The sequence below is a fragment of the Phodopus roborovskii genome, unplaced genomic scaffold (genome assembly GCF_943737965.1).
Source record: "Phodopus roborovskii unplaced genomic scaffold, PHOROB, whole genome shotgun sequence".
Lineage (NCBI taxonomy): Eukaryota > Metazoa > Chordata > Mammalia > Rodentia > Cricetidae > Phodopus > Phodopus roborovskii.
This window is the reverse complement of record NW_026126603.1, coordinates 6,998,254-7,286,611: the sequence shown is the minus strand read 5'-3', so window position 1 is coordinate 7,286,611 and position 288,358 is coordinate 6,998,254. Positions and strand designations below refer to the sequence as shown.

General features: G+C 43.7%; 1 protein-coding gene across 8 annotated transcripts; it reads left to right on the top strand.

The window, feature by feature from the left end:
* The first annotated feature begins 108,392 nt into the window (after positions 1 to 108,392).
* Znf827 (zinc finger protein 827) lies at positions 108,393 to 274,503 on the top strand. Of its 8 annotated transcripts, none has more exons than XM_051205796.1 (15): positions 108,393 to 108,939; positions 141,221 to 142,258; positions 151,210 to 151,382; positions 157,248 to 157,728; positions 171,396 to 171,629; positions 197,792 to 198,031; positions 200,118 to 200,175; positions 218,518 to 218,621; positions 259,975 to 260,112; positions 262,784 to 262,973; positions 263,969 to 264,135; positions 269,419 to 269,610; positions 269,955 to 270,132; positions 271,965 to 271,992; positions 273,412 to 273,561. In XM_051205796.1, the coding sequence occupies exons 1-14, from the start codon at positions 108,897 to 108,899 to the stop codon at positions 271,990 to 271,992; spliced, it is 3,264 nt and encodes a 1,087-aa protein (XP_051061753.1). In that variant the 5' UTR covers positions 108,393 to 108,896; the 3' UTR covers positions 273,412 to 273,561. The 8 variants fall into 8 exon arrangements, with proteins under 8 accessions (XP_051061753.1, XP_051061754.1, XP_051061755.1 ...); XM_051205797.1 differs by having other exon boundaries at positions 271,960 to 271,992; positions 273,412 to 273,533; XM_051205798.1 differs by having other exon boundaries at positions 269,955 to 270,141; positions 271,960 to 271,992; positions 273,412 to 273,527.
* The last annotated feature ends 13,855 nt before the right edge of the window (positions 274,504 to 288,358 follow it).

Sequence of the window (288,358 nt, the reverse complement as noted above, 5' to 3'; positions counted from 1 at the left end):
ATTTAAAAAAAAGCTTTGACTCCAAAATTTAAGTTCAAGGACAAGTTACTGGGGAAAAGGATTTCTATTTTTGTTTCCACAGAAAATGAAAAGATGTGGATTCCTTCCAGACTAATGTGGTTTGATCACGCCAGACCGCCTGAAACAGAGTACAAGGTGATCCTACATTCAAAACAGCTGGACAAAGCAGCCTTACAGACTACAGCCAGGATTTCTGAATCTTCTTCGAATCCCCCATGACAGCGCCCCTTACCAGCAGGAAGTAGTTTGGAACGAACAACGCCCAAATTCCCAAATATTGTGTATAGTGTATAAATGTTTGTTTTCATTTAATTGGACTTTGTTATATAAAATAAAATAAAATAAATTAATAATAAAAAAAGAAAGTCTGTGTCAAAAGACATTTCGACTTTGAATCTGTAGTGTGAACTTGCTTTCAATCTGTTGTTGCTAACTTCAAATGAAAGGGTCCAAAATAGACCTTGACCATATTTAGGTCAAGAACTTCATCTGCAAATGACTTTTTAAAAGACAACTGTCCATCAGCTTGCTTACATCAAAGTTACTCTACTCAGACCCAAAGCAATGCATTTGGAACAGAATGGTGTCTTCCCATAGCTATAGGGCATCACTCACACATACAGTGAGTGATAAAGGAAAGCTTCCATTCATGGAAAGGCATGCTTTCTTCCTGTCCCTGTCCTTGCATATCACCCGTCATTGTATATCAAAGACTTTTAGAGCTAAAACCAATCCATTTATTTCCTTTAAGTTCATGTAGAGGGGAGGATCTTTAGGGGTTAGCCTACTTTGACTGACAACCAGAGCCTAGATCCTGGACCTCAATACGTTCTTCATTGCTTCCTCCTCCTTCCTCTTCCTCCTCCTTCTCTTCCTATGTCTCCTCTTCTTTTCCTACTTCCTTCTCCTCTTTCCTCTTCCTCCTCATCTTCTTCCTCTTCTGCTTCCTCCTTCACCTCCTCCTTCTCTTCTACTTCTCCTCCTCTTCTTTTCCCACTTCCTCTTCTTCCTCGTCTTCTTCCTTCCTCCTTCTCTTCTCTGTACACTCACTGCTCTCCCTCTAAGCTGCAAAGCCACAGGAACTGTGCTCCTTTGTATGTCTACTAATGAAAAATGGGTTGTTACAATGCATGTGTTTCCATCCTGATACTGAGGAGCATCGCCTTCCTTCCCCTTTGAAAGGAAAACCCAGCAGATAGACTCATCTACTTTTACATTAGACATGACTGCTAATTACATGTATTTGCTTCTGAGAATCAATATTTTGGGTAATTTCTGCAGACCAGTAACCTTATTCATTATGTGCTGGGGTTGTTTTGTTTTTGTTTTGCAGTGCTAGGCTACAGACCTGGGCTTTCACACATGTCAGGCCGTTGTTCTGCCCCTGAGCCACGCCGGCAGCTTTGTATGATGGTTCTTATTAGTTTCATTCTCTCTATTGGCATACTTTCAGGAGGTGTTCCACTGAATCTTACTCTACATTGTCTAGTCTATACACTAATTCTCTGAACTGTCACTTGTTTGTAACGCAGAGTAAGAATGAGTTCCACCCAGAGTAGGATTAATGGGAGTTTTAGAGACTCCGGATATTCTGAGCTACGGAGAGAGAGACTTTTGGGTTCCTTACTTCAGAGCTTTCTCCAGGGTGACTTCATGTATTCAAAGTTCTCCGTATGAATGTACTTCTCGGAACATATGCAATTGTCCTGGTTAGTTTTTATTGTCAACTTGACACAACCTAGAGCCTCCAGGGAAGTGAGCACCTCAACTGAAGGGTTGCCTTTATCCAATTAGCTTGCGTTCATGCCTGAGGAATCGTCTTTAACTGAAGATTGAGGTGGGAGGGCCCAGACCACTGTGAGTAGTGCCACCTCTCAGGCAAAAAGATAGAGAGCAAGCCAGTAAGCAGCATTCCTTCAGGGCTTTCAGTTCCTGTTCGCAGGTTCCTGCCTTGAGTTCCTGCCCTGGCTTCCCTCAGTGATGGATTGTCACCTGGAAGTGGGAGTGAGACACACCCTGTCCTCCCGTGGGTTGTTTTCTGTCACCATGGGTTTGTTTGTATTTGTTTTTCAAGGCATGGTTTCCCTGTGTAGCCCTGGCTGTCCTAGAACTCACTCTATAAACCAGGCTGGCCTCAGACTTAGAGAGATCCTCCTGTCTCTGCCTCCCAAGTGCTGGGATTAAAGGTGTGCACCACCATTGTCTAGCCTGGTCAGAGTGTTTTATCACAGCAATAGAAAAGCACTAGACACACAGCAGTCCTCTTTGCTGCCTGTCTCTCCATAGATACTTCCTGCCTAGTCTCTCCATAGGTACTTCCTGTCCAGTCTCTCCATGGCTACTTCCTGCCTAGTCTCTCCATAGGTACTTCCTGCCTAGTCTGTCTCCCTATGGCTACTTCCTCCACCTCCATGTTCAGTTTCAACTTAAGCTATCAGTCTAGAGCAACTGTTCTCAACCTGTGGGTCATGAACCCGCAGGGGGTTGCATACCAGATATTTACATTGCAGTTCATAACAGTAGCAAAATTACAGTTATGAAGCAGCAATGCAATAATGGCTGGGGTCACCACTGTACATATGCTAATAATAATGCTATAGGGTTTCAGTATTAGGACAGTTGAGGCCCGACCACTGATTTAAAGACATTCAGCACAGAAGCAAAGGGAATCATTTGGGGCAGCCCCATTTTCAAGTAGGCACTTTGCAGAACTCCTAAAGTAGCAAAAAACTTAGTATTTTTACTTTATTGATACTGGTACTTTAACATTTACATTTTCCCCTTTTTTTCCTCAGAATTTCATCACATTTTATTATACACCAATTACTTTACAGTTTAGTATTTTGCTAAGAAAGTCATAATCACATTATGTAATCTTAAAATCATATTCTAGATTTCTTGACATACAAGATGGAATGATTCAGAAGTTAAGTCCACTGTCACAGACCTTACTTCAGTTTGGTGATAGGGCAGAGCCTGAAAAATTAGTCACCACGCACTAAGACTCAAATACAGTAAAAATGCATTCATACAATAAAGGTAATTGACCGTGACAAATAAGGAATGTAATTTTTCTTGGCCATGTTTCAGAAATTCAAGGTCAATGGCCTTTGTCAAGGCACAGAGCAGGAAGAGGTATGCACAGCTGCATCTGGGAGCAGCAGGGTAGGTATGTGTGCTCACTCAGTGATGGGGATGCTGCATGCCAAGTGCTTACAACTGTATTCTCTTTTTAAAAAGCCAGCTGCCCCTGCAATGTAGCTTGGGTCAAGTTCACATCGTACTTTATCATTCAGAAAGCAGAGTTGGCATGGGTCTCCAAAGCATACCTCTTTGTATAAATGAGACAAAACACTACACCCGTCTTGACTTCAGGTTGTGTGTTCTACACTGGAGTGTGTGTCTCACAGAGTGATGCTTGTGTTTATCTGTAATAAATGTTATAAAATGGAGAAAAAGGTGGAAACTCAGATCTGCTTCCTTTCTTCTAGCTCAGTGGCAACAGGGAAACAGAGACTACCAATTCAGAAGAAGTTTCTGGATATTTGGGCATGTTCTGATAGAGTGATAACTTAAAGTTGGCCACACAGAACTGTGTCCTCATTATACTGACAGAAAAGCCTACATGAGAGTGAATGTACACACTTTGAGAATTCACTCAGAAGCTCTTCTCAACTCTACCTGGTTTCCATTTTGGTTACAATTTAATCCATTTGAGCTTTTGAGGCAGGGGAGCTTTGTGTTGGCAGGAAATGAAACCTACGGTCTTCCTGCCCTTCCAGCACTTGTGAATTATTGCCTATGTTCATGCATGCATGCACACATGTAAACATTGGAGATAAGGGAAGGGCTAAAAGACAGGACAGAAAGCAAGAGCGGAGCAGGCACCTCATTGCAGGCAACCAGAGCCATTTTCTTTTCTTCTTTCATATAATTTTTTGTTTGTTTATTTTATTTTTTAATTTTTATTTATTCTTTGCTTATACAATGCATTCCGACCATGGTCTCTCACCTTGATAAAGTGGGAAGTCTCACACGAGGCCATCATGAACTGAGGGAGTCTATATTTCCAATGACCATGGACCCATTTCCCACCCAGTAGATGTTTGTTTTTCCATATTTATTTCAGAAACTCTGTGCCTCAAAGTAAAAAGCAAGAGACAAGATGTGTGACCCTACTTACTGCCAGCGTTCAGTTTCTCCATAGGTTCTGGCTAGCCTGAGATGACACGTCCACACTGCTGCACTGCACACGTATTCTTCTCACACATGTCCTCTTCCTACACTGACGGCATCATGATGTATAGGTACTTTTTGTAGCTTGAATTTTATATCCAAAATTTAAGGCTCATTTCTATGGATTGAGCCCAAACATCCAAATTTTGACTCTTCCGCCTCTGTGTTATGGTGGAGGTTCCACCTAAGCCCTGGCATCCATATATACCCAAAGAGTCTGGGAAATTATGGAAAAAGCTATTCCCCAGCCACTGGCATCCATATACCCAAAGAGTCTGGGATTTTACCGTGGAAATTCCACCCAAGCCCCCTCCCCCATCTCCTCCCAAACCCTGCTGCATCTCAGAAAGCCACCAAATGATGACTCTCCCCCAGAGATGCTCAAGACTACTCCCGCGGGGTATTTAAACTGCCCTCCCCCCACAGAAACCAGACTCATGGTTTTTCTGGTCTCTCCTTCCTGTCTGTCTCCTCTCTGGGGGGGGCCTGGAAGGCCATCCAGGAGCACTGTATCCATTAAACATGGTTTTTTTCTAATTCGGTTTGATTTGGTCTGATTTGGATGCTGCATCGGCGGAGAGGCTTATCAGCGTGTAGAAAGTCTTCACTCTGCCCTTCTCCTCCCCCCAATCCTCTGTTTTCTTCTGGTGTGTACTCAAAGAAGCTGGAAGAAGTAACTGGGTATCTTATTCTACCAGTGTCCATCTTATTCCTTGATTACAGGGTCTCTCATAGAACTTAGAGCCAGGCTGGTGGCCAGCAAGTCCCAGAGAGCCTCTTGTTTCCATCCACTACCAAACTCAGGTTACAGGCTTACTAGTGGTACAACCAGATCAATCTGTCTGTCTGTCTGTCTACCCATCCATCCATCCATCCATCTTCCTTCATTCCTTCCTTTTCTTTCCCCCACCTTTGCTTTTGTTTTGAGACAGGGTCCCACTATGTAGCTCTGCCTGGCCTGGTACTTTCTGTATAGACCAAGCTGGCCTTGAACTCACAGAGATTTGCCTGACTCTGCCTCCTGAGTTCTGGAATTAAAGGCATGCACCACCATATTCAGCCCCATACCCAGCTTTTTATGGGGTCCTTATGCTTCTGCACCAAGCCCCCTTATCCAGAGCGGTCTCCAGCTCTTGTCTGGTCTTTATAATTATCATTTTACTGTTTGAATATTCACAACTTCTTTCTGTTTAGAATTTTTAAACATTGATATTATAATGTAACAAAGTGTGTTTTTCTATGCATCCCTTTGTGAATGTGTCCCAGTATTTCTCTAGGAAATGACTGGATCATAGAAATGCAATTTCATAGTTCTTCGGTGTCTGCATTGCCGTGGGTTGAATTGTGTCTCCTCAAAATTCCTCTGTTGAGCCCTGAGTCCTAACAAGCTGGATTTTGAGACAGGACTTGTAAGGAGGTGATTAAGAGTAGATGGAGTTATAAGGGTGTGGTTATGATCCGATAGACTTAGCGACCTTTTGAGAGTGCGAACGATCAGATCCCTGCAGCTGCCAGGGCAAGAGGCATAGCAGGTCATACACCTACAAGCCTAGACAAGAGCCCTGATTGGAAGCCAAGCTTTGCTGGCCCTTTGATCTTAAACCCTGGCCCCCAGGACTCTGATGAAAACAAATACCTATGTTCTACTGTACCCAGCTCTACTCTGCATCCTGAGCAGACTACTTTTGCAGCTTTTGGCTGTTTCCCACCGCCAAGTTGTTTCCCAAAATGTATCCACCCCACCTCATCAGCAAGGAAGTTCTCTGTGCAAGCCTCACCAGAGCACCCACCCCATCCCAGATCTGCAGGAGGCCAAAGGTTCTTAGTCCTTGAATTACAGACCCAGTCAAGATATGCAGGAATTTGCTGCACAATGAAGGGTAATTTTAGCTAAACTACATGTGAGGTATTTTGGGGAGGCTGTGTTCCAGTCTCTTACTTACCAAGAGGCAATTCTTCACGGTTTACCTGTTTTGAAATACAATTGAGAGGTTGCTTTGGTGTATTGTGTTAATCTCTTCCAATTTCTTTTCTTTTTCTTTATTTTGTTTCACGTTGAATCAAGAATTGCTGTGTATCCTAAGCTGGCTTCAAACTTGCAATCCCCTGCCTCAACCTTTTAAGTACTCATCAGAATTAAACATTTATTTATTTATGTATTTATTATTTTTACATGCAAGCATGTATGTGGACCAGTGTGCACCATAGAGTGCCTGTGGAGGTCAGAAGACGACTTCTGGGAGTCATTTCTTTCCTTCTGTTGTGCAGGTCTCACCGATAGAACTCAGGTCATCAGGTTGGGCAGCAAGGGCCTTTATTGGCCAAGCCCATCTCACTGACCCTCACACATTTTTCACTTGGGGTGTTTTAAACTGGTTAGTTGAATGCAGTTAATAAATGTTGGGGGCAGAACTGGAAAGGTGGCTCAGCAGTTAAGAGCACTGACTGCTCTCCCAGAGGACCCAGTTTTGATTTTCCTGCACCTGGTGTCAAAACTCACAGCCATCTGCAACTCCAGTTTCAGGGGACCCAACTCCCTCTGCTGGCCTCTGTTGGAACTGCACACGTGTGGTGCATAAATGTAAGCAAAACATCCAAGCACATAGAAGAAAAAAATAAATAAATAATTAAAATAAGAAGTTGAAGTGGGTTTTTACCTTTGCTTTGCTTTTGTGTTTTTTTTTTTATCTTAATCAGATGGAGTCCACAAAAGTAACTTTCACATACTTTATTCTTGATTCTTATTTGTTATACCTAATATTTTACATGCTAACATGGACTTAGATGTTAATAAAAATATTCCATGTGGTCAGGGAAAAAGTTTTCTGGACGAGAGCAGACCTGTCACCAGCTTGCTGCTCTAATATCTTACTGCGGGAAAGAGACCTCTCACTGGTGGCCTCAACACTTCGGTCAGCCCAACACGATACAGCAGGCCGGTCCACTGGGCCCTTTCTGTGGTGTCATTTCAAGCCAGCTCATGTAGAATTGTCATCTCTACCTCTACAATTGCCCCTTAGTTCATTGCACATGAAAAGCCTTTAATCAAGGTGCCCGAACCCACGAGGGCTAGATTTCAGCTGCAGCTTCTCTGATTGGCCCTCTGCAATCTCTGCCATCTAAACCAGCACAGCCACAGATCACTGCAGGAACGCAAGTCAATTAACCTCCCACCCTAGCCTCCTACATGAGTCCGTGTAGAGATGCTTTTCTGTACCATGGACCACAGCCTGAGAGTTCATTACACACTGTTCACAGTGTCCATGTCATGGAGCCAGCCTAGGTGTCCAATGACAGTGGAGAGGAAAGGAGATGCGATGTAAATGCACAATGGAATTTTTCTTGGTCATAGAGCAGAATGAGACAATGGTATTAGAGAATTACACCAGTCCCTGAAAGACAAACACCATGTTTTCCTCCATTTGTGATTCCTGGATTTTATATGATCCCATAAAATCACATCTGTCTATAAACAGAATGTGTATAAAATGAAGTAGAAGAGAAATTGTATAGGGGAATGAAGGACTGTGAGAATAGGAAGGGTAAGAAGTGCAGATATGTTCAACACACAACATACACTTAGATGATTTTTTTAAACTTAAAATGTAAAAGAAATGGCAAAATAACCAGGGTGGACATAGCATTTCGTATTTAGATATTTCAACTTGTTAAGTCCTAGGAAAAGATCTTCAGGCAGATTAGTCTATAACCCACTTCTACAATGCTAAATGCACACAAAGTCCGTCTTTCCTGTGGCTTAGGCACTCGGTGACCACGTGTACCTCACGGGCTCCTGGACGTCTTAAAGACATTTTGGCATCTTACCAAGTCAAGGGCACTTTGTAATAATTCTCCACTGCTGTTCTCCTTCTCCACCATCACAGTCTGCATACTGACTGCAAAGGCAGTGACAGGCAAGACTGCCTGTGCCACAGGATCATGAAGGCACCAGCAAGCTGCACTTGTCAATGTCCTTCTTTTTCATGGCCACACAGTTGGAGATGGACATGTCAGTTCCACTAAAGTATTCCTTGATGAAGTAGCAGAAATGAATAGTTTTATTAAGTCTAGGCACTTGAACACAGATGGTTTAAAGTTCATAGATGAAGAGATAGGAATCATACATAAAACACATTGCTGTACCCTGAGTCCCACAGCTGACTCAGGACCTGCACTTGAGCCATTGCTGAAATAGCAGGTGTTTTCATATTATGTTATCTGTACTTGAAAAGGCATGCAAACTACTTTCCTCATCCCTCCCTCCCTCCTTTCCTCTCTTCCCTCCCTTTCTCCTTCTTTCCCTTTCTCCTCCTCTCCCTTCTTTCTTCCTCCCTCCTTCCTTTCTTCCCTGAATCCTCCCTCCCTCTGCCCCTCCTTCCTTCCTTGTTCTGTGAGGTTTTCTGAGACAGATCCTTGCTATGTAACCCTGGCTAGTGTGATACTCACTACATTGCTCTGAGTTAGCCTCAAAATTGTAGGACTCCTGTTGCCTTGGCGTCCCTGGTGTTGGAATTACAGATGTGTCAGCACACTCAGTGACCTATACTTTTTCTCATCATACTTGGCAGATGCATTATGGTTTTCTTTGGTTGTTTAATGAATGAGTTGATCTCATCACTAACTTTACAGTGTAAAGAAACACCCAGAGTTTATGCTGCCAAGTATAAAATAAAAGAATTCCCATGAAACCTGGACTTTTCAAACCTGTCCTTGTGCCTATTGGACTGATAAATTCCCAATATTTGAAGAGTTTTAAAATGAGTTTGGTGATGCCACTAATGAATGTTGTCTTATCAACATTAGGAATTTCTGCTTAGTCAGTAAACCAGTATTTTCAAAATGACCAACGTTTGGCACAAAATCATTTAAAAATAGACTTGAATGCAACAAAATATGAATTGTTTACTGTCTTGGTTTCAGATTCCACACTGTAGCTGAACTTTAGGAACACACCAAGTTGCACTGTGGTATCAGGGAATGTTCACAAGTATGATAAGGCATTAAAATGTTCCTTTCTTTGCCACATGTCTGGGAGAAGCTTTAGTTTAAAAAAGTATATAGCATCATACAGATGAGTTCAGAAGAGTATCTGAGAATGCTATTGTCTTCTATTAAGCCAGAGTTGGTTTTTTTTTTGTTTGTTTGTTTGTTTGGGAAACAAAGCAGAGCATGCTAGCACTTGCTAGAATGTTGGCACCCAGGTGGCTGAAGGTGGAGAATATTGAATTTTAGTTCAGCCTGGATAACATAGTATGACCCTGTCAAAGAAAGAAGGGAAGAAAGGGGAAGAAAGAGAGTGAGGAGGAAGGAAAGTAAAGAATAGCAAAATGATGTCTTTCCCAGTAACAGTTTTGTTTTAGAAAATAAAGCAATTTAAGCCTAGTTAGTTTTTAACAGTATCGGAAATTCTTACCCACAGCTAAGTGTAGCTCTCACATCTTATCAATGAAGTGTGTTTTCAGCAGAGAATAGTACAGAGATTCACAACTGATGCCATGAGGTTCTTGGCCCCAACTGGTCCATCTACAACACAACCCTTACATCAAATGTTTGGGAACATTGCTAACGAGGGAATGGGAAGATTGTAAGAGCCAGGGGACTATGACACGGTGTCTTCTATATACAGCAGGGAAGCTGTACCCACAAAATCTCAGTAATATAGTTGCTATACAAATTTTGTTTAACAACAATACCAACTGACATGCCCAAATGGGTGGGGGAAATTCACAAAAATGCCACCCTGGATGAAACACTACAATTAGTGGCTGAAAGAGGGAGATTCAGTCTTCTCCAGAAAGACCCAGATACATTATCCAGTCCCAAAGGCTTAGCTCTAAACATATAGACATGTAAAGAGACTGATAAATGGACCAGTAGGTCTTATATGTGTGTGTGTATATAAACTATCTATTTATATATGCATACATATAATGTATATACAATAGTGGAAGGGCAGGTCATAAGCTTGAGAGGGAGTAGGAGTGGAGACATGGAAGGAGATAGAGGAAGAGATGAAAGGGTAGAAATAATATAAATACAGCACTCATGTATGAAATTTTCAAGAAATAGAAACTTTATATAAAAAGAATAAAACAATTCTTTTCATTAAGTCTTATATGTAGCAAAGAATGAGATCTATAATTTTATTTAAATGAATTAGTAGATAATCTAAGTTTTCTATTTTTATTTCCAGTTGGGTGATTTAACACAAAGAACTAAAACTCTTCAGACTCTCAGTGAGTCTTGGAAGCTATGAAGGGATCCAGAGGCCAAGACCTTGAGGCTTCTGTGTTAAGCCAGGAGAGATCCCTGGAAACAACAGAGACCATCTCATCTTCCATGGGCAGAATTCACGCTGTCAGAGGGGTTTTGGTGGCAAGCGACAGACAGCGATTGCTGTTGCTTCACAAAGAACTGGAGGACGCTTGCTCACTCTTATGATCAGCGAGCAGGAGCCAGAGGTGCAAGGCCCCACCAAAATCTAGTGTCTGCCTCAGGAACAGCCTCTGTGTGGTGGTGTGTTGCAGGAACAGCCTCTGGTGATGTGCATGCACTGCAGTGTCCACTGTGATGGTGGACACCACATGGCCTTTGACTGCATTGAAGACATCTGCAGCAGTTCCCAGCCTGCTCTCCCCAGCAGTCACAGTTCACACCACCATCAGCATTGAAAGGGGATAAAGTGTCCTCACACTGATACCAGGGGCCTGGCTGACCAACTATCTTTTCCTCTCAGGTTCCAAAGGGAAAGAGGAGTGCCTACTTTCTACTTTCTTCTGGGGTGCCTCCCAACAGGCAGACGGTTTACATTATACTCAAATACGATGAAGGACAGAGGATGCGCTGATGTAATGGAAATGTGGGCTTTCCATATTTGCTATGTGACCTTTCCTGTGGAGATGGGAGGAAGGGCACTGTGATGCTATTCTCAGTGTCAACTTGACTACATCTGGAATGAACTAAAACCCAAACAGCTGTGTGCACTTGTGAGAAATTTTAACTTAATTAAATCATTTGAAATGGAAGACTCACCCTAAATCTGAATCTTCTGTGGTAGAAAGATCCACCTTAAATGTGGCCACACCTTCTGCTGGCAGCCTGTGTGAGGACATGGAAGAAGGAAGTTTTATTCTTTCCCTGTAGGTCTCGCTCTCCCTGGCAAGGCCACTCATTTAATAGCAGGACAGCCTACTTCTTTGGGATTCCAGAAGACCAGTTGAGACATCCAGCCTCATAGACTGAACAACTATTGGATTCTTGGATTTTCCTTTGGTAGACACCATTGTTGGACTAGTTAGACCACAGCCCATAAGCCACTCTAATAAATTCCATGAATATGGGATTCACTCTATTGGTTCCCATAGCAAAACTGTCTGCCCTGTTGATTTGTTTAATTTGTAAGCTGTCTTTCTTGAAACTGAATTATTTGTTGTAAGAACCTTGATGTTTCAAATGAAGACTATCTAGGGAATGATAAGGAACCTCAGTGGGAAAAAAGTAAAAGAAAAGAAAGAAAAACCTGCTTTCTTCTTGTCAGGTAGTTTCAGCTAGGGCAAAGCTCAGAAAGCTGTTGGCTTCTTGAGTTAGTAGTGTTTCCTAAGGCATGTGGGTCACTGCTTCAAATATTTACCTTAGTCTTGGTTGGTCTGATGGTTAATTCTATGGATCAGCTGTGAACTATTCCCAGCTGTATGAACAAAGAGCTCATACCAGTGTTCTTCTGAAGATGGTTTTGGGGTCTGAGTACCGTGAAACTGGGAGAGTAAAGACACACTCTTCACGTAGGGTGGGCCCCAGGCGCTAGGCTGAAGGCTGTGAGAGAAGAAGGACTCAGATCCCTCGAGGAAGAGACATTCTCCCCTCAGCTTACCTTCCAGATCACCTACACCATCAGCTCTGCCTGGGTCTCCAGCCTGTGGGCCTGTCCTACAGATTTCTCCATAGCTAGTTTCCACAATGCTGTGCTAACTCCTTCTGCCAAATCTCTCTAGATCTCTCTAGATCTGTCTGGACATATTCACTCTTGTACTGTATTCCTGGAGCATGCTAATTATACCATTGGAAATTCCTAGTTGGTAGGATTTCTCTAATATGGCAAGCTCACTGCTACTGTTTACAAGGATTATCTAAAGACACTGATGGTGACCCAGAGAGCTGTCCAACACATTCTCCCAGTCACCCCTAGCCACATGGAGATGCTGAGAACTTAAAATGCAGCTATACCACATGTTGGAATGATAATAATGTTAACATGTCAGATTAAGTAAGTTATTAATATTAATTTCAAATGCCTCCAATTTATTTGTGTTGTGTTTACCAGCTGATTTAAAATTCCTTATTCAGTAACCATTATATTTAGGCAGGACAGACCTAGTCTAGCATTTCTCCAAAACCTCTTAAATTCAGTGTCCCTAGAAGTCTTTGTTTCTACCCCCATAACTGGCTGTCACTTAATCAGTGTGAGTGCAGCCTTCAGCCTCTGATGCCTCTGAGATGGGATTGGTCTAAGAACAAGGGTGGGAACTTGGGAGCCTGGTATAGAAAACATGGGCAGTAGTGACTGTCCTGACAGTCTTGACCGTGTACAGCAGAAGGCCCAGTGAGCAGGGCAGCCTTGGCTATGCTGCTCGCTGCAGTGTCCTCAACATCGTGTGAACGTGTGCTCTCCCTGTCTTAGAGTGGATCTGGACTGCTTTTCTGGGCCTTACAACTTGTGACTCTATTGAAACAGAGTATGAATGAAGCTGTTTGGAGTTGTGAAGAGACAATACCAGTGAACAGTTGGAGAGCTTCTGACATCAGTTTCTTTGTGTGGTTACTTCAGCTGTGTTCCCATGTGATCAGTTTTGTATAGAATTAGGAGCAAGGGCCAGTTGGCGAACTAACAGGGAGGTCCGTTGTCTTCTTATTTGGGCAGTGGCAAAGTGGACAAGATGGCCTTTTGCTGTTGTTCTTCTGTGAGACAAAAATCTCACTCTGTAGTCCAAGATGACCTAGAACTTGCTCTATAGCTCAAGCTGACCTAGAACCTACTATGTGGCCCAGGCTGATCTAGACTTTACTATGTAACACAGGCTGGATGCAAGCTCTCAGTGATAATACTGATACAGCCCCCAAGTGCTGGTATTACAGGTGTGAAACCCTGAGTGCTGGTATTACAGGTGTGAACCACCACACCCAAGTAACCACATGTTCTTTCCTAGTTTAAAATGCCATGCATCAATAAAGATTCCAGAAGTTTCTAAATTTCTAAGTGTACTGTTATTGTCCTTAGAATGTTGGCATATTGTCATTGACTCAGTTTTTACCTTCCTGAGCCTTGGATACACGCTCACTGTAATATCAGACAGAGCAGTAGAGGAAGGGGACTAGACAAGGAATGAATACATAGCTCGCAGTCTGAGCTCCAGGAAGGTGACTTGGCTGTTCCATGTCTATATTGATTCTGCTGTTAAGCAGAAGGTTCAGCCTCACGGTTCTTCAGGACTCTCCCTCCTTCCTCTGACACATACTGAGATTGGAAATGACTCGGAAGCCCACCAGAGTCTTTGGACTTTGACAGTCTTGGCAGTAATTGAAAACCTTAAACAAATTGACTTTGAGGTCCCTTTTAGTTCAATAATAATTGAGGCCTTTTGTATTAGAAAATTACAGAACCCTCAGCAAATGCCCTTTTTTTTATAATGGCAGGGATGAAAGATATGTCTCATAGCTTAACATTAGGAGTAGTACCACATGGCTCAGGTGTACACAATTTGTTCATTTGAAATGGCCACACTCTTTGTTTCAGGCCATGAGACGGTGGTTGCATGCCCATGTTACCATCTAGGTTTTCTAGATGATCCCAAGATCAAGAGGAAGCAGGATCTGGGTTCTTCTGAGACAGTATGGCTTAGGGGCTGGGCTGGGCCCATATCAGCGGTTGGCAAGGCCAGTTTCCAGGAGATTCTAAATGTTAGATTTTAAGTTTCTGTGAAGCAAATGTTTCACTGGGCAAGTCCTCTTGCCAGTTAGGAATCAAATATTCCAGCACAATTAACAATATCACCATGAAAGGTACCCAACATAGAGACAGCATTTCTTTTATAAAGAGAGAAAGTTAAAATAACAATGAACCATGCTTAAGACTAAGGCCTGTGCAACCTTCAAATGGCCTTACTCAATCTCAGATGTGTTCTAGTTCTCAGAAATGAAAACCAACCATTAATTACAGTAAAAGACACCTTAACCTCCTGCAACATTTGGGACCTAAGGTTTACTTCATACAGAGCAGTCACTTAGGTTTCTCAACAACCCTTTGCAATGTAGTTTCGGGAGTCACTCAAACACTGTCTATTGCTCCCCGTAAAGACCTTTTGCTTTGACTCTCTGGAAAAGCCCGTATTCTTTCCCTCAGATGCGCCTCAAATCTCTCCCTAGGCTTCTTTCTCTTAATCCCATTCTCAAACCTGTTTTCAAAATGGCTTGTAATATGCTCCAACTCCTCGTCATTTAATTAACTTATTAATATGAAAACTGGGCAAGTGACAAAGACTAGACTTGTGGCCCAACAAAAGCCCAGGTAGAGGTCTGGGTTGATGGCTTTGTCAGTCAAATACTTGCCACACAAGCAAGAGGACCCCATAACCCACATAAAAGAGCTAAGAGAAACCGTGCAAGCCTGTAACACCAGCACAGGAGAGACAGAGCCAGGAGGATCCCTGGGGCCTGCTGGCCAGTCATGATAAATCAGCAAGCTGTAGCGTCATTGAGAGACACAGTTTCAAAAAAACAAGATGGAGGGCCATCAGGGCAGCTCATCCAGTAAAGATGTTTGTTGTACAAGTCAAAAAGCCTGTGTTCAATTCCTGGAACACATGTAAAAATGGAAGGAGAGAACTGATTTCCTGATTTCTTGAGCATGTCTTGACACACATACGCCTCCCTTCCTCCCTTCCTCCTCCCTCCCTCTCTCTCTTTCTCTTTTACACACACACACACACACACACACACACACACACACACACACACCAGTTCAGAGTTAAGTGCTGGGCTTGTGAGGAATGGAGTGGAGCAGGAGATGCCAGGATGACATGGGAGGCTGGAACACATATAAACCCTTTGTCCTTCTTCTGGAAACAGAGAGGAGCCTTGCTAACCATTGTTTCTTAAGTGTTCTGAAGTTTAATGGATTCAGAAGCTGCTGAAATTTGTGACTGGAAGCTGTGAGCGAGTGCAGAGAGTCACCCTTGGGTTTATCATCTTTATGTAGATATACTATTTTGACTGAAATTACCAGAAAGCTCAGGGATCTCTATATCTTAATCCACTAATTTATCTTAACCCACTTCTTTTATGTACAGTAGCTGTCTGTGATGAGCAGCTCATTGGGGACACTTAAAAATCCTGTATCGACCAGGACTTAGACTTGAGAGAATGAATCTAGGATGTGTGTCAGCCTTACCTATAAATGTCCAGGATTTGCAGAGCCCTGTCAGAGGCTTTATATTATTTTAACATTGCCTTGAATTTTGTTTTTTTTTTTTTTTTACCTTAACCAATGGGAATGAAGAAAATTTGAGGATTTATCTGTCTGGTGGACAGAGATGCTCAGGAGGCAGAGAAGTTCAGTGTGAGCATTTGTGGTGCAAGTTCATGTGGGAAGAAAGCACTTTCCTGTGTATGACACTCAGAGGACAACTGTAGTCAAGTGAAGCATGCAAGTACCAAAGAGCAAAAGAGGCAAGGGAACTGGGGAGGGGGAGCTGGGGAGGGGGGAACTGGAGAGGGGGAGCTGGGGGGGAAGCCTGGGGGGAACCTGGGGAGGGGAGCTGGGGGGGGAAGCTGGGGAGGGGGAGGGGAGTATAGAGTGGGGGAGGGGTGGCTCACTGGTTCACAGAGCTTGCTACTCCTTCACAGGAGCCAAGTTCAATTCCCAGCACTCACAACCAACTCACAACTTCTTGTAACTCCTGCTCCATGGAGGAAATACCCTGTTCTTGTTTCTGCGGACACTGCACTCATGTGTGCACACCCCACACAGACATGCACATGCACACGTAATTTAAAAAAAATTTTTTAAACAAAATCTTAACAATAAAAATCTTAAAAATGTAAAATTGATCAAAAGTTAAACCAAAAAGTTAAGACCAAGCAAGATTTTTCTTTCTCAATAAGGAGCTGCTTTATAATATTTTTAAGTAGCATCATTAGCATCTCATTATAATAATAGCTAGCCGCTCAGAAGATAGGCAGGGACCATATTAATAAAGTGTGGGGCTGGTGTGGCACGAGAGGGGTCACAAGTGCAGGAGGAATTAAGTTTAAGTACATAAAACCTGAACAAACTGGAGCAGAGGATAAGTGTGGTGAAACGATTTAACATTGATAAACAGAGAACAGCTTTCAGAAGACAGAGATGACTCAATGTGCGAATTAAACAAAGAGGCTTGGGGAGTGATACAACAAAAGAAAACATGGTCTTATGAGCGTGGTTATTTTTAAAGACTGTCAAAATGTGCTGGGCACTGAGGGCCCATAGTAACTCTTCATGTGCTTGAGGCCCATGAGTTACATGTACTCCCCCCCCCCCGCCCCGCCCAGGTTCACATTCCTCGGGGTAAGGTGGAGTGGGTGGAGATGGAGTGTGGTCACTCTTCCACACCAGACAGGGTGTGCTCCCCGTCTGAAATGGGGATTTTCAGACGGGGAGCACACCTGAGCAGTGGTAGCATCAGAGCATATGGTCTCACAAGCCACCACTTCTGTGCTTATAAAAGGTGACACAATGGCTTTCCACAGTCCTTCAGTCTGTGTTCTACTTCCATGACAGAACACCTGTGGATTATCACTTTTCTAATTGTTGTAACAAAACAAATACTGGACAAAAAGCAGCTGAAGGGAGAAAGGGGTCATTCTGGGTTATGGCTTAAGAGAATGACTTATAGTGTCTGGGAAAGCATGGTAGCTGGGTCACAAAGTGGACGGTCTTGTTTAGTCAGGAGCATAAGGAAGTGGCCACACTGCATCCAGCAGGAGCATGAGATGGCTGGCCACACTGTATCCACCGCTAGGAAGTAGAGATGGCTGCTGGCACCCCCTTTCTGTTTACTAGCCCATGTGATGGTAGATCTTCCATCTTCAGAAATCCTCCCTGACTCTACCTCATTACACACCCAGAGGTGTGTCTCCTAGGTGATTCTAATTCCAGCTAGCTTGACAATGAGGATGATGCTCCACTCGGAGACTTATAAGGTGACTTATAAGGACTGATGTCTGTTTCTCACAGTTTTGGAGGTTGAGAAGCCCAAGATCAAGGGGCCCACGTTTACAGGAACTTCCATGTTGAATTAATTAGTCTGTAGCAGAAAGAAAAAGGGTGCGAAGACAAGAGTTCAAACTCATGTCTTCATAATTAGCATCCATCCACTCATGAATGTAAAGTCTTAACCTAAACCGTCCCATAAGCCCCCACACCCCAATGTTATCACTGCAGGGGTTGACATTTCCAACAGACTAGGAGACTTTGTTTTGTTTTGCTTTGGGGACAAGGTCTCACTAGGTAGCCCAGGCTGGCTTTGAAAGTGGGAACATCCTGCTTCTATCTAAGGTGCTAAGACTACAGGCCAGTGCCATCACACCTGGCTCCAACATGCAAGCTTGGGAGGACATAAACTATAATCCTGCAGCCTGCAAAGCACAGGTCATGTGCTGCTCAGTTACTTGGCATTTCCTGTGAGTGAGGCTGTTCAGTGCCTTGGCTTGAGGGATTTGTCCATTTGGAATCAATGGATGAGAGTCCTGGATGACTTTTTGCCCTCACACACAACCTGTGTGTTTTACTTAACAATTCCCAAACCTGCCTACACCTAACAAAGTTTTTCAAGCATACTGTATGTGAGATGTTTGAGGATTGGGCTTGCATTTTAAAAGATTTGTCAAGATGATTCCAATATGGACGGCCAAGTTTGGGGGCTGACTGAGCAGATACTCAACATTCATTCAGAGTTCTTAGAATTCTAGTTTGTGAGACTGCTAAATTACTGAATCGGATCTATATTTATCTTATAAAATATACTTAGTGGATTAAAACACTCCCTTTGGTAGGCCAGCAGTACTCCAGTGGATATCCCCCCCACATAAATTGTTAAATTTGTGGATTATTAAAAAATAAAGAAGACACAAAGTTTGGAGGGTGTGGAGATATAAGGGGTGGATCTGGAGGGGCTAGGGGGAGGAGTAGAATTGAATGTGGTCAAAAGACATTTTTTAAAACTCTCAAAGAATTAATGCAAGTGTTACATTTAAAATGCCCCTTTGCTCTGTGAGACTAGTTAAATAAGTTGTTTAAATGAATAGAAATATCAATATAGGCACTATCTATTAATTTGCTGGTTGATACGCATAAGCAATGGTGATAAACAGGAAAAGTGGGACTGGATTTATCACCTTCATCACCTCTAATGACTGCCGACTTCAATCACTTCACTCAGCATGAAATGGACCTCAGAATTTACAGCTCCCTTCTTGAGTGCTGAGATGCGGAGTGCTCAAGGGTCTTGGGAACTGTAATAAATATAAAGTATTTTTGCTAGGCTGATTTCTTGCAGCTAGTATCACTTAAAGGCTCTCAGGAAACTGCATCCAAATATTGGCTTTGAAGTGCCAAAAATGGATGGGGAAAGCCCCCTACAACATAAAAATAATGGCAAATCACTCTGGCTTCTGTGTAACTCTATTTCCCTTTCCACAAGGTAAGGGTAATAGCACCTGATAACTCTCCATGGTGTAAGGTGAATTAAAAGGCTAATGGTCGTATGCCTACCTGCTCTGTGTCTGGCCGAGAGTGCCAAGGAGCAGGATACCGGATCATGTGAGAAGTACATTTTAAGCAAGAAAGGAGCTGTCAAAACTCATAGCAATTAATACTGTGTGTACTGCTCTTTCCAAAGCATTGTCATACTATTTAATTCGCTAAACTACTGTGTTATATACAGAAGCCTGTATCTAGGCATTAGGCCTTGCTTTTGAAGTTAGAACCAAACTCTGCAGGGGAGGTAGCACTACGTCACATAAATGCCCCTAAGGAACTGTCTATAAATATAATGCTGGTTCGGCTGGACCCAGTGTAGGGCATGAGCTAAGCTTGCTGTCCTTGAGGATATAAAGAAATCTCAAGATTAAAAATCTCACAGTAATTTATTTCATTGAATGGGTTGCAGTCTCTTTCTAAAGAGAGAGACCAGGCTAGATCAAAAGAACTTATCAGTGTTGAGGACACTATTAAAAATAAAAACAGGATAAGGAACTTCTCTTGGCTTCCCTTGACCATGCCGGGTTTCAGTGAAGGATAAGGGACAGACGATTCACAAACACAATGCACATGCCAAGCATGTTAGGTGACCTGGACTTCAGACAGCTTCTAACGTTTTAGTCTAAGTATCTCCCGAATGCTTGTTGGTCACACAACTAACTTCCTGTTACAGATATTGTCAATTATTATTGTTGCTAATAATTAATATTTCATTATTCATTAAAGCAATTCACTAACTAGTGTTTTGTATTTGGCACACTTAATGGGAAGAAAGTGTCCATCATCTATCTGAAATTATAATTGCACCTTTACCCACCAATTCATCTCAACTACCCTTAAATAAAGAAATTTTTAACAGAGATAACAGAAACTATGATGCATGAGAAAACATTTTGTCTTGAAAATTAGCCTATGTATTTTTTCTACATATGAAACACAAGATTTGACAATACAATTTTAGAATTGAAATTTAACTTTAAAATGATAATAAGAGAAGGAATAATGACTAAGAGTGCTTTAATAACTATGTGTATGACTAATATAATAAAATTTGTAAAACCTGATTTAAATAGGCAGAGAGATGGGCTGTAATTGAAGAAAGAACAAATGCTGACTAATTGTGATAATGAATGTGTAACTATGCTGAGGTCCCCACTGGAACCAAGGTGCTCCTTTTTACTCCTTCAAGCTAATAAAATAGCATAGGCTCGGTAGCCTGTGGAATTATTCCTCCTAGTTCTGAAACTGAGACACGCAAGATCTAGACTCAGGTGATGTTCATTCCTTGGCTTAGAGATGGTGCCTTCCCGCTGGGCCCCATGTGCTGGATGGGTCAGACTCTAATAAAGGCGCACCCGACTTGGAGGGCTCTGCTGCACTAGCCACCTTGTAGGGTAGGAGTTCAGTGCACGGACTTTTCAGCAACATTGAGATAGAGGCCATAACAAGTCACTTTACTTGTTTTTTATATATACAATTTTTAAAATTTAAAATAGAAACAATTTTGTTTTACATGTCAACCCAGTTCCCTTTCCCTTCCATCCTCCCATGACCCCCACGGACTCCTCCATCCCATCCCCTTTCTGCTCCCCAGGGAGGGCGAGGCCTTCCATGGGGAGTCTTGAAAGTCTGTCATATCATTTGGAGCAGGGCCTAGGCTCTCCCCCATGTGTCTAGGCTGAGAGAGTATCCCTCTATGTGGAATGGGCTCCCAAAGTCCATTCGTATACAAAGGATGAATACTGATACACTACCAGAAGCCCCATAGACTGCCCAGTCCTCCCAACTAACACCACATTCAGGGGATCTGAGTCATTCCTATGCTGGTTTCCCAGCTGTCAGTCTGGGGTCCATGAGCTCCCACTTGTTCAGATCAGCAGTTTCTGTGGGTTTTGTCAGCTTGGTCTTGAACTCTTTGCTCATCACTCCTCCCTTTCTGCAACTGTATTCCAGGAGTTGAGCTCAGTGTTTAGCTGTAGGCGTCTGCTTCTGTTTCCATTAGCTACTAGATGAAGGCTCTAGGATGGCATATAAGGTAGTCATCAATCTCATTATCGGGGAAGGGCATTTAAAGTAGTCTCTCCACTATTGCTTAGATTATTAGTTGGGGTCATCCTTGTAGATCTCTGGACATGTCCCTAGTGCCAGATTTCTCTTCACACCTATAATGTATCTCTTTTCTTGCTCTCCTCTATTCCTCCCCCTGACTCAATCTTCCTGCTCCCTCATGTCCTCCTCTTCTCCCCTTCTCTTTCTCCTAACTCCCTCTCCCCTCCCTCCATGCTCCCAATTTTCTCAGGAAATCTTGGCCCTTTCCCCTTCTCTGAGGAACCATGTATGTCTCTGTTAGAGTCCTCCTTGTTTTCTAGCTTCTCTGTCGGTGTGGATTGTAGGCTGGTGATCCTTTGCTTTATGTCTAATATCCATATATGAGTGAGTACATACCATGTTACAGAGCTGCCATACACTACTTTAAAGTTCACATGAAAATATGAGCGAATGTCCAAGAAGAGGCAGGAAAATTGTGAAAACAAAGGGTGGAAATGGGGGAGACTCACTTATGGGTCTTCATCTGTAACATGGAATCACTGTCAGCAAAACTACATGAAATTAGTGTGGAATTGTATGAGAGGACCAACTGGCCCCAGGAAACACATGCATCCGGAAGAGTAAAATCTGGGAAATGTACTATTTCAGTGGATATGGGTGACTCATCTCTTCAGCACACTATAAAGTGAACATCGACCTAAAAGAAGGCTGAGTTAACCCCACTTCACACTAAGCAAAGAAATTAGTTTCTCATGACAGAAACTTAAGTGGAAGAAATAAAAAAAATATGAATATACAATGCACATGAGAGAGAGAACACGGTTTATAATATAAAACATATTCTCAATGGCATAAGAACTCAGGCATAGGGTGGCTAACTAGATTGCATTTCACCCATAGTTTAGAAGATGAGACTGCAGGAGGGGAACACAAGTTGCTTGAATGTATATTTTTTACTTTTGGCAGCAAAATGTGTCCACCTTTCTGTGTCCCTAAGAGCATAAGAAATGAGGCTCATCGAGCACATCAGTCTGTTCCTCTTGTGAGAGTGGAAGGGACCAAACGATATTGATGTTGTCTTGATGTGACTTGGAAATAGTCAACATTTTTCAAGTAACAAAACTGTTTTATAAAATTTTAAAATAATACTTTTAAACACCTAACCCAACTGGAAGTAGAAACCCAAAGGAGGTTGGTTTGGATTTAAGGTACCACAGTCATTACCCTATAGTGGTGAGAAAACAAATGGCTGGGTTATTTCCTGGGAACTGGTGTGTACACAGAATGATGAGAGCCTGGGATGGGGATGCATGGCGCGGGGCACACATTGCTCTGTTTGGCAAGCTCTGGTTATGGAAAATACAGCGCTGGAGATTATTTAAATATGGTGACTCAAGCCCCTTAAAGGCTGTCTGGCTGTTTTATACCTGTAGGTTTGTTTTGTCTCCAGTCAACAAAAATGTGAAATTTCCTTAGCAAGTTACAGAGTTTAAAGTGTAGCATGTCTGCTTTAGAAGGAGTTGTAGAAATTAACCAAACTTGATGAGACCCAAGGGAGTAGATTAAAACCTGTTTGTTTTTGGAGGTCTCTGGGAAATTTGTTAAGCAGTTAAGAGTCTAGCTGTGGGACTAAGCTTTGCTTAGAGATAAATGGTCTCATTTCTATAAATGGGCTCCCCCCAGTTTTAATAATGCAGGTGTTCTGTGAGAGAAAATGTGAAGACACAATCATTTTTGTTAATTTTAGTAGTGTAGACAGACTGAGGCTGGAAAAGAGTTCTGGATTTTTTGGAGTGGAAGACGTGCATGGAGGTGGGATCTATGACAGGATGGATGGAAGGCCAGCACTCCTTCTGGGGATCAGGTCTACAGATGCCAAGAGACAACTCAGTGTATAAGTCACTTGTACAATAAGCTTGAGGACCAGAGCTCAGATACTCAAAACCCATGTGAAAGCTTGCATCCAACACTCAGAAAGTGGAGATGGCATTCCTGGGGCAAGCTGGCTGGCTGGACTAGCCAATTAGGAAACAACTCACTATAGTAATTTAGTGTCAAGCTCTGGCCTACACGCTCACGCGCGCATGTGTGTGTGCGAGCACACACACACACACACACACACACACACACACACACACACACATTCCCATACCCCCCATCACCCACAGGGAGGGAAAAGAGATTCCAGGCATTACCTGGCCTCCACACATACTTCATCTACAGCCTTTTTGTAATCTTACTTAAGCTTGTCAATCAAAATTAGCCACTCTTCTAATCAAAATGGTGACTTCTCATTGGCTGGGATCTGGAGACAAACAGCCAGAGATACTATGGAAGCTGCCCTCACCCCCTGGCAAGAGTTCACTCCTTTTATACACCAAGAGCACTCACCCTGCACAATCTACAGCTGTGGGGCAGGCAGCTAAATGTCCCCTGTAAGTCACTGGGATGGAGAGACAGTGAGACATGCTGGTAGAAACGGCAGTACTCTTGCTTCCAAAATGTCTTCGTATTGGTGACACATCTCCCAGTTCCAAGAAGTACCTAATTTGATGCACCAATAAATCCTGGGGACACTGACCACACCTGCAGAACATAGCATCTGTGCAGGAAATGGCTCTTGTGCTTGTGAGTGAGGCCACCTCTGCAAGGTGTGGTTGATATGATTAGGGACACATTGAACCAGCCTCATGGTGTGAAGCTCCCTTTAGTAGATCTGCTTTTGCATGGGGGTTGTATATGAGTTCACACCAAGAGATCAGGAGTTTTATAAGCTTTCAAAGCTGATGCGGAATTGACCCGAGAGCTACATATACAGGAGCAGTTGTCCCTTTCAGGTGGAAGATACTCAATATAGCCACATGACACCAGTTGATGTCTGGAGATAGTGCCATATTGTAGTCCCATTAGCATCTATGCCTGGAAGGTCAGACATTCAGTCTTAGCAACACTCCATCACAGGGGGGATGTGTGGGTAGCCACCACCTCTCCTTTCTTGTCTATTCTATTCCTGTCATACCAGATCTAGGTAGCCTATGCCAAAAACAGACTACACCAGCTGAGCAGGTCATTTTCCAACTTGCTTATATTCACTGCTCCTCCATGGTCAATTTTTTGAAATGTTTGTAACTGTTTCCATATTTCTAGAAGCCACCCAGCCATAAATTTGCCTCATGGCCAAAAGGCCATAGCAGCATGTTAAATCTAGTATCTCAGAGAGAGAGTCAAGCTTATGTCCTCTTGTTTATCTAGGCATATACTCCAGCCTCTTTGATTAAACTCTCAACACCAACTCAATGCCCTGGCTCCTGCTATTTAATGTTGACTGTTTTTCCTTCTCCCCTTACCAGACCCAGCCTCTTCTCAGAGTATGCTGCAATTTAACCTGATTTACTCGTCCAATCCACAGCAGGAGAGTGCTGCATCCTAACTCAACTTGCGTTGAGAAAAGAGATGCTGTGTTGTTTTGCCTGAACGAAGTTCTTAACATAGAGACAGGGAGATTTTTCCAGTCCCTGGTGGTTCTAGAGTTCACACAATCAGTGTTCAGGGACACCCACCCAGATGTCCCCATTCCATGTTTCAGGGCCCATTTTTCTCAAGCAGAGCCTTCACTTTGGCCTAACAGACTCAACTTGCCTGGGCAGTCAATCTTTGCAATCTGTGACTCTATTCAGTGCCGACTGCATACCCCAGCTGTGCGCCACTCCCACCACTGAGCATGGAATGCCTTTCAAGACTGTTTGGGGTCTATTTTTATTTTATGTGTATGTCTAATTGCTCAAGTGTGGGCAACAAGTGCATGCTTGGTACCAGAGAACAGAACAGCACATTAGATCCCTGCAACTGGAGTTACAGACAATTGTGAGCTGCGGAGGGGGGGGGGGTGGTGCTGGAAACGAACCTGGGTCCTCTGCAAGAACAGTCAGTGCTCTTAACTGCTGAGTCATCTCTACAGGCATTGTTTGGGGTTTCTTGGGTTAAAAAAAAAAGTTTACCCACTGCATAATTTGGATGCACAGTTTTGTCACGTTTGACAAGTGTGTGCAACAAAGAGGAACAACCATGAAAATGAAGGTATGGAGTATCACAGTCACCCTGGAAAAGACTCCAAGGTGTCCCTATGCATTTAGCTTCTCCCTCCCTGGCCCAGCCCTGGAAAACATTGATCTACTTCTCTCTCATATTGATGACTTTTTAGAAAGTATCATGTAAGTGCAGTCACAAGTGAGCTCTTTTGCATCTGGCTGTTTCCACTTTAATGCATTTGAGAGCCATCCATGATGCTCATATCAATAGTTCATTCTTTTTTATTGCAATAGGTTCTGTTGTATGGCTGTGTCCAAATGTGTTTATCCATTTCCCATTAGGCATTTGATTTGTTCCAGTTATTATGTGATTATGAATCAAACAGCTATGAGATTTCCACATGTTTATGGGGTAGGGTGTTCTCATTTCTCCTAGGTAAATAGCTAGAGTGAAATTGCTAAGTTATATGATATTCTGTGTGCCTAAGTTTGGTTTTTATTAATTTTTACTTTAATGTATGTGTGTGATTGTTTTGCCTATGTGTCTGGGTGCCACATGCTGCCTAGTTCCCAAGAAGGCCAGAAGAGGGCGCTGGATCCCCAGAATTGGAGTTGTAGGTGGTGTGAACAGTCCTGTGAGCACTGGAAATGCAACCCAGGTTCTCTGCAAGAACAGCAATTTCTCCACCCACTGAGCCATCTTGCCATACTTAAATTTATTTGTTTTTAATTATCAAGCCACTGAGATGACTTAACACCTGCCACCAAGCCTGACAATGAAAGTTCAGTTCCTTATAATCCACATGGCAGAAAGAAAAAAGTCAGTTCTCATAGGTTGTCTTTCTAGCCTCCCCGTGCTTGCCATGGCATGTACATAACCTTCTATAAGTAAGTAAGTAAGTAAATAAATGAAATTTAAAAAGAGGGAGAGGCTGTCAACAGTGTAAAGGAGAAACCTGAAGAGCAAAGTGCAGTCCCCAGAGTTCATGTAAAGGTGAAAAGAGAGAGCCAATTTCACAAAGCTGTCCTTAGACTTTTACATGCATTTTGTGCCACGTACACACATCCACCAATATAATCTTTTCTATTTTAAAAATTGGCAGAGCCTGCTGGCTGCACTGCCAGCACTATGGGGGTTTCAGAGAGGATCACAAGCTTGAGCCAGTGGGCTGTATAGTGAGACACTGCCCATCAACCACAGAAAAGCAAACATCCTAACAAGGGAGCTTTTGTTTGCACCTCCCTGTGATCTGTGGGACTTACAATGCTTACAGGTCTTGGTCAGGACTTTGTGATGCTTCTGTCATTCATTTTAATGATCAAATTCAAGTTTCTATATGCTTTTGATGATTGGGGGTGGGGGTGTCTATTCAAGTCTCTTCCTTACTTTTAAAAGAGATTGGTGTGTGTGTGTGTGTGTGTGTGTGTGTGTTGTACTTAACAAGTATGTATGTAAACTGTCTTAGTGTTTCTGTTGTTGTGAAAATACACCATGACCATGGTAACTTTTACAAAGGAAAACATTTAATTGGAGTTGTCTTTAATTTTCAGAGCTTTAGTCTATTTTCATCATGGCAGGACATGGCAATATGTAGGCAGACATGATGCTGGAGAAGGAGCTGAGAGTTCTACATCTTGATCTGCAGGCAACAGGAGTCTGTCCTACTGGGTGTATGAGGCCTCAAAGCTCACCCTAACAGCACCACAGTTCCTCCAAGGACAAATCCACTCCTACAAGGCCACACCTCCTAACAGTGCCACTTCCTAAGGCCAAGCATTCAAACACAAGAGACTATGGGGGCCATTCTGATTCAGACCACTACATTCCACTCCCTGGCCCCCAAAGGCTTGTAGCCATAACATAGTGCAAAATATATTTAATCTAACTTCAAAAATTGTCAGACTTTATCACAATCTCAACAATGTTTAAAAGTTCAAAGTCGCTTCTGAGATTCTTGTGAGCTTCCCTACAAACTCAAAAAAAAAAAAAAAAAAAAAAAAAAAAAAAAAAAAACCAGGTTACACACTTCCAACATCTAATGGCACAGGATATAAATTACATTTCCAAAATGGAGGAAAGGGGACATAGTGAGGAAATATTACACCAAAGTAAGACCAAAATCCAGCTGGGCAAACTCCAAATTCTACATCTCCATGTCTGATGTCACAATTCTTTGCAGGTCTCCAATTCCTTTCAGTTTCACTGACTACAACACATTTCTTTCTCTTGGGCTGATTCCATTTCCTGATCGCAGATGTATTCAGCAGGTATCCCACAACTGTGACATCTCTTACATCTTGGAGTCTCCAAGGCAATCTAGGGTTTACTTTCAGAACTTCATACAATGGCCTCTTTAGGACTCCATTCATGGACACTCCACACTGGCTTCCCTTAGTTGTGAAGGAAGATTCCATTACCCCCTTTCTTTTATCCTTAATTCTAAAGCCAAAACCACATGGCCAAAGATGCCAAGTTCTGCTGTTTGCTGGGACAGGAACATGGTCCCCTTGGTCCATTGCATCTTTACCAGCTTTCTGTTTTTGTTACTTTCCTTTACTGCCTAAGCTTGGCTGCCAGAAACTGGATCTGCAGACCAGACTGGCCTCAAACTCAGAGATTTTCCTGCCTCTGCCTTTCCAGTGCTGGAATTAAAGGTGTGCACCACCACATCTGGCTCTATGCTTGTCTTTAATTTCTTTTCACAAGTTGGAAGCTTATCTGGGTGGGAGTCTTTGGGGTCACCACTCCCTTTATTCCATTTCTTAATCTGTTTATCTCCTGAGCACAGACAAGATTTAGTTCCATTCAGCTTCCTAGTGCTCCTTTTCTCCTCAAATTGTACATTTTGCACTTTTCCTTGTTCAGTTTGCTTCTTTTCATCATAAATCTTCATTAGAGTTACCACTAATAACCACACAATAGGGTCTATACTAGGCTATTTTGAGGTTTCCTCCAACAATGGAATTAATACAAATATCTTCACTTTATCCCCAGACAGACTCTTCAGACAAGGTCAAAAGAAGTCACATTGTTCTCCAAAATATCACAAGAACAAGTTCTAGGCAACATATTGAATTCTTCCCCTCCGAAACTTCTTAAGGCACTCACATTTCAAACCACCTGTAGCAACACTGTCTTCCATGCCCCTACTAGTATGGGCCATTAAGCAGTGCTTAAAGAATTCCACTGCTTTCCTAACCTAAACTCTGAAGTCTAAATTCCTCCAAACAGAAGTATGGTCATGCATATCACAGTGATAACCCAGTCCTTGGTACTGGAGTCTGTTCCGCTGCAATGGATTAAGCATATAATAGGAGACCTCAAAGCCCCCCTCCACAGTAACATAATTCACCCAACAAGGCCAAACACACTCCAATAAGGCCACTCTCTATGGCCAAGCATTCAAACATATGAGACTATAGGTGGCATACTTATTGCAACTATTACAGGTACTCATAAAAGCCAGAAGAGGTGATGCTGGGGTCACAGGTGTTTTTGAGCCATATATGTGTGCTGAGACCTGAACCTAGATCTTCTGTAAGAGCAGCCAGTGCTCTTAACTGCTGAACTGTCTCTCCAGCCCCTCTTCCCTACTTTTAAAACAGCATAACATGTAGCATGATGGTTCATCTCCACAGTCCATTTGATGATGTCTAGATTCACCTGGGAGACAGACCTCCAGAGGCAGCCACAGAGTTGATATTGATTGGGTTAACTGAGGTGGGAACATTTGCCCGGTGTGGGTGTCACCATCCCTTCCTCCCTCCTTCCCTCCCTCTTCCTCCCTTCCTCCCTCCCTCTCTCTCTCCCTCCTTCTCTCCCTCCCTTTCTCCTTCCTTCCCTCCCTTTTCTTCCCTCCCTCTCTCCCTCCTTCCCTTTCTCCCTTCCTCGTTCCCTCCCTCTTCCTGCCTCCCTTCCTCCTTCCCTCTCCCTCCCTCCCTCTCACCCTCCCTCTCTCCATCTTCCTCCCTTCCTCTGTGCTGCTTTTGTCAGGATTCTTTATCATAGCAACAGAACTAATTAAGACACATGGTATTAAGTGGTCCTTTCTCATAATCCCTCTGCACGTCAGAAAAATCCAAGATAGCTGTCTTCATGGTTGGCATTCCCCTCATTGGGCCTGATTTTCCACATCACCACTATTAGAGCTTTAGCAAATGGACCACCAGCTTCCACCCGTGCCCTACAGTCCGTTCCAGATAGGATCCTTCTCAATACTCAGTGAGTCATTCTGCAAACCTCACTTCCCACCTGCTTTTTTGGATAGATCCTGGTTCTAACTGTGACAGCTCAATCTTCCAAGAAGCACGTATCAGAGGAAACTAAAAGTCTAAAAACAATTATTGGACAGGAGACCTGGGGAAGACAAAGGAGGCAGCCCTCAGTTTACAATGGAGGGCTGACGTCTATGAAGGGAAATGTGCAGGGAATGTACTCAAATGGAAGTACAACTCAGAAATAAGCTTAGCTCTGAAGTGGAGCACTCGAGAGCTCCTACTGGCCCTTAGAAGATTTCAGTGACCAGCTCACTATACTGTACTGTTGCCTGGAAACAATCTCTGGAGGCCATGACCTTGTGGTGCACATCCTGGTGGATATCATGGGTAATGCACCAGGGCTTCTTTGAATGGAAATTAAATGGCTCAGCTCCACAGCCGCTACAGTTTTACTTGCAATTAAACAGACAAAGATGAAGGGAAACACGGCTGAGACAAAAGGAGACTTGGTGGATGCATAGCAAAAGAGGGGCTTTGGGGAAAGTGTGGAATTATTCAGAAAGAACTTGACTAGACTGTCTCCAGGCTTGTGCATGCTCTCTGGACCCTACTTGTGCTTCTAGTGTCTATAATTGCTCTCAGTCACCAGCAGTTAACTGAAGTGTGAAAATAAATCCAGAAATAAGCCATTCCTAGCTTTTAAATAATGTTTATCACAGCATTTGGTTGTAATCATTTTTTTTATTATTAATTGATGCTGGGAAACTCCTATTGCACCTAATTCATAAAACTAACTTTTGTTTTTGCGGGTATAGGAAGAAAAAGACACACACAGAGGGTGACATTGCCCACAGTTGAGTTGTCTACTGAAGGTCTTGGCTAATGGGGTTGATGTACAGTGGAAACGTTCCCTTCATCCCCTCTTTCATCACTTGTCAACTCAGCATTTCCAAGTCAGAAGGTCACAGAGATCATCCAGCTTCACAGGGGCCACCTTCCAGGCTGACATGAAACTAACTTTGACCCCATTTTACAGAAACACACACACACACACACACACACACACACACACACACACACACACACACAAAAGCACCAATCCTTTAAAATCATATCTTTAAATAAAACAGTATTCTAGTCTTTTCTATGACTCACTCATCCTTCACCCAGCTACCAAATATATCTTCCTGAAACATTTCTCTGCACACGTTTTCTCTTGAATGACCTGTTAACAGAACTCTGGGCCCCACCTCCTGCTCCAACCCCTTCTCTATTGTTCAATACAAAACCATCTGCTGCAAGTCTCTTTTTGGGGAGTATAAATACTTCTTTCATGTTCCATCTTCTGACATCCCCCACTATGGCTGTTATACAGTTTTGGATTAATCTACTCTCATGACTGTGAAAGTATTACCCACAGGAGACATGTAAGATATTATGATTGTATTTGTCATTTCTTGTCCAGGGTCTCTGTTTCCTACACAGAAAGCCATCCCTGGTTTTCTACAAGATGTTTGTGTATTATCCCCAGACTACAAAGCTGTATCTGTAGGTGTGTTAGGCACCTTCCATGCCATGGTTTTCCTCTACAGTGTCCTCTTCCTGGACTTACTGACACTACTCAGGACTTCCCAGCATGATCACCCTGGAAATTCCCACTGCCTCCCTTTGGTGTCCGATGCCCAGTTTCCTTTCTTGGGATATGGGGTCATGTCAGCAGAGTACACTGTCCACAGGCTTCCTGGAAGAGAAATTTGTTGAGACCTTGCACGTTTTCACCTGTCACTTCTACACACGAAGTTTACTAACCGTCTGTAAATCTGGAGAACTACAGCTTGAACATACTTTCTGGCAGTCTCTACAGACATTACTATTTTGTCTGTTAACATGATGTCTAAGAAAAGGACTCCAAAAATTAAGAGTATGTCACTGATAGAACTTTCTAGAACAGTGATTCTCAAACTGCAGGTCTCAACTCCTTTGGGGCTACATTATCAGATATCTTGCATATCAGATACTTACATTGTGATTCATAACTGTAGCAAACTCACAGTTATGAAGTGGCAACAAAAATACATTTATGGTTGGGGGTCACCATAGCATGAGGGTTGCAGCCTCAGAAAGGTTGAGGATAGCTGTTCTAGAGCATGGCCATTCGGTACAAAGAGCCTACAGGAGTAGGTTTAGCCTGATAGAATAACAAGCCCCAAGAAAGCTGTGGAGAACAGAGGGGAGTTAAAGCACAAGGTCAAGAGGCGATCAGTGACTATATCTTATTGACACATAGTGAGGGTCCTTACAGATCTGGCAATGAAGGTACACAGGCAGAAAAATGTCATTCCCCAGTGTATGGACACACATACTGTACTGGGAGAGACTGACTTTCGTAAAGACAGAGGTGGGAAGGCCAGGTGGTACGTGACTACTGTGAACCAGGCAAACCGTAGCACATTTGTTCCCAGATAGTGGGATTCCAGTTAGTGGGAAAGGGGTTGCAAAGTGTTCTGTTTCTGGTTGTGCTTTGAACTTGGAGCCAACAGGATATGCTGATGAATACAGGCATGAGATGATGACACAGGGCATGGGAAGAGGGCAGCCTAATATGACACAGTGCTTTTACTCTGAGTAAATGGAAAGGAGGGATGGTTTGAGATGGAGAATTCTGTAGGGAGCCTAGGGCCCTCATTCTTTGAGATGCCCTGTTAGAGATCTGCAGAGAGAGCTCAAGTCAGGAACTGGATATGGGAATTAAGAGGAGCAGTCTCTTCTAGGTAAATAGGCTTTGAACCATCATCACAAGTGATGCCAAATCAATGTGATGGAAGTGTCTGTGGATACAGAAAAAACAAGAGTCTGGGGACCGAGACATGTGCTACACTGATGCATTGTGGTCAGGGATTCCTGAAGACTACACAAGAGACTGAGAAGACTGGCTGCAGAGATGGACGTGAAGTTAGGAGACAGTTACATGAAGAAGGGTGTGGTTGGCTACTGACTGAGAAGTCAGACAGGGACTGAGCCTCTGGAGCACAGAGGTCCTAGGTGACTTGTTATGTGCACTTTTTCGCCAGCCTGATCTCATAGCCATGTCAGCCCCAAATAACACACAGAGACACTATATTAATTATGAAACTTATTGGCTATCTCTGTCTAAATTATTAGCCCATAATTACCAATATATGTATTTCTACATGGTCTTATCTTACAGAGAACACCAACTCATGCATCCTCTCTTCCCGAGATCACATTGCCATTCCATCCTATGTTTCCCAGAATCCTCCACCTCTCCTAGACCACCTATCTTGCTTTCCTATTGGCCAACAGTGCTTTATTCATTAACCAATAAGAGAAACATATTTACAGAATGACATCTCCCATCGGTGACTGAGCAGATCTGCTGCCACAGTGAACACATGACTGGAGTGGGTCCACAAAGTCAGGAGAGCACTAGACACAGGAAACATGAAAAACAGTTGACATTGTATCCTGGAGAAGAGTAGAGAGACACACACACAAAAGAAGTTTTTCATGTGTCTTTGGGCATTCATTGTGTGTGTGTGTGTGTGCGTACGTGCGTGTGCACGTGTGCGAGCGTGCATGTGTGTGTGCATGTTTGAGTGTGTGTGCATGTGTGTGCATGCATGCGTGTGTGTATGTGTGTGTCTGTGGGCATGCATTGTGTGTGTGTGCATGTGCGTGTGCGTGTGCGCGCGTGTGTGTGTGTGTGTGTGTGTGTGTGTGTGTGCGTGTAGGGGGGTGTAGAAAGAGGAGGACTTCAGTTGTCTTAATCTTTTACATTTTACCTTAGTCCTTTGAGGCAGGCTCTCTCACTGAACTCATGGCTAGGCTGGTAGGCAGAAAGCCCCAGCAATCCTGTCTCTGCTCCCACAGCTCTGGGGTCACAGGCATACACAGCCACACCTGGCTTTCCACACTGGTGCTGGGATTTGAACTTAGACCCTCTTGCTTACACACTTACTCACTGAGCCACCTCTCCAGCCTGCAGTTTTCATTGTTTTAAATGGAAAACATTATAGCACAGCTGCTCATCAATGGAAATGATGGGGACAGGAAGATGCTGCTGTAACTTTCAAGTAAAGAGATAGAATCCAGACAGGCAGAGGGATAGTCCCAGCTCTACCTTGGATGGTGTGTGTTCCCCAAATAACAGGGCATAGAGCAAAGCTGCATTTAGACTGCTTTCACTTTCCTGATGAGTTACAACATTAAGGACAGTAACTTCAAGGAGCGATAAGAGGAGTAGAGCAAGAGAAGACGCAAAGAGTGCTTTAGCAGGAGAAGGGAGACAATGAACAGGGGCTACCGGACAATGAGCAGACTATGAAAATGTAGTGGGACCCAACTGATACAAAAGGCTAACTGAATTCTTAATGGCCGTGAGGCAGAACTGTCCAGGATTTTCCTTTAGCTATATTCAACTGGATGCATGTGTAAACAGGATGGTGGATGGATCAAACCAAGAGTGGGTTCTTGATTATTTTTTTAAGTGTAAGAAAGGAGATCAAGAGAGCTGAAAATGTTTATAGCAAGCCATTGACTGTGAGCTGGATGAGGACACATGATAAGTGACAGTCAGGGAGAAGGTGGAGGGCTCAAATTAATTGATTCTCACTCCAGAGGAAAGGAAATAGTTTAAGAGTTGGGAGGCTCTGATGAATGAATGAAAGGCAAAACAACAAACAGTTGTCAGAATCACGGAAGCTTGAAATTAAGATCATTCAATCAATATCAGTTCAGTTATGGGTATCTTTTCTGTCTCCTCCACTTTCTTGACTTTTGAAAGAGAGCTTCACTGTGTATCCAAAGTATTACCTTGAACTTTCTATGTAGTCCAGAGAAGCCTTGAACTTCTGGCCCTCCTTCCTCCTCCCCAGTGCTGACACTACAGGTATATTCTACCACACCTGCTTTCATCTTCTATTTATGAGATCATCAATAATGCATTTTTAAAATGTTCTTTTCATTTTTCAGCCCACTTGCTTTTGTTTATTTATTGGTCTGTGGTTCATGTCAGACTTCCACCATGTGCCTGCTGATACTCGCTCATACTTTAGCAAGTACTATAAAAAACTGAGGTAAAGTGTAGTGTCATTATACTGTTTGTCACTTGTTAATAATACTTGCTGTACAGCAACCATTCAGGCACCTGCTAGTTACTGGGAGGCTTTTAAAGGTCATCATGTAAGAATTTTCTCCAGCCAGATGGTTTTGTCCAAGGAGAATCTCCTGATTCTCCACCAAACAAAGGGAAGGACAAGAGGGGTCTTATCAATCAGTAAGTGATATGTGCACATGACTCAGTCTTACCCCTATTCCCTGCTGAACTCCAATTCTATTTCCCCCAAATTAAGCTTTCTTCTGCCTGCTAGGTTGGCTGTTTCTCTGAGTTCATCTGTGGTCTCTGTTGATCTTGTGTTAGCTCTGCTGAAATGTAACATCAGCTTTTGATCTCATAACAAATCCCTTAGATGATCAGCATGTAACTGGAAGGGGGTATATTATAGTTCACAATTTCAGAGGTTCCAATCCATGATCAGTGGCTGTGGTGATGCTGCCTGTATGATGGGAGCTCATGAATCATTGGCCGAGAAAGAAGACATACCATAATGTTGTAAAACTCCCACCAGACTTCTCTTAAAGATTCCATCAATTTGGAACTAAGGATGTTATGCAGTTAGCCGTGCCTGTGGTGGCACATGCCCAGAATCCCAGAACTAGGAAAAGAGATACAGGGAAGAGGGTCAGAAGATCAAGGACATTCTTGGCTATGTAGGGGGTTTGAGGGCAGTATCCTTACTGTATGGACAATTTTAGACCTAAACTACAGGGAGAAGTAACAAATATTTGTGATTTTTAAGCCTGTCCAGGATTTTAAAGTAGAGATGGGTGCTCAGCACTTCTAATAGTTCCCATGGCAGAACAACTTTCTTGCTTCTCTGTTGACTTTGCTCCCGCTGGTCTGACTATGTCAATCAGTTTGCATTGCCACTGACTCCACTGAAATCAACTTGCTGGTAGGTCCTGTCCACGGTTGCCCCTGATTCTCCATATCTGCTCTCATTCCCTCCACATTTAAAAAATGGTTAATTCCTTTCCTGTCATTTAATTCTGTTCGCATGGAATATGGTGCACATGCATATTCTGCCCACAATGCTGAGGACAGTCTAAATTGCTGACTAATGGAAATGCTAGATACCCAGAGTGCCTTGTTCCACATCCTTCCAGCCCATTTCTGCTACTCTGCAGCTGCTGTGAGCCTTTCCCAAACACTCTAACATTTTCTCAGCCCACCAGCCAGCCTCAGTCTGCTTCTGTCTGTACATCTTCCCCAGTACTGCAAGTAAGTAATTGCTCAAATTCCTCAAGGCATAAGGAATGGGATTAATAGCCAACTTTATTTTTAAATTTTATTATTGTTGTTATATTATTTATTTGTTTATTTATTTATTTTGGTGCTTTTTTTGAGACAGGATTTCTCTGTGTAACAGCCCTAGCTGTCCTAGAACTTATTTTGTAGACTAGGCTGGCCTTGAACTCACAGAAACACAGAGACCGGCCTGCCTCTGCCTCCAAAGTGCTGGGATTAAAGGCATGTCCCACTGCTGACCAGCAATAGTCAATTTTTTTTATGCCTCAATGGGACTGTGGTAAGACACCTGTATGGTTGTTTAGAGGTCCCCAGTGGAATTCTGTCTAAGTTGCCCACAGTCATACCCATCCATGAACTGGATTTTCTCTCTTTTTTTTTTTTCTTCTCTCTCTCTCCTGTAAGAACTCTTTTTTTTTTCTGGGACTTCTCTTCAAAATAAACTGGTTATGCCCAAGGAAAATCAGACCTTTGTCTCCAGGTCTGATTTCAAAAGAACATAGCTGAAGATAGTTGGCACTAGGGAGTGAGTAAGCAAAAACATCCTTGAAGGTATGGAGAGAGCAAAATGCACATGTGCAGGAGTAGTTATTGCAGTGTGACCACCACTGACACTTTGAAGAATCATAGTTAGCAAATTTTCTGTCCATGGTGCACTTAAAGAGAAAGATGAAAGAAGTTTGGCAACACAGGAGTGCTAACGCTACCAAAGCTATGGAGCTGTGACTATGAGAAATAGTGCTCTGGTCTTTTTAACTACCTTAAAAGAGTTGGAGAAGGAGTAAGACATTTACACCATCCAACTAACAACTCAGGCCACCGTAACAAAGGCCAGCAGGCCCTCCTAAAAGCATCTAATTCATTTCATATTCTGCAACCAAAGGGAGAATGTTCTTTAAGATTGGAAGACACAGTCCAGGCCTTCTCTAAAGGAGTCAAAGTTCTGGGAAAGGAAATAGGCCCTGAGAAGCCGTGGGATGTGGGCATCAGCCAGTCTCTGAATCACCTAGCCTTGCAGAAGGAGCCTACACCCTGCACGCTGGGGGGAGGCACTATACACTGGCCTTGAGTCTTCTCAGAGGCAGACACCTTGTAGATAATGCTTCTCTCCCTCAAGGTCAGCCAATGCCTCTCTTCATTGTCTTCAGAAACTAGGGTCAGGTCTCAGGATAACCTGAGATGTGATAGTCTGTAATGATGGGTGTAATGATATCCCTTCATCCAATTACTCTTCCTAAGCAATTTGTCATTCTCCTCCTTAAGAATCAGTGAAACTAAATTCCCTTTCCTTTGATCTGAATGGGACTTTACTTGCATTGACCAACGAACTGCATACAACAGAAAAGTGTCTGTATGCTTTCAAAAGCAGAGCCTATAAGTTGAGAAAACCTCTGCTTTTCAGGAAGTCATCTGCCTTGTGTGTCTGGGATATAATGTCAGAGTATCACCTACCCCAAGGCAACCATGCTGTCAAGCGCATATCACACGAAGGGCATGGGGATCGTTTGCTGGTGGCCAATGTGAATTCCTATGTGTGAATTCCTAGTGAAGACAAGCTGCATTTTGTAAGAGCTTCATGGTTATTGCCTTGGGCTGTTGTGTGGAGGGAGCAATAGGGCACTCACTTCCTGGCCCCGGGTCATTCTTTCTGTTTCTGTGCTGTCTGAAGAGACACTGAACACCTTGACATTCCCCACACCGTCATTCTGGTCCATCTCATGAATGGCACTTGGACTTGACTTCTGGAAGATAAAATGTATGCTGGTTCCTTTAATAAAGCCACGTACACGAGGTGGTGAAAGATAAACCCTACACATTTTTTGAAGCCTGTGGAAATTGGGGATCCAACACTCAGGCAACCTGAAACCATTTATGACCAGGAGAAAACATCAGTGTTTGATGAGTTGTTTGGGACTTTCAAGAAACAAACAAACAAAAACCTGACAAATGTACAAACAGAAAAAGCTATCACTGGGGACTGGAGAGAAAGCTCAGGGGGTAAGAGCTCTTTCTACAGGGCCAGATCTTGTAACTCCAGGTTCAGAGAATCAAGAACCCTCTTTTGGTGTCCATGGAGACACACACACATGCACATATATGAAAACTGAGAACACTGCCTTTGTGTCCATTACAAGACTGACTAGAAGGGACCATTGGTTTTGATGGCCCTGAGAACAGAGCTCACTTAAGACTCAACAAAGGCAATAACCTTTGGGGTAATGGTATCATGTCTTGCGAGCTGTGGGTCTCAGACACATGTTGAACCAATGAAAATGTATATAGTTTTTGCTCTATGTCTATCTATAGCATAGGGATGATAGTGAAAGTATTAAATAAAGTCGACAAATCACAGTTCCTGTGGCCCATTGGTGGATATTGTGAGCTTTTTCGGTTTTGGTGTCATTGGTGGTGATTTTTCTTACTCTATAGCCTGGAATGGACTAGAACTTACGCGTAGTCCATTCTACTCTTACGCCTCAGCCTCCCAAATGCTGGGATTTCAGCTGTGAGCTGCATTGCTTTGCTATATAATGTGTTTTAATCCTCATTAATCCATTCTCTTTCTGATTAAAGATAACTGGTCTCAGTGTAGAGAAAGAGAACCTTTCCCACCAGGATGTGTCATGGTTTTCATTGCATCTGTACGATCTGGGGATTTTCATATGGAAAGATCAGCGGTAATGTTGGGAGTCAATAAACTGAAGATTCTTACGGTGACACGGGTATTTGATTATCTTGACAAGTTGGAGTTGTTGCTACACTATGGATACAAGTATCTAGAACTTTGGGATCCACAAAGTTATCCCTAGCTGCTTCTGTGTCTGAAGAATGCAGTAAAAGAGTGACTTAATAAAGCATGATTTGGTAAAGGCAAGGTTGGCAAGATTTAATCACCCAGGAACCACAATCTGCTCATACACTAAGCCAGCCACTTAAGACTAGTGGATGTGCTGGCTAAAACCTAGGACAGTTGATAGAAGAGAGATGGTGAGCAGAGATGGGAGGCTTGGGATCACAGTCCAGCTGCAGGTCAGAGCTGTGGTTTATGCCACACATTCCAATATTTTTGTCTTAATAGATTTGTTGTTGTTGTTTTGGTTTGGTTTGGTTTCAGCCAGACACCACCCTAAGATGTAAGCAGCCTAGTGGAATCAAGGTATGCCCAAGCAAGGGGTAAGTGTGATTGTTGCTCTTTATGCCCTTCTTAAGACTGTCTTTATATTCCCCTGCAGCTTTAGCAACATGCCTATAAGCCCAAGCCTCCTCTCTGGAGAGCTCTAACATTGTTTTTCTTCTAGAAACTGACTCAGCCCGCAATTAGTGCAGCTTGGAGGTGCTGGCTTTAATGCCTTCAAAGTCAACCTTAACTAATGAGATTCGAGCCTCAGAAGGTAACTTCTCTAGCTTCCCCAACCCTGGGTAGAATCCCTCTCACATGTGACCCTGGGTTTCTCAGAAGAGCCCTGGAATTGAGCTCTGGGTGCTCAGTGAAGCAGAGCTCCTGACTAAAACAGCTGTTGTTAAAAGAGAAATTATCCTTTTTTCTTTGTCTTATGAGATCCCAGCATCACCATGAAAACTTCACATCTACACTCAAATCCTTGTTGTGGCATGGAATTGTGGACCCAATGAAGATGGTAATTTGTCCTTATAGGTTCAACTACCTCATGTGTTAGCCACTTGCTACAAATATTGCTAGTAATTCTGACAAGAAAAATATCGCTTTATTAGTTGGTAGGCTTCAATTATACACATTTGTATTTCTAGAAAAAATTGGAGTGCAGCTTTTTTATCAGCTCGAAAAGGATGAAGAAATTGGACATTGAATAAAATGCAATAATGTACATTAATGCCATACAAAATGGATAGAAATAGTTGGCAAGACTGTCAGCTGTCCAGAGATTAGTTTGAAATCACTGTCATTGGCCAACTACAATCATTATTAATAAAATCAACATCTTCAAAATGCCCACAAAATATATGCAGTGAGTCAAATCTAATGGGTAAACTTGTTTCCATTTTAAATTACTGAGCTATCTAGGTTGCTTGCTTTCCTCCTCCCAATCTTTCATTTCATAAAAGATTTTTCACACACACACACATGCATGGATGCACGCACACTGTCATGTAAACACAAACTTATTTATTTTATTTTACTTTTTACTTTTTCAAAGTGTGGCTGTACGGATTCGTACATTTTCCCTTTGGCAATGCAGGCAGTATTGACTTTGGAATGCAGCTTACACAGAAAGCCACACTGAGGCAAGTCCACAGTAGCTCTTTATCTCCTGCACATATTAGGAACCCCTCCAGGAATGATGTTACTAAGGCAAATTTAGAAGGACCTCAGCATTCGCGGAGGAAAATGTCAGCAGTGGTCAAACATCGGGAACAAGCAAACAGAGCTCATTTGAAATTATACAAATATTTGTTGGCTAAATCCCATTTTGTTTGTTTTCATTTTGGCTGGGTGTCAGTTTCTGGACCCGGTGATGTCCACGCTCACTCTTCTTTTGGGCTTACGGAATACCTAGATGTTGTTTGGGGCACTGATACATAGCCCTCGTTGAGTGTTTTGTCTGTGTAATACAGTTGTCCTCATCTGACAAGGGTTCTTTCACTTGTTCTTTCTCCTCTTTATTTGATTGCATCCTAGTGCACTTATTCTAGTGCAAAGTTCTCCAGATTCACCATGATGTCTATCTCGGGGGCAGAGCTATAGATGACCGCATATATCATATACATGCCATGGCTATCCCTTCAACTGGCCAGGAGAGCTAGGCCAGTTAGAGGTCTTCTCTGGGATCTAGGTAGACAGATAGAGCTCTTCCATTTTTAGCGATGTGGCCTGAAATGGTTTGGTCACTCTGCCACACAGATCCATGATGCCAAGCGCCAATACATCAGTGAGGGTTCCTACAGCTCATCTCTGCCTCCGGTACAGTCTTCCAGGCTTGCCAGGCCCCATCTCTCTTTCTACAATTGCCTTTACTGTCTGTCCATTGTCCCTCTTCCCTGCTCAACAGGGGCAACCCTGAGTTTCTGGTTATAAAACCAACTGCTTATTTAAGCAAGTATTGTCTTTAAGGAATGGATGACCTTCCTAGGACTACTTTCCATTGGTGCTCCATCCTCCACAGCCCTGCCCAGCTCAGATGAAAACTAAACCATTGGTGCTGCCAGTCTGGGTTTGGAGCACAAGGACAAGCTTCACTAAGGTCCATGGCAATAATTATGATATCAGTCACTGCAGCTTCTGTCACCAAAGCTAAACACTTTCGATACGCTCAAGAGTCCCAAGCAATTCTTCCTCTATGGTTTATTCCCAAAGTGAACAGATGATCTTGGTACAGTTTCCACCCCTGTGATACTGAGGCTGCCGATTCCGGGATTATCTTTTATTCAGTTCTGGAGACTTCTTCCAGGTTGACCTCAGAACTCTGTTATATGCTTCTTTCATTACCCTCCCCTCACCCGGGTCTTAATGCTTTGGAGTTACCATGAAGCTATGAACATTAATCATCTCCAGTTTGTCAATATGTCCACAATTTAGATTTAAAAGGAGTATCTGGCTGTCATAGCTTGGGTCTCATGGCCTCTCTTCTCCAGGAGATGTCCAAAGCATCTATTTTAGCCTTTCAAAAAGCATCCTCTGAGAGATGATAATCTCCAAGGAAACTGGGATACTTTGAGTAAGGAGACTTCAGGCTAGAGAGCAAAACAACCACCAGTGTTCACCGCAGGGAGAGTCCAGCTAACAGTGTCCACCGCAGGGCGCATCTAGCTTCCAGAACTGAGTTGGTGAATGCAACTAGATTTAAACTGCTTCACAAAATGCCAGAGTCGCCTTCAATATGTAAATGGGTGAGGCCACTGATCTTGAACTCCGAATTGTCACTTTCCACCTCTCTTAGCCTTAGGCAGAATTCCTAGAATCTTTCTTCTCTCTTCTTTTTTCTCTAATCAATCATTTTCCATTTTAACAGCACAAAACCATATATCCTCAAATTCTCAAAATAAAAACCTCTTTCAAAACACTACGTCACTGGGTTTGCTTTTTCCAGTGTAGAAAAGTTGTGTGTCATCTGCCATTAAATTGAAAACAAGCAAACAGAGGAAGAGTGTGAAATCCTGTTTTGACAAGATATTTTACAAAAACAGATAAATATGTACCCCCAAATCTTCATGGCAACCCACCAAACTTGGAGCAGTGGTGTGGGAGGTAGAATAAAACATGTCCCCTTTCATTCTTTCGGAACCTGTGAATTGTGTTTCTGTCTATGGACACCAGACCTGTGTGAACATGAATAATCGGAGCATCCTGAGGAGGGAGGGTTACCAAGGGTTGTCTGGGAGGGGCTGATATCATTGCTGGGGTCGTTTTCAGTGAACAAGAGGGCAGAAGAGCTCATTTCAGAGAAACATAACATGAGAAAGACAGAGCTGCCATACTGGCTTTATGGATGGATGGGCACCTAGGCTGGGGAGCAGAGAAAGAGTCTTTGGAGCCAGGAGAGCAGGAAGCCTCTCTGTGTGCAGTCTCCAGGAGGATGCTGGTCTAGAAGCACTTTGGCTCTGATGTCTGACCTCTGGGGTGTAAGATAATGACTTTGGCATGCTTGTGTTGTACAAATCTTTAGTCTGTGGCAATTTGTTATAGCAACAACAGAAAAGTGGTGCAAGTGTTATTCTTGGGACATTGGCTTTTGGGTAAGAAAATCCAGAGAAGAGAGTGAGGGACATTAATTCTTCCAAACTGGGAATTTTCCAAAAACATACTTGTCATTGAATACCTTTCTCTGTCTTGTCTGGTCCCACTCATCGTTTCTCTCCCAAGTAGTTGGAGGTTTCTTGTCCTGTCTGCCAGTCCCCAAATAACCATTGTGAGGCTTAATAATATTTATAATTGTTTGGCTGATGGTTCAGGCATTATTACTGACTAGCTCTCACAATTAAATAAAGCCATTTTTATTGTTCTATTTTTAGCACAAAGTGAGTGGCTTGTTACCTCACATCTTGCTTCCCTGTGACTACATGGTGTCTTTCTTACTCTGCCTTCTTTCTCCATCTCCATCTTCATTTAGATTTCCCACCTAGCTATAGTCTGCCTGGCCATTGGCCAAAACAGACTTATTCATCCACCAATAAAGCAACACATACAGCATACAGAAGGACACTTCATATCACATACTACTTCTATATGAAATACATTCTTACTGCTGTCATACTAATGAGCTGTTTAAAAGCTCATTTTCAAAAGATACCACTGAATTTGATTAAATTATAGAATTCCTGAGGGAAGATTTTGTATTTAATGTTTATAGGTATTTTTAAAAAAATATGTGTCTCAGGAGGTTGATTTAGTTAATAAATCTATCAGCATGAATAGATAACACATATGTGCGTCGTCTATTTGTTTATTTACTTGACCTACATTGAGATTTCCTTACTGAAGACCAGTAAGTAGTCCAGAGATAGAGAATTCACAGCTATTTGGAACATCGGGGTGAGTACCTTCCCAAGCCCCTAGTCTCTCTGGCAGTCTGCACACATGGCTTCCATTTTCAAGTCTGCTTCACGGCTGCAGGATGACCACAGGTGCAACAGCCATGATATTTAAGTTCTGGATAAAAAGAAGAAAGAGTGGATACAAGGGTGTATGCTTTAGATGAATCAGCCCTGTTAAAAAGCATTTTAAATTTGCTTTGGCAAGAATCTAACCACATTGCCACCCCTGTCACAGGGAAGCCAGGAAATGTAAATTTTCAGTTGGGAACATTGCCACCCCCAACAAAATCAAGGTTCCTTAGTGACGAAAAAGGGAAGAAATTGGTCTGGGTTAAAAGCTAGCAGCCTGTGTACAAGCTTCAGTGACAACCAAATCATGAAGCAGGGTCTTTGTAACCCTGTCTCTAGTAATGAACTTCCCTACATAATGAACCATCCTTAGCTGTTCAAAGCTGTGTAAATACACAGCTCTAAGTATTTTGTGACTCTTCCAAGCTAATGTGTAAAAGGCAAGTGAAGCAGGGAGCAAAGGCAGTAATCTTAAAAACCTAAAAGCAATCAGTTCCGTTATGATTGGTTCCTAGGGTGTCTGCTCAGTAAATTCAGTACTGAGGGAAGCAGTCTCACTTAAGCTTCCCAAGGACTGGGGCTGCATGTAACGTATGTGTTAGAGCATTTTTACTCATTATAAGAAAAAAGGATCCTCACCGGAACTGGTGACTACAGAAGTTTGTTAACTACTGATTCAAGTGTCACTTCTGTTTGCAAGGTGACAGACAAGGAAAGTTACAGAACTCAGAGATGAACTGTGCTCAATCCAATTCAACCATGTGAACACTGCCCTGTAGGGTGGAGAATTTCGGGGTCCATCCAGGATTCAGAAACTGACCAAAGACATACATTTGATCACAAAAGGTAGCAGGTTCTGGCCTTGGGCCTGCCAAGAATTCTCTGCTCTAGCAAGACCCTACAGACCCTCTCAACTAGGGATTGGCCTAGGACCTGAAATCCTAGGAAGTACAGCATTTCATTTGGAGCCTGAGAAGTAAAAAAGAAAGCACAGGTTATCTGTCTGGACATAGAACCTACAAACAGCTCTTTGGGCTTAGAACATTTTTTATGGATCTCCCGATGCTGTTGAGAAACAGCTAGGAGCTGTGTGTAACATGCCACGCTGCTGACATGTGAGACTACTAAAGTCAGTCTCAGAAATCTACCAACAAAAGTCTACTTAGACACAGGTTTGAGTAGACCGAAAGAAGCTGGGGGGATAGGGCAGAAGAAATATGGTTGTTTTGTCAAAAAATCCCAAAAGGAAGAATAGAAGTGAGGATTTGCAACATAATGGTTGGGGTTTGCATGCAAGGGAAAACAGGCCATGTCTGGGTTCCATCGGGGTGTCTGGTTCTATTTCCTCTGCCTGTTCTTCTTGTAGAGAGAGGGCCTGCTGTCTAGTTTGAAGGACTCTAAAGTGGAGCATGTGTGTGCTTCTTGCTAGTTCTCCACATCATCACTGGGATATGAGAATAAATATTGGAATATTTTTAACTTATCTTAAACATAAGGAAACTATGTAACAGAAATGTTCATGCAATGGATTGACAGCCATGTCACCTCTCACTGCAGGAGACATTTCTCTGGTAGAGAGCAGAGCTCTTTGGCACAGAGGGGCTGACTATGGAATCCCTACTTCACAAGCTACTCTGGTGTGGATATTTATATGAGCTAGGCTTAGAGATGTGTAGATTGTGATGTCTAGTTTATGTGAATTGATCCTTATAGCATACATAATTGGCCTTAAAAGATTTCAGAAAATGAGCAATGAGAAAAAGCTTTGCTGATGACAAACTATGGGGCTAGAAAGTTGACTCAGGTGTTAAGAATTTTCACTGCTCTTGCAGGGGACCTGGGTTCCATCCCCAGCCCCATGGCCGCTCACAGCCATCTGTAACTCTAGCCTGATGCCCTTGTCCGGCCTCTGAGGACACTGGGTGCACAGGATGCACAATTAGATAAATAAATAAAAACCTTTTAGAAAATATTATTAAAGTAAACAACAACAACAACAAAAAAACCCACATGAGATAGGAGCATAGTGGACTTGTGTGCCTAGACCAGTTTGCTTCAGTGATGTCACAAAACAGTGGCTTCAGACCTAAGTAGGTCTAACAAGAGGTTGCTCACCCAAGCTGAAAGTATACTGATAACTTACAGAAATATGGAAGTGTATCTGCTATCATATAAATAAATCTCATTCAGTCGTATCTACAAGTTTCTATTGTGTCTGTGAAATGTATTTTTCAATCACGACAGCCACTAAACCAATGGCAAAACAAACTAAACAGAAACATAGACACAAAGCCATAATTTTCAAAAATAGCAATGGTCAATTCTATTACACTGGATATAGCAGCATTTTTAGGAAAAGATGAACATCGTGAATAAAAATTAATAGATTTTCATTAGTTTATTCTAATTTAGTTCATCTTTTCGACATCTATTTTGTGTTTGATATATAAAATACATTAATATAGCAATGTGTGTGTATAACAAAATGAAAATACATGTACTTGTAAATCGCTACTCAATGATTTATTTATGATTGCTTGTAAAGCAAACTGCATTTAGAAACCACTGCTAAGGATCATAGTAAGTATTAATGATTTATTCATTAAAAAAGTCTAATCTTTCTCAATTCCATGATCCTCCTGGGTAATTGGTTAATCAGTTTTTAGTTGCTGTGACAAAACACCTGAGGTGAGCAACTCAACAGATGGAAAGCTTCTTTTGGCACATGATTCTGAGATCTCACTCCACATCACTTTCCTCTGCCTGTGGTGAACTAACCAATGAGCTAACCTTCTGTTAGACCCCAACTCACAATGTTTCAGGTGTCCCTCAGCACCATCACCCATGGGCCAAGTCTTTGTCATATGAGCCGGTAGTGGACACACAAGCTCCACATGATAGCCATGACTTACTGCCTTAGCAGGGTGAAAGCAACCTGTTACTGCTGCTCATTACCTCCAACTCTTTCTGGCCTGCTGCTGATGTTGGTGGATGCCTGACCCCATGGCTGACTCTGAGAGCACAAGAAGGACAGCTGTCATTGTCTGATAGACGATTGCCTCTCATAGCTCTGAGCTTGCCCAACAGAAGCTCACTTAGAAGGTAAGAGGTCAGGAGTAGTCTCATGCACACTGAGGAGCATGCTATCGCATGCATTGTAGTGGTAAACTGTGTGTTGTAACGATTCTCCTCCCAGATCCACCAGGCCATTGCTTCTGCAGGAGGCTGATCACTCCTTCCATACTCTAAACAGTGAAACATCCATCATCCCAACTCATTCTTGCCTATGTCCCTGTTACATTATTCTCAGCTTCATCCAACATGCATAGTCATATCATACTTACATATACATACATACACAATAAACGGCTGGTTGTATTATGTATCATATAGATTATCTATTGATTTGTGAATTTTAATAAGCTGAAGTGACAACTTTGATATTAAAAATCATTTTAATGTGCTGGAGAGATGGCTCAGTGATTAAGAGCACACTGTCTTCTCTTCCAGAGGACCTAGGTTCCATGCACACATGATGGCTCACAAGCAAATGTAACTCCATTTCTAGGGAATCTAATGTCTTCTTCTGGTCTCTGTAGATGCCAGGCACACACATGCTGCACATAGATACCTGCAGGCAAAAACACCCACACAGAAAAAAACTAGATGAGTTAATAAAAATGTAAAATAGTGCTAAGTTAATTATTTATAAAGCATGCAATATATTGTTAAACTTTTTTATTCTTCTAATTTAAATTTTTGAAAATTTCGTATGTTAGTGCTGTATTCAGCATCAATCCCATTCCTCCTTCTTCCATTTACATCTAAGTTGGACTTGGTGGCACAGACCTGTAACTCAAGGTCAAGGCAGGAGGATTAGAATTCTAAGATCTTCCTGGGCTGCAAAGTGAGTTCAAATCCAGCTTGGAAAATTACAGAGACCATGTCTCAAAATTTAAAACAAACAACAACAAAATGGCAAAAAGAAGGGCAGGGTGATAGCTCAATGGTAGAGTATTCAGCATGAGTGGGGCCCTCTGTTCAACCTCCAGTATTGAAAAAAAATAGAAAAAAGTTTTAAAATTTAACAGGCTTTTAAAAAACTTAGTCAGATTCACGCTGTGTTAGATTTGATTGGTATAAAAACCTGTTTGTCAGCAAATTGCACTTTACACCCGCAGATAAGTACAGCAGTGTTCTGAGTTCTGATGGGCATATGGACCAGACGCTACCTTATGACTTAGGGGAGACACGTCATATAAACATGCAATTACCTAAATGTGTGCCTAAGTACAGTTCTGTGATTGCAGAGTGGGTGAGGGAGGAGGGAGACATTTGGTGCTGGTGATGGTTGCTTCTTCCCTCTATGCTAGCCTGGCATTTTCCTTTACACCTCGGGCTGGAATTATATAACACAAGGGCAGTTATTTAGCTTATACGTCACATGGCCATAAGTGAATGGTCATTAATATAAACAGTCTAAAAACAAGACTGAGACACCTCTTCTTGAAGGCTTGTTGGTCTGTGAATATATAGTGGAAACAGAAAACAATCCTGGATCATGTTCAGCTCACTCCAAGGAAACAGAAACAGCTCTCCTGGAGCTGTGGAGAGACTAGAGGAAGAAACACAGATGCGGCTGAATGACAGAGTAGATGTCATCTGTGCCCTCATTTCCTCTTTCTCCTGGTCATTCTCACCCACCTGCCACCCGCCTCCCCTGTACCCAGAAAACATTCTAAGCACTGTACTTTAGTTAATGCATTTGATCCTCATCATAATCTCTCTGGAAAATACTAGCAACTGGCTTGACAGATGTGGAAACTGAGGTTCCAAGGAATCGCACAGCTTTCCTTAGCAACTGGAATCCAGGCACATGCAGCCTGGCTTTGCAACCCTGGTTCCAGTCCATTCACACAGAATGGAGGAACAACTCCATGCATTGGAAATACCAAGGGGGCATGGGTGGAGTGCGCAGGGAAAGCAAAAGCTTTGAAAGCTATTCTGAGCTGGGGCTGAGAATTTGCAAAGAGAAAAGGAAGAGATGACCCCTGATAATTCTAGGAAAATTGTGAGGAACAATGAAAGAAGCAAAACAACAGGAAGTAGAAGAAAGAGACAAAAAAAAAAAAAAGCCATCTTTGCCCTGCTAAGCTCCTGCTAAGTGGTCCAGGACCTTAGCTCAGGGACCAAGTGTCTGCTTTTCTAGCTAACATCACTGGGTGCCCTGGGGTTCCTGCACTAGGGCCTCTCTGTACAGCCATTATGAGGGTAGTGTGGATCAGAGATGGGGGCTGTAACGACTTTGAGGTTTTTCTTGAATTCTGTAAATCTCGGACACCTACTGGGTCTCTTCACATAGAACTTCCAATACCATTCTTTCTCCATGGCTTTGAGTCTTAACTTAGATGATGTAACCTGGGGACAGCATGATATGACATGCCTTAGGTATACTGGGAAATGCCCTGCTAAAGAATTTGGTATCAAGAAGGAAAAAAGATTTCCCTCCAGGAGCTGAACAACACAATCAATACATATTGCTTAGAGCTAGGATGTGCCAACTCATCATGCTGAACATAGTAATCTGATTGAGGCTAATAACACAGCAAAAGGAATAATATTCCATTTAAGGTAATGCAGAGAAAAAGCTGAGGGGGAGAAAGCCAATTTTACATTCCATACCTATTTTGAGGGTTTGCTAAGCACTGCCCTAGGACATGAACAAATTCTGCCCCCGACTTCATGGGTTCCAGGGCATCTGGGTGAAGAGACCATCTAAAGACAACAGAGGGAAATAAGTCACCTTAGAGCATCCATAAGTCACCTTCCCTTCTCAAGCATGTAAGTGAGGCAACCTGCACCCACCCTACTTGCAAAGTATTCTAGAGACCACTTAGGAGCCACCTCATACTCATCTTACTCTTTTCTCTCCAAGGTAGGAGTAACAGCCCTCAAGACAACCGAGCAATGTTAGATTCCATAGACCAGAGGTTGTGTGAGAGAGTCCAATCTGTTTTTTGCTTTCTTCACATTGGGGCTCTTGGCCCTACAGTCCACATGAAGTTTTTTTTTGCCTTCTCTTCACACAAGCTGTACAAGGTGCACCTGGGTGGGCACACCATGTCATCTTCCCCGGCTCCATTTTTCACACAGAAAGCTAATTCTGATGGCAAGCTCACATGGAGTCCCAATCAATCAGCACTGAGGAACTGGAACTTGTTCCTGTACTTGATCTGTTCTCGCCGGGTTTACCTGGGCATGGAGTGAGAGCAGACAGCTTCTTCTCCAGTAGATGCCACAGGTCATTCTTACCAGATAACAATAAGCCTCCATAGCTACTCGCATGCTCTTTCTAATTCCTTCTCAACATGAAATCTCATTGTGTTTTAAGTTCTTGTGGCTGGTTGGACTGATTCCAGGGGTTTGAACTTTGCCACAGTCCTATGTTAAGTTAACTAGTAGACACACTAGCTGTCCAAATCTCCCCTGTGAGCTTGTGTGGCATGAACTACATGGGAAAGATCAACAATGACATTGTATATATGAGCCTCATGCGTGATAGCTGCATGTCTTTCTTCCAGTTTTCCCAAGTCACCAATGGCAATTGTTTTCCTCTTAAAACTTCCAAAGCAGCAATCTAGTAAGGCCTCTGAGGCAACCAAAGATACTGCAAAGCACCTAGAAGGTAGGTACCGCACCTGGTGGACGATAGCCTAGAATGATCAATGCTGATGTTACTTGTGTTTGAAGATATCTAAGCACACATGTGTGGAATCGCTCCTAAAGGAGTAACAATTAACTTCTCTACATAATAACTAGGAGAAATGGGTGGAAAAGATACTTTCTCTTGGTTCTAATGACTGTGCCCAGCCCAATTCCCTAGCTGACTGTTCATCTACCAAATTATACCTAGGTACCATCCTTTTTAAGGTGGTAATATCTAAGTCTAACCCTGGGAAGCATAGGCCGTGGGTTTCAACTCTGCCTGGGTGAAGGTTTAATGTCCCTGTACATACACAAGATCAGGAAAGATCTTGGTTATGTTATTACAAACACCTCTGAAGCATCCACTAATGCCAAAAGCAGCAGGATCTTCAGAAACTTAACTGCTACTCACAGAAAGCAGTACATACTCCATGATACACATGTGCACACTCACACACAGTGAGCACACACGTTTACACATACATGACCCACACAGAAGCCCATAAAACACTATGGCTCTGGTTTGTATGTGGCTTATCCTCTTCAGAATTTATGTTGAAATTTAGTCCTGACTGTCAGTTTATAAAAGTTGGAAATTTATCCCCAGCATGTCAGGGGTTGGGCCTTTGGGAGCAGATTAAATTCCCACCAGTTTATCAGGGTAGGGTTGCCATGACTAAGCACTGCCAACTTTATAAGAAGAATAGAAACCAGAACACGTGTGTTTCCTCTGTCTCTTATCCTTACCACACAGACTAGGCTCACGTTCTTGTCCACTGGGAAGCTAGGGCAGAGAGAAAGAAAGCAAAAGGCAGCTTCATGAGGACACCTGTATGTACACATATGTGAATGTGTATGCATTTTTGTAGGGTGCATGCATGTGCATGTGTGGAGATGCATGTATGTGTGGATGCATGTGGAGGCTGGAGGATAGCTTTGATGCCATCTTCAGGAATGGTGTCCATCTTCTTTGAGACAAAGTCCTTCCTTGACCTGGGTTCATTAATTAGGCTAGACTAGCTGTGCAATAAGCCCTGTATCCATGCCCCAACACTGGGATTGCAAATGTGGTCCACCATGTCCAGCATTCTTGTGGTGTCCTAGAGATTAAATCGAGGTCCCTGCACTTCTAAGAGAAGTGGTTTAAACACTGATCCATCCTCAGGCCCTTAATTTTTTTTTTAAATATTGACATCCTCTAAATTAGTGGTTTTTAAACCTATGTGTCACAACATTTTGGGGGGTTACATATCAGATGTCCTACATATCAGATATTTACATTACAAATATAATAGTAGTAAAATTACAGTTATGAAGTAGCAGCAAAATAATTTTATGATGGAGGCCACCTCAACATGAGGAAGTTTATTAAGGGGTCACAGCATTAGAAAGGTTGAAAACCACTGCTCTAAATCAATTTGAAACCCAAGAAGTACTGAAGCTGTCATAGTCTAATACATAGGGGTCCAGTGACATTGTACTGTGAACTCAACCCTGTTTGTTACTGTATTTTCCTCTTGTAAGTCCTGAGAGTGATTGACTGCTATTTTTGTTTCTATCTTTGATGTTTTAGATAACAGATTATGATGTAATATAGTCTAAATATTATTATACATGAAACATACAAAGGTTTAAAGGTTTAATTTGTATATATGCCTGTGTGCATGTGTGTGTGTGTGTGTGTGTGTGTGTGTGTGTGTGTGTGTGTGTGTGCAGTACCTTCAGAGACCAGAAGAGGGCACTGGGTCCTCTGGAACTTGAGTTACAGACTGTTGTGAGCCACTTGATGTGAGTGCTGGGAACACAGTCTTAACTACTGAATCATCTCTTCAAGCCCCAAAACAATATTTTTATTACTCAAAACAAAGATTTCTGAGAAACTGGTATGTTGAGTTTGTCCCCTTAGAGGGCAATAAGTTATGATGAAGATGATGATGATGAAGACAGCGACTGCACCTTTGCTCTATTAAAGGATCGATGTAAAAATACAAATACTGCCCTGAAACCTAGCACCAAGGTTTATCTCAATAAAGGAATGCTGACCCTCCTGCATTGTCATCCTGGACCCACAGACCCATTGTGTAGACCCATCATGACTAGAAGACTCAAGTCTCAGTACCACATCACCATTTTCCAGCAACGTATCCTTGAGCACATCATCTAGTCCTTTTAAACTTTCACCTTATCTATGCTGAGGGCATCATTCCAAATCATGGGTCCTATGAAAGGGTGATATGAGATCATATTATATGCACAGATTCATTGTGAAAACCACTTCCTTTATCTCTAAAATTCTTTCCCATGTTTTGAAGTTTGAAAATCTGAGCAGGATACTCAGTGGTGTCATGTCCTTTTATCCGTTTCACTCTTGGAAACATTGAATTTAATGGATTTGATTCAAAACACCCTCCCATCATTGGTCCATGGGTAACCTGCTTTTGCTCATTTGGATAATTAACCATTTGTAGTAATACCATAAGCATCTAGACAGTCAACCGTCTATCAAACTCTAGGATCTTGACAATAGGCATCTCAAAGTCGTCATCAGTTCCCATTTTCCTTTCCCTCCACTCAAACACCTTACCTCTTTGTCTCACTCCATCTAAAGTCACCCTTGTTTTCCCCCTTCATTGTTCAAAATCTGGAAAAGCTTCTGCATTGAATGAGTAGAGTTACAGTCCATGTGAGCTAAACTACAGCTACATCCCAGTTGAGTTCACCAACTATCAGCCTGGATCTTCCTTCCCTGGCAGACATATGGGGTGGAGGAGTCAGGGTGTTTTAGGGAATCAGGCTGTGCAATGTTTCACAGGTCAGCAGTGTGATCATCTGAAGTGGGTTGGGCATGTCCTAGAATCAGTGTGTTGGAAACCAAATCCCCTAAATCAGAGGACACTGAGATGAAATTGGGATTTGATATGGCCATAGAAGAGAGGTTTTCTAAGAGGAAGAGATTTGAGTTAGCAGCTTCCCTTCTGGCCATGTCATCTCTCTGTTACTTTATGATAGAACAAGAAGCCTTGCCAGATGCTGAACTGACATACCCACCATAAGCTTGGACTTTTCGACCTCCAGCACAATGAGTCAAATGATCCCCAGTTGTTTATAAATCACTGGAGTCAGGTATTGAAGCAATAGAAGACAACCAAGACAGTCTTCCTCTCCGTCTTGTTCTGGTTGTGTGTTCATTCTGTGCCATCGTCAGGAAAACAACATATGGGAGCTGGTGAGAGAAGGGATCCAGCACATGGTAACTTGTCTCTGTTTAGTTCTCAGAAACTTGGTGGAAGCTCTTCCAAGGAACACGGTCCTTGGATGAAGTATGCTCTATGTGTCTAGTTTGTACTAGCAGCTTCTAGATACAGAGTCTCAGCTGAGAGACCTGGGATAGTCACAAGCTGGTGTCGAAGGGCTATGTGATGTGATTCTCTTGCATCAAGGGGATAGAGATCCTTTTTCAGAAGTTTTGCACTATAATAAAATGGTTCACCTGTGCCTTCTGTTCCACATTCCTCCCTTTCCCTTCTCCATCAACCCACTCCTGTTTTTCCTGGGGTTGAAGAACACTTATGTAATCTCTCTTTGTGGACTGATAGCTTTTCATTATACACACTGTGGCTTTTTAAAGGTCTATATAAAGTTCTTCAGCCATCAGACACATTATCTAGCACCAACCCATCTTGGACCTCTCCAGTATATGAACAAAAAGCAAGCACATATAAACACATTAGAAATTAGCAAACACATGTGTGCAAATGTAAGCATTTTAAAGTTGTTCATGAATTTGGAATTATCAGAGTTACCCTTCTCATCTCTCAGGATACTTATAAAATTTTTATTTGCAAACTATGAAATTGTTCTTTGGCTTTCTCTTTTCTGAGATAAATCATCTCATTTTTCTCCATCTGTAACAAAACCACTTCACCCCCATCCCACCCCTGGTCCACACATTAGAGGGTGCAATAAACCCTGTTGAAGAACTTGATCCTGCAGAGGCACAAGAAAAATGAATCCTAAAACTCCTGCCGAGGGTGGTTGAGGATAGATGACAACACTCTCCTTAATGAAATAGCAGTGATGTTCAAAAGGAAGTTCTGGGCATGGCCCAGAAAGAGATTGGAAGTTAAACTGGATACCATGTTTTATGTGATAAGGAGGAGAAATACAAGTAGTGGGCTCTGTGATGGGGGAGAAGAGGGAGGGAGAATGAACACAGTAAGACTGCAAGCTAGGGCCTGGGTGATAGCTGGCAACATGTAATGTCCCGGAGCCCCCATCACTGAAGCTCTTCGCACTGTGATATCTATAGTTACACCTTATTTTAAGTTGGTCCCTGCTCCAAGTTGTGCCAAGATCTCCATCCTTTGTCCTCAATCTCTTATTCCATAAGTGCCTCCTTCTGACAGCCTATGGTAGTGGGTGTGGTGCTGGGGATGGCTGTTGGGCCTCGGTCTCTGTAATTTTAGGTGTTTCTGTGGAGACAGAGGTGATGTTGCATATGTCTTATTATGATGGGGGAACTTGGAGCATGGAAAGTGTGTGAAAACTACTAAAGCACAAAGGAAGGGCATTCAAGCTAATGACAGCCTCTGAAGCCAGGCAAGTTGGTACACACCCACGAACCCAGTAAGCACTCAGCGAGCTGAGGCAGCAGGAGCATGAGTTTGTGAATGTCATATAGTGAATGTCAAAAGGCTGGAGGTGAAGCGAGGAGTGGGAGAAGCAGCGGATAAAGTGAGGGGCCAAGCACAGGTATCTTCCAGTTTGCCAATGGGTTTGAGCTCTGTGCTCTTTCAAATACCTAACACCTAACAGCCTTGAAAACAGTCAGATAACCAACAAGCTATAATGATTGTCTCAACAATCTTAACAGGAAACAGAACTCTATGGCTGAGAAAACCCCAACTAATTCAATAGTGAAGTTCGAGTCCTGTTTCTTGTAGATGCCAAATGCTGTTGCCTTGGAATCAATTTCGTTTCTATGATTCACCTCCAAATTGCCCCAAGAACCAAGGGAACTGGCTATAACACAGGATTACCAGGTCTTGAGCATCTCAGCCCCAATCTAGAAGAAGTCCAGGGCATACCTGATTGCTGCCTTTGGCATCCTTAAGATTTCAGTTCACCTTGGAGGAGAGGCACTGCTCCAGGTGCCATATTGCTGTCAAGCCCAGAGTGAGCTGAAGTGCCTGGAAATCCCCTGATGACACTTTTACCAATGACTGATGTATGTAGAGTGACATCCACCTGTCCTGCTATTGTCAGGGAAGCTCTGAGGTGTCACCTAACTTGCACCTATGTAGGTACACACACACACACACACACACACACACACACACACACACACAACCACACACACACACACGCAAACATACATGTGTACTTAAATAATAATAAATAATAAGGTAAATCATTTCAAAAATGTTCTAAAGTGTATTGTTCTTTTATGCATGATTGTATCTTTCTTTAATATTTCTTTGGGTACAGTAGTTAAGACAGAAATGGAATTTTTAACATGGGCCAACTGCCTAGATCTGTTTTTAATACAATTATTTTTAATATGTATGTGTATAAATCGAGGCTAGAAAGAAAGATTGCAAAGATTTAATCCTAGCTTACTTTCTGATAGTATAGATTAGGAACAATCTAAATGCATGCCAACAGGCACAAAATGAAGGCAAAGCTCCTGCCTACAGGGGGTGCAGGTGGACTGAGACTGGCTATAGCTAGCCTAGATGGGGGAGCGTAAGCTTGGTTTGTCACACTATCATAAATCTTTGCTTTCTGTGTAATGTGCCTGTGTGCAGACAGCATCAGCACAAAGTAGAGGGCCTGTTAGAACAACAGGTTAAATAGAGACTCTTGGGAGTTTTCGGGTCTTCTGGGGCCTGATGCACCAGTTTGGAAACTGAAGCAGGCAGTTTTAAGGGACAGGGAAGCAGGAAGCCCAGCTGACACCTGTGCCAAGCATAGTCTGGTCAAGTTACCCCTGCCTGGGCTCTGGGATTCCCCCCAGTTTCTTTGTAGCACTCAGTTTCCAAAATCACATCTGAGGTCACCTAATTTTCTGAATATTTTCCAAGTCAATCTAAGTTCAAATAAAGATATAACAAGAAAACTGTAAAACAATATTTTCATAAGCCCAGATGCAAAAATTCCCAATAAAATATTAGCAAAAACAATCTGATATGTCTAAAAGGAATTATGTATTATAATCAAATGGGATTTACCCCAGATCTGAAAGGCTTGTTCACCATTTGAAAATCAATTACTGTAATCCATCCTCTCAACAGGCTAAAATGATACATTTGTTATAACTGATGAAACCATATTGACACATCCTTCACTTCTATAAAAATTACATTATCATATCAATGCATATAGAAAAAAAGCATCTGGGAAAATGAAACACTTAATCACATTTTTAAAACTGTTAGAATATTAGTAAATGCAGAATGTCCCTCTTCTTCATAAATAATATCTACAAAAACTCAACAAAATCTAACGTACTGCTTATTGGGAAGAAGCAAGATATTTCCCTGCTAAGATGGTTCCCCTCTCACCACGGTTCTCTAACATTGTCCTGGAAATCCTAGCCAAATGAGATAATGAAATAAAACATAGACAATTTGGTAAAGAAGAAAATCAAAGTGGACTTCTTTAAGATGGCATGATTATTTGCAACAGATGACCATGATTATTTGCATAGGAAATCCAAGTGAACTGGAGAAAAAAAATAAGCCTAGAACTAATATTATAGCAAATTGCACCCTTACAAGATGGAAGGTTTATATGTAGTGTTCATTGCTTTCTTATATATGAGAAATGGTCAAGTAAAATTTGAAGTTAAAACAATTTGCCTAAATGGAATCACTAAATAACAGAGGAGACAAAGCTCCAAACAGAGGATTGCCACCACCAAATGAAAACCTCTAGTTCCGGGAATTGGTTACATTTAATTAAGTTGTAATACTGAAAGGGCCCCATGAGAATCCCAAAGCTATTGCCAAGACTATTGGTTGCTCTCCACAAACTGATGGTAAAGACAACACTCTTCATTGAATATGGAGAAGTCAAGCTGGTGCCTACCTAGAGCCTTCATCCTTACTGACTAATGTTCATGGTACTAGAAGCAATTTTGTATACTTCTAGTGGATAAAGGTAAACACTCATTCAGCTACAAATCCTTTGATCTACAATAGTGACCTGACTGCAAGATATGCTGGCATGATAGTGTCATAGAGTTACAACCACAACCTGGTTGTGTTTAGGCCCATTCCATGAGATGGGACCAATGTCTGATACTGCTTGAATGGCCAAAGACTTGAGACTAGATAAGCCATGGTCCTAAGGGAAAACTACTATTATTATTTTGCTAAAGGAACATAGCAATAAAAGTAACTACTAATGATATTCTGGTATACTCACAGATCATAGTCTCGTCTCAGCCACTTGATCTCCCTCTTGTAGTAGATGGGAACAACTGGACAATGTGCAGAAAGTCAGATCTTGGAACACTCAGTCCTAAATGGGATGTCTCCAGAAAATCCTTCCCCTCAAGGTTCAAGGAACTCAGCAGAAGATGAAACAGAAAGATTGTCAAGAGCCAGTGGGGATAGAAGATACCAAAGAAACAAGATCTTCTAGATAGAAGAGGACAGATACATATATAAACACAGAGACGGTGACTGCATGTACAAGGTATGCACAGGTCTAAGTCAGATGAGATCCCAGTGCTAGAGAAGAAGTAGACACAAGCCCTTATTCCTGCACCAGAAGCCATCTGCAGTTGATAACCATTCACAAAGGAAAAGGGAGTCTTCTCCAATGGGGTCTACAAACTATACTTCAGGGCATGCCCTTTTGTGCCCAGCAGTGGATAGCCAACACCAAGCAAACTCAATAGCCATTTTGAAGGGTTTTTGTTGTTTTTGCTGTTGTCTTTGTTTAATTTATCTCATAATGCTTTGTCTTGGCATTATTTTGTTTTGTTTTTTAAACTTTACAGATCTTTGGCTTATACATTATGACTTCCAATCTTATGTTTTTATGGGATTTCTGTGTATGTGTAAAGTTGTGTGTCTCTGAATTTATCTGTGTTTCTTGTGCTTCTGCATTGGCTCTTTTTTTTTCTGTTTTGTTGTTTTTTTTCTCCTATTCTGATTGGTTTGCTTTTAAATCTGTATTATTTATTTATTTATCCCCATGCTTGTTTGTTTCCTTGTGAGGGAGAAAGAAAGGGTGTGAACTTGGAAAGGTCGGAGGTAAGGAGGTAAAGAGGGTATGGGAGGAGTTGGTGGCAGGGAAACTGTGATCAGAATTTTTTTTTTGAAAAAAAAATATATTCTCAATAAAACAAAACAAAACATTTGCCAGGTGGTAGTGATGCATGCCTTTAATTCCAGTACTGGGGAGGCAGAAGCAGGTGGATCTCTGAGTTTGAGGGCAGCCTGGTCTACAGAGTGAGTTCCAGGACAGCAGGGTTACACAGAGAGAAGTACAGACTTAAAAACAAACAAACAAAATGGCATTTATTCTAACAGGTTTAAAATAAATAAGCTTAACAAAATGCATATATTTTATGAGGAAAACTGGAAAATCAATGCAAGAAATCAGAAAAGAACTAGATGAAAGCTATCCCACATTCTCAGAAAAGACCAATGTTGTCAAAACAGCAGACTGGGTAAGTAGATTCATTGCAATCTGTCAAAATCACTGTAGTTTAGTGGATATCAGCAAACCAACCCCAAAGTTTACACAAAGAGGCCAAAGATGAAGTACTCTTCATGTTTGTTTCAGCAGAACATTGTCAACAAGGTCAACATTGAGAGATTGCACTACACTTTGAATTTAATATAAAGCTGTTATAATCAAGACAGGGAAAAGGAGGACAGGTTAATTGAACAAATAAGCTTGGAAATTTAGTCAACTGACTCATAAATATGTCTCCTACATAGCCTTGTACTGATTCCTTTCCAGTCACCTCCCAGGCCTCACCTTCTCTGGATTCCAACTCATCCTCTGTTCTGAGGAGAAATCTGCGGAGGCTTCCCAAACCTCACCCTCCGAATACCTCCATTCTGACTTGTTCTCTGCCATTCACCTGCAGCCATGCTCACCCACTCCCAATTTCACCTTATGATAGGTGGTTTGCAGTTTACAGAGAATGTGTTCCTGGTTAAAACCATCTTGTATAATTCAAAACTTGCATAATCCAAGCCTCCTTTCCTACCCCACCCCCTAGACTGAATATAAGGTGTGGTGGGGGCAGGAGAGGTACAAACCGAGAGCACATAGGTCTGCACATGAAACACACATTTGCTCTGAGACTGATTTTTATTTTCCCTGCATTTCTGCTAAAAGGGCAGACAGAGCATTGTGGAGGCTGTTTGGCCTGATTGCTAGAGATTTAGCATGCCTGAGTTGTGTTTCCAAGCCCCTGAATTTTTTTGAGTGTTTTACAGCTCTCCACTTGATGAACTCTTGGGTGACCTTGTTGCAGCATTATAGGTAGGATATAAAGAAGATTTTAAATTATCACAGCAGCAAATGTTAAAATAACAGCGGGAGGCCATCGGCTGTTCCCACGCACATCAACAGCTGTGAGTCATTGGACACTCACAAAAGATGATGACAGGTAAGGTGGCCCTGCCTTGTGAGCAGAGTCAGCAGTGCCAGCACGGTCCTCACCTAACCCAAGAGGACATGATTCCTGCTGAAGCTTATTGAGTTGGCAGAGAATCAAATTGTCCCAAATTTGAATATAAAGTGAGCCTATCAATACTTTAGATAACTATGATTTACCAGTTTCACATAGCACCAGTAAAATACACCATGTGGAAGAAAAATGTCCTACTCAGCTTGCAGTCAAGGCTCTTTTAGCTTCTCCTTGTATCCCCAGCTTGTTCTCTCCTTCCACTCCACTTCCTGCCCAACCACCTTAGTGCTTCCTCTCACTCTAGTGCATTAAATAAGCTTTAAATTGTTCAGTTTATAAAATGAAGTTACTACAAATAAGAAAACACCCAATTCATTGATACCTGCACCACACAAAAGCAATCATTGTTAACATCTGAACTTGCATCTTTGGGCTTTGTACATATACAAAGATCTTGGAGCATGCCCATGTGTTCACAGGCATGGTCTTTATATATTATGGTGTCATCAACTGTTTTCTGTGATCATTTTTAGAAATATACATAGGTGTCCACTATTTCTTGCATGATAGACTAAAATAATTTTGTAGTTTTGAATATTTAGATTATTGTAAAAACCCAGCTATTCTGAGTAATGGTAAAACAAATGTCCTAGCTGTTAAATCTCTGTGATTATTCTTAAATAAATTCCTGTAAGTAGACTTTCTGGGCAAAGGAAATTAGAACCATCAAGGCTTTCAACGGCATGTTGCCAAGTCATCCCAGGAAGCAGAGTCTCACAGGGCCCCAGTAACATTTGCCTGTTATTGCACACCCCTGTTGCTATGAGCATGCTAATTTGTCTCTTTTCCAGATCAGATCATGATGTAAGGAAAAGAACCCACATGACCCTGTTTCATGTTTTAATTGACTTCTCTATTGCTGTACAATGCTGGTAAGCCCTCAGCAGACTTTGCCCACTCATCACCCCTAGATTCTCAACTCAGGGAATGCACAAGAGAATATGTAGATGTCTCTCTTGGTGCAGAACCACAGGGAATCAGTTCTCAAATGTCAAGAGCATTTTATTAAGTTATCTGATAGGTGTGTTCTACTGGCGCCTCGATTTAAAACAGTTGTCTTTCTTTGGGTGGGTTTGTTCATAGTAAGGGATGGTGGGGCTGAGCTGCTTTCTCTCTCCGTCTGCTTTGATTGTTAATTTTTTCATTGATGGCTTTATCCTTCTTATCTTGGGATGTTATTTTATGAAACTGTTAAAATTAATGCATTAACCCATGGTACCTCAGTGACTAAATACAGTAATACCTTTGTTAGGGCTTCTGTTCTGGTAATACAAATATTAATCAGGACACTGAATTTTCCCTCTTAAGGTCCAATACTAAATGGCAAAGCTGTGGATAAACACACATGATCATCTGTGGGATAAGGCCTTCACCCTTAGCTCTGCTTCAGGGTCTGCTGAGTGAATCCCTTACCATTTTGCCATGAATTTCACCCAGAATCCATCCTCTTTTTTTGCATACAACTGATACATGTGCATCTTGCTTTGTAACACATTTCCAAAGAAAGTTCATCTGTGAGAGATGACAGTTTTCTCCGTCTCTCTCTAGAGATATCCAGCAATCTGTTAGATATTCAGACTGCTAAGAAATAGCTCCCCCCATCTATTGAAGTCATCCACTTAGAAAATGGCCTGTTAGTTAATGATCCAACCCAGAATATAGGTGAAAAATAAAAAATAAAAAGAAAACCCCAAAAACCATGTGGCAAATAGTCCCAACAATTACTGTGAAAAACCACATTTGTGAGTGTTATATTCCTCCTTTGAACACTCACAAATCCTTCCAAATCTTTGCCAGAATAAACATCATTCCATATTGCCACCCCCCCTTCACCTCCCACGGGATGCAACCTTTAGATGCTTCTCAAGGTGTAGGTTCCCAATAGGACGAGATTGATGCTTTTTCTGGGGAGGGAGGAACAGGGAAGGGAGGAAGATAAGGAGGAAGGGGAAGGGACAGCATAACTCCACCACTGTGAGAATGCTCTGAACCATCTACTAGAAATGAATGACCCTTTCTTGAAGGCTTGATCAAATGTAAGAGGCTGCTGCGTAGACAGTGCCCCCCCTCCCCCAACACACACCATGAGGAATGAAATTCTCTTTGTCAGTCACAGTTCTAGCCAACTTACCTGTAAGTTATTATCTTGTTCCTTTCCTTGGATATTTTTATAGGTCATACCTAGTTGCTGTGAGTGGAACAAGAAATCTGATTTTTACCTAGAAAGAGTTATATCCCAGCTGGGATTTTGCCAACACTAACTGTAACAGTCAACTTTTACTGTGACTTGACACAACCCATAATCACCTGAGGGTCTGGGTGAAGGTCTTTCTAGGTGACATTGACCTGTGGCATGTCTGTGAGGGATTTTCTTTCTTTTCTTTTTAAAGATTTATTTTTATTTCACTAATATGATTATTTTGTCTGCATGTATGTATGTGCACCCGGTACATGTTTGGTGGCTTTGGAAGGACAAAAAAAAAAAAAAAAAAAGGTGCTGGATCCTCTAAAACTAGTATTTTGAGTGTTAAAAACTGAGCTTGACTGATCCTACATTCAAAACAGCTGGACAAAACAGCCCTACAGACTATAGCCAGGATATCTGAATCTTCTTCGAATCCCCCAAGACAGCGCCCCTTACCAGCAAGAAGTAGTTTGGAAAGAACGACGCCCAAATTCCCAAATATTGTGTACAAATGTTTGTTTTCATTTAATTGGACTGTTATATAAAATTAAATAAAATTAAAAAAAGAATAAAATAAAAAAAAAAACTGAGCTTGAGTCCTTTGTAGGAATAGCAAGATATTTTAACCAATGAGCCATCTCTTGAGCCCTGGGTTTTCTTAATAATTATGTTGTTTTGGGAAGACTCACTCTAAATGTAGACAGCACCATTTCCTAGTCTTTGGTTCCTGCAGTGTGTAAGAGTGGAGGTGAGCTTATGTGACAGCCGATTCGAGTTCCTGCTGCCTTAACCTCTTGCAGATGATGGCTGGTAATGCCGAATTGCAAGCTAAAACAATTCCTTTCTCCCCTAAATTTCTTTTTTTTTTCATGGTACGTGATCACAACAACAGTAAAGAATCCATGATACCAATTGTGCCACCAGTCACAGCCCTATCTCATAGGAACAGTCAGTACACCCACAGGTATTCCCAAGGTCCTCCACTCCCTCAGCCTGGAAGTCCTATATCAACTATTGCCAGAGCAAAGGTGGGGATCGACAGCATCCAGCCTTTGTGAAAGCTAGCTAAGGAAGTACTGGAACTTTCTACCCTATTCTTCAGGAGCAGCAGAGCTGACAGACACCCTTGGGGAGAGGGGGGATTCACTGATTTTCTCCATGTATTTAGTTCCTTTTTCTGGCAGTATTGAGCCTCTTTAAATTGGTTCTATTTATGTATTGATCTCATGATTTGGAAAGCACCTGTCCTGGATTAGAAGATTCCACAGAGTGCTGAAGGAAACACAGTGCTCAGACATGGGGATCATCAGGAAACCAAACACAGCTGGGCCACAAGCCATCTGACCTGAGAGACTCAGGGCTGTCCTCCAAGATGAAACTACCTGACCATAAATAGTTTGTGGGCCTGAGACCACCCTCTCTCATGGAAGTCTTGCCTGCCACTGCTTTTCATAATTGAAACTCACCACATACAATGGCCCAATAGAAACAAGAGCACACATGGCAGCTGAAGTCACTTTGACCACTTCAGTCAATGCCAGGGCTGCAGCCTAGACTCCTCTGTCTCAGTAAACTTATTCTGCTACTGTACCTGCAATGCCCAAGATGGAGCCATCGCTCACAAAATTCATCACCCCTAGAATGCTTTGCTCTGATAATGTATGAGTCTAATATATCTGTTGCTTTAATGATATATTGGTGTAATACATTTCCAGGGCAAGGACAACTGGGGATATGTTATGGGAAGAATGTGCCATTCAGGAAATGAAGGATTTGAGACTCATTAGAATTACAGGATAATAGCCAACATATGCAAGTCTGAAAACTTGAATTTTGCTCTGTTTTCTGCAGTTAAATAAACAGCTCCCTGGCTCATCTCTCCAGCATGCCCATTCAGGGGATGCTGTCCCTAAAACATTGACTACTATGTATTTTATAACCTATTTATCGATACTAACGATGCCTCTGGTGAACCTTGGGTCACAGAAACATCATTGTATCCAGTTATATTGTTTTTACTAGAAAGTCCTCCTTATTTACCCCCAACCCTAGGAAGCCAAGGAACATTGACCTCTGGACAGTTGGAACACTATATCATCTCTCATTATAATAATGTGAACTCTAGTCGTTGCTCAACATTAATTATTGCCAAGGCGATAACATTTTCTTGCTACTTGACAGTTGATCTTCATCCTATCATTAACCTTAGGTCAATTTAATCCCAACCTCCATTTTCAGCACTATACAAACAATTTATTTTTGCATTTTTTTCAACCACACAAAGACAAACAATGTCAGGCCGCTGCACATTGTTTTATGTAATACAATGATTAAACCTTTTTAAAGACATCAAAGTTTAGAAAGCAGCAAACAATGGGAAGTCGGAAATAAGATGTCATCAGGGTTTATATTCCTGGAGGAGTATTATCTAAGGAAGGGCTCAGGATGTGTAAGTACAAAAATCGGAATATACTTCATGTTAGGAGTATTCTTTCCATCCAATAAGATTTATTGATGGTACCTACTATACAAATTCTCCACTAATGTACCATGTGTTCAATGTTCTATAAGCCATGAGAGCAAAATTTAAATAATCTTCTCCCCTCTGTAAGATTTTTGTTTCTCCATAGAAATCAAAAGTATGAACTTATAGGGGAAGGGAAGCTGGAATTCCTGCTGAGAAATTTATTTGGTGTTTTCTGTTCTTCTTGACCTCGGGCTTATATGAAATGCCAGAAATAACAGCTCGACACAGCAAGGCTGTTGAAACAATGGTGCTTAATGTGCTGAACCGAAGAGAAAGCCAGTCTTGTAAACATAATCACATTCAATTGCAAGTTCAAGAAGTGCTTCACAGAACTTTGTTGATCTCTTCTCTGCTAAATATAAAGCCCAAGGAAGTGGTCATTAAAATAATCTAGAAAATAAGAATTTTCATAAACAAAAAATCTGTTCTTACATTGATGTGTAAGATGTTAGACTGAACAATGATTAAATCAAAGGAGCAATAAATATAATAACGTAGATGGGAAAGCCCTATCTGTAGCTTTGTGCTCATAAACCTTTATTTGGATTTAATTATGGATGTGCATTACCAAGCAGTTAAGAGAAAATGTAATGTTGTCTTTTACAATCATATATTGTAACAAAGTCATGGCATCAAATAAAGACATTTAATTACTTTCCAGTCCCTTCCTGTACCCACCAGAAAGAAAAAAACTGAAATGCCCCACTCTTACAAGGAAAAATTACAATGTTTACCCTTTCCAAAACCAAGACTAGAAAGATAAGGCATATTGCTTTGGAGAAATTGATTATTATCTGTGTAATTTTCCATGTTGTCCAGCTGTCCCTAGCCCATGCTCCATGAAGAATGTGGGGTTGAGGGTACTTCGTATGCACACATGCATTGTAAGTGACTTCCGGAGTATTTCAGCCTTCCTCCATGCTTCAGAGCGGTTCCCAGGGAGAACAGCAGAGTCATCTCTGCCCTTTGGTTATCAGAAGACTCAAGGACACCGGGATCCTCTTGGTTTGAGTGTGTGTACTATTGCCAGCTGCTTTCTCACTTCCAGGAAAGAACAAGGTTCAGGGATGAGATGAAAGTACCCCTTTGTTACTGAACTTAGGGACTGACTGTGAAATCAGGTGGGCAGTAGGAAGTCTCCCTGCTACTCTGGCTGGCCAATATTCTGTGTCATGACCCTACATCCAAATCTGCCTTCTGTTCCGTGGGAACTAGAGATACAGAGACACAAGGCCAAACTCCTGGAAACCCCTCAACAGTCTGGAGCAGGCAGATAAGCCCGCAATTATGCCTGAGACTTAGGAAAGAAGAAGTTTACATATGCACACCTTGAACTGGCTTGGACTAGAGGAGTCACCTTGTCACTCTATCACCAATTCCTAGAAACTGCAAATTTAATAGGAAACCTTGAAAACTAAGTTTGGATTATAGTGTGAGAACTGTGTATAAATAGATAGGACTACACAAGCTTGTCTTGGTGCAGATTTTGGTCAGGGGCCAACTTTAAGACTTCACTCAGGCCTCCAACACAAAATCACTGTCTTCTACACGTTTTTCCTCCCCCTCAATCTTCCTCAGCAAACCCCTCCCAAAAGCCCAGCTCTAGCTTGCTTTTCTGTAGCACAAATAGACAATTCTGGACAAGCAGAGAAGACTCACATTTGAGACCTGAAGTGACCTTCAGTAGAGTTCTGCTTGAGTTTTTGTCAACTTGATACAAGCTAGGGGTCATCTGTGATCTGCTGGAGTGTTTGAAGGGACTGGTTCCACAGAACAGTAACTACAGGATCTCTATGACTCGGGGCAACAGCAGGATATCCAAGAGGAGTTTCAGTGAGGGTTCAGTGAGAGTCCAGTGAGGATTGTATGCCAGAGGACTTGAACCAGACTGGTGACTCACTGCAATGAACGTTTTTCAGGTGGGCCTGATTGGACAAAAGGATGCACTGTGCGACACACTGAAGCTCCTCATGCCACAAAGATGAGTGAAGAGATGTTGGAAAGACAGACAAGCAAGGTGGGTTTTGTTTTTTGGTTTCTTTTTTTTTTTTATTATTTTGGGGGTACATGCTGCAGGAGTGAGGGGCAGATATGGAGGGGTTGGGAGGTGAGCAGGATTGCTGTGCATGAGGTGAAATTCACAAAGAATAAATAAAGAATTACAGTTTTTTAAAGATAAAAAACAAAACCAAAGTGTATTGTACACCAATAGTCCAGCAAGTTCACTGAGACCAGTGATGGAACCTGCCCAAAGAAGACTAAACCACTTTTAAGATGAAGTTATAAATACACTCAAGTCCTTCAATCATTTTCTAGGTTGTTTCCTAAAAGGACTATGACAATTAAGCCTCTCAAAGCAGCAACAAAAGCTCTTTGCTTTGCTGCTTGTAGTCAATTCTGTGAAAACACATAGGTCACACAATCACATACTACATGCATCCCCTAAGAGATCATGGGTTTAAGTCTCTTCCGAACATGGGTGCTGGGATCATAGGTGTGCCTCACCACTCCTGTCGCTTCTCAGTGTTTTTAATACAGGTGCCATTTTTAGATTGGACTAATTTAAGGAGGACAAAACCCTTTCTACCCATATTTTAAGGAGCACTTTCTCCCCTGCTCTCCCCCTCTTCCTCTTCCCTCTCCTCTTCCTCTCCCTCCTCCTATTTCTCCTCCTCCCTACCTGTTTAGACTTCCCAACCAGTGTTTACTGTGTCATCATTATACATGTTAATTGTAATGGGATTTCTTCCTTCTTGAAAGACTATAGACTGATGGATGATCTTGTATATGATGGCTTCTTGGAACCAGAGACCATAGGACAAGGATGAGGAAGCCTAAAAAAGGCCAACTATGTGCTCTTCTATGCTCCCAGATTAAAGAAGCCCCAATATGTGATACCTAAGCAGAACTATTTAATTAACCTAATTAATGTATTTATTATAAAAGCATCTGTAGGTTACCCCCCTCACCCCAAGGCCCAGTTAAGAAATATCACCATTGTCCAGAATTATATGGTTTTTAAAAAATAATTTTTCAAGAATTTTTGAAACTGCACCAACTACATAATGAAATGAAAAAGTGAAGTTTACTAACTTTGATGGTCATGATTGCTTGATCTTGAAGTGTGCGGCTTCTTCATTTGAAGATAAGGGGCCTTGCCTTGGAATTTGGTACCTACTCATCCAGCGAGGCTGACTGACCAGTGTGCTCCGGGCCTTCATCTACTGCAACCCTCCACTGCAGCATCCCAGTTCCAGATGCATTTTGCTGCCCCTAGCTTTTTTCTTTTATTGAAGATAGATTTTTTTTTCCTTGACTAACATACCCTGATTCAGGTCCCTTGGCTCTGCACTTCCCCCTAGTCCCTCCCCACCTCTCCTCCCATCTGGACCCACTCCCTTTCTGTATCTTATTAGAAAACAGACTTCTAAGTGGCAATAATAAAATATAATGAAATAAAACAAAAACAAACACGCCGGAATGGTAGGAAACCAAAACAGAAGGAAGTGAGATCAAGAGGGACGCAAGCAGCAGAAGTTCCCCTCATTCACACACTCAGCAATCCCATTAAGGCACCAAGCCAGAAGCCAAAGGACCTGCAGGGTAAGTGGGGGTGGTTATAAATCAAATCAAATCAAATTAAAAACGAGGTCACTTCTTTAAGGAAAACCCCTGACAGGACATTGTGGGGCAGGGAGCCTCCAAAGATGCTGTTGAGTTTGTTTTCTGGCGGCAACCATTGCTGGGCATGGGACCACCCCAGTGAAACTTCCTTGGAGAAAACTAAATTATCATTTGCAAGTGGTTATCAACTGGAGATGGCTTCTGCGTTAGGGATGGGAGCATGTGTTCATGTCTGCCTTCAGCTCTAGGACCCCTCTGGCACAGACCCAGCAGGCCCGCACATGCTGCTCTAGTCTCTGAGTTCGTACATGCATTGACCGTGTTGATTTAGAACACCTTGTTTCCCTGGTGTCCTCCCTCCCCTCTGACTCTTACACACTTCCCCCCCTCTTCTGCAGGCTGGTGATCTGAACCGGTGCTCAGGCTTCTGTGGCAGCCACTTTATTGACCGAGCCATCTCCCAAGTGTACCCACCTCCTACTTTACCACCACACTGAAGATTCAAAGGTAAGCTTTGATCTGAGGGATTCAAGAATTAGACCCAGAAAAAGTGCTTTCCAAAGCATGGGAAATGGTCTCAAAGAGAGGAGTACGTGTCTGCATCTGTTTGCCACCCCTGAGGCCACAGGCTTTTAGAGTCTTAACTTCTGATGGGAGCAATCAGAACTATGAACACACCCAGGGGATCCACCCACTGAGGATCGAATTGCTCCCTCCTCACTGTTCATCTGTTTGTCATGTTTATTTATTTCTAAAACCCCCTGAAACATACAGTGGGGGGACATAATGACCCCCCTCCACCCTGAAACAACAGAAACTTCACCAAAATGAAAGTCCTCACAGCACTGGTAGAACATGACTGCATCCTTTTGCTCATTTCTGTTTGGGCTGAAGCCTGACACTTATTTATAGGACAAAAAGGCTTTTTAATTATTGTAATATAAACATGCCTGATGCCTTTCAAGACTGAGATAATCAGACATATATATACACATATACATACAAGTGCATGTACACACACACACACACACACACACACACATTTTATTTGCTTACTGTATGTCCAAAGGTCTATAGTCAGATATGAAGTCAGCCACATCAAAGTTAAGGACACTTACATTCCATTTACCTGTTTGCCAAAAAGTATAACACAACAAAGTATACATTTTGAGTGAATCATTTAGTATCCCTACCTTGCCCAAAGGGATTTACTAAAAATGGTTTTCTGAAAATTCCTCGTGCCCTTCTGAACTTTCCTCTAACATATGTGTAATTTGGGTTAATAGGCAAATGAGGGTTTCAGGTTTTACCTTTGGAGACTCCAAGCACTCCAAGTAAGCAACGAGTCCCACCCAGACTCCTGTCTTTCTGGATTTTTATTTCCCTCTGTAGAATTTGGGTAATGCCTGGTTCTTGTGAAGACTTACAGTGAGGAGCATAAATCTCAGTGTTGCAGCTGGCCATATTTTTGTTATGAATGGAGCTTTGCACAGAAAGACTTCAGGAAAACCTTCAGGAGTGTTGAAAATGCAAAGTACAACCATCTTGGAAATTGTGGGCTGCCTAGCATTTCCTGACAGTCTATCTTATTGCTCAACTTCCTCCTACTTAAAAGATGTGTATCTTTGATGATTTCAAAACCCTTGTATTGAACACAAGATTCAGCAGGTAGCTTTATCAGTTATTTTTCTGCTTCTTTGCTAAAAACAAAAATCCTGGCAGTGTGTGTGTGTGTGGGGGGGGCACATACCTTTACACTCGGGAGACAGAGGCAGGCAGATCTCTGAGTTCCAGGGCAGCCAGGACTACTCAGAGAAACCCTGTCTCAAAATCAAAAACAACAACAAAAAACCCTGACAAGGGCAACCTAATAAAGTGTTTCTTTTTCAGTTTTGAAGGGCGAGAAAGGCACGGCAACAGGGACAGGAAGCTGGCCGATCATTCTTCATAAGCACACAGGAAGCAGAGAGAGAAAGAAAACAGCGAGTGGGGCAGACTTATCACCCAAACCCAACCCAACCCCAGTGAGGTACTTCCTTCTCAGGGACGCACAGCCTAAAGGGCCACTGAAGGCAGGGGACAATGAGTTCACTAGACCCAAGAAAAATGATAAATGGGTTTATTGGGGAACAACTTACACAGTTAATAATAAGGCAGCCTTTCTCTGCCCTTCTGAGCCGATCTTCAACACGAGAGAGAGCAAGCAGCCTCATGCTTCCCTTTTTCCAGTTTGATCGCACCTGAAGCCACGCTGAAAGGGGTGTGGCCACTAACACAAATACACTAGCTAGGATAGATGCTGCTATAGTCCACAATCCCCCAGACTGCACCACCATCTGGGAACCTTAGGAGAACATTTCTCATTCAAACTGATATAAGGCCCTTTAATTCATATACTTAAAAAAAAATCTTTAACCTCTCCTGTGTCTAAATAAGTTTCTGGCCTTATACCCCATTATTCCTCAATTCTTCAAGATTTATTCCCTGCACTTGGTAATATTGACTCCTATAACCAAAAGAAAGCCACAAAATTGGGACAATGAGTATATACAAAACTATCAATCCCCGTGACTCAGCTACGTTTTGCCAAATGGCCCATCCATTCCACTTGGCTAACAGAAGAACCAGTTCTGAATTGTGGGCCATGATCCCTGTCAGGGCTCCTGAGTTCTCATCAGTCACAGCAGTTCTTCCCGTCTCTGACTTTCAAAAAAGGTACGGGGCAGTTATTTTGTCACCTGACCCTCAAATTGAATTTGCCTGATGTTTCCTCAGTATGGATACAGGTTACACATCTTGGTGAGGGAAATCAAAAAAGTCACCTCTCTCTTTTGCTGGCATCTTGGTGCCCTGTCAATCTCTGGTTACTAATGTCTTCTTTGATCGCTTGATTAAAGAGGTATCCAACGCTTGTCTTCGGTTGAAACTTATTCTTCCCCTTGTGTTATTTATTAATAAGCAAATCTGCCTTCAGCAAATCTTCCAGCTTATTCATTAGTTTATATCAGAATGGATGTTTAATTTCTGTACTCAGTTGGGTGTAATGCATTCCTAACAGTATTATTCCCAGATCTGGCCAGGAGAGCCTGTTTGGGCTGATTTTTTACTCCCTGTGAAACTTTTCTGTCATTCTTGAGCATTTCCTCAATTTGGGGCATTAGTGGGACACACCAGATAATTGTGTGCTTTTCCTACAGTTCTGAGATCAGCCATTCCCCCAAGCCAAGGTACACTGGTAGCTTTCAGTGGGGAATGTTTAGAAGCCACATTCTGAGACCTAAGTATGACCATGTGGCTGTGATGACACCTACCCACGCTCTCAGTGACCAGAGTGTGTGTGTGTGTGTGTGTGTGTGTGCACATGACTACACTCACAAGCAGGCGTTTGTTATGTATCTATGCCAGTATAGATGCACATGTGTGCAGTACATTCGCATTTTGGTGCAAGTTCTCTCATTGGCCTGGAACTCACCAAGAAAGCTAGAAAGTCTGGCCAGTGGGCCCCAAGGACCTATTTATCATTTTCTCCTGCCTCTCCTCTGCTGGAGTGTGAGTGTGTACCATCACACCTAGAATTTTAAACATGAGGTCTGAGAGGCACACAAGTCCACATGCATGTACAGCAGGCATTTTAAAAGCCAACCAACCCATCTCCCAGTCCACAACTACATACACATCTTTATTCTAAATGCATCTTAGTATCTTAAAGCCTGGGGGGGGGGTTGGGGAACAGGAGGGATCACATGGTGGTGGGAAATACTGGGAGAAAAAAAAGAAATTAGGGGGGCTAGGTGGAAACCTAGTGCAATGGAAACTATGGAATCTATGAGAGTAACCCTAGCATAGACTCCAAGTAAAGGGGGACACTGAACTGACCATCTTCTGTAGCCAGGCAAGGCCTCAAGTGGAGGGACTGGGACATCAACCCAGTCACAAAGCCTTTGACCTACAGTATGTCTTGCCTGCCGTGTTCTGGGAGCAGAGCCTAGCAGAATCATCAACAAAGAGACCAGAGAGACTTCCCACCACCACTGATCCCTCCTGTTTCCAATCCCATCCACCCCCACAAACTCTATTGTATTTCCTCTTTCCAGGTAGATCCTTGCATCCCCCCTTGAGTCCTCCTTGTTACTTAGCTTCCCAGAGTCTGTGGGTTGTAACATAATTATCCCTTATGTAACAGTTAATATCCAGTTATGAGTACATACCATGTTTGTTTATCTGTGTCTGAGTTCCCTCACTCAGGATGATTTTTTTTCTAGTTCCATCCATTTGCTATCATTGTTTTTAACAGCTAAGTAATGCTCCATTGTGTAAATGTACCACATTTTCTTAATCCATTCTTCTGTTGAGGGTCATCTTGGTTGTTTCAAGTTTCTGGCTGTTATGAATAAAGCTATGAGCATAGTTGAGCAAGTGTGCTTGTGTAGGATGGAGAATCCTTTGGATATATGCCCATGAGTGGCATGGCTGGGTCTTGAGGCAGATCAATTCCCAATTTTCTGAGAAACCACCATATTGATCTCCAGACACTTCGATGAAGGTGTTTATCAGCTATAGGAGTTCCCTGGTAGAATTTTTCTGGTCGCTTATGTATACTATATCATCTGCAAATAGCAATATTTTAACTTGTTCCTTTCCAATCTGTATCCCCTTGATCTCTTTAAGTTGTCTTATTGCTCTAAATAGAACTTCAAGTACTATGTTGAATGGATATGGAAAGAATGGACAGCCTTGTCCTGTTCCTGATTTTAGTGAAATTGCTTTGAGTTTCTCTCCACTTGATTTAATGTTGGCTATAGGCTTCCCATAAATTGCCTTTATTATGTTTAGGTATATCCCATGTATTCCCAATCTTTCTAAGACTTTAGTCATAAAGGGGTATTGGATTTTGTCAAGGATTTTTCAGAATCTAATGAGATGATCATTTGGTTTGTTTGTTTGTTTGCTTTCATTTTGCTTATATGGTGGATTATAGGGACAGATTTTCACAGGTTGAACCATCCTTGCATCTCTAGGTTGAAGCCTACTTGATCATGGTAGATAACCTTTTTGATGTGTTCTTGGATTCTGTTTGCAATTTTTTCATGAGTATTTTTGCATCAATGTTCATGAAGTAGATTGGTTTGTACATCTCTTGCTTTGCTGAATCATGACATGGTTTGGGTATCTGGATGTACAGTCTGTAACTTTGGGGTGTACTTTTCACTGTGTAGTTTATCTGAGATCCCTCCAGGTGGGGTATTTATCATTTCTTTACTCCTGTTATTCTCATGGTTCAGAATATAACTTACAATGTGGACAGACTGCTTATTTACCAGGAATGGATATCTATGCTGGTTCTAGTTTGTGTCTGAAACTGGCATTGCTATCAAAATTTACATACAGTTTTCATATAAGGGCCTGTTTTCCAGGAACTCATGCCCAGAAGTGCAACTATCAAGGTATGAGAGACTTAACTTCAGCGCATTTTCACCAGCATGAGCTTTTTCTTCTTTTCAGCAAATCCTACCGGCGTGTGCCACCACAACCAGCGCTCTTGCTACTTTTCAAAACATAAGCCATGTACTAATTTTGTAAGGTATTGAAAAGTAGTTAATATTTTCATTGCCCTAGTGGCCAGTGATATTTAACATCTTTCATGTACTGATATGTTGTCTGTGTATTAATCCGTCTCTTCATTTCTTTGGCCCACACTCATTCAACTAGATAGTGTCTTTCTTTTCTGTAAAGTTTTAAGAGTTCTTTACATGTGCTAGACATTAATCCTTTGCTGGGGGTGTGGTTTGCAGACGTTTTCTCTCAGTCTGTAGCTGGCCTTTTAATCTCTTTAACAGGGTTATTCAAAGGAAAAAGATCTTAAATTTTAATGACATCAATTCATCTTTTTTTTTTAAACTCTCACAGATTAAGCTATTGACTAAGTCAAATACTTTTTTCCCTGCTCCTAAATCATAAATATTTCTACCCTGTGTTCATTTATAAATCTTGAGAGTTTTGCATGTCACATTTAAACTGTGGCCCCAGTTTAGGTAATTTACATATAAGATGTGGGGGTCCAGTTAGAGTTGTGCTTTACACACCTAATTGTTCCAGTACCATCTGCTGACAAGGCATTCCCTTCCACACTGGATTGCTTTTGCATGCTACTCATCCACCATTTGAAGCTGTATTGGTAGACACCTGTCATTTAAACACTTGGGAGACTGAGGAGAGAGAATCAAGTGTTCAAAGCCAGCCTGAGGCACATGTTGAGGGCATGTTTTTAGAAAAACCATGGATCAGTTTGGTGCATTTTTGTGGATCTATTTCTGGGTATTCATTATATGCCATCTTTTGCACAGTGACCTCACACCACTGCTACAATCTTCTTCCTTGTAACTGTGTAGAGTTTTGAAATTGAGCAGACTGATTTCTTGCCATTTTCTTCTTCATCAAAATAGTTCTAGGTATCCCAGTTTCTTGCCTTTCCAGAAAAAAGCTTTTGATATAGTTGATAAGAAAGTCTCTCTATGTGTTTGATAAGGATTGAACTAAAGCTATGTGTCACTGAGTCTTCTAATTCATGACTACAGTAAGTTTCTCTACTCACTGAGGCTTTTTCAAAGCTTCATAGATGTCACCAATATCTTATTTGTGTTTGTTGGATCTATACTTGAGTGTCTATTTTTTTTGTTTTTAGAAATTATAAATGATATCACACCTTCAATTTCAGTGTCCGTGTGTCTATTGCCAATGGAAAATTACAGTTGGATTTTTTTGTATATTTATCTTATATCCTATAATCATTGTAAATTTGCCTATTACTTCTATGAGGGTTTTAAAATTATTCTTGAGAGTTTTGTATCTATGCAATCATGATTTCTGAAAATGAAGATGGTTTTATTTCTTCCTTTCTAAATTTATTTCCTTTCCTGGCCCTTTTGTCTATTTAAAATTCCAATATTGTGTTGATTGACTATGGAGAAAGTAAATGCTACTAATTTATTGTTTGGCTCAGGAGATGATCCAACTTTTCACCATCAGTGCTAGTTAAGGTTTGTTTGTTTTCATTCCCATCTTGTGAGTGTGTGTGTGTGTGTGTGTGTGTGTGTGTGTGTGTGTGTGTGTCACTTGGTGCCTTCAAAGAGGATATTGGATGCTTTAACACTAAAGTTACAGACAAGTTGTGAGCCACCAAACCTAGATGCTGGGAATCAAACTTAGATCTTTACAAATAGCAGCAAGTAATTTTAATTCCAAACCACCTCCCCAGCCTCTAAGGCTTTTCTTGTAAATGATTTTATTTTTATAAAGTTGAGAAAGTTCCATTCTATTCTAGGTTACTCTAGTCTATTCTATTCTTACTCAAGTCTAGTCTATTCTTCTGTTGGTTGAGAGCTGTTGAATTGTGTCAAATGCTTTCTTTTATATATAATTGATATGTTTATGTGAGTCTTCTCTTTAGGCTGTATGATGGATTGTTCTGAATGGTTTTTCAAATACTGAGCCAGTCTCAAATTTATGAAATAAATTATGCTTGGTTATGGCATGTAATTCTTATAAACTGCTGAATTCTATTTGCTATGATTTTGTTAAGGATTTTTTATCTATGTTGATGAAAAATATCTATCTATAATTTTCTTTCTTTTGTGTGTTTTCCTGTTTTGGAAAAAGAAAAAGTTTAGCTTCAGAAAATGGCTTGGTAGTAGCTCCTTTTTAAAATTCCATTTTCTGGAAAACATTTTGAGAGAAGAAGTTGACCCTTTCAACATTATACAACACTGCTTTCTGTTTGGGGTAATTTACTTTTGCTGAAGTTGACTGTAAATGATTTTAACATAACTTCTTTTTTATTATTTGCATGATATATATTTATATTGTTTTACTTTCTACCCTGTTTCATATCTGAAATACTTTTTTTTATCTTGGCTTTTCAACACAAGGTTTCTCTGTGTAGCCCTGGCTGTCCTGGAACTCTCTTTGTAGACCAGACTGGCCTTGAACAAACAGAAATCTACCTTCCTCTGCCTCCCGGGTGCTGGGATTAAAGGCATGCACTACCACCCTGGCTTTAAATACATTTCTTGTAGAACACACATGGTTGAGTCATATTTTTTTATTTCATCTTGCCGGCTTCCATCTTGCAATTGTTAAATTTAGACCATACACATATACTATATTATGTATTAAATTTTTCTTTCATTTTATTTTTTAGATTTATTTTCATTTTAATGATATGCATATGTCTGTATGTGAGTCTGTGCTTGCTGAGTACAGGTGCTCATGAGAGCCAGAAGAGGGTGTCAGATCCCCTGGAGCTTGTGTTATGGGAGGTGGTGAGCCACCTGACAGGTGAGGTGCTGGGAACTGAACTTGAGTCCTCTCTAAGAGCAGTATGTGCTCTTATCAGCTAAGCCATGTCTCTAGCCCCTAACTTTCTTTATTTTGTTTTGTTTTGTTGTTGTCGTTGTTTTCTGTTTGTTCTCTCTGTGTTAATTAGAGATTTTTAACTTTTTAGAAGTTGTAGAATTTGAGTCCTTATGCAGAGTTTTAGTGGTTCTTTTAGTTGCCATGTAATACTATTTTGGCTTTATCCAGGAAACATAATTTAGAAAACTCAAGGAGAAGAGTCTAATATGTATGTACGTATGTATGTATATTTACATATACATATATGCTGATGATGTTTGCTCTCACTTCTTATGGCCCAATCTTCTTTCTGCTATCATTGCATTTTTGTTAGTAGACATTCTGGTAAGGTTTGTTTCATAAGAGAAATTGGGAAAATATGTTCACTTCATGCTCATGAAGATGGAAGTTTTATGATACACATTTAAACTTCTCTTGAGTTGTTTTCAACTGTATAGGTCAGGCTGCAGTCACAACATAGATGTTTATGTCCCCACAGGTGCTCTTTTGATCATAGGGTTTTTTTATTTTTTGTGATTTGAAATGGGGTTTCACTATATCACTCCAACTATCCTGGAACTCACTATGTAGACCAGGTTAGCCTCCAACTCACAGAGATAGACCTGCCTGGGATTAAAGGTTTGTGCCACCATCCCCAGCTGATCATAATCTTTTACAATTGGTCATTTTGGGGAAGGACAGGATCTCATATGCCCAGGCTGGCCTCAAACTTGTTAGGTAATAGAGGATGGTCCTGACCCTCTTGCCTCCACATCCTGTGTACTAGGATTGCAGGTATATTCTGCCACACCCAGTTTAATTGATACTGGGGACTGAACAGGGCTTTGGGAGTGCTAGACAAGCATTCTACGAACCAAGCTACATCTCTGGCCTCTATAATTTGCCTGTGTGTGTGTGTGTGTGTGTGTGTGTGTGTGTGTGTGTGTGTATGTGTGTGTGTGTGTGATACATTGTATGATCAAAGGCTTATGTTTCAGAGACAAGAAATGGCAGACTCATGAGATTGTCTCGAAGAGACTTGAAGGAAGGAGGATTCCTCTTGGGTTCAAGGCGGGTGCTCGCAGAGCTCAGAGGCAGAAGTGAAAATGAGTAGATGTCATCTTATAGTCCTCTATGAACTCCAAACAAGTCACCCGTTGGATTCAGTTTTTATGTGTAAAGGTTCAGGAATAAATCAGTGCCCTGTTACTTAATTTTCTTCATTCTTTTTCCTAATAACATAGAACATGATGACTATGTATTATTTAAAGATTTATTTCATTTTTAATTCTATATGCACATGTATAGCCTATGTGAGTGAGTATGTGCACACGAATGCAGGTACCTGAAGAGGCCAAGAAAAGTAGTTCCTTGAGGCTGGAGTTCCAGGCAATTTCTCGCCACCAGACATGGATGGTGGGAATCAAAATTGGGTCCTCTGCAAGAGCAGTGCACATTCCCTAGCCATCTTCAGTGCCCAGTGACAATGCACTTAATGATACATTTTCAATTACTTTACTACTTTTTCTTTGCAATCGATATTCTTGTTATCTTTCCAATTTCTTTCCTATTAAATACATGTGTCGTAACACTTTCCCCCTTTAAAAGTATTTATTTTTATCTTATGTGTATGGGTGTTTTGCCTGCGTGTATATGCACATGTGCATGTGTGCTACACTGAGAGGTCAAAAGAGGGCACTGGATCCCTGGAACCGAGTACGGTTTGTCACGAGCTTCCATGAGGGTGCTGTGACTCAAACCCAGGTCCTCTGGAAGAGCAGACGGTGCTCTTAACTGATGAGCCACCTCTCCAGCCCCCAACATTTACCCTTTTAACACTTTTCAGTGGGCAGTCGGTAGGTAGCTTGAAGTATGCTTACAAATATTATCATTCCCCATCTCTAGGACTTTTCCATCTTCCCCCAGGAGAACTCTGTCCACTAAACAGTCAGTCCCTCATCTCTCTTCCTTGCAGTCTTTGGAACTGTCTTAGATACTTCATAAAGTGAATCATGTGATGTTTATTGTGTTGTAACTGACTTATTTCCCTTAGTATATCTTCAAGGTTCTCTTGTGTTGTAGCATGTGTCTTTTTCACAATCGAATAATATTCCATTATATGTGCAGAACACATAGCTACTGATAAACATTTGGCTGGTCTGCTTTCAGTTATTGTGCATTATGCTCCTGTGAACATGACCAAGGTTTCTGTCCTACCTGGTCCCACAGCCTTTTAACCCCCAAATAAACACACAGAGGCTTATATTAATTATAAACTGATTGGTTAATGGCTCAGCCTTCATATTGGCTAGCTCTCTCTTAATCATTAATCCATTACTATTAAACTGTATATTGCCACGAATCTGAGGCTTACCCATAATGCCCAGAAATGTTACTCCTTTGGCAGCTGGTGGCTCCTCATCTGGTAGCCCCGCCTACACTTTCTGTTTGGCTATGTCCTTCCTGTCTATTGGCTGAAACAGCTTTGTTCATCAACCAATAAGAGAAACATATGTTCACAACATACAGAACATCCCCCATCATGAACATGTGTATGCCATTACATATCTCAGTCCATACTTTGAGGCGGAATTGCTGGATCATATCAACTGAGATGGAGCAAAATCCAGTACTTAAAAATAACTTACCCCAGAGGGTTATAAATGAATTCATGTGCATGGCGCATTTAAACACTGAATGCCCCGTCAATACCTTTCCTGTAAATGTTGATTAATTTTATTATTATTTAATCAGACACATTTTTTGGGCTTGAGGAGGATTAAGAGACACAGAACACAAATTCGCGAGTGATTTGAATGCCTAAATAGCCACAGAAGCAAGGGGGAGAGATAAGACTCCTCCAGAGAAAGAGAATAAGAGCCAGTAGAGCAGGACACTGAGTCCAGGCAGAGAACAGTAGCACTTGGGAGGTGGTGTAGTCCAGATCATGGCAAAGTCCCAGAGAGTAGCCCTCTGGAGAGACAGAGACCAAGATTGGGGGCGTGTTAGAAATTAAGGAAGCATGAAGTAGGGTGTTTACTATGTTCTCACATGGAAATGCAGTCAGCCCAGCTGATGGCAGGAAGTGAGGAAGAGGGAGGTAATAGACAGGAAGTCTTCCAAAATCAGGAGGGTTACTTGGAGGTTGGAAGATTGTGTCAGGTAAAGATGGGAATATATAACACAAGGTCATCATCAACCAGTGTGTCTGCAGAATTTTGGAAGAAAGGCTTTGGATGTAGTCAATTAAACACATTGCAATGAGAAAACAGCCTTGCTCAGAGACCTTTATTCTGATAGTTTCCTGTTAATACTATCTTGATGGAGAACCATGGATTAAACTGAATAAATATTTTCACATATCTGGTTTGGAGAGCTCTAAAATACATATAATTAGTGTCCTGAATTATTTCCTGTATTAATGTGGAATTCAACAAACATTCCAGTAGCTCAACAGCCAAATTTGCCTAAATGGGAGAATTTATTTACATATTGAATGATAATCCCATATAGCGGTTTGACTTTGAGGCTGATATTTAAAATAACATGAAATAAAATAAAGGTAACTTTTGAAAGTCTAGGACCATTCTATACTTTTACAATATCCCCTAGGCTCTTTGCAAAACCAAACAATTCCTAGCCAGCAAAGACGTAATAAGTCAGTCAGACATGTCGTAAATTAACTCCAAACAGCAAAGCCAAATATTCAAACTCAACTTCAGAAATGATCTCTTGCCTCAGACATCAATAAACAGAGGAATGGCAGTGGGTTAATCCTTCACTTGTTGTAGGCCAAGGATAGAGATGTGGTCCTGATTATTCCTGGAAGCGTGCAAAAAAAAAAAAAATGCTTGAGTGGGGTATTCATAATAAATAAGTGGTGAGGGCATGATCATGAGAATGGGAACAAATTAAATTACAGCATGAGGACCAGAGCAATAATTTAAAGAAATCCATTATTGATGAGAATAATCACAACCACTCAAAGTGAACCAGGCACTGGAAGAGGAGGGAGAAGCCACTCTCAAGCCCAAACCCTCTCCCTGAGGCAGCAGTAGGAGAGGCAGGGGGCCTGAGACCCCTGGGGGTTCCAGCTGTTAGATGCCAATAGCATTGTGAGAAAGATGGTCAAAAGTGAGCTTTTGCCTCACTAAAAAGTGTCATGGGAAATAAGAATAGAATGTGACACTCAATGTAATAAATGACTATGGAAGGAGAGCCATTAAAGTCACATATTTTACACATTATAGGAGCAGTCTCAGAGCGGGGAGCATTTTTGCTCCTACCAGAGTCATGGAGGAGCCACTAAAAAATAATTATCGGCTGTGCGGAAATGAAAACACTTTTACTAAGAATTTCGTTTTTGAAAGATGAAAAAGGCAAAGGAGTCAACACCAGAGCTTTTAAAGCAATATTGAATCCAATAAATACAAGTAATAAGGATAATGTTTTAAACTGGCTGTATTATGGTCAGTTTGGGGAATGGAGATGGAGAAGGGCGATGGGAGAGGAAGGGGAGAAAATGGGTTTCTTGTCAGTGTGACTCTGTAAACCTGCTCAGACCCGCAGCCTGTCCCGGAACCACCTACAAACAACACTAACCATCAACAGCTACCACCGGCTCACTCAGCCTTGCCCAGACTGCTCAGGAGCCTCTGAGCCCTGGAACCACTGCCAGCACCAACTAGGGGTCCCATGTAGACCTCCTGCACTCAGTGTACTTCATCTCTTCCCCAACCTTCCTTCCCACTGCACTTTCAGGGATGATGGTACCCATCCATCCCTTCACTCAAACCTGGTTGCTCCACCGTCATCATGGGAAATTTCCTGGGGCTCTAACCAGGCTGTCAAACAGCTCTTCTCCTTCTAAACACTTTAGTCATGAAATAGAAGCAATATGTGGCCCAAACATTCATATTTTGAAACCTAAGAGCCAATATGATGGACAGTACTAAGAAATATGGCCTGGCCTTGTGGATGAGACTTGTACCTAATACAAGTGTAGAACTGGCTTGCTATCTCTCCTGAAAACACAGCAGAGAGGTACCCCTTGCCCACAGACAAGCCCTCAGTCTCACATCTGCCGCAACTTGGTGTAGGACTTTCCTGGTCCCAGAACTGTGAGCAATGAACTTTTGTTATAAATGCCCTACCCTAAGATATTTTTCTATGGCATTCTGAAGGGACTAAAATACAGCAAATAGAAAACCATTTACATTTTTAAAAATTTTAAATGTTCTTACATAATTTCCTTCAAACCCTCGTGATCCCTCTTTTGACTTCCAATGCTGAGGCGAGTCAACAATGCTTGCACAGTAGAGAACTCAATCTAACTCTCCAGTTTCAAGTCCTGCACAGCAGGGGCTGCCATCTCCTGCTAATCACTGTGCGAGCTTCCCACTGTCCTCCCAAGGTTGAGATGTTGGGCCATGTTCTGCCAGGGCTAACAGCATGCATGAACTTCCACAAGGGCAACAACTTGACTGAGGCTGAGCATTATAGGGTGTCCAGCTTGCTCAGCATTGTCCTGGCTTTTAGCATCCCCAGTCCTGAACAAAGAGCAATGGCCTGACACTTTAAGAAAGAACTGGCCCACAGCTCTGCCTGTGCCCCTGTGAGGATGCTGTCTACCCTGCCTTTCATAGCCATCTTACCAAGTCCCTCCACACATATTTGTCATTACTAAGGTCATTGGCCACATAGTAGGTGCTGTTATGCAATAATGAGTGGTAAATGTTAAATGGCTTATAGTCACATGGGGAGATCAGATACATTCAAACGAGCACAGTACAAAGTAAAAACTAAATTATCCTTTGACCTCCACACATACGCCATGTATGTAAACAATCACACATGCACACGTACACACACACACACACACACACACACACACTTTGTTTCAAATAGCAATTTTATATGTTTAAAATATTATTCTTGGGGGATGGTGTGGGGTGAAGTCAGGGCACTCCCCATATGGAAGTCAGTGGATGACATTTCACAGTCAGGTCTCTCTTTCCACCTTTACATGGGTTCCAGGGATTGAACTCAGGTTGTTGGGCTTGTGCCACAAGGGCCATTAACCATTGAGCCATCTAACTGGTCCCTTAAAATGATTCAGTTTGAACAAACACACACAACTCGAATCTTGTAAGGAAGGACTGGAGTCTCTGGAAGGAAAGGCAACTGCTGGAATCTAGTGTAAAGACAATGACCAGCATTAAAAGGAACCAAGTTACTGGTTTGGGGTCTAGATGCAACGAGACAGCCATGCAAGTAGGGCAGCAAGGGCCGAGAAGGAGTAGGCAGAGGATGTGTCAACCTTCTGTCAACCTTCCACTGGTAGTGCAGCCAAAGGACTGCGCTTCCCATCATGTACCAGCAACTGGTATCAGCTAGGACTGCAACAGTGGACCAAAAAAAGAAAGAAAGAAAGAAGAAAAAAGAGAAAAGAAAAGAAACAAGAGAAAAGAAAAAGAAACAGCATTACACATTGCACAAGTGACAACTGTTATAGCACCCCACCTGGTGGCATCTCTGGACCCTGGCTTTGCAAGATGGGCACAGCTCAGCACTCATCCTAACTGTGGAAATGAAGCTCACATCCGAGAATGCTGCTTTTCTGCAAAGCACAAATCACACTCGATATCATCAATTTGAATTTCGGTGGTTGTTATTAGCCACGTCCCTGGGCTCCCTCCCCAGAGGGAGGCCTTCATAAGACAGGACAGAAAGACTATCATCTTATTCCCTGCTGTAGCCCTAGAAGGTGTACGCTCTGTCTGTGTCATGCCCCGACTGACTGGGATGGAAAGTGAGTGGATGGTGAGGGAACGATGTGAGCCAGCGCAGACACCGCTCTCAGGACTTTTGGAGGTGAGTGGAATAAGAGGCCATTTGGAGCCAGAATGCAATCGTGGTTGAAGGAAATACAAACGTGTTTGAAGTATCCATGTTTCACAGGGACGGAGGATGGAGACTGTAACTTCCAAAGACCCCTCTCAAGGCTGGAGGTTGGAATGTCAGAGGTGACAAAAATGTAGGAGACCAGAGACATGTTCAAATGGTATGAAAAGAAAGCCCACACTTTCACATTTGTTTATCTGTGCCTAGCCCTTCACCTCACACTCAGGGGCGTCAGATGACTAAGATACAACACACTTTTCCTTTCATGCGTGCAGTTCTTCGGTTGAGGAGATGATTTCTTCGGTCTCACTGCTGAAGTCTCTGCTGGAAAGAGAAGTCTGGAGCCAAGCCTTTCCCTCTTTCCCTCTCCACAGGCCTCCCTGGTGACCAGTGTGGGCCCTCACAGTGGACTTCTCACACGGCCTCTGATCCCCCAGACAGGACCCAGGAGATACAGCCAGTCTCACTCCCAATGAAGGCCAGTCCAGATTCCTACAGAAATGCTTTGTTGTCTGCCTGCCTACCTGCTCCCTGCCTCTCTACGTGTATGGCGTCCATGTATGTGTGTGTAACTTTGAATATTTGTGGGCACTTATGTGCTCAGGTGACCAAAGTTGAACACTTGTGTGTTGAACATGTGCACATGCACATGCGAGTGGAAACATGAGACTGATGTCTGGAATCATCCTCAGTGACGCTTCCTTCTTTTTCATTGAGATAGTGGCTCTCATTCAAGCTAGTCTTGCTGGCTGGGGTATCCCCTCTCTCCATCTCCCAAAGCTGGTATTACAGACAAGCCATCATGCCTACCCAGTGTTTATGAAGGCTATGGAGATTTAAACTCCAGTCCTCACACTGGTGCCCGGACCACCCATCCGCCGCCTCCACCTCAGTCATTCTTCTTGTGTGTGGAAACATGGATGTACAGAAAGAATAAAGTTGATGGGAACAATTTTCAGATAATAAGTACAATGAAGACCATCCAAAATGACAGTAATAGCCAAGGTGATTATTGTCCCAAAGCCCAAGACACCAAGAAGCTCATAGACTATGGTATTGTTAACAGAACAAGAGATGGCGAAGCTGAAGTCAGTCACTGAGAGCTGGAAATGCTCTACAGAGTGAGATGTGGCAATGTGAGGGATTCAAAGGGGCTAACAAGGAAGGTGGTGGGCATCGGAGGAGAAGACAGCAGAGATATCTGGTACAGAGTGCAAGGAAGGGAACTCCTGCCTCAGAGCAGGCATCAGAGTGTGAGCTCTTGGAGAGGCTGGTGAGAGGATTGTGACAGGAGGAATCGGGCTTCCTTTAAATTGAGGAAATAGGCCAAAATTGCAAAGGAGAGTGGGGGATTCCTTGTAGACACAAGTGACAGAAAGGTACAATTGGGTGAAGGAAGCTCTGGGGTCCTGCTAACGGCTTTGGAATAGAGAATTGCTGGGAAGGTGTTGTGTTTGGGCAGTGTTAGAAAGAAATGAAGATGCAGAAAGTCAAGGGTTAACAATGGAGTGGATTCATTCATAAGGGAGAGGAGAGCAGGTTGAATTATCCAGGTCAGTGTTGGGATTTTGCATCCCAAGGTTTCTGAGTTTGGAGTCATTCCTTCATTTCCTTACTGTCTTTTAGGTTGGCAGTAAGAGCAGAAATACGGGGCAAGGTGAAGGGAGAACAGAGAGGTGAGAATGGGTAATCCTGGAGAAGATTCATGGAGCCTTGTAACGGCAACCTCATTATGGTGTCAGAGTAGAACTCTGAGTTTCAAATTTTAAATCCATTCCCCGCTCCGTGGTAAAGGAAATGGATATTGTATAAATCTGGTAGGCAAGATAAAGGTGAATGCCCTGCCTTTTCAGTGAAGGAGGAGAGATGGCTCAGCAGCTAAGAGCACGGGCTACTCTTATAAGGAATCTAGGTTCAGTTCCCAGCACCCACATGGTGCTTCATAACCATCTAGAGCTCCAGTTCCAGGTCTTGACACCCTTTTCTGGCTTCTGTGAGCACTGACACATGTATGATGCACATGCATACATGCACATGAGTAGACATACACACGAAGTGATATATATGCATATATATAAATAATTAAGTAATGTACTCTGTGACATTTACTTGTTTACTTGATCAAAGATAACAGACCCAATGTCACATCAAAGGAGTTGTGTGTTGTTGTTAAATCCCTTGAATTGTTTTTCCTCATTTATTCTGTTTTGCATTTTGCTTTTATTCCAAAAGAGACAAATACTCCAACAGAACCTGTTACTGATTGAGTAGAAACCATTATAGCATTGTAGGAAAGACCAGCAGGGTGTTGTGTCTTCTGATGTGAGCTGTGTTCTGTCTGAGCCCAGGCAGAGAGGTTAGCAGGATGTGTGGGTTTTAAAGGTTATCCTCTCCCTCTGCTTCCATCGTAGGCTGGAGCAAAGCAGTTTGAGTGCATCAAGTGAGTCGTAGCTATCAGCTGGGAAGCTGTGGCTGTTCTGTCTCTTCTCTATAGAGGCAGACAAGCTTGAGGACTTGACCTTGGATCTCTAGCACCCATGTAAAAGCCCAACACACTGACACATCTGTAATATCTGTTCTGAGGGAGCAGAGACACATGGATCCCCAAAATTTATGGGCCAGCTGGCTTAATTGAATCGGTGAGCTCCAGATTCAGTGAGAAACTTTGTATCAAATATAAGGTGAAGAACAACCAAGGAAGGTACCTGATGTCACCCTCTGGGCTCTGTGTGCACATGTACAAACATGTACACATGTACATGCCCATACAATCATAAAAAGCAAGAGAGAAGAAAAGGACCCCTGCCAAGCTCTTTTGCCAAATACTTGAGCCTGGACAGAAAGACATCTAGCTACTGTCCAGACTGTTTGCAGAAATGACTTGCTTAAGGTAACCCAGCAGAAACAGCTATGGGGAAAGCATCCACTCCTAACAATGGCTTCCTTCAAGAACCCACACCCTCCTTTCATGAATGAAAGGACACCCACACCCAGTGCTCAGGCTCAAGAATGGATCTTTTCAAGTTTTCCCTAGGGTGTCCAGTATTTATTACATTTCCCTGCAACCTCTTAGTTCAAGTCCAGGCCTTTAATACTGAACTAATCCATTACATTCTTTCTGGAGTCATTGTAGTGGACATTTGGTGTTTGGCCAGTCAGCATCCATATACCATACTTCCTGTAACTGCAGCTGGGGAGCTTGGTCAACTCATTCTTGGTGCTTACTTGACCCATGACAGTTGGTGCATTGCCACACTTTCTATGGCACTATGACTGGTCCAAGCTGAAGCACCTGGCTGACTCAGAGCTAAGACACCATAAGACCCAGCAGAAACTTCTAGAAACAAGCTTCTCTCTCTTCCCATGCCAAATCTCAGGGGACAATAAGCTAGGACTGTGTTGCAGTGGGTAGCCTGTGACAAAAGCTTTCTCAGGAGATGTAGTGCCTAAGAGAGAAATGAAGCAAACCAAGTTCCAAAGCCACTTCTAGAGCCCTGAATAAGGGAAAGAAGGTCTGGAGTATGCTAGGGCCTGGGCTTCCCAAAGAGCTGTTAAACTGTTTTCCTGGAAAGAGAACTTTGCAGTATGCTATAGTTTGAATCTGGAACATTCCCAATTGTTCATGCAAATGCTTTAGTCCGCAGGTGGACACTACTGTAAGGTGTGGGAGGAACCTATTGGGAGCTTAGGCCTCTTAGCCTCTGAAGGACACTGTGACCTTGCTTCTGTCCTCTCCCTTCTCTTTTCACCTCCCTACAGTGATGTGCACAGTATGGCTGCACCCTGCGCCCCCACCATGGTACATAGCACAGGCCCAGAATAAGGCCTAGCATGTTATTCATCCCAGTAACAGAAAGCCAGCTAACCTGCAACCAGAGAGTCTATGAACCGCCATCTCCATCCCAGAAACCCGTTTATAGGATGCATGCTACATGCAGAAGGTCTCTCCTTAATCTGGAAAAGTGATTTCCATCCTGTACTGTCAAACAAATGTTGCCTAGTAAGGACTTTCCATGTTCTTAAGAGCATCCCCATTAATCCCACGTGATCCTGGGTCCAAATAAAAGCCTTTCTCGTTTGTAAGAGAAGCGTCTCCATCTTCCACTTCATCATATCCACTAACAGGCCAGCAGTGGTTTCCCGAGTGCTCAGTCTGTGCCTTGAGAAGGCAAAAGGAATACAGAGTCTTTGCCTCCACCAAGATGGGTGATAGCAAGGAAAGGTTATGTGTCCCCAGAATAGGAGAATGTGAAGAGATCCCAAACAGAGTAGGGGCCTGATGGGAAGGACTGGGGACTGCCGGCTATATCAAACTTTTTGAAGAACTTCCATGCAGTCTGATGCTGGAAACAGGAAATATTGTCCTGCTTCCTTTCCTGTCACTTTCAATCTTGACTATACATTGCAGGATGAAGATTTTGAGATACAGGATAAGTATCGGGTCACCATCTACCGTGTACTTGGGGATTCTGGGAACAGAGTACTTAAGTGTCAGACTTTTATTCCAGTGGAGGGGTTGGTCAAAGTGAAATATACATAAATGTGCACTGTGTTATCAAATTGTTGTGTGTCAATTTCCTTTAAGCTGAATTGCCCTCCTTGGAGAAAGAAAGACAACACTCATACAATTTACCAGGCTCCGGCAGCTCAGAAACTGACATAAGTCACAAGCCCCAAAGCTACAAAAGGTAGTAAGCAATTGCCGGGCAGAGAAGACTTCTGGGCAACTGCCTGCAGCTTTGTGCAGGGAACTCCATGGATACAGCTTCTCCGAGTCATCACCATTCTGGGTAGTGATGTTCTACAAGAAAGCTGCCACTGAGACACTCATGGCCCTGTAAGCAACCTCAGTCAGGTCACTGGTTCAGTACCAAAGACATGGGTGGAACAATTTCTTTAGTCTGTTGTGGTGCCCCTTCTGTGGTGAATTGCTATTTGCTTACATTTTCCATCATGCAACATAGTGATTACAAAAAAGAAGGTCTGCTGTCAATGACCTGATAACAAAAAGACTTGTTATTTGCAGAAGCATGCCTTGAACCAAGCAGTGTCCCTCGCAACCATCTGGCATTAGGGTATCCCAAGCAGAGACAGTATTTGTGAGCTTCCAAGAGAACAAACATCTCAGTCAGGACTGAAAACACAGAACCTATTTCAGGGACTCACAAGATGTTCTCATTTCTTCTATGACCAGAAAAAGAAAGAAATTTTCAGACCAAAAAAAAAAAAATTTGAACATGTAATATTTATACCTTTACTTTATACTAATATAGTTATAAAATATAAATTTAAGTTGTGAATGAGACAGTGAGTCCACCAAAGTCAGAATTCAGGCCTGGGTGTTTGAAGCAGGAAAAGGCTGGCTGGTTGTTGGAAGAAAAGCAAAACTGAGCAGAGGGTCAGGCTAGAATAGACAGCACACAGCGAGGGCAAAGGTGTAGGCCAGGAAACCTTAGTGCTTAGAAAGTTCTTTGAGGTTAAGGAGTGGGAGCTACAAAGGATGCAACAGAGAGATCTGAGTGGCTCAGGCTCTCCGATGCTCCAGAGGTCCACAGTTGGACAGAACATTACTTCTGGTGCTGCTGAGGCCCATGGTTAGTTTGAACATCACTGGCCATCTCAGAAAAGAGCTTCCATTGACTTCTTAATTTCTCAGTAGTTAAAGTAATTGACTTCTTGTAGGCACCAGTTGTCCCTAAATCTCAGTATCAGCTTCTGCTTCATCTGAGCTTGATTGTTTCTGTCTGACCACCCACCCTTGCTGCCCCTTTCCACCATGGGAAAAAATAACTCAGAGTAAATATTGCACTTTGCAATATTCAGATACCATAAAACTACAGATTATTGTCATGATGGCTAATAAGAAGAAGAAATAACATATCTGCCTGGGAATGGACTTTGGCTTAGATGCAAATGACCTCTCTTACTGGCTTGCCTAGCCCGTGCCCATACGCAGCACAATCAGGAATCTCTCAGCCACAGCCAATATTTCAGGAAGGATTTGTTGCACTGATTGTGAACTCATAATGTTTATGAGAGTGTGCATGGCTGCTTTGTACTAGCATCCGTGATATTTAAAGCAGCTGATGGGGAGAGCCTGGCCACTTGCTGCACAGCTCCTTTGCTGTCCTACATCTTGGGGAGACAATTGAGGTCATCTATCATGCTCTATAGAGCACATTCCCATTTGATTTGACCTGGTAGAACTGGAGCCTGAGCTGCCAAGTGGGGGGAAAGCATTCTAAGACCTCAAAGTCCTTCCTAAAGCTAGCTATTTGAGCAAGGAAGCACCCTCTCTTCCAGGAGGAAATGCTAGGATGCCCTAAAGTCTGGGAGGTCAAAGAGCTCAAGGATTTTTCCAGAACTACTTTAGGAAGTTACTTTTTATTACATTCTCCAGTGTACACAAATACTAAATGAAAAATAATATAAAAGAGCCCATGTGTCCTAGGGTGGGGCAGGGGCTAGAGGGGGAAGAACTATTGGTTAGTAAGACAGGAGAGTCTTACAACACAGGACCCCAAATTTAGACTTGTAAGACAACACTGTGAGATGGCATTTACTTTTCAGAAATGCTACCCCTGAGAAGGTGTGGAAGTGAAATTTCCTGTTGTTTTAGCTAATTTTTTTTTTCAGTGTGTGTGTGTGGAGGGGGGAGGGGTGAACATCTAGACATGTCTGTTTGCATGTCTGCAGAGGCCAGAGCCCAGCATCAGACATAGTCTTCAATTGTTCTCTATCTTCTTAAGATAGGATATTCACTTTGGATAGCCTGGCTGGCCAATGAGCTCCATCAATCCACCTGTCTCTGACTCAGCCAGCCTCACTGTACTTGGGTTGTAGACATAGACCACTACATCTGGCTGTTACATGGGTGCTGTGGACTCAAACTCAATCCCCATGTTTATATGGCACGCATTTTACCTGAGTCATCTCCTGACCTGTTTTAGTATGTCTTTGTCAGGGCTTCTACTGCTTTGATAAAATATCATGACCAAAGGAGGAGGAATGGGTTTAATTGGTTTATACTTCCATATAATAGTTCATTATCAAAGGAAGTCAGGGCAGGAACTCAAGCATGACAGGAACCTGGAGGCAGGAGCTGATACAGAGGCATGGAGGGTGCTGTTTACCACCTTGCCTCCCATGGCTTGCTCAGCCTGCCTTGTTATAGAGCCCAGGACCACCAGCCGGGATGATCCCACCCACAATGAACTAATCCCCTTCCCCATCAATCACTAATTTAAAAAATGTTCTGCTGAGAAAGGGAACACTCCTCCATTGCTGGTGGGAGTGTAAACTTGTATAGCCACTGTGAAAATCAGTATAGCAATTTCTCAGAAAATTAGGGATCAACCTACCTCAAGACCCTGCAATACCATTGTTGGGCATATACCCAAAGGAGGCCCATTCACACCACAAGGAAATTTGCTCAACTATGTTCATAGCAACATTATTTGTAATAGCCAGGTCTTAGAAACAACCTAGAAGCCCCTCAACTGAAGAATGGATAAAGAAAATGTAGTATATTTACACAATGGAGAATTACCTAGAGGTAAGAAACAATGATATCCTAAAATTCTCAGGCAAATGGACAGAACTAGAAAAAACTACCATGAGTGAGGTAACCCAGACCCAGAAAGATAAATATAGTATGTATTCACTTATAAGTGAATACCAGACATAAAGCAAAAGATACCCAGGCTACAATCCACAATCCCCAAGAAGCTAGAACCTTCTTCCAGAAACAGATGGAAGCAGATGCAGAAATCCATAACTAACCATTGAGCCAAGATCCTGGAGTACAATCAAAGTGAGGGAGGAGAGATAATATGAACAAAGGAGTCAAGACCATGATGGGGAAATCCACAGAATCAACTGACCCAAGCTAATGAGAGATCACTGACTCAGGTCTGACAAATGGGGAACCTGCATAAGACTGAACTGGATTCTCTTAATATAAGTGACAGTGGTGTGACTGGGACAATATGTGAGGCCACTGGCAATGAGTCCAAGATCTAACACTAATGCACAAACTGACATAGTGGAGCCCATTCTATATGGAGAGATATCTTGCCCAGCCTAGACACAGGGGTGTGTGGAGTGGGGGGGGGGGAGGTGCCTTTGTCCTGCCTCTTGGGACAGACTTAGTAGACTTCCTAGGGGAGGCTTTACCCTCTCTGAGGAGCAGATGGAAGGAGGGAGGGGGAATTAGGATTGGAATGTAAAAAATAAAAAAAAAGAAAAGAAATGTTCTACAGGCTTGCCTACAGGCTGATCTCATGGAGACATTGTCTTAACTGAGGCTCCCTCCTCCCAGACGACTTTAGCTCATGTCAAGTTGATATAAAAGCGAGGCCTCTCTTGTAGCTCCAATTTTGAGTCTTACCTTATTTCTAGTGGACACAGCTTCCTGATAGAAAAGATCATTAGTGAATCAGAGAGCGATGTTGAGTTGTTTGTTTTTAAATTTGTAACTATAAACTATTTTCTATGGAATTCAAATCGAAACAGAAAGAAGTATTGCCAATAGATTCACATGGAAGACTAATCATGGAAGAGCAGTCTTGGGGATTGGCTTTTCTCTTGTTTCTTTCTTTAAAGTTCCCCATTGTTTCCAAGTTAGTATCACTGGGACCTGGATTGTCCCTCAAAGGCTCTGGTGTTAAAGCCTTCAACCCCAGTGTGCTGCTCTGGGGGCTCTGGTGCTGTGCACAGTAGGCCTGATGGGCAGAAGTTAGGCCATTAGGGGTGGGCTCTTGAGGCGCTGTGGGTCCATGGTCCCCTTCCTTTCTTTACTGTTGCATCCTGACTTCGAAGTCAATTGTTTTCCTCTACTGCATGCTTCTACCATGATGTTCTGTCTTGCCATAGACTCAGGGCAATAGGGGTGTAGCACCTCCAAAACCTGGAACACAAATAAACCTTGCCTCATTATGACATAATTATTTCATGTTCTTGTGATATGGCAAAAAGCTGAATGACAGTGAGGCAGATTGAAGAGTCTAGAACTACCTACAATCTGGGAAGCCCCCAAGGAAATGAGCACTCAAGCTGTGCAGTTGAAAGCAGCCTCCCAGAGCTCTGACACCTAGAGCAGATAGGTCTTAGAACTTCAGCTCTTCATCCTCCTCAGACCTGTTTCTCTATCCATTTTCTAGTTCTGCCAACTATCTTGACTACCCAAAGATTCTCACATAATTGGGATCAGACAGTATTTGCTTCTTGTATCCTTTATTTCATGTAGCACTGTGTCTTCAAGCTCTGTGTTGTAACACGTGATAGGATTTCCATCCTTCCTTTGTTTGTTTATTCATTTTTGTGGTGCTGATGATTGAACGTTGAGCTTCATACATATTACCCATGCACCCCATCACTAAGCTATTCCCACAGCCCTTTCTTTATCGTATTTGTCTGGCCCTTAGGTGGACATTTAATTAGTTACTGCCTTTTCTTAGAGAGAGTCTTACCTTGTAGCCCAAGCTGGCCTTGAACTTGAACAAATCCTGCTTCTGCCTCTTAGTGCTAGAATTAAAGGCATAGGTGATCCTGACCCTGAGCTCCAACATTTTTGCTTCTGTTGTTATTTGAAATTTCATGCAATGAATTTTGATCATATTCATTTTCCCTTCCCTAACTCTTTGAAGACCCAACCCTGCTTCTCTTCTCACTTTTTATCTTTCCCCCTATCAAGGCCAATTTGTGCTGCCCACATATTCTTGGTTGTGTGGTCTTCCCCTGGAGCCTTGCTAACTTAGCATGAACTATACTCTTAGAGGAAATTGAGGTCTTAGGCTAGGAGTAGAGCTCAATGCCTAACTCCCCTCTCCATGCTGGGATCTGGTCTGGGTTTGGCTTGCATAGATTTTGTCATACTGTCACATCTGATACTCATAAGTATTGGTAATTTTGTTTTAACATTATACTTACTTGTTGAGGAGGGGATGCAGATAGACAGAGACAGACAGACAAAGTACCACAGTGAATGTAAAAATCAGAGGCACCTTGTAAAGCTAGTTAGTACCCTCCTTCTACCATATGGGTTTTGGGTACCAAACTCAGATGGTTAGGCTTGGCAGAAAATGAACCATCGTGTTGACCCTGTTTCTACTTTTTGGTAACTGTGAATAGGACTGCTGTGGGTGTGGGTGTACAAATATCTGACTGTCTACTTTCAGTTCTTTTGGATCTATACTCAAAACTGGAATTCCTGAATCGCACGGTAACTTGACTTAATATAATGTTTTGAGGGTTCAAATCAGCAGTGCTATTTTACATCCACAGTAACCCTGTCATTCCCACACCCTCACCACACTCCTAAAACAGAATAACCAACCTAAGTAGGTGAAGGGAAATACTAGATTTGAAGGACCCTAAGACAACATGGTCTTACAGTAAGAACTCTTCAGTTCAGAGATGACAATGTTGAAATTACTCTAGATTGATGCTAATCACTTAAAAAAAAGAAGAGTCTGTGAATATACAGTACAACTTGTGAGGATCTTGCTTCCTGTTACTCTTATGTACCCCAGGCAAGAACAATGTATAAATGGTGATGGTCTGTGTGCACCTGTAGTGGAAATCATGAGCAAACAACCACAGGTCAACCTACAGGTGTGTTTTGTATGATATGTATGTCCCCAAACCTGACAACTTCTCAGTTAAATTCAGATTTCTTGTTTCTCTTGAAAGATGGGAAGGCATGGGAATGATGGGACCCTGCCTGCTATGTGACTTGTTCAACAGTGTGTGATCCCTGCCACCCCAGCCCAAGATGCCCGTTTAGACAAGTAGCCAAATTACAAACCAAGAGTGAAATCAAGTTATTTGCTTAGAAAAAACAAACACACAAACCTTTCAACAGGATGCAAGCTCTGACCAAAACATCCGAAAGAGGGAGATAACATTTTATTATCTGTTGTGTTCAGATGTTCAATTACCAAACTATTTTCTTGTTAATTATTAAATAAAAGTAACTATCAAAGTCTAAGGTATTTGCTGCCATGAGGTTTTTCCAAAAATGCCCAAGACTTGTCATTAGATACTTTTTCCATGAGAATAGGGGCCAAGATTCTTTGTTCACATCATATTCCCAGATATGTGTGGCAAATTCAGTGTAAGAACATGTAAGAACATGTTGTTACTATTGCTGCTGCTCCCGAGGATGCTTGGTGGTGAGTAAATACCGTCATCCAAAATAGCAAGTAACAGTCACACAGGTACTTAAAGCAGTGTGATTAAAGCCATTCATTCAAAGCAATGAAGACAACCAGATTTGTTACACAGCTTTAGTCTTCCCAAGTATAGGAACCCAACTCTAGCTTGGGTTAAATACTATTCAAGTTTGTTGATATGAATTTTGTTTGCACGTAAAAACATAACTTTCTGAATGTGGAGAGTCATAGTTTGTAAAATATGATTTGTTCTCCCCCCCCCCCCGCCCCTATCTGCACCTGTTGGAGGGAGAGCAACATCTCGGAAGAAGGGGCATTCCACATTCAGAATGATGCTTTTCCTTAAGAGTAAACAGACTCAGAAGTAATCCATTATGAGTTGTGATTTATGGCAGACAAGTGCCAAATAGTTCTAGGTCACTCATTTTATATTGGGCACAACAATAGGAGATGAGGAGGAAGAAATCATGAGAACCTCAACAAATGCTTCTAACTGAAGATCTTAGTAAAATAAATGTCATAATGCCTCAAATTCCTGCTGTAGATGTCAGTCATGGTCACAGCATGACAATCCAGAATACAGAGCCAGTGTATCCCAACCTCTCCTCAAGCATTGAAAGCAAATGAGAATCCATCTCCTGGGGGTTAGAGCTGGAAGCAGTTCCCAGGAAGAATGTCTTTGAACCTTGCCCTTTGACCCAAAGTTCACAGAGAACAGGGTTTCATGGTACATTCCAGCCACCAGGAGCAGGAGCAGCATTCTGGAAACTATGGCTAGGGATCCAGCTAAGCTACCTGTTGTCATTGAATCTCAGATGTTGCTCTTACAGGCTCATGGGTTTATGCCCCATGTTGCTGCTATTGGAAGTGAGATGTCGGTAGAACATTAGGGCATGACCCAAAAGGAGATTAAGACCATGGCTCTTTCTTCTTTCGTCTTTTCCCCCTTGGCTATTTTACAAAAAAAAAAAGGATTTTCTCAGCCACAGGGTTTACAGGCCCCAAGCAGCAGCTTACCAGAGAAATCTGGAAACTCCAAAAGTGTGATCAAACACAAACCTTCCTTCCTTCCTTATAAGATACCTCAGGTATTTTGTCACAGTGATGGGAAGCTGAACAATAAACCAGTCAACCGCACTAGATAAGCACAATTCTGCCATTATCCTTAACTTTGATGAGAAAAGCCAAGGGTGTGTGGTATATCCATATATTTCCTAATAAAAGTTGTTAATTATTTGAAAATTAAATTGCCCAACTTTTCCTCAACAAAAAAGATAATCATATTTGCCTTAGTCCTCTGGGTATTTCATACATATTCTTATTAGAACAATAAAAATCAGGTATCTGTACTACTGAAAACATTAGCATTGGTTAGTTAATTCACTTATTGCTGTCTTTTAACTACATTATAGAAATCACACAAGTTTCATTGTTTAAAACTTGAAAAATAAAAGAAAAAAAGGAGCACTTCTCATCTTGTTGACTATTATTTTAGGAGAATGAAGAACAAGGGGACTTTGAGAAATAGAAGGACACAAATATTGAATGAAATGCTATTATACAGCCCATCATCCATCATCAGAAAGGATGTTGGGAGGGATACCACAGTTTGTATTATGGGTGGTAAGAAGAACAGGACTGGGCTGGCAAGATGGCTTAGTAGATAACCGTGACCGTGGCCAAGCCTGACAGCCTGGATTTGATCCCAGAAACTGATATTGTGAAAGAGAAAACCAACTCCAACAGGTTGTCCTCTGACCCCCTCATGTGCACAATGGCACATGTACAAATGCACAGCGATACAAATAAAATGATGTCATAAAACTTTCAAAGGCCCAGGACTTCAGAGCCAAGAACAGAAATAGTACTGAATAAACTAAAGGGAGGAGTGAGGGGAGGGTCAAGGAAACATCGGAGCCAGGCATGGAGGTCAGTGCTACCCTCATGGCAGTTTGGATAATGTCACCTTGAATTTCTACAGAACCAAGATGGTCGTAGATCCTAGGACACCACAGCTTTCCTTTGAGCAACTGACTTACTGTCATCCCCCCCCCCTTTGGTCATCTACTAATGACATGCCTCCTTCTTATCCTCAGAGTCCCTGGTTCACCTGGAGAACTTCTGTATTTAAAGTGGTTTCCTTTCTTTCTTTTTTAATGTCACCTTGGTTTTAGGGGAAATAACAAAGAAAAGTTAACTCACCTAAAATGAGCCATGAAGTTTGTGAATGCTTCAGGGTCAGACACAATATTTCTCCTTGTTTCCAGTGCCTTGGGCAGTGTCAGACAAATAGAAGGCTTTCAGTGAGTATTTGGTGAATGAATGGAAAGTTCTGCCATCTATCTAGGGTCGGGTAGAGGGACAAATCCTTCAGATGAGATGTCCTTAATTTGTGTCTAGGGCAATGTGTGTCCAGCAATTGACACAAGTGTTTTCTTCTATTACTATTCAACTTGGGTTTTTGAGAAAGGGTCTTCCCTGAACCTGGAGTTCACAGATTTTTGCTAGACTGGCTGACCACAGAGCTCCAGGAATCTACCTGCCTATGTTCTAGCGCATTCAGGTTCTTACGTGAGCTTTAGGGATCCAAACTCAGATCCTCATGTTTACATGAGAACCATTTTACCCACTGAGCAGTCCCCTAACCCACACAGGGGAAATCTTTAATGAAAGAACAACATTCAAAGCAGGCAGTGGTGGACACCTGCAATCCCAGTCCTTGAGAGGTAGAGGCTGTGGGATTGGGAACAGGAATTCAGTCTCTGATGCTTGGTGTATTTCAGGCCATCCCTGACTGTGTGTAGGACAGGGAGAGTGACATTAAAGGAGCTAGGGAAGCATGCAGGCACTGGTGATGGTGGCAGGCCATGCCCACTGCAGTGCTGAAGGATCAGGGCAAAGCACCTTACCTGTAGTCTAAGGCCTGAAGCAGCTGATGAAATAGTAAGAGGCTGCATTTGCACAGGAACAAAACTGCAGCCCCAGGTACCAAAGGGGGCTGAGACAGGCTGAAATATCCCTGCCCTCTCCCTCCCACTCTCTTCCTCTCACTTGTGCCTGCTGCCTAGACCCAAATGTGCATCTAGGCACTGGGGAGTGTGGGTGGTACATGTATAAGAGGTCAGATTCTGGAGCTTACAAGGGGCAAAGGAGAGAAGGCAATTAGGGGACAAATGGGGAAAATTAATATGAGGCTGCCTCACACATGCACAGGGACTTCACTGTCCATTTTGGCATGTTTACATCCTGGTTACTCCTGGAGATGATCTACCTAGGAGCTCATACTTGCCATTTAGGAAACTGGGAGCAAGATTTCCTAGGGGAATGCACCCTAGGATCAGATGACTCCTCTCTAATGAGACAAAAGCTTTAGTGTCTTGACCTTTAAGGGCATAAGGCTGATCCATCTGTTCCTCAGGCTTCTGCCTGATTGATTTAGGAGAATGACTGGGACTGCAAGAGCATGTCAGTCATGTGATTTAAACATTCCATACCCTAAGTGACTTAATTGCCGGGACTTGACTAAGCCATGCCTCAGTTTCCTCAGCCATACAGTGAACAAAGAAATGGTTCGGGTGTTAGACATGAGGATGAATTTGTCTTTGCTTATCAAGTTTTCTTTTTTTGTTTGTTTGTTTGTGCAGGTAACTGTCGGGACTCTCAGACACAAACTTCCCTGAACTGAAGCACGGGTCCTACCTATCTCAATAGGCAGCCAACTCTCCAAGGAGTTGGAATAGGTTCGTCAGTCTTCCAAAAAAAAAAAAAAAATATGAAAGAGCAAAGTGAGCAAATGAATTTTCTCTAAGATTGCAAACAATGTGTCACAAGTGGATCTTGGATCTTCTGGGGTACAAACTTCTAGAAGCATGGCTTTTGGAAGCGAAGTTATTCCTGCTGTGCCCACTGTGTGCTTCTCAGGAAGTCTTTAATAAGATTTATATGGCCCACTGCTTGGCCAGAGGAGCCTTTTCACAAAAACAGGCCTGTCCTGTAGGCAGGCATACAGGGCTGCAGGTAGTCTCTGCACAGCGCAGCTGCTCAGGGGCTGTCTGCTTGCTGAAAGGACACTTGCTGAACCAGTTGTGCTTGGGACCCAAGACAAGGATGTGTATTGCAGTGTATCCATCCAGCTCCTTTCTGTTGCTTTAAGCTATTTACAGAGGTCTCTTATTGTGCTGCTCTGTTGAGAATTTCCACTTGTTCTGTTGGCCCTGAGCTAGGGACTCCAGAAAGCCACATGGAGGAGGCTGAAACTTCAAAGGTTGTCACTGCTAGAGCATCCATCCCTCCGAAGTGAAAATGGATGGAGGAACTGCTCTTAGAGGCTGGCAGAGTTGGGTAACTCATGGTTCCTGCTTTCAAGGTGAAGGAACCAGACCCCCCCACCCACCCAGCCATCTGCTTTAGCAGCATAACAGGCTGCAGAGAAGACCCAACAAGCTCTGACTCAGAAACACGTGCTGAGCTGGGCTTCCTGACCTAGTCACTAGGAAGACAGATGCCCTTCATGTCTCAAGAAACCAATCAGAAGTTAGCTGGTGGGCTCTGGGTGGGCTTTGGGTGTAACAGTGACACATAACATAGCAACCGCCCTGGGAGGGCTCATAGGCCATAGCAGCCAGTTGACCAATCAACTCAGGACAGGTTGTCCAAGCTCAGAAGTGCACCAATCCTGAGGCTGTTGCAGACTCCAGAGACTTCCCTCTCTAACCCAATACATTCCCTGTCCCTAGGTCCCTCCAGGTCCTTCTTGCTCCATCCCATGTGTCAGACAGTCGAGACCCAGAGTTGATACAGTTAACTCATTAAAATTAAAGGCTCGTTGCTTTTGCATCAAATAGTTCTCTTGGTGATTTAGGAGTTCAGAATTTGGGCACAACAAAGGTGATGGAGTGAGCCTGTGACCTGGCCTGAAAGACTTTCCAAGACTGATGCCCAAGAATAAGTGTACTGCTGGCTGATGTCGAATGTGAGCTTCTTTGTTGTTGGTTTTGCTTTTCACATTTTATTTGTGAGGTAGGTTCTCTCTACACAACCCTGGCTCTCCTAGGATTCGCCATGTAGACCAGGCTGGGCTGAACTCAGAGATTCCCCTGCTTCTGCCTCTGCCTCCTGATGAATATGGGCTTCTTAAACACTTTTCATGAAGGTTCAAACTTCTTTGTTGCTGTTTATTTTTTGGTTTTGTAGACAGGGTTTCTCCGTGTAGCCCTGGATTTATTGGAATTCAAGACCAGACTGGCCTTGAACTTAAGAGAAATCTGCCTCCCTCTGCCTCCCCAGTGCTGGGATTAAAGTTGTGCACCACCACCACCCAGCTCAAGGTATAAACCTTTTATTTTGAAAACTGCTCGGAGAATGCAGTGTTTTATCTTGCCCCCACATCATGCTTGTTGAAAATAATTCCTTAAGCTTGTATATTGCTGTATGAAGATGCACAGAAACACCTCCACATTATATTACTTCTGAATCCCCTTCCCCAGCAGACTGGAGCACTTGAACCCAGCCAGCAGCATCTTCCAGTGTTTTCATCTCTCAAGTTCTTCTTCTACAAACTACCAGCTCCAAACCAAGTGATCTGTAAGGTCCCTTTGGCCTACAAAACCCCACGATTCTAATTTGGGGCACCAATTTTCTCTCCTTAGTAAATATTAATGAATGAGACTAAATGGTGGCAGACATAACATCAGGCAAGACAGCATACAAGATATACCAGTTGTTTTATTTATTTATTTATTTTTTTATTTATTTTTATTTATTTTGGCAATGACACAAGCTGCGGTCACCTGGGAAAAGGGAGCCTCAGTTGAGAAAATGCCTCCATCAAATTGGCATGTACACCAGTTTATGGGGCCTTTTCTTGCCTGATGATTGATGAGGGAAGGCCTAGTCTACTGTGGGTGGTACCACTCCTGGGCAGGTAGCCTGCGTTGTATAAGAAAGCAGGCTGAGCAAGCCATGGGAAACAAGATAGCAAGCTGCATTCCTCTGTGGCCTTTGCTTCAGCTCTTGCTTCTAGTTGCCTTGTCCTGGTTTCCTTTCATGTTGAGCTGTGATTGAAACATGTGAGCCAAATAAACCCTTTTTCGCCAAGTTGTTTTTGGTTATGGTGTTTATCACAGAAATAAAGAGCAAACTAAGACATGGAGAAACCTACAAAAGGCATTTTGATTGGCTTTTATTTTTTCACTTGCTTATCACCAAAGTATGCAATAATTAATATTTAATATACAATTGCAAAACTTAAAATATCTTGTGGTGATTTGAATGAAAGTGGCCATATGCTTGAATACTTTGTCTTTAGTTGGTAGAACTGCTTGGGAAGGATTGGGAGGCATGGCCTTATTGTAGGAGGCATGTCACTTGGGGCAAGGTTGGGGATTTCAAAAAGACCCTGGCATTCCCAGTGTGTCTCACTTTCTTTGCCAATCAAAATGAAAGCTCTTGGCTGTTCTAGCTGCTGTGGTTTTGCTTTGCCGTCATGGACTCTAACCCTCAGAAACCATAAGGCCCAAATTAAACACTTTCTTTTATAAGTTGCCTTGGTCATGATATTTTATCACAATAGTAGAAAAAATAACTAAGACAATATGCAATAAATAGTTTTCTGATATGTGCTGTTTTCTACTGGTGGAGTTACTTGGTATATAGCAACCTTGTCAGGCTGTCCTGGGTGTCCATAGTGAGCAGAAAGGATGGGGAGCCAATCTGACAGAGAGAGACACTGGGGACCAGAGATGAGTGCTCCATGAGAAGCCATGATGCAAGAGGGGCTTGTAAGGAGGCAATGGTATGACTTGAGGCAGGGCAGAGAGTGACTAGGTCACTAGGCAAAGAAGTATATTAAAGAATTAGACCACCATGTATGGGGTCACATGCCTTTAATCTCAACTCCCAGGAGACAGACTGGCCTACATAATGAGTTCAAGGATGGCCAGAGCTACATAGTGAGACTCTGCACAAAACAACAGCAATGAATTAGACGAGACCTGGATATATCTCAGTGTCAGAGCTCTTGCCTAGCATCCTGAAGACTCTAGGCTCAATCCTCAGTAATAGGGGTATGGAGTGCTTTTGTGGGGAAACAGAAAAACCAGTTTAAAATGCCTGAAATGGGAAGCCACTGCCAGGGCAGATTTTCACCCATCCTGATCATAAAGGGTCCAAAGAAGCTAAATTGATGGAGATCCCGAGAACCTTTAAGGACTTAGATGGCCTGTTCAAATTGTCTTCAGATTAGGAAGAAACACAGAGAGGCCTGAGGGTTCAATATTCAGAGAGGGTAGGATGGACCTGGCGAGGAAAATGGAGCCCCAGAAATCTGACTCTGTCCTTTATATGTTCCCATAGGATGCTAAGGTGAAGGACCATTGGAAAGATGTTCAGACATAGGTTCCCCAGCCTGTGTCTTTAGATGGCAAACATTCAGATACCTGAAAATGTTTTCCTCTCTTTGAGCACAGCATTGTACAACCACATACTTATCATCATCATCATTATTGCACTAGAGATTGAATACAAGGCCTTGTACATACAAGGCAGGCTCTCTACCATTGAGATAGGCCCCTTGGCTCCTTCCATTACTTTTGAAAACACAGTTCCTCCAAATCCTAACAAAATTTGCTAGTTCCAGCCAGGCCCCACTTCCTAAACACAGATGAGAGCACAAAGCTCCCCCACTCTAAAGGGAGGCTGGTCACTGTCACCAGATACTGATTTACAACATGTGCGGTCTAGGCCAGGAGAGACGCCAAACTCTGAGCTCTGCTTTGGGAATGGTTCATTATTTAAAATGTCTGACTTGCTATACTTTTTGGGTAAAGAGTGCTCTCTTTCAACTCATACAGCAGATGGCTGAGGCCCTGGGAGAGTCAGAAGCTTCTACTAAAGGCACCTCTTGTAAAGCTCCAGCATCAGAAAAGGCTGGAGCCCTCTGCTTGGAGTAAGGGTCCCTCCACATGGCTGGAAAACCTATTTTCATGAGCTCTGTGGAACATTCTGGTCTGCTCTCTGCATCTCCTCAGGGAGACATCGGAGAAACCACTTGTAGGGTTCACAGCCCCACTCCAAGGGCAAACTAGGCCAGCATGTTTGTGCTGGGTTATATGACATCCAGCATAATCCTGTATAAGCATTTTTTTCCTTTAATTGCATCTTGATTTCCAGAATATGGGTTACTAAACTCTTTGGTATCAAGATGTCCTTATACCCCAGAAGTCTGAGTTTTTGTTTATAGGCATTGCATCTGTTGACATTGGCTGTCACTAAAACTGTACAGCATTTTTAAGCGTAGAAACTTTATCTCCTCTATTTTTATGAACTATGAGGAAATACAAATTTTACATTTGGTCAATAGTTTTTTGTTTTGTTTTGGATTTGCTCATTTTATTTCATAAATATTAGTTCACTGCCTGTATGTATAGGGCATCAGATCTCCTGCAACTATAACTATAACAGGTTGTGAACAACCCTGTGGGTCCTGGGATCTGAACCCCGTTCCTCTGCAAGAGGATCTGGTGCTCTTTACAACAGCTGCTCTGTCTGCAAATGATTGTTCAAACCACTGAACAGGAAAGTTTTGTTCAATGAGGGATCATGATGTGATTTGATTTTTTATTTATTCTGGAAAAGTAGAAATTTTTTTCAAATGACCGTTTATTGTTGAAGTGTCCTGAAATATCATGTAATTCTTACCTCTTGGAGTGAAATACATCAAAGTTGACTTGTTCTTTTTTTTCCTCTTCCTTTTAAAATTAGCATACAATGCAACAAGTGTGACGTTTATGTAAGTAGTTATGATTGTCTTCACTACCAGCCCCTTTCCCCCATTCTCCTTGCTTACCATGCCTGCTTGTACCCTTCCATCCATCCTGTATTCAGAAAAAAACATTTATTTATTCATTTATGATTAATAAAATCAGTACATTACACATCTTATGAAAAAACATGATTTTCAAAACATTTTGGGATAAGGGGGCATTAATCTACATTGATTTATGTAATTTATCTCAGTAAACCTCTGTAATGTCAGGCTCAATGCAACATAGCTTTCTTCATCTATATGCTTCTGCATTCTGTCTGTTATTATATGTTGTTTCAGTTAAAGACACTCATGGAACTGGGCTATGGTGGCACATGCCTTTAATTCTAGCACTCACAGGCAGAGGCAGGCAGATCTAAGTTAAGTTGGAGGCCAGATCAAGTTTCAGGACAGGCTATAAAGCTACACAGAGAACCCTGTCTCAGGGGAGAAAAATGACAATCACCAAAAGAGGCAGAGGGTGTGAATCATTGGTAGAGTATCCATATAATCTATGTGAGACTCTGCATGATCTCTTCCCCAGTTTGCTTTTTTTATTATTATTATTTGTATTTATATACTCTATTGAGGCAGAGTCTCACTGTGTGGCTCTGGCTGGCCTGCAACTCTTTATGTATACAGGCTGGCCTCAGCCTGACAGATACTGCCTTCTGAGTGCTGGGATTAATGGTGTGTACCGCCACATCCAGCTTCCAATTATTTCGTTATTGTATCTGTGATTAATAGAACTTGTCACTCTTGCTCAAGGATCCAAGTTTGGTTCCCAGTATCCATGCTGGGTGGCTCATAACCACCCATAACTCTGGCTCTAGAGGGTTCTAGAAGTCTTGTGGGACTTCTTAGGCACATGTCCATGCACAGCATGTGCACACACATAGTTTAAAGGAGGAGGAGAATTAGGTGAAGAAGATCCAGGAGTTAAGAGCTCAACTGCTCTAGCATTTGGTTCCCAGAACCAACGATAGGCTGCTTGCAACCATTTATAACTCTAGATCCAGGGAATATAGGGCCCTCTCCTGGTCTCAACAGGCATTATACTCACATGCACATACATCTGGAAGAGCATGCATAATTAAAACTAAAATACTTAAAAATAAATAAAAGTAGAACTAAATCTAAAGAAAAGAAAACAAAGATTTGCATGAAAACCTAGTCTCTCGCAGATATGTAGTTAAAAGAGGAAGGTTACATAATCTTGTCACATAATTGTATCTTTGATACTATAAAGTTCAATGAATAGGAGTTTCTTAAAAGTTATAAGCAGTGTGGAATCTGCAACCACATCAATGAATTTACCAAGTTTTTTTTTTTAAATCCATTGATCCTTTTTTTACTTTAAGCTAATCTTCTACAATGACCTGACTTAGTAACATTATGCATTGAATATTTGCAATATGTTGGTTAAATTGAGCTAGGCAGATCTTTCAAAAATGTTGACACTACTTTTAAAATGTCACATTTATTAATGTCACCATGGATCTCATAAAACAAAGGAAGTATTAGGAAGCTATTACTCTCACATTAACAAACACAAGACTTGTAAATTTTACTTGTAGTTACAAATCCTGTGATTTCTAGAAAACACTATGCCCTGCTTTGCAATTACAAGTTCACCTCGGTTTTTTTTTTTTTTTTTTTTTTTTTTTTTGAGAAGAACCAAAGTTTGTCTGCCATTCATTTTCAAGTAAAGATAATGTCCCACAGACTATTTCCAAATTTCCAACAATCTCAGGAGTGATTTTCCTATGGCCACTGATGGACTTAGTAGCAGCAGCGAGTGCTTTCTGTGCCCATTACTTCATCACGAGGAAAAGTCTTGTCTCATAAGGAAAATTCATAAATTTTACTTCTCTATCAAAGGCATCCTTTTTGTCTTCTCTGAATACCTGTGGTGAATAGTAAAATGACTAATCATAATTGTGGTGTCCCTGCCTTGATTTGTACTAAGGTACCAGCATTTTTCCCATCACTACCTTGGCCTCCTTACTACAAATGCCAACATGGAGAAAAGGGCAAATAACATCTTAATATTATTACAAAAGTTTTAAAAACATTTTTAACTAACTAATATTATTGAAGGCTGCTATACATACCATGACACATGTGTGCAGGTCAGAGAACAAGTTGGGTTCCCTCGTTCCACCAAGCAGGTGTCAGAGACAGGACGCAGGCCACCAGACTTGTCAGCAAGTACCACACCTCTGAGCGGCCCTTATCCTAAAATACCTGTGACCCTGTGGATGCTCTGCAGACCATGTACTGTTCTAAGAGCTACAATCCCACTCTCTACCCACTTTTAGCAATTCCTAGGCTTCAGCAGAATCACACCTGTGAACTAGCATTTATGAAATGTCATAGAATGCACAATTTACAAAAAGAATCCAAATAAATCTGATGATGGAGATGAGGTAGAGAGAGTACTAAGATTTTTAAGAAATATATGGTCTTAAAAGGACAGTGAAATAACACAATATTTGAGTCTAATGCTATGGTGAATAAGAATCCAAACTGATGATTCATGGGTATGTGCACACAAACATATTAAATTTGAATTTTGAATTTTGTTGTGGCAATCTCCAATATTTGTCTTCCTAACATTTTAGACTGGTACAACATTAAAATTTCTTGAATATATAGCAATTAAAGGTGGATACAAATGACCTCGAAGACTGTTGTCTATTATTCAGACACCAACCTGAGATTTAAACAGAACACCGCTTATTTCTATTTTTTATTGTTATGTATTACTTCAAATAATTTTTTGGAAAAGGTAGAGGTATGAATAAATTCCATTTAAATTGCTTTTGGCTGTTGGTGAAACACCTATATAATTAAAAGTCGAAAGCATTTGCCCAAATGCCTTTAAAAGGTGGCAAGAAGTGTACTGAGCTTGGGGAAGTGTGTTTTCAATTACACTGCAGTAAGTACCCTGAGGAGTCATTGCAGTTGCAGAAGAAGGTGGTGCCCCGTCCATTTGCAGTTGTGCTGCTAATATCCTAGGCAAATGTTCTGAGGGAGCTGTGGTTGGGTGTCACACCATTGTGTTTACCATTTGTTAGGTGTGAACAGCCCACTGCAGTCTGCACAGAATGGAGGAAGTTGAGTTTATCATTTCTATGTGAATTTCAAGACTGTAGTTGTATAGTCCAAGTCATGGCCAATTGGATTCGATCTGAGTTGAAAGATAGTCAATTTCAAAACATAAAACAGGGAAGTTTAGCTGCTTTTTAAAATTGGTTTGTTTTTCATGTTTTGAGAGTCTCACTGTGTAGCCCTGGCAGGCCTAGAGCTTGCCTAAATAGATCAAGCTGGCCTCAAACACACAGAGATCTGTCTGCCTCTGCCTCCCTAGTGCTGGGATCAAAGTCATTGGTCACCATGCCTGATTTTAACTATCATTTTTTAAAAATTTGTTTGAATTGGCTTAAGGTTGATGCTCCAGTGTAAACTTAATTGTTTTACATTGTATTTATTTTAACAAGCATTTAAACCTTGCTTTAGATAATATTACTTAACATTAGGGTGCTTGATAATGTTGGTAGACATCAACAATGAGGGGTTCATACTTAGAGTTCATTATTAATGAAAGCCATCTTTTGGGAGACACAGTTCCCTTTATGGTTTCCTAATGAAAACAATATAAAGATATTGCCACTTTTAAAGGGGTTGTACCTAAACTTAATCACCATGGCTTTCTTTAGTACCACTGGAGACTTCTAAGTCCCATTAGTTACCCTGTCAACTTGTAGCATGCCATTGTAATGTTGTCTCTTCACTGTGACCATGCTCTCTTTGATGAAAACATTCATTTAAAAATTTGTAGGAAAATATTTAACATAATAAGATGGTGAGTCAAGAGGTTTTTTAAGCTCAAAAGGGAAGATGTAGTTTAAATAATGCACCTTTTTATTTTTTAGCTCTGACTCATGACACATAATGTATTCCATCAAGTTCAAAGTTTCCCCTTACAAAGAGTTTTATGAAATAACTCTTCTTCAGACCAATTTTTTACTTCAATTGTAGTAGCAGATTTTTGAGTTTTAAATCATTAACAACCTCCCAGTGAACTTTTATCAGAGTGCTTACAGTCAGAGGAAGAACTGTTCTCACTGAGTCCCTTTTGTGTGGAGACCGTCCTTTTCTGTTTTTCCTCTTTATGTGTCTCTTTGAAGCAAGATGTGTGAATTGTAAAGTAATGAAAGTATATCGCTTAATGAAAACTGCTGAAGTGAGTTCAAACTGCATCCTGGGAATGGTTCAGGGTAAACTTCAGTTACCTGTGTTCTGGGGTGGGGATTAAATTTCAGAAATTAAGGTTGCTGTGAGCACTGTAGGAATACATGTAGCAGTTAAGTCAACCCTCAGGAGTGCCCTAATCTTATTTTCTCTCTTTCTTGACCAAGAGCCTGTAATTTTCGTTTAGGTTGAGTTTTCAAGTGTTAAACTCCACCGGACACTCCAAAATTGGGCGTTCATTCCACCCACCTACTTATGTTGCCATAAGCTCTTTTAATAAGATAAATAAGTAAATAAATAAATATTTATTTCCACTAGGCTGTTTTCAAAGAATGTGTGAGAGTCTGTAACCTCCAGACTCAAGGTGATGTGGTGAGAGGGCGAATCTTTAAGTGACAAAAGCCTGAAGAATTTTATACAGAGCTAAATACAGTTTAATACACAAAAGAAAGTGCAACCTATTTCCTTAAAAAAAAATCTGTAAAATAATGTTTCAAGTGCGGGGGGGGGGACTTTTCCACACACCCCCCATTGGGCGACTAGCGGGATAATTTGAAGAAGTCCATCCCACCCCCGCACCAGCGCCCCCCATTCTTTCCAGACAGAGCAGTTGTAAATGCGAGGCTGAGTCCGCCCTGAGAGCCTTAGGGCACCTTCCTCTTTGCTGTGTGTGTGTGTGTGTGTGTGTGTGTGTGTGTGTGTGTGTGTGTGTGTGTGTGTGTGTGTGTGCGCGCGCGAGCGTGTGTGTCTAGCTCTCTTTCCCTCAGTCTGTGCCTGTGTGTGTGTGTGTGTGTGTGTGTGTGTGTGTGTGACAGGGAGAGAGAGAGCGCGAGAGGAGAGCGAGAGAGCGAGCTGCGAGCTGTGCTGCCGCCGCCGCTGCCCTTTGATCCCGACATTAGTGTTAGGGGCTCGGAGACACAGCGCGCGGCCATAGACACCGCCGCACCGGCGCTCATTTATTTATACCTCCCATCACACGCGAGCACAGGACACACACACACTCACACCTATTAGATCCGTTTCCATTGAAGAATATTACGCTCGGGGACAAGCCAGGTGCACGACCAAAAAATTAAAAGAAAAAAAAAAAAGAAAGAAAGAAAGGAAAGAAAAGAAGAAAACCCCTCTTCTGGCTCCAGGAAACAAGCTTCAACCCATTGCACACACCGGAGAGAAGGGGTTTCCCCCTGCCCGCCCCCCAACTACCTCCCCGCTCCTGCCAGTGTCTGCCTGTCTGCCCCCACGGGGGTTTATTTGATCTCACATTAACCGAGGAGGAGAATGTGAGAAAAGGGGGAAAATGCCCAGGAGGAAGCAGGAGCAGCCCAAGCGCCTTCCCTCACGTAAGTCATCCCTTCTCCACCTCCTCTCGTGCCATTTTCTCGCCCTCCCTCTCCTCTTTCCCCTCCGCAGCCTCCGCCGTTGTTTTCTGCATTAGTTTAGGGTTACAGAGGTGAAACTGACAAAGACACAGCCCGGGTTACTCCTCGTTTAGGTCTATGCCGAGGCAGCCATGTTGGTGATGATCAGCCCCGTGCCCTTTCTATTCTCTCTCTCTTTTTCTTTCTTTCTCTGGCCCCCCTCTTTTTTTCCTTGAGATCGGGCTTCCCCCCTTTCCTTCCCCCTCCTCACTCCGGGTTGCGGGGGAGGGGGCGAGAGGAGGGAGGAGGGGAGTAGTGTGGATGCCGGGTTTTTGTCGCGGGTGGGGGGAGGTGGGAGAGGTTGCAATCTTGAAAAAAGAAATTCCGTGTGGATCCCGGCTCCCAGGGGTGCGGGGTCGGGGCGCGCGCCTGACCGGGGCCGTGACATGGCGATTGGGGGTGTCGGGGCGAGGGCGCGCGGCCGCCCGCGGGGCTGGGGACCGGAGAGGTCGGTCTCCGGCTAAAGGTTGCGCCGGGGTGGGTCGGCCGCGGAGCCGCGGGCGGCTGGAGCTGGAGGCGGAGGTGGAGGCGGCGGCGGAGGGGGAGCCAGGGGCGGCCGGGGAGGGTGTGGGGGCGCCGGGGGGCGCGGGCGGCCGATCGGGGGGCGAGGCCGGGCAGCCGAGCGGATGTGGGGTGCGGGAGCCGCGCCGAGGCTGAGGCGAGGCAGCCAGGGCGGCGCGCGGCGCGCGAGGTCCCTGCAGAGCCGAGGGGAGGGCGGAGCAGGGCTCCCGGCCGCAATAAAATGCGGGGTCAGGCAGAGCAGACGGAGCCGGGGCGACGCGGGCTCGCAGACCCCCCTCCCTGGCCAGCCCGAGCAGAGTCCGCGACCAAAGTGCATCCCAGCCCTCCCGGCCATGGACACACACGCCAACTGGAGATTCGCGCCGGGCTGCGTGGCCGGGTCCCCGTCCCCTCCTCCACCCGCGCCTCGGGTCCCTCTGGGCCGCCCTCCCGCTTTTCTTTGCGAGACTCTTAACTTTTCCCCCACTCCCTCTCGGGCTCCCCCCTCGTCCCCCCCAAGCTCTCCGCTCGGAGTGTTCCGAGATGCTGCTGAAGCTAAAAGTGAAGGAGAAAGAAGCAACTAAAAATATCCCCCCGGGGCCGCCCGGCTCCTTGAATGCAAGGGAGAGGGGGCAGGGGAGAAGGCGTGGGGCGGGGTGGCGGGAGGAGGGGACGCGGGAGGCGCCAGAGGGAGGGGTCGGGGGAGACAGAGGGTCAGTTTCTCCTCTCCCCCTCCCCCCTGCGCTGCTCCCCTCTCCTGGGCGGCTTGGCGCTGCTCTGAGCCCGATCCTGCATTGCCCGGGCTGGGGGCGGGAGAGGAGCTGGAGCGCCCGCCCTCGCGGGTGTCAGGCCGACGTGGTCGGTCACCTGAAGTTCACGGAGGGTGGGGGAAGGGTTAAGGTTATGGTGTCTCGGGTTGTGTGTGAGCGTGTGTGTGTTTCCGCTGCAGACGATCGGGCGAGCGCGATCGATCTCCCCCTCCCGAAATCTCCGCGGCGGCGCCCACGCGAGGGGTCCGCGGGGCTGCTGTGGCCCGGACGGGCGCGGAGGCACCCGAGCTGTGGCCGGAGTGGCGAGCAAGGGCACTCGCGGGCAGTCCGCTCCGCAAACATTCCTCTCTTCTTCCCCCTTCCCGGTACGCAAGGAGTCGACGCACTGGGCTCGGGTTGTGCTTTTTTTCCCCTTCCTTTAGGGGGAAAAAATGCCCCGGTGCAGTCCTTTCTTCGCCTGCCCGCTAGAGGTTCTGAGGATAATATCACATATGTAATATATATATGCACATAAAATCACTCGCAGGCGGCTGCGTGTGTAGGAAAATTTTTGAGCGAGGAGGAGAAGACGGCGCAGTCGGGGCGGGCGAGGCGGGAGGCTCCGCGCTGCGATTCACAGAAAACTCGCAGCAGTTGGTGGAAGTGTGCGTGCACATGGCCGGCCCAGGCGCCTGAATACTCGGACGCGCGTGGGCAGGGAGGGGAGTCCGGTGTCCCGGGCGGGCGCCACCGCGGGAGGCTTGCCCTGCTCGCACAAAATGGGCTTCAGTGTTCTCTGCGAACTTGCCCTTAGATGGCAACTTTGGGAGCTGATGAGCTTGTGTGCAAAAACCAGGGCGGTGAGGTTACTTGGTCATTTTCCTTTCTTCTCTTCTCCCCCTGCTTAAAAAAATGTTGGCGGGGTTAGAGGGAGGGTGGGAGAGGAGAAGGGATTTATCTGTTTCGGCTGAGGCTGCTGGAACGCTGCCCCTCCCGTGCTGTGCAGTGCAGTCGGGCAGCTGCAGCCTGCCCTGCCGGTGACCTTGACCCTGACCTCCTGCGACTACCCTCAGTCTGAGAGGAAATTCAGGCTCCATTTTAGCTCCGGTGTCTGGTGGGCCTCTCCTGTGGGTTGCTGCTGCCTGTTGATGAAGTTGTATTTTGAGAGTAGGCTCCCTCCTCGTTGTCTGATTGAATGCTGTTATCTACTCTCTTTAAAAAAAATAAATAAATAAAAATAAAAAAGGAAAAAAAAAGCCTCTCTTGCAGTCACATTGAGCCACTTTTACCTAAGTAATAAGCAATTTACTTTTGGAAGCAATGTAAACGTGCCTGCCCCTAACCCCTCCCCCCTTTTAAGGGTAGCTTTACTTCGTAAAGGGTTTCCACCTCTTATTGAATGTTTTTTTTTGTTTGATTGTATTTGCTGCGTTTCTGAGCGGGGTTTACACGTGTTTTGTAAGCAATTTACATTTCTGGGCAAATGGTGTATTTTGCAAGTCAGCCATAGTAACCCAGGGTTTACTAAGAGCCCAGTGAGGATCTCAGACATACCAACTTGGGTAAAAGTGAATGTCAATTTCTGTCTAGTACAGAATATAGTTGGATATGTACTTCCTAGTTTTCAACACTGAACTGTTATTTATGTATGAGAAAAGGCCTTCCCTTTTGTATCAAGGTTAAAATATAGTCGAGTCTGGGGATTCAAGGTACCTGGTAGAAGTCATTTTGGAGTTTTAAGAAGTTATAGAGACAGATCTAAAAGTTGCCCCCCACCCCCCAAAAAAGGTGATGTCTAGTAGCTGAAGCAAGGAGGTGATTAAATGAATGAACTGGGGAGGTTTAAATTGCCACTAAAGACCCTTTTAAGTAAAAGCAGAAGTTATTAAGGCCACCATTGTTATGTTGATTTAAAAATTGAAAGCACCTGTAAACATTTAAGAAATTCAGCCTGTGTGGGATACACACACAGCACACTCTCACACACTTGTGCTGTTAGATTTTGTAGAGCAGTTGAAAGGCTTCACACATTTGCCAGCACAGCACACTCTGCCTTGTATTGTAGCAATATGGCTGAAGAGTTTTAGGCACACACCATTGCCGTTGCCGCAAACAGATGTTTGTTGTGAATGGAGTCTCTCTTTCACATTAAACAATACTGTCCAGGAACAGTCTGGCCCTGCAAAGCCCACTGCCCTCCCTCTGGACAGGGCAGACACCAGGGAACCTGGACGTTCTACCCTAGAGTGGATTAGTCCTGGAAATCCAGGCAAGCACTTGGTATTATCTGATACCAAGTCTGGGGTGAGCCTCAGCTCCTGGCACGGAGTACTAGCAATTCCCCAGGCTGGGCTCTGGCCTGCTAAGGTTTCCTAGCTCCTTCTGTTCAGCTAGACACCCCTGGGACTGTTCAGAACTGAATTAGCTATGGAGATGGGTGAGCCTTTAACCTGACATTCCTAACCTTAGCCTTGGGTTTCTTATTTAAAATTCTATTGTCATTTCCTTCTGGGCCGAGAGAGAGGGAGAGAGAGAGAGAGAGAGAGAGAGAGAGAGAGAGAGAGAGAGAGAGAGACAGACAGACATGGGTCTCATACATACACAGAAAAAAAGTACTGTATGTCCTATGGAGGTGAAGTGACCCCACTGGCCTGCTGGCTATATGACACAAAGAAGTTCTGTAGTAACTTTTGGAGGTAGGACACCTTAAGTGTTAAGCCTTATATTTGAGGGATGGGTTTCAAGATGTTATTATTCAAAGTAAAGGCCTCTGTTTCTTGGCTCAATGCAGTACTTTTCATTTGGGGACTTAAAATGACTCAACAGCTGTGGATGGCTCTTTCACAAAAGTTCTTCCGTTAATAAAGTGCATGCCAGTTCAGAAGAATCACCAAGAGGTCCTTTGAGATGAACCAGGCTCTCACCTTCATCAGAATCCCAAACAGTGTCACTTAAGAAGCACCATCAGTCTAAGAAGGGATGGGAGGGAGCTGACTCTGGGACTGCGGGGCAGGCTGGGACCTGTCAAGCATTATTACATATGGGATTGTGACGCTAAGAGAGGTATCGGGACGGTCACTCTAATGCATTTATTCCATCTGTATGTCCCTTGTTGGTGGTAACCAGCACTTTCAAATTTCTGCATTAACTTCAATTCACCCATACACACATATGAGTTTAGAATCTATCACATTTATCATGGGGATTTGCCTGATACCTGCTCCCCAGGGTAGGGAAAGTTAATAAAACAATTGTTCTATTATCCCAGTGTTTTTACTGTGTACTCAGTTGTGGGTCAAGATCAGAACAGGTTACTGTGTTCTTCATTAACAAAACTTTAGCAAACTCTGCTCTCTAGTAAAACTGGGAAGCAAAATGACTGGAAAGCATCTGGACCCTTATTTTTATGCTTTTATGAGCCAGTCTCTCGTCTGTATCTCTGTCTTTCTGTCTCTGTCTTTTCTGTGTGTGTGTGTGTGTGTGTGTCTGTGTGCATGCGTGCGCGTGCATGTGTGTGCCTGTGCGGGTGTGCACACTTGTGTGTAGCCAAAGGCGAGGAACTTAACGCTGCTTCTATTTCTTACTAATTTTTGCAGTGACCAGGCACTGTGACCTGACTAACCCATGGGGAACTTTTTCAGTCTGAAGTAGCAGAGTATTTCACAGCTCTTGTCAGATAGGTCTAATGATTCTGGGGGTCCTCGCTATGTGTTCCTCAAGAGCATCCGTGCATCCCTCCCTAAGGCAGCAAGGAGGCCATCTCCAGGTTTCCTGTTAAAATACAGAAGGTGGCTCAAAAATCACATTCCCTCTAATGCTGCATAATAGTTTCTAATAAAAAAATTGATTTTTAATTTATCTGTGTTGCCATCTCGCTCTCAAGATGACACAGCCAGTGTGAGTTGACGAGTCTCTTACACAAAGAGTTAATACATCACGCTGGAGAAGTCTAAATTGGACAGCTCTCTGCCTGCCTGAGTGCCGCTGCACATCTTGTAGTTGACAATCTTTGAATGGTCTCTGTTAGGGGGTTCTCAGGGAGGTGAAGAAAACTTCTGCTTAGAGGGATGTGCAAAATGAGACAGACATGGTTGTGTGCTCAAAGGAGAGTGTGCTGGGATTCCCAGGCAGGTTTCTGGGGTGAAAAGTTGATTCAAAAGATAAGGAATCTCATTAATTGTGATCAACATGGATTTGTAGATAAAGTTAGGTTAGAAATATGTGGTACTGGACTGGGTTGACAAGCTGGTTTATTAATAACTCCAGTAGTTTGGATTCAGATTGTGTCTGGACACAAAGTTTTACAAAAGGGAAAAATTTCTGTCATCCCGTGCTACTAACTCTGGTCACTCACATGTAAATTGGGTGAGCTGTGTCCTCAGTCACTGGGATTGCTGTAACAAAATGCCTTTGGTCAGATACTCTATTAAACAATACAATTTGTTTTCATAGTTGTGGGGTTGAAAAAGTTCAAAATCAAGGTGACCACAGATTTAGTGTTATGTGGTAAAGACTCCCATCTCTCCTCCAACAGTGGTGCCACTCACTCATGTGGTAGAAAGGATGACTAAGTTGCCTGGGGCCTCTGTCTTCATGGCCCTGCCCTTATGACCCAGTCACCCTGCAAAGACCTTCCTCCTGAGACTATCAAACGGGGGATGAAGTTTCAATATAGGAATTGTTTGGAGAGAGGGATGCAAAGATTTAGCCTACATGTAGCCCAAGGTCTGAGGGAAAGGATGGAGGTGCCCACATTGCTGCACTCTGAGGCTTGCTTAGTGCCTGTGACTGGTCACCAGGGCCATCAGCAGGGGCTGAAGGGTGACATATTATTTTGATGAGGTTAAAAATCCTTTAGCCTTCATTTGAGGTAACCCTGTCTTCCATTCTTCATTATCAAATCTCTGGTGTAGTATTAGGCTCCAAGAGATGACCACAAGCAGAGTATGCTGCTGCTCGTCTTCCTATTCCAAGTAATGTATTAGGAATTGTCTATAACTTAATCACACTGGTGGCACACCAAGGTTACAAGAGTGTGATCTACAAGATAGGACTTTGGGTATGTACAGGAATTTCTAGCATGTGTGGGCTTTGTGGTAAATAAAGGAATAGAACTTGTGTTTTTACTTATTGCAAAGAAATCCAGACAGGGTCTAGTTAGTTATGGTAAGAGGTTGTGTGTGTGTGTGTGTGTGTGTGTGTGTGTGTGTGTGTGTGTGTGTGTATTCCTTTGATTTCATTACTGATTTTGGTCCTGGTAATATACCACTAAAGTCCCATTTTGGGGGTTTAGCCTTGTGAATGCTGCTGTCCTCCCACCACTTTAGAAGGCATATCTTAATACTTCATCCCATGTAGGGCTGAGTATACACACCACTTTATGATTCATGGTAGCTGAGATGTCTTCTGTCATATTTTATAAGGAAATAATGCACAAAACACAGACCTTGGAAACAGCTGGGAGTGCTTGCTGGGCTAAGTTCCTAGCCACTATCTCCCTTCTGTTGGTGAGTCTAGTATTTCTACCCTCTGTCTGTAACTTATGTTTTTATGATACTGGAGAACTGCGTATGTGTAGCTACAAGGGTGGGGGCCTGTCTGGTAGCTCTTGTCATCCACCTTGGGTAGAACTGATGCAGATTTGAGGGAGCTTTGTAGATTTCAATTAGACTTTATCTTGATAAACAATCTTAAGCCACATGGTTGCATATTGTTTATTTTCTAAAAGTCAGCTTCATTGTATACACACACATACACACACTGAACTGTGGCTAACTTTATGAAATGCATAGTGATACACACACATGGTCTGAGTTCAGAATGAGGGCCGTTAGTGACTTTGCTTTTTCAAATAGAGACCTAGGGTTATATTAAATACAAGGTGAACCAGGGTTATAGTAAATCCAAGTGGATTCTATGTGCCTAAGAAGGATATTTTCTTCAACTGTTCAGTCCCTTCTAATTAAAAAGAGACAGTCTTTCCCAACAAAGTCCTGCCTCTGTGGTTCTTACAAGACCAGGTACTCTTTGCCTCTATTTTAAAGAAAAATTAATGCATTGAAAGATATATCTCAGTGGTAGAGTGCTTGCCTAGCATACATGAGGACCTAGGTTCAATTCCCAGTGCTGGGGCAGGAAAACCAGACCCAGTCCATCTGTCTACTAGTAAAGGAATAGATTCAGAGGCCTCTGAGCTTGTGAAACCAAACCCCAATAACTTCAGCCTTTTCCTGCTAATTTCTACACGGGTCAGAAAAGTGGCTAGACCCCATTAGAAGCAGGTGTTGGGGAACAAAAGAAAGGTGAGAGAGAGGTGTGGATCTCAGGGTGAATTGTTCTGAGTGCTCTGAAGAAGTTGGCCTTCAAAGGGGACTGAGGAAGGCCAGGAGAAAATGATCTTTTACGCGATTGATCAGCAGTTCTCAACTTATCTGAGGCTTTGAAATAAGCTACTGTACTTGTGGAGGAGGATAGATTTTTCTCAAGTTACCGAGTCTGGTGGTGGGTTTTAAAAAGCTCTTGTTTAGTAATGAGAGAGAGAAAGTATCCTCAGTGACTTGGTCCTCTTTTCCCTTTGCTGTATACTGAGTGAGTAAAGTGGAAACAAAGGGCTCATGTGCTTTTGAAGTTCACGGGGTAGTGGTCAAGTGCACAAGCTCCTGTGCTGGGCTGCTCTGCCACTGGCTAGCTGTGTGACCTTGGACAAATGACTTAACTTCTCTGTCACACACTTTCTTTATCTTTAGAGATAACAGTTCCTGTATCTTCAGAGTCATCATTAGGATAATTTTAACATATGCAAATCTTGTATGAATATGCAAAACCATGCCTAATTAGTACCTGCTATATAGAAAGACAAAAGTAAGTTAAGCATATGAAACATGTTTGTATGTTTAGATTGTGATTAGCCAAAATTTCGATCTTGAACTTTAGAGCAGTTTTTGTGTTTTTAATTTTGTCCTGTTTTTTTCATAGCTCTTATTAGTGGAGTGAGTAATAACAATATCATATGGTAAAGTTCATTTACAAGGCTATTATTGTAGGGCTGGACCAACACTTATTCTGTAGGCCAACAATATTATAATAGGCTGTTGCTAAAGGATTGAGTTCCTTTGTGTATGTGATTTGGCCGGAATCATATCTAAGTTGTGCAATAACCATATGAATTATGACAGGCTTTTACTTGAAGGTAAGGACAATGAATCCTCTTATGGTGACTTACACTGATGCTCAGAAGGAGGATAGGTGTTTAATGAAGGTTTGTTAGTCATTCACTCAACAGGTGATCTGAGGATTAAAAAGACATGGGTTTTCCGCATTGTGTATGGGTCATAGTTCAGAGTTTGCACAAATTGGAGACAGCCAGTCTGCTGTCTCTGATCACAGAGACCAGTCCAAGAGAGCATATCCCACAGATCTTAAAGTCTTGAGGGCTGTATGTTGCATCTTTGTACATGTCCAAAGACACAGACAGGTGCTACACTAGTGTGTTCTGCCTTATACAGTATGTTTAAAAACTTTAGACAGCATTTTGGAAATAGGAGATTTTATACACTTACACACATACACAAACACACACACACACACACACACACACACACACAGAGAGAGAGAGAGAGAGAGAGAGAGAGAGAGAGGAAGCCATATTTTCAGCTTCTTCTAAGCACTTGGAAGAGCAGGCAGCACAGGCCCACCTACCCACATGGCAGCAATCTGCTGTAGTCAGTGGCGGCTGTCTCCTTCTCTGGGCATGTGCTCGTCAGTCTGCCACAGTTACTGCCACTAGACCACCATGTTCCCATATGTATGTACACCTGCCCACCTCCCCCAAGTCTCTTCCCTGGCCATCCCTGAAGGCAATTGGATTAGGAACTGCTCTTCATTCTGAAGTATTTTCTGATCTTTTAATTTAGCACTATATCAAAGGGACCATATTGTGAACCATATTGCAGGGCAGAGTCCAAGAAGCACTACAAGGTAGGGGTTCAGATCCTGGCTATGCCGCAGTTTAGCTGTGACAGTAGCAAGTGGCTCTCCCTGTTTTTCTCAGCTGCAAAATGGTTGAAAACAGCTTCCAAGAGGGAACTGCATGAACTCATAGACATGAATGTTTATATGCATGTCCACCATGTATGTATTCAGTAAATGCTGATGGCGCTAATACACCTGAGATGTGTATTCATTCCAGCGGAGGGGCTGTGGGATTTCTCACACTGTGCTTGAATAATCCTGCTGCCCTTCGGTTTCTGATCACTGTTAGGCAGCTCAAATCTGTGGTTACACATGAGGCTTGGGTGTCTAGAAGACACAACACCCCCAGACTTAATTCACTTGGCTTGGAGGCAACTTTTTTAAAATAAAAATTTCCCAGACATCTGAGTGAACAGCCAGAGCTGAGGATTCCTGAATTAGCTGGGATGTCATCTCAGCCATCAAGATAGGAGACGCTGAGCCCAGGCAAGTTAGTGACCATACTTTGTTAGAACTCAAAACCCAGGCTTGAGCAGCTGGCTCCAGCTTCTCCAGGATGGTAAACAAAGGCCCAGGAAGAGCCCTAGCTGTTCAGAAGAATGGAGTCCATTCTCCCTCGTGTATGTCCACCCCCAGACCACAGTCTTCTCTCTCTCTTTCCAAGACCTCTCCTGGGCTCTGCGGCCTTGGAAAGTTATTTAACATCTGTGTTGCTTAAGCAAGTCTACCTTGTCAAGTGGCTAACACTCTGTTACCCTAACATTTTGTTTATGTTGTGCTGTGGTTTCAAGAGCTGTTTCATGGGTGTCGAGTACCTGTGAAGCAGGTAGCAGAGAACAGCTTCCCACAGTTATTGGCAGAAAGGGAGAAACTGAGTCAGAGAGAGGAAAACAGCTGAAGGCTAACTGAATCAGTGCTGCCAAGGGCAGACCTTGTAATGGGTCCAGAGCGGCTGAGGGCCGTGAGATTGATCTTCCTGGGTCTCCATACTTGAAAGTGTCATCTTGACACCCTTACAGCAGCTCAGAGAGCATGTCCTGTGTGGTCCGCAGGTGCTGATAGAACATTTGGATTTGCATGATTCATAAACGCTGTCACTAATAGTATTTCTTTCCTTGAAGGTTCTAGATCTGGGCTTTTGATCTTAGTCAAACGGTGGCGTGCAGTGCTTGGTCTGTGTGCTCAGTACATATGCTGTGTCTGGGATGGCTGCAGTTGGGCCCTCTGTCCACCCGGCTCTTTAGAGCGGGAACCTCAGCTGTGTGTGAGAGGAAGCACTGTTCCCGAGACACCATGCTATTGAACTGTGCCCCATGGGTCTCCCTCTAAAGAACGTAAACTTCAACCAAGTCCTTAGGAAGACAGAGATTAAATTATAGTTACCTGCTTTCTGATGACTGTAGGAGGAGAAATCTCAGTTCCAAAGTCGTGTGTGGGTCTGTTGCACTGCTTCATTACAGAAGTGGCATGGGCCTGTGGGCTGTTTGTTTCTGTTTTGAGATACTGACTGGCTATGTAGTATGGTACGGACTGACCTTGAACTCACTATGCCATCCTGGCCTTGAGCTCATCAGCTCCCTGCTTCAGCTTCCCTAGTGCTAGGATCTTGCATGCGCCCTACCGGCCCAATATAAAGGTGGTTTCAAAAGAATCCCATTGGCTTGATAAAGTTGGAACCAGAGAAAACTTTGACAAGATGAGGACCCGTTGAGTGACTAAATAAAACAAATGGAAAACAACCTAGCTCTGAAACAGAAGGTCTCACCTGTGAAGAAGCTGGTTCAGCCACCTCCAGAATGATTGTCTAAGCATTGCAGGCCGGTCATTTAGAGTAGGATAGGAAAAAATGTGGACTTCCTTTTAATAACTGTATTAGCTTTTGGGGTTGTTGCTGGAGGTAGAGCCCAGTGTCTTCTGCACCCCAGGCATGTGTTCTGCTGGGACCCCATCCTTTCAAGCCGTTAAAGATTTATTTAATGTGTATGAATATACACCATGTGAGTGCACAGAGAGCGAGTGACCCACAAAGGTCAAAAGAAGACTTCAGACCCACTGGCCCTGCAATTGCAAGTGGTTGTGAGCAACAGTGTGGGTCCTGGAAATTGAACGTAGGTCCTCTGCAAAAGCCACAAGTGTTCTTAAATGCTGCACTATGTTTCTAGCCTTTTATATTGGCTTTTAATGGAAAAGTAGCCTATGCTTAATATAACTAATTAACACTTGATATAAATGTTTAAAATGTGTTACGTCCCCATCTTCCAACTCCCATCCCCACTATAACCAAGAAATAGTATTTAAAATTCAGCCTCTGTTTGAAATATGGATGCATTTGCACATGGTTGCCTCATGGAGTTTAAGGGCTGCATTCAAAACAAGGGTGGCTACCTTACTCCTATAAATGGATGAACTCAAATCTCCAACACTGAATTCAAATCGTATGCTCTGATGTGAAAGTGAAATTGGAAAACTACTCACCAGGAGGGAGGCAAAAAGGTTGTTGTGAACTCTTGAAGTCATCATCTGATGAATTAATTATTGAGGCAGTTGGGAGTGCCTTATCTGGAGAGAGGAGTAAGGGTGGGTCACAATCATGTCTGGTGTCTACTTCCAAAGGCATGAAGTCCTGCCGAATACGAAGTGAGCGATGGTCTCGGAGCTGTCATCTGTGTTTAATTGTCCATTGGTCCTTTTGTACATTCCTCCTTTTCGTCCACCAACAGAATGGAAGTGCTTGCGTCAGGGGTGGGGGATTTGTAAAGTTCAGCAAGTAGTGTGGGGTATATTTGGTCTTAGAGCCAAATGGTCAGAGAAAAAGCTGGGGGAAATTGCTCTAATTCAGCTTGAGAACTGTTTTCATAAGCTAAGGAATCGCTAAGCAGAATATGTCCCAGAGCCAATCTAATGGAAGTTACCAAGGAAGATAATTTTTATTTGACTAAATAAAAAGTGTTATTGAACCTGGGCAGTGGTGGCACATGCCTTTAATCCCAGCACTGGGGAGGCAGAGGCAGGCAGATCTCTGAGTTCAAAGCCAGCCTGGTCTACAGAGAGAGTTCCAGGACAGCTAGGCTCCACAGAGAGACTCTGTCATATGGAAGGGAGAGAGAGAAGAAGAGAGGGAGGGGGAAAAGGTGTATTGAATACTAAAAACAAAATAACAGAACCCCTGTTCCAATGGATTGTTATGACATATCCCTGTATTCCAGGGCTTGAGAGGCTGAGGCAGGAGGATTATGAGTTCACATTAGTCAGTTAGTGAATCAATCAATCAATATGCAGACAAAACAAAACCTGCCCCCTGCCCCAAAAACCCAGCAACTGTCCAATATTGAGACAAGTCCTGTGTGTGTGGAGTTCATGTAACCTGTCAGTCAGGAATGGATGTCTAAGGACTTCTATTGTTAGTTTGGGGCATGGTGCTGACTTTCCAGTTATCAGTGTAAAATGGGAACCTGTTCTCTCCTTGGGGACACCTCTTTCAATAACTGAACTGTTAGCTTTTTGGAGTTTGGAGGTGTGGTGGCCGATACAAGGCAGCACTGTGTAGCCATGGGTTTGAGGTCCAGCAGGATCTGTGTCCCCATGATGTGTGACTCCTCATGTTTAGGGCACAGCATTAAACACAGCACTCTGAAATGCATTCCCCGCCACAGTTCTTTCGTATGTTGAGAGGATACAATCAGAAGACACATACAAATAGGCATTCTAACAAGTATGGAACAATATTCTGTGACTGACTTTACTGTGCAGATGTTTGTAGGGACACAGTCTAAAAAGGGATGGGTAAAAGATTCCTACACACAGCATCAGAAGCATCCACAAGGACATGGTGGATTTGGATGCTGAGGAGAGAGAGCATTCCAAATAGAAGAAATGACAGCGGCCAAGAGAGGTTGAAAGGAACCCAGAATAATAAGACACCACTAAATAAAGGGCTGTTCCTGCACCAGTGGGTCTAGATGGAATGGAGGGATAGAAGGATAGGAGGGTTCATGGAGCTCAGAAACCAGCCACGGAGTATGGTCTTCCCTGTGATAAATGGGATGGAGGGTGTGGTCATCTTTTAAAGCAACTAGGATGAATGGCTGTGGATGCCACCACTGATGGGATCCAGGAAGGTCTTCTTAGGGCTTCCCTTCTTACCCCCTTTTCACCTCTAGCATACTTTGCCATAATTTGCTATAAAGTGCTTGCCATTCAAGTTCAGATCCCCAGCACCTACATACAAGATCGGCAGGTGTCATGGCCAACCTACAATGCCAGCACTTGGGAGGTGGAGGTGGGACCTTCTGGGCAAGCTAGTTAGCTAAACTAATCCAATTGGTCAGCTTCAGCTCCAGCTTCAGCAAGAAAGTAAAGAGCAGTGGAAGGCATTTGACATCAACTTCTGGCTTCCATGTGGATGGGTTCCATATACACGTGTATGTGTACATGTATCAGCACATGCATCCTACAGTGTGGGGAAACAAAGGTCTAGTGCATTGCCTTTACTAGTGCTGTCAGTAAACCCAGTGTAATGAGAGTCAGTACAGGTGAGACTGTCCCAGCGTGTTACCACCACAACAGTTCATCTTACATCTTACCCCAATCTGTTCATTGTTTCCTCTGCAATCTCCCTGTCTTTGAGGTTTATAAGTGCGGAAGTGTGAGGACCACTTGCCTTCTGTACCTTGGTATTCTCATTCTGTGACTGCCTTGCTAGGACACATCCATGTTGGTGAATGTAGCTCAGCCACCTTCTTCACAAGGCTCTAATTCGACACTGTAGAAACACTGCAAGGGATGCTGGCTTGTTTCCCTTTTTGCTGTTTTGAACAGTGATTTTCTAGACCTATACATAGGTCATTGTGGCCCAGGTGCTATCATTGCCAAGATACTGCTTCTTACTCCTTGGGTATCAGAATCAATCAGCCTGCCTGCCTGCCTGCATGCCTCCCTTCCTCTCTCTCTTCCTCCCTCCCTCCCTCCCTCCCTTCCTTCTCCCTTCCTTCTCCCTTCCTCCTCCCTTCCTCCTCCCCTTCCTCCCTCCCTTCCTTTGCTTTTTCCTTTTATTTGAAATAGATTTTTTTCCCTCATATTCTTAGGATCCTTCTAAGCCCTTGGAAGTTAATGAAGACCCTCAAAGACCTTTTGTGCATTGTCATGTATTAGAGATTAAAACAGAGAAATTAAATATTTCTATTGCTAAAAATAATAAATCCAATCCAGCATATGTTAATTATAAACAGCATATTTTTTAATGAAAACATGTTTTTAAAAAGAGCGTGAATAAAGTAAATGATATTTTGTATGTTTCTGCAAGCCTCTCTCTAGTATCTGACTTCCTGGAGGACAACTAGATGGTCAGATCTATTATGCCTTTAATCTGTCCCACCAGGTTAGTGAGGAAAATCTGCCATCATGCAGATGTATTATAACCTTAGCAATGTAATTGTGTATATTTTTTGAACTACACCAAGACCTTGAAAGTTATTTGCAGTGTTGAGTCAAAACATTGCAACAATGCCTGCTACAGTCAAATCTACTGAGGTGTCTTGTGTTTTGACTGGATAGTCGGGTACATAATGTCAGTATTGGACATTTGGGGAATATTGACTCCCTGAGTTACGTAGATCTATGAAATGTTGGTATGTACCATTGTAAATGTAAAAATTATTTATATCTGCAAGAATGCTATTTGAAAAATTCTCTAAGTATGGTATTGGGAATCTGTCAAGTTCACAGTGTAGCAAACAAGTTTTCCAAAATTTTAGTGGTTCTTGAAACCACTTATCATGGGCTAAAAACACTGTCGGCCTTTCCTTGAAGTATTAGATTGACTTCATTCATTTACAAGAAATAATCTGCCAAAGGCTCACATTTGACTGACTGAAATTTTCTAGTTATCCTTTCAATTAAAAGTAAGACACCATGACTCCTAAGTAAACAGTCATACGTGTTCTTTTCCTTAGTATAGTCACATACATACCTCAGCACTGGCAGAATGACCCATGATTGCATGCATTATTACATCACCTATAACATCAAAAAGGTATTTATGCCAAGATCAATTTTCAGCAAAATGAGTAATTTTTACTGTTTTGCCAGACATTAAGTGAAGCCAGTACAGGTTTTCTGGCTTGTTTGTTTGTTTGTTTTAACAGGGCCTCACTAAGTTGTATTCTAAATGAACACACCTTTTTTTCTGTACACTTGACTGAGAAAGTGTCCCTGCAGGTTGATTCATTAATGAAGGTGTATGAGGGCCCAGCTCATTGTGGGTCCCGTTGACTCTGGGAAGGAGGTCCTGCATGCTATAAAAGCAGGCAGAACAAGCCAGGATGGACGGAACAGTTCAGTAAACAGCACTCCCTGTAGCTTCTGTTTCGTGCCTCCGGATTTCTGCCTCAGCTTCCCTCAATGGACTAGGAATGGAAGCCAGACAAACCCTTTCCTCCCCAAGTTGGCTTTGGTCCCGGTGACACAGGAATAGAAACCCCAAGTTAGACACCACCCACCCAGCTCATTTACCTCGGGGGCTTCATAGTTTCATGGAGGAATTGGAACACATCTGTTTTTCTTTCCTTCTCTTTCTTCTGGGGTTTTTATTCTCCACTTTCTGACACTTCCCCCATCTCATCACGCTAGTTACCAGTCTTACTGACTCTGCTTCCACAGTATCTCTTGGCCTCATCATGTGTCCATCTCCTGCACTGTGATAGTGTATACTCTTCCTTTTCTCCCAGGTAATTGAAATAACTGCCCCCCCCATATGTTTTTATTTAAGCTCCATCTTACCTTCCTCTACCTCAGCATTTATAATATCTCATTCATGCTGCCATTGCAGGTAGACACCGAGCTCTTTCAGGCATCTGCTTGAAAATGAAGTTAGAACGTCTAGATCCTGAAGATACACTGTCTGAGCCCCTGTAGCTCTGCCTTCTTATGCCCCTTGTTTCATGTATACCGAGTGATTGCTTCTGCAGTCCATACTTCATGCCCCATTCACCTTTTTATATTCGTATTCTTTTCCCCATTTATAAAGTGACCAGTGACTGCTTGGCCTGATAATGTCTTCCTTTGCCTTCAGTTATCAGAGAGGCCCTTCTTGTTTTTCTTCTCCATGGTTACAGCTACTGGGCAGAATTAGGCAACTTTTTCCTTGTTCACTTATTGTTGTTTGCTTGTTACTGTCTTTAGTGACTGGACTTTTAACGAGCATGGATTAAGCATTTGTTTTTATGTATGTTTTTGAATGTAATAATGCCTGGTCTATAGCAGGTGGGTGATAAATTAATGATGGGAGGGGTAAAAAACCAGTACAAAGTCAAAGAGATAGAAATAATGCATGGAATTGTTGAAATAGAAAAAGGAAAGGACAGGGTGGGAGAGAAGACGAAGAAAGAGAGGGAAGGAGTAAGGAGAGGGAGAGAGGGAGAGAGGGAATAAAGAGATAGGAAGTGTTTTGAATGGCTTTTGAAGAAGTTCTTGTGCAGCTGAGCTGGGAAGGATATATATATATATATATATATATATATATATACATATATATATACATATATATATATATATTTGCTCATGAACATGCCTGGAGCAAGTCATTTGCTTCAGGAGGAAACTGAGCCAGAAGGCTGGAGGCCATGGCCCACACCACCGGGGCCACCGCAGCCTCTGTGCAGGAAGCCATGCCTGTGGTTGGAAGCATCTGGCACATTCTGAGTTGAAGATCCCCCTTCACTACTGGCTGTTTCAGCCTTTCTGTCTTCAGACTGTGCCAGAATTGTAAGATTTTCCTGATGACTGGGCACATTTGGCATCTAGATTCTATGGTTGCTAACAACCAGCAGTTTCCTGTCTCCCTTGGTTGAGATGACCAAGACACAGTGCAGGGAGCTGTTTCAACTGCTGAGAGCCCAGCTCAGGCCACACCGAGGTGCCTGGGAGGGAAGGGAAAGGAAAACCCCACAAGAACTGGGCTGGTGCCAGGAGCTTTACTAGTCATTCTGGTGTTCTTTCACAATGATCAACAAACTTCAGGTATTCATTAGCTACCCTAGGGATAGAGAAGGAGCATAGAGGAGGAGCGCACATGAATCACGTGGGTCTGATGCAAAGCAAGCTGAGATTCCATGGAGTCTCTGGATCTTGAACTTGTGTGGGTCCTGCTTAGGCACTCTTTTTCATACTCTGTGAATATTTTTAAAGCTATATAAAATGTCTTATGATCTTCTTTTTACCAACTTGATCATCTCTTGAAGTTGTATGTTTTATTCTGTTTATTGCTTATTTATTTATTGTCTGCAGTTGTCTGTTGAATGTTATTCATTCTGCTTTGGTGTCTCCTTGTTCTTGACTGTAAGACCTCTGTGGATGGAGAGGGGACTCAGGTCACCTTCACCCTCTGAGCCATCTCTGGCCTGGTGTGTGTAGTTTTAAAAGTTTATTTAGGGTTGGGAATGTAGCTTAGTTGGTAGAACGCTTGGATGCATGTCCCAGCACATAAACAGCATGCTCAGGTCATCCTTGGCTACACATGGGACTATGGGGGGGGGATTTTTTTTTATAGCCAACACTAATGACAACAACAAATGGAATGTGGGAAGAATGTCTACGACTGAAAGCCTATAGGAGGCTTATGTCAATCTTAATGCATAAACACTGAGAAAAGAAAGCAAACAGAACAAGGGCTTCTCTCAGTAACTCTACAGCATATATTTAAAACAAAGCCTGATCAGGTGAATATATTCATGCCAGAAGACCTTTTCAGTTTACACCTCTCCAAAGAGGTTGCCCAATGCATTTCCAGCCTCCTTTTCAAATGCCAATTATCCACAGAGGATAAGGTGGCCTACCAGAATCAGGCACAATACCTGGCCAGTGCAGCTGTGTAGAGACAAAAAAAAAAAAAAAAAAAAAAAAAAAAAAAGATAAGGTGTGCTTGTCCATGTACAAAATAACAGTATTTTATAGTCTCCAGCAGTGATGAAGAGAAGAAACTGACATGAGCATCCTGTGAATGGTTATCATGTGGCTGTACATGCACACACAAGGCCAGGGGAATATTCTGGTAGTTTCTGGAACATCTATGTTGGTTGAAGCAGCAATGGAGCTCACCTCCTGCTCTGGGGTCACCCTAGGTACATTTCCAGAAGCATTGGGTTTTTCTGGGAAACAGAATTCATGTTTCCCTCCCAGTGTCCCTCAGCATCGGTGCTGGTGTCAGTGAGCTTGAGAACACCCTTTGGGTGGTTGGTACATCAGAGGTGTCTCACTGAAAACCATAAGTGGCAACTCTGAGGGAGGCCAGAGAAGGGGGGGTCACACCCAGGAACCTTTTGTTTGTTTTTTGAAATAAGAGCTCACTGTGTAGACTAGGATGTCCTCGAACTCACAAAGTTCTGCTTTAAGATGTGAGCTGCTATACCCAGCATCCCCAGAATTTTTAAGAGGATGAGGTAGACAAGACAAAGCAGTTGGACCTAGAAGTGTCCTTTCAGTTGCGGGCCATTGTGCCCTTGGGATCTGCTCAGCCTGTTGGCTGGGTGTAGTTTCTGTTGATTTTCATGGGCTTTTGGCCTTTCATCCTTGACTCCTTATGTGTGTGCCAGGAGGTGAGTGGAGAAAATAAAAACAGAGCACGAGTTAAGAATACATTTGATTGCTTGATAGCAGCCCTGGCTCTGAGCCTGGCCAGAGTAAAGGTTAAAATTGTTGGCCTACCTCATAGCTTCGAGTTGAGTTTGCATTAGGTGTTCTTGTGATCTGCTGTCTGATGTCATGGGATTTTGTGCCCAACCAGTGAAGATGTTTTCCCACAGTCAACAGTACTCATATCTTTTGGGATGGTGTGGGTGGTAGACTGTTTCCTCTGAATCTTTTGTCTGTGTCTTGTCATGTTTTTCAGTGCAAAGTACAGATTAATTTCATCTCCTCTCTTTCTCTCCCTCTCTCTCCCTCTCTCTCCCTCTCTCTCATGTTTATCTCCCACTACTCTTTCTCTTTTGGGTGCATGTATATTTTTAGGAAATAAAGATGTACAGTGTGCTGACTGTTTCCCTTACTATACTGAAGGACTTGGAGTGTGTTCCCTTGTAAAGTGTGTCAGACCCCTGCTGTTGGGACACATCCCACAAATAACTTGGTCATTGTGTGCATAAGCTAAGGTTTCAGTACTTAGCCATTTATCTATGTAAGGGATGCTATTTCTTAGTCTATGGACTGCATGATTGTGTTATTACGGTCTGTTTTTCTGGTTAAGTTATATATTTTTTGATCTATTAGGGATTTCCTGGTGATTTTAGTCATTTTGTAATTTATTGCTCATCTTATAACAGGTATTGGTGATATTAGGATGAAAACATTTATACAAGAGGAAATAAAAGTCAAGGGAGCAGGTAATTGACCGATTTATCAGCCTTAGCACACAATGTTTCTGATAACGACATGGTAGCCATGGTGAATTTATTTCTGATTGCTTGAGGGGACAGATTCTATATGCTTTTTTGTACCATAGATGTGCTCGAGAGGGTAAAGGATCGAGCAATCTATCCGTGGACTAAGCGGGACAGCTGGGTTCTGGACTGGCCTTTTGGGGAGAGGGTTCATGCAATGTCTTAAACTGTCCCTCAGGAATGTGTTTGCTATAGCACATGCAAGGCTGAGTTTACTTTCTATTGTTGCTGGTTGGCACCTACTAGGTAATAAGAGGCTTCACAGGAGAATGTCTTTCTAAGTCCTTCACTTGATGATATTTGGAGGTAGACTAAAAAACAAAAACAAAAAAAATTAGTTTGTCCAGATCATTGACCTTAGCAAAGGTGACATTACTAAGCATGAGAGTTAGTTTTAATTGTCAACTTAACAGAGTCTAAGATCACTTGGAAAGGTTGTCTTAGAGGACAGGTGTAGATTAGGTTGGTCTGTGGCCATGCGCTGGAAGGATTTTCTTACTTGTGTTAATTAAGGTGGAGACTCACCTGACTGAGGTAACACCATTGCATGGGCTGGACCCTGGACTGAGCACCGGCAGGCATGCACTATGGGTGTTCTTAGTCCTTGCCTGGGTGTTCTGTGACAGCTGTTCCTGCCGCCTTGACCTCTCTACAGTGATGGGCCATCACCTGGAATTGAGTCAGGTGAACATTTTCTTTCATGAATTGCTTTTCTCAGGGATTTTATCACAACAGAAAGCAAAACTGAGACACCGAGGTTAGAGATTAGAATTCAGATGTGAAAAACACCCATAGCAGCACCCATTTTAAAAAGATTTATTTATTCTTATTTGTATGGGTTTTGTTTGTATGTATGTATTCCATATGTGTGCCTGGTGGTTGTGCATTGCATCTGGAACTGAAGTTACAGACATTTGTGAGTTGCTATATTGATGTTGGGAACTGAGGCCAGCCAGGTTCTCTGGAAGAGCAGCCAGTGCCCTTAACTACTGAGCCACCTGTCCAGTCCCTGAAGGAGCACTCTGAGTATGTTAGTTTTCTGGGACTGCCATAACAGTATCACAAATTGGTGGCTTAACTTTAAACTTAAAAAAAATATGTATTTGTGTCTGTTTGTATGTATATTCATGGGCACATATATATTATAGCATATATGCAGAGGTCAGGACAACTTATGTGTGTTTGTTTCTATGTATATTCATGAGCACACATATGCCATGGCATGTATGCTGAGGTCAGGACAACTTGTATGTGTTTGTGTTTGTATGTATATTCATGGGCACAAATATGCCATGACATGTGTGTAGATCTCAGGACAACTTTCAGTACTTCATTCTCTCCTTCTACCCTGTGGATCTTGGGGATCAAACTCAGATCTCCAGGCTTAGCAGCAAGCTCCTTTACCTGCTGAACCATCCCACCAGTCCAGACTAGTGCTTTAAACAGCAAAAGGAGACCAGTTGCCTTCCAGTTCTAGAAGTTGGACATAAATGGTCAGGGAGTCAGTAGGCCTGTGTGCATTCTGAAGGCCATTGCCTGGGGAGTTTTTTCTAGCTTCTGGAAGCTCTGTGCTTGTATGAGCATATTTACAGCCTTTAAGTGGTGTCTCCCTGAGCATACATGTGCCCCAGTGTCCACAATTCCCGTTTACAGGGACCTCAGTCATCTAGGATCTGAGTGTTGTTCTAGTGACTTCACCTTAACTTGATCATGTGAAAAGCTGTATTCACAGAAGGTCATATTCATGTGCATGGGGGTCGCTTAGTGCCTTAACATCTTTGAACACTTTCAGCCTGTGACATCAGGTATGTACTCCTAGTTTGCACACAGCTTAATTGTTTTTAGTTGCAATGAATTATTTATTTATTTGTGTGTTGGTTTTTCAAACAGGGTTTCCTGCCTGCCGTGGGACTCTCTCTGTGGCTTTGAACTCACAGAGTGAATGCCCTCCCCCCCCCATGCTGGATTAAAGGTGTGAGCCCAGTAACAATGGATTTATTTATTGTGCATACATTGTGTGTGTGTGTGGTAGGGTATGTGTTTCTTGGCCTATGTGTAGAAGTCAGAGGACAGCAGAGTCAATTCTTTTCTTCCACGATGTGGGTTCCAAGATCAAAAGTCAGGGCAGCAGGCTTGGTGGCTCAGTTACCTGCTGTGTCATCTTACTAGCCCCACAGCCAGTTTCAGTGAGTGTAGTGATTATCACCTGCTTAGCAAGGAAAATAACTACGAATTTAGAAGTAAGGGCCTGGGCCTTGGATGCAGTGGAGGTCCCAAGTCTTCACAAGGGCTGTTAAAGTAAGAATCCATAGTTGGGGCCTGGGGCGACACTTGAGGTCCTGAGTTCGGATCCTCAGCACCCACATTAAAGCTGTGGTGGTACATGCTTGTAGTTCTAGTGCGGGGGTGGGGTGGGGTGGGGTGGGATGGGGCAGACATAGGAGGATCTCTAGAATGCTAAAGCACTGGATTGATTTAGTAAGAGACACCCTGCCTCAAAAAGGAAGAAGATGCCCCTTGCCACGCTCTGGCTTCACACCTGCTTGCATGAGTGTGTGAGCATATCTGCACATATATCCACCTCCAACCTGCACAAATCCACAGGTGCTTGAAGCCCGCTAATTAATATGGGCGCAAGAAGCTGACAATCTAAGTAGCTCCTGGAGCACATTCTATGTATTAGAAAGACAACAATGATCTCAAACAGTTAATGTTTTTGTTTGTCGTATACACATTCTAAAATCCTGACAAAATGAAATGTAAAAAATACTGTGTGTTTGATGATCTTTGGTCTTTTGGTAGATTCTGGTAAGTTTTTGACTTTAGAGTAATTTTCATTACCAGAAAAACATTGTTTTTGTTTGCAGTGCTCCTGAGATTTTGTTTTTCAACTTGGCTTTGTCACTCGGTAAGAATGAATGTGTGAGCCATTAAGTTTTTGGAACCTTGGTTGCTGGTGAAATTTGCTGACAAACGTCTGTGTTTCCCATGGCAGCAGGCATATCTTCAGGGCTTCATTCATTCATTCATTCAGTAATCTTGGGGGCTGCTGTGTGCCAGGGTTCGTTCTAGAATTCACTCACTCACCTAAAAGTGATTGACCTAAAGGCACCACAGTATTGCAGTATGACGTGGCTTTGGTGGGGACACTGGCTCTCCTTTCTTGCCTTTGTCAATCAGCTGTGGGATCTTGGGCACACCATTGGGTGTTGCCATTTAAAACTGGGTTCCCAAAATCATAAAACAAAATTTGACTTCACAAATTGTTCTGCAGTTCTTTAGACCAGGCTGGAAGCTTCTCTGCTTTAGTTCCGGCCTTTGAAGACAGTGGTCACGGGACTGGCAGCTTCTTTCTGGCTGAGTACAACAGTGGCAATGAGTCCACCTTCACTGAGCCCACAGCACTCTGATGGGTGTTTTCCTATGTTCTTTGTTGCTTTGTTTTGTTTTTGAGATGGTGTTTCATGCAGTAGACTGGTCTGGATCTCCAGATGCTCTTGCTTCCATCTCCCAATCACCAGGATCACAAGCCTATATAGCATCAAGCCCCGAATTCTTGTGTTCTTGTTTCTCCAAGCAGGTGGGTGTCCACAGAGACATGCCATCTCAAAAACATGTTTTCTTTGATAGTTTGTGGGAAACATCAATATTGTTAAGTAAAGAGACAAAGCTCCGTCTTGGAAGCAGAATTCACAGAAATGCTAACTGAAGTCATAAAGACATTTGGGGTTTCTAGGAGGGGCTTCTGAGTCAGTCCTGGTACTTCCTGGGGTGAGGGTGGGACTGTTGCCTTCTCTTCACTTGGGAAGAAAGCTTGAGTGGAAAGTGTGGAAGAAACTTTTTTCTTTTGTTCCATGTTTGAGATTCTAATTTTGAAAATGCTTTTCATTTCTATTATTGATAAGTACCATCTATCTGATCTTTATTTTTTATTTTATTTCTTTATTTATTTTTTGTTTTTCGAGACAGGGTTTCTCTGTGGCTTTGGAGGCTGTCCTAGAACTAGCTCTTGTAGACCAGGCTGGCCTCGAACTCACAGAGATCCGCTTGCCTCTGCCTCCCGAGTGCTGGGATTAAAGGTGCCTGGCTTCATCTATCTGATCTTAAGGCTGTTGTTCTTCCTCTACATTCATGCCTTTGAGAAGTCATAATTGAGGGACTGCTTTGTGTTCCAAGAGATGGGGACACAGTTACAAATGGAACAAAGATCTGCTTGTTTGAGGAGCTACCTGAAGATATGAGGGCATTAGCCACGTGGGTATTTGGGAGAGAGAGAGGGTCAATGGTCCCATGGCAGAGCTAACATCCTTTAGTCTGAGTGAGTGGTTGAAAATGGGCTCACAGATGTGCAGGTCATAAAGGCTTTAAGATCTGGGAATGTTCCCCCAGGAACTCAAGAAGCCCCTTGGAGACTTCGAGGACAAGAATGCTGGGATATGACATAATCGCAAAGCTTTAGTCTGCTTGCTGGCTCAGAGTCACAACTAGAACAAAACTGCTTCTCTGGCCCTGACAAGGAATGGCAGTGAACGTGTCAGGGTGGTTTGGCAAAAAATGGTGAAGACTGCCAAGACATGGCTTTGTACGGAAGACAGGACCCCCAGAACCTGTAAATGAGAGAGGTGTGTAATAGGAACAGTGAAAGGAAGCAGGAAGGTTTGGTGGGGACTGTAAGCCATTGTGTCGAGATGGTCATTTTGATGGAGGAGCTGTCTGTTTCCTTGGCTATTGAAAGATGTGCCCAGGTCCTTTATCTAAGAACATTGAACCTGCCTTATTATACAGAGTTGGAATTCATTTCAAAGACAAAGCGTGACGTGTTTATTGCTGTTACCTCTTTCCACCGAGGAATTTACATCACACTTTGCAGGCAGTGCTGTGTGTACTTCGGGGTCTGCAGTCTCAGGCCTGGGCTCTTCTCCCAGGCTGCCTCTCAGCTAGACTGGTGACAGGCATCTAGTTGTTTCTACTACCTTGGCAGTTTTAAGTTTTCCTCGTGGTCTGGCTAACAGCTGTCGCGTGCCCTTGGCACCTGTAATCCCCAAGCCTTTGTCCTGGGAACTGATGGGGGCTTTGTCACAGAGGACTCCAAGCCCTGAAAACCCGAAGGGCTCCTCCTTTCAGGCCAGCTTGGTGTGGGGGATATCCTGAGGCTCTCGGGATAGTGGAGACTTTGGCAGGGAAAGCCAGCCCAACTGCAGATGTGCCCACATCATAAAACTGGTGGGGAGGCAGCTCTGGGTGCCTGCCTGCCACAGAAGAAACTTATTAGCTGGCGTGAAATGGCTGGGTGGCTTTTGTCTTCCTGGCACCTCTTCCCTGGCCTTTCTTCTGTGACCCACATTGAGCCCATCAGATCCCGCCCTCTGTCTTCAGTGATAGGCCGAGGGAGGGGAGATGACCGCCAGCAGGCCAATCAGAGGGGGAAAGACCTTTTACTAGTGGATTCCCCCCCCTCCCCTGAAGAGAAAATCCAGACCGCCTGCAGCCAGGTTTTTAGGCTCTTGGGGAAAGTGTCCTGAGAAGAAACATGTAAAGGCAAATGAGAATTCGCCCTGATGGTGCTTGCAAAACCTATCAGATCCCAGCCCCATTGTGGCCCTCGCCGTGCGCGGTACACTGCTCCATGAGAAAAGCTCTTAGAGTCCTGCTTCCTGCTTCCTGGCCGTGGTTCCCCACCACCAGAGCAGTGGGAGTTTACTCACTATGGACATGGGTCTCCAGAACTGCAGTCCTGGAGTGTCTTAAGCCAGTGGGTGTGAGGCGATTGGCAGTGATGCTTACCTTTGATGAATCAGTAGGTAGTATTGTTTTCAAATAGGAAGAACGCGGAATCGAGACGTTTTCTCCCTTTCAGGTTAATTTATTCAACACATACAGCCACCCGCGTATTAGCTTTACTCATAAAAGATGTTTTTTAGGGTTCTTTGCAGAGGAACAAGCCTGCGTGTGGATGATTTTCCAACATCTAGTGCAATTTCCAAAGCTGTGTATATCATTGAAACTAACTGCCCCCCCCCCGCACATTTTTCGAGGGCTCCTGTTTAGCGGTGGCAGCCTTGTGACTTGAATGCTTGTGCAGTCCTGTGGGCTATAAACTATAGGGTTCGACTTTGGGGCCTGAGAATTCTGAGAACTGTTGGGGTAAATCGCTATGAGTGCCCTCAACTCAGCCTGCATGAAGCCCCAGCTAGAGCCTCAGTACCACAAACATCTGCAAACCCAGCACCCAAAATGTGGAGGTTACACAGCAAGTGTTCTACTTTCACTTCTGTGATGATATCCTGACCTAAACAATCCCAGGTCACAAACCATCATCACTGCAGGGAAGTCACAGTGCACCAGCTTGAAGCAGCTGTCAGCCACATCCACAGTCAAGATCACTAATACTTAACTTGCTTTCAGCATGACAAACACAGTTCTGGACCCCTAGGGAATGGCGATGTCCACAGTGGGCTGGTTCTCCCATGTCAACTAGTTTGATTGAGACAACCCTCCATAGGCATGCCCATAGACCAACCCCAGGGAGACAAACTCTTATTGAGACCCTCTTCACAGGTGATTGTGGGTTGTGTCTAGTTGACAAGTAAAACTAATTATCACATTGAGTTTGAGGTCAGCCTGGAATACCTAAGAGCCAGTCTCAGACCAATAAACACCAAAAAAAAAAAAAAAAAAAAAAAAAAAAAACCCAAAATCAACATTTACATTGGCTTTGCCAATAGATTTGTAGTATAGCTCCTTCAACTTTACACATCACTTTTGTATAATGTTTCATGTAAAAACTGGCTGTTTGATTTGCAGCAAGAATTACAGGTACAGTTGATAATGTTGATAGAAATGTGTAACCTTGAAAGGCAGGTCTAGATAGTTACCTCAGATGTATATTAGGTTGGAAGGGGCTTGGTTGTATATTAGGTTGGTAGGTAACAAGTGAACATACCTGTGGAAGAATTAAGAGACCTGCACCGTTGACTCAAATCAACCTCTAATGGTCCTAAGAGGGGATAGATCCATGTGTGTGGACCACTGGTAGGAATGGTATATAGGTAGATTGAGAAACGATGTCTATCAGCCATTGCTTCACCCTAACTCAAAAGTCTGGAAATGAATAGCAGGTTGTATTTGTCCATCTGCTCCCCATTTTTCTGAATGAGGATGTCCTGTGTTGAATGTCAGCCTAATTAAATGCAGCTAATAAAAACTTTTCTAACTTGGAGAAGGTGAGGTGCAGGGGCATTCTCTCCTGAGAGCAGAAGAGTTCTGGGTGTCAGCTTACCTGGTTGCTGCTTGAGAACTAAATTATAGATAAATGTGTTGGGTGGTGAAAGCTTGTCCTGTGGTTCTCAAAGAAGAAATATTCACAATGTGGGAAAAGAAATATATTCGGTGTATTTTCACTTGATAATTGCATTATTTTTATTCTTAATTCTTTGACTTTCTGGTTTTTCACAGTACTCAATATGAAAATGGATGGGAGCCCACAGACAAAAACAATGAATTCTTTAACTAACACACACACACACACACACACACACACACACACACACACACACAAGAAACAGTGCAAAAATGACAGTTTAGACAGAGATTGTTGGAGGAATAACAATGGGAGCAACTTTTTTTTTAAAGGTCAAAAATAATGTGTTTACTAGAGCTATTTGCATTGGCCATTTAGAGGTTTCCCCAGGATGCCTTGGTTAAGAAAGCTGTGAAAGCCACAGGATGCCTTGCCAGGACTTTGTCCTGCTCTGCGATTTCCTAGCTGATTTCATGCTGATTGATGGACAAGAAGATGGAGGTGTCTTGCTGCAGGGACCTTCTCGGATTCCGAGAAGTGAAAGTCAGGAATTACATGTCCTGTACTTGGTGGCATTCAGCAGGTCCCTCTTCTAAACTGCATGGTGGCACACTGTGACATGCCTGTCAGTGGGAGTCTTTCCTCTTGCAGCACAGGGACAGGAGCTCCCTGCAGCTGGCCCAGCACAGTCTCCATGAACCCTTGCTTCACAGCACTCAATGTTAAAAAAGAGGGGAGCCCACAGACAAAGTAACAAATACTAATGAATAATTTACAATTGTAGGGGAAATCTTCATAGTCCTACAAACAAAAAGTGCACTCGATTTTTCTCAATCTCTTTAAATCCTTAGTTATCTTAACTTGTTTTTCTAAAGGCCTCTTGTGCTTCTGATTTGACCTCAAGGATGTAAGAATAATTTTAGCTATGTTTCTTCTCAACTGTCCTCCCTCTCTCTCTCTCTCTCTCTCTCTCTCTCTCTCTCTCTATCTCTATCTCTCTATCTCTGTTGAGGGAATGTGTTTAAATTCTCTAGTTGTTTGAATTGCTCAGACTTCAGAAATGCGATTGTGTGGTTATTGCTCAGAGTTCTGTGGATAGAAGTTTCTTTCCCACCTGGCCCCGCAGCTGTCAGTACCAAATAAACACACAGAGGCTTATATTAATTATAAAATGTTTGGCTGATGGCTCAGGCTTCTTATTGGCTAGCTCTCTCTTAATTATTAACCCATTTCTATTGATCCGTGTATCCCCACGTGGTCTTGGCTTGCCGGTGATGTTCGGGCCTTTTGCTTCCTTGGCAGCTACTCTCCACCTATTACCTTTCTCTAATCCTGTTTGGATTTCCCACCTGACCAAATTCTGCCTGTCAATTGGCTGAAACAGAGAAACATATATTTACAACATACAGAAGGCCATCGCCCACCAAAATTTCCTAGGAGAACAGAACCAATGGAACTTATTACATTGGCTTACATAATACTTCTGGGTAATTTAGCAGTGGCTGTGTTCATACTGGAGAGTCTGAGAATTACTGGATTCTCAGCTGATCAGTGCATGAGGCTTCTGAAGTTCTAGTCTGGTACTGAAGGTCTAGAGGGTGCTGGGAGCATTGAGCATCATGGGTCCATACCAAAAGGCTGAAGAAGCCAGGGTGTGTCACCAGCCAAGAATGGTGGCAGTAGTAGCAGCAACAACGTTGATTTGGTCATCTGCAAGAGTTAAGGTAGGCAGGCAAAATCAGTCCAGCTCTTCCCTCAGACCTCTTTGGTGTTCTCCCTTCAGTCAGTTCTTCCAGAAAATACTTACACAGACCTCCTTCAGAGGTGTATCTACTAAGTTAATTCCAGATCCAATCAGATTAATGACAAAGATTAACCATCCCAGTGATTAATATGATTTGCATATCCCAGTTTTCCATAGTGCAGAGGATCAGGGGTCTCCATGATTGAATCTGCCAAGGTTGGAGGGTTGGAGGCTTGAGAAACACACAGGCATTTAGGGGGTGTATACTACTCAATGAAATTCTTTGTTCACTTGTAACAGTTGGGGGGTCATGTGTTGGCAAAATTGGGAGGATGGCCTTGTGTGGAGATATACTTGGCTCATTTGAGAGTCTTTGATGCCATCTCCCTCTTGGTGAGGTTAATCTGAGTGGATTGCTCTCTTAGCCTCTGGCCCACTCACCTGCTGCACGAGGGACATTCTGCACCTCTGAGGGTGTGGACAGGTTTAGGAAATGTAGCCGTGCTTTTTTTTTTGGCCCTTTGCTACTAGATGTACTAAATTCTTTAGGCAATCAGGTCAACTTCTGTCTGCAATGACAAAAAGAAAATGGAGAGTAAAGTTTAGTAGTAAAGGGTCATCACCTAAGGACAGTCACCTCCAACTAGGGAGTGAACATGGTCTTTATGTAGGATGATTTCTCGTTGATTTCTGATTCAAGCAATAAAAAGATGTCGGAGGGTGTCAGGGAGGGCAGCCAGCCTCTCAAAACTTCCTGCAGAGCCATCCTGGAAGGCCCGTGGCAGGCTGTCTGCTTAGCAGAGAGGCCCTGGGCCAAGTGTCCAGACATATGGGTCCTTCCTACTGCTACCAGCAGTAGGAAGCCATATGGTATTGAGTTAACTGGTTACCCTTAGTGTATCTCATCATCTCAGGAAAATGACAAGATTGGATACCTGACTGTAACTTTTTAGGTTCTCAAAAGCCTAATTTCCTGGATCTTCATAATTGATTCTTAATGAATTGGCTCAGGACCAGTCTCCACCAGTATGGAAACAAAAACCCAAAGCACTTCATTTTGGGTCATGTAATATATGTAATGACCAAAAAAGAGTCATCTAATCTTTACTGTGATGATTCTTAAAGCCTTTGACCTTTTCACTGTTTGTAGTAGAGGTCCCAGGTGAGTTTGTTTTCCTTTTTGTTTGTTTGTTGTTAAGGATGAGGTATTTAATTTGAAATCAAGACAGGTAGTTTGGGAAGGACATAAAATTATCCTCATTGTTGGGTTGATGTTGACTGCTTGAGGTTTAGTAAGAAAATGCCCTCACTCCTGGAAGCCATTGGGGAAATGAGGGTTTTAGGACAGACAGAAAATTTAGATGTCAACTGAGAAAAGGCAAATGTGGCTAATGGCAGGGGATCAGACTGCTTTTGACTGAGGAAATTCAGTTTTAGCAATTTTTTAAAAAGCAAATTTCATTTAATGTTTTACATTTTCTTGATAAGTTAATAAAGGACCTGAGGAAGGAGTTGCAGAACTTTCACCTAGTGAGAGAATTTGTCATTTGTCTTTGAACAGCAGGGGAAGATCAATGTGTTTGCTTGTAGTTCCTTGTGTAGTTACAGTTCCAAAAACAAATGTCTGCCAGGAGGAATTTGGAGCAGTCTCCAAACACTGGTGGGACTCTGCTGGGGACCAGGCTCCCTGCTAGGCTCAAAGTGGGGTATGTATGAGGGGGAGCACAATCCTGCCCCCAAAGGAGCATCTCTTAAAAGGGAAGCTGGCATCTTAAGAGTGATGTGAAGTGTCAACAAAACACTAAAATACCCTGGAATCTGACCTCCAGCTGTCACCTGAAGGGAGTCACTTCCACCCTGTTCTGTGCTTCTGTCCCTGAGGTGGTCTACTTCACCCTTTCAACTTCAGCTGCTGGCCATGAGGCAACCTGAGGGACCAATCCTTTGGCACCACAAGCCACATCCTACAAGTCCAGTGGCCGTGTCCTCCAATGGCTTCGAGTTTTGCTAGCTTCAAGTCCACAGCACATTACTGATCTGCACGTGACATCATCACTGGTTCACAATGTCCTTGCAAGCAGATACCGCACCTCCTCTCTGTTGTGCCCCCAGCACTCACTTGCCCCTTAGAAGCTAGCTAGCTTCTTTGGAAAGCTGGGGTGGAGAAAGTTGTGTTGCAGAGTCCCAATGGTTCATCCCTCGAATACCTAGATCACTCTCCCAGCCTCCACATCCCTTTTATGTTAGTGATGGACCCTGCTACCTTGTCCAAGATTGCAACTTGCCTCCTTTTGATGGCCTGTGATCTTCCTTGTCATATTCTCATTGCAGTTCCCATCCTCCTGCCCATAGCACCGTCTACTAAGTGTAGTCTAACAACATTCTTCCTCTGCTGAAGAGAAAGCTCCAAAAGGCAGGATTGTTACTTTGTTAAATGTTGTTCAGTTTAGAACAGTCTAGAATAATGTCTGGCTCACAGTAATTATTTGTTGAATGAGTGAGCGGGAACGAGACTGATTCTGTGGGACAATTGTAAGAGAAGAACCTTTGGAGCTGGGCGTGAAGGGTGATGGGCAGATTGTGACCATCAGCCTTTCTGGGAAAGGGCTTTCCAGATGGAGGTCACAAAGGTGAAATGTGGTGGCACTCACCAGCATGCCTGGAATAGGAAGTTCCACCTGGCAGGTGTGTGTGGGAGGACCACAGTGGCGGTGGATCAGTATATTAATGGATAGAAAATAGCTTCCGAGAACTCACAGAGACTTAGAGGATAGTCACTACCGTTATGCTCATGGCAAGAAAGCTGGTGACAGAGATCAGAGAGCTGGACACCAGTGCCGTGCATAACCTGGACACACACACCTACTAGCCACTAAAGCAAACCTTACTTGCTGATGAGCTCTGATTTGTAGGGATCACTTTTCTGTTTTCCAAACATGGCCACATGCTTATGGAACTTGAGCTTCATGAACACTGGCCAAGAGAATGTGGCAGGTAGTGTTTACACGCCAGAGGTGCCTTACTGAAAACCGAATTGTGTCTCATTCTGGAGGGAATGGAGCCTGAAACCACCTAGGTGATTCCCCCTGAGATCACTGGGCTAGAACTAGGGGTGGGGTGGGGAGGATGGGGCTCTGCAGGCTGCTCTCCAGTGTTGACATTCACTGGCCAAAGGGTAGCCGTTTGGTGTTTGCAAGCCTTTGGGCTTATTTTGTTCTCCCCATTCAGGGAGAGCAGAGGGGTTTTATCTAGCCACTTCTTTGCTGGTCATATGTTTTCCTCTTCTCTTTGTCTAGTTCAGCTCCTACCGAATCACCACTGGAAAGACAGACTCGCAATATGCTGGTCTTTCCCTGTTTAGCGTGCTCACCTTGAATCAGCACTTGGCTGGCTTTTGTGTGGTTCTTGGGTGGAAGGGAAGAGAGTGCATGCCACCATCCCCTTTTGAGTGTGTCAGAGGAACTGGCCATTCTCTTTGGGAGTAACCTGGTCTTCTTGGTTCCCCCAGATGTTAGTAGGCAGGCCGAAGCTGAGGGAGAATTCAGCGAAGGAGAACACTGGTATGGGAACTCTTCAGAGACTCTGTCAGAGGCATCCTATGGGGAAGTCCAGGAGAACTATACGCTGTCCCTGGAGGACCGGATCCAAGAGCAGTCCACATCCCCCGAAACCTCTCTGGGCAGCGCCACCCCCAGTAGCCACACGCTGGAGCTGGTGGCACTGGATGGTGAGGTTCTTCGAGACTCACTGCAGTGTCAAGACCACCTTTCACCTGGAGTGTCTTCTGTGTGTGACGATGACCCACCTAGTTCCAATAAACCTCTGAGCAGCAACCTGAGGCGGCTGCTGGAAGCCGGGTCCCTTAAACTTGATGCCACAGCCAATGGCAGAGTGGAGTCCCCCGTGAATGTTGGTCCCAGCCTGTCATTCTCCCCACCTTCCCACCATGCCCAGCAACTCAGTGTCCTGGCCAGGAAGCTGGCAGAGAAACAGGATCAGAGTGACCCATACACCCCAAGTAACCGTTTCATATGGAATCAAGGTAAGTGGTTGCCGAACTCAACCACCACCTGTGGCCTATCCCCAGATTCCGCCATCCTCAAACTGAAAGCCGCAGCCAATGCTGTTCTGCAGGACAAGTCCCTGTCCCGGACAGAGGAGAGCCTGAGGTTTGAGTCCTTTTCCTCCCCCTTCAGCTCCCAGTCTGCCAGCTCCACCTTGGCAGCTTTGTCTAAGAAAGTGAGTGAGAGAAGTCTGACCCCGGGTCAGGAGCACCCACCCCCAGCCAGCTCTTTCTTGTCGCTGGCTTCCATGACATCCTCTGCAGCCCTTCTGAAAGAAGTGGCTGCCAGGGCTGCAGGGAGCCTCCTGGCTGAGAAGTCATCCTTATTGCCCGACGACCCTCTACCACTGCCGCCTTCCGAGAAGAAGCCAGAAAAAGTCACCCCGCCGCCGCCGCCACCTCCTCCGTCCTCACAGCCTCAATCCTTGGAATTATTGTTACTTCCGGTTTCCAAGGGAAGAGTCTCCAAGCCCTCCAATTCAGGTAGGGAATCTGGTTCAGCCATGGCGTGGGTTGCTTTGATTGTGGGACTCCCCATCTAAGATGAGGCAGAATCAAAAAGCAAGAACACAACAAAATACTTAAAATGGACAGCATAATAGTCTTTCATGTGTGCGCTGCACAAAGCCCTCACAAATAGCCGTGGTTTTTGAAAAGTAATGAATAATCTTAGCGATGTGCAGAACTCCCTCTCTTTCATGCACCCCTCCCCCATCCCTTACCAAGTTCAGAATAGGTCCATACCAGATACATTTAATGGGGGAGATCAAAGCCTTCTGTCAGAGTGCGAGGCATCAGTGAACACAGAGCGGGAAAACACTGCTTTTGAAATAGTGGACCAGGGGAGGCCATGCTGCCTCTGTCACAAATGGACTTTTGTATAATCAAGTGACTGCTCTGCCCTAATTGATCACAGCACACACCTTTATGCTAGCGTTTTTATTACGTTTTTTGTGGAACTTAAGCTTTGTTCACCTATTCTATTCACCTGTTAATTTCTCGTCAAACAGAATGCAAGAATTTCTTGCAAATGCTTCATTTTGGCCAAGTCCATTCAGATATGAAGAATGCATGTGTGGCAGTGTAAGGTGGTCTTTTCCTAAGACATCACTATCCCACAGAGCCCTGGCACTTGCTCCCACATCCTCTAAGGGAGAGTGTTAGTCACCACTACCATGCTGCCGTGGCAATGCGATTTCATGTACTGGTTTGCTTCCAAGTTGCCTTTGTGATAAATTCCTGTTGCTGGGATGGGGGTAATTTCAGATGTTTCTCAAGGACATCCTGCAAAACTGGAACAGCAAGTAGGCTGTGTCCTGTTCTCGATATACAGATAGCCATTGTGTGTCCTGGCATCTGTCAATCATTTGCAGCTGTATTGGTGAAGTGTGCCTGTGATGGCAGGCCCTCAGTGATCAACATCAATTCGGTTACATGATACATGGCCATTGAAGTTATTCAGTGAGCTAAGTACCATAATTGTAATCACTTTCAGACCTATGTAGGGTCAGCAGGTTGGCTCTGTAGATAAAGGTGCCTGCCACCAACCAGACCACCTGAGTTTAATCCCGGGAACACACATAATGAAAGTAGAGTACAACTCTTGATAGTTGTCCTCTGACCTCCATGCATACAGCATACATATGGTCACATACACATATACATGCATATACACATACACGAATGCACGCATGCACACACACACCAGTAAGGGTAAAACAAACAATGGCAGCAACAGCAACTTTTGCAAATGAGTTAGGCATGGTGACCTGTCTCCCCATCATTCAGAAAGATCTAAGGTTTGGAACCAGACAAAGTAAGACCTTGTCTACAAACAAAAAGCCCGCTGAACAGCAGAACAGACCTAGGGAAATGAGAAACTGTGACTCCCACTCAAGTGAGGCAAGCAGTCCACTCCTGAGTTTCTGACCAGTCCTTTAAGTAACTAAATGCTTATTTATTCTGGGTTTCTCTTCTCCTAACTCCTCACCTTCCTTATGATGAAGGGGGAAATGTCCAAAACGAGGAAGAGCAGGGGGGTGGGGCTGGGTAATTTTCCAATGGGATTTAAATAACTTCTGAGTCATTTGGTTTAGGGAGGCAAGACTATATGTAAAATGCAGTCATATCAACATCTCCTGTCTGTGAGGCAGTAGGTTTCTGAGTTATGTGTATGTTATACACCAGTCTGGGCATCGATTACTTGGAGAAGTGTAGACACAATGAGGAGTGAACGGTAGTTAGTCGATGGGGTTTGGAAAGAAATGACTGATACAGCCAGTCTCCTGAAGGCACATGTCCCTTCATTATTTTAAAGTGGTCTTGCCTATAAAAGGCAAAACTTGTGAAAGAAAACGTTTTCTCTCAGATGACAGATGGATTTAGAAATGAGAAAGAAGTCATGATTATCCAGTACAAAGCTGGCCTTTTGTTTGTTTTGCTGTGGGATGTGGCCATGAGGACAGAAGATGCTCTCCCTTTTTGGTTTACATGTGACAAGCCTTGCCGACATCTCTATGGGCTTTTTACTAGAATTTCATGAGGGAGACCTGTAAGAGGTGTTACTATTTCAATCAGTGCAGGTTTAGACATTCCATTGGAGAGGTAAAGGCAGAAGGATCAGAAGTCCAAGGTCATCCTTGGCTACATAATGGACTCGAGGTTAGCTTGGACTACATGAGACCCTATATCAGGGACAAAAATAAAGAAAAAGTACCCCCAAACTAACACATAACCACTCTATGCCCTGAGCTCTGCAAAGAGACCACAAAACCAAAGACCACCCAGATTTCAAGAAGGATTTTTTTTAAAAGCTATTTCTCAAAATGTTACAAAAAGGGCATATAAAGTTGTCTCTGGAGTTCCAAAGAGCTATGAGCTAAGGAAACTGATGCTGTCTCAAGTAATTTAGACACCAGACATGGCTTTGACCTTCCTTAGGTCAAGGGAGTCCAAATCATGAAAAAATGGTGTCTTTTAGGTCTGGTTTTTTTTTTTTTTGTGAGCAGGGTTCTGTTGTTGCCAGGTCATGGTGTGTTGAATTCCTTGAGAGTCCAACACTCGGTAGCCTCTCTGCCCCTCCAGAGAGATGTGACACTTGAGGGGGAGGTTTCTTTCATGTGACCTGTAAACCCAGCACATGCTACATGGCTCCTCTGAAAGGGGACACGCTAGAGGGAAGATGATGTTCGTTTGCTATAAAGATAAATGTCACACATTGACTCAATTCTCTTTGAAGTCCCTGTTCTCTTGCAGCTCAGAATAAAATAAGTGATTTTGATTTTCAAGACAAAATTTCTTGTAGAAAGCCAATGGGAGTTCCAGGATGATAGGCTCCTGCTTAAAGAAATAACAGGTAGAGATTCAGAGAGAGGGTCTCCAAATCATCATCTTGTACTGACTAATATTTACATAGACTTCAAGGCAACCTGGCCCCAAGAAACTCACAGCTAAGGTTCAATCCATAAGGATTTTCTGGGCTACTGTTTCTTTTTTGTCTTTATTGGGGTGTTATTAAAATTATTGCAGATGCTTACAAAGTCCAAGGGAACAGATGACCTCTCCCCACCTTTCCATTAGAACTGCAGTTGTTACGGCCTCAATCCAGAGTAGTTACATATGCAGACTTTCTTAGGAAACTCAATTTTTAACAAGGATAAAAATCTGTTTCTGTTCTCAAATGTTTTCAGAGAGATTTAAATGTAGCATGGCTGTAGATATCAGACTTCTTAGTTGTATTCAATGCTTGTTAAAACATGAATTGATAATGTCACATACATAACAGTCTTGTTAGCTATTTCCACCCCCACCTCTTGTTCGCTGAAATGGCATTTGAGAGACATGCCCAAGATTTAAAGTCTGAGCTGGGGGTGTATTGAGGTTGGTAGAGTGCCTAACTACATGCATGAAGCCTGGGGTTTGACCCCCTGCCCCATATGAACTGTAAATCCAGCACTCTAAAAGCGGAGGCCGGAGGGTCAGAAGTTCAAAGTCTTCTTCAGCTGTATAACAAGTCCGCAGGCAACTGGAGCTACAGGAGATCCTGCCTCACAACAAATCAACCTCAAATGAATAGAGATTTTTAAAACTCTATATATTGTTAGAAAGGAAGCTTCATCATACACACATAGTCACCAGTCAAGTTCATAGGTCTAAAGTGTTGGTAATAATGTGATGCACATGGATTATATACATCCATGGTCTACTGGGTCTATGAGTACCATTATGTACATGGTGAGGGCTTTGTTCACATTTACACAATTGTGAATTATCTTGACTGCCAGCACATTCTAGCATAGGCTCTAACCAGAAGTGCTTGATTTCAAAGCCTACAAAAACCTTGAATTTGTTTTAATGATACCTGAAATAATAAAACCTTCCATTATTGATTAGTTATTATTATTTAGCTCTGTGAAGTTCTGTTTTTATTGCTTTGTGGGTTGATAATGTTGACAATAGGGCAGAACACCAAACTGGACATTAAGAGGTGGGCTCTGATCTCAGCCCTGCCTCTAGGTAGCTGGACTTCAAGCCCCCACCCACCCACCCATTCTATTTTATCATCTGCTTAACGTTGTCCTAGGATCCCATCCTGTTGTTACAGCCCTTGTCTATACTTACTGCTAATTTTCTAACTCTCTCTACTAGTTCTCTAACAAGCCGCCTTCTCCTTGCTCCTCTTCCTTTTTAAGTATGTCTTCTTTCCTCCCAGAGCTTCCTGTCAAACCTCCAGTGAGAATGTTGTTTCTGCTTTGTGTAGAACCTTCTCTTGTGATAGTTCAGTGTGTGTCATTCGACTTTGCCGGTGATGTAGGTTTCATATAAACTGCTTTAAGGTGGCTTTTGGGAGTAGCTGAGGTGTAAGCGCGTGAGCACAGATCTGCTAACACCCATCCATTCATGCAGGACCCTTTCTGGTCAAACCGTGTGAGAGTCCTGGACTTGTGGCTGCATGCTGGCCCCATCAGGGCTTACCTGCAGCCTGCCCATCGCCCCTCTGTTTCCAGCACTCATTCATTCACTTCTCACAACTGTCTCTGCCCAGCCCTTTGCACTTAGCATCATTACTGTCCAGCACCATTACCGAGTCATGTGTTGAAGTTGGCACCGTGGAGCTTTGGCGGCTCCACAGAAGGTTGCCCCAGCCACATCCCCCCCTTCCCCTTCCTCTCCCCCTTCCTCTTCCCTCTCCCATCTGTATTTAATCATCTAAAGCTTGTCTACACTGAGCCGCACAGTGGGCTCCTTGTCCTTATTTCCTCAGGGCTCAAGGCACAGGTCCTGGGTTAGGCCAGGTTCCGAGCTGTGTATTCACAGCTGTTATTTGCATCTTCTCTGAGGGTGGGCTTTCTACCTGGGAAGGGTGTGGCTATAGTCCACTATCATTGTTAACAATACAACCTATCACTACTAAGTTCTTCTGTTGACTGAAGTTGTCTTCTGTCTTACTGTTGTTGTCTGTAAAGTGAGCGTGTTTTCTCAAATGGAGCACATTAGTCGTTCTCTGTCCGGCTGGATCGGTTAACATCAGGTGAAATGTAGTTTTGTTTGCAGTGATATATTTGAGGAGACTTGTTTGCTAGGCAGTTGCAAACTAGACAAAATCATGAGCATTGTGGTCTTGGTGCTACCAGAATATGTAGTTCATCCTGGGGAAGTGACTGGATTTTCCCAGGCTTTAAACCTGATAGAAAGTTACAGCAAATAGTCTGGCATATGAAAGAAACTGCATTCCTCCTCCCCATGTCTTGTCATTAACAGCATTGCATACACATGGGATGTGTCCTAAAATGTGAATTTCTTCCTTGAATAAATAAAAAATGGAAATGTCACCAGGAGCTGATTACTGGCGCAGTCTAAAAATCACTCGGTGCATTCTGGTGACTTTTTTTTCATTTGGCTTCTGTCTTCCTTTCCTTTCACTACAGCTGAAAATTCCAGAGAGCTGGGGAGATGGTTCAGTTAAAGAGCTTGTTGCACAAGCGTAGGGACCTGAATTTGTTCCCTCAGAACCCACATAAAAGTATGTACCTTTGTAATCCCAGTGCCAGGGAGGCTAAGAGGCAGATCCCACAGATTCACTGTCAGTCACTCTGTTGACTGGGCTAGATCCAGGTTCAGGGGAAAGTCCTAGTCTAAGAAAATAAGGCAGAGAATGACTACGGGAAACACCTGACTTTGACATGTGGCCCCCATAAGCACACTCACACACTACTGCACACACACATACAGACACACAAAATTCCAAATAGATGCGAGTGTAATTATTTCTCAGTCAGTGTTTTTTCGTTATATTTTTCCTAGTCTATCCAAGAACACTGTAATTTGTTCATGATTCATATGTATTTTGGTACTAATTAAAACTAAGGCAGCATAGTTTCAAGATGAAATAAATGGATTTATGTGGAGTATTAATATACAGGCCTTATTATATTTATGCATTATTTATATATGGAATCAACTGAGTTTCTACATGCTGAGGCTACCTAATGGATGGTACCAGAAAGACTGTGGAGTAAGCAAATGTGTTGCATGCAGTACACTTGAAACTATAGAGTTAAGATGGTAGCTGGGGAGGTGACAGAGACCAGAAGAGCTGTTTATCACGTAGCCAGACAGGTGCTAGGGGATCTGCAATCTGGCAATGTTGGTGGTGCCTTCCTCTGGTGTGCCATGAAGTCGCTGGCCTGTGGAGGAAGCCTCAGTTTTTCTTTCTTTCCTTTGCTCATTCTGTAAACTTAGTTTCTGATTTCAATGGTGGGAAACACTACCATAAGATAGGGACCAGTCACAGCCTGTTTGTACATGTCCTGTATATTACTCTGAAGTCCTTCTGACCCAGAATAGACACCATTATCATTTTCTCCATCCACTGTAAGACAACAATCTCACCCAGAGGCCCGGTCCAGGCCTTCCTCTACAATCTGTTGTTCAATATGCAGGCTTCTGGGGACCAAGATATCGGTATGAAGGAAACAGTGATGGAGAGAAAAGGGAGGTGCAAAATTGAGGATAGGGTGAGATCAGCACAGTCACACAGATGGAGGGAGCTCTGGGCTTTCATGAGTATGGGCCTGTCCCAGGTGCATCATCCAGTGTGCACACCTGCTGCCATTCAGCACAGCCGACATTTACTTTCCAATGTTGAAGGCATCTCTTCAGTTAGAGAATGCCGTTTCTAGTTTCTTGGTTAAGCCCACGGGTCTCACTCATACCTGTGTGAGCAAGGCTGCATTTTTCGCATCTCCTAACCTTATTTGAGAGCCTTTCTTGTTCCATCCCTTTTAAGTGGCTCTTGGCACGTAGAAACAGAGTTGACTCGATGAATAAATAATGAGATTATCTTAAAGTATGCACTTGGGAATGCTTCCTTTAAAAATTACAGAAGTAATGTTTATATTTAAAAGTTCAAATGGTACAGAAGGATGGAATGGGAACACATGTGTCCCCCAACATGTGCTCTGACTCCTTTCTCTTAGTCACAGTTCTACTGTTTTTTTGTTTTGTTTTTTGTTTTTTGTTTTTTTTGTTTTTTTTCTGTTTAGAGGTATCTGGAGTGAGTCTAGAACATTCTCATGCAGTAAAAAGATATCAGGTTTTCTTTGTTGTTGTTCGCTTCGTGTAATAATGTTTTTCTTCCCTCCTCCCCATTTTCTTTCTTGCTCTGGTCTTTCAAAGCAGAGAAAAGATTGTATTGTACCTACAATAGGGAAGGACCGTTGCAGCGTACTAGGAGCCAACTTCCTCTCTGGTTCCCTTTCTGAGTTCAGAAGTGTCTCTTACCAGAGTGTAGTTTACACAGGGTCCCAATAAATTTCACACCTGCCATTTTTTAAATCCCTTTTTGTTTTGTTTTTAATCATAATTCCTTCCCATTCGTGTGTGTGTGTGTGTGTGTGTGTGTGTGTGTGTGTGTGTGTGTGTGTGTGTGTGGTACACGCACAGGTACACATACTAAAACCATGTGGGAATGCATATCAAAACCAGACAGAGGTCTCTGATGCATGCCTTCTGATATGCCATCTCTGAATTATTGTCAGAAAAATGTAATCAAGTCTCAAACTAGCAGTTTATCAGAAATATAAGAAGTAATAATAATTTCAAAAAGCCAAACATACTGTGGTGATGCAATCAGCCATAGAGCATGGGGGATTCCTCAGGATAAATGTTCCAGTTTCTTTCCACATGAATGCAGAGAATGAAAGGGCCTCAGACTGTAAAGTTCTTGCCTCGTAAGTTCGAGGACCCAAGCTAGGATCCAGCACTTGTGTAAAAGTGGTAGTGAACACCTATAATCTCATTGCTGGGAAAGCAGAGGTAGGAGGATCCCTGAAGCTCACTTGCTGGTCAGCCAGGACAGTAAGTTTCAAGTAAATAAAAGGAAATCAGGGGTGTATTTCAATGGCAGAGGAGGCCTAGGTTCAACTCCAACCCCCCCATTCCCCAAGACAGACACACATGCAAACACAGACAAACAGACATGTGGGCAAGCACACATTCACACAGCCTTCAACTGCACCAATTTTTACTCCCCACACTCCCAAATTGTAGAGCTTAGTTGAGGGGTGGGAAATTCAGCACTAGTATCTCAGAGACACTTCCTTGTGGGGATGGTGTAGGAGACAGATTGGAGCTGCACATAGAGGAAGCAATTAATTTGTTTGCTTCCCTGAAAATTGGGAGTGTTTGTCATGGCCTGGTGTGTTCCTTCCTACAGTAGGTAGCCAGGCCCTGCACAGATCAGAGAAAGTCAGTACACATTGATGGAGGCAAGCAAAGGGACAGACATAAGAGGATTAAAAAAACAGAAAGAAAGAAAAAGAAAAGAGATAAAAGAAAGAGAAAGAAAGAAAGAGAGACAGAGACAGAGACAGAGACAGAGAGAGCTGACCCGAGGACCCCCTGATGGCTAAATTGGCAGCCGCCTCTGTCTGCACCAGCCACAGCTAAACAAGCCAGCAGTAGGACGCTGAGATTTGTCTCCACTGGGGGCCAGTGTGTGAGGTTTCTGCTAGTTGTTTGGTTTTCTGTGTGGAACAGTGCATTATTCTCTGTCCCTTGCGATCGCCTTTATTTCTCACTCATTTCCAAGTGGGAATTCAGACAGACTCAGGCTTCTCTGGCTGTGTGTGCTTTGGGGGCCCGGCTCAGCTCCTCTGCAGATGTCCTGTGAGCATATGACAGCCTTTGAGAGTGAGGCTGTCACAGGCTGGATGACCAGCAGTGGCCAGATGGAACCCTAGCTGAACGTGGGTTTCTCCCTAAAGAAAAGTGGCCTTAAAACTTTCCCCATGGTTATAATTGCCAGAGGGGTTGACACCGGAATCATTTTTTTTAATGCTTTTTAATATAGTGATAGATGTATTTTACCATCAGATGCAATGTGCCTTTTTGTTTTCTTTAATATTCCCATTTTTTTTCTTCCTTCTTCCAAGCCCCAGAAGAAGAGAGCGGGAAGCCTTTCCAATGTCCAATATGTGGTTTGGTCATAAAAAGGAAGAGTTACTGGAAGCGGCATATGGTGATTCACACAGGCCTAAAAAGTCACCAATGTCCGCTCTGTCCATTCCGGTGTGCTCGCAAGGACAATCTCAAATCCCACATGAAGGTAAGCCATTTGTGGATGGGATGGCGGGCTGCTTCCTATTACCCACTGCCCAGGCTTCTTACCAACAGGGGGCACTGTGGTGGAACAGGCCCAAGAATGCTAGCAATGGGTTGTGAGGAGAATGGAGAGGGCCTTCCTCAGGAAGGACCTAGGTCTTAGGATCAGGTTCTCAAGACTATTGGTGTTTGAAGTAGCATCCAAGGACGTCATCATCATCTTCTTTTTATTTATTTATTTATTTGTTTGTTTGTTTGTTTGTTTGTTTTTGAGACAAGGTTTCTCTGTGTAACCCTGGCTGCCCTAGAATTACTCTGTAGACTACACTGGCCTCAAACTTAGATCTTCCTGCCTCTGCCTCCCGAATGCTTTGATTAAAGGTGTGTGCCACCACTGCCTAGTCTGCATCATTTTCAGAGTCTTATTAAAAACAGTTGTGGGGACTGGGGAGGGCTCAGCAGTTAAGCACTTGATAAGTTAGCGTGAGAATAGTTCTAATTTCCAGAAACCATTGTAAGTGGTGGGCAGGGTGTAACTCATTCTTTGAAATCCCACCCTTGAAGGGGGAGACAGGATTCCTTACAGCAAGCTGGATAGGTAAGACCAGCCATATCAGCTAGCTCTGCTTTGGTTGAAAAACCTTGCTTCTATCCTGACCTCAATCTGTGTCTTCCACACTTGCACATGTGCACCCAAACACATGAAAATATGCATACACACATGGGCACCACACACATGAAAATGGGAAAAGGAGGCTGGAGAGATAGCTCAGCGGTTAAGAGCATTGACTTTTCTTCTATAGGACCGGGGTTTGATTCCCACCACCTACATGGCAGCTCACAACTGTCTCAACTCCTGTTCCAAGGGATCCGACACCCTCATATAGACATTCATGCAGGCAAAACACCAGTGTACATAAAATAAAAATAAATAAATTAAAAAAAAAAGAAAACAGAAAATAGAAGGAAACAACACAAACCATTTGGGAAGCTCATATCTGCCATACTCCTTTAGAGAACCCACTAGAATGAATCCATATTCAGAAATGAGTAACCTGGCAATATAGAAATAGCTCTTTTTCTATTGAGCTTTTGTTTTAGCTTCAGGGGTGGGAAACTAATGAAGTCAGGAGAGTTTGAAGTTTTGAATTTAACAAAGACCTGAATTGAAATCCTCCCAGTTCTGTGCTATCCAAACAGGCTTGAGCAAGTCACTGTCAGACTCTCAGTTTTCCCTTCTATGAAATGGGAAGGCACAGATGCAGGACCCATCCTTAGTGTTACAGGAGATAGCAGTAGCAAAGCGGCTGACCTAAGGTGCTCAAAATCATCATCTGGCATCTTCACGTATGATGACCCTCATTGGCTTAGACATGACATCATGGATAAAGTGTCTCTTCTCCCAGGACAAGTCTAATGGATATTTGCTAATGTCGTGATCTTGCTTTTGAGTCTTTCTGTATAGATCAGTAATTGCTTTTCAGAACTGTAGCCCTAGAAAGTGCAGTCACACAACATTTCTATTCACTAGTAAGTAGCTTAGAAGATTAAAAAAAAAAAGTAAATCCATGATGAATTTATTTTCTATCATTTGCCTTTTTCTCCTAGGGTCAGTGCCTAGCGGCTAGCCCTTCATCTTCAGAATTCATTTAAGTAGGAGTTCTGGGTGATGAATTTTACAGAGGCTATTTGGTTATTACCTTAGCCTTCCTCACCCCGTCTCCTCTTCCCTAGGTAAAACCTCACACTTTCAACCTGTAGTTGAGACTTCAAAAGGAACTTGCTTTAGTGGCTGGGTTCTAAGCTGTGCTTAGAAATAAGGTCTGGTGAATTTCAAGCTTCAGTGAGCAGAAAACTTGCATCTACCCTGACACCTTGTAAACTTGGTTTCAGCTCAGGGTCACTTAAAACAACCTATTTATAAACCCATGGAAGAAAGGCTGGATTTCAATAGCATGGACTGCTGACCCTGACGCTCCAGGGAGATGAGCTGCTGCCTTGATGACAGAGGCAGACGGCCATGACAGTGCTGGAGATGAGAGCCGCCTGGGCTCGCCGGGTCGTGGGGTTCTGAGTGCTTTCAGAACAAATCAATAACCACTACAATAAAGCAGTTGTGTGAAATCGCTACTTTATTCAAACTCATGGTGTCCTAACCTGTTGAGCTATGACTCCTTTTGATAGGGAACTGTGAGAAGCATTTATGCAAGTTTAATTTTATCAAAGGTGTACCTTCTTGTCCCGTCCCTGCTCTCCTCCTTTTGCCTTTTGCCTTAAAACATTTTTTTTAATTGAATATAATTTAACTTTGCAGAATTTGGCAAGTTTTCTGTCTCTAGGAATGTTATGGTCTCATGAATATGCACATTCTGTTGCCTTTACCAGAGGCTGCAAATGTGGATTTTTTTTTTTTTTTAAGACTTTTATCTGAGAAGTAGGGCAGTCTAGCCAAAGGTGAAGATCTAACTTTAATTTAGTGAGAGTCCATGGCGAAGCTGTGAGCATTTAGTAGTATGGTTGAAACCCTATAAACCTCCGTTACCACTAATGGAGGGAGCAAACATGGCCTTTCTCACTGGGTAAGAGTTAAATGAGGTTGTTCATGTGGACGCTTAATACAGAGCCCAGTGTGGAGAGGCCACTGTCAGTAAATATAGCGAATACAGTAATTGTTATCCAAGCCATCTGAAAATACATTAATATTTACATTTAGAGATAATGAATGAAATGCTAGAAGAAATTATTCCAAAACAAGTTTTATGGCTTCCTTGTTTTTATGATCTATCTTTAGTACTGAGAATTTACAAAAACTGATTACAAAGAATATGAAAGTGGACATTTATCTCATCCCACAGAAGTAGCCATTATCATCAGGATATGTAATCTCCTATATTGATCATATTGTTTTATGTCAGAAAAATAGAGATTCCACTTTATTTGTTCAACAAATTCAGTATTTACTGTGTTCATACACAGGCCTAGGCACTGTAGGTTTTTGTTTGCTTGTTTTTTGCAAGCCTACATTTCTTCCATAATATACTGTGCAGAATGCCTTAATGACCAGCTCCACAAGGAACTTGCAAATACCCTAGCTCCTCAGAGTTATCTTGGATTTCATGAAGTCTTCTGCAACATTCCCCAGTGAGCAAGCATACAGGAACTTTGTGTGAGAGTCATAAGCTAAAACTGGACGGGAAAGGCAAAGAGGACAGTGACGATAGGGAACACTAATGAAGTGAAACTGGGCCAGAGGTCACATGAGACCTCTGCCCTTCCCAGGTCAGCACTGTAGAGAGCTGGGACCACTCATAAGACCCTCACCTGCCTAGCCTGGCCCCCTAACAGTAGGGTATAGAAGTTACAGAGTTTCTCCATGTCTTGAAATACTTCAACCCAAGTGTCCCACATCTATTGCCCAGGAGATGGCCTTGATGTCTCATCACCTGGTGCGTGTCAGAGAGTCCAGTGAGACTATCCGGCTACTGGCCAGCATTTCTTCTCATTGGAGGTCTGAGAAGGACTTCAAAGCATGTGTTGGGCTAAAGGGAATCAAAATTATAACAGAAGAGTCCTCTCCTGTCAGGACAGGAGGGACCTGCTGTCACCGGTGATGGCAGGGACAGAGCTTATTTCAAAGGCCACATGTAAGCCAAATTTCAGGTGGGAGGATATAGCTCAAATACAATTACATGTGCCAAAGTGGACCCAATTTTGGTTTTTTTGCCTTCCGACTTACACTAAAGCTAAGTACAGGAGGGCCAGGTTGAGGTAGAAAAGGGACCATAAGAAATCTTGCACATAGTGTCTCTTCTCAGCATCTTCCTCATTCTATTGATTTTGGAACCTGTACCATTTCTTCTTCCAGCATGACTTTTGGAGCTTCTGTTCTTGGATTAGCTCCTCTTTGGGCTCAGTAGATGTGAGCACACTTCTGAAATGAAATCTGCCCTGTGGCACTGGGCTCAGGGACATAGAAGCTTCCTGTCCGGTGACCTTTACCACCTGGCTCTGGGCATGCCTATGTTGATACCTGTTAGGAGTCCTTGAGACTGTGACCTGAGATCTCCAAGGGGTCTTCCTGAGTGACCTAGGCTGAGGAGCTGATGGGGGAGCTTCTGGCTCCTGTGAGACCAGGAAGGGGCTGCTGAGGGACAGGTCATTTCCTCACCTCCACCCTCTGCTAGGGTACTGGCAAAGCCTTTTAATGGGCAGGGCTCCATCACAATTGCATTTAAGCTTTCACAGTTGTTTCTGTTGAGAAACACAGACTTTGAGGGGCCTGGAATATCTTTTGTTGTTTTTTGCAAAAAGCCACAGTGGGGTGCTGTGGCAGCAGGATCTCCCGATTAACTTTTAATTTCTTTGCTTTTGTTGGTCACTTAGCATTATTTAACGTGTATTTTGGCTGGTGAAGAATGCTTTTGGATCTCATTCAGAAGGCATAAACAGCTGTAGTAAAACTTGCTCTCTTGGAAACAAGACCTGAGCAAAGTGGCCAGGTGGTGCAGAAGATGAACAAATGAGCCTTTAGCTTCACTGAGACCCTGGTTCAAATCCCACTCGGGTCACCCCTGACCTATGGGGCATCAGTTTCGTTCTGAGTGCCAATTGCTTACGTTCTTGTTTGTCCAGAGCATACAACTCCCCCAAATCATTTGGACTAGAACTACACCATTGGCAGTTCCTACTCAAGGGAGGGCCAGTCCTGAAATAACAGGGTGTAATGGGTCAGTGCTGAAGCACGCTGGCGAGATGAATGGGGAGGTCACAAGTTTATGAACACCTGCCAGCTCAAAGCCTGGCTTGGCCAATGCTATGATTTCCTCACTTCTTCAAGCACTAAATTTGGTAGCGATGGGAAGAAAGAAAAGTTCCTTGCCATTTTTACAGGTCCTGGGTGTTGGGAACCAACAATCTGCTAACCCTGCTCCCTTATGATGGGCGGGATGCTCATAGCCATGTCTTCTCTGCATCATGACTTACCTGGCTGCTCAAGCTTTACCTGGCTGCCAGGGGACTCAGTTAAGCATTCGCAAGTTTCCCTTTTGAAGCAAGCGTGCCAAGCACCCCTCTCCCTCCCTCCCCCTCTCTCTCTTCCTCTCTCTCTCTCTCTCTCTCTCTCTCTCTCTCTCTCTTTCCTCTCTCCCTTGCTCTCTTTCCCCCTTCTCTCTCTCTTCTCTCCTGCTTTCGGTTGGCCACCAGCTACCCCCCCTCCCCTCTATCAATAAACTCCACACCGGTGCTGAGTCTCGTGTTTGAGTTTCTTAGGCAATAATTGTATCAAAAGAACAACACGGGGTACAGGCAGGTTTGGAGCTGGCGTCAAAGGCTGTCGTCACTTGTCGCTGCAGATATCCTCCAGGCCCTATAGTGACATTTGAGCTTGGTGTCCCCCCTGCCCAGAGAGGGTCTTTCTCTTGCTTTCCTTTCTTCATATGCAACTGGATTCAAGACACTTCTTGCAGGTAGGAGTGTTCCATCTCCCCACCTGTGAAGGGGCAATACACTGGAGATGTATTTTTTTTCCCATTATGTTGGCAGAGCAGCCGATTTTCTGAATTGTTGTCATAAGAACTTCATGAAAGGTTATGCCTTTTGATCCCTGACTGCTGATTACCTAAATTCACAAGGTATATCAAGGGAGATCATGTGACTAGTTCATTCGAAAGCTTCAACCCAAGAGAGCATGGAGGCCGTCGGGATAGATAGACACTTTATCTCCATGGGCCCATAGTGTTGCAGGAATGACTCCGTGCTCTTCTTCCCTGGCCTTGCGTGGGGAGCAGGACTCACTGATGACTGAATGGTCAGACAGGCGTTTTCCATAAGCTCATGGTGACCAGTTCAACTCTTCTTGCTTCTCCATCAGGTTCATCAGCATCAGGACCGGGGGGAGACCTTTCAGTGCCAGCTGTGTCCTTTTACGTCCTCACGCCACTTCAGCCTGAAGCTGCACATGCGTTGTCACCAGCACTTCCTGAGGACAGAGGCCAAGGTGAAGGAGGAGATCCCAGACCCAGATGTCAAGGGATCTCCCCACCTCAGTGACAGTGGCTGCCTGGGGCAGCCGAGGGAAGGAGGAGGGACAGAGCTAGTGGGGACCGTGATGACGTCTAACACTCCAGAGAGGACTGGCCAGGGTGGGGCTGGCGTTGCACCTTTGCTGGTGAAGGAGGAACCCGAGGAAGATAACGGCCTGCCCACCTCCTTTACTCTGAATGCTGCCGACAGGCCCGCCAACCACACAAAGCTGAAAGACCCCTCCGAGTATGTGTCCAACAGTGCGGCAGCATTGTTCAGCCAGGACATCTCGGTTAAGATGGCCTCCGATTTTCTCATGAAGCTGTCAGGTACTTGCCTAGGGTTGTGTTCTCTTTCTCATCTGTACAATAAGATGACAGAGCTAGATGATTTCAAGACTCCTTGACTTCTTCATAATTTGATTTTTCCTTCCCTCTCTCCCTTTACCACACCCTTCCTTTTTTTTTCATATATATTTTTTGTTTTGGTATTCCTCTGAAAACAGTCATTACTTCTGCTTGGGTCTGAAAACAAAAAGGATGGCCCCCTACTCCTGCCCAGATTTGGGCTCTTACTTGGTGGCGGTGGGGGCGCTCAGGAGTTTGTTTCTTTTGCTTCCTGCAACCGTGGTTCTTAGTTACCTTGCTTGCTTTGTGCTGGGGTCTCTGAAGTCGATCTGTGTGCATCTCCTTTTTTTTTGTATATATATATATATATATTCAGGGTCTCTGTTTTAATTGCAAAGCTTTTTTTGTTTTTTTTACAAACATATACAAAGTCTACCATGAAGAATTACAGACTTTTCGTAGACAAAGGTTAAAGGTTATCATGAGTTTCTCAGGATCTTTGTGTTGGGGTAAACCATATTTCAGATATCCTGGTTTAGACATTTTATGGGTGTGCATTTTAGTGGCATTAACATTTACATTGTTGTGTAGCCATCTCTGGAAATATGTCATGCTCTCAAACTGGTCAGGGTGGGGCTGACGATGTACCTTTGACAGAGTTGTTGCCAGCCCTCTCCTCAGCCTCTACTAACCACCACGTTACCTTCTGCCTTTATGAACTTGACCATTGTAAGCATGCCAGTAAAGTGGAATTTAAGAAAAAAATTTCAAACATCCTTCCCAACTGTCCTAATGCCCTTTGAAAAGCAGCTGATGCATGCTATAAACATACATCTTGCTAATAGACATTGCTTTCCATTGCCTGCACACTATACATGTTTTTACTTTCAACGACTGATGAGCTAGCCATGTTTCATTGGGATGGAGCATTGGTAGATGTGTTTCTTACTCTTTTGGAGCAATAATACACATAGGCCTATGCTGTTTTTGAAAATACAATTTTAAATTTTAAAGGCATTGCAGAGGGTGGAGAAAGGTCGGTTGAGAATGGGTTCTGTCTGTCAGTGAAGGTGGCAGTCCCCAGGATGATTTCCAAATGCCATTTCAGCTCTCTGGAGATTGACAATACCCTTTAAATGGAGAATAATTGGTCACCGCCTTCCTTTAAATGGACCATGCGTCGCATTTCACTAAATGTCACTGCCAGGTGAATGAGAGGCTCAGCTTCACTCTGAAGTCCCTTTGCTCTGTGACACTTCAGTCGGGTCTTTCTGAATGTACCTCCTCACCCTGATCTTTGCCCCTCAGCAGTGGGAGACATGAGTAGGATAGGGGTGACAGAAGAGGGAAGGGAGCAGGGGTGGTTATCGGATGTGCTGTAACACTGTGGGGAAGCCCCACTGCCTGGACCAGTCTCAGGCATTTATTTACTCTGGCCCAGGTTCCCATGCCTCACCTTCTTGCCTCCCCCCCTTTTCATCTCAGTATCAGGGAAAACAGGATTCTACATACGCAGATACACACACACACACACACACACACACACACACACACACACACACACACATAACACAAAATATGAGCAAAACAGGTACTTCCCTCGGGCCTTTGGGATCCTTTAGGATGTCACCTGTGGGGAACCCAGACATGGTGGTGATCATTTACAATCCCAAGACTTAGGAGAAGGCTAAACTAGGCTGTATGGAAACTCTGTCTCCGAAAACCATAACAATGAAAAAAACCACGATGTTCCCTATGAGTAGCTCCTTTCCTGGACCTTATTGTGCAATCCTGGGAGATGGACATCAAATGCCATATTCATTTAGCATAGGTTAGCACGGTGAGTGTTTCCTTACTTAACTAACCTAACAAAGTAGGGGGTGTGTAGCATGTAGTAAGCTGAGGTCCTTTTCACTCAGAATCCAGACCCTTTCAGAGCTGCCTGGCAGGCTTGATCTGGGGCTGAAACACTGATGTCTGATACAGTGCTCCTGCAGGGCTTAGCTTTGAGCCGTAGCCCTTCCCATCCCACCAGATACTGGGCTGTGATTATTACCTCCAGCACTTCTCAGTGAGCATGAGAAAAAGGCTTCCACTGCCAGAGCTTCCAACAGCAGAGGCAGAGGGAGGAGCAGTTTGTAGGCTGGGGTGAAGTGTGTCTGTTGTTTTCCGTTGTTGATGGGGGGTTGCTCATGGTTTGGCCATGGGAGAATTTACCAACTGATCAATTGGCATAAGAAAACAGGTAGCAAAGGCATACTGTTTATGCAAAAGGCCCATGCAGCTGTTTTATGGTGGCTTACTAGAGGTCCTGAAACCTGACTTGTATGCACTGTTACCTAGCAACCTGTTATAAAGTCACCAGGGAGTGAGATGCATCGGTAATTTTTTGTGTGCATATTTGGATGTAAATGTAAACTTGGTGACTGGCAGTGCTGCCCATGGGAGGAGAAGTTGTGTTAAAAGGAGAGGGATGCTTTTCTGCAGATCCCCACACTAACTGTGTGGTGGGTCCAGCTCTGCTGGCTGCTGACAGCTGTGGGCTCTACCTGGCTCTCTTAGTGGCTGTCATTTGGGGGCACATTCCCAGGGAGCTATGGCTGAGTTTCTAGCTCTTCTTGCCCTCAAATGGTGTGGACTAGTGGTTAGCCCAGGCCCTGTCCCTTGGTGTCATAATGGTGCCATTGTTCTTGCACTGATTTTTTCCCCCTTACGGCTCTGTCCTTGCACCTGCTGGTACGATAGGGTGCAGCTGTTTGTGGACACCGAGTCTGGGAGTCTCTGTGCCAGTTCACGGTCTGCAAAAAAAAAAAAAAAAAAAAAAAAAAAAAAAAGACAAATTCAAGCGTGGAGACATGTCCTTGTTTCTAAAAGAGAGAGAAAAAACCCTGGATGCCTTTTGCTCCTTCGACTAAAATCAAGCCTAAAACTGACTGAGTGGAGCTCACCAAGGTTCACAATCAGTGGGTAGCTGTGGTTTAAATACACTCTAACCCAGCATCTCCAACCTGTGGATCTGGACCACTTTGAGGATCACATGACACTAGCAAAATTGCAGTTATGAAATAGTAATGAAATAATTTTATGGTTGGGGTCACCACAACATAAGGAACTATATTAAGGGCCGTAGCATTAGGAAGGTTGAGAACTATAGCAACCTTCCCCCAATTTGGAGGTTTCCTGGTGAATGACAGGCTTGTGAAATAAAATCCCTTCTGTGAACCTCTAGCTCTTTCCCCACTGGATCCTGACAACATTCCCTGTCCTGTGAGGACCCAGGCTCACCCTCATGGTTGATTTTGCCTAACTGCTAGCTTTTTGCTGCTGGGGAAAAAGTAATTTTGTAGACTTTGCTCTGGGTTTGGGGCTGGGAGGTAACCCTTCCAGGGCAGGAGCTCTGCTGTTTACACAGCTCTTTCCTGGAAGCCAGAAGACTATGCAAATTGTTAGATGACGGGGTGACCTACCCCTGGTCACATGACTGGGAGTGCTCCTGGGGAGGTGCCCACCCAGCCTAGGAAGCTGCTGCTCCAGCTGACCCTGGGCCTGTTTCCTGTGGCCAGCTGCAGATTATAACCTCCACAGCAAGTTAGACCTACCTGGGGAGTGTTTGCCACATGCCAGAGCCCAAAAATGATGGTTTAATTAATTGGTATGGGGTAGGTCCAGACGTTGGTATTTTCCTTGCATTCCTCTGGTGATTCTAACAGGCAACTGGGACAAAGGTCAGCTGATAGGAAACAGAAAGTGGGCACTGTGGGCTGCCGACTGTGTTGGTGGAGTGCTTGCCTAGCGTGCACCAAGTCCTGGGTTCCTTCTCCAGTGCCACATAAACCGGAAGTAGTGAAGCAGACCTGTAATTCCAACACTAGGGAGCTGGAGAGGCAGGAGGCGAAGAAAGTTACTCCTCAGCTACGTAGAGAATTAGAGACCAGCCTGGACTACTTGAGACAGATGGTATTTCAGAAAAGCCAAACGATCCCCAAAACAAGCAAATGAAGAACTTGGTACTTGGTACAGTGTTTTTCAGTACAGATCAGAGTGTATGAGTATAGCTCTCCTTTTGTTTTATCTGAGCCAGTGAAAAGGACATGATGCTGTGAGTTGAGTCTGAGACACCTCATTGTAGGTCAAGATTGACGTGAAGGAGAGGCCTGGGTGAGTCACGTTCACTGAATCCTATGATTTTCTCCCAGGGGGCTCATGACAAGAGATGTTGTCCAGTTTGAAAATCCCCAGAGTAGATTAGAAGCCTCCAAATGCTGGGAACCAGGGTCTTGGGGAGAGTCAGTAAGGTTTATCTGAGAAAGCATGAGGAGATGGATTTAATCCCTAGCATCCATGTAAGAAGCTGGTGTAGTGGCACAAATTTGTAATCCTTGTGATAAGGAGAGAGTTAGGTGGATCTCCGAGGTCCACTGGCCAGCCTGTCTTAATTGTCAAAAATACAAGGTTGGATGGTTCCTAAAATTGATACCTAAGGTTGACATCTGACCTGTATGTGTACACATACCCCGTCCCCCACCACACACACACACACACACACACACACAGAGAGAGAGAGAGAGAGAGAGAGAGAGAGAGAGAGAGAGAGAGAGAGAGGAGAGACCAGCACACATACACAGGAACATATATCCACACAGAGTTGTGAGCATCCTCATAGAGGACCAAATTATAAGTTGCCTGTAATGGTCTTCTATCATCTTTTTTCTTCAAGATGCCATTTTTCAAGATATAAATTTAATTCTAACTCCCCAGATTATAACCAAGCAGTTAGCTGACAGAAACTTGGCACTTCACTTGTTCACAAGGGATATCTTTTTGTCCCTGGCTTTCCAAAATAAAAGATATAAGTCATTTCAACTATTTTTAATCTAGAAACTGACAAAAAAAATCTTTTGTGCTGTCTCCTGCATCCTATCAGCTACATAAAATCAACACCAGAATAGTTTTAAATAGGAAAGTGGACCTTCTGATATATCCACTCACTTTGAGTCTCACAGAGACAGTTGCGAACGAGCAGGCACTTGCTTAAGTGTTTCTGGCTGTGGATGCCTTGGTCTGAAAGATGCCCACAAAAGTTTCTGTGTCACATCTTGTGATTTTCCAGAGGCTGTTATTCTGAAACCTCTGTCTATTGCTTACTATGTTGATGCATTAGGGAGTAGCAATTGGGCTTATGTGTAAATGTTCAGGACCCCTGCTGAAGAAGGGTAGCTGGACATGGCCAGCAAACCAAGTCATTCCCTTGGCCTGGTGGCTCTAATGGCCTTCTCAGCTGCATCTTAAACAAGTGGGCCTTCTTCCATTAAATGCCAGTCTTGTGCCATTCATATCCTGAGACATCGGTGCTGGTCGCCAGGGACTCACACATCACCATGGGGGCATGGTTTCCTGACTGGACTATTTGAGAGCTGCTTTTCACATTTGGTTTAGCCATTCTGTTCAATCCTGCCTAGGCGTTCTCAAGCCACGTGACTAAATTCCTCGTGTGAGCAGCTGCGGGAGGGCTGTGTATGAGTAGACAGCCTGAATGCCCTTTTGAAACCCTGGATTTTATTGAACTTGGTGATTCCTCAGAGAGGGAGAGAGAGAGAGAGAGAGAGAGAGAGAGAGAGAGAGAGAGAGAGAGAGGGAGGGAGGGAGGGAGGAACGGGGGGGGGCAGAGAGAAAAGCTGAGTCTTGCTTTTAATGACATTTTAATGACTTGCTAGCACAGGAGACAGACAGGCTAATTTGCAAGTAGAGCCTGGAGTTGTCCACACTGATGCTGAAGTTTGTGTGGATGGAGACTAAGAGCTGTCTACTCACTGCTGCTGTGTCTGTATCTATGGTGCTGAGACTCTGCCGTGTGCAGCTTCTTGGAGTCTCATAACAACCCTTTACACGAGTACTGTTATCATCCCATGTTATGGATGAGGAAACTGAGAAAGGCTAAAGGTCTTTTTCACATTCACACAACTAATAACTACAGACTGGGGTTGAAATCCAGGCTGTGTGCTTCCAGGGTTCCCTGCCCGAAGGTATTCATTTTCCAAATTGCAAGGTAAAGACGTCATCATAGAGGAAGTTGGCTCTGTTCTCTGCTCTTTTCATGTGTCCAGGGTTGGCCGGCTTCTCCAGCACAGAGCCTTCCTGTGACTGTTGTATAGCAGGCATCTTTGCAAGTTGCATTAATTTGTGTGTGTGTTGGGGGGGGGTACTGGGCATGGAACCAAGGGCCTTCTGCATGCTAGGCAGCCTCTCTAACACCAAGCCACACTCCCAGCCATCCGAGTTATGTTTCTTTTTTAGGCTTCTACAAATAGAGTGGTAACAGCAAATCCAACTTACATTCCATAGCCCTTCACCTGTCAGTTTCCAAACATGTTACACCCTAATGGTGGGAAAAGGTGAGGACGGGAGTTTAGGTATTTCTTTCCTTACTGTGCTGTATTGTGGATAGCTAGTTCTACCATAGTCACTGGAATACTTTAAATATCTGTGAATGTGGGGAGGGGTACATGTGTGTATGAAGAGGTCAGAGAACAACTTATGGGAGTTGGTTGTTTCCTCCCCTCTGCTATGAGGTTCCAGGGATTGAACTCAGGTCATCAGGCTTGTTGACGGTACCTTTACCTGATAAACCATATGGCCAGCCCTAAAATAATGTTTTACCTTGGTAGACCTTTGGGAAAATTTATCAGAGACTATTGTATCCACAAATAAATCTGAAACCCAGTCATTCCCTTCCTTTTCATGGAAGCCTTTTCTTCTACCCCTGTTGTTATTGTTGCCACTTCTACTGCCGATGTAAGAGCATCATTAATCAGAAGTGTTTTCTGGGAACCAGGCACTGTGCCAACAGCTTCTTGCAACTTTTCATTTAACCCTCTGCAGCACCAGAGGGTCAGCACTAACCCTACTCTATAGACGAGAAAGCCGAGACTGGAAGGTTTCGACTGCAAGAAACACGAGCAGAGATTCAGCCCTGGCTGACTATAAAGGCTTGGCTTGTGACCACTTAATTAGCTATTACCTAATTTCTATTTCTCAGTTAAGCGAACTGTCTTTTGACCTCCGTCTGCTCCACTGTTTATTTTCCTTGGCTTGAAATCATGGCATCATTTCTAATGCATGTGCTTTTAGTCACTAATCTGGTTACTCTTTTCCCCCATGCATCTTCAAAATATGTCTACATAGTCATTTCTTTCTGGGCAGCCTTCACATCATCTGCAAGCATCTCATCCCTACAGCCCCCCAGCCCCAGTCCCCGCCCCTGTCACCCTGCCCCTGCCTCAGCCCTCCAAAGAACACTGATGATTCTGCCCTTCCAGTACTTTCTACCCAGGTTAGGCCCTGTTTAGCTGGCTTTTCCTCCCTCCCTCCCTCTCTCCCTGCCATCATCCCTCTCTCCATCAATCCCTACCTTCCTCCCTCTTTCCCTCCCTCCCTCTCTCCTTTCTTTCCTCCCTCCCACCGTCCCTCCCTCCCTCCCCACTCCCTCTCTTCCTCCTTCCCTCCCTCACCCCTTCTTCCCTCCCTCCCTTCCTTTCTTTTAAGTATCATCTCAAATATCCAAGTATAATACTGAACTCCTGATCTTGCCTCATCTCTTGAGTACTAGGATTATAGGCATGTACCAGGTCATGTGGTAGGAGGCTTTGTGCATGCTAGCCTAGCGCTACCGACAGTTGGGTTATACTCTGCCGCTAGTTCTGCTTCTGTTGAGTAATTCTCCACATTCCCAGGGAAAGTGAAGGCTCCTGCACACATCCTTTCCATTTCCAGCTTTGTCTTCTCTCCTGCTGTTCTGGGGTCTGGTCACATGAACCACAAAGTTCCAAAGATCTTTTCTTTTCCTGTTAGGAAGAGCTGGACTTTCAGGGTGGGAGTGACTGACCATTTCACAGCCCCCAAAGACACCAACACTTTAGACTCATGCTGATGCAGAGTGACCAAGATGGTTTACAGACATAGGAGCCAGCATTTCTGTGTGTTAATTTAATTTAGGGTGGCAGGTGTGGTATCAGGAGGGATGTCTCTGGAGTGGGCGGGCCCTGGGAAGGATGGCCCACCGGTGGGCTCCGCCGCTGACCCCACTGCTGTGAATGTGTTAACAGCATGAATTTGATATACAGCTTTCTTTCACATTTACTCAAGGCTTGAGCGATTTTTCCAGGACGAGTCCTTCCTGCTGTTGACAAGAGACACATCCTGTCTGTTAAGACGATTACTGCAGATGGCCACTCTTGCTCATTATATGTGAGATTTGTTTTGTTTTGTTTTATTGCGGGTCTCGTGTAGCCCAGATTGGCCTAGAATTCCCTAAGTAGCTGAAGATGACCTTGAATTCCAGATCCTCTTCTCTATGCCCCCTGAGTGCTTGATGACAAGCATGCACCTCCATGCCCAGCCTCAGCCTCACACACTGGCTTTAAATGTAGTTTATTCATTCTTGTGGCTTCATCCCCTATTGCTACCCTTGACTGTTCTCTGTGTCCCATGACTCTGTGTCCATAATTGTAACTGTCACTGGGGACCTTTGAGGACTTGGTTTGGGTATGCAGATCCAAACCCTGACAAGGTTTAACCCCTGGAAGAGATTGATGAGAAATATGAGACTGGTTAGAAAATGATTTAAAACTAAAGAGCAAGAGTTAAAAACTTTTAAGTTACCATTTTAAGAATTCCATATGCATATAGTATGCTTAATATTTGAAAGTAGTATTCACCTGCTGTTATTTAGCTATATCATGATCTTTCTTATGGTTTCAGAAGATGATTTACCTTTCTCACCTAAAGCACCTCAAATGTTTAAAAATCCGAAGTCCCCAGCCTGCTCATAGGTGCCAACATGCCTCACAGGTCAACTTGATAAATTGGAAGCTGGGGCACCGTCCCCAGAATTAAGCTCTGATTCCACTTCAGTTATTGAAAACTGACTTAAAAAATTCCCTCATTATCTGAGCCCATGTTTTCTATTGTAAAAGAAAGGAGTGAAACACTGCTGGCTTTCACTTTGCTGTAGTTTAAATGTTCATATATATATGTATATGTAATGCAGCCTCTATGTAAAACACATAGAAGTGGTATTTAAAAAGAACTATTTTCTGAGTTTACATTTAAAACCCTAAGCAATTAGACTTAAGCAATTAAGTGTTATGGAGTATAGTCTTTATAGTAATATTAATGTCTGTTACAATTCTAGATTTATTTTGCTGACTGAAGTCTTGGTGGGTAGGAAGGCTCATACTTGCAGTCCCAGCAGTTTGGGTGATTGAGTCAGGAGGATCTCGTTCAAGGCTAGCCTGGGCTGTATGTGGAGGCCTTGCCTCAAAAACAAAACAAAACCAGCCTGGTATTGGTGGTACATGCCTTTAATCCCAGCACACAGGAGGCAGAGACAGGCTGAGCTCTATGAGTTTGAGGGTTTGAGCACAGCCTGGTCTACAGAGCTAGTTCCAAGACAGGTTCCAAAGCAATACAGAGAAACCCTGTCTCAAAAAACCAAAAAAAAAAAGAAAGAAAAAAAAAAAAACCCAACCCAAAACAAACCCAACAAAAAGAGATATTGCTTCATGCAAGGACTTTGTGGAAAATGACAAGAGTTTACCAACTCATTCTATAGCCGTCAGGTTCCTATAATGTTTCAGATGCTTGTAAGAAAACCTGTGGTAACCAAGTTTCTCCTTCAGAGGTTACAGCACCAGCACTCAGCATCTGCCCTTATCACCATATTTAAGGTGACATCCCCATGTGCCTGTGAGTCTATCAGCCACTTGATAACTAGTGGCCCATTGTTTGGGGAAAGTTTTTACTTACTTTGGATCTTAGGTTCTTCATCTGCAACATGGAGATCTAAACCACCCAAGAATGCTCTTTAAGTACTTTGTATGGAGTTTCTCTCTGGGCCCGTGACCCCCCCTTTGTCCGGATCACGTCTTAGACAAACTCTTCCTGTAGATGCCTTGCTATACAGTTTTGTTTGCACCTTATCAGTGCCCCCCATTGAGGATTGAAGTTCAGTAGTTATTTTGCCCATGCCCATATCTTTTCTGCTTTTGTATTTATCTTTAATTGGTTGTACATACGCATAGGAGCAGATCTGATTCCTTTAAATGACAGCCCAATCCATCAAGTGCATTTTAGAACCAGAATGGCTCAGCTCCTAAAATGTTTGTAACAAATACTGAAGGAGAGACAGGCCTCTTGATTAGTGAGACTTCCTTGTGGTATTAGGTGTGGAGCATCGGCCAACTGTGAGATATATGAGCAGAAGTCAGGGCAGGCACTGTGAAAGCCTGTATGGGCTGAGTTCCATGTGTGCATAGAACTTTCTCTGTGTGTAATAGGAATGAAGTAGACGTCACAGTAAGTCATAGATCATTGCTTTTCTTCAAGTGATTCCTTCTCAAAGGAAAACAGCTTCAGTTTTACTTTTCTCTGCATATGTGGGTCTTTTTAAAGTAGCATCGTTTAAAAGATGACAATTATTTGGCCATATTAATGATAAAATCCAGGTTTCATGTACTCATTTCAGTGAACATGTTCTGATAATTGATAGAAAGGACCCCAGGCTACATGCTTTTCTTTTCACACCCTCTCTTTAGAGCCACATGCCTGGGAAATAAAACTTGAGCAGCCAGTTGTTTTCCACATGGTTTTCTTTCGTATTGTATTTATACTTCCTCAACATATTACAGTCCTGTGATATTCTTGATACAGTCAGAATGAAGAACAGGTTGGTAGCACCAGGCAAGCTTATGTAACTGCAACACAAAGCTGGCCTGTCACTTTGCAAGTGTCAAAGGCCCTCGAAGTCCTGATTTCACTGACAGTGCTAAATTTCCTTTTTCTTAAGTATTAGGCAGCATGTCTTCTGGTTAACCTGCTTAGAAGGCATTCACATGTCCCATGAGCATCTGCTCCACGTGGTCACCTCTCTGAAGTTGGAATTTTCCTCAGTATTTTATCTTTCCTAGTCTCATCTTAGACGTTAAACATGTTTGCAAATAAAAAGCATAGCATGGAAGCAATTACCATTCACTTTGAATGATTCCTTCTGAATAGCTAGGGAAGCACACACGCAATAAACACAAACTAACCACTGTGCTGGGACTGGGTAGGATGCATGGAGGATTTATGATGGCTCCGGAAGGAAGGTGTGGGGAAAGGACAGGAGTTAGCATACCATCATAGCCTCCCCGGAAGGGGTTGGAAAATGTAGAGGGAAGAAATAAATAGTCAGCCAGAGCAACCTGGGATGAGGTAGGGAACGCCCATTTGAGAATTGCTGTAGAGACCATAGTTGTTCCCTTGCTTTAGGTTTCAGTAGCAGTGTCCCCAAAGGGCTAGGTTGTCCATTAGTGATGCTAGACTCCACCCATGGTGTACTAGACAGGTAGCAAAGCTTTGAACTTCACCTCTGCCATCCTAGCCTTACCATGATGATCCGTCCAGGGGAAGCAGCCTGACTCCTGGTGGAAATGTCAGAGTTCTTCATTCTTGCTGACCATGGTGCTATTAGAATGCCATCAGTGTCACTACTTTAGAGCAAACACGTTTTATCACCCAGTAAGTACAGATGGGGCCTCTGCAGTGTGCCGGGCACTGTTCTCTGCACTTGACATACATCAACTTTAAAAACAGAGGTCAGTGTCTTCGTGCCACTGACCCTGGAGTTGAAAGAACACATTATTCAGGGCTTCTATAATACTCAACTCATGTGCTGAGGCTGCCACAACAAAGCACTACACTCTGGGTGTCTTAAACAACAGATATTTATTTCTTACCGTTCTGGAGGCTGGAAGCGCGACATCAAGTTGTCAGCAGGTTTGATTTCTCCTGAGACATCTCTGCTCAGCTTGTAGATGTTTTCTTTCCTATGTTTTCACTTGACCTTTTCCCCTGGAGAGACATCTCTGGTGTCTCTCTTCACAAGAAGAGAGAGACAAAATAGTTCTTAGAACCATTGGCATTGGTTGTGACCCTACCTTCATTGAACTAACTTCAGTGTAAAGCCCTCATGCAAATACCCTTATGTTCGGAAGGTAGGGTTTCAGCTTTCATAGAGATTGGGATAGGGGGCACAGTTCTGTGCCCAATGCCTGTTACTAACTCAATGGTAAGTGCTCATATATGGGAGAGTGAAGAAATCAGAGCAGGTAAGGAAGATTGGGAAGTACAGTCGGGTGGAGGTCAGTGTAGACCTCATTGAGCACATGGTTGTTGAACCATGTCTTTATTGATTTTCCTCAAAACACAGGGTCTCAGGTGGAGATGCAGTGTGGTGAGGGAAATCAAGGACAAGAGGACCCAGGTTCTACTGCTAGCTCTGCATAGTTATAATTCTGAGACCTGGAGATGTTCCTCTAGCTCTTGGGCCCAGTTTACAAGTATGCCAAGCCCTTCTAAAGTTAGCGTGCTTGGAAATGGGAAAAGGCAGTGTAGTATATTGGACCAGGACTGTGTTAGCTCTGGGGGCTGATTTTCTCGGTCTTGTTAAGATGGGAGAAGCCGAGCTCTTTATAAGAAGGGCTGATAAGAACATAGATTGGAATGAAACCAAAAAAACAAATGCATTCTGTGTGGCACAGCCACTATTAGCACTCATGGGTCTTTGGCGGGGATGGGTGGGGCAGTGTAAGGGGGAGCTGCCTATTGCCTATGGCCTGTTCTGTGTGGTATGCCCAGGGAAAAGGCCTGGTATAGAGTAGCCAGCCCACGGAAACCACCCCATGACAGGCTGGCTAGCTTTGTACTAACTATGCTCTCCACTGCCCATGGCTTCAAAAAATGAAAAAAAAAGGGGGGGCAATAATGAACTCATTTGGAGTTTGGGTCATAGCCACATGAATTTCTTAGTTGTGACAAATGTATGGTGATGAAGAAGCCACTCTTAAGAGAAGTCTATGCAGAAGCTCGTAGAGCTACCCTTGCAACTGTCCTATAAATCTAAAATTGTTCCAAAGAATTAAAAAACAAAACAAAACAAAAAACCAACCAGCCAGCCAACCAACCAACCAACCAGACAAACAAAAAAACAAACAAATCTCACCAAAAGGAAACTACAAAACTCATATTTCACATGAAGATGACCTAGGCTCTGCAGGCATAGGTTCACCATGGTGACAACACACAGCATATGGCTCCTGTGCTTAGTGTCCATTGGTGGTAAGTTGGGAATAATGGATCTCTAGTCCTGCTTTTCTTTTTGGCAGATTCGACATTCTTAACTTTCCACTCACCCCAGGAGTTCAGTTTCAGATACAGCTGCTGTCCCCTATTTCTGTTTCAATATCTGACAGCAGAATAATTTTGTGGAGCATTGTTTAATGATAGTATTACCTGGAAAATGTGATAAGAGGCTGCAGAGGCAAGAGCATGTCCAGGGAAGAAGTTTAGAGAAACCATGGAGATAATGCCCGCATGCGTTATAAAGACAGCCCTTTGAAAACACCCCAGGTTTAATATATGCTGAAGCTCACATCCAACTGAGGCCAAGGCTCATGGGGTGCGCTGTATAAAGGTAGAGTAGTGTGCTCAGGGCCGAGCCTTTTCCGTCACTTTGAGGCCCCTCCAGGTGTTAAGCACAAGGTAAAGTGTGGGCAAAATAGACGAGGAGACATATATATATATATATCTTCCTTCTTTTTATTTTTTGACAGCTGCAAACCAGACGGAGCCTATGAATCTTAATTTTAAAGTGAAGGAGGAACCCAAGGAAGAGGAACCCCTAAGCACGCCTTTGCCTAGGTCCGGTTACGTGTTCAGCCCGGAACCGGAAGTGGCGACCCCCAACCTCTCGGACGACCCACTGATGCCCCAGGAAGGCAAGGGCAACGTGCCAAGGCGGGAAATGTCTGCCAAAGCTGCCTCAGAGCTCCTCATGAAACTCTCAGGTACCCGGCAGGTTCTAAAATATTTCCATTCTGGTCTTTTCACGTGCAAGCTAACTGGACCGCTTCCTGCATGGCTTATGATTAACCTGATGGTGATGATAGCGTGAAAACGGTGAAGTTAAGGAATGATCGGGTCGCTTGGCTTCGGTTCCCGTGTTACATGCACGAGTTTCTCCATTTCTATCTCTCCGTGCTGTAGCTATCTAGACACTGGCTTCAGTTCCTGTGTTACATGCATGAGTTTCTTTGTTTCTATCTCTCTGTGCTGTAGCTGTCTAGACATTGGCTTCAGTTACTATGTTCGATGTGGGTTTGTTCGTTTCTCTTTGTTCTGACTACAGCTTTCTATTTCTGAATATTATTAGAGAAGGTTAGAAAACATCACTGACCTCTGAGATGATCTAGGCCATGACTTTATAAATGGATTCTAACAGTATTTACAGGATTTCTTCCAGTTGATCAAAATACCTTTTAAGAGAAGATCCTGTGCCTTTTATGCATGTATTCTATATCCTTTAAACACCATTAAAATATTTTCCTTGTCTTGGTGAGCAGTTGAGGTGGCACTCAAAGTAAATACCAGTAGAGTAGCAGAGAGTGATTTTAGGGATAGAGAACTTCCTGATGGAATGTTACAAAAATTAACCTGTTCTTAAGATGAAAAAATGACTCCACTAATATCTAAATGTAATCTCAACTTATTGGCTATAAGCTTAAGCTAGTTATTTGGGGTTTTGGTAGCTACCTGCTACCTGCTCCTCTGCAACAGGTAGAAAATTTAGTGTCTTTGGTAGCTGTGTAATGACTTTCAGAACATGGGAGAAAAAGCTGTATTAGTAACCATACCTGTCAAGTCATAGCTGTACTCAGTTCGCTGCCTCCTGAAGGTAATTTTTAGAAACTGTGTTTGAAATGCTAATCTGAATCAAAAGCTGCTTTTTGTTGGGAACTTGCTGTGCTTGGAGGATGAAAGCAAGAGCTGCCTTAGCAGGGCTCCTGTGCTCTGTCGGTTCATCAACAACTCTGATGGTGTTTCTGGGTTACTAGTAGGTTGAAAAGTAAGAAATTAATAGTGATTTACTTAAGAGTTGGCATATCAGAACAGTTGAAATTCCTATGTCTGCCAGTTGGTGGGGTTAAGAATTCTTGTCTTTGATGTTAATCCAGAGCACACTGGAATCTGAGGGGAACATGATTTACTAGTGTAAAGCATGATGGAATGACTCCCTTTCCCCAGACTTTGAAGTCATGCTGTAGTAGTGTATCTTACACTGATGGAGGTTTAGCACGATCCCAAAGCTGGGAAGCCAAAACAGTCGTGTTAGAACCCATGTAATTTAGTGTGTTTGTGTCTCCCTCCTGTGCCAAAATTTCTCAGTGATCTAGTCATCTTCTGTTGTCAGTGTTCACTGACACTCCAAAGAGGTGACCCACCTCTCTTGTTCTCTCAGAGGTAGCTCTCCCAATAGAGAGGCTTAAACACTGTTCCCCAAGTGATGCCTGTGCCTCCTCGATGGTAGAGTCTGCCAGCTGATATTGCCCTTTTGGAATTTACTATGTAGCTGCTATGGAGAGCAGAGAAGGCTGGTACCACACTGAGAGAGGTTGTGAAAGTGTGGAATGCAATTTCAGTGCAGATGTTCTGTAAGGAAAATATATTATCTTCATCCCTTTGGATGATGCTGTTTGAGAGACTGAAAGAGAAAACTGTTTTCTAGATAATAATGAGACCCCCAGGAGAGAAATGCTGTCATGAACATCTAATGGTATTTGTAAGCAGTGAAGCCTCGAAGTGTGTGCATTGACTTTTATGGAGTGTGTAGGTGCAGCGGGGTTTAACGATAGCTGAATGAGTGGTCCTGTGTCTGAAGGGCAACCATGCTTCATAATGTGGGAATAAACTTACATGAAGACTGAGAACTGTTTTCTTTCCTGAAAAAATTCCTATGTAGACTAGACTTGGGTCAAGGATACATATATGCATCCAAATCCCTGCATTTCTGTGCTCTCTTCAGCAGTATTTGAGACTGTACTCTTTTGAGTGCATTGATACTGTTTCTCCTAATTTCATGAGCTGGTCAGGTGGCCATTGAAATAATTACCAACAGAATTAACGGTAAGACACTTTTAAGGCTAGAGAATTTTCCATTATCGCTAATGGACTAATACTGTCAGTCACATACCCAGAAGATGGATGTAATTCTTCTTCTTCTTCTTCTTCTTCTTCTTCTTCTTCTTCTTCTTCTTCTTCTTCTTCTTCTTATTATTATTATTATTATTATTATTATTATTATTATTGGGGGCAGGGCTTCTTTGTGTAGCTTTGTAGACCAGGTTGATCTCAAACTCACAGAGAACCACCTGCCTCTGCCTCCCAAGTTCTGGAACTAAAGGCGTGTGCCACCACTGCCCAGCTGATGGCTGTGATTCTTACTGTTATCTAAATGTGGCCTTTACCTGTCCCGTGTAAGGGAAATAAGCAGTAGGGGATATCTGTTCAGGGGATCATAGCACTGCAATGCTCTGGCATACCATGGTCAGGTCTGTATTGCTTTTTTAAGTCCTGAATTGGGTGAGAGGGTTAAAACCTCTTTTCATTCCAAAGCCATGAAATAAGAGGTTCCTTTCTTAGGAATGAAGTGGATATTAAGCTCTGTGAAGAGAAACATGCCTATAATTCCACTATGTCGGACACTGAGGTAGTATTGTGAGTTTGAGTACACACACACACACACACACACACACACACACACACACAAAGTAAACATCCATGTTTCTCGTCACTAATAGATTAAAGTTCTTGCAATAGGCGGTTGCAAGGAAGAAGTCTTAAGTCCTCTGTCTTCAATACATTTTAATAGTTTGAATAATCACTCCCTGAAAGACACCCAAGTAAGGGACTGTCAGCACCTTCTGATTCCCCTGCAGACAAGAGTGAGTACTTCCCAAAGCCAATACAGAGCCAGGGTGCCCGTTGCTTCCAGAGTCTTATTCTAGGCACTGTGGACAGCTGTCCTCAAATTTTCCCACCTTGCACAATCTTATTTATAGACTTTAATTTTCTACAAAATCCTGTGTGAAATACCTCTAGCAGTCCCTTCTTAGCCAGTGCAGGTTATACATTCAGGGACTCTAGTGGATGTCTGCAATCATAGAGAGCACTGAACCCTATAAAGCCCAACCCCATACATTCTAGTGATGATAATACTTAACTCATGGTTAGGCACAGTAAGAAATTTGCAAATACATCATTTTTTTTTTTTGTTTTGCTTTTTTGTTTTTTGAGATCAGAGCTCACTGTATAGCCCTGGCTGGCCTGGAACTCACAGAGATCTGCCTGCCTCTGCCTCTAGAGTGCTGGGATTAAAGGCATTCGCTGCCCTGTCTGGCTACAACAGTGTATTATAATAAAAGTTGTTCAAACTAAAAATAGTTTGTTATGGAATTACATTTACTATTTTGGGAAGATGGTTGACTGAAGTAAGTGACAACATGGACCATGAAACCTCAGATAAGGCAGGGAGATGGCAGTATTACAGTAACAGTAGTGTATGGGAGATACTTTTCTTTATTTCTGTTTTGATCCAAAGAACAGCTAAGGAAGAGGGTTTTCTTTCTGTCTTTCCTTACTCATTTTCTTATATAAGTTTTCAGTGAGTTAACAAGAAGAAACTAGTCAAAGATTTGGGTTGCCTTCCATGTTTTTATTAACACATGTTCATTCCACATGGTCCAGTCACACACAGATCACATGTGGAGAAACCTGTGTAGGAAGGGTGCTTTCCAGGTGGACACTTAGGTTCTCTAGGGAGCACATGAGGTAGAACCAGCTCACCCCCATGGCCTGTGTGTTGAGAGAGTTTTCTTCTCTACTGTGCCTTTCCAGTTGTTAATTGCTAAGTGAGTGCATGGCAGTAAATTGACACCTGCTTTGAGGAAATGACTGGATGTCGTTACTACCTGTTATGTGACACACAGCAGCTCATACCATCACACTTCCCTGCTAAGCCTGTGCTTTGCCTCTTCATCAAAAGAGGCCAATATTTCGAAATTTAGCACTGAGGGTCTGTAGCATTACACACATTGGGAGTGCTAGTCAAGGTACTGTCAGACTGAGTTGGTAATGTCTGGTGACCTTGTAAACTTATGTCATAAATGTGGTCACAGACATGATGTTTATTCACTGCTGTGCTTTGAGAGAAGTAGGTAGGTGCAAAGAGATAAGCAGAGGCCACCTCTCTCTTTCTGGAATTGCATGTTGAATGGGAATGCACATGTAGAATGTACCATGGACAGCTGGACAGACCTAAAGGAACAGTTAAGAATGATGTTTAAACCCAGTGTTGGTGGCACGACCCTTTAATCCCAGTACTCAGGAGGCAGAGACATTCGGATCTGTGTGAGTTCAAAGTCAGCCTGGTCTACAGTTCCAGGATAACTAATGCTATACAATGAAACCTTGTGTTGAGGGAAAAAAAAAAAAAAACCCAAACCCAACCCAAACCAAAACAACAAAAGAAAGATGAAAATTCTGAGGCTACAGAGATGGCTCACAGGTTAAGAACATATACTGAGGACAAGTTTGGTTCTATTACCATGTTGAGCTGCTCCCAATCACCTGTAGCTCCAGATCCAAGGGGACCTGGCACCCTGGCCTCCACAGGTACCTGCATTTACACCCATACACCCACCCCTGTAAGTAAAGTATATCTTTAAAAAGAAAAGAAGAATTATTTGGGGCTGTGGAAATGGTTCATTAGATAAAGTCCTTGCTATAAAAACTTGAAGATCTGAATTCTGATCTCTTGATCCCATGTAAAAGCCTGGGAGGCCGAGACAGGAACATCTCTTAGGCCAGTCAGTCTAGCCAGTCATCGAGCTTCAGCTTTGGCTAGTGCTCCTGTCACAAAAACTAAGATGGACTGTGATGGAAGGCATCAGATGGCAATCTGACTTCCACGTTTGTTTTTATTGGCATATGTGTATGGTGTAAGTATGTCTTTGGAAGCTGGATCCCTTGGAGGTGATGGTTATAAGCCACCCAAAGTGTGTTTTGGAACTGGACTCTGATCTTCTGCCAGCACTCTTACCCTCTGGGCTGTCCCTCCAGCCTTGGCCTCTTTTCTTTATAAGCCACACAGCCTCTGGTTTTCTTCTTCTTTTTTCTTTTCTTTTCTTTTCTTTTCTTTTCTTTCCTTTTCTTTTCTTTCTTTCTTTATTTCTTTTTTTTTTTTTTTTTTTTTTTGAGCAATAGAAAATAAACTGATCCTAGGTAAACCTGAGAAAGATAAAGTTTTTAAAAGTAATTTACTCCCTGAGGAGATGGGCTCAGGTGAACAGGAGAGGACATAGAGATTGACTTCCTTCACAGTTTTTATGGGCCTGAAGTCCTCTTCAGGTAGTTAGCAAGAAACAAAGGCAACAGAATATGCAGTCGTGACAGTGGCTTATGGGTCCCAGGCAGGATGCAGCAGGCCCTCAGAAGCCAGGAGGCCCTCCTCCTTGTCCCTGCACCTTTCTTGGCATACGGGCTACCTTTGCTGCTCGATCCAGAGGCAGGAAGCAATCATTGGCAACGGCTTTTGAGGTTATCCCTCTTCCAAAAGAACAGCCAAATAGCCTTCTTGACCCAGTCCCAGATTCTAGCAGACCTCCTCGGCTCAGATGGGAGCCTACCAATGGACACTCGGATTTCTAGAGGAGAGAGAAGGCCCGTTGGCAGCCATGTCTGCTGCCTGTCCTTTCATCCTGTAGGTCTGTGGGGAGGCATAAGAATGTTCAGAAGTGAGTCTTTGGGGGGACTGCACTGGAACATGTACAACATCCCAGACTTGGAGGAACAGGTCTACCAACTGCAGTTATTTCAGCACTGAATGGGAATGTGCTTAGGCCTTTGAACCATTTTCCTTTTCTTTCTGGTTAAGGCTCAGTGGAAGTCTGCACACCCAGGCTGTGGCCTGGCCAATCCCAACTCTCAGAGCGGGTAGGGCATCGGAGACTTGTTCGTGAGGCCTGCTGGAGACTTAACTGGTGATGTCCTTACAGCTCTGAGAGTAAGGGCCCCACAGCCTGTGTTTTGACAAGCTTTCCAAGTGATTCTGACAGCTGAAGCTGTAGCGTAGTGTGTTGAGGAAGCTGCTAGAAGAGTGAGTTTGGGCCATCTGAAAACAACAAATGCTTCAGGTTGAAAGCTGATGGGGACAAGGCTCCATTAAATGTCCCCATTTCCTCTAGAAAAAACAAAACAATTCTTCTGTAGTGAGTCTTTTAATTTATTATGAAATAATGGCATCTAGACCCTTTTTGAAGAAGGACATGTATTCCTGATAAATCAAGATCAGGTTGCTTGGGAGCCTCAGATAATGTCACTTCCTTCGTGTCCATTGCAGTTAAATTTCGGAATTACTCCTGGGCATGTTGGCGTGGTGTTTAGAGAAAGTCTCCCTTCATCACTCCCAACATCACCAAACCCACAATGCAGACTTTCCTGCTCTGAAGTATTTCTTTTGAGAAAAATAAGAGATTTTAGCTAAATTAATTTTCAGGCCAAAAACAGTTTACTCTTCTACCTGCTACTTTTTCTTTGACAAATGGTACGATTTTTCTTGTAAACTTTTATTTATTCTTTTATCTTTTTGAGATTTTCGTACATGATTACACTGTATATACATGTAGAATACTTTAAGCAGTGTGTCTTTAGTCAGTTAGCTGTCCTTTACTTTGGCTCAGGGTTGGAGGTTCTAGTCCTTGAGTAATCAGACCCATTCATTGCCTGGGGCCTGTGGCAAGCCAGCAGCTCACTGTGGCAAGTGTTTCCACAAGTATAGTCAGGAAGTAAAAGCCAGGAAAAAGCCCAGGGTCTTACAGTCAGGGATGGGTGTCAGCCTTTAACACATGAGTGTTGGACATGTGCAAGATACAAGCTAGAATATGCTGTGGCATCATAATAATTTATAGGATGAAAATTATGTTTTATCACCACAAAATTTGCCTTCATCCAACTCAAAAGTTGTTTAATTGAGTAGTGGAAAGATAGCCTTCCTTCCTTCCTTCCCCCACCCACCCCCCCCTTCTTTTTTTTTTTTTTTTTTTTTTTTTTTGAGACAGGGTTTCTCTGTGGCTTTGGAGGCTATCCTGGAACTAGCTCTTGTAGACCAGGCTGGTCACAGAGATCCACCTGCCTCTGCCTTCCAAGTGCTGGGATTAAAGGTGTGTGTCACCACCACCCAGCTAAAAGAGACCTTTTTCAAACACTTAAAATTATTTATTTATTTATTTATTTGAGACAGAATTTCTCTGCATAGCTCTGGTTTTCCTGGGATTTACTCTGTAGGCCAGGTTGGGCTTCAACTTGCAGAGATCCTCATGCTTCTGCCACCCAAGTGCTGGAACTAAAGTTGTATGCCACTTCACCCAGTCCTAAAACATTAAACCTGATTTTACATAGTTCCTATGCTTTTACTTGCCTGAAAAAGCTACCTGTGGCTGAGGAGATATTAACACACTTGTGTAAAGTGCCATCGTGCAGGGCTAGGGACATGCTAAGGGACTTGGCTGTGACAAGGAGCACCTGTGTTCTATCCTCTGAAGCTGCAGGGTGGAAGGAAAGCACCAGCTTCCACAGGTTGACCTCTGACCTACACACATGCACCATGGCAAGGCACCCCCACACCAACATACAAGTAAGTAAATGTAAAGATGATGTTAAAGATTTTAGAAGTATCAGTAGGAAGGTATTTTGTCTATTTGTTTTATTAATTCCTTTCACTTGTCACACTCTCAAACTCATGCTGCTGAGACATTTGACAGGATAATAATGACAGCAGCTCCATGTAATCAGACTCAGATTGGAAACTACTTTTAGATTTGCACCTTTCTGAATACATGGAGAAGTTTATTGAATATGGTATTGTATTGGAGATGGACACATTTCAAGTTGTGCTTTAGAGAAGGGTCCATGCTGTTGGTTCTGGGTGTTTTGTTTCTAATGCTATCTCAATAGAAACAGATTTTTACTGAGCCGCGTGTGGCTGTTTGGGCTTATAAGCATAGTTCTCTGGAGGGAGGCAGAGACAAGATGCAGAAAAATCACAAGTTTTTGGTCACCCTGAGCTTCCCTGAAGTCTGGGGACACTCATGGTTCCTTCAGTGAAGTAAGGACATCATTTTGAGCCCAAAACCCACATAAGCACAGGTGTTTTGTTCTGTACTTGGTATCCAAGCACTGGGGAGCTGAAGACAAGGGGGTCCCTGGGACTCAGTGGTCAGCCAGCATTGCCTACAGTGATGAGTCAGTGAGAGACCATGTCTCAAAAACAAAAGGGTGGAGGATACTGGAGGAATGACACCCAAAGCTGTCCTCTGACCTCAACATTCATACTACACAACCCCAACTCTTTGTGATTCATGTACGGTAGGTAACATTTGGTCAACTGAAGTATGCGACTCTGATGATGCTTGGAATAGTTGAAAAGATGTCTCATTCCAGACTATTTCCATCATCCTTAGGAGAGACTCCATATACAGTAGTGGTCATCATTCCTTCTTTTACTGTCAGAACCTGGGAAGCATGAACTGATCTATCGTCAGTTTTGATAGATTTGCTTACTCAGGACATGTGTACTCATGAACTTGTGTACTATGTAGTCTCTTATTATTTGACTTTTCAGCACGTTTCCATGATGAATCATCTAATTCTATTTTTCAAATAGCATGTTATTTATTTTGGGAGTGGGAACCTCTGATGTGTATGTCAAAAGACAACTTGTGGGAGTTGGTTCCCTCAATCCAGTGAACCAAGGGATTGAACTCAAGCTGCGGTGTGCTTGGAGGCGGGTGTCTTTCTTTACCTATTGACTTATCACATTGATCCTCCATGTCGATTCTGTATTGCTTTTTATGGCAGATATTGACAGTTGTATGGATACAGTGTATTTTCTTTGTCCTTTAGTGGAGACATGGTTTGTGTCCCAGTCTTTGCTGTTGTGGATGTCCCTGCACAGGTTTCTGTGTGTACTCACGGTTTAAATCTTCTTGGGTATATCCTTAAGTACTGTGTAATTGATGGGTTAAATGGGAGCTCCCTTTATATTTTTGAAGAACTGCCAAATGTTCTTCTCAAGGCAACAACAGCATTCTCCAACCCTTGTAGTAATGTATGAGGTTTCAATTTCTGCATATCCTTATGAAAGCTTGTCACCATCCTTTTAATTGGAACCACCATAGTGGCACAACCTAGCAATTTCACTATGATCTAATTTATGTCTTTCTAGTGAATGATGATGTTTGACACAATCTCACATGCTACTTAATACTTGAATGTCTTCTTTGAAGAAGCATCTGTTCGAGTTCCTTGTCCACTCTTTACTCGGGTTATTTTTGGTTTTGTTTTCTTTTTTGTTTGTTTTCTGCCATGTTAAAGTTTCTCATATTCTGGACATAAGCCTTATCAGAGAGATGAATGGCAGATAACTTTTTCCTGACTTTGGTGGGTGTTCATGATAGCTTTTCTCACAGAGCAGAAGGCTTACTCTTGGTAGATCCAGCTTAGCTTTCGTTCCTTTTGCTGTTTATGAGCACTGTTATATTTCCTGTAATTCTAAAAATTAAATAATGCAGAGTTGTTAATGCTAAAAGGAAGACCCATCTTCACGTGTATTAGCAGTCATTTAATTTGCAGGGATATTAAACCTATGAAACCTAATTTATTGAATTATGCCTAACCAGTTGAGTTGACCTCTCTAATTTTTGATCTGTTTTAGCATTAACTTTATAAGTGATTTTTAATGGGTGCAACCAGCATTAGGCTTGTAACTAATGCCTAGAGCTCTTTACCCACTGCTGAGTTCACTTGACCCCCACCTCCTTATATAGGTACATGTGTATGTGTGTGTGTATGGTGTGTATGTATGTGTGTGTATGTACATATATATGTATATATGTGTGTGTATGTGTATGTATGTATGTGTGTATCTATGTACGTGTTTATGTGTGTGTATGTATGTGTTTGTGTATGTATGTATGTACATGTATGTATGTACCTATGCCTAGATGTACTCACACAGTCCATAAACAGGTGACTAAATCTACATAAGGAATTGCAGTTTTAAAATCATCTGTCAACTCAGAAGTGGAGAAAAATGGAATATCACATATATATTTTATATAAATAAGGAGCAAACCACTTTAATGAGACAGAAACTTGATGTGTTTCAATATGAAAAGATAGTTTCTTGAAGGGCTAGAAACCCCGGTGAGCTCAGAGGGCACACAGTACCATTATTATTCTGTCCATTTGAGCAGACTGAGTGAGAGTCACTGTTTGTAGCCCTGGGAGGCTGCCCCCTCTCAGCTAAAAGGAAAGAGGGAGAACCCTGTTTATACAGCCAATTTCATTCAGTCTTTGGCCAGAAGAGACCTTCTGTTATTTTATAGCTTTGCACACTCCTTACAGATTCTTAGACTCCTGTACCTGAGTAGCTGTTGCTGCCTGCTGTACCCCCAACAAAAGGGGAGCTTTGCAAGCTCAAATCCCCAGGCCTCTACTCAGCATCCCCTCCCCCCTTTTAGCCCTTGTGCCTGGCCACCCTTTATGCTTTCTTAACCAGTTTCCTCCTGCCTCCCACACTGAAGCCTGGATTCAGAAAGTTCAGACTCAAAGGGCTCTTGTTTTATTATCATTTCCTTCTTGCATAGCTGCATATGTTAATAGAGCCACGGAAATTTGTATTGGCTGCTGTTCCCAGAAACCAGGCAAGCCCTCTGCAAGGAATTTCATAGGCTACGCCTTCATGTTGGATGCCTCTTCTGTTTGGCTCTCTCTGAATTGGGCCAGACTGGGGTCAGGATACTGAGAGACAGGATAGGGTTGCTCAGTAGAGGTAGGGGTTGATGGGTGGGGCCTCCAGCTCTTCCTGTGGGATAGTGAGCAAAATATCTAGGAAGTGTGCTTGTAGGCTAATGTCCTTGCTTGCGTACTGTTTTCTGTATGTACCTGGAATAGATGACATCATCTTACCGCCAACAAACTGTGGCATCAACAGTTTACAAACAAGTCATTGGCAACTGTTTTCTTATGGGCAGTGCTAAGCAGAGTGTAGTTACCTGAGGTCTCTGATTGCAGTATAGATGATCATACCTGAGTAATGACACTGCTGGCATCCCTATTCAGAGGCCTTACAGGTAGGACTTTGGTCTGGTCCTAGTTGTATGATTCCTTTCCTACCCCAGCTCCCAGCCTTTCTCCCTGCGTGTCACTCCAAAGATAGTCCGGTGAGGGAGAGCAGAATCCTTATTTTCTTTAATGAGACACATCAGTTTTTCTTCTCACTGCCTCAGTAACCTTTCCCCTTTAGCTTATTCATGTCAAAGAAGGGGAAGATCCACATGTGTAACCAAACCCTGTGGATCCCTTGCTTATCAGAGTACTGCTGGCATCATGGACCTACCTGGAGAAGGGAATCCTCACTGCTGAGTAGCAGGCCCTCTGCCAAGTGGCTGAGTCACCCCCAGCAGGGGCCCTTCTGGAGTCTGCACAGGACCCTCTCTGCCTCTGCGCATGCTCACTCCAGAAGCTAGTGCAGGCAGAGTCGGGGAGACCCATTTTCATTAGGCAGGAGTCCGTCCATGTAGCCAAGATTGGAAAAACCTTCACGAAGAGATGATTCTTGCCGTGGCTTCTGTTATTCTTTATGACAACAAATGATTTAACAGTGGTGTTTTCTCTTGGTCAAAGTGCGGGGACTATGGCGTTCCTTCTGAGGAGACCTTTGTCTTCCTTGCTAATAATTCTCCTATTAACTCCACCCCAGTGTATGTTTCGCTGCATAAATCAAACCGCGTTTGTGCTGTGGGTTGCTTGACTTCCCTGTTTCTAGCAGCTGGAATCGGCACATTTCTTGGTTTCCTGTGTTTCGCCCTGTGCTTGTGTGGCTTATCTCCACAGCTGGAGAAATGAGAACGCCGCAGAATACATGCACGACCTGGGACGGTTTCCTTCAGGTTCAGAGTCAGGTGGGAAGGCCAGTGTTTAAAGCCTGAGTTATGAGCCGTTCCCTTACTTACCACCAGTGCCGTCAGAGCCCTGTAAACTCACCCTTGGCCTAAACATATGCATGCCCTTGGTTTGTCTTCCACAAACTCTTGCTCTTGGGGTGGAGAGCATTCACAGGAAGACTTTGTAGAGGCTTCCGGTGAGCCTCACAGAGGAGGCCGAAGGTAACTAACAGCCTTTTTAGGCAGGAAGGAAGAGGGGCCAGCTCAAGGACTGGGGATGAGAGTGAAGTTGGATCTCCTAGCTTTGGTCTGCACGGGCAGACTGGGCAGATACTTTCGCTTGACCTTCATGGCGGGGCTATTTCATCAGGACATGCATTTTGCAGTTTTGTGTTGGGCTCAGGGGGTGCCTTTTGGCAGGGTGCTGTTTGTTGTTTCCTACAAGCATTGTTTCTTCTAGAAAGCTCTTCCCTGACTTTGTGTTTTCTGGGCATTCCCAGAGCTGGTGTTGATTCTGTGTATAGCTGCAGTTGTTTGATTTTAGGCCCAGATAGCCTAAATACTCCTTCCCTGCCCTTGAGCCCTGGCACCAGAGAGAACAGGACACAGGAACTCGAGAAAAAGGAAATGAAAATGGATCACTTGCATCATTTGTAAGATGCTTTGATTTAAAAAACATTCGGGAAGGTTGTTGAAACAGAGCCAGAGTTCATTACAAGGATATCCACACATTCCACGTCTCCAAAACCCGTGGGGAACCAAGCCCTGGGTGGGGGTGGGGGAGGAATCTGGGCCCTCCATGCAGAAGTGGGGCTCCTGTCAGCTAAGCAAGAGCTGGTTATTTGGGGTTGTGGTGGCTTTGATTTTGTCAGTGAACCCGCTCTTTAGCTCCCTCTTGTCACTGTGTTTTACAATTCTTTTTATGGATCTTCTTGTACAGTAGAGTGCCCGGTTTCCTTCGAGGCCTGTGTTTCAGGGCCCCGGGAACCCCGTGAAGACATAGATAACAGCAGCAACAATACATATCTATGATCAAAATTTTAAATTACAAATTAGGCACAGAAAGATTAATGACAATAACTGATGATAAAATAAAGCAATTAAAGTAACATGTTATAAAGGTTACAAGAATGTGATCTATCTGTCTGTCTGTCTCTGTCCACTTCTCTCAAAATACCATGTGTATTGTAGTTAACCTTCCTGCTGACCACAAGTAACTTAAACTTTGGAAAGTGAAACCTAGAAAGCAGAACCTGTATTGAATTCATTCATTCAAGCAACTGTTTATTGTTTCCCTTCTCTTGTTCAAGTCTAGTTCTGAACACTAAAGACACAGGTAAGAAAGGTGATTCCCTAACTGAAATTCTTTTCCTGTCTCATCTACTGTTTCTCTCTCTCTCTCTCTCTCTCTCTCTCTCTCTCTCTCTCTCTCTCTCTCTCTCACACACACACACACACACACACAGAGTTCTAGTCTCAGTCGTCACAGGATGCACTGTGAGCTACCCTCTGGATCATGGGTAGCAGCCCCCAGCTGACCGATGCTGTTGGGGCAGTGAGGTCTCTCAGCAGGAGGTGCATTGCCAGGCTCCACTACTTTTTATATTAACAATATTAGCATAGTAGTATATGCTAGTGTATGTAATTATTTCAGCATGAATTAGTAGTTTTTAACTGTCTAGGAAAAGAATTTTAAGCGATTTTCTCATGCTAAAGTTTGCTAAAAAGTCCCAATAAAAAGTGCGTTTCGTGGGCTGGAAAGTAGCTTACTTGGTAAAGTGCTTGCCTGTCAATCAAAAGGACCTGAGTTTGAACCCATGCTTGAGGAAAAAAAAAAAAAATAAGTGTGGCTGCACCCAGTCGTGCCACCTTTAATCTAAGCACTCAGGAGGCAGAGGCAGGCAGATCTGTGAGATCAAAAGCCAGCCTGGTTAACATAGCAAAGAGGCTACATAGTAAAGACCCTATCTTAAAACAACCACAAACCCTGACTATAGAGGCACAGGCTTGTCATCCCAGCTCTGAGCAGGCAGAGACTAGCAGATCCTGGGGCTCACTCACCAACATTTCAGTCTATGCTTCTGCAAGTACTTTGTTTGTTTATTTATTTACTTATTTATTTTCTTTTCCTTTGTCTTTGTTTTAAAAAAAAGGATGTGGTGGCACATCAAGAACAATAGCTGTGATTGGCCTCTGGTCTCCACTCCCAGGTGCACACATGAGCGCATTCCTTCACACACACACACACACACACACACACACACACACACACACACGTTATTTGATGAAACCCTCATTAAATTTCACTTGCTCTTTTACCTCTTTGAACTCTAAGAAATTCTGTTCTCTTGACAATTAGTGCCTAAACCATCATGGAGGTGGCCCTTGTTTTTCTTCTTTTTCTTTTTTCTTTCCTTTTTTTTTTTTTTTTTTTTTTTTTTTTTTTTATTGCAGCCAGAATTCTTTTGAATCTTCAGGAATTGTTTAAAGTCAGCATTCATAGACATACACACATAGTAACACCAACATCTGATACACAATGCTCAAGTAATCCCAGCGGAGGAGGTGGGCCATTCTGAACAAAGCATAATGATTTTTAATAGCTTTGAGGTTAGGTTGCATGCATTCAGTAACACACACACCTCTGCCACTTATTTTTTCCTTTTTAATGTGAGACAAGAAAAAGTACATTCTGGACATTGATGAAAAGTAGGTTAATATTTTTTAAATGATATCATTTGGAGTATTACCAAATGGCACATGCACAGTGTAAATGCACCTCTTTAGCTAATTTCTAGTGAAATTATTAGATGAGATGAAAACAAGGTAATTGGGGGAGATTTTTGCATTAATACCTGGATGCTCAGAGTTCAAGAGATGATGTCTGGGTCACTCTATATCTCCCTCTGGGTTGGCAAAGCTCACTTCACTCCCTGAGCCCCCAGTAACAGAAGGTTTTTAATTCTTGACTTTTATTGGGACAGAAATGAAATTGGGTGCAGAATTTGCAAGAGTAGATGGATGTAATCAGCCCTGTGGTCACCAGGATCAAGTCAAAACCTTGTACTGTGGCCGAGGGTGCTGCTTGGAGCTGGTCTGAAAGCTTTATGGTACCCATTTGCATCCCCTTAGGTAGGGACCTGTGACAGTGATGGGTAGCTGGTGTAGTGATGCCAACGAAGACCACTGCTATCCACAGGAGAGCAAAGCCAAGGTTTTTTGAGCTGACAAAGAATAGGCTGATCCTTTCTCAAGGAGCCCTGGTGCTAACTCTTTCTTACTTTTATGGTTTGGGCTAAACTTTTTATTTTTGAGATTTTTTTTATTATTATTTTATGTATATGGTTATTTTGCCTGCATGTATGTCTGTGCAACATGTGCATGTCTGGTGCTCACGGAATCCAGAAGAGGCCATTGAATTCTCTGGAACTGGAATTACCAATGGCTGTGAGCTGCTGTGTGGATGCTGGGAATCGAACCCAGGTCCTCTAGAAAAGTAATTAGTGTTCTTACCCACTGAATCATCACTCCAGCCCCTGAATCAAACTTTCCTAGGATATAATTGTTTCTTGGCAACTTGGAGTAATTAACAAAATAGAGCACCTGTTGCCTTTGATGTGCTTAAAAAATTAATTCCAAGCTTATCCTCCACACAACTCTATTTAGTTGTGAATTAGTGTGCATAGCTAATTCCTTGGATGCGTGTTACTGTCTCCAGGTATACTTAATGGAAGTGGACGGGGCACACTAGTTAATTTAATTCAGACTTTTTATGATTACATTTAGAAGTCAGTTCTGGTAGAATATCACTGAAGTGGTTTTAAGAATAAAATGTGCACATAGGGGTGGGGCGAGAGGGGACTGTAAGCAGATGTGTCAGCTATCATTCTAACAAAATTCTTCATGTTTGCTCTACTATGAAGAATGGTCTCAACCTGGAAAGAGTAATTCATTAATGAATACTTTAATTTGACACAGATTTTTAGTTACCTTTCTCAAAAACATTGGTTTACCTCATTGTTTTGATCAGTTACTCTTGAATTGTTTTGAGTGGATTGTGGGGTGTGTGTGTGTTTGTGTGTGTGTGTGTGTGTGTACACCGACTCTCATTTTATATATAAGAAGTCACTGTTCTAGAAGTTTCTCCTGTATTTATAAGAACTGGAGAGAATCTTTCCTACCCCTGCTGTCCTTCATGGAATAAGTTTCCTTTCTTCCCCTCAGAAAAGGCAGCCAGTATGTCCACCAGGGGAAGCAGGGCTCTGGTCAGAGCAGCACAGTCTCTCTGGGCATTGGCAGCAGTCATGGACAACCCCATCTCATGTCATCAGACTTTACCCTGCTGCTAGCCCCTGTATCCTAGCTGTTGTGGCATAAACCCAAGGGAAGAGCATAGAGGAAACAAAACAGCACTTAGACTCACAGTGAAGAAGCGTATGCTGGCCTCCTCCTTTAAAGAATGGATATTGTCTCAACCCACACATGCAGACTTTTCCAAAGCAGGGACACTGACTGGGTCAGTGAAAATGAAGGGGAGCAGGAGTGAGCAGCCTGGCCTCAAGGTCCCCAGCCCAGCCAATAGGATCTCACAGCCCTCTCTGGAGTTACAGGGTTACAGAGTCAGGGCCACAGGGCCATGTCTGCTTCGCCCCTCTACTGCTTCCTTCCAGAAAGAAAAAACAAAAAGCCAAAGCAAAAGCACTAGCCACTTAGCATCAGATGTCTGGGAAGTTCTGTTTATGCCTCCATCCTTTGGCCTCTGCTCCAGTAGATCTGGTCTTAGTGGTTCTCTGTGTAGCCAAAAAAACTCAGCCTGCCTCCTCATTCCATTTGGATTTCAATATGGGCAGGAAAGCAAAGCCAGGGCAGTTCATCTGCATCAGACTCCAGTCTGTGCCAGGCCCCAGGTGAAGAGGTTACCTTGTCATTTCCCTCTGGGTTCCTGGTCATTTGTTTCACCCACTTGGTGCTTTTGGTTGTATGGTAATTGACAAAAAAACAAAACAAAAAAACCAACAAAAAAACATTAAGTTATGATCATTCCAACAGCAGGAGTCAAATTTCCTATGTGTAAGTTGTTGTTATGCCCAGTCCAGACCCTCAGATCTTTGAGGGTGGCAAGCTGGAGATGAACATTTTTGTTTCGTGGTTTTTTCTTTCTTTCTTTTTTTAAACTAATCTGATGGAAGATATCCACACTAGAGAGAGAATGGTTTCAGTGTGGCACTATTGGTGTTGACGGCACTTCTAGAGACACTGTGTGTGTGTGTGTGAGAGAGAGAGAGAGAGAGACAGAGAGAGAGAACGAGCTTCAATTGTTGTTGCTCAGGTGCTGTTCTTGTTTTCTCAGACAGGTCTCCCATTGACCTGGAACTTTCCCAGTAGTCTGGCTGGCTGGCAGGCTTTCGGTCCCCGGGATTGACCCCACCTCCCCAGCACTGGGCCTGCACGGGCGGTCCACCACACTCAGGTCTTCTATGGGAGTTCTGGGGATCAATCTCAAGTCCTCATGCTTGAAAAACAAGTGTTTTACCAATGGAGCCACCTCCTGGCTTGTTCTTCCTCTAAAGCAGCTATCATGATGGTGCTCTATGCAGCTAAGAGAAGGAACAGCCCATCAATGCTGCTGATTTTACCCCCTTTTCGTCCATCCTTTCATGCAGTAAGTTTCTGCCAGACTCTGGCATCAGGAAAGGGAGATTAGCATTATGCCTCTACTGTACCTGGCCTGAGGTTATGCTTGTGATAGTCACACACCAGACATGCAAGCTACACTGATTAACAAGGATGGAAGGTGTGGGAAGAGCCAAGACCTCCTGAGCAGTTCAGAGGGGAGTGAGCCTGTGAGAGAACTCATGGTGGCAGGTGGTCTGTGTAAGGCGTGTATATCTAGGGCAGTGGAGAGAGAATGGTAGTCGAGAAGACACAGGGACTTCTAAAGAGGGGTTTGCAATCCGAGTTCATTTCCTCTTCAGGTATTTAAGAAGGAAAGAACACAGAAAAAGTACAGGGCAGGAGGGGCAGGGTCTCTTGTGCTAGAAGAGCATGCAGACTTGTGGAGCAAGGCCAAGAGGAGGCTGTGAGGGTGGGCTGTGGCTTTTTGTAGTGTAGAATAAGAGTCATCATCTGGGTGCGTGGCCAAAGGCAGGATGCAGCCAGACGATGACCAGCTGTGAAATGGGGTGCAGAGTTCGTCTGCTGCCTGTTCCCTGGCTTTCCTCCCTCTTCATTGACAGTAGGTGGTAATAGTTCTAGCTCATGTCCTGCCTCTGCTTGTGATCCTTTGCAGATCTCATATAGTCCCGTGCTCTCAGCTGACTTTCCATCTCTCCTTCAGGAATGTCCCCTTCAGGAATGTTCCTTACAAGTCACCACTTGTAAGTCATCTCAGCTTCCCAAAGTCTTCATCTTCCTGCTCAGACAAAGGAGGACTGAAAACATTCCTCCATGTTTCTCCCTAGCTCCACCCATTTTCTCTAGTTCCTTGTTTCTGTTAATACTGCCATCCAAATCTTAAAGGCATAAGCCTTACCTGCTCCTTGTCCAGTCCTTGACCAGGGGCACGCCTGATTATCTTCACATTCATTTCATCTTTTTAAATTCAAACTCTTACTCCCATCGCTGACCAATTGCTTCCCATTCTGTCACTGGAATATGTCAATGAGTCTTTTATCCACCCACCTATTCATTTTTGAGACCGAGTCCTGTTGTGTAGCCCAGGTTGGCCTGGGACTCAGTGCCCTTCTTCGCTGGATCACAGCTGTGTATTGTCATGCCTGGCTGTGTCCTCTTGGACTTGGATTCAGTTCACGAATTCATCATTTCTTCCTTGGTTCATTGTAATCAAGTCTAAGGGTTGTTCCATTTCCAATTCCTCCATCCCTCTGCCAAGCGGTCCTTGACCTTCCCATACCATGTGCAAAGACAGCTCAGCTAGCCCCTCAAGGACTTGCCACTCTGTATAACCTGCTCATCCAGCATGATTTTCCAGATTTATTTTTCTGGAGAACATCTCTATGGTTTGTTAAACTGTATGTTAAATCAAAGTTTGACTTCACTACCAAGAGACTAGCCTGAAGAATCTTTGCTTTACAGATTGAATGTTAAACTCTTAGCATTGTGACAGAAAGCCTGAGCTGGCGAGGGGGATAAGGTTCATGCCCAGTGGGTACAGTTGCCCTTGGGGAAGATTGGGAAGATTTCCAAGCTTGGAGATGGATGGTGGTGATGTTTTCCCAGCCGTGTGACTAGAATGATTGATACTCATGTGTATGTTTTAAAACGGCTAACTTGGGGGAGGGGTGGAGAGATTGCACAGTCTTGGAAAGTGCTTGCAGACCTTATGTCTTGAGCACCCACGAAAATCTGCATGGGAGACTGGGGCAGACAGTTCAAGGCTTTCCTGAACTACAGGACAAGTCTATGCTTAGCTTAATGAGGCCCTTTCTTTAACATTTCCAAGTGCGTACACAGTGGTAGCAATGGGATAAACAATGCAAGAAGACTGGGATACGGCGTGGGGAGCATACACAGAGCCCTGTCCACAATCTCAAGGACGGAAGGTCTCAGGGACGGAAGGGAACGAGGGTTAGTTGGCTGTTGAGCTCTATGCAACCTAGGCTGCCTTGAACTCAGGATCCTCATGCCTCAGCCTTCCAAATGCCATACACCACCTCATCCAGAGGGGATGTGATGGTTTCTTTCATTTCAGGGAGCCGCACTGGCACTGCCTTACCAGGCATATGTAGCAGGAGTTAAGACGAAAGAGTGTGAAGTGTGTCCTGCATTTCCCATAGCTGCCCTGGTATGTGACATTTGTCCCTACTGTGTAGAGGGGACAAATGAGCTGCATTCTGCTCTGGTGACAGAGCTCTGGCAGGGAGTGTTCACTAAACTTCATCTCCAATCCTATGAAGAAGTGACTGTTTCCCTCAGCTCACTCCTCAACCAGTTCCCACTAGAGGCAAGTGCAGGGAAGAGAGAGATCCTGCCGAGGAACAGCTGCTGACCCAAAGATGCAAGACCACTGTAGAAGGAAACTTCCTCCATCTCTCTCGGTGCCACTGGGCCGGTTTTCTCCCCCACCCACAGGGCTGATTGATGAAATAGCCACTCTGAGTGATTATTAATACTAGTTAGAATTGTTTAGCCAATGACTTAGGCTTCTTGTTGGCTCACTCTCTTAGTTACTGACCCACTTCTGATTTTCTCTGTATCTCCACGTGGCCTGGCTTATCGGTGATGTGATGCCCAGGTCTCTTGACTCGTGGCGGCTACATGGTGTGTATCCTTTTCCTTTCCTTTCCCTGCCTCTTTGTTTGGAATTCCTGCCTAGCTAAATTCTGCCTGCCCATTGACCAAAACAGGTTCATTCGCCAACCAATAAGAACATATATTCACAGCATACCGAAGGACATCCCCCATCAAACCACTGAGCAGCAGGACAGCAGGGGAGCATTCCCAAGGCTTAGCATGCCCCCCCTCGCTCCTTCAGCCCTTCTCTAGGGTCTGAAGGGAGAAAACTGTGAGAAAGGGAAAGGCAGACCCTGTAGTGGTAGGGAGACCACTGAAGACCATTACAGGACAGAGGCATGACTCACCTTCCCAGGAAGGCCTCTCTGTGACCCATGGTGTGGGATTAAAGCCTCTGGTTTCTGAATCTGGTGTGCTTTGCTGTTTACTGGGATGTAGTTCTTGTATTAACCGAGAATGATCCAGTTATAGGCCTTGCCTGACTTTTCACCTGGCAGATTCAGAGAGAGGGTGGGAGACAAAAGTGAGAGTTGCTTTTGTTTTGTTCTTCATGTGCACTTAATTCAGGGCCCAGGTCTCCCGCCTAACCTTGGCATCCCTGAAGCCAGACCACGTGATACACCCAAAACCCCAGACAGAATCCATTACCACCTGGGTTCAAACTATATTCTAATTTTACCTTTTGTATTAAAGGAACATTTATCCTCTCCTCATGAGTCATCCAGATTTGCACTGCTTGAGGGCAAGTACAAAGCCAAGATTAAACCCATTGTAGAGTGATAGAATGACTGAGCTACTGACTGGGATGGTCAGTAGCACAGTCTTTCCCTTTGCACCTTCTGTTACCAGGCTGGGTATCGCACTCACCTTTTCCGTGCTGTTAGGCATCAAAAGATATGTCACTCCACACTTCCAGTCACAAACTGGACACCCTCATTTTTTTATGGGTATTTAACTGTCTTCCATTAAAAAAAAAATAGGCACGTGCCACTTTATCTATACTTATCAGAGGGAAATTATAGATATAAAGAAGCATTTCTGTGATAATCACATATAACCTGTTTCTCATGCATCATAATCTGTTAACACTGTCTTTGTGTGTGAGTGTGTGTGTGTGTGTGTGTGTGTGTGTGCGCGCGCGCTCACACATTTGAAAGCTAAAGGTCAGCCTCAGGGGTTGCTGCTCAGGGACTCTTCTTGGCTTGAGGGTCATCTAGTAGGCAAGCCCCAGGGATCCACCTGTCTTCACCTCCCTAGGACTGAGGTTCCTTTGGGCACTGACTGTTAAGCCTGGCATTTTTACATGGGTGTTAGGGATCAGACTCAAGGCAAGCACTTTCCTGACAAGTATGGCCCCTCCTACCTTGAGCAGTTTAGATCCCTTGGTCCAGAAATTAGTTCTTGTCCTATTGAGTAAGAGATTCTGAAGCCTTTGCTCTTGTGCATGTAGGTTCTATAAGTGAATACTTAGCCCTGGTGGAGCAGACACTGAGAAGCAGTAGGAATGATTAATTCAACCATTGTTCTGTGAGAATGCCCCCAGGCAAACAGGAGCTGGCCTGGGGACAGAGAGATACTTGGAGCAAACACCTGTTTTCCCAGGTCAGCTTGACCTCTGGTCCTAGGCCAACTTGTTCAGGCAACCTAGCTGGGCTTCTGATTAACACAGGGTGGGACATAAAGGGGACTTTTTCTTTCTTCTTCTGGATGAAGATTTTTGTTTATTTATGTACTCATTTAACTATTTTGATTTTGGGGGGACAGAGTTTCTCTGTGTAGCTCTGGGTGTCCTGAAACTAGTTCTGTTTGAGTTCAAGGCTGGCCTTGAACTCAAAGACATGCCTGCCTCTCCCTCTTGAGTGCTGGGATTGAAAGTGTGCATCACCACGCCCAGCTGAAGTTACAAATTTTGTTGTTTTTGAGTGAAAAATAGAATGGTAGAAGTTTCACAAAAGTGACTTCCTGCCAGGGAGATTATATGTCTTGTGTGTGTGTGTGTGTGTGTGTGTGTGTACGCTCGCGCGCACACACATGCACCCACACCTGCCTGCCTGCCTGCCTGTGTGTCTGTGTGTCTCTCTGTGTGTGCATGTGTGGAGACCAGAAGTTGACCTTCAATCTGGCATTCTCCTCTTTATTTATGTATGATATTTTTGTTTTTTCATAGACATAATTTCATTTATCTTTCTGTTTATTTAGTTAGTTATTCTTTTTCTCGTCCTAACACAGTTTCTGCTTCTTCCAGTCTTCCCAGTCCCCCCCAACTCCTCCTCTCCTCCCTTCTTTTTCCCTTCAGAAAAAGCAGGCCTCCCAGGGACATCAACGGAACATGGCATAAAAAGTTATACCAGCATTAGGTACATAGCTCATATCAAGGCTGGATGAGGCTACCCAATAAGAAGAAAAAGGTCCCAGGAGGGTGTAAGAGTCCGAGACACCCTTACTCTCACTGTTAGGAGTCCCACAAAAACACCAAGCTACACAACCATAACATATATGCGGAGGACATAGCTCAGCATACACAGGCTCCATGGTTGTCACTCCAGACTCTATGAGCCCCTATGAGCCCTGCTTAGTTGATTCTGTGGCCTGCATTCTTGTGTCCTTGACCCCTCTGGCCCCTACTTTCCTTCCCCCCCTTCTGTGGGGTTCCCTAAGCTCCACCTAATGTTTGGCTGTGTCTCTGCATCTGCTCCCATTCAGTTGCTGGTTGAAACCTCTCTGATGATGCTAGGCTCCGGTCTATGAGCACAGCACAATATATATCATTAGGAATATTTCATTGACTTTTCTTTTCGGTCGTGTTTGGATCTATCTTAGGTCTCTGGGCCATCCAGTCCCTGGGTTCTAGACCTCCAGGCAGTGTCTGGGGTGGGCTACCTCTCATGTTTTGGTATCTTTGAGACATGGTCTTACTATGTAGCTCTGACTGTCCTGGAACTAAGTAGATCAGGCTGGCTGGCCTTGAACTCAATAAAGATCTGCCTGCCCCTGCCTCTGAAGTACTGGGAGTAAAAGGTGTAAACTTTCATGCCTGGTTTCACCCTAGGTGTTGAGACAGGGTCTACCACTAAATTTGAAATGGATCTATTTGGCTGTCTCTGCTCCCTCTCTGTGTTGGTTACATGGTCTTGAAGAGGACCCAAAAGGCAGTTCATAACCCCTGCAGTGCCAGTTTCAGGGGCCCCACACTCTCTCTCTGGCCTCCATCAGCGTCCGGCATACACATAGTGCACACACTTACATGGAAGCAAAATACCCCCACACAAAAGAAAGTCAAGGAAACTCTTGGTACGATTGCGTGAGAAAGACTGCAGTACTGATTGTGTGATGCCGGACTTGCTCACCGAGCTGTCGGTTTGGACTGCTCTCTGCACATCTGGGATCCATCAAGGAGATTAAGGATGCTAAAGGTTTTAATCAGAGGTCAGTGTGTTGTGCACTTTGAAAAGGTTGTTACAAGAACAGAAAGCTCCATGCAGATCATACTGGAAACCACCCCAGTCAGCCTGAAAAACTAATTGTTCCATTCAAGTCTGGGTGCAGACAGTCACATGACTTTTAATCCAGGGTCAAAGATGGTGACCTGAGGGTGGAGGAAAAGGATGGATACCCTGTGGAACTTCTTTCCAGCTTCACTTTTTATGGTGTTGAGATCTTTCTTTTTAAGCCTGTTTCTTTGTGTTTATCATGGCATCCCTCTATGTGTCCTCAGGCTCCGGAGTGACTTTCCAGTGTGAAGGTCAGAGCCATCACACAGGTACCTGTGACACTGAGCTCACTGTTTAGTCTCCACATACTGAATAAATACTTCAGGGGACATGAAGAAGGAAATATGTGCTGTGATTACTCACATAGGCAGATGGTCTATGGGGTCATCAAATTCCTAGGGTGGGAAGCCAGCACCTCAGAAAGCAGCTGACCTGTAACTAAAAATCTCCTTCTCATCCCCTCCCTCCCTCCTCCTTCTGGTCTCTCTCTTTTCCCATTCTTCTATTCCCCTCCTCTTCATTCCTCTCTCCCTCCTCCTTCTCTTTCCTCATTTTCTCCTTTTCATTCCTGACCAAATCAGTGTACTCGGTTTTTATGAGCTACTTAGATACACAGAGGGGAAAACAGTTTGATAGGAAGAGGGAAAGGGGGAACAATCTAGATGTAATATCCTGTTGCCCCAAAGTTCAGCTGTTGACAAAAAAATAAGCAGCTTTTCAAGAAAATTGTGTGTAACACGTTAGGAAGAGACACAAAACATTAGCACTCTTGTGGTGAGCTTGCACTGGTAGGGGCTGACTAACTGTAATTAAGCTTGCAATGGTAGTGGCTGACTAACTGTAACTGCTTAATTTGAAGTGCTCTTCTACTGTCTGTCTGTCTGTTTTTAACTGCTAGGCAGTGCTCTATCTGCATCGGCATTTATTGGACTTTCATCCCTGCCTGGCTTGAGAGGAAAGCACTGTCTCTTGACCAGCAGTTTACAGCATTGGTAGTGTCCTCCCCATTGCTGCACAGTCAGTCAGGAGTCAGTGCCTGATGAGACTGTGTCAGGTGTCTGTTCTGTGCACTTTCCACCTCTACTGTGCAGCTGTGTAACACGCTGAGAAGCTTGGTGACTTCTTCTTGTCATAACCTGGTGTATGTGTTGCATGCCCACCAAAAGCTGTATCAGGGGACCTTGCTTTGCCTTGTCTGGCTCTGTGCAGCTCTTTGGCCTGTTGCAGTGCAACTCCTGTCTTTCTTGATTCCATCTTTGTCCTTTCCCATGTCTAAGAAGGACCCTTGTCACTGGCTCCAGGGTCCTCCTGGGTTATCTACAAAATCTTCATCTTGAGATCCTTAGTCATGTCTGTGAATTGATTGCTTTTCCCAAACAGGACCATGTTCGCAGGTTCTCATGGTTAGGATGCAGGCATCCCTTGTTGAGGGTCACCACTCAACCCTCTGTCCCATTGTCTATCTTTCAGCTATTTGTCCTAGTCATCTTTGATTTGTGTCTTCCAGGGTGCTGTGTACTCAGTAGTTACTAATAAATGTTTACTGGTTTAAAATGTGACTTTGTTTTTAAATGGCCCAAATTCATGCCTGGATGGACCATGGTCCAGACATGTCCTGTGCTTAGCTCCAAGGAGTGTGTGATGAGTGTGTGGCCATAGACACGCAGCCTTGCTCGCCAAGCAAATTCGTGCTTCACATTAATGTCGAGCCACTTAGAAACCTTAGGGAAGAACATCTGGGTTAAGACAGCATCTGGACTTCAGTTAACATAAGAGATGGTCTCTAGCATTAGTTCCCAGCAAGGTAGACATGCCTCCATTGAATCGACCCCGTTTGACCTTTATTAACTTAGATGCCTTCTTAGAGAAATGAACAATTGATGTGGGCTTTAGAGACAGGGAAGAAGTTGGAATATTAATAAACTTGCTCTTATCTGAATTTGCTAAAACTGATTGAGCTATACATCCAGGACAGCTGCTAGCTGCATCCTGTTTGGAATCAGCACGGGACAGAGGAAGGTGCCCACAGGGTTAGTTAGGGAACCCCTCACTAAGAAGCTGAGGTTCTAGGCAGCCAGGCTGTTAACTCTGGGGCCTTGGGTGGGCCACTTTATTTCTCAGGCTATCAAGTTTCTTGCCATTTCTGGAAGCCAGGTGGGCAGGGCCAATGGTTTCACACTCTGCCAGTGTCCCAGGGCATTCACTCTTCTAGACCCTGCTCTAAAACAAGCCTCATAGCTTTCTTTGTGATTAGCAACTGAGTTGGCTGGGGACACACCTCAGGGTGGAGCATTGTACGCCCCTTTGCATGCACTGGGCCCTGGGTTCAAGTCCCAGCACAACAGAAAGACAAAAAGACAGCAGAGGCTGGGTTTGCTTCAGAATGAAGAATGGCTCTGGTTTCTCTCACCCACCTGCTTGCAGCGGAAAGCTACAAGGAAACACAAGCCGTGAAGGTTAAAGAAGAGCCCATGGAGGTGGATAGCCAGCACTCCCCAGTCTCCATATCACCCAGCCGGAACATTGCCTACAGCACTTTAATGGGGCGAGAGAAAATTGAACCCTTACAGAAGCTTCCGGAAGGTAGAGTTCCCCCGGAGAGAAATCTCTTCAGCCAGGACATCTCTGTGAAGATGGCTTCGGAGCTTCTTTTTCAGCTCTCAGGTAGGCAAGCTGTGGGAAAGGTGAATTGTGGAATATGCCGCTGACTGGAAAGCACTGCTGTGAAGTCCTTTTTGGGAAGGGAGAAGTAACCCATGTGATGGCGGGTTTGGAGGAGTCTATTATGAATACCACATTAATGGTTAATGAAGTGTCACCAGATTGGATTCCTACCTCGCTTAAAAATAATTGGTATTGGGATTTTATTTATGTAGCTGTCAGATGACAACTTTTGAGAGTTTCTTCTCTCCTCCCGCCACATGGGTCCCAGAAATTGAATTCAGGTCATCAGGCTTGGTGGCAAGCTCCTTTACCTGCCAAGCCCTCTCACCTGCCCCACATTGGCTTTAACATGGTAGGGATTTAGAATTCTGTGCAGTTCTCTGATGTTCCCTTTAACCAGGCTCAAGCTTATTAACAGGCTTTTCTTTGTAATGTGCAAAAGATAAACTTCCATGCCCTCCAGGAGAGCCTGCATTGCTGGGGAAAAATCATATTGTCTGAATTAGTGAAATTTTTATTATATCTTGCTGAAAAAAAAAGAGAGAGGGAGAGAGAGAAAGAGAAAAGCAAAATGTAGAAGCATGAAGGCCATCTCCAGCTGTGCTCTAAGAGGGTATTTTGTAGATCCATCTTTCTTTCTTCAAATGCTTGGAATCCAGATGTGCAGGTTTTCAGTCCTGTGAAGGCTTTTGTCTGCTCTTCCAAGCCTCAGCTGTAATGGTATACTACTACTCCTTGAATGTAAAGACTGGTTTTGTGTACTTACAGGACTGGTATTCTGACAGACAGACAGACAGACAGACAGACAGACAGACAGACACACACACACACACACACACACACACACACACACACACACACACACACACCCTCATCTGGGTCTTCCTGAAGTTTGATAGAGTAGAGTAGGCATGCTTACATCCCTGTTACATGAGGCACTTGTCCTACCCCCTTGGAACAGATAGGAAAAGAGCTGAAGTCCATGCCAGACAGGTCAGCTTCTCCTTGGCCTGGTGATGCTGCCACAGCGTGTGGCTCTCAGATGACACCGATTTTCTGCAGTGGTGGAGATCACTAACTCAGCAAACTTTAAAGATCTTGACTAGTGACATCCCTTTTCCCAAGGCCATGTGGGGCACATCTCAACACAGATCAGCTGAGGCCAGGCAGGCCAGTGTGGTTCTGAAGGTCTCACCCTGACACACTCACAGCCTGGATGACTGCAGACAAGACAATTCATCCTGCCCAGGTTGCATGCTGGCCAGCAACCATGGCTTCTGGCAGGCAGTCCCATTCCTCCCCTGGTGTCACAGTTGAAAGGAGAGAAATGAGGAGTCCATGTAAACATACATGACTTAGCTTCACATCAGTCAAAGGCAGGTAGGATAGCTGTTTAAATCTTGCTTACATTTTGTAAAAAAGTCTTCAAGATGAGTTTTTTTTTCTTTAATTTACCTGGGTATAAACTGAAACCCCTGTAGGTTGGTCAGTTTTTCGGCAAATGCCCCAAAGAAGCTGTGGGAGCTGTGATGGTCAGGGCAGAATCCTCACATTTGTACTGGGTCAGCGAGGCTGTGGTTCGACTTGCTGTTCTTGAAAGCTAATTAAATAATTTCTGACAGCTGGTGGATACAGACCCCAGGATGCACGAGGAGAGGGCTTACCTCTTGTCTAATGACATTGTTCTGTTCCTGGTGACATTTATTAGAATAAGCAGTCCATGACAGCACCAAGAGCTCTCTGGCCATTCTCTGAAGGAGCCTAACAGCATAGGCTGTCATCAGAGCTAGGAACACAACTGCAGTTGAGGGCTTAATTGAGGAAAGCAGACATGACCAACTGAGGAAAGATGGGTAGAAACAACAACTGTTTCTGTGCACCTAACCCACTTACTGAGGCCTAGTTACAACCAGGCAGCAACTAAACTTAGCTCACACGTTCTGTTTGGTCACTGTCGAATAGTTTTGTGGATGTGTCTAGATGCTTTTGACTTTCCCAATAAGATAGAAACTGGGTGCTTTTGCCTAAAAGGTGGAAGTGAACTGAGCTTAACCCAAGGCATGTGTTTCATTCTGTCTCCTTACAGAAAAAGTGAGCAAAGAACACAATCACACGAAGGAAAACACCATCCGGGCCACCACCAGGTAGGTGACCTCTGTGCCTGGTGTGCTCAGGCCTGGTTCACTCCTGCACTGGGTACTGTTCTCAAGACCCTGTGAACTTAAGGAGCTAGAGCCTTCTCAAGGTTTTCTCCTAGAATTCTCAGCTGTTGAAAACAAGACAGGGACAATACTAGACATTTTCAAGGGAAGGGTTCAAATCCAAGTACCAAAAAGTAAGAAAACAAGCAAACTCTTGCAAAGGTGATAAGAATACCTACTTCATAAAATTATTTATGAAAAACAATGACATATGGAAATTTCCCCAGCAAGCTGACCCTTCCCTTGTCTCCAGCTCTCAGCAGTGTCTACACCTGAGACTTTAAATGGGCGGAGTATGAAGGCGGCTGGCTGGGGTTTGGAATCCATCACCTTGGCTCTGCAGCTGTGAACTCACTGCTGTCCCTCTGTTGTTAACTTGCTTTAACTTTAACTTTAAAGCAGACATAAGAGAGTGCTTTTTAAAAGTTGCAAGAGGGTGAGTGAGATGGCTCAGTGGTAGAGGCACTTGCTGCCAAATCTGACTACCTGAGTTCTGTCCCTGGAACCCACATGACAGGAGAGAATTGATTCTTCCAACTTGTCCTCTGACCTCCATGTTCATGCTCTGACAAATAAATACTTTTCTTTACGTTGCAAGAACTGGGCACCATGCTGTATCCCATAGTCCCTACTGTTAGGTGCTAAGGCAGAAGAATTACTTGAGTCTAAGAATTTAGGCAGCTTAGACAACATAGTGAGACCAAGTCTTAAAAAAAAAAAGGCAGAAAAATAGATCTGGATTACATTGTAAGCAAGAACATTTCCCATATGGCAAAGGCTGGTGGTTGGTCACCAGTGTGGGTTGCCCACCATTCTGCTATCAGGAAGAATGGAGGAACAGTCAATATGGGTGCTCACACAGCTTTGAAGACATCTCCCCCTTCCCCCCAAAAAGGGGAGGTAGGTAAGGGGCAACAAGCAAATCTACAGAAAGGGAGTTTAGGGAAGACACACTCTTCCCTGTGTGGACTGCTCCCCACCCTTAGCTTGCCTCTGACTTGGCCAAAGACCAGAGCTGAATGGGGAGCCAGGTGGAGATGAGTTTATAGGACAACCAGGGAATTGGTTCAGTTAGGAGTCTACTTTCCTGGGCAAGCAGAGCTGGGTTCTTCGACTGAATGGTTGACTGGTTTATATTTTTAATTCTTTGTGTGTATGTATCTGTGTGTGTTTATGTGATTTCACATGTGTGCACATGTGTGGAGGCCACAGGGCAACCTTTGAGTAGTCTTTCAAGCACTTATTCACTGTTTTTTGAGAGAAAGTCTCTCATTGGCTTAGATCTCAGCAAGTAGGCTAGGCTGGCTGTCAAGTGAGCCCCAAGGACCCACCTAGATGGTTTTTGAAGGGGGGGGGTGTTCTGGAGGGTTGAGCTCACATCCTCAATGCAAATATTTTACCAGCTGAGCTATCTCCCAAGCCCTATGATTTCAATTCTTGAAACAAATGATAAATGAATAATGTTCTTTTAGACATGCCATGAATTGACCTCATTGCACCATCAGGAATAGACAGAACTCTCTTGGATTTTAACCTGAGGTTTTCTTTTCTGCTTAGTTCAGTGGGATTCAGAATATTGGATGTCAAAGAGAAATGAACACAAAGTCAGCTAGCCTCATGCTGGGCTACATAGTACTAGGGAAAGAACACCTTTGTCCTAGAACAGAGATTGACAGCCCTTGACTCTGAATGGTCAGGGATGGACAACTAATCTTGTGAAGCTGGTCCTTAGGTTGTCTTGGGAATGAGTCTGGGTAGGAAGCCTATTTTGTTCATGACCATGGATGCCGCAGCAGGAATTTGAGCTTATGTAGATGTTAGCTTGCTGCCTCCATGGCATGCCAAGCCTATGTTCTGTTGGCTATGTCCCAGAGTCTGATGGAACTGTCTTGATCCGTAGTCACCTAAGCACAGCAAACTAATGACATGTGCTCTTTTCATTTTGCTTCCACGGGATTCTTGAAAGTCACAGCTCGGGTCCCCGAAGTGGAGTGTGAGTGGGGGCTCTGGAGGTGCTTCAATGAGGAACTGCGTTGGGATGGGAGGGTTTGGGGTGGGGTGAAGGGGCGTGGTCTATGGAGGTTGTGGTTTTGGCTGGAGCCACCTTTAGCTCAGTCTCCTAGGGAACCCTGGAGTAGGAGGTGAGCTACAGGATCCAGGCTGCTCCCATTGTGAGCGTCAGTCCCTTGTACCCCAAAAGCTATGTTTCCCAGTAGAGGCTCCCACTGGAAGGGTGGTCACTGATGTGCAGAAGGAAGGAGCTAGGCAGACCCCAGCAGCATTCCCAGTGAGGCTGCTAGCTCCTGAGGAGTATATGCTAAATACTTAGATTACAAAAAGGTGTATGAGACCATGTCTTTTTGTGCTGTTCACATGCTCTGGGAAGAGGGAAGAGGACAGAGGACTGAAATAGGCCTCTAGTCAAAATTGTGTTGGCTGGAACCGAAGCATAATTATAGTTAGAAGAGAATTTTATTTTTAAGCATTCAGAAAAAAAAATGAATCAATCGTAATTTCTTCTCTTGCTGGGAGATTATTATAAGGAAGAAAAAACCAACTCAGATCTGCCTGAAGCAAAGGAAAAGTTGCTTTCTGGGACCCCGACCAGACAAATGTTCAGAAGCCAGGATTAGACCCCAGGGTTTATAATCCCACAAAATCCTGGGTGTGTTTTTATTTATTCTTCTAGACACCTTGGCCAAATCCACAAACTGATTTCTTTTTCACCCCTTACCTCATGGCTGGAAGTGGAGTCAAGCTGGTCCAACAAATTGTCTCCCACCAAGGCCGGTAGAAGATGATAACTCTCTGGATCTCCCTTTCCAATTCTTTATTTACTTTAAAAGTACCTTATTTTGTATACACAAGGTCAGGATGTGGGTCATATTTTAGGGTAGGATTTGTAATGACCTTCAAATAGATGTACATTAACTCTTCATTTTCATGTCTATGTTTTTCAGTACTTAGTGGGATATTTGTTTAGTTACTTTTTTGAGTCAGGGTTTCACCATATAACTTGGTTTGACCCGGAACTTTCAGTCCTCCTGGATCAGTCTCCCAAATGCTGGTATTAAAGGGGTGCAGCACCACACTTGGCACATTTACCCTATTTCTAGTGTTTATTTTCTGGAATAAGCTAACTGTTCAGAACAGTGGCTCACCACTGGACTGCAGAAGTTTCCAACCTCAGGAGTTACTGTGTAGTTTAATAATGAAGGGAAGCCTGGGGGTGGCCTGTCTGTACACTACAGTCACAGCCTTTCCCTGCGGTGTCTCCGGCTCCTGAAATTTGGGTAGTTACAGGACATGGTGGACAAAGAGACACAATTTGAAGAAAGTTGATGGCTGCCTTCCTGTCCTACATATGGCCATAACTTCCGTGCATTTGTTTGTCACTATTGATTTCTATGTCCATTCCATCCACAGGGCCTGTGCGAAAGCATAGTAGTCCCCAGTGAAACACACTGTGGCTTGCCATACCCACCGGCCCTCCTGGGAGGCCAGTGCCAGCTCCCATGCCTGACATCGCATGCTCAAGAAGCCCTTGGGCAGCATGCCCTGCTCCCTCACCCCATCGAGTTTCCCATCCTTCCAGCTACAGCTCTGCCCCTCACCCACACCTCTGCTATAAAACATCAGGTGTGGAGAGCAGAGAATGAGAAGAGACAGAATTTCTTGGTAGTTTTTGAAAGGAGGCTTAGATGACTGGAGCTCACCAATTAATCTGGCCAATTGATTACCCAGCAATCCCCCCAGATTCACCTGTCTTGTGCCCAGCACTAGTGTCAGATATGGTTCCCGGCTCTTTGTTCTTTGTTTTATAAACATGGGTTCTTACTGTATAACTCCAGCCATCCTGCAACTCACAGTGAAGACCAGGCCTGTAACTCACAGAGATCTACCCGCCTCTGCCTCCAGAGTTCTGAAATTAAAGGTCCGTGCCACTGTGCCTTTACTAACTGCTTGGCTTACTGCTCTTGGCTTTTACGTGGGTCCTGGGAATATGGACTCCTTGTGCAGCCAGCACTTTACCCACTGAACTATCTCCCAGCCACCTTTAGACTTCGTTTTAAGAAGTAATTTGGTTGCTCTTGTTTTTTGTTTTATTTTGTTGTGGTGATGCTATTGGAGCCTGTGGCCTCAGGCGAGCTAAACCAGCACTCTACCAGTGAGCCATATCTCCAGCAAGAACTGGTTTGAGATTGCCTTTTTATTTTCAAATCCTAACACCTTAGAATTACCTATGTAAATTAGAACCCCCTTCCCAAAAGTAAAGGCAAAAAATAACCCGCCAGCTAGCCAGGCAGAAAAATCAATTTACTTAGCAGCTGGAATGATTGGATCATGTGGTTTAGCCTTGACCCTGGCCCTCTGCCCTTGTGTGGATAAGGGCACCTGCACTGAATGCAGCCTGTAAATTCTCAAGCCACCACCCTTTCACATGTTTAACCATAAGAGTCTAGAAAACTCAAGTATAAAGAAGCCTGGAGGTGTCCTTTGAGAGTGCCCTGGGTGTGCCTAATGCCATCTTCCTGACACACAACTGAGGCAGAGAAGCCTTTGCCAGGCTCAAGAGAGTAGAAGGACAGACCATGGATGAGTCCAATAAAACCTGAATGTGTTTAAAACTTCCTTTCCCAACACACACCTAGCTTCTACAGGGAGCAGATAACTAGCCATTATGGTCATTTGGCAGATAAAAACACATGAGGCATGATACCATAACCAGATTCGAAAGTTTGATAATAAAAAGGAGGCCTGAATCTTCCGCCATGGCCCATCACCCAGCCAGATTCTGGATAAGATGGAAGGAGGGAAATGGAACCCTAGAGTAAGTATCAGATAGCTCCTGGCAGGTGAAGTGGACATGTTCAATGTTGTGCAACACCATGAATTTTGAACAGTGGCTGCCAAGAACCCTTTCTTATCATTTATTCCCTATTCCCATTAATAATCCAGTGTCCGTAGAGGGGAGGTCAGATTGCAGGCCTAGAAGACAGGACTGCCTGCACACACCTGGCTCACTTTATTCCAAAAAGAACCACATGTTTGCCTGAATCAGCCTTTTATCCATTAGTGCACAAACAGTGGGAAAATCAGAGAAAGACAGACTTGTATTGTACCATGCAGACCAACATTTAATTTGCCCAATTTTCCAAATCTGAAATGCAGGCTATTTTTCTGTGATCTAGATAATGGCAGAAAACATTGTTTACTAAAAAGACATATTCACTTGATAGTGTCCAATATAGAATTTTCCTGTGTGGTGGCTTGGATGCATGCCCTTAAATATTTATGATTCAGTAATAGAAATTGCACAGATTGGTAAAAAGCCACGTGTGCTGCCTCCCTTCCTGCAATTTCCCCTTCTCATCTCTCTGGCAAACCTAAGAGAATAATGGGGTTATTACTTTAAAGTGAAAAATTACTTGGGGAACACTGAGTGAGACAGAAGCAATTAAGAAAAGAAACAGGAAACAGCAAATGAAATTGGTGATTTCTGAGTCTCTTTATATTCTATTTACTGTTCAGACTCTGTGAGTTTAAAATTGAATACATGGAGAACATCAGAGCATTTAATATTGCATCACTATTAATATCATGGAGTTCCATTCAATTAAGATACTATAATTTATAATTTTATTTCTTAGTGAAATGAGGGTTGTTTAGGGTCCACATGGTTATCTCCGTGAATTTTTAAGATATTCTTTCTCTTTCTGCTGTCATGTTTCAGAATATTGTCTCAAGAAATATTTAGATTTTTGGAGTCTCTGATACTGTCACCCTCTAACTGGGATGCATTTGTGCAGTACACAGCCTGCAGCTGCCTTGGCACACACATTGACTCGAGAGCCTTCCATTGGCAATACCTCCTCGGGTTATCTTTAAATTTCCATTTCAAAGAAATTGAAACTGATTCTTGAAATAGTTTGACACGTGAACCCCTTGAAATCCTTTGTGTGCTACTGTCAGTGGTGCCTGCCCTCCTCTTTCGCCAAGAGATGTCCTCCGTTGGCTTGTGCTTATAGCCTTCCGGCCTGCTGTCTCTCATCCATGGCAAGGATACCAAGGTTAAGATAAGGCCCGCCTAGAGCTTCCCAGGCCATGTGGCTCTGAAGGGCAGGGTTAGTTTTCCTTTCAGGGTCTAAAGAGGCTGCTGCTGTCTTTCCTGCACTTCCCCATGCACTGGTGTGTTCTTCCTACCGCCTGGAGATAGCCAGAGTCTGTGACAGCCATAGCAGCCAGTGGCAACAGAACCGAAAGGCAGATGTAGTTAGGTGCTGACCTTGGCCCTGCGCTTATCTGGGCTTTACTCTGGAACTTCCCCAAAGCTGTTACTAGATATCCAATAGACAGAGGCTGGCCTCTCATGGTGAGACTGCTCGCTCTCTCTCTCTCTCTCTCTCTCTCTCTCTCTCTCTCTCTCTCTCTCTCTCTCTCTCTCTGTCATGATTGCAGGCCACAGGGGCATCTGTGTTGTATGAATGTGGACGGTGGCTTGGACATGCCCTTGCATCATTGCAGGGAAGACAGAGCCCCCCTAGTGGCTTTCCACAGAAAGCCCCTTGCCCTAGTTTCTGTGCGAAGTCACATTTTCCCTGGAGACCTGGTTGTCTTGGAGCTGACATTTCATGCATCCAGGTGTACTAGGTCCTTTTCCTTGGTCTGCGGGTGGCTTGGGTTGCCCTGATCTGGCCTCTTCACTTCATTGGCCCTGACAAGGCCTGCATTGTGCTCCCTGCCTTGGGAAGTTCCATGACCTCTTGTGGATGAATGATGAGGCCCAGCCACCGGAACCTGGGCCCTGAACCTTGGTAATAGATTCTGTGTATTGGCCCACCTTTAGGAAGACCAGAAATAGATGCCGCTGTACATTTCAAAGAAAACAGGAAGCATTGTGTTTGTGTGTATGTAAGAGTGAGAGTGAATGAGAGAGAGAGAGAGAGAAGGATGGAGAGAGACAGAGAGAGAGAGACAGAGAGAGAGGAGAGCAGTTTCCCCCTGAAATGCCAATTTTCTCCCACCATGTTTTGTTTTGTTTTTTGTTTTCCTGCAGCCTCCCTTCCTTGCATAGTGTCTAGACTTTGTGCTGAAATTTAGTGTTGTCAGGTTGTTTCTGTTTCTGTAATTTTGGTTTTTTGCAACTGTCGTTCTGCACTAGTATTTTGAAAGGCATTTAAAAAGACCTAAACAGTCAAAGGGAGCAGTTTTTGTATGAGACTTTCAAGATATCTGACTTTCAGAGTATATAGAATATACACTTAAATAATCATCATCATTGATAGGCAAAAAGGCCTATTGCTAAATTGGGAATGGGTATATTTGTGGAGTTTATTCTTATGTGCTCAAAAATTACCGAAAACAGCTTCCTTCCATGTATACAGTTTTATATTCTCAGTTCACTTAGGGCTGTTATATAGTATTTCTGAGCTAGTGCAATTCAGTGTTTTTCTTTTAAGGCCTGTCTAGTGTCATTCAGCATTTCTGTATGTCATAATTTACTTAATCAACCCATTATTGGAGACCCGAAAGATCACTCTTCTCTCAGGTAACTAATGCTAGAGACAGTGCTGAGATAAACTGACATGGGCACCGGGCTGGGGAGGCACCTCAGTCATGGCTGCTCTCCTAAAAGCAATGCTTATCTGCAGCCCTAGTGTCGGGGAGACAAGTGGCTCCCTGGGACTCACTGCCAGCTGAAACTGTAAGTGTAGGTTCAGTGAAATAGCCTGCCTCAAAATGATAAATAAGGTGGAAAGCAGTGGAGGAAGACGCTGAAATCGGCTCCCAGCCTTCACATGCCTGTACGTGTGCATGAAGGCAACAAGAAAGCATTCACATTTTCCAGGCCTTTGCTATGAATTGCCCAAACTGCCTTGCAAAGATTCAGTCTACCCTTCTACCAGGACCTGGATGAGAGGCTGGCCAAAATTATGTGAGACCTGACTAGACCTATACTTTTAATTTAAATTTTAAAATGGTTTGTGTGTGTGTGTGTGTGTGTGTGTGTGTGTGTGTGTGTGTGTGTGTGTGTGTGTGTGTGTGTGCATGCCTGCAGAGTGCATCAGATCCTCTGGAGCTGGAGTTATAAACAGTTGTGAGTTGCCTGATCTGGGTGCTGGGAACTGAACTCAGGTCCCCTGGAAGAATGGTACACCCTCTTAACCCTAGAGCCATCTCTTTGTTTTAAACCAATGATTAGATTTACTATATTAGAGTTAAGACATTTTAATTTATTGATTCCTAATTGATCTTAGATGTTTTATCTGTGATGAGACATATATATTTAATTTTTCATGCTCCTCTTTTACTGTCATTTAGGTATTATTCTGTTCCATGGTTAACCTTGGATCTATAAATTTCAAAACAAAGCAAGGAAAATAATGTGTCACCAAATCCCCACCTCGGCTTAAGACTCAGTCTCCAGCCCCTTTTCACCATTCTTTTGCTTGTAGTCTGTGACACAGGTGTCATGTACATTAGGTAAATGTTCTGCCACAGAGCCATGCTACAGATGGAGCCATACCAGAGACACATAGCACTGAGCTGTACCACACAGGGCTGCACCCTCAGCAAGTCCCCTGAACTTTGAATCCCATCCCAGATGCGCATACGCGTGTGCACGCGCACACGTGTGTGTGTGTGTGTGTGTGTGTGTGTTCACACCACAGTGCATGCATGTGGAGGTCAAAGGGCAACTTTGAGGAGTCAGTTCTTGCCTTACACCACCTCCTTAGGCCTGGTGTCAAGTGCCTTTCCCCACTGAGCTATCTCCCTGGCTCCACTCCCTTATTCTGCCTCTTGAAGCAACATAAGGATACTCCCATCATGCCATTTCACACCTTATAAAGCGAGCAACACTGTTAGTTCTTCTGTGGTCAGGGGACCTATCCCCGTCAGAGGCCACACATGTCTAAGAGAAGGAAATATGACTATATCCTCATCACTGCCAAGAGCATTAGCCGGAGCCTGGTTGTTAGTGTGCCCAGGCTCCTGTCAGCCTACAGCCTTGCTGGGGAGCCCCCAAAACTGCATGCCACCTGTTTTCAAGGCACATGTCCAGCTGACCTTTGCCACTTTGCAGAAATGAGCCCACATTTTGCTTTCTTCACTCTCTGTCTGAAAATGATTCCGGCATGGTGGGTCATCAGACTCCAGACCTGCTCTAAGGCCATAAGTGGTCTCTGCCTGTTCGGGTTTGAATAAGGAATTTTCAGTCTCAGAGTCTGGATGGAAACTCATAACACTGTCTTGGAGGTTGTTCTCCCTAATTGCTCTTGGCTGCCTGCCATCCAGGGCTAGTGATTCGTAGGTAAGCTCTCTCAGGAGGAGGATCGTCCTTTCCGAGGCCCTAGGAGGAGAAGAACAGCATTCCTCAGTCCCACAAAACCAATGTTTCTTTTCATTTAAGGTTACTTTTTTTCACGTTCCATCACTTATAAATATGTTACCAAACAAACATATACCTGACATGTACATGTGCATGCTAATGTATATGCTAATCATCTCTTATTCTAAATTGTGATATTTAAGGATAATTTAAAAATTAACAAAATAAGCACTCCTGAAGAAAGAAGACATTTTAGTGATCATAAAAATGAATTTGAGAACCAGAGACTGCACTCTCAGTCAGCAGAGAGCTTGCCTAGCATGCACGAAGCTGCAGTTGAGCCTGAGTGTCACATGAGCTGGGCATGGCAGTGCTTGCCTTCGGTGCTAGCCCTCCAGAACCAGAGGCAGGAGGATCAAAAGGTCACAGCATCCATGATTACACAGCAAGTTCCCGGAAGCCTGGGGCCTGTGAGACCCTGCCCTGGGAGATTTAAGCAGTGGTGGATCTTAAGTTGAAAGTGAAATACAAATTAGATAGTCCTAACTCAGAAATCTGAAATCTGGAATGTTTCAAAGTTTTGTGCACCAACATAATACCAAATTTGGAAAATTCCACATCTGTCTCCATGTGATAGGTTACCATTAAAACACAGGTACACTGAAATCATTGTATATGATTACCTTCCCATGTAGAATATATAGGACCCATAAGGATTTCCTGTTTAGATTTGGGTTCTGTCCCCAAGGTACCTCTCTGTTTATACGAAGGTACTCCAGAGCACACCCTGTCTTGGGCATTCCAGGAACACTCAGCCTGCAGTATTTTTTTTTTTTTTTTTTACTGGAAAAGCACACAGGTGTGTCAGTGGTTTTGTTATTGACATCTAAGCCTATTCCTGTGCAACTCTTCTAGCACCACAGAATGTTTCTCCTGCCCTTAAATTCCCTGGGGGCATCACAATGAACCCAGCACTTTCCCTGGTCCTCATCTGAGCAATCTCATCCTCCAAGTATTTAAGAAGCGTTGGGGAGGAAATTGTTTTGTTTTTTAGCAAAGGCTATAGTCTCCGTTACTCTAGCAAGCCATAGCTTTTGTTTAGACATTCCCAGTCTGTTCATGTTTCCTCCACTTTTCCTTATCTAGACATGGAGAATCCATAAGGGAACTACCTGTATCCGTTTACCTTCTGTCATGACCATATCCTATGTGGTTAGGAAGTTGTTGAACTGATATAGCATACATCCTTGGGATAACTTTGTTTTATCACCTGCCTCTTGTGGCTTTTGGAAACATGGAAGACTGTTTTCTCACTAAAGCTTCCTCATCACACCAGAATGTCAGTACAGTGTGGGTGTGACTTCCAGAGTGTGCATCAAGATCTAAGGGATATGGAAAGTGGAAATTTAAAACATCAAACCAGTGCTCTTAAGTAAATGTTTTGTGTTTCAGTTCTTTAAAAAGTAATGTTGTCTTGGAAGTGTAGCTCAGTGTTTGAGTGCTTGCCTAGCATGTAAAAAGGAGGCCCTTGGATAGTTCTGCAGCACAGTGGGGAGTGGTGAGCATGATGTGTCAATATATAAGATAGTGGATGAGTGGAGTGAGTGAGTAGAGCATATTGCACTTGCCTAGCATGTGAAAGGAAGGCCTTGGGACAATAAAGTGAGCATGGTGTATTAATACCTATGGCAATAGATGGATGGACAGAGAGATAATAGTGAGAATGGTATGATGCAAAAGGGCATAGATTAGGTAGATGACAGATTGATAGATGATAGGAAGATAGATAGATAGATAGATAGATAGATAGATAGATAGACAGACAGATAGATATGGATGATAGATGGATGGACGGACTGTAGATAGTAGATAGAGGTAGATGGACAGATTAAAAAAGAGTATGGACTATTGGCTATCTTGGGGCTCAATCAGTGGACAACAGGAAGCCATCTGATGAGGTGGCACTGGAGTTAAGGTCAGCTGAAGGAACTATCACTGGCTGTCAAAGAGCTTTGCAGCCAGCTGGGCCTGCTGTCCTTATTCTGCAATATATTGCTTCCCAGCATAGCCAGGCAGAGATAATTTATCCTTAAACTTTACTTAAAATAAAGCAAGGGGAGAATGAACTCAAATCCTTTTAAACATATTTTCTACCCAGATCTTGTGGAAAGACTATGCAGATACATAAATGAATAGGTAATTAAGAAACTTTTATCTGGAAAATATACTTTATTTTAATTCACTGTAAAACTCTGTCTGTGTGCAGCAAGTCAGGATAATCTGCCTTTTGTGTCTGATCTGACTCCATTCCACCATGAGCTCAGGAAGAACTCATTGCAGAGCGGTCCCTCTGTCTGCTCAGTCATTCTGTTTCTGTGCCATTCCCAGCTCAGAGTTGTGAGGCTGTTTTCCTCTTTGTGAGGAGCAACAGTGGTTGCTCCCTTTGAAAGGCTTAGTTTTTAAAAGTTTATTTATTTGAGCAAAAGCATGTGTGTACATGCATGTGTGTGTGAAGATGCCCACAGAGGCCAGAAGAGGGTGTCAGAGACCCAGCAGCTGGAGTTACAGATGACTATGAGCTGCCTGATGTGGGTTCTGGAACCAAACCCCAGGAAGAGTAGTCAGCGCTGTAACCATGGGAATACCCTTCCGGCCCACCTGACTACTTTGAAAACATTGTCATTACTCCAGGTGAAGTTATTGGCATTTCTCCCCGCCCCGCCTCCCCCCCACCCCGTGTGTGTGTGTGTGTGTGTGTGTGTGTGTGTGTGTGTGTGTGTGTGTGTGTGAGAGAGAGAGAGAGAGAGAAATGCTTGTGCCTGTGTGTGGAGCTCACTAATTTGATGAGATGAGGCTCACTGACAAGCAAACCTCAATGCTCCGTCTGTCTCTGTCTCCCCAGTGCTGAGATATCAGTGCCTGCCACCATGCTGGCTCTATACACAGTCACTGGGAATCTGAACTGAGATTGGCATGCTTGCACAGACAAGTATCTGACTGGCTGAGTCACCTCCCCATCCCTTGAGGCTTCTCTTCCAGTATGTATTCACCTTCCTTCCCATTCTTCACTATCTTGCTCTGTCCTTGCAGCCCAGTGAGAACTCCTATGGTGCTGGTTCAGGGGGTGCGGTTGTGAGCCCATGAGCTTTCTGCTCTACATGAAGACAAGTTCCTTCTGACCCTCAGATGTTAGAGGTGGAAACATTTGTGCCACAACCCAGCACTTAGTGAAATGTATCACTGTTTAGAGCCATCATCTTTTATGCACTGCTTTATTTATTATAAATCTCTCTTTTTGCAGCCCTGTGCTATTGGCCATATAGCCTGTGGCATATGAGGCCTGACATTGGCCATCCTGCATGACAAGGATGCCCCTTCTTATCTTAGTCCTTAGATTTGCTACAGGGGAAACTGATCATACACGTCAAAAACTGTCTCACTTTTATCCAGAAAAGACATCTCTCCTAAGCAACAAAACAGAAAAAGAAACAGGTGATTTGGGTCTATTGGTCTATTGGAGGTTCACCCACCTCCTAGCTGTGGGTGCTGACTGCTCCTGGACTGTTTGGATGAACTGACTAGGTAGCTTGCTGCCATCTAAGACCAAAGAGAACACACTGCAGTGGACAGTGATGCTGTTAATGAAAATAACTAATGGCCCCTGTCCCACTGGGTATTGGTTACTACTGCCTACAACCTTCCCATCAACACAGCCAAAAATATTTTCTCTCTTGCTTTTTCCTTTATTCCCCTCAATTTTTCATTTATTTGTTTATGTATTTTTACTTCCTTAAATTTACCCTTTTTAGGGGTGGGGAAGGGCAGAATCTAATGTTGCCCAGGCTGGCCTTGAAATTGTTAGGTTTCTAAGGGAGATCTCAATCTCCTTCCTGGTCCTGCCTCCACATCCTATGTGCTGAGTTACTGAGAGCCCATCGGCCACACCTGCTTAATTGGTGCTTAGGATGAAACTCAGGGCCCAGTGTATGCTGGGCTACTGCTCTACCAACTAATCACATTTTCAGTCCCACTTAGCCCACCTTCTGATGGTGGGCCTCTGACTTAGGGTTTCTATTGCTGTGAAGAGACACCATAACCACTATAATAACTCTTATGAAGGAAAATATTTAATCGAGGTGGCTTACAGTTTCAGAGGTTTAGTCAGTTATCATCATAAGTGCAACATGGTAGCATGCAAGCAGACATGGTACTGGAGAAGGAGCTGAGAGTCCTGCATTTTGACCCATAGGCAACAGGAAGTGGTCTGGGACACTAGGAGTGGCTTGAGCATGTATGAAACCTCAAAGCCCGCCCCCACAGTGACACACTTCCTCCAACAAGGGAGCACCAGGTACTTTTGGGATTTTCCCCCATCAAGCAGTAACTAGCAACCTCACCATCACTTAACTATGATACCTTGAGCACCGTTGAGAGCTGCCGGGCTTCTGCACTTCACCAGCCACTGCCCTGTGCAGCTGGAAGCCACAGATGCAGGGCTGGCCCTTGGCACATGGCCAAAAGTAAAATTACCTGTGCTTGGAGAACCAAGCTTATGGCTGGAATTCTCCCAGGGTGCTTTTCCCTCGGCATGGTGAGGATATGAAGATGGTGTTCGTAACCATAGTACCCTGGATGCCTTATTACTTTCTCTTTTTATATGTTTGAGACAGAGTCTTGTTCTGTAGTGCAGGCTAGCCTGGATCTATGTAGCTCAATTTGGTCTGGAACTTGAGGTCATTTTCCATTGTTGAGGTTTCAGGCATGAGCCACCATACACTGCTTTACTTCCCTTTTCAGTGAGGCCCAGCTGAAACCAGCTTGCCTTCAGAATCGGTGGGTGGGCGTGGCTCAGGGGCTGTGAAGTGCTGGAAAACTGGAACACAGCTTTTATAGAGAAACTGACTAAGGTCAAGTCCACTTCCCTGTACTTCTGAGCCTATTAAAACACACACACACACACACACACACACACACACACACACACACACACACACACACACAGAGCTTGCTCCTGCTTTCTAGGAACCTGCGTACTGAGATGACCTCTCTCCACTACTCCTCTTCTGAGCCCTCCTTATATGCATTCCAAGAAGGACCCATGGGTCTGTGTGGTTTAGGGTTCCTTAGTTATTCAGGGACTGGGGAAGTGAGAAGGTGGCTAATGCAGGCAGCCTGTCTGGGTTCACACGCGACCTCTGCTCTAGCATGGACAGGCATCACTTCCCTAGGAAGGCCACTCATCTGTGTGATAGGGATATTAATAGTGGCGGCTGTCCTCACAGGGTCCCATGCTGGACAATGTGAGCATGTACTGGGTATTCAGAACTATAGTGTACAAGCCTCCCTAAGCTTTGATGGCACCAGCAGAAAGATGGGTTCCGAACTACATTCTCAGTGATGAGACTCAGGCTAGAGATTGATTAAGTGGCCAATATGGATGCCGACCTACCCCGGTTTAGGTTCATACCATTAAACCACTGTGCCAGTGTCAATGCAGAGAATTTCATTGGTCTAGCCTGGGACCAGTACTCTGTTAAGCTGGCTTCTCTTCATAGGTAACCTGTACTGCCTTGACTTCTAGATGTTTCTGCATTGATCCTCTGACTGGATAATACATAGGCACTCTTTTTGGTGCATTTTTTGTGTTTGGCATGACATTCTTCACATGCATGACACTTAACATTCTATTTCCTCCAAAGAAATTTTCTTTCTCTCTGTGCAGGATAAAGCTGGTGTGAAGAGGAGAAGTTACTTGAAGTAGCTTTGACCCAGGGTCACTTTCTTTTTGGCTCAGTTTCCTCTGAGGGCTGCACTGTGGAAGAGGGTGGCACGATGCAGCATATGCTCGGTATGGCTGCAAAACCCAGGTGGCTCCTTCCCGTGTGGAGCACAGCAGCCTGTTCCTGCTCCTCCTAGGAGTCTTGGGGTTGGTGTAAACAGCCCTGTGGTCTTCACCTGCTCTCCTCCTTCTGTCTGCATGGCCCTCTGCCGGCTTGTAGCACTTCCCAGCAGCATCGCTACTTCCCGTATGTACGATGATGTGGGCACCTGCCTGTTTTTCTCAAGCCCCTCCAGACTTGCTATGGTAGTCAGTGATTGGAACCAGAGTCCGTCCTGCCTCCCCACTTCTGTGCGTCTCTTCTCAGGTGGGCCACACTCCCAGCACTGCTGTCCCACTCATCTCTCTCCATGTGGCTTTCTTGCGACTCTATGCTGGCTGTCCTCAGGCCATGTTCCTCGGGCTTCTTGGAACCTGGTGACACTGCCCTCCTTCAGATCATCCGGGGGCCTCCCTGACCAGGCCAGCCTCTCTGGCCATGCAGTGCCCTCCTGCATCGCCTCAGCCTCCCATCCCACTTGTTAGCCAGTTCCTCATGACTGGCACACGCCTCTCCCACCCAGATAGGCTGCTGTCCTCACCTGCCACAAGCATGGTGGGCGTGACTCTGTTGTCCCCAGGCTCCCTTGTCACAAGAGCTGTCTCTGGCCACAGCTATAACCCTGTAAAGTGGGTGCAGGGCACAGCTCTCGGTGGTGTGGAAATTTCTAAATACACATCCATGGACTGCTTTTGGGATTTCCAGGTCCCCAGAAGGAAGTTTCTCTAGGTCCCCAGGTGTGGTGTCACACGTGTGCAGTCTCAACACCTGCGAGATAGAGTCAGGAAGATCATTCTTGGCCATGGAACAAGTTCAAGGCCAGCCTGGAGACCCTGTCTCAAAGAAAAATAAATAAGCCAGGAGGTGGTGGCACATTCGTTTAATTGAAAGCACTCTGGAGGCAGAGGCAGGTGGAACTCTCCCAATCTACAGCACTAGTTCTAGAGCAGCCAAGGTGACACAGAGAAACCCTGTCTCAAAAAAACCATAAATAAATAAATAAATAAACAAATAAAAACAAATAAATAAATAAATAATCAGATAAATAAGTAAAATCAAGACATTTTCTTCAGACAGAGCCATGCTACTCACCTTTTCTTAGGCAGTTAACGACATGGGAGGTAGGTGTGTGTGTGTGTGTGTGTGTGTGTGTGTGTGTGTGTGTGTGTTGATTGGGGTGGAGTTCAGAGTCTCATGCATGTCCCACAAGGACTCCACCGATGGACTTCAGCTCAGCCCTCGTGCCGCATGTGTGACCGGCAGCCTCCCTCACTCCTCAGGTGTTCTTCGATCCTTAGCAGCCCTCCTCATGTGAGGCTGGACATTTTCCTAATCCCCACAGCTAACTAGGGCTTCCAAATCAGAATGGCTTTTCCTTTGCTTGTTGTAATGACTTTTAAGCAAATGGGACTTCCCTTTTTGTTAACTTGCATTTGTTCTCCTTTGGGCTACACATTTAAAAAAATAACTTGCTGGGTGCACTGGCACTGTGCAAAACACAGTCCATGGATGCTTCTGTTTGATCCTCACCCTCCTTGGTGATGTGTGGCCATGGTTATCCCATTTATAGAAGGGAAACGGAGGCCAAGAAGTTAAGGCAATGGGGCGTGGTCACACCACTGTACTAGTGTGTTTCAGATCTAGAGTTCATGCACTCAGCCAACCGGTGTTTCTGTCACTTGCAGTTTCTGTCACTTGCAGCTTTTGCGGTGGTTGGTCTAAAACTGCCTTTCCGATGTCTTTGCACTTTTAAAGCCTGTTTGTGTTGTTTACTGTTTACTGCAAATTCAAAGTGTGACAGGCAGAGTCACTGTAGCGTAGCCTAACAGCTAGGGTGGGGCTGTGCTGCCCTTTGATATGTACTTTACTTTAAAACAATGCTCTCTTCCACGTTTATCTTAATACCATCTCCTTCATATTTATCTAATTGTTGTAACTGTAGTCTAGGATCATGCTTGGAAAGGCAACACCAGGTGTGGGATTCTTGTGCTGCAGTCACCCTGCCTTCTGGGACAGTCTGGCCAATCCCAGGCCCTGATGGGCAAGAGTCCTTCTGGACGCAGGCTTCTGCTATGACTTCCGGTTTATCTGGCCTCCAACTCTTATCCTCAGCCCAGAGGTGTCATCGCTGGCTCCATGTGTGTCTTTGTCCCTCCAGCTTCAGGGTGATAGCAGCTTCCTGTCCCTCCAATGTGGGACCAAGTAACTGCCAATGGCCTTGCCTCCACCTTGGTACTCCATTCCTCTGTTTGGATCTTCTATGATATACTCAAGCAGGGCTCTCTATTCTACAGAAAGGACCTGGACTGGATACCGTGTGGCCTCAAGTGTGATTGCAGAACTTAGCTTCCTTGAGAAATTTAGACAGTGGATATGGTCACTGGTTAGAACTTCAGTGCTCTCTGTGACAGATGTCCTGTGTGCTGTTGGTCTCTGAGGGGTCAAGTGACAGATTATGGAGCAAGCAAGCTGGTTCCATCTCCTCCCCTGGAGAAAACACAGAGAAGTTCTTTCTGATTCAGAGTCAGCAGTGATCTTCATTCCATGTCCAGAAAGCATGTGAGCAAGAAAAATACACCCGGCAACCGAGCTGGGCCTGGGCTCCAGTTTCACTGCTCTTTCAACAGGGATTCTTTAGGGGCTGGAGAGAGGCTTGGCAGTTACAGAGGCTTGCTGCTTTTGCAGAGCACTTGGGTTTGGTTACCAACACCCTATGTCAGGGGCTCACAACCACGTGAGCTTCTGCTGCATCCCACACCCTCTTCTGGCCTCAGTGTTTGCGTGCACACACACATACAAATAAAAATAAATCTTTTTTTGTAATGGTGATGTTTTATTTGTGGACCCTGGGTTTAAAATCAATGCCCATGTGATAGTCATCTGAGACAACCTGCCCTCTTTTTCTAGTTACAAGCATAGTCTTATTTATATTGCTTAAATGTCATTGAAAAAGACACTGCTCTATCCAGTATAGTCTGTGTGTGTGTGTGTGTGTGTGTGTGTTTAGAGCCAGATGTGCTGCGTGTCTAAAATAACTTTCATTTACTAAACCTCGCTCCTCCTCCCCTACCCCAGCCCTTTCTTTTCAGAAGACACATTTAGACAATCACCATTCACCTCCAATTCAAAAGATCTGCTGCCTGGAGAAGCCGTGCTGCATGGAAGAATACCGCCTCCAGGTAAGGACACTGTTGACTTGGCTTCCGCCGCTGGGTGCTTGTGAATGGCTTTTCTGATATGTGTTTCCAGATGCTCTCGGCTTAGACATCGCACCTATTCCTGTGAAGGTGGGTTTTTGAAAGGACAGAGAAATACTTTTGAAACTGCCACAAAAGTTTACTAAAATAAAATGTGTACTATGGTAACTCCTTTATCTTTGTTTTAAGATCTGATCATCCTTTCCTTGTTGTTATTTTGTCCATATAGTAGATTTGTTTGTCTTTAAAATAGAGATTTTCAGTTCAGGGAGATGGTGTGGTCAGTAAAGTGCTTGAGGCACCATCACGAGGCCCAGAGTTCTGTCCCAGCACACACAAACCCTGAGCTGCACTACTCGCCTATAGTCCCAGGATGTCAGAGACAAGACAACAGGGGCCCTGTGTCAAAAGCTAAGAGAGAGCAGGTGAAGAAGACACTCAGTGTTGAGCTCTGGCCTCACACATGTGGATGTACACATGCACACGCACACAAGCACGCGCGCGCGCACACACACACACACACACAGAAGGTATAACCTGAATATAAATCTGTCATCTATGTTGTCAGTGAGAGCTGGGAGTGAGAGGAACTGGGAGAGATCGGGGTGAGGACTAGCTGTGGCAGCCTGTCTGTGACCTCCACAAACATCAGTGGGACTCATCCCATCCAGGAGACCTGGCCTCACTGAAATCAATTTCTTCAGCCACAGCACCTACTACAGCCACCTATCTGACCCTCCTTGAAATCTCAGTCACCAACATGCAACTTCCCACCTATTCTTCTCTTCCCTTTTCTAGAGTAAAAGAGGAAGTGTGTTGTCCTTTTATCATGGCACAGCTGTCCCTCAGGGCTCGTGTGTGTGTGTGTGTGTGTGTGTGTGTGTGTGTGTGTGTGTGTGTGTGTGCGTGTGCGTGCGTGCAGTTGTTATGGAGCATTTGAGGACCATTTCTACCCACCCCTCTTCCACTTCCACTGTCATCCATTCTCTCTTAGCTGTTGATAGACACTCAGAAGTGCTCCATGCTCCCTATCCTCATGTGTTTGTCCCTGGGAGCAGAAGGGGAGACTGAGGCAGGCTCTCTCTCTCTCTCTCTCTCTCTCTCTCTGTGTGTGTGTGTGCACAGGAAGGGCTTTACACAGGGTTATTGGTCCCATAACCCTTTCCAGATCAAGTCCAAGTACCTGCACACCCTAGGGGTTGAGAGCTGAGTAATGAAGGTAAAATGTAGCAAAGAGTCAATGGCTTCTGATGTGCTTGTGTGAGTGTCACAGTGAGTGCCAGGCAGACAGGCAGAGGGGAAAGTCAAGCCCGTGCTTTAATCTCACAATGGCAGATTCACCTCTTACCTTCTCACTGCCAACCAGAGTCTGGTCCTCAGCATCTTCTTGGCTCTATAGGTGGAATGTTTCTGCTTGGTCCCTGGAGGGAACATGCTCATGCAAGAAAGCATGATTCAGTGATTGGTGCAAGGAGTGGAAGGCATTCTGCCTAGTTTTCTATCTTCCTTCTCAGGCGTCTTGGAGCTACTGTTGCTTCCTACAGTGTCATTTGAAAAGCTGTCTCCCTAGTCCCCAAAATTATTGCCCTGCTGTTAAGTTGATGGATTGTGACTTTCTGATGCCAATGTAACTGCCCAGGTATTGCCTGTCAGAGTGCTGTGACATACATACATACACACACACACACACACACACACACACACACACACACACACACACATACCCCATGTGGTTGGCATCACATCTGACTTAGCTGTGTTTAAAAATTTAAAAATTGGAGGGGTTTGGAGGACTCAAACTAATGGATATTTAACTGTGCGAAGTGTATGTGGGGTGTTGTGTGGTGATAGGTTTATATTAACCCTCATAAAGAATAATCAATCAACCTGCCTTTGAACAGAACCCTTCTTTAGGCACCAGGAAACCAAAAGATCCTTGCATGTTCACATTTTGCTTAAGAAGTAAATGAGGGAATTTGGTTTTTGGTGTGGAAGGTGAAAATACTTTGGAAACAGAGTTAAAATGAAAAGATTTAAAATATCAGGGGCATATGATCATGAAGTTCTCACTGGAGGCAATGCTGTAAAGAGAGCCCCAGTAACCCACTAACTGGAGAAGACCAATGTGGATGAACCAGAGTTTGTGGTGTGGAGACACTGAAGGAAAACACACTTCCTTCAATCTGGACAAATGGCCACTGTCCTTGTGCCAGCCCCCTGGTCCTTCACTGCAGGAGGGCTTGCTGAGGCTCATCATCATGGACTGGAGAGCCAGGTGCTGGGAGCAGCTTGGTCTGGAAGGCCCACTGAAAAGCAGAGACGGGAACTCTGTGCTTAGCTTTCCCTCTTTTTTCTTTTTTCCTCTTATTACTCAGTTCAACTCCCAGACTACTGGAGACTGCTGAGTGACATTCAAGGTGGGCATCGGCTTCTCAGTTAGTCCTCTCTGATCTTGCCCTGATAGACACCCTAAGTCTGTCTCACTAATGCCCGCAGTATTCAAAATTGTCTCAGCACACGAGTGAGGAGCAGAAGGAACTTGCAGCAACTGGTTCTCTTTTTTCCTCTGTGTGGTTTGCAGGGATCAAACTCAGGTTGCCAATTTGGCAGCAAGTGCGTTTCCCATGGAGCCATCTTATTGCCTCTGGAGGGGTTCTTAGTTCAATCAAGAGGAGATAATGATCATAGCCACCAACTAGAGTTTTTTGATGAACTATTTTTAAATTATTTATTTATTTATTTTTATTTTATGTGCATTGGTGTTTTTGCCAGCATGTGTGTCTGTGTAAGGGGTGTTGGATCCCCTGGAACTGAAGTTACTGACAGTTAAACCTGGGTCCTCTGTTGCAGCCAGTGCTCCTAACCACTGAACCATGCCCCCAGCTCTCTAAATGTTGGAACTACTTTTCAGTCTTCCCGCATTAGGAGAAGTCTATCTGCATGTGACAAGGACGGAGCCCGTGGACTCACTACTGAATGTCAGATAGTAAAGTTTTGCTCTCTTGCTGCTGCCAGACCCCACACAGTGGTGTGTGCCACCTCACCATCCTGATAACAGGGAAGTGTGAATCTCACAATACATCTAGACCCAAGGTTATCGCACAGATATTCTCAGTTCACACTCGGGCTCACTAGTTCAATGCTCGCAACAAAGAGACAGAAGCTCCAGTTGAGCATCTTAGAGGATCCGGAGTGAGTTGAGGATGCTTCTGGAGAATCCTGAATGACATTTAAGCAGCAGGTTGCTGAATCACTGGGGGATGTGGGATTTAAGAAAGAAGCTAGACAGGGGTCTTGTAGTTCCAGGAAGGTGTTGCCAGTGAGAGCCTGGATAGAGGAAAGGAAGGAGAGGCCAGAAATGGACTGATCTGGGAGAGTGATATGCTTTGCAATCAATGGATTGGAGACTGCAGGCAGCCGTGAAGAAATGGAGGCCAGGAAAGAGGTGGTTGATGGGAAGGAGGGAAGGAGATGCTGATGGACAGTCAGGGATGAGGGTCGCTGTCTTTTTGGTCTGTCTTTTTAGTGCATGGCATAAAGTATCTTGAGATGAAAAAAATCATTGTCATTTTCTGCCATAGTGGTATGGGCACATGGGACCCCAAAAGCCATGTGTGGATCCTGAGTGTGCCCTGGGTGGTTGTACCGAAGGGGTAAAGGGGCTTTACTGTGCGGCATGATGGAAATCACAGGTGTATGTATGACTGGATGTACCTTCCAAGGTTTATAAGGCCCTCACTGGTGCAGCGTGTATATTATAGAAGGAAGACTTTGGAGGGGGAGACTGTTACAGTCAGACCTGCCTCTATATTTTTGCTTTTTTGTTTGTTTTTTCCCCTCATCATCATGCAGTGAGCAGGAGCCATTCAGGGGAAGTCTCAGTTCTGCTTGGAAACAACGTAGCACTTCAATTCTGAATTATTATGATTTTGAAATCACAGTAGGATTTGCTATGTATCAAGCCAAAAACCAGAAACACAACCAGAGTGGGTGTAAAGGAAAACGTGGGTCTCTGTGGGATTTGTTCACAGTGTGTGGTGTCTCTGTGCTTCTGTTTGTTATTTCAGATGGAGCCTAGAATTAGATGATGTAAAACATTTGTAAACTCCTACCCCCATTCTTTCTCACCATAAAACAACGTTTTGTTGCTACTTACATAAGTCAGAAAGAAGAGAAAGGGTAGAGAGCTTTAGCACCCCTGCAAAAAGAAGCTCCTCTGAGTCGCAGTGGGGAAATGGAGTCTCCTCAAGGACTTGGTGTGACAGTCAGAACTGAGTGTTCAGTGAAAAGATTGTTTCAGAAATTGTCTGGGGAAACGTCTGCCACTGATCATGGACCTGAGCTTAGATCTTCAGCATCCACATAAAAGCTGGATGCTATCTGGAATCCTAATTCTGGTGCAGTGGAGCAGATCACTTGAGCTTGATGGCCAGCTGGTCTAGCCAGTCAGTGAGCTCTAGGCTCAGTGAGGACCACCACTACCACCCACCGCCACTGCCTCATCTCTAAACAAATAAGTAAGGCAGAGAACAATAGAGGAAGATACAAAATGCCAAATATGGCCTCCACACACACTTGCATGTGCCTCCATGCCTGCATGCACATGGTACACACACAAACAGGCTATGCTACACATTGAGCTATACAGACACACAACCCTAGAAAAAAAGAGGATAGTAGGGAGGAGATGAGGGGAAGAGCTATTTACTGATTGATTGCCTGTCCCCAGCCCAATTCTGGATCTGTTCTCTACTCTCTGCCCTGCCCATCAGTACCAAGTCATATACCATGTGTTGAAGATTTAGTGTCCAGTTGATGGCACTCTTGGGAGGTAGTAAGAACTTTAGGAGCTAAAGAGACATCACATAGAAGGTGTGCCTACAGTGGTGCTGTCTGTCTTACCACAAGACTAGACAGATAGAAATACAAAGCTGCCCTGGGGTTTAGCAAAGTGTCACCCTGGATTTTCTCTAATACAGATGATTTTTTGTTTTGTTTTATGTTCGGCGAACTTATAGACAAACAATAGAGCATGGGGTGTTGACATGAACCTTTTTTTTTTTTTTTTTTTTTTGAAGTTAAACAATTTTCTGATGAAGCAGATTCTTTTTGTAGAAAGAAGGAAACAAACGGATATATGAAGGGTCTCCTTAGCCATGTGTGAGACGTGTCCTCTCACGGTACTGTGGGAACGACGAACTGAGATGTGAGATTATCCCCACCATACAGATGATTACGTGGGTGTTCAGAGGGTTCACTAACTCATTCCAGTGGTAGAGTTCCTGAATGTCAGTGCAAGAATTCACAGCCAAATGTGTGGCACAACCAGGTATAAACAGACAACTCACTCCCTGACACCCCTACACACACCCCAAATGTCAGCATTGTACTTGATAAGGATGGTCCGCTCTCAGAACCAAATGCAGTCCTTCATTAGAATATCTTGAGGAACTGAGACAAGTTCTCACTGTTTTCAATAGAATTCTACTTCTATTCCCTTCCCTCTCCATCTTCCCTCCTTTCTTTTAATGCCTAGTAATGTCATAGTCATTTGAAATGTGTCTTTCATTTGGGACTCAAGTAATTACTCCATTAACATGGAGTAACGACTGCTGTTCCCACTACTACTATTATTGTGTGACACCAGGGACTGGACCTGCTGCCTCACACATGCTAGGCAAGCACTCACAGTGTAACTTCCACGAATCTGAATGCCTCTCCTAGTCCCTGGAAATGGCTTTCTGAAGCTGTGCTCCACATCCCTGACTAAAGTGTGTTGTGCAGAACATTGGCGATCTGCCCAGCAGGGCAGAAGGATTCAGGAAAGCTAGGGTTCTTCCCAGCCTCAATTCCAGTAGAAAGAGGTAAAGAGGTCTCCAAGATCCTTCTAGATCCTGTGCACTTCAGAGTTCTATCCCTAGTCCGAAGTGCTGTGATGCTAGCTGGCCTGGTTTCTTTGTGCTCTGTAGAAGGCCCAAATGGTGCTGGTCCAGGGAAATTGGAGTCTACTGTGGGCGCTTTCTCCTCTCACTGGTTACTGGAGAGGAGAGAAGTTGCCACCATTATTTTTGAAAGTCACGGAGGTGGGTTGTGGTGGTGACTGGGAGGCCACTTGGCTTGCTTATAAATAGGTGGCTGTAGGTGTCATGTGCACACTTACAAGCCATCTGTGGAAGTGTACTTTCACTTCAGACCTGACAGCAAGGAAGGGCAGGGACAATAGATTTGAGCTTTATGACCTTTCCCTGGTTGGTTCTTGTCAACCTGACAAACTAGAATCGTCTAGGAAGAGGAACCTCACCTGAGAAAATGTTTGTGCCCGGTTGGCCTGTAGATAAAAGTCTGTGGGGCATTTTCTTGATTTGTGTTTGATATGGGAGTGCCTAGCGTAGCGTGCCGGGGGCGGTGCATGTGGTCTAGAGTAGTACAAAAGGAAAGTTGAGTTAATTGTGGCTAACAAACCAATAAGCAACGCCCCTCCCTGAACCGTGCTTCGCTTCCTGCCTGACTCTCCTCAATGACGGACTAGAAGCTGTAGAGTGAAGTGAACCCTTTCCTCCCCACACTGCTTTTGCTCATGGCCTTTATCGTCCTTGTCGCAGTAGTGGAAAGGTAACTATGACTCAACCTAACGGTTTTCAGGCTGTTCCCATTCAAATCATGAGCTGGTGGTTTGAGTGGAGCACATGTGAGTCGATACATTCCCTTTCTGTTGTGCTGCAAATCTGGGAACTTCGCACTACATGAAGCAGCTTTTCTTTAGGTGCTTTTAAGTTACTGGCTGGGAAGCTCTTTATCAGAGAAGAAAGTTTTATAAGCCATGGATTGTCTTAATCTTATGTTTCTTAAGGGTAAACACTGGGGTGCTCATGGCCTGCCCGAACTGTCCCATGCCAGCTGGTTCTGCTTAGTGTAGATGTACTGAGAGGAGACCTGGCAAATGCTATTTGTAGAGAGAGGTTTTTCAGTAGTCCTTGTCAGGTTGGTATCTGAGTTTGCCCTTCTCAGACATGTAAGTAGTTAGACTAGTTAAATTGTTAGTCTCTATAAGAGAACAACTGTTCATCCGTGCACTAAAGTACAGCTTTGTAGGGGATGGTAAAATGCTCTAAAAAGAAATTTATGTACAGTTTATGTACCTGAGGCACCTGTAACATGAAAGCCACCTGTAACATGAAAGCCATAAAGCAGATAAAACTTTGACAAATCACAGTTATCTCCACCAGGATGGCATGTGCATCTGGTGCCGGCATTCATCATTGGCATGATCATGTCTGGACCTCGTAGAAAATGATAATATCCTAATGAGAAGCCCCTTAATGCCTCAGCTTGAGGACTTGACTTCTCAGACACAAGTGTCCCTCTTAGGACTGTGGCCACTTTGGTCTTAGCCTGACACATGGTATGCTCTGAGCAGATCAAATACATGTACCCACACAGCATTCGGGACACTGTTTATATGGCTTCAGCAGGGCCTTCGGCTATGTTTCTACTTTTGCAAAGACTATTTAGATGCCTTGAGAATGAATAGAGCTATAAAAGACAAATTCTGGAGTCTGTGTAAAGGATGATGGAGAGGATTTGTTTGAAAATTGCCATGTAGTGACCCTGGCTTGGGTTTGGTACTGGTTAATTCAATCTACAAGGCCTTTTTTTATATATACACTATGTCCTTCCAATTCCTTTGCTATCAAAAATACATATTCTCATTTCATACAATTTCTTCTCTGTGTTTATTCCTTTTCAGGGCAGTGCTGCCCTCCAGTCCCAGGGCTGGAAAGAGAAAGAGAAGGCATTCTACTCACAAACTACACCATCTATTTCCACTCAGACAAATCCATTCTGGTTTTTTTTTTTTTTCAGGATAAATGGCTGCCTCACTGTTAGAAGGACAACCCCCACCACAGCAGGGCCCTGTTTTAGATATAGTCATCAATGGGGTGGTAGTCAGGGGGCTTCTTCTTTCCACACTCTGATTCTCTCTCATTTCTTGTTTCATTTATCAACTTAGCATTTCTGTTCTCATTTCTCATTCAGAAAAGGAAGTTGTTACTTCAGACCCTCCTTTGCCTTTGTCTGACATTAGGTTCATCACACCATCCCTAGGTAATCTGTTGGGACAGCCCAGACAAAGTCCCTGGGGCTCCTAAACTATGCACACAATTTCCCCCACCCTATACTTTCTACATACTTCATTTCCAGAAAGAATGTGGGGGGCATGGACCTTCCACTCATGTAGCTGCTACTTAGAAGGTATACCACCACTACCCACTGAATTTACCCTATGTTTGGAAACCATTAGTTTGGGCTTCCCTCAGAAGCATATTTTAGATGAAGATTTGAGTAATTTTTTTTTTTTTTTTTTTTTTTTTTTTAGTGTTTTAGAAGTAAAACCAGGAAACCCCACTCAAGGGGTCATGTTGACAACCCGTAATACTAGCTTTATGAGACAGCCTAGCAGTGTGGGATAGCAAGGGACTAATGTCCCTGTTACTATAGCTTGGATCTTGAATGCATCCCCAAGAATCCATGTGCTGAGGCTTGGTCCCTGGCCTCTGGTGCTGTTAGGAGGCAGGGCTAGCTGAAGGAGGTTAGGTCATTGGGGACCTGACCTAGAAGGGGATATTGGCTTCCGGTAAACCCCTTTCTGTGTCTGTCTTTCTTCTGGCCACCTTTAGGTGAGCATTCCCTCTGCTCTGTGTCCCCACAGTGCTGAACTGTTTTTGCACAGATCCAATGGCCGAGTGACCATGGACAGAACTTCTGACATTAGGATACACTTTTCCTTATAAGTTGACTGACTGTCTCGGTGGTAGAAAGCAGGCTAGGACACTAGGAAGCCATGTGGACACCGACTATTCAGAGTCTTCTACTGACAGATTGGGCTGGGTCTTCACATGGACTTACCAGTTGAAAGTGCTCTCAGAACATGATTTCCCCACACCCTGGGATAACACCAAAGTAGGCTGAGCAGGCTTCAGCGGGCTCAGAATGGCCTTGGGAAATACATGGGAATGCTGAGTGTGAGAGGTCAGCTGGAAGGCTGAGGAGAGACATGGAGGCACACATTGACTCTAGCTCTCAGCCCTCTGGCTTCTTCAGGCGCTCCTTGTCAGACATAAACTGGTCTGGTGATCATTGTCACAGCAAAAACTAGTGCCCGTTGTGGTTGTTTGAAAGATCTTGGATGAAAGGACATCACAGGGGAAATACTGTGTTGTTATTGGGTATGGTGATTCAGGAACTCAGGAGCCTGAGGTAGCAGGATGAGTTGCTCAAGATCAGGGCAGCATAGCAAGACCCTGGGCCCAAAGCCAAAGCTGGAAGATGTAGCCCACGCTAGAGCACTTGCCTCATATAAGCGGGAGTCCCTACAAAAAGAAAGAAAAAATGTATTATTTGTACAACTACAATAGCTTCAAATAATTTAAAGAGATATATCAGCAAGACATTGATTATGTAAGTCAGTTTTTTGTTGTTGTTGGTTGTTTTTTTTTTTTTTTTTTTTTTTTTTTTTTTTTTTTTTGGTCACAGGCTAAAGTAGATCCCTTTATACATACATAGATGTGTGAGAAATCTGTAGTTGGTCTTCACCTAATGAGGGCATTGCCACTATTATGAAAGAGCTCCTGAGAAGAGAAGAAAATGGCCAGTTTCTGCAGGCAGAAGATTGCCTGGCTTATGTGTTCTTTTTCTCACCTTGGACACAGAGCTAACTGCCAACCAGCAGGGTAGCTGGAGGTCACTGCCAGGCAGGGACATGGAAGTACAAGACTTCATTGTGAAAGTCTAATTAATACTTAAGTTAATGAAACAGGCAGGGTGGTGTGCACCCATCACCCAACTCCTTAAGAAGTTGAGGCAGGAGCATTATTTAAGCTCAAGAGTTCTAGGCTAGCCTGGACAACATAGTGAGAATTTGTGTCAAACACAATTTGAAAACCTAATACTGATTTTGGTGTACACCAATTTATTATTATTATTACTGTTATTGTTATTATTATAATAAATTCCCAAGTCATAAAATTCTGTTACAAATTCCCACATTTAAAAGTTTAGTAAAAATGTTGTCTTTGAGCTAACAGGAGCTTTCAGTGTGAAACACTTCATTAGAGAACAGCTTTGTATGAGAATGGTGTCCATTCATGCAGGGACCTGTTACAGTCACAGGAAAGTGTGCGGGACCGATTGGAATTCAGGGTGAATTTCTATAGGATTTGGAAATGGTAATTTCATTTTCTCTCTCTCTCTTAAGTTATTAAAATACATGTACATGACATTTTCTTCTTGCTTTGGAAATATTTCCCATAGTGCATCTGACACTTTCTCAGTCGTCTGTTCCTCCTGAAGAGAGTCTCCTGAAGCTGCTAGGCTGTGTCTCCCAGGCTTATGGCTCCCCCATCCCTACTTCAAGGTCTGAGTCCAGAGGCAAGCTCTGCTGAAGTCGGAGATGTCCACACGGGCTGTGCCATATCTGCACCCCGTGCACTTTTGTGTGCTGCCTTAATCCAGCTTTTTACTTTCCGTTTTCCTGTCCTGAACCATGAGGAACTTATGGAAGGCAAGGCTTGCATGGGATACACTCATTGAAAATGAGGGTTAAAAGTGACTTCTCCAAGTAACAGAGACACAGCACTTCACACGATGTCGTGAACTTGGCAGCTTGTGTCCCCTTCTAAGACTTTAAGCTAAGAAAGGCTTGAGCAAGTATGAGGCTGGAAGATGCTTTCAGAATAAAGACAAGAAACAACCTGGGTATCCTCATACACTAAGCTCAAGGAAGGAGCTTAGTGGAAAATACCAACCATTTAAAGAGAATGGACAGCTGTGGGAATTTATCTCAGCAAGACGTATTATTGGATTTAAAAGAAACAAAAGCTGGCTGCAGGCAGCATATGCCACTAGCCTGTTTTTGTCATCGCTGTTTAAAGAGACAAGACCTTGTGTGTGCACATCTGCTTGCATATGCACAGGTGATGTCTCCACAGACAGCTAAACTGAATGGAGACCACAGAGAAGAGGCTAGTGAGTGAGTGTTCTTGGTTAGCGTGTGTTTGCTGTCCCTCTTCTTCCTGTGCTGTTTGTTTGTTTGTTTGTTTGTTTTGAGGATTGCCTTTTACATATGTGGCAGTGAACAATCTCAAGATTAAATAAATTACTAAAACTAATAAAACAATAATTCTGGGCAGTTTCTCCCTCAGTGTGTGCGCCCCCCAAACTGGAAGTCAGACTCAGTTGATTAAGAACATAAAGCAAGGCTGGGGGGAATGGCTTGGTGGCAAAAGCGCTTGCTGTTCTCACACCAGGGCTTGATTTGGATCACTGTTATCCTGGCATGAGAGGCCATGGATCCTGGGACTTCCCTGGACAGCCATTCTGGCCAAAGCCAGAAGTTCTGGGTTTAGTGAGAGGTTTTATCTCAAAAAACAAAGGCAGGGATATTTTGTTGATACTAAGGGGAGATCTGCCCTTTCCTAAATACAACCCGGGGAGAGGGGGTGGATTGAGGGCTGGGGGAAGGGACAGGGAGGAAAGGAGGAAGGGTAAACTGCAGCCAGGATGTAAAATAAATAAATTTATTTAAAAACCCAAAAACCACTAAGGCAAAGAATGATGCAGAAGGGTACCCAGAGTTGCCCCTTCTGCCCACGGGTAGGCACACATGCGCCCATGCTCACACTCACAGAGAAGCTGAAACGGTTCCAGGCTCACGGCGATGACCTGACATCCTTGTGAAACTGCCATGTGCAAGAGACCAGAAAGGATGGACTGGGGAAACACTGGCTCTACCTCAGTGTAGTTGAGCGTGCAAGAACCTTTTACATGTCTTCTGGACATAAATTTTTGTAATAAACATGTGTTAGTCTTATGATCAGAAAAAAATCAATAACTTTCATTTTGAAAGAGATGATTGCCTCACATGTTTTCATACTGAATGCTTGACACTAAATCTGGAAGTCTCTGTCATGAGATCATTCCTAGAGCTTTAGACAAGATCAAATTTGTCTGGCTCACGGTTAAATATGACCCTAGAAAGCAATAGAATCAGCAATCACACAGTGTAATGGAACTATTTTGAGCTAGACAATGTTTAAATAGTTGTTTGTTTGTTTGTTTAAGAAATACTTGCATAGGGGATACTAGCTACACAGAATCCACTAATCTGGTGTTAAAATAGTTTGGACTAAGAAATGTTTTAGTTTGTGTTCTGCGTTGGTTGGTCCTACCATCCATCCAGAGATCCACTGGTCTCTGGGTACCTTTCTGCCCTCGACATCTGGGGCTTTCCAGTCAGAATGACTCATCCTACTCCAGAGTAGTTTCCTCCTTGAGCATGCAGGAGTGAGTCACACAGAGCAGGCAGTGTGTGGTGGAATAAGACTCGGGACATGCAGCTGAAGGGTTGGTGAATGAGTGCCTCCTGTACTTATCAGGGAGACTGTTGCATTAGAGAAATGGAAGGGGCCTGGAAACAGTATGATTAGAGGGTGCCATCAACCTGGGGACAAGTTTGAATAAAAAGCTCCTGCCCCAGTCTTCACTGGAGCACAGAGGCAGGAACCAACTGGTGATGTGGTTCAAGTGACCATTTTGTAGTAAGATGACTTCAAGAATGAAGGTGATTCATACCAGTTATAATTATTACTTTTACTCTCCTTTCACATATATTGTGCATGCAGTTGCCAAGAGAAAAGTAGAGAAATTTACTTTTTAAAGTAAAGAAATATATTCTTGTGAATGCTTTTAACATATAGGCATGTTTTCAGTATGTGAAGGTTACTTTTGACACTATTTTTGGTCAAATTGTTTTTCATTTTTCTGAAAAATGTTAATTTTTAAATCATGCCAGTCCATCTCCCAACTGTTACTTTTCTTTCACACACACACACAAAAAATGTGGTATTTTAAAAATACCACCCCTATGTGAGTTAGCTCGCCTTGGGTTCTATTCCTTTGTAGTAATTACATTAAAAAAGAAAGAAAGAAAGGAAAGAAAGAAAGGAAGGGAGGGCATTCGGCCATGGAATGTACCAGAATGTTTATGGTGGTTGTCTGTGGATGGTGATAGTTGTGTGGGCTTCTTAGTCCCCTTTACCCACACTGTACTTGCTCTTAAAATTCTTGGAGCTTTCTAAAATGATTAGAAAACTTTTTTTTTTTTATGGGAATAAGATGTTGAAGAAGAAAGATAAGATTCACTCTGTTCTAAATTCTAGACTTGGGTCTAACAATGATTTTGGTCATAGACAGTACAGGTATTTTCTGAAGGGCCCCAAATGCCTTATGTAGCAATGAACAAGTTCTGGTAAAGCTTCTCAGACATCATCAGACTTCACGTCTCTTAAGTTAGTTAAAAAGAGCTGTGAAATACTCGGGAAGCACAAATATGACAAAAATCACATGGACCAGTTTGGACACTTACCAAGCTTGCCCAAGGAAATGTGCCAATTTGAGGGTGGTTACTTATTTTTAACCTTACAAGTTTAACCTTCCAAGATGGATTAATTAAATTTACCTCAGGGTACCAGCTATCATCAAAGAACTGCATATCATCTCCACTAACTTGGTTGTCAAAAATAGCACTTTCAGTGGATCCATCTGGGGTGTTGTTGCCCTGTTGGTCCCGTAAGTATCATTGACTCAGGTTTAATTAAAGGATGGCTGCAGATGGAGAGTGTTTCAGTAGTCACAGAAGAGGCACAGTGAGCGCTCAGATTTCTGTTGCCTCTATTTCATTTTCTCCCCCAAGAAGTCACTTAGAGAAGCCATCTCAGTGGCTGCAGACCAGGCCCATTGACTTGCGCTCAACCAGGGGCTGAAGGTCCTGATGCTCTAGAATGAATCAGATAAAAGGGATCTGAGTGTTGTGAAATATTTAATGAGCACTGTGAGAAGCTTTTGAGGTGTGTGTATCACTGGCATGAAAAGAAAGTTCATTCACTCATTCTACATGTATGTACTGTTAAGTACAGCAGGGAACTGAGGTTTATACCTCAGAAGGGAACACAGTAAATAATTGTCATTTAAATATACATCTGTGTCATCCTTCATTTTTGTTACTATAATGAAATACTTGAACATGAGTAATTTACAAAAAATACAATTTATTTGACTCATGATCTAGAGTCTGGGGGTTTTAAAGCATGGTAGCTGCATCTGCCGGACATCTGGTCAGGGCTTGTTGTTGCCTCAGGATATGGCAAAGGGCATTTCATGCAGAGACAGCAGAATGTCTGTGTGTGTCTCTTAAACAATATATCCTGACCACAGTTTCCTCTCCTTCCATCCCTCCCAGCGTCCCCCAACCTCCCCTCTGCCCCAGATACACCTTTCACTCCATTTCCCTCCAAAAGACAATGAAACCAGATACAATAAGACAAGGCAAAAACCGTCATATTGAGGCTGGACAAGGCAACCCAATAGGAGGGAAAGAGTCCCAAGAGCAGGCAAAGAGTCAGACACACTGGTTCTCACGGTCAGGAGCCCACAGAAACTCCAAGCTAACAGCTAGAACGTGTGCAGAGGACCTGGTGCAGACCCCCGAGAGCCAGTGTTTGCTGCTTCAGTGTCTATGAGCCCGTGTGGGCCCAGCTTTGTTGATTCAGTGGGCCATGTTCTAGTGTCCTCTCTCCCCTCTGACTTCTACAACCTTTCCTTCCTCTCTTCTTCGGAGTTCCCTGATCTCTGAGGGGAGGGAAGCAATGGAAACCTCCAATTTAGACTCTCTCCACATAATGTTTGGCTTTGTGTCTCCCATCTGCTGCCAGAGGACGCCTCTCTGATGATGGCTGGACAAGGCACCGGTCTATGTGTATAGCAGAGTATTGTTAGGAATGACTTCATTGATTTTTTTTTTTTCTTTTGCCTGTCATGTTTGGCTCTGCCCTAAGCCTCTGGGCTATCCAGTCTCTAGTACCTACTGGCCATCCAGACAATGTTAGGCGTGGGCCCCCTATTGAGTCCAACCAGACATTGGTTGGCCACTCCCACAAGTTCTGTGCCACCATTGCCTGAGCACCTCTTGCCCATAGGACACATTGTAGGTGGACGGTTTTGTGGCTGGGTTGGTGTCCAGGTTTCCCTTTCGGTCATCTGCAGAGTGCCTTTCCGCACCAAAGAGACCAGAATGTAGGCGTGAAGGCTCCATATAGGTACCACCTGGACCTCTCTACAGGGGCCTCACCTTCAAGATCTCATTTAATCCTAATTACCTCCCAGAGATCATCTCCAATTAACACATGAGTTAGGGGAACCTGTTCAAATTCTAGCAGATCTTGAAAAGCAAAACAAGGAACCAGGAAGGAAGGGGTAGGCATTCCCCAAGGATGTGTAGTTCCTTTAGCCAGCTGAAGCCCTGCCCTTCTGTGTGGAAGAATGGTATAGCGAAAATCTGTGGAGCACTGGGGGGTGAGACTGGAGGGGGTGAGACTGGGGGAGGGGTGAGACTGGGGGAGGGGGAGTGAGACTGGGGGAGGGGGAGTGAGACTGGGGGAGGGGGTGAGACTGGGGGAGGGTGTGAGACTGGGGGAGGGGTGAGACTGGGGGAGGGGTGAGACTGGAGGGGGAGCCAGCTTTCTTTGCAGGTGTGCAGAGCCTACTGGAATGTTCCAGCAACAAAGTGACTTCCTGTCTTTCTTCCCTTCCCTTTTCTTTCTTTCTTTCTTTCTTTCTTTCTTTCTCTTTTTTTCTTTCTTCCTTCCTTTCTTTCCTTTCTTTCGTCCTTTCTTTACTTCCCCTTTAATAATTAGCTAGGTACAGATAGAGAATGCTGCCCAATATTTATCTCATTCAGTTTTCCTGATTTCTAAGTTATAGATGGGTTTTTTCTGTCTTATTAAGGTTGGTTGAAGTGTGAGTGTTTTTTACCCTTTAATCAGTTGGAGACCTGAATATTTATAGGGACAAAAACCATTCAGAGCTCGTTCTACTAGCATTACAGGGCTCAGAGAACCATAGGACTTAGATTCTAGAAGACAACACCATTGTTTAGAATTTCTTTTAGGAAAAGATAGTGCCTTCATAAGAAAGATAAATTTGGCTTCAGAAACAATTCATTGCATTATCTCTACAGAGCTGTTGGAAAGCCCTGACTTGGCAGATAAAAATGTAAATGTCTGCACCCAGTGTTTTCCAAATGTACCTCAAGCAATTGTGTATTTAGCCACCATTGCCACAGAAGGGTGATCTACCATCCCCAAACCACTAGTGGTAGCATTTTCTAGATGCTACCCCAAATTATAATGTGTGAGACAACAGTATCTGGTTCTTTAGGGTGGGATTTCCTAAGTGTCTGTTGTCTACCTGTGGCAGACTGTCAGAGGCCCTCTGCTTGGGCTGTGTGAATGTGCATCTTCTGTAATGGGGGCTTTGCATGTTCTTGACTAAAATGGCCAGATTTCTACCCAGGGATAGTGACTCATCTTCAGAGTTGGCCAAGAGTATGCTAGAACTAAAAATGAAGAGAGATGAAGCTGAGGAGGAGGGCATTTGTGTTGATAAACTCTTGTTTTCATATGGGTAAATGACAACCCAGATGTTGGTATATATGCTACACACTGAATGCATTTAAGTCATTTTGTTTGTTTAAGCATCAAGATAAGATTGGCAATAGACTGGGAAGTCATCAGTGACACAAGTCAAGTAATCTCACTACTAGCTCTGTTCAGTTCTTGAAGTCCTGGGCACCACCCCAAGGCAGACAAACCTGTTCAGGGGTCCTTTGATGAAGCAGAGAAACTGTCTGCTTAGAAAGGAGACAGACAAGGTGCTGCCTATTGGAGTGAGCATCTCAGGTGCTAAAATGGTGGCTTCAGCCCAGTGCCTCTCAGACTGAACCTCTGTGTGGACAGCAGCGCCTCCGTGATGTTGTATTGGTTTTCACGTGGCTGATAGGTGGGCTTAGCATATGATGCTGCATTATTGGCTTGCTTTCATTTTCCTCTTCACAGTTGAGACCCAGTACATTCATTTCATGATCTGCCAGTAGGTCAGCTCCAGATACCTGGACATCACTGGGATGACCAGTTAGGAAGCCTGAAGTCTCCACCTGTCAGTCCCCATCCAGGAATCTAACTCTTGCTCTCTGCCAGTGGCTGTAGGTCTCACAGGGCCAGCTGGTTTGGCCCACTCTGATAGTTTCCAACTCCTACTGACAGGTTTGAATGGCTCCTGAACCAGCCATCCCCAGCCACTACTGTACCAAATACAACTAAACAAAAGGAACCAAGGCTTTCCCCAGTGCAACCCCATGACATTCTTCTCCTTGCCTTAGTGGAATGGGGAAATAATGGTGTTTCACATCTTCAAACCTTCAGTATTGGTAACTTACTGCATGGGGGGAAAAAGAAAGAGGAAATGTTTCATGTTTTCTGTGTGGAGTATTGTAGCTGGCATTTTCTTTGGACCCCCAACCAGCTCCCAAATAAAGACACAGAGACTTATTGTTAATAATGAATGCTCAGCCTTAGTTTAGTCTTATCCCAGTAGCTCTCTTATTTTAATAACTTGTTTCTGTTCATCTGTGTTTTACCTCAGGGCTTTTTACCTTTCTTTCATTCTTTATGCCCTATTTTCCTGCTTCCCGTGTCTGGATGGCTGGCCCCTGGCATCTCTTTTCTTTCTCCCTTCCAAACTAAATGTCTTCTCCTGCTTACTCTCCCTGCCCAGAAGTTCCACCTATACCTCCTCCCTTGCTATTGGCCATTCAGCTTTTTATTAGACCAATCAGGTACTTAGGCAGGCAAGGTAAAACAGAAACACATCTTTACATAGTTAAATATTCTGCATTGTAAACAAATGAAACACCTTTTTAAACTTTCCTTTTACTTATTCTTTATGTCTTTCACATCATGCATCTCCATCCCATTCATTTCCTGCCTCTGTGTATCCACCCTCTGCCCTTACAGCCCCCCATAATAAAATTTAAGAGAGAAAAGGAAGGAGGGGATATCATGGAAGCTGAAGTGTGACATAGTGAGTCACATAGTAAACTCCTTTGTCCATTTATCTTTACCTGCAAGTGTTTGTTGCAGAGTCACTGGCCTGGTTCAAGGCCTCTGGTTTTTGCTGCACCATCGATGCTGGACCCTACTAGAACTCCTCTTGGTTATCCTGCTGTTGCCCTGTGTTGTGAATATCCTGCAATTTTGGGTCTGCAGGACAGCAGATCAGAGATGGAGTGGGCCACCCATAACCCTGGTTCTGGGCCTTGGTAGTTGCAGGATTGGTAAGCCTCACCAACAGGGTGAGCTCTCTGGCATTGTCCTGGGGAGTTCACCGCTTGTATCAGATATGCAATGGGTGGGGCCAGGTCTCCAGTTTTCGTGTCTTTCAGGTTGGATCTCCCACACCTACACTTTTAGGGCCAGCTCTCCTATCTGCCTGAGACATTGATAGGTGGGGGCTGGGGTGTAGGTGGATGTCTCTCCCCTGCCCATACTGCCACATGACAGATGAGTAATGGGGGCATCTCTACCATTCTTGCAACTTCAGAGCTTACTTACCCACACCTCCACCAATAGGATTGGCTCTATTGTGCTACCCAGGCGAGGTAATGCAATATATCTTTACATAGTTAAACAAATATTCTATGACAGGGTTCTCAAGATCCCTAAGTATCTGGCCTGTCATTGGTTAAGCACCTCCTTGGACTTGGGAGACTGTGATGATATGCAGTCCCCATTATCCAGTATATTAGATGAGTGACAGATGACCCTGTATGCTGTCTTTGACTTTCATTTCTCACGATGACCTCTTTCTATGAATAACAGGTCCCCTTTCTGTACTCTCCTCAGCATGAATAGTTAGGATGCTTGGGTTAAAATAACAAAGTAGGGAGTGGCTGGAGATGATGGGTAGTAGCAATTAGCTGAGCTTTTAAAAGCAAATGACTTGAAAGGGAAGCAACTAGGGGACTTGGGTTCTCTACCCTAGAAATCAGCAGCTTTCTCGGTTAGAATGTCCTCCATCCTAACCCAGGAGCATTACTGGTATGTTGATGAAAACTGAAATCAAGTTGACTGACTTCCCAGTTTTGACAGTAATTTGTTGTGCCAGGGTGCTGGGGATAAGGGTTGTGACTTGAAAGGCATACAGGTTGATAGTGACCTCCCCAGTGCACTGTAGAGTTTGATCACGGGATAGATGACAGGATCTTTTTACAGTAATCTTCTCCCCTACTCTCTCTGACAGGAAACTGGTTTTCCAGATACCATTTGTCCTGAATGAGCTGATATGGAATGTGGGCAGGCTCCATTCATTAAAAGGGATTGTCAGGCTAGAAGAACCTGACTGGTGGCTTTAAAAGCTTACCTATTTGAATATCTGCAAATGAGGTTAGAATTCATTTGTAATAGTAAACAGCCTCGGGTGCATACAGTGCTGTTAATAACAGCACACAAATGCAAAAGGGCATTGGGTAAGGAAAAGGTTTCAGTTCTGAAAGGGCCAAATTTCTCCACTGTCAGTGCAGTTTCTAGAGAAGAATCCTGTTCGTGTGCTAAAATGCCATTGGTCCAATTTTTACTTCATGCAATTATCTCCATCTTAACCTTGGCTAGAAGTTGGACTAATGACTAACAGTGCTTGGAATCATGCCTGCAACTTCTTTGCCACCCTGTGAATCTCCTTAGGAAAACCTCAGTGAACTTCTCCATTTAAAAAAATGATAATCTGCCCATGCTCCCTGTCCCTGGCCACCAGGGACCCACAATCATAGAAAGTGCATTGCGGACCCACCTGTTCACAGTGCCAGCTTTCCCAAACCTACCAGGCATTCCATGGAGGGTTCACCATGGGATGTTTGGTGACTGCAGAGCAGGCGTTACTGGCATCTTGTAGGTAAAAGTTGGGAATGACATTAAACATACAAGCACATACAATATGAACTGCTCCAAGTAAGGCAGCAAGTTCATGGTCTGCCTGGACTACCACCACAGCAAGGGACTGTCTCAAAACAAAATATAAGAGGGATAAGGATGTAGCTGAAGGTAGAATGCTACTGAGGTTAACTAGATGCAATCCCCAGTATCACCAAAGAGGAGAGGGAGGTGGGGAGATGGTTCAGTGAATATGAGCATTTGAAAGTAAGAGTACATGAGTTCAAGTCCCCAGCACCCAGGCAAAAGTGAGGCATGGCCATGTGTGCCTATAGCCTCAGAATTGGGAGACAGACAGGCAGATCTTAGGAGCTCATATATGATCTAAATTGTAAGTGTTGGGGTTGAGAGAATTTGCATTAAACATTGGTAAATGTACACACAGGGAACACTGAAATCTAAAACCCATAACAAGATAGACACAGTAAGTACTAGTTAGATGGCATTGTTTTAATTATGTATAAACATGTGCTTCTGGAAAATATTTAGGTTTTTTGTTTGTTTTTGCTTTTTGAGACAGGGTTTTTCTGTACTGCTTTGGAGCCTGTCTTGGAACTCGCTCTGTAGACCAAGCTGGCCTCAAACTCACAGAGATCCACCTGCCTGTGCCTCCCGAGTGCTGGAATTAAATTACAGTACCACCACAGCCCAGCTCACACATGTCTCCTTTATTGAATAGGGCTGGGCTGGGGCAGGGCTGCAGCATAGGTGGTAAAGCGATTGCCTAGCATATAGAAAGCCCTGTGTTTAATTTCTAGCATGGCAGACACCAGGTATATAAGCACGTGTCTGTAATCCCAGCACTTGTGAGATGAAAGCCAGAAAGTCAGGCATTCCAGGCAACCCCCGGCTAATGTGTCAAGTTAAGACCAGCCTAGGCTACATGAGACTCTGCCTCGGATGGATGGATGGATGGATGGATGGATGGATGGATGGATGGATGGATGGATGGATAAATAGTTAACCAGGCATTGTGATATTAGTTATTGTAACAGTGACCTAAACACATTTCAAAGGGTCGAAATGCTGACCGTGTGAGTCACAGTGAAAATTCAGTGGCTGTTAAAAATACCCAGGCAATGTTTCAAATGAGGTGTAAATTAATTTCTCTTTGGTTTAGCAGTCAGAGTATAGAGTCCTAGGCCAAGGCTCTGGGGTCTTCCAACAGCTCTTACTGCTCTAGCATCCCTGATCAAGGCAGGGGCTCCAGGATCTTCCAACAGCTCTTACTGCTCTAGCATCCCTGATCAAGGCAGGGGCTCCAGGATCTTCCAACAGCTCTTACTGCTCTAGCATCCCTGATCAAGGCAGGGGCTCCAGGGTCTTCCAACAGCTCTTACTGCTCTAGCATCCCTGATCAAGGCAGGGGCTCCAGGGTCTTCCAACAGCTCTTACTGCTCTAGCATTCCTGATCTACCACTTCACTTCTTGAGGTGTAGTTGTCCCAGCTCTCATCATCACAGTAACATCTTAAACACAAGAGAAGAGGAAAGAAAACAGTAAGGACTTAACCTTCCTTTTAAGGGCATGACTTAGAGCAGGTTTCTTACACTTTCCACTCAGTACCTTTTGTCTGGGGAATTTTTACTTGACCTCTAGTATATGAGTACATAATAAACCAAGTGTTCACTGGTACACATACAATTTTACAATTTAAAGATGAAAGCAAATGTGCATACTGTAACACAATACTACGCTACACTAATTTCATGTTTACATACAGAGGAATGATCCAGGGAAATCATAAAAATCTTTGTGGAATTAAACCTCTGTTTCCACAAGAAAGGGAAAGTTTGTGCATAGGGGATAAAAACAAACAATTCCTGCCATTTGTCTGGAACGTGAGCCAAGGCTCTGCAGGTTGGCATTTCATGGTGTGCCATCACTTACGGTGGGAAGTGTTAATGGCCAGTTCAGAACCAAGGCTGGAGAAGTCACGTGGTGCAGCAGGGAGGGCTCGCCGTAAGAAACACCCCAGACTCATTCAGTAGGAGTGTGAATTTGATGACTTTTTGTTTTGTGTGTTCAGAAACCTTTTACTGTTGCCAAATCTTTTGCAGCCCTGGTCACTCAGTTACCCTAGGCCACATCAGGCCATGGCCTGGTTTACCCAGTTACATTGCATGTAACACTTCTGGCAGTTCAGATGCCTAGAACTGGCTAAGTGTCACAGCCACAGGCTGGGCTGAAACTCAAGGGCTTCTTTACTATAGAAATGCCTGGGTGTCTGAGGGCCTCGATTTTAGCCTCAGGTGGAAATAGCTTGTTTGGATTAATTTGAGGTCAGGCACTCAAGGTCTGATTAACAATTCCAGCTGGCCTTTGGTCAGGGTAGAGTTCACAGGCTGTGACAGTGCTCTACACTAGCCTGTTACTTCACTGTTAGGTTAACTGGAGCAGCAGAATCTGCCTGAACCCGAAAGTGTATTGTGTGGAAAATAAGATTCGGGGACACAATATAGACTGATGATGTTTATTCGGGAAGAAATCACTTACACCAGAAACAGATGACCGCTGTGGGTTCCCGCTCCAAGGATGCCCCTGGATGCTCTCTCCAACAGGACCAGAAAGTAAGAGAAGGAGCTGGAGTTGGGCACCCCAGACCTAGCCTCCACAGGTCACGTCCCCCTGTCCCCACGCCTCAATGGGTGTAGTCAGTGCAACAGGTGCGGGTGGGGTGGATATCTCACTACATTGTTAATGATGATAATGCTACTGTGGGGTTGTAGGATTAGTGAGCTAGCTCAGGATGTACTTAGCAGTGCCTTTCTTAGTGAGTTGTACCAGACGGTCAATTTTGTTGTGGGGTAATTTAGGCCCCTGACTAGTGTATTTTCTATCAGCTCAGTTGAGCCTTAACTTACGAGACAAATAGATGCCTATTGATTTCATTTGGTTTTTTGAGTCTCAAATATTTGTTGTTACTTTGAATTAATTTTGTGTGGAGATGCCACACAATCCCAATTACCTATAAAGTACCAAAGCTAGAGTTCTGATTTGAATTCAGCTGGATGCTGAAATTGTACTGGGTGAGAATTTGTGCTGGTTCCCAAACCTTTGACTACCAACTTCCTGCCTCAGAACCACATGGGTGTGCACAAAAGAACACCATGCAAATGCTGACTCTACAGCTACTTTAACCTCTTCTAATGGCTGGCCTCATATTTGTCTATTTCTGACCAAATGCCAGGAGTTTCTAGCCCAGGGATCCCAGGGATCCACCTTGGGTTGTCAGGCTTGACAGCAAGCACCTTTGCCCACTGAGCCATCTCACCAACCAAGATCAGTCTCCTTTTACTCCTTAGTAAAGACATAAAGACATTTAAAATTGCTTAGGGGGGTAAAAGACAACTTTGAAGGTGTACAAATGGCCACCCCAGTCTCCGTTCTTATGCTGTGTGTGGCAACACAGATGAGAGGGTTCCCAATGGCTCCGATATAATACTTGGTCTCTAGTTGGTGGCAACATCTGGAGGAGGTTTGGGAGGGAATGTCAGTGGAGATGGGCATTGAGATTAAAAGCCTCATAGTCATGCCACTTGCAGTTTCCTCTCTCTGTCCTGTGTGTATAATAAAGGCCCTGTACTCTCAGCACCGTGATGGAATCTAACCCTCTGGAACCATGAGCCCAAATAATCTCTTTCTTATATAAATGGCCTTGGTCATGGTGATTTTTTGTTTGTTTGTTTTTTGTTTTTACAGCAAGTGAAAACTAGTATTTGGTATTTAAGACTTCAGCGACATGTAGTGGACACCTCCCCTGCCAAGAGTCCTGCCTCCTCAGCTCCAAGGAGCAGCCTGACTGGGTTTACATGGTCTTTAAGTGGCAAACCCACATACACACCATTTAGAGGAAATGCCATGCTGACAATACAAGACAGTTGAACTCCAGAAATGTTCTTTCCTTACTTTTCACCACCGTGAAGCTGTAAAACACACAGGTTATGTTTTACATAAACATATTAGCACACTCTATTGTGGATGCGCTTCATAGGGGCAGCCGTGCCTTAGTCCACAATCCTTGTTTTGGATTTCTTCTCAAAAAGTTTCTCAAAGCAGGTCCAAAATGAACACAGTGTCCTCTAACTTAACCTGAGAGAGGTTTTCAGAACTATCCCTAGTCTGCGTTAGGTCTTAAAGTCTTACTCCACCTTCCCCACAATTTCTCAACATCAAATTTAGTAAGAAGAGCCTGCATTCATTTAACCTCAAAATCAATTAGGAAGAGCTCTCCTTATAATAGCTCTTGCTATTTTTCTTTTTGTTTCATTTAATTATTTATTTATGTTGGTTTTTCAAGACAGGGTTTCTCAGTGTAGCTGTGACTGTCCTGGAAATTGCTCTGTAGACCAGGCTGGCCTCAAACTCAAAGATCTGACTGCCTCTGCCAGTGTATTTTTCAACAGAAAAATAATAGAAAGATAGTACAGACAGCTATTTAAAAGTGGACATCATGTAGACAGACTTGGGCCATGACCCTTGTTAGACTAGCTCAGACTGTAAGCATTTTGTGGCGTGGTGAGGGTCCTAATAGCAATGCAGTGCAAGTTTCCAGAATAAACTGTTTACATTTTTACCATGGAATCTTGTGTTTTTTTTAAGCCTATACATATTACAGACTTCACAGTTTCACTTCCTCCAAGCAGAAGAAAAATCCCATCCTCATATCTTTCTTGGAGTAATGATACAGGAAAGACACAGGCATGGAAGGAACAGGTGGGCTTACGGGCCAGCTTCCTTATCCTGCGGAAGGAGAGCCAAGGAAAAGGCAAAGGCTTTCAGGAGGAGGCAGCTTGAGTGATCTGAAAGTTCAAATTCACCATGTTCCCGTGTGTAAGGCTTCTCTGGGTGGCAGGTGAGCAGCTGGAACTCATGGGAACTTAGTCCTCTGGCTGCTATTATGCAAGAGCTTGTGGAAAGATCAGCTGAGGCTTCTAACACAATTCTACCTAAGAGCAGCGTCCATGCTTGCCTGCCTTGGTCTGCAGACTGCCCCCCAATACAGAGTAGCTCAGGTCCTGCTTTCAATGTGATACACTTCATTTGTGAAGAATCATTGAGGACCTCTAATTTTTGCTTTGGGGTGTTAAATTCTACTAGATCATCATCGATTAACAGTTATGGTCCTAGAATGAGGCATCTCAGAACCACAGGCTGGAAACTATGCTCTAATATAGTACCCCTGGCTCTGCATCTGACATGACAGGTCCCTAGTAGACACTCCCAGTGGACACCTGTGGTCCACTGTGGGGCTCCACTTAGCATGTCTCTCCCACATAGACCTTTAGGAGGGCCCTGTGTCATATGTTTCACAGTGCTTGGTTCTTCATAGCTCAGTGTGTTTTTTAAGTCATCCCATTTTCTGCATGTGTGTTAAATAAATAGAGACCACAAAGTTAGGGAGAAGTTGAGTTTGGGGAAAGACCAGGCAAGGTTTTTTTCTCCACCAGGGGTTGTTCACTGAGCCTTGCTTCCCTGGCTTTATGTCTTCATGCCTGTCTCTTGCATCCCAGCTTCATGCATACCCTGCCAGAGCCGTCTGTGCATGTGCAAATGAAAATATGTCTGCATAAACCCGTGTTTGTTTGGGGAGCACTCACCCTGAACTTGGTCTCTACCTGAAAGAGTAGAGAGCTTCCTTTCAAGCTCATAATGGAATTAGAGGAATGGAGTTATTCTTTTCTCCGAGTAGCAAATGGTAATTCCTGTGTGTCCTCTTTTGCTTCTCTGATGCTGTGATAAAACACTGACCAAAACCAACTTTGGGGAGGAAAGGGTTAATATCATATTACAACTCCCACATCACAGTTTGTCACTGAGTACAGGACCTAAAAGCAGGAACCCGGCAGTAGGAACTGAAGAAAAGACCTTGGAAGAATGCTTGCCTTATAATACCCAGCACTACTACCTCCTTGGGGGGGGGGTGGCACTGCCACATCTAGATAATGTCCCACAGACCTGCCTGCAGGCTACTTCCTCAGTTGGCATCCCTCTTCCCAGACCGACAAATTCCAACTCAAATTAACAAAAAAAAAAAATAAATAAATAAATAAATAACCTGAACACTGGAATTAAATGTTTGCACCCTTCCCAGTTAAAAGAGTTTGGGGACAGTGTTCTTTCAGCAGGATCAATGCTAAGGCCCGGAGGAGTGATCCGTCTGTGTATTCACTTGGAGCTAAGTGTTGCCTCTAATAGTCCATTTTATCTCCAATGCAGACATGAGCATTTAACTATACGAGCCAGAATCAATAATCTGGTGTTTTCTTTAACTCTACAGTCTAATGCATGTAAGGCAACCACTCTACACTGAGCTATCTCCCCACCCTCTTTTAATCTTTTACTTTGAGACTAGGTCACGAAATATTCCACATTGGCCTTGAACTCACTATGTAGCCCAAGCAGATCTTGAACTTGGGATCTGCTACCTAAGCCTTCTTAGTAGCTGAGATTACAGGCCTGTGCCATCAGGCCTAGCTAACAGACAAAATCTTTTGTGCATATCTGTATATGATTTATTAACCACTGTCCCCAAATTATATTCAGAGAGAAAGAAGCAGGAGCCATGTTAGAGAACCCACCAGTAAGATGCCTACAGAGAATTTGAGAACCAGGGCTCCCACCTCCCTCTCTCCGTACTTCACCAAACACATGACTTAACTCTTCCTCATCCTGTCTCTTAGGGCAAGTGACAGTGGCTTAGAAGAACCTGGTGCCTAAGGAGTGGAGTGATGTGTTTGTTTATAAGTCAGTGTGACGAGGGAGAAGGCAGCCATGGTCACCATCCATGGGCAGCACATGTGGCCAGCAGGCCTAGTCTGAGTCACATGTCTTGACTTTTTGGTTAACCCAGCATGTAGGCAAATGTCTCTTTCCCAATCCCACCAGCCCCAAATAACCACTTGGAGGCTTAAAAATGAATTATGAATGTTCAGCCGATAGCTCAGGCTTGTTACTACCTAACTCTTACATTTAAATTACCCCATATTTCTTATTTATGTTTTTCCACATGGCTCATGGCTTGTTACCTCATTTTCTACATGCCCTGCTTCCTCTGTGGCTAACTGGCATCTCTCCTGACTCTGCCCTCCTTCTTCCCATCATTCTCCTAGTTTGGTTGTCCCACCTATAATTCCTGCCTGGCTACCTGCCAGTCAGCTTTTTATTAAACAGATCTTCACAGTGTACAAAAGGATTATTCCACAGCACCTGCACTTTGAAAAAGTCGCTCTGCAAACTGGCTGTGTAACCCTTGGTTGCTGGCTTCTTTCAGAGCCAGGCAAGTGTTGGGGATCTGAAGTGTTCTCAGTGTTCTCTTCTGATGTGGATGTTGCTGACTGCTCCAACATCTCCATGGGTTGGGTATCAGGCACATAGCTCAGTGGGTAAAGTGCCTGCTGTGCCAGTGTGAGGATCTGAATTCGGGTCCCCGGAGCAGACAGGTAGATTCCCAGAGGTTGTGAGCCAAGCCAGTTCAGAGACTCTGTTGTCTCAGCAAATAAGATGGGGAAGGGGTAAATAGAACCAAAATACATAGAATGAAATACTCAAATAATTAATAAGAACAGCATTTAAAAATAAGTTGCAGTGTAACATCGACCTCTGTTCTGCATGTAACATCCACCTCTGTTCTGCACCCATACATGCACACACACCCACATGAACACACACATACACCTCTAGATATTGAAAAGTCAAAAATCTTTTCCACTGACCTTTATAGGTGTTGGTTATATGGGTGCTTTTTAAAGTATGAAGGTGCGATACCTCTAGGAGTTTTACTTGACATTGTCTCCTGTAAGATTAGGATGTGGCCACATTTTCAATGCAGAAGACGCCAACAGGACCTCAAAGCAAATTCATCTGTTGAAATGAGAACATCACAATGATCCAACTCCAGGAGTACTTGTGATTTCCTATATTAATATTAGATGCAAAAATCTTCATTCATGCACCATGAAGGTTATAAATGTGCACATGCCCAAACTGGAAAATAACAGAAACTGTTCTCATAGTGATATCTGTTCCCCTGTTAGTTCAATGCTCCATAGTACAGTGAATGTTTTGAAGACTGATTAATTATGCAAAGCTCTTGGTATGTAGTATGATTAATCTGAACTTTAGCATCTGGAGAAGCAGGGTATGGGGGGAGCACTCCAGCCCAGCCCAGATTTCACCTTGCAACTTCAGTCAAGCAATTAGCTCTTATACCCCATAAATGGTCCACAAACTAAAGAATAATGTAACTTTTCCCAAGTACTCCCTAGTCCATAGAGGCTGAGGTAGTGATTCCATTGAGATAAAGTCTCCAAAGGTTGCTGAACCTTTGGGATTAAAGGTAGAAAGTCCTGTTACAGGACAGAAAGTTAGCCACCCCTCAGACTCTGTGGGAAAATTATTTGCATTAATTTACATTCATACATCAATACATCTTCTCTTGTCTGTAACTGGAGAAATTTTGATCACATCACAAGTCTTTATTGTTTTCTATGATCTACATAAAAGGTGAAGATAGAAAAAGAAATTTCCAAAGATGTAAGAAAAATATATGTGAACCTAGCACATAATGAGAATTCATTGCGTTTATGGGGCTGGGGACACAGCCCAGTAGATAGACTGCTTGTCTAGTATGAGGCCCTGATTTTGGTTCCCCAGCAGCACAAACCAGGTATAATGGTGTATACCTTTAAACCCAGTACTTAGGAGGTGGATGCAGGAGGATCAGAAATCCCAGGGTGTCTGTAGCATGACACAGAGACTTATTATTGGTTATGAATGCTTGGCCTTAGTTTAGTCTTGTGAAGAGACACAGTGACCATGGCAATTCTTACAAAGTAAATATTTAATTGGGGTGACTTGCTTACAGTTTCAGAGGTTCAGTCCATTATCATGATGATAGGGAACATGGCAGCGAGTGGGCAGACATGGTGCTGACTACATCGTGACCAAAAGGCATCAGGAAGTTGACCTACTGTCACTCTGAGAGAAGCTTGAGAAAACAGACCTCAAAGCCCACCCCCACAGTGACACACTTCCTCCAACAAGTCCACACCACCTAACAGTGCCACCCCTTCGAGGGTCATTTTCTTTCAAACCACCACAGCTAGTTGTTTTGTTTGTTTTTGTTGTTGTTGTTTTTGGTGGGTTTTTTTGTTTGTTTGTTTGTTTGGTTCTTTTTTTTTTTTTTTTTAACTTAAATTAACCTGTTTCTCTTCATCTATCTTTTGCCTTAGGGTGTTTTACTTTTCTTTCATTCTGCATGTCCTGCTTTCTTATCTGGCTGTTTCTCTCACCACCACCCCTAATCCTCCATTCCTCCTACTACCTACTTAATCTCTCTGCCTGCCAGCCCCACCTATCCCTCTACTGCCTAGCCATTGATAGTTCAGCTTTTTAAGACAGCAATCAGGTACCTTAGGCTGGCAGGTGAAATGGCAACACATCTTTACATAATTAAATGCAACACAACTTTAAATAGTTAAAGTAACATTCCACAACAGAAACAAATGTAACACATCTTTACATAGTAAACAAATATAACACAATTTTACTTAGCTAAGTAATATTCTGCAACATAAGCAAATATAACATATCTTTTCATAGTCAAAGTGAAATTCCACAGCCATGTTGTTCTCTGTTACATAGCAAGTTCAAGAGCATGCTGAATTACATGAGACTCTGTCAAAAAGTAATACATTGCATTTCCCTCATAGAGAGAAGTCCTTCCATATTTCTAGTTTATTATCTGATACATCTAATACTTATTTGGTAAGCACATTATTGATTTCATTGAATTTTGTGTGTGTCTGTGAGTAGTTCAGGCAGGCCTTGAACTCACGGTCCTTCAGCCCTGCCTCCCAAATACTTCGGTTACAGACATTAGCTGTCACATTCAACTATATCAATTTTTTTTGTGATTTTTATTTGGTTTCTTTTTCAGTTTGAGAATTGAAATTGGAAAACAATGTTTTTCGAAGCAGATATGTGCTTCTCATTTTGCTCAGCTCTTTGGACTTGACCCTTACATTATCTGTTACTTAAAAATGTCCTAGGCTGTTGGGTATTTACATTTCTGTTACATGAGCCAAAAATCTGCATGTTGCTCTTGCCCACTCCCAAAATTATTTTTTTTAAAATGGCTCTGATTTTCTATTCATTTGTATTGATCAGGGCAGAGCCCTAACAGTCATCTCTAAGCTCCTTCAAAACCCCTTGCTATAGGCTATGCATGTAGAATACAGTTACATCTACACCAGCATTTATTGTTCCAGCTGCACTCCACTCCTCAACAGGGGCATCTCTTACATAATGTTCAAGGCTCTCCATAGTTGTGTTTTGAGCCAAGGCCACAATACAGTGCTACTTGCCACCTAGGAAAGAGAAAAAATAAGCATATGGCACTAACCTTTTTGCAACAGGTCCAAGTAAGGTCATGAGTCTAGAAGAGTCTCTGGGCCAGCAGCCATTTCTACTTGACAGAGACAGTAAGGGAAGTTTCTGAAAGCAGTAACACACCCAAGTACAAAAGCAAAAGATGCTGCAGAAGATGTGTTTTTCCTAAAGCATCCAAGATTCAAATCCCACCTCTCTGTCTTCCCTACTAAATGGGAAGAAGCTAACCCCTTCATCATTTTGAGCTGTGATTTTTTCTCATCTATAGACTGAAGGCAATAAGGAGCCAGTCTTTTTGTGATTTTTATGAAGATTAAATAAAACTGTAGATAAAATGTAACAAAACATATAAATAGATAACAGACATAAATTATACAGATTACTTACTATTCTTGGTAAGAGGGTATTAATGTGGCCACTCATTAGGTTTTACTTTCATAGGAACTTTCTAGCAATGTCTTTCCTCACCTCCTGCCTAGCAATGTACTACTGTGCTCTAGATTTCACCAGATTCACATGGTGAAACCCTCCTCCCACACTGAGGGTTAGAGAGTGGGGTCTTGGGAGTGGTCATGTGTGGGATGGGGCAGACATGGATGCCAATAGTACCTTTCTCGGAGAAGGTCCTTCACTGCTTCTGCCCTGAGCCCAGGGGAGAGGTTGGTCTTCTCCAGACTCTACTTCTGCCTTCATTGGCTGCTTCCCACCTCCAGAGCTGGAGCATCCATTTTGTTACCTTTAAGTCATCAGTCTGTGCTCAAAGGAACAAAGACAAGCAGAATTCCCCAGCTCTGTGGCTGTGACTCCCCACCTGGGGAGTAGTTAAACAAGCCAGCTAACAGAAATTTGAAAACAATCTGCTTAATCAAATAAACAATATTTCAGAGTCAGTTATTTTTAAATGTGGCTATTTTTTAAGTGATAAAAGTACAGGTTATTGTTTTATAGTATTTTTCCAATTTAAAAAAAGACTAATTTTAGAACAAAAAGCATGATAAATATTCCTTGGTTAAAGAGAAGTCTCTAGCGGGGTTGGGGGTGCAGATGTTTAATTCCAGGACTTGGGAGGCAGAAACAGGCTGCTCTATGAGTTCGTACAAATCAAGTTCCAGGCTATTCAGAGAAACTCCATCTTGGGGGAAGGGAGTGGGGGATGACAGTGCTCTGAGCTTGTTTTTTATAATGACCTTACAACCTGGAAAGCAGCGCTTTGCAGTAATGGAATATCCAAGTCCCACCCACCCCCACTACCTGGTGTACTCAGTCTGCCTTTGAATGCTATATCTCCCATAGGCTAAGAGGAGTGATGTTCATGCCAAAACCCAAGGCTAGATGAAAGGCCTGTTAGATGGTTGTATTTTCTATCCTTTCGGAAGTAAAGGCTGCAAGTTAGACCACACAGGTTAGAATCCCAGCATCTGGAGCAGATAAGGCCTTGGAAACTTTTGAAAGAGCGTTGGCAGGATCAAGGCTTGTCACTAAGGGGAAAAAAAAAAAAAGACAGAAATAATTGAGAATTCCATTGGATTCTAGCCTTAGTGAGGAGGCCTACTTGACCCCTCAAGTCTCACTTCAGGAATATTTTAAGTAACTGTGACATGAATCATAAGAAGATCGGGAAGTATTTGAATGTAAGTGGTATGCTTAGCATGGCATGTAATTTTGAGGTCAAATAAGCATTAAAATCTTATTAATGTATAAGGTATTTTATAAAATCATAATTCAGGTTGTATAGTAACTTAATAATGTATTTTATTTTGCCATGCTGGAGCTCAAACCTTGCATGTGCTAGCAAGTGCTTAGCCCTAAAACCTCATTTTCTTAACAATGGTTGGTGTGCTTTTAATTTATCCCCTCATTTATTCAGTCAATATATATTTTTCATATAGGTCCACAATCAGTGAGGTGGGGGGGTATTCCCCTGAGGACTTAGATGATGACATTGTGTTCCCTCTGTGTTTTCTTTTATCTCCCCAAACGTTTCAGTAACTCATGGAGGAAAACATTTGGAGTTGGAAGTTTCCAGTTACTTCCTGTAGTCCCAGCAGGTCTGAACTGGTATGGCTATGTCTTACTTGCCTCTCTGGGAAGAGTTGAAAAAAAAAAAAAAAAAGTGGGCCTGAAATAAACTTTTCACTAAAATTTACATAATTGGTGCTCAGGATTTGGGGCCAGATGTGGGACCAGTGTTGAGGCAAGATGCCACTCTGTAGCCTAAGCTGACCTAGAAGTCACTATGCTGAGCAAACTGGTATAGACTTTACAGCAATCAATCCTCCTGCCTCAATATTCCAAGAGCAGGATTACAGGTGTGAGTCAGAGTGGTTTTTTTTTTTTTTGCAACATTTACTTATTCTTGTATATGGATTCACACATATGCTATGGTGCATGTATGGAGGTCAGGGGGCAACTTTTGGGAACTGTTCTCTCCTACAGTGTAGTTCTTGGGGATTTAACTCTAGTCATCAGGCCTGGCAGCAAGTGCCTTTTCCCACTAAGCTATTTTGCCCTTCCAACCATCAATTAACTTTCTGTTTCCACAGCAAATACCTGAGAAAACCTCTTTATGAGGAGAAGGGGCTTGTTTGAACTCACAGTTAGAGGATTCTGTCCTGATGGGGCACCCTTATTTACACCTCTAATGAGGGAAAGCCCCTCACATTCGAGGTGGGGGCCAGTGCAAAGCCACAGAAGCCAGAGAGACTGTTCCCTTTAAGGGCACACTTCCAGTGTCTTCAAGACGTCCAAACTATAGCGTGTAACACTCATCTGATATAAGATGTAGGAAGTGGCTGGAGTGGTGGCACACAGCGAAAAGGATAGATAGAGCAAAGATAGAGATGGAATCCTACCACTCTCTCCAAGCAGACCCTAGGGGAAGTGTTTGGGGTGGCCCCAGTAATGCCTTCTTAAATAATGTAATCACAGAGGCCTTGGCAATGGCTCTTCCTCCCCCAGCTTCTCTCTTCCTTTCTTCTTATCTTGTTTTTTCAGATCGTTCTTACTCTGTAGGCTAGGCTGGTCTTGAATCATGACATTCCTGCTGCCTTAGTTTTGCTAGTACCAGCATTGAAGGCATGGGTCACCTGTTTATAAGCCTCTATGGTTAGTGCTCACAGGAAACTTTAAAATGGAACTAAATTAAATTGCTGTAGCAGATGTCTCTGCAATGAATTGAAATTGTTTCCTCATTGGTCTTACAATGCAATGAATGGGCTTTTGAGTGAGAGAGATAGGCAGCCACTTGCTAGCCAGGTGACCTTCAACTCAGCCACCCTGAGCCTGCTGATACTTTTACTCCCAAATGGTAGATCTACCACTAATGTCTTGGGTACAGTGCACTGGGTAAGGTTAAATGCACTGTGGAAAACATGCAGTTTGGGGCCTAGGAGGACAAGGACTCCAACGTAAATGTAACAGTGTTGCAGTCATACACTTGGTGCACTTTTAACAAACCCTGATGTTGTTTTGCATCATGAAAATCAGTTGCCAAATGGAGTGGTTGTTAGAACTGTGTTCAGCTTTAACTTTGGAGGCTTCCAGAACGTAGATCTGTTCTGTCTAATGAAGTCAGAGACAGACAGACACTGAGTCCTGAGTCTTCTGGTAGTGTGTTCTTCCCCCTTATCAGTGGGCTGAAGGACACTGCTCCACCTGCTGGCATCCAAGGGAGATGCCCAGGGTCAAAGGCAAAAGCCTTTTTATTTGACTGTCTCTGAGGATTATGGGTAGTGAGGGCAACAAAGACACTCTAAGAAAGAACTTCTACCTTCTTCAACCAGAACTGGGTTCTATGCTAGCCTCTCACAACAGGGGAAATTGGTCAAGAAAGTGTGTGTCTGTAACTGGGAATGCTACTACTTTAAAAAAAAAAAAAAATATATATATATATATATATATATATATATATATATACACATATATATGCTCAGTATTGAATAATTATTAGTGTCTGCCAGACTTCCCACTCCCATCTCCAACTTCCTTCAAAAAGAAAAAAATGACACAACTTTCAGGCTTGGTGATTTCCCACCCAAGATTTTAATGTCCCCAATGTTGGGACATACTAAGAGCATTTGCTGAGAATTTAAATCCTGCCACCATTGTTATGTAGACTAACAATACCCAGAGATTTGTCAGTGTGCACCATCCTTAAGAAGAGTAACAGCACCCAAAGTCCTGTCAACATGAGAATTGACCCAATAGTTTGTTTGTTTCCGTGCTGCAGTATACAATTAGGTTTTTGCTTAACAGCAGACATGAATGTAGTGATGCGAATGGCTTATTTATTCAGGGAGCATTTATTGAGAACTGTTAAGTAGAGGAAAGTAAAGAATCCGTATCAACATTTTCATTCACGGACTCCTTTTTTCAAAGTTATTATTCAGAAGCAGGAGGCATCAGATGGCCTGGATTCTGGCAGTGACTTTGTTCAGACATCTGGAGAAATTTCCCATGTAGTGTTCAAGTTTCATGTGACTCAGTTTCCTTGGAATAAGGAGTTCTTGGTTCCAGGCATTGTCTGTTAGCAAAAGATTCAAACTTGCGTTTTCTCCCAAAGCTTTGAAGTGACTTGTATAGAGGAACAGGTCTAGAAAACACATCTTCCCCGGTTTAACAGATATTAGTCATTCCGTGAGTATTTACTGAAGCTAGGTGTAATGGCTCATGTCTATAATCCCAGCATTTAGGAAGCTGAGATAGGGGTATTGTCAGGCATTTGAAATCAGTCTAGGCTATATAGTGAGTTGTAGCCAACTCACTATAGATGAGACCCAATCTCAAAATAATAATAATAAAGAAACCACAGTACCCAGCTTTCCTTGGTCTTTTAAGGGTGGCAGTTTGCTAAGACCCAAGTGCTCCAGCCCTTGTTCTTCCGGGACGTTGACATTGGCTTCTTACAGCATGTAGGGGCATGAATGAAACCAGAGTTCAAGAATACCTCTGCACCCTGAGCCACTCGTCAGTCGCTATTCACCGATCATTTAGATTCTCTCAGCCTGTTTCCTTGTGCACATGAATTGAACACTACTGAATCAGGTGGTAAGATTCTTGTTGAACCAAGGTTTGAGGCAAGATGGTTATGTATTGTTGGACCCTTCTTAACCGCATAGAATGTGCTAGATACAGTTGGATGTGAGAGGTCTAAGAACCAATGCTCCATATTGCCTCCATGCAGGTGAAGAAGCAGGATTTGAAGGTGAGTAGGCCCTCTATTTTTTTGATGTTCCATTTTAAAAGAACTCCCTCCTGACATGGTTAAATGTCCTGGGCAGCTTTGGGGACTTTACTTGCTAGGTTTCAACCTTTTGTACATGTTTTGTGAAGTTTGTTAAGCATTATGTTCTTCAAAGGACCCCAAGAAGACCAAGGAAGTGAATTGTGCTATGCTTTAGAATCTGCCCCAATGCTTGTAGTTGGTCACAGGTTAATAAACCTTTGCTGAATTCTGCTGTCCTAATAGTTTGTTGAATAAATATGTCTGGAAAAGCAGATAGATAACTACTTTGAGAGAGTTTTTGAATTGATCCTACAGGAGAAATTGGTCAATGGAGACCCATAGTGAGTCAGTCATAGGGAATCTATGTTAGGGGCAGCCAGGAGCAACTACTATGAGGCTTTGCTCGGGACCACTAGTGGTTCATGACATGGTGGTCCAAGATATGAATGCCAGATAGACACATGCATTATGGTCACTGTCCTAGTACAGTACTGAGGCTCCAAGCTCAGTTGTCTAAGATGAAAAGACACTTACAGAATATTTCCAGCATATAGAAGACCTCTGATCACTTGCTTGATGATAATCAGCCTTAAGAGGCATAGCCTCGAATACTGGAAACATCCCTGGCAGCAGGTGGGAGCTTGATTTAAGAAGAGGCTAAAGGAGAGAGCCAGGAAGATCAGACCTAACCTAAAAGTGCCATGGCCTTCCTAGAATACAACCCAACTCATTGGTTTCCATCTACCCAAGAGTTCAGAGAAGCCCAGAATTCCACTTCTGAGTTATGTCTCACAACTTTTCACCTGCCCTGAGGAAACAGAACTGATCTAGACTCCATGTGTAGGGATGGAAAACACAGGCAGTTTCAGACGCTGTTCTCCAGGGATGAGCCAGCCAGTATGGCTTTGAGTGATGTGAACAGTTACTTATGTATTGAGCTCATGTTGTCCAGCCTTATTCCAAATACAGTTCCCTTCTCACAGCATTTCTCTTGTCTAAATCAGGTGGAGTGATGGTTGCTGGGGAGGATCATTCCATCAGAGAACATAGCTTTTCTCCCTCAGGGAAACACACCAACAAAACCATGTCATGCTTCAGACAGAATGTCAAAGACCTTAATGAGGCAAACTTAAGTCCTCCTTTTTATCCTTCTTGCTTAGAGAGTGACACCTTAAATATGTTTATCATCAGAGTCTCCCTATGTAGCAACCAAATGTCCAAGGGATTCTTCAGTATGACTTACCTGACATCTAAGGGAAGGCTTGACTTTTAGGATTCACCCATCTGTGTCCTGTTGACCCTCCTTGGTACTGTTATGGCTTACTACAGTAAGCCATAGGCTCTCAACCTATGTGTCTGGAAGAAAAGAGGTAAAGGAAATCCTAGCATTTGAATTGTTGCCAATTTTTGATATGTCCACTTGTAACTAAGAATATTAAATGCACAGCCAAGGGACAGGGAGAGGATAAAAATCCCCTTGTTGTAGAATTTTGAGTTGTTTTCCTGTGGCTTGGAGGAACAAAAATAAGATATGGGGAAGTCTAATTCTCTTAGCCACTAACAAGATGGCCTAGGGAAGTCACTTAATTTCTCTGGGCCTTGGTTTCCTTTCATCTAAGGAAAAAGGCTTAAACAAGATGAAAATTCAGGTTTCTTCTTGAATGAAGGTTGGAGGGGTGGAGACATGGTTACCATGGAAGCCTTTCTTGGCCATGTGCAACTTGCAATACACCTTGGGTTGAGAAACTTGCAATACACCTTAGGTTGAGAGAGTTCTTTGAATTAATGATTCATTTGGTCCTCTTATATGAAGGAGTTGGGTTTGAGGCTCTGTAAGTCTTCAGCTTGATCCATATTTTGTGCCCCAGTCTACCATTTGGGTTTATCTCATGTATGGTTTCGGAGACACAGTTGTATGCTCATGAACTGTGTATCAAATAAGACAAAGTCAGTGGGTCTTAAGAAGCAGTTTGCCATACTGCATCTTGCATAATGAAGCCTCATCATCATGAATAGGGGACCTCTCACTGATGCTGTACAGACATGACTATACTGCAAAGACAAAAGTACATCTTGTATCACTGAAAATAAAAACCTAGCTGGGGATGCAACTCAGTGGTAGGACATGAACTTGGCATGTATGAGGGCCTGCATCCCAAGTACTGCTCAAAACGAAACAGAAACCTTAATTAAGGACACAGAAAAGCCCTAAGAGATGTTCAAGGCCAAAACTATAGGTGAACAGTTAGAGAGCAAGGCTTCAGCCTTCGTTATACCAAGTAACCAGGGGTCTACAGAGCAATTTGAATGTATTCCAGAAATCAAATGTCCAGAATCAAAATGTCTGAAAGAAATAAAATGTCTTGCCAGAGATAAAGTCCTATGAGACTAGGCAAGAAAGAATTTGTCATTAGACTGGAGTTTTACTCTAAAAGAAAGGAAAAAGATCATAACTGTACATCACTTAAAATAATGAAACAAGCACCAGGAAGTGGGGGAATAAAGAAGGAAGTCAGAAGTTTGTAAATAATACCCATAGTCTGAACTGTCTGGAGACTTTGGGACTAATTGAGATGCGGTTACTAGTATGTGTACTCTTCTTTTTGGGGTATGTATTATGCTTCGTTAAAAAAAATTAAAAAGCAAATTTCTTTACAAATCTTTAAAAAAAAAAAAAGACTTGTAAGGTTTTTAAAGCAGAACCAAAGATAATTAAGATGGGAATGTGTTTATCCAGCCTCACACTTGCTGCTGTCAAGAGAGAAGATGAAGTGTTCTTCAGGGATGCTGCAGATGGGGGATGAGCATACGAGAGAGTTTCAGTTAAGACATGAGTAATTAAAAAAAAAAAAAAAAAAAAAAAGTCCAGTGACTCCTTTTCTTCGCCAAACAAAAAATCCAGTGGTAGATGATTCCCAGCATTCACTTGGTCACTAAGCAATGCCAGCAAAAACCCTGATTTTTTTTTTCCATCACCCTCTTCCTCCATGCTTGGAAGTTGGCTTGCATCATCATGCTTCATATTCACATAATAGCTGCCACCATTCAAGGTGTCCCCTCTATTGTCAGGCATGAAAACAGAGAGAAACCAACACCCAATCATAGCCTTCTCATCATGACAGCAAAAGCCTTCTCATTGGCCAGCACTTAACTCATGACCAACAGCAGCTGCCTCCATAGTGGGAGAGGGCAATGCAAAAGGAAAGGACTGTTATTGACTATGACTTGGATTAACAGTAATTGTGTATGCCAGAGAGATTGTCTCAGGCAGAATCGACCTGGGATATGATGCAATTGGAAGGGTGTAAACGCTTTGCAGTTTGTCAGGACTGCAGGCATTTCTACTAAGAGACTCTAAGAGCACATCTCTCAAGTTTAGTTAAAACACTTCTAATTTGTTTTATGTTGCTGTGATACACACTATAACCAAAAGCAACTTGGGAGGGTGGCGTTGGTATTTGGCTTACAGGTTCCTCTTTCATCAAGGGGAGCCAAGGCTTGAGGCAGAAACCATGAACAAGCACTGCTTACCGGCTTGCTCTCAGTGTTCAACTAGCCTTCTTGTATAGCCCGGGCCCATCTGCCTAGGAATTTTCCCACTCAGGGTGGTCTGGGCCCTCCTACATCAATTAGTAGTCAAGAAAATGCCCCACAGACACGCCTACAGGCCAATCTGATGGAGCCAGCTCTTCCATTGAAGCAGCCTCTTTCCAGGAGTGCCAAATTGACACCCAAGTTTGTTAGTCTTACAGACACATATCTACCAGGCATATGCCTTCCTTTTTGCTCTGAATTGTCAGTTGACCTTAATAGTTATGCTATTAAATTAATTGTGCTAATCAATATATTAATGCTAAGAGATCTCCATTCATTCTGATTGTAAAATAAAAATAATATTTAGTTCCTGTAGCATAGATGCAGAAACCGAGGTGTTAGACTCAGCCCAGATAAGGCTGGGGGTTGGGCCTGGTCTATGTTGGGTGCCTCATGTGCCTATGAGGTGCTTTCTCTGCTTAGCTGTCCTGGTCCTCATGTCCCGGTCATGGCTTCCTAAGACTGGGGAAGAAGCTGAATTCTTTATAATGCTTCAGCTTCTCAAGCACATGACTAATACTCAGAAGAGTTATTAAGAGGCATCTTCATTTTTAATTGCACCTACGTGCTGGGTCCGTGACACAATTAATTCACTTATTGTGGATGCATTAGAAGCCAGTGCACCATCTTGACCTCCACCTATTATAATTATCGCCCTCCTGAAAGCGGTTTGATTACACACTTGGAAAGAACTACTTGAGATACCACCTCTCATCTCTGGCTGAAATACCCACATTGGGCTTGGGGACAGTGACCCAGGAGTAGTCCTTGCCTTTAAATGTCCAGCTGACCTCCCTCTTCATCATCCCCTCCCCCCTCCACCAAGCGCTGTGTGGATTCTCTTAGTCAGGCATTCCTGTTTGACACAAACTAGTTCCTTCTCCCTGAGGCCTCAGAGCTGTGTTTTAACAAACACAGATCAATCAATAAAAGTGTTTATCGGTGGTGGGATTGCTGGCAGGTACTGCACAGCAAACATTATCGCAATTTCCCCACAGCTTTTCCCTGCTCTCCCTTCCAAATGTGCATTATTTGTTTCTTCTTTCCTCGGATTATACTGCCAGGCAAAACCTCATTCAAATTCACATTGATCCAATTGTCTTGTCCAAATACAGGTGGAAACTTGTGTCTAGAAAATGGTTTTAGCCTAATTGTGTGAAATCAAGCACTTTGCTCTGCAATGAATGTTCTCCAAGCAGCAGTCAGAAAACACTTTCTTCTGCTTGCATCTTGTGAAAAGTTCCTGGTGACATTCAATTTTCCCCGTATATACTCCATTCTGTAAATGTAGCACTGTGTTTTAGGAAGGCTCACAGAAACTCGGTCAAGTCAAGGACGGACACAGACAGACTGACAAGCAGTCCCTTGAAAGTAGCCATTTCCCTCTTCTGGGCATCCCCCTCTGTCACCTGTCTTCTTACGTGGCTGCAGACGAGATGTTTGTGTAGTCCATTGTGGTTCATTGAGAAGGAGCACGGGTCAGAAAATAAAAGGAAATTCTTTTGACAATTATGAGAAATAAAAGTTTTCTAAGCTACAAAGAGAATTATTGAAGTGTGCTTACTCTGTTCAAGATTGGTGTGGATTGCTTGTGAAGCACCAATTTTCTCAGCTGCGATAAGAGGCGTACACCACAAAGGTGGTGCCCTTGTGCTGGAAGCAGAGTCTGGTGGCTTTCCCTAAGTCAGCTTTCTGTGAGCTCCTGGTTAAAGGCTACACAACCCAGAACTCGACAGCAAAACTTTTCTTCTCAAAGAACAGTGGAATATTTTCTCTGCAGACATAGAACCATTTATTTTCATACTGGAACCTGGGATTTCAAATATTTTGTTTACTGTTTTGTAGCAGTTGTCTACATTTCTAGAAAGTTAACATGCAGTTCTCACCCACTCAAGTGTTTATTGAGTACCTTCAATATAGTGGGCAGAGTGCTGTCAAGCCTGCTTCTCTCTCTCTCTCTCTCTCTCTCTCTCTCTCTCTCTCTCTCTCTCTCTCTCTCTCTCTCTCTCTCTCTCTCTCTGTATGTGCTGACCTTTTGCAGTAAGAAGAACCAGTGAAGACCCAACAGCTCTTGGGCTGTGGAACCACCAGTGCCCTTCATTGATGTGGATGAGGATGGCCACTGGTTCTTGTTAGTGGTTTCTAGCCCCATTTTGCGGGGAAACCTCTGAAGAAATCTTTAGGGTTGGCCAGAATGCCATACATTTCCATTCTATATTCCTCACAGTGCTTTGTTCTCTTGGCCCAGAGACAGAGAAGATAGTCCTTGAGGCTGGAAACGGATTACCATCCTGGAAGTTCAGTGACCAGCTCTTTCCATGCGATGTGTGTGGCAAAGTGTTCGGCCGACAGCAGACGTTGTCTCGACACCTCTCACTGCACACAGGTGAGTGGGGACCACAGCTCCCGAGCCTACCACAGGCCCTCCCAGGGCTCTTTGCTGGTAGGAAGCTGAGTTTCTCTAAGAGAATTGCTACAGGAAGTGGTGGAAAGTTAGCTGATTCTGGCCTTTACAGGCCGTGCTGCCCAGCATATGTAATGAGCCCCTGGGAAAGTTTTTCTGTATTGAAAAGCCTCGTTGAATTCCTGGGGGGACTAATGAGAAAAGATGTGTGTGTAAGTACCTTCAGGTCAACTCCTGAACTCTGTGAAGAATGGGTTCATATCCTCTTAAAGGGTCAGAGCCTAGAGCTGAGCCCACCTACTTAGTTTCAACTTTTTTTACTAAGAGATTTTAATTTAGATTTTAAGTGTGAGGGCTGAGTGTGAGATAAGCCTATGTGAAGAAAGGCTGTCCACAGCCATGGTGTGTGAGATGTAGAGAGACACTCGTGGTTCATCTCAAGGTGGCAGTTGAGGTGGGGTGGGGAGCTCTATCTGGGTGGAGGGTAGAGTAGTGTTCCTGCTTTTATTTACCTGTAACAGTGGACAGCAGTGGTTGGTTCTCAGGTCAGGATGAGGAGGACAAGCAAATTAACAAAAAGTAAAGAAAGAACGAGCAGTAGCATAATCAGCAAAAGCAAGTGAAGCAGAATAGGTCAGGTGACCTCATCAGTAAGCATTCGGGACATGCAGATGACAGGGCTGTAGTGTGGCTCAGTATTAGAGCACAAGTAAGCCCAGCACCAAAGGAAATATAGTCAACTGGTTTGAAAGCCTGACGTTAAGTCACACTTTAAAGACATCCAGATGATATACCAGTATGATATAGCCAGGCATACTGAAACATGTCTGTATTAGCAGAGATATCAATATGATGTAACCAGGTATGCAGAAACATACCTGTAATGTCAGAGATAGCAATATGATATAGCCAGGCATGTGAAAACATTCCCTACTTAATTAGGATCAATTTAAAAAGGGAAGAAAAAGAAAATGCAAGTGTTAGATATCTAAAGGGGATGAGCACACTTTATACCTACAACTAAAATCGCTACAGCTCAAGTCAGCACAAAAGTCATAGAAAAATAAAGGAATTTATCACTGATCTTGAGGAGTCAGTAGAGAGTACTGAAATCCAGCCAACCTCCCTGATGCCTGATTAAGAAAGGGAAGCAGGTAGGCCCTGGGGCGGGGAAAGGGGAAAGCTAATCACAGAGGACATTGGGAAGCAGAGGCAGGTAGATCCCTGGGTGTGGGTGTGTGGACAGCCTGATCTATATAGTAAAACCCTGTTTCAGAGAAAGAGGATTATTGGAGAATAAGGTGTCTCATGATTTTTTTTTCTTCAGCAAAGAAATTAGATGATATATAATTAAGAAAATTACCAAAATAGCACTGAGACAAGAACTTGAATAAATCCATTACAAAGGGAAATTTGGAAAGCTAATGAAGGAAATAGCATTAATAATAACTTTAGGCAGATTTTCCCAGGTAGTTTTTATCTCTGAGAAGAGGAAATCCCAGTGTCATTGGGAAGAGGGACCACTCCCCATCCATTTTACAGAGGAAGTGAACCTTGCTGAAACCCAGGTCCTTATCTCTCAAGACCAAGGCAGGAAATCTAAAGCATACCCCCCCCACACACACACACACTTCAGGCCTGGCTACTGTCAGACAGTCAAGGAGGGAACACAGTGACCTAAGGTGGTAGCTTGCATTTTGTGATGGGGACATTTTTTACCCCACATTTTTCCTGGTGAAGAAATGAGCCAAGTATCTTCAAGTTGAGTCCAGACATCAGGATGGAAAGTGAGGTTGTTCTTGATGCTTAATCATCTTATGGAGAAGCAGGGCTGCTCCTTGGCCTGACAATTCCTATGATTAATCAAATGAATTCAGAACGCCACTCTGGAAAAACTGCTGAAGCCTTAGTCAGCCCTGTGAGCCAATTTCCATTGGCAAATTAATTGAGATGTCTAAATTTTATTTACGTAAGATGAAAATTTCCAGTTAAATTATTTTACACAAGTAATTTTCCCCCTTTAATTTCATTAGATTTTTTTTCTTCCTTGGCTGGTCCGGGCCTGGAGCTGAGGGAAAATGATGGACCTCTTGGGCTCCAGTTTTATCAGGGTTTATTTCCTTAGCTTTCTCCATCTCAGTGCCTGTCCAAGAGTGACACATGGGGCACACTCATGTGCACACTCATGCATCAAGCACACCTTGTCATGAAGAGGGATGTGGGATGACAGATGGGGCACACTCGTGTGCACACTCATGCAGCAAACACACCATGTCATGAGGAGGGATGAAGGATGAGGTGTCCAAGAAAAATCCACCTGAGAACTAAAGGAAACAGCTCAGAGTGTAGCACACTGCTGTGGGTTGGGTTGTCGTGCAGCCATTGCTGAAGTGTTGTGTTTGGCTTCCATCATAACCTACCTGAATCAGATTTGGTTTGGACTCCATGGAACCCACACTTGAGCCTCAAAACCTTGTCCCTGCTGCCTAGAGAGAGCCTTTTTATCTTTGTGAGTTCAGTGTTGATACAGGAGCGAACTGCTAGGGATACACTCAGGAACACTTTCAAGGCATGGCCTTTGACCCCACGTGGACCAACCTTCATTGGTTCCTCTAAGTGAGTTCTTGAATTTTTTTTTCTTTTTTGAGAGCAGTTTTGGTTTCTCCCCCAGAGGAAAGAAAATACAAATGCCATTTGTGCCCCTACGCTGCTAAGTGCCGTGCAAATCTGAACCAGCACTTGACCGTGCACTCTGTGAAGCTGGTGAGTACCGACACTGAGGACATCGTCAGTGCTGTCACTTCTGAGGGCAGTGACGGCAAGAAACACCCCTATTATTACAGGTGAGTCAAGAGCAGCTCACCCAAGTTTCTCAGAGCCCTTGCTTTGACACCCTCTCTCTGCTGGCTCGAGCACTGGGCTCAGTCATGTGCTGGCTTAAATTTGAACATGTTCTTTGCTTAGATTGAACCTGCACTTAAATCAATTCCTGCCTAGCTCAGGTGGTCCTAATAGAATTCACTGAAAGAGAAATGGTCTGGGAGGTGGTGCTTCAGGATGGGGCCCCAGAAAGAGATAAAGACCATGTGGATGATTGGCTGTTAGCTGTGGTACAGCTCCCCACTTGTGGCTGAAGCCCTTGCTACAGCCTAAGAATTACAGGGAAAAACACAGGAAAAGGTGATCTGAAAACTCACATGCAATTGCTCGGATGGCCCAGCATGCTGTCCCTTGGTTGCCCATTATGACACACTACATTCTGTGTTCAACCTTGGATCAGTATAAAACTCCCAAATCTATCAAATTGTTCCCTAGTGATATTGGCAGAAAGTCGCCCTTGCAAGGTATCTAGCAGATGAGTGGCTTCTCCTGGAGGGGGTCATGTGACTGCCTCTTGCTCATAGTGCCACAGAAGGATCTGTTTGCTCTCCTCACTGCACCCAAGGGTTCCTAGAACCAGAGGGAGGCTGAGGTGTGCAGCAGTCAGATCTCCCAGTGAGCCACCACTAAATACCTGGCAACACTGTCCCACATCTCTGTGCCCAAAGGAGTCCTTTAAACCATGTGCAGCATCTGGAATCTGTAGTTTTTAATTAACTTTATGATCATTTAACATCATTATAGCATGTATGGGATTGTTATATTGTGCTGGCACCTAATCTGTTTGGCACAGTGACCACTCTAGAGGCATCCCAGCAGGCAGAAGAATTTCTTGATGTTGTACCTTTTGGTAGAATGAACACACATGAAATTAATGTTCTCATGTGCACTGTGTGTAACTGAGCAGTCTATATTTAGAAGCCTGTCTCACTCTTTCCCTTTTTCTTCCATGTTTTAGTTGCCACGTGTGTGGATTTGAGACCGAGCTCAATGTTCAGTTTGTTAGCCACATGTCACTCCACGTGGACAAGGAGCAGTGGATGTTTTCCATTTGCTGCACGGCCTGCGACTTTGTCACCATGGAGGAGGCAGAGATGAAGAGTCACATTGGCAGCAAGCACACAGGTGACCATCCCTGTCCTTTTCCACCCCTGCACCCCACTGGCATGCAGGGGGCAGAAGTGTCCTCCCTTCTCAGGAGTGCCAGAGACACATCACCCTGTAGTCACAGTGTCACGGCCTATGTGGACCTGGACTTTGCTGCAGGAGAGTAGACACTGCTGAGACCCATGCGCGTCATGCTTGGTCCTCACCTGGTGCTGGCCATCACCAGCACACCTAGTCGTCACTCAGCTCCTCTGCCACAGCTTGTCCTTCGTCCTTCGCCTGCTCCTCTCAGCCAGCAGTAACCCTGTGCTGTGACTTTTGCTGATATCACAGCATAGAGAGAAACTGAGATCAGGGAGTAGGATGTGGATTCTGAACCTCATCCCCGAACAGGGTTTGCTCCACACCCTGTCTATCTCCTACTGTTCTAACCACCCTGCAGGGCACTTGACAGGGCCTTGAACTCCTTCTGTTTTGCTGCACCAGGCCACCGCACCCCTAATTCTGGAGGCCCTGAGGTGCTCCACAGTAACACATGGTATGTCTGTTCAGACCTCCATCTTCTGAAAGCAGCCTCACAAGGTTTGGCCAGTGCTTGCCTTTCGTTTAAACCCTCTTGCCTGCTTGGCTGGTCAGCCCCTTCCATTTAATGTTAGCACTTTGACTTCACCTTCCAATTACACCCTCAGAAGTGATGGTTACAATGGCACCAGCATGGAGTCATTAAGCAGGATTGAGAGGGACTGCCCTCTACTCCCACCCCCCACCCCCATTTGTGGTGCTTACAAATTAAGAGCTGATGTTGCTAACTGCCAGCCCTGGGCATGGGGTCAGCCCATCATATCGCTGGCTCTCAAAGGATGCAGAGAGGGGACTCTCTCTGACAGTTGTGCTGACGATGTGTGTGGCAGAGAAGGACCTCTGTTTCTCTGACCACTGCCTCACTGGTGCCAACAGCAGGAAGGAAAAAAAAGAGAAAAAAGTCCATTTTTGTCAGTAAGTTGAGCAGCTATGACTTGGGATCCACAGAGAGTCATTATGCTGAGTGAGGAGGTGCCATTTTTACAGTCAGCTGTCTGACTGTAACCACATTAGCACTGTGAGCAGAAGGTGAGCTGGGAGACCCACAGGGAAGACAGATTCAGTTCCATGTTTTGGAACGGCTAGTGTGGGGGAAAGGCTAGCCTCTCTCCAGCTCACACTGGCTTTGCAATAGCCCTTCTTCTGTCTTTTCTGTTAACCCTGACCCGGTCACTCTTTTTGCCCCAGTGTGTCCCTGAAAGTCCATCCACCCCATCGCAGTCATCTCTCCCACTCAGCCTAGGAACAAGTTAACCTGTCATCCGTCACCTGTCACAGATGGAAACTTCACATCCACAACTAAGCAATGCCAACACACCTCCTAAGTAAAGGGTGGACATTGTCCCTCTGGGCTCACAAGACCACCTGGGAAGAACAGTCTCACTTGTTAGGACAGAAGCCACAGAGAACCTCTCTGAAGAAGTTTCTGTCTAGTGTACAGAGCTTCCCAGGCAGTGGCTGCTGCTGCTGGGAATGGCGTGATAATGTCTGTAAGAGTTTCCATGCACCCAGGTGATTAATGTCCCAGGCTCTCAGCCTTCTGTTTTTATTTTATTTTATGAATTAATGGGGAACTTCATGCAAGGGATTGTGATCATATGCACCCTCCCAAGTCCTCCCGGATCTTCTCTCCTCCTTTCCTACCCACCCACCTTTTTGTCCTTGTTTTGACATAGCTCTGCCAGCCATTGTAAAGTCGTGGTAGATAATACGAAAGTGAATGGTCTTGTTTCAGTAAAACTGGTTTACGAGAGCAGGACGCTAGTATGAGTCCACCGGCGATTGTGTTCTGACCTCTGTTAGAAGTTAGTGGCTTGACAGTGAAAGTTTCTATTTTCTACTGCTTTGAGAGGTTTGACTTTAGGCGGTTCTACTCATCTAAATCTGTGCATTGATACACTAAGTTATTATGAGGTTATCTAAACCAGTATTCGTGCTACATGATATGTAGTCCAGTGTAGATTCTCATCCTTATCGGAAGCCACAACAGTGCACTACCACCTCCCCTCACAGCCTTGGTGGTCATTTTAGACTTTTTCTCACGGGGGCCTCTACACCTGTCATTTAGGGTTAAGTGCTGATACTTTCACTACCTTTCAAAGATCCTGAAGTGAGAAGAGATGAATTTCCATGTCCTCCCTCACCATCTTCAGCATTCCTGCTGGTGTGCCAGCGCCTCTGCTCCATCTGCTGCCCTTTCCCCTCTGTTTACAAGACTCACTTAACTTCTCTTAAATTCAAGTCTGAGGGGATGAGTTCTTTCATTTTTTAAATGTCACCTTTGTTTGTTTGTCCTTTGTTTTTATGATATGTTTCCACCAGGTCTGAAGTCTGAGGTGGACAGGCTTTCGCTTCTTTGAAGATGTCCCTTGGTGCCTTTTCACAAGGATGGCTCCTGTGGGGAACCCTGCTGCCTTTCTCGAGTCTGTCCCACATATTGTGACCTTTTTGCTTATGGCTGTTCCTGGGGATTTTCTCTTCTTTTCTTTTTTTCTTCTTGTCTTTTCTTCCTTTTTTCTCTTTTATTTTATTTGAGACAGTATCGCACTGTGGAGCCCAAGCTTGCCTTGGTCCCTCTGTCCTCCTGACTTAGTCCCTTGAGTGCTGGGATGCAAGCACAATGCCACATAAGGCTGTAGGATTTTTTTTCTTTGCTCCTTTTTGAATAATTTAATGATAATGTCCCCTGTGTCTCTTGATATTGATGTCCTCTTTTTTTAGGCAGGATCTCACAGTCTATCTGAGACTGGCATTGAACCCTGCCTCAGTGCTTCAGTGGTGTGCTGATAGGTGTGTGTTCTTGGCTCTTCATGTTTCTTGTGCATGGCATTCACTGAGTTTCTCAGACACTGAGCCTTATGGTTTCCCACAAGTTAGAAACATTTTGATTATCTGAAAAAATTGCCAACTGGGTGATGGCCTTAAGTCCCGCCACTTGGGAGGCAGAGGCAGGCAGACTTCTGAATTCAAGGCCAGCCTGGGCTACACAGTGAGTCCCAGCAAGTTCTCTGTTACACAGAGAAATCCTGTCTCAAAAAACAACAAAAAAAATTGATATTAATTGGACATGGTGGCACATGTCTTTAATCCTAGCACTTTGAAGGCAAGAAGCAGGCAGAGCTCTGTGAGTTTGAGGCCAGTCTGAAGTATATAGTGAGTTCCAGGACAGCCAAGATTACATTGACCATGTCTCAAAGATATAAAAAGCTAAGTTATGCGTTGGCCAACTAGTCAGGACCTCAGTTAGCCTTGTGTAATGTTGCCTAGAGCATCTCACACCTCAATGATGCTCTTTTTATTCCAGAGGGTTCTTTGTTCTGCTCCATTTAGATCTTTCCTGTAGCTATCACTTGGGGTTTACTGATTATCTTAGTCATGGTTTCTATTGCTGTGAGGAAACACCATGACCAAAAAGCAAGTTGGGGAGGAAAGGGCTTATTTGGCTTACACTTCCATATCACTGTTCATTGTTAGAGGAAGTAACCTGGAGGCAGGAGCTGATGCAGAGACCATGGACAGATGCTGCTTATAGCCAGCTTTCTTATAGATCTGGGACCATTAGCCCAGGGATGGCACTACCTACAATGGGCAGGACTCTCCGCATCAATGTTTACTTGTGGAAATGCCTTCCAGGCTTCTTACTACAGCCCCATCTGATGAAGGCATTGTCTTAATTGACGTTCACCCCTCTCAGATGACCTTGTGTCCAGTTGATGTAAAACCATCTAGCACACTGCTCGCTCCTCTAATAATGCCCTCATTGTATGTCTCCATCTGTAGAAATAGGATCTGAACCTTTCCATATCTTCTATGTGTCTAGCTTTTTGGACATTTGAAAATAATTATAATGTCCTCTATTAAATGTTCTAAAACTCTTGACTGTTCCATGTTAGCTTTGATGGCTGACTTCCCTCCCTATTTTCATCTGGTTTTTCTTGTTTCTTTGCATATCTGATAATCTTTGTTTAGAAATCAAACATTGTGACTTAACATGCTGGCTGTTCAGTTACATATCTTTTGTTCCTATTAGCATTGTTGACCTTTATTTAGGTCATCAGAACTTGGAATCCTTGATATTTTGGCATCTTTCTTCTATGATTTGTTAAGACAGGTGTGGGTCATGAGGTATTCATCTACTTGGGACTAATTATTACCCCTTTTTAAAAGTCCTTCCTCAGGGTCCCACCCAATGGCCATGAATTGTATTTTGTTCTGATCTTGCTGGGCACAGCACTGGAACCAGCGCTGTGTGAGTGCCAGGCACTGCCCTCACTGTTCTCAGGTGACTTCCAGCTCTGGGCAGGAGTAGTTGCTCACCCCTCTCCCCTGCTCTGACCATGTCCTCCTGACCTCTGCAGGTCTCTGGATATTTTCTCTGTGTTCTTGATCTTCATTGATAGTGTGTTTTGCAGGGTCTGCCCATTTTGACACCCCCCCCCAGACTCCTGGCTGTGTCTCTTTCCCAGAGGAATTCATCAGGCTCCTCCTCTGTCCCTCTTCTTGCCCTATAGCCTAAGACATAGCTTAAGGCAGGAAGCCAAGCAGTCATGAGCTTGCCTCCTTTGTCCTGCCTCTCAGAGACCAACCTCTTCCTTGCCTCGTGTACACTGCTATAAAAATCGTTTAATGTATTCTGGTTTTTAGCAGTTTCAGTAGCAATGTTAGATCTAACCCCAGAAGCTCTGGCTTTAGACACTGAAGTCTCGTGACACTAGGTTTTAGTGGCTTGTTGACCTCTGTATGCCAGTCTTTGAAGGAGAGCCTGGTGTGTGCTGGTGAGTGTGAGCATGGTAGTTGACTGACTCAAACTTCTGCACTTGGTGCAGCAATCACATCTGATCTCTATGAAGTAGAATTAGTAATAGCACCTATGAGAAGTGTAGTTGTGTACACACTGTGGATTGTCAGAGCCCCGGGCTACAGCCTCAGACCTAGGAAATTTGTGAGGATCAAACTTAAGATCCTGGAACTCTGTGTGATCCATCTTAGCTATTATTGTCATATTTGAATTATTGTAAGACCTTCATAAATGCCCCCACAGTCATATCTGGGCCCAGCATTCCACACACGCCCTCTCCGTGGCTGCACTAGAATGAGGTTCCCCATGGGTGCCCTGGAAGTAATGAGCTCCCAGATACTGGTGGCATCCCTTCCTCACCTGCTATCTTTCTAAGGGGGTTTAGCTCCTCTGTAACAGACCTGGCATGTTTCATTTTCCAGGGGATGACAGGAAGACCCCCAGTGAATCAAACAGCCCCTCCTCATCTTCACTGTCAACCCTGAGTGATTCCGCCAACGGCAAAGATGACTCAGACAGTTCCCAGAAAAACAAGGGTGTGAACAACTTGCTGGTCATCTCCGTGGTACCCGGGAGTCAGCCATCACTGAACAGCGAGGAAAAGCCAGAGAAAGGTGAGGGAGGAAGAGTAACTGGCCTGCTCACCCTGACACTCTAGGGTGACCTGGTCTTAAGAACAAACCTTGGAGAGGAAAACAAACTGCAACAAGGTGCTCACCACTTGAACAGAGCCCTTTGCTTTGGCTTGATTTGTGCTCAGATATGGGATGGGAAGATGGGGAGGGGCCATGGACACAGCGGCTGACTGTTGAACCATCTTCTGTGCAGTGATGTGGGGGATGGTACCTGGAAAAGCTGTATGTGTTACAGGATGCAGGGTTGGCAGGAAGGGGAGTTCACCCACGACTGCCTGCCTGTCCTCCCCACACACTCCTACACCCAGCTTCGGTCCTTTCAGGGTTCGAATGTGTGTTTTGCAACTTTGTCTGCAAGACGAAGAATATGTTTGAGCGCCATCTGCAAATCCACCTCATCACCCGGATGTTTGAGTGTGACGTGTGCCACAAGTTCATGAAGACCCCTGAACAGCTGCTGGAGCATAAGAAATGTCACACTGTCCCCACCGGTGGGCTCAAGTAAGGAAAGCAAGTACAGAATCTTTTATTGAGTTGTTATTAAACAGCCTTTCCATCTGCCCTACCCCATCTCCCCATGAAGGTTTTGGGGGTCAGAGAGTGGGGGAGCTTAGTATGGGCAGAGTTAGTAAGATCTGCTGCCTCTGGCTGGATGGGGTTCTAGCTGTCCCCAAGGGAGTCAACCGACAGCATGAGAAGCCACTTAGCAAGTATCCCAGGCTTGTGGTGATGAACAACACCGAGCATCAGCACAGTGTGACAGCCTAGATTCAAACTGCGATCCTGGGTTGTATTCAGACTTGAATTTAATGGATTCCAGGCTAGTGTCCCCCAGGCAGTGATCATTTCACAAGTTGTCACTGAAAGTTATCGTGTTCATTTTTCAGATGGCCTGACATATATTTAGCTTTTTAAGTAAGTCCTATAGGCACTGCAGCCCCAAAGTAGACTCTTGATCTACTTTGTTTGATCAAACAACTGTGTTCATGCAAACACCAAGTGCCCTGATGTCTTCCTGCAGACATGCTGACGCCTTCCTCAAAGATCTAGGCAAGGATCATCATCCTTAAGCAGTATTTGTAACAAGGCCCCTGGTCTCAAGTGAGACCCATCATCTATTACCAAGCGTACTATGGGACTAGCCTGACTGTAGATGCTAAAGGGCACATGAAGAATAAAATATCATTTTCACCTTAGGAAATTTATGTCCCAGCACTACCAGAATTTAATCTTCCAGTGATTCTGGAAGCAGAGTCCCAAATCACAGGGCATTTTAGATGTAGTAAAGAGACAGGAGCATAAAACAGTTGGATGCAGAAAGACACAATTATCAAGGCATTTTCATTTAAAATTCACCATGTAGCTAAAAGAATGGAGGAAGCACTTTTTCTTTTATTTTCATAATATTAGCAGGGAGCCTCTCATTTTAAAATTTTTTTTTATCCTTGAAACAGCCTCAGAGAGGTGATATGCATGCCTCCTGAATGGGTAAGAGTTGGAGAGCCCAGAGGGACCTGGAGCCGAGTGTTGGGGGCGGAGTGGGGCTGGCTTGGTCAGGGCACCCTCTGCTAAATAACGAAAGAGTTGTGGCATAGCACCTGCTGTTGATGCCGTCCCATCCTGTTCTACCCTCGGGGGTACATAGGTAAGAAGGTTGTAGAGAAAGCCTGGTTGTATGTAACCCATTCAGCTAAGATGGGAAATGCCTGGCAGAAGCTTAGCTGGGGATTTGATTTGGTGTAATCCCACTGTCCCTTTATTAAGATTGGTATCCTCTTTATTAAAAAGAACTCTGCCTTCTGTTGATGGAGTAGTATCATTGCCTTCTGGTATCTCAGTCACACCTACGCCACTTGTGGCCTTGCCTCTCACCTTTTGAGACCCTAAGCAGGCCTGAGCCTCTGACGATGTGGGGACACTGCACAATGACCTCAATGCTTTACTGGGTCACACTTCCTGTCGGTGCTAACCATCCCCGTATGATAGTTTATGTTCTAGGACAACCAAGTAGAAGAATACTTTGAAAAAAAAATTGATAATGCCTTCTGGCTATACAGTGAGTTTTGTTTTGTTTGTTTCTTTTGCCGTATCACAGAATTAATTTGCCTGAGAAAGTGTCTTTAAGATAAATAATGGGAGCATGGAAAAGCCAGCGTGCTTTGCCTGAGCAGTGAGTTACAGATTGAGCTGAGGGTCACAGAAACATCCTTAACTCCAGACAGACCGCCGATGTCTAAATGCTTTTCTGTGATGGGACTGCTTGTACTCTATATCCTGTTCATAATGCAGATCAAATAAGATTATACTATTATTTTTCTTTTGCCGTAGCTCAGGACAGTGGTGAGTTTCAGACTCCTCTAGGTAAGGCCCAGCTTGGCGTAGGGGTTGTGTGTGCACTTGACCTGGGAATGGGCTCTATATCTCTGTGCACTCTCTGTGAGCTGAGGTTCAAGGGCTAACAGCGAGCTTGGCGCTGAGGAGGCCGTGCACGGTGCACCTGATTGTTGGGCTCTGCTGAACACCTCTCCAACCCTCTGAGGACAGTCCCTTTCCGAGCCCTGCCTTGCAGGAGCTGAGTCCAAGCTGAGGCAGCCACTCAGGCATCTACATTCTTTTTGGAAAGAGCACGCATGCTATAGTTATCCTCTAAGCCACAGACTCAAACCTGGCAGCTTCCAACCGGGAAGCCCAGCAGCTTTTGTAAACACACCCCATTCCTCACAGCCACTCTGACAGTGACAGGGCTGGTGGTAGTGTGATCTGTGATGGAAAGACTGGAGAGTCCAAGCCAGAGATACCCGGGCCTTGTGCTAGAGGAAACACCTGGAGCCCAGTCAGGTGCTGGAGCTGGGACTCAGCCCCCCACTTCAGATCTACTGCGAGTAGTCGGTATTCCTCAGTGCTCTTCTGAGAGCCACGGAGAATGCAAAAGAAATCCCAGAAAGTCCTGCCCCAGGAGAATTCCCCTTCCAGTCGAATCACTGGGATTTCTATGACATGATTATGTCCTGAGAATGCCTTCAAACTCCAGAGAGCAATCCCCTTTCTCCTCTTCCCTCATGAGTGGAGGGGCCGTTTGTGTGGGCTGCCTTCTCCCAGGCCCCCGCCATGGTCCACACCTCCCATCCCTGGAGAAGAGCTGGTACTTTAGGAGATGACATACTGAGTCCATATGCTGGTGCACACATGCACAGCACACTGGCACACAGAGGGACACACACAGGCCTTTTCGTCCTAACACCCCATTAATAAGCACGACTCTGACTCCTGGGACTCTGTTTGCTGGAGGTAGCTCTCCCCTGTAAGCTGTTCTTTACAAGCTCTCAGCCTTTCTGCGTGTGCTTGGTGTGGTGCATGAAAAGTCGATTCTTTGTGTTGCTCCCATCTAGAGGGGAGGTCAGGAAGCCTGACTTCTGCCGTGCCCAATGCCGGGTGGGGGTGGAGAGGGCCCCAGGGGCTGGGAGGGGAGGGGTCAGGAGGGGAGTACCAGCTTCATTTGCTCCTCAAATTCTCTGCTCCTTTGTGAGGGCTGGCCTCGGCTGTTGCAGCCTGGAGCCCCCAAACCACCCCAAAGTGAACTACCCAGAGCTCCCCGTTAACCTGGACTGCACTGTCTCTCAGCAGTGAAGCCAAGCAAGGCCATCCAAGAGGTGGCAGGGCTGAGCAGGCCAGGCCTTGGGGACCCAAGGGCTGCCCCAGGGCAGGCTGGTGAGGAGGGGAGATGTAGGGTTACCATTGGGCCTCCTTGCTAACCCTCCCTTGCATTGCTTCCCCTGGCAGGTGCCCATTCTGCATCTATTCCACCAACCGTCCTGCTGCCATGGAGTGCCACCTCAAGACTCACTACAAGATGGAGTACAAGTGCCGGATCTGCCAGACAGTGAAGGCCAACCAGCTGGAGCTGGAGACGCACACCCGTGAGCATCGCCTGGGCAACCACTATAAGTGTGACCAGTGCGGCTACCTGTCTAAGACGGCCAACAAGCTCATCGAGCATGTGCGTGTGCACACCGGGGAGCGGCCCTTCCACTGTGACCAGTGCAGCTATAGCTGCAAGCGCAAGGACAATCTCAATCTGCACAAGAAGCTGAAGCACGCCCCCCGCCAGACCTTCAGCTGCGGAGAGTGCCTGTTCAAGACCACACACCCCTTTGTCTTCAGCCGTCACGTGAAGAAGCATCAGAGTGGAGATGGCCCCGAGGAGGACAAGAAAGGCCTGAGTCCATCCCCCAGAGGGCCAGCTGGCCCTGGAGCCCCACTCCTGGTTGTGGGGGGTGGCCGGAGTCTCTTGTCCCCACTGTCAGTCATGTCTGCCTCGCAGGCTCTGCAGACTGTGGCCTTGTCAGCAGCCCATGGCAGCAGCTCAGAGCCCAACCTGGCATTCAAGGCCTTGGCCTTCAACGGCTCCCCGCTGTGTCTTGACAAATACCGAAACTCGGATTTTGCCCATCTCATTCCCTTAACAATGTTGTATCCCAAGAACCACCTGGATCTCACATTCCACCCTCCCCGACCTCAGACTGCGCCTCCCAGCATCCCCTCACCCAAACACTCCTTTCTTGCATATCTTGGACTAAGAGAAAGAGCAGAGACTGTCTGAGGACAGCCCCGTTCTGTACCAAAAACCAAGAGACAGAGACAGGAAAAGATAAAAACCCACAAAACTTAAACACAACCCCAGCAGGTGTATGTTGCTGCAAAACCTACAGGCCCCAGGGGTCTGGACCATGTGTACTGTATATCTTTAGTAAGGAGTAGAAAATTGGCTCTGTATGTATTCCTATTGCATTGACCTGAAAGCTGCTTTAGCCAATCTTCAGAGAGGTGGTCTGCTGCCTCCTTCTACCTTCAGAGGCATGCCTCCCCAGCCATCACTCCCGCTCTCAGCCCTCCTGAGTACTTCTCTCTGAAAGGAATTTTGTCATGTTAAACCCTAAAGAGAGTGCCCTTAATGGCAATCAGCATTTGGAAGCTTCTCTACTGGTACATTGGGTTTTCTGCTGGGTGACTGGGGTGTTGTGGACATTCATGGATTGGGAAAGAGAACGTGTGTGTGTGTGTGTGTGTGTGTGTGTGTGTGTGTGTGTGTGTGGTGGTTGGGGTGTGTGTGTGTGTGTGTGTGTGTGTGTGTGTATGGTGTGTGGTGTGTGTGTGGTGTGTGCCGTGACATTTCTATTACACATTCTTTTTGTACTGGCCTCTTTGATAGTGATGAACATTCTTTCTCTCCCTTCAGGATTGTTCATCCACTAAGGTCTCCCCACCTCTTTCATGGCCTTGCTCTTCCTATTTTATGGCTACAGAGTGGTAGGACCTAGTGCTTAGTGTGTGCAGATCTGCAGGGTGCCAGGATATTTCCAGTGGAGTGCTCGAACACATCTCCACTTAGGAAGATGGAAGGAATCAGGTGAAAATTCTGTTAAAAAAAAAAAAGTCTCACAGCTCCGCAGCTGACATCACAAAACTTGGTTGTTCTGTGTGTGTGCCCACATGGAGACAAGGTGTTTGGTGAATGCAAACACACACACACACACACACACACACACACACACACACACGAGTGCATCTTTCTTAAAGGGCAGAATATATGTGTGTGTGATGTATTGATTCAGATGTTTGCAGGAAAAAAGAAATTGTATGAGTGGAAATTTTTATGGTTGATAAATCCAGCCAAGGAGATTAAAGGGGTTTGGATCGATTCTGGGTGTAAATGCTCAGACTAAAAAGAAAAGGCAGCTTTGCACAGTGCGTTGGTCTTGCACTAGTTTTGTTTCTCACTGGGGGAGAAGGAATAAGTAAAAGAAGAGGAAGGAAATGTACCTTTTTTATGGAATGAGTAGGCTGTATGTTTGAAAATTTAGCCACGACCTCTTTGACGTATAAGCAAGGACACAACAAAAAGGTGCTGTTAGTCCTATGCCTCAGTTGATACCCCAGGAGTCCCCACTGTTCGCAGAGCCTCTGGCTATAGTGTACCCTCCATGTATTAGTGACCCCATATTCCATTTTGTTAACGCCTAGTAGATGTAGCCTGCTAGGAGGCTGACTTTATACTTATTTAAAGCTCTTATTTTATGGTCATTAAAATGGCAGTTTATTGCAGCACTTTATTGCAGCAAGAAGCAGGTGTGGATGGGTTGCATAGCCCTTAGCTCATCTTAAAAATTAATGGATGGTTTAAAAAGGAAAAGAAAATCTTTGGCTGAGGATGTTCACTTTCTTGCATTTGTTAGACAGGATTTCCAGTATGCAACAGACTGACAGAGCAGGAAGAACTGTGCTTTGTGTAAAACTGAGAAGGTCGGAATATGAAAGTTTCTATATTATTTATCAGCGGAAGAACTGGTGTCCAGGAGGAGTGCTTTCTCGCCATTACTCTTTTCCCTCACTGTATTCGCCTCGAAGTGGGGCCATGCCCACTTTTCTTTTTCATTACTTTAACCAGGGAGAAATAAAAGCACCCCTGATTGTCTTCCCCTAGTCAGGATTGCTTCACTGAAATTAGTGCAGTTCGACGGAAAGCCAGAAGACTGGCCATCTGCACACCATTGGCTCCCCATCCCCTCTCAGCCTCCCTCTTGCAAACCTAGCAGGTCTCTACTCCCCTTCCCTCACCTGTCACCCAGCCATGGGTGAGGAGCCTGATTAGGGCCCTGGCAAACAAGTTTACACTACGGAGATGTCCACAAGGCAGGGAGACCTACCAGCTAGCCCAGGAAGGTCCCAGAGCCTCAGTCATTCTCCTGCAGAGACTTTTGTTCTTGGCCTTGTGTAAAACGGTGTTCAACTCGCCATGTGGATATCTCAGTAAAAGACATGCTCAATACTTCTGGACAATATGATCCCAAGGTCACTGGGTTTATGGATGGGTTTGTTGTTTTTTTTTTTTTTTTGGTTTTTTTTTTTTTTTTTTTTTTTTTTTTTTTTGCTTTTTTGTTTTAAAGTCATGTTCTTATCCCCATTTAATGGAGAATGTGCCACTTGGCTAATAATATGTTTTCAAAACGGCAGGTTCAGTGACAGCGGTAGAGGGGCCACAATGACCCCCCACCCAGAGGTTGACAGAAAGGTGACAGAAAGCCCCCACAGGTTAAGAACCTGAGAGGGTGGGCCTGATATCGAGGACCCTGGGCTTCACAGCATACCACTTGTGCAATAAGAGGTCTTCGGGTGGGAGTACCTGAGAGAGTGAAGGGGGAGGGGGTGGAAACGCTTACCGCTCAAATGCCATGCATTTCACTGCTTGCCACTGAGCCTGTATTTGGATGACTTGGTGATGCTTAATGTAATTGGGCAACTTTTTTTAGCACTTTGGAAAGAGTCATCAATCTTTCTGGTAAATTATAAAAAGTTTTCTGAGTGAGAAAACGTGTGTTTGCAGTTTGTTTGACTTTTTTTATATCGTTGTTGTTGTTATTAATAAAGAAGAAAATCTACAGCATTTTCAGAATCCACCTAGATAAAATGTGCCCCTGAATCTGGTTTGCAGTTTGATACTCAGGGAAGGATGTGTTCCGTAGATGTCCTTCCCATGAAAAACACTAACATCTTTGAGACACTCGCCTAGCAACTAACTTTAGTTCAGTTTTCACTATGCATTCTCCCATGAAAGCTGGCTTGGTTTTCCATAGAGTAATGCAGTTAGGGTTCTCAGCGCTTTCTTTCTCCTTTCCTTTCTTCTCTCTCTTTTTTTTAACTCCTCATATTATGTTCGGATGATCACACTGTCAAGGTTTGTGTACATTACTGAAAATTTGTATTGTATAAAGCTTTTGCATTACAAGGCTGTACAGGGTCATTTTGACAGTAACTGGTATTTTCCTTTGCATCTTACGTTGCATTGCCAATTTCTAGTGTATCGAGTTTGGAAGTATAATATACTCTAATTAAAAAAAGGTTGGCTATATTACGACTTCTTTTTCTTTCTTGGTTGCCATCCTTGACTACTTGTGAAGCCTCAGCATTTTGTTCATCTCTCCTTGGCCTATTGTTTTCTTTTCATTGTATTCCAGGTTTTCTGAAATTTCCTGTCCTAGCTATAACTGTTGCAAAGTGCTGCGGCAAATTTTGACACTGTGCAAGTCACTTATGTCTATTAGGGCCAAGAGCATGACGTTCTTGCTGGGCCACGGCAGCTGGCTCCTTCCTGAGCGTTATTTAGGAATGTTCCAAAGTGTTCATTCTCCTGTCTGACATCATCTTATTGACCTCTTAGCCAAAGGGAGTAAATATAAAATGAATCCATTTGTCCTAGTGAAGTTCAGCAACTAGGAGATGTTGATATGGTGGGGGAGGATAGGGGGAGGATTGTAGATTCTTCAAGCTAAACATAATCTATACTAGAGCAAGGAGTCATAGTTTGTCAGTCAAGGGGAGGTGCCAGAGCAATTACCTAAGACCAAAAAAGGGAAATGAAAATCATAGTGACTACTGAAAATAAGTTTTTTAGTTCATTTTAATGTTCCATCTATGAGACCTTCCTGTGAATCCATGGCAATTGATAAAAATATATAAAACATGAGAATGTTTGGCCTGCCTCACAACTTGCATGCTTATAACGTCCTTTGCTTATTTCAAAAATTGTGAGCCACTTCAGTCTTAACATTTAAAGTGATCCAATATATTTTTAAATTGTGGTACTAAGAAGAAGCCATTGTGTAAATGAATCAGTCACTAATCATTATTTTTACCTTCAGTTTTATTCAATAATTACTTGTAAGTGAAGGCATATTCTTTTATGTGACCAAAGTTTTGTTTAGGGGTGCCTAGGCCTTTCTGAAAAAATATTAAAATAAATGGACTCCTCTGTTAGCACTCCCAGCACAAGTGGCTTCCCATTTAGCACACATGTTTTTTGCTTGTTTTGTTTTGTTTGTTTTTCCTAAACACAGTAGTTACCATACCTATTCCCTGTAATTGAGAACAGGCAACAATGTACAGAAAACACTCATCAGTCTGGAAAACATTCTCCAGAAATGGGCTTCCACTCAATTTAAAAAATGATCTGATCACAGAGTTTTTCAAGACAGAGGGCATCTGCATTAATGGACTGGCCACCTCCAAGGCAGCCTCCCTTCCAACATTTAACGATAGATACATACATGTGTCATGCAATAAATGGCTTTTCAGCCTGTGCTCATGGCCATGTGTTCTGTATCTGTGGTTGATGCCTCACTTCATGCCTACCACCAAAGTGTACCTGACCATTAACCAAAGGCTCTGGTCACTGGGAAACAAGGGAATACTAAGGCTTGATGAGCATGAGTATCATGCTAGAATTGCACCTCAGTTCTGAGTGCTGCTGGATAACATGATCAGTTTGAAGGGAAAGGCATTCCTCTGTAGGCCTCTCAATGGTCTTCGTCCGTGGTAAGGTGGAGGGCCCCAAGGACATACTCAAGAAGAGGGTGACCCACCCAGGGACTTTGGCTATGCTTCTAGCAGACAGAGAATGTCTAACTAAATCTTTCCCAAGTGCAGCTTAGAGCCTGTGAGTAAAGTCCCATGGTAAAGAGGTACCCTGAGAGGTCTAGGATTTGTCTCAAAGGAACATCAATTACAAACATCCAAGTCACTCTTCTGCCAACATTCTTAACAACTGCATTGAATTTCCTCAGTGTAGAAGAGGCCTCCTCAAAGTGGGGTTTATTTTGTGAAGCATCACAGTTAATCAAGAAGGCAGGTGTCCTGGGTCTAGTGATATGTGGGGACCCCTGCTACCTAAGAAGCCTGTCCTTCCCGTTCACAGCCTGATTGATCTCAAACTAGCCATCAAGTCCTCAGCTTCTTCTTCATGAAGTTACAGATCTTTCATTCATAACTCCTACAGAGTTGGAGCTGCAAACTGGACAACACATCAGGTACTCATGATGGTAAAAAGTGCAAAAGGAGGAAGAAAACCAATGTCCATGTTCCCTTGGCATTCCTTTTTGAAATGAATAAGCATTACTTCTCAGGTTTCAACAGACCAAGAGCAGAGAATCTACTTTAATTCACATATCAAAATTAATCCCCTGATGTCAGATGGGTTTCAACCCCATTTAGCAAGAACTATCTGGTTATAAATGCTTCCAACCAGGACAGATAATGCTGTGAAGCTGAAGTTTAGCCCAGTCCAAAAAAAAAATTGCAATTACCACATAATGTTAAGCATCTCAGAAAAAGAGGTTGAAGGCTAGAAAGAAGTTTCTGTGGCTAAGGTGCTCGCTTGGTAAATGTGGGGACCTGGGTTTGAGTCCCATGAACATAAAGTGAGTGTGATAATATATGATTGTGATCTAGATCCTCCAACAGGAGGTGGATACAAAAAGTCTGAGAAGCTCAGGGGCCACCTAGATTGGCATATGTAGTGGAGAAGAGGAGACCGTATCTCAAATCAAAAACCAATGCCTAAGATTGTCCTCTGACTATCCCCCCCACACACACACAGAAGAGGTTGAACTCACCCTAATATTAGATAACAAATAGTAAAGCATGATTCTGTGGCTCTTTTGAGGCAAGAAAAAGACATTGTAAGACAGAATTCTTGCAAGGCAATTATAAAAATTGTCAGCACCTCTGTTTTCAAGCCACAGTGGGCTCAGGAATGAAAAATAAATGACTAAAATTATTTTTCTACCCACTCCGGAGTCTGAGATGTCTGACATTGATCTCTTCAGATTAAAGCTAAATCACCACACTTTGACTGCCTGAGTCACCATGAAGGTGGCTTGAACATGCTTTACCAATCTGTGGTTACTTCATCTGGTTAAATGAGTTAGAAGAAAGATACATGTGGATGTCAAAACCTTTCCCTGCCCACCTTCCTCCCTCTAACTCTGTCGCCCTACTTCCCACCACCCTGCTGCTCTATCTTCTGATGACTGATGGGATAGCTGAGCTCTGTGCCAAGAGTGGTTCATGTGTTTTCTGTAAAAGAATAAATGTCTTAGCAGGTGTCATGAGAGTAATTTTAATTTTAGCATAATGACTTGGTAAATACTATGATCTGCTCACTTGCTCCAAACTCTGACTCCATGGCCTGTAGGCACATTAGGAAAACTAGCTCATCAGACACATCCCATGTGCTTACAGGGAAGTGGTACCAGAATGTCTGCACACACACCTAGCTAGGACCACGTCTGTAAGGCTCTTTCCAAACCATCCCAGAAAGATGAGTTTCTCCAGATCTAAAGCAAGTTTAGAAAAACAGCAGCTGTCATCTGGCTTCCATCTTGAACTAATTTTATTCTAAATGTGGTTCTTAGCGATTACAGTGTGGGCTACACAGACAAGGAAGCTGCTCATCTTTGTACATCTCACTTCCAAGCAGAATGTCCGCTAGAATGTCCTCCAAGCAAAGTCTGTTCATAATGCAGGTTAGAAGATATTGCCATCACCATCTGTCTACCTACTCATCATCCCTCCAGCTGGCTGTCTTCTCTCTCGATCTGTCTACAGACATATCTGTTACATATAGATCTAGCTCTATTATCTTTTCTCTAGATCTACCCACCTGTTTCTCTCTTTATTACCTATCTGTAATCTAACTTTATAGAACTATATTTTCTGGGTTCCAATAAAAAATGAAGCCCTGAAAAAAAGAATCCTGTGCAATCATCTTTTTTGGAAGCAATTTCAGGAACACATGTGGGAAACTAGAAAGAGTGAAACAGGTTTAAAAAAGAAAGAAAGAAAAAGAGCCAATTGCAATGTGTGCTGGTGTGCCAGTTATTCCCATGGACATCTAGAACACAAGCCCTTTGATGACCCTCACAAAGGTCATGAGAATTGCCAGCCCAAGGTGCAGAAGAAGGATGGGTAACAACAGTATTCACTCCTTCGCCCGTAAGTAATGAGCCTGCCTATGACTAGGGATGGTGGAATGGGCCTCAGGACAGCCACAGAGGTGGCAGAACAGGCCTAGAAAGAATACAAGAAACACTTGGTAAAGTCAGATTGAGCTACACTGCTGGTTGCTTAAGGAAAGGCTGCAGGGAAGTGATTTTGTAGACTGGGGAGCAAGGGATGGCCAACAGAGCTATTATTCTTGCCCCCCCCCCTTGCCAGTACTTTACACTCCAGGCAAATGCTCTTTCACCCAACCTAATGTGTTTGCTCAAAGTTCTTCCCTCTTTCTCCCACTCTTGAGAAAAGTTGGTGGAGCTATCAGAGTCAAGGGCAGTGTGGGGTCATGATGTTGAGGAAGGGAAAGCAGTCCAAAGCCCTTTGTGGGTGGGCCTCTAAAGCCTCTTTTCATTGGGATCTTGTTTGTTTACTTGCTTGTCTGTCTTGCAGTGCTTACAGTGGAATTCGGGGCCTCTCATGAGCTACACAAGTGTTCTACCTTTGATCTAGGGCTCTTATTCTGGGGTAAATTTTATTTGTTCCATAGATGAGGATTTCCTAGGATTCCTTTAGAAAATCTATTTGTAAAGAATGTAAGCTGCCTCCTGGGTGAGTGGTTCCCCAGAGTCCAGGGAGCCCAGAGGACTAGCTAGCATCAAGGCCATGCAAAGGCACCCTGGTAGTTCCCACAGGCCCCAGCATACTATGGGAAGGAGGTTCTATAATGCAATTGGGAACTCAATTTGGAATGAAAATATTACACTCACCAGTCATTTTCTCTGTGTATGAAATACCCTTTAAAAATCTGGGTTGGACAGGGACTCTCTACTTTCATGGAAAATAGCTGATCAAAAATTCAAATACTCTAGATAAAATCCTCTTATCTACAGAGGACTGAAGATGTGTGGACTGATGGATGGTCAGATAGATAACATGGAACACATATATAAAGAATGTGTAGAAGACTGCATAATGTTAGATATAAACAGATATATGTGTGTGAGCATCCAGAAGGAAGGAAGTTCTGCTCCTCCAGGCCTCATATTAGAAGACCTTTTCCCCTTGTGCTGCCTAAAATAAAAATAAGTTGATAAAGGAGGCTAACATATGAAAAGAATAGTTAAGGGTCAAAGAAACCTCATTAATCAAAAGACACCCCGCTTCCCATTTTCCCTACGGTGAAACAAATGGGGACAGCAGGGATCACCACTGGGCTGTCAGTCAAGACCTCACCTTTTATGGGGCCAGACATAGGCATATAGCAACATGGCTAAATACGCAGGAGTCTCAGTTACACAAAGAGGTCGTGTATCTTTTTCAACAAGCAAAATGGTAATTTCCTGCTGATGAAGGACCTAACAGTTTGGCTTGTCTGTCTGTGCATGAGAGGCTAAATATGCAATATGCACATGCATGATTTTGTGTTAGGAAATTCTATGTATAGAATTCCAACTTTCCATCCCAGCTCACCGTATTCCACAGTGAGTCCAAGTCTTCTCTAATAACCACTTTCTCACATTCCATCCACCTTTTGTTTGTTATTTCATCAACAAGTATGTGTGAAGTTGTTTGCTAACAAGCCAGAAAGAGATTGATAAGATACATTCCTGTCTTAAGGATCTCTGTGAGTTCAAAACAAGTCTACAGAGCAAGTTCCAGGACAGCCAGGGCTGCACAGGAAAACCTTGTCTCAAAAAATCAACAACCAAAAAAAAAAATAATAATAATAAAAAGCCAACCAAAAAAGAGGTACCTATTTGGAAACCTGCATTGTAATACCAAGAAAAAGACCGACATAAAGATTTTGTGAAAATATTAAATAAGTAGTGATGAATTCTTACCTATGTACATGTGTGATTCTGTGTTGTACATTCCTACGTGCAGGGACAGAAACATTATGAAGAGCAGGGGTGGGTCATAATGAAGAAGGGAATAGATTATGGGTAGTGCTGGGCCTCATACTGATATAGAATTCCTGTAACACAGAAACGTTCATGTTCATGGGAAGGAGGACACTCTTGGAGGATTGAGTAAGTAAAATGCAATGGCTACCTTAAATGCCATCCTAGAGCCTTCACCCAGGAGCTTATGGAAATAGAAGCAGACACCCACAGCTAAACACTGAGCTGAACTGGAATCCACTTGTAGAGATGAGCAAAGGGGTCAAGACCAGGCTGGAGAAACAGAAACAGCTGACCTGAGCAAGTGGGAGCTCATGAACCCTAGTCTGACAGCTGGAAAACCAGCATAGGACCAATCCAGACCCCCTGAATGTGGGTGTCAGTTGGGAGACCAAGTCAATCTGTGGGACCTTTGGCAATGGAACCAGTATTTTTCCCTAGTACACAGAATTTGGGAGTCCATTCCCTCTCAGCCTAGACACATGGGGGAGGACCTAAACCCTGCCCCAAATGAAGTGAAAGACTTTGACAAGCCCCCCATGGAAGACCTGGGGAGGGAATGGGGGTGGGATGGGGAGGTTGGTGGGGGCCATGGAAGGACAGAAGGAAGAGGGAACTGGGATTGGTGTGTAAATTTAAATTAAAAAGAGAGAGAGAGAGAATACTGAAGATAAGTAGGCCTTTCCTAAACAGGAAACATGGGAAGACTATTCCAGATAGGAAGAACAGCTTGAGCAAATGCAAGGTGAAAAACAGCCTTGTGGAGTCTGCTGTACTGGAGAAACTACAATGAGACCAAAAAAAAAAAAAAAAAAAAACCAGCTTGTTAAGGGCTTCTGTTCCCTTGTTTAGGTCATGGACTCCCCTCCCCCTCTACTGAAGGCTCTCTAGTTAGTACTAGGACAAGAAACGATGAAAATCGTGTGACTGCACACAGACTCCTTCACTCCAATAAAGGGGTACCCAGTTGCCAAGGTTCTCAAGGCACAGAACTTGATACGCTTTGTCCCCTTCTGTCTCTTCTCTTCCGTCCTTCCTTCCTCTCTGGACAGCAAGTCCATTACAGAACCCCATTTTGCTTTGTTTGCCAGCTACTCAATAACTTTATCCAAGTCATTTATACTTCTTTTTAAATTGTTTCTTTTAGATACATTTTATTTCATGTATGTGAGTGTTTTGTCTGCATGTATGTGCATACAACATGTGTGCCTTGTGCCTGTGGAGGTCAGAAGATGGTATTCGATCCCTGGACTTGGAGTCACAGACAGTTGTGATCTTCTGTGGGTGCTGGGAATTGAACCTGGGTCCTCTGCAGAGCAGCCGAAGCTTTCTTTTTTTAACCACTTGAGCCATTCATTCCTCCAGCCTAGGCTTTTCCACTCTTAATGTCCTGACTATGTCACAATAGATTCCTCCCTGTATAGGACATTCTGGAACGTATAAATAAGTTCACAGTCAGGCCTGTAGATTTGAAGGTGATACTTAAAGATAGTATAGTTGATATCACCATGATAGCAACTCAACTGTCATGACAACAAAGGGTCCTAAGTCAGAACCTTGGAAGATACCAAATTTGGTGGAGAAGTGGGTAGTAACTCCGGAGAAGGAGAGACACTACCAGAGAAATCTCAGTCCAGCTCAGACACTCTGCATGGGGAGAGATGAGCGCAGGGAAGTTGAGTCACATGGTCTTTACCATGATGATGCACCTTGGTGACCTTCAAGGACATCATCTCAGTGGCAGATCATAAACAGAAGCCAGATTCTGGTAAGTTAAAAGAGTGACTTGGAGGCAAGAAGCCATTGACTGACAAGAGGAAAACTCAGCCTTGCCTTAAGATCAATAGTAAAAGAACTCAGCCTCATGCATATTTAGCTCTTGCCTCAGATTCCGACCTTTCCCTTCCCTTCTAAACTTTTCCTTTTCCCTACATCGAATTCCTTCCAAGAGGAGAAAAGCCAGCTGTTGGCTTCAGACTCTCCAGCCACACTTCACACCATTTTTTCACAACTCTCTGGACTAAACTCTTCTTTGAAGGGCAGGAAGCCTGTTCTGAACCAACCCACACTTACTGTTGGCCAGGACCAGTGTCTGTTAGCCAAGGACATATCAAGAAACAGCAGGTGGCATGACTAGAGCTCAGTGCAAAAGTCCAGAGAGAGACAGACCTAAGTTAAAGAAAAGGAAGTCCTCTCCTGCCATGGCCACAGTTGTAAGAATTCCAGGCTGCACAAATGGAGGCTTACCAGGAAATGAGATCATGAAAACAGGATGGATATAGCCAGAGAGTACTGACTCAGTCTGCAGGTCTAGAATGTCCATGCTGGCTCCCTGGCCTCTTGCCACTTCTTGCTGAGGCTAACCCAGCCTCCCATCTCTTGAGAGAGATGAATCTCAAACCATTCTTGGCCTCATGCCATTCTGGCTGGAGAGAAAGGGCTTCACTCTGCTGAGCCCATACCGGCTGCCACCTCACCAACCGGAGAAAAATAACCTTCATCAGACAGAATGAGAAGGTACTGGGTTTCGTGAGACAGAAATGAAATAATCTGGTTTTCATTAAATGTCATGAGAAGAGTATTAATTCATGCCAGAAACACAAATATAAACATTATCATGTGGAAAGCGTCTATTATGAAGGGACCATCTGGCAGAGCCTAGAAGACCATGCTTTGTGTGCTGAGCATGTGTGTCACCTGAAAGTAGTGAATTCAAAGTAAGTCACACTTTCAGGGTCTGGAAGGGAGTGCTTGGCAGTAATGATGTCTATGGGATATTTGTCACAAATGTCCCAGGGGTGGGTCTGCTTTCCTAAATGTTGCTTTATGAAAACAAAATTTCAATACAAAGGGTGGTTATAATTTCAGAATATCCCTCTCTCTCTTAAAAAATAATCATCCTTTCTTGGGCACCTAAGTCCAGTAGTCTGTTCACATACAGTGTATACAGCATTAGTTATTTAACATAGATAATGGAGGGGGCTGCTTGCCTAACTCACATAGAGCTTTTGATTCCACCCCCAACACTGCATAAAGTGAGGTTGTGGAAGGGGTCTATAATCTCAGCACTAGGAAGAAGGAGAAAGGACACTATTCTTGGCCACAACCTTGTCTCAAAAAAAAAAAAAAGAAAGAAAGAAAGAAAGGAAGGAAGGAAGGAAGGAAGAAAGAAAAGTGCATGTGTGCATGTCAAAATCTAGAGAGTGAGCAGCTACGATCAATAAAAGATTATCATGGGGTTGGGAAAATGGCTCAACAGTTAAGAGCACTGGCTGCTCTTCCAAAGGACCCAGGTTTAATTCCCACCACCCACATGGCAGCTGACAACCCTTTATGACTCCAGTGCTAGGTGACTTGATGCCCTCTTTTGGCCTGCACAGGCACCAGGCATGCAAATGGTATGTAGACATACATGCAGATAAAATACCCATATATGTACATATTTTTAATTGACAAAGAATAGAAGATAGCATCTTGAGATTATCAAGGGAATGTGTGGTTCTTGTCCATAAAATATCATCTTTAAAACCTTCTCCAGCAAGATGGCTCTGTGAGAATGGAAGCATCCATTGTCCAGGGTTCCAGAAACTCACATGGTGGAAGAACAAAGTCAGCTCCCACAGCTGTCCTCTGTCCTCCACACAGGCATCATGGCACCAGTGCAAGATAATTAAGATCTAATTTAATTAAAATCACAGTCACATTTAGTCAGAAAAGAGATCATGAATTGAAACATATCTCTCTCTGTCTAAGGGAGAAGTTACTCACATTCCAGAAAGGAAGAGATGCTGAGGAAAATTTGTTCTGGTGACCTCAGCCCCTTAGGATCCAAAGGGACTGTGTTCACCTGATATCCCCTCATTGCCCTTGGACTGGACTGTTGGACTTCTTCTGAATCTTCAGGTTTCATTGGCTCAGAGATACTGTTGTGGGCGGAACAGAAGGTCCAAGTCTCACCTTTCCAAAGACTCCCACCTTACATGGCACTCACACATCCTTTGCGATGGAGGGACCTAGAAGATCTCCTGAACAAACTCCTCAGTCTAGAGAAGTAGGCATCCAGAGAGGTCAGGAGGGCCTGGCCATGACTGGAAGCCTGTTCAGTCCTTAAGAGTACATTTCTACTTCTGTCCTATGAAGATTAGAACACACACACACACAAACACACACACACACACACACAATTCAAAGCTTCATCTCTGCATATGGAATCATCCAGAAAGGACCACACTAACCAGCACTAAATACATTAAATAGGTTGCAGTAAGACCTTAAAACACTCAACATTATTTCTTCACTCCACTAAAAAGACACAGTGGTGCACACCTCTAACCCCAGTACTCAGAGCTTCAGTGCAGCCTAGGTTACATAGTGAAAAAAAAAATATATATATATATATATATATATGTATGTATATATATATATATATACACATTCACACACACACATATACAAACATACACATACCATATATATATGTATATGTATGTATGTATGTATGTATGTATACACACACACACATACACACACACGTATGGGCCTGGATTTAGAGGTGGGAAGTGAGATGACATTTGCTTAATTAGTAAAACCAGGAACAATTATTAAATTAATAAAACCAATAACAATTATCTGCACAACTCCCATTATTTAAGACAGTCTTGGAGATCAGTCTCAATATTTAATTACAAAAGTCACACATATACATTATATAGCATATGCAGTACAGATTTCATGAAATATTACATGACCAATTCAAGTCTTAGTCTTCTATGAAACACCAAAGGGAAGAGGAAATTTTTAATGTGCATTCAAAGGTTTACAAAAACTTCTTTGGGAGGCTGGAGACAGCTCAGTGGTTAAGAGCGCTTGATGCTCTTGCAGATGGCTGGAGCTCTGTTCCCAGCACCCACAGGGGTGTGGCTCACAACCATTTGTAACTCCAGTTCCAAGGGATTTGACACTTTCTTCTGACCTCTCATTCACACCGTGCACAAACATGC

Coding starts and splice junctions, on each gene's coding strand:
- Znf827 (XM_051205794.1), top strand. CDS start 108,897: ATGCCCAGGAGGAAGCAGGAGCAGCCCAAGCGCCTTCCCTCAC. Junction 142,259..151,209: donor CTCCAAGCCCTCCAATTCAG/GTAGGGAATCTG, acceptor CCTTCTTCCAAG/CCCCAGAAGAAGAGAGCGGG. Junction 260,113..262,783: donor ACACCTCTCACTGCACACAG/GTGAGTGGGGAC, acceptor TTTTGAGAGCAG/TTTTGGTTTCTCCCCCAGAG.